The 287,721-nt window shown below is 50.4% G+C and overlaps 4 protein-coding genes across 4 annotated transcripts; 2 read left to right on the top strand and 2 right to left on the bottom strand.

The window, feature by feature from the left end:
* Positions 1-29,169: 29,169 nt before the first annotated feature.
* LOC147412717 (acrosin-like) lies at positions 29,170-31,663 on the bottom strand. Its single transcript, XM_086481091.1, has 5 exons — positions 31,593-31,663; positions 31,083-31,283; positions 30,479-30,744; positions 30,047-30,192; positions 29,170-29,555 (listed from the first exon to the last, which is right to left on the bottom strand). Exons 1-5 carry the CDS (start codon positions 31,661-31,663, stop codon positions 29,208-29,210), a joined length of 1,032 nt encoding a protein of 343 aa, XP_086337217.1. The 3' UTR covers positions 29,170-29,207.
* A 22,977-nt stretch (positions 31,664-54,640) lies between these two features.
* Positions 54,641-162,743, bottom strand: LOC147412716 (uncharacterized). Its single transcript, XM_086481088.1, has 5 exons — positions 162,710-162,743; positions 160,270-160,896; positions 56,892-57,006; positions 56,427-56,553; positions 54,641-54,727 (listed from the first exon to the last, which is right to left on the bottom strand). The coding sequence occupies exons 1-5, from the start codon at positions 162,741-162,743 to the stop codon at positions 54,641-54,643; spliced, it is 990 nt and encodes a 329-aa protein (XP_086337214.1).
* A 1,631-nt stretch (positions 162,744-164,374) lies between these two features.
* LOC147412715 (axonemal central pair apparatus protein HYDIN-like) lies at positions 164,375-182,836 on the top strand. Its single transcript, XM_086481087.1, has 11 exons — positions 164,375-164,447; positions 164,777-165,012; positions 165,884-165,984; positions 167,258-167,393; positions 167,879-168,043; positions 168,738-168,890; positions 174,841-175,079; positions 177,437-177,692; positions 179,565-179,708; positions 181,432-181,575; positions 182,429-182,836. The coding sequence occupies exons 1-11, from the start codon at positions 164,375-164,377 to the stop codon at positions 182,834-182,836; spliced, it is 2,055 nt and encodes a 684-aa protein (XP_086337213.1).
* A 19,636-nt stretch (positions 182,837-202,472) lies between these two features.
* Positions 202,473-227,118, top strand: LOC147412714 (uncharacterized). Its single transcript, XM_086481086.1, is given in 6 exon segments — positions 202,473-202,565; positions 203,716-203,841; positions 205,217-205,348; positions 205,499-205,698; positions 226,079-226,614; positions 226,617-227,118. Coding segments are annotated over 6 exon segments (1,275 nt in total). The 3' UTR covers positions 226,805-227,118.
* The last annotated feature ends 60,603 nt before the right edge of the window (positions 227,119-287,721 follow it).

The raw sequence follows: 287,721 nt of genomic DNA, 5'->3' as shown, positions 1-287,721 counted from the left end.
TCCTACTTACCATGGAATGCAATGGAACGATCCAGAACTTCTAATTTTAACGGAATGTTATGGAAACACATCGGAAATAAGAGTTGCCATGGTATGCCACAGAAACGCTCTGGAATTTCTACTTGCCATGGAATGCCATGGAACGCTCTGGAAATACTGGTTGCCATGGAGTACCATAGAAACGCTCTGGAACTACTAGTTACCATGGAATTCTATGGAACACACTGGAACTTCTACTTGCCTCGGAACCCTCTGGAATTTCTAGTAGCCATGGAATGCCATATAAACTGTCTAGAACTAATAGTTGCCATGGAATGCTATGGAACACAATGGAACTTCTACTTGCCACGGAACCCTCTGGCATTTCTAGAAGCCAAGGAATGCCATAAAAACTCTCCAGAACTACTAGTTGCCATAGAACGCCGTGGAACGCTCTGGAAATACTAGTTTCCATGGAAGTCTATGGAACGCTCTGGAAATTCTAGTTGTCATGGAATGCCATGGAATGCTCTGGAACTCCTGGTTCCCATGGAGTGCCATAGAAACGCTCTGGAACTACAGGTTGCCACGAAACGATATGGAATGCTCTGGAATTTCTAGTTGCCATGGAATGCCATATAAACTCTCTGGAACTTCTAGTTGCCCACTTATACCATCAAAAGCTCTGGAACTACTACTTGCCCTTGATTGGTATGGAACACTCTGGAATTTCTAGTTGCCGTGGAATGCCATTGAACGCTCTGGAACTCCTGGTTGCCATGGAGTGCTATAGAAACTCTCTGGAACTACTAGTTGCCATGGATTGCTATGGAAAACATTGGAACTTTTACTTGCCACGGAAACCTCTGGAATTTCTAGTAGCCATGGAATGCCATATAGACTCTCCAGAACTATTAGTTGCCATGGAATGCCATGGAAACACATCGCAAAAAATAGTTGCCATGTAATGGCATAGAAACGCTCTGTAATACTAGTTGCCATGGAATGCCATGGAACGCTCTGGAACTTCTAGTTGCCATGGAATGCCATAAAAACGCTCTGGAACTACTAGTTGCCATGGAATGCAGTGGAACGCTCTGAGACTCCTAGTTGTCATGGAATGCCATGGATCCACATCCCAAATAAGAATATCGATGGAATGCTATGGAATGCTATGGAAATGTTAGTTGCCATGGAATGCCATGGAAGGCTGTGGAACTCCTCGTTTCCATGTAATGTGATAGAAAAGAACTGGAACTTCTAGTTGCCATGGAATGCCATAGAAATGCTCTGGAAATATTAGTTGCCACATAATACCATAAAAAGCTCTGGAACTACTACTTGCCCTTGATTGGTATGGAACGCTCTGGAATTTCTAGTTGCCATGGAATGCAATGGAACGCTCTGGAACTTCTAGTTGCCATGGTATGCGATAGAAACACACTGGAACTCCCAGTTGCCATGGAATGTCATGGAAACACATCACAAATAATGGTTGCCATGGAAAGCCATAGAAACTCCCTGGAACTACTAGTTGCCATGGACTGCTATGGAATGTCTGAATCTCCTAGTTGCCATTGAATGTCATGAAAACACATCGCAAATAACAGTTGCCATGGAATGCATTAGAAGCTCCCTGGAACTACTAGTTGCCAAGGAATGCTGTGGAACGCTCTCGAACTTCTAGTTGCCATGGAATGTCGTGGGTACACATCGCAAATAATAATTGCCATGATATGCCACAGAAACGCTCTGGAACTTCTAGTTGCCATGGAATGCCATAGAAAAGCTGTTTAACTACTAAATAGCCACGGAACGCTGTCGAAGACACTGGAACTTCTAGTTGCCATGGAATGGAATGGAATGCTCTGGAACTTATAGTTGTCATGGAATGCCATAGAACCCTGTGGAACTTATAGTGGCCCCCTAATACCATAAAAAGCTCTGGTACTAATACTTGCCTTTGATTGGTATGGAACCCTCTGGAATTTCTAGTAGCCATGGAAAGCCATATAAACTCTCCAGAACTACTAGTTACCATTAAATGCCATGGAACCACGCGGAACTCCTCGTTGCCATCAAAATGCCATAGAAATGCTCTGGAAATACTAGATGGCATGGAGTGCCATGGAACGCTGCGGATCTTCTAGTTGCCATGGAATGTCATGGAAACACATCGTAAATAATAGTTGCCATGGAATGCCATAGAGACTCTCTGGAACTTCTAGTTGCCGTGGAATACCATGGAACGCTCTGGAAATCCTGGTTGCCATGGAGTGCCATAGAAATGCTCTGGAACGACTAGTTGCCATGTAATGCTATGGAACACACTGGAACTTCTATTTGCCACCGAACCCTCTGGAATTTCTAGTAGCCATGGAATGCCATATAAACTGTTGAGAACTATTAGTTGTCAGGGAATGCCATGGAATGCTCTGGAACTTCTAATTGCCATGGAATGCCATAGAAATGCTCTGGATCTCCTAGTTGCCATGGAATGCCATGGAACCCTCTGGAACTCATGGTTGCCATGGAGTGCGAAAGAAACGCTCTGGAATTACTAGTTGCAATGGAATAGCATGGAACGCTCTGGAACTCCTGGTTACCATTGAGTGTCAAAGAAACGCTCTGGAATTACTAGTTGCCATGGAATGCTATGGAACACACTGGAACTTCTACTTACACGGAACCCTCTGGAATTTCTAGTAGCCATGGAATGCCATATAAACTCTCCAGAACTACTAGTTACCATTAAAAGACATAAAAACGCTCTGGAACTTGTAGTTGCCATGGAATGCCGTGGAACGCTCTGGAACTACTAGTTTCCATGGAAGGCCATTGAACACTCTGGAACTTCTAGTTGCCATGGAATGCTCCGGTACTTCTAGTTGCTACGGAATGCCAAATAAACCCTCTGGAACTACCAGTTGCCATTGAATGCAATAGAAAGGCTCTGGAACTTCTAGTAGCCACGGAATGCCATGAAAACACATCGCAAATAATAGTTGCCGATGAATGCCACAGAAACTTTCTCAAAATTCTATTTGCCATGGAATGCCATGTAATTCTTTGGAACTCCTACTTACCATGGAATGCAATGGAAGTATCCAGATCTTCTAATTCTAATGGAATGTCATGGAAACACATTGCAAATAAGAGTTGCCATGGAATGCCATAGAAACTCCCTGGAACTACTAGTTGCCATGGAATGCCATGGGATGCTGAAGAAATTCTATTTACCATGGAATGCCATGGAATGCTTCGGACATCCTCGTTGCACTCAAAATGCCATAGAAACGCTCTGGAACTTCTGTTGCCATGGAATGCCATGGAATGCCATGGAACGCTCTGGAAATCCTGGTTGCCATGGAGTGCTGTAAAAAGGCTCTGGAACTACCAGTTGCCATCAAATGCCATAGCAACGCTCTGGAACTATAAGGTGCCACGAAACACTATGGAATGCTCTCAACTTCTAGTTGCGATGGAATACCATAGAAACACTCTGGAACTTCTAGTTGCCAGCTAATACCATCAAAAGCTCTGGAACTACTACTTATCCTTGATTGGTATGTAACGCTCTGGAATTTCTAGTTGCCATGGAATGCCATGAAACACATCGCAAATAATAGCTGTCGATGAATGCCACAGAAAAACTCTCAAAATTCCAGTTGCCATGGAATGCCATGTAATGCTTTGGAACTCCTACTTACCATGGAATGCAATGAAACGATCCAGAACTTCTAATTATAATGGAATGTCATGGAAACACATAGCAAATAAGAGTTGCCATGGAATGCCACAGAAACGCTCTGGAACTTCTAGTTGCCATGGAATGCCATGGAACGCTCTGGAACTCCTGGTTGCCATGGAGTGCTATAGAAATGCTCTGGAACTATTAGTTTCCATCAAATGCCATAGAAACGCTCTGGAACTACAAGTTGCCATGGAATGCAATGGAACACTCCAGAACTACTATTTGCCATGGAATGCCATAGAAACGCTGTGGAATTCCTCGTTGCCATCAAAATGCCATAGAAATGGTCTGGAAACACTAGTTGGCATGGAATGTCAAGGAACTCTGCAGGTCTTCTAGTTGCCATGGAATGTCATGGAAACACATCGCAAATAAAAGTTGCCATGTAATGCAGTAGAAACGCTCTGTAATTACTAGTTGCCATGGAATGCCATGGAACGCTCTGGAACACCTGGTTTCCATGGAGTGCCATAGAAACTCTCTGGAACTTCTAGTTGCCACGTAATGCCATCACAAGCTCTGGAACTACTGCTTGCCCTGGATTGGTATGGAACGCTCTGGAATTTCTAGTTGCCATGGAATGCAATGGAACGCTCCAAAACTTCTACTTCCCATAGTATGCGATAGAAGTGCACTGAAACTCCTAGTTGCCATGGAATGTCATAGAAAGTCTCCGAACTACTATTTGCCATGGAATCAATGGAACGCTCTGGAACTTCTAGTTGCCATGGAATGCCATGGGACGCTCTGGAGCTCCTGGTTGCCATGGAGTGCCATAGAAACGCTCTGGAACTACTAGTTGCCAAGGAATGCTATGCAACACACTAGAACTTCTACTTGCCACGGAACCCTCTGGCATTTCTAGTAGCCATGGAATGCCATATAAACTGTCCAGAATTACTAGTTGCCATGCAATGCCGCGGAATGCACCGAAACTTCTAGTTGCCATGGAATGCCATAGAAACGCTCTGGAACTACTAGTTTCCATGGAAGTCCATGCAACGCTCTGAAACTTTTAGATGCCATGGAATGCCGTGAAATGCTGCGGAACTCCTCGTTGCCATCAAAATGCCATAGAAATGCTCTGGAACTACTAGTTGCCATGGATTGCCATAGAAACGCTCTAGAACTTCTTGTAACCATGGAATGCCATGGAACGCTCTGGAACTCTTGGTTGCCATGGAGTGCCATAGAAACCCTCTGGAACGACTAGTTGTAATGGAATGCTATAGAACACACTGGAACTTCTACTTGCCATGGAACCCTCTGGATTTTCTAGTAGCCATGGAATGCAATATAAACTGTCTAGAACTAGTAGTTGCCATGGAATGCCATGAAACTCTGCGGAACAGCTCGTTGCCATCAAAATGCCATAGAAATGCTCTGGAAACACTAGATGGCATGGAATGGCACGGAACGCTGCGGATCTTCTAGTTGCCATGGAATATCATGGAAGCACATGGCAAAAAATAGTTGCTGTGGAATGCCATAAAAACGCTCTGTAATTTCTAGTTACCATGCAATGTCATAGAAAGGCTCTGGAACTACTCGTTGCCATGTAATGCCATGAAGCACATCGAAAATAATAGTTGTCGATGAATGACACAGAAACGCTCTCAAAATTGTAGTTGCCATGGAATGACATGTAATTCTTTGGAACTCCTACTTACCATGGAATGCAATGGAACGATCCAGAACTTCTACTTCTAATGGAATGTCATGGAAACACATCACAAATAAGAGCTGACATGGAATGCCATAGGAACTCCCTCGAACTACTAGTTGCCATGGAATGCCATAGAAACGCTCTGGAACTACTATTTTCCATGGAAAGATATGCAATGTCTGGAACTACTATTTGCCATGGAATGCCATGGAACGCTCTGGAACTCCTGGTTTCCATGGAGTGCCATAGAAACGCTCTGGAACTAGTAGTTGCCATCAAATACCATAGAAACACTCTGGAACTACAAGTTTCCACGAAACAATATGGAATGCTCTGGAACTTCTAGTTGCCATGGAATGCCATAGAAACTCTCTGGAACTTCAAGTTGCTATCTAATTCCATCAAAAGCTCTGGAACTACTAGTTGCCCTTGATTGGTATGGAATGGTCTGGAATTTCTAGTTGCCATGGAATGCAATGGAACGCACCGGAAGTTCTAGTTCCCATGGTATGCGATCGAAATGCACTGGAACTCCTAGTTGCCATGGAGTGCCATAGAAACGCTCTGGAACTACTAGTTGCTATGGAATGCTGTGGAACACACTGAAACTTCTACTTGCCACAGAACCCTCTGGCATTTCTAGATGCCATGGAATGCCATATAAACTGTCCAGAACTACTAGTTACCATGGAATGCCATGGAACGCTCTGGAAATTCTAGTTGCCAGGGAAGGCCATAGAAACTCTCTGGAACTCCTAGGTGCCATGGAATGCCATCAAACCCATCAAAAATAATAATTGCTGATGAATGCCACAGAAACCCTCTCAAAATTGTAGTTGCCATGGAATGCCATGTAATGCTTTGTAACTCCTACTTACCATGGAATGCAATGGAACGATCCAGAACTTCTAATTCTAATGGAATGTCATGGAAACACAACGCAAATAAGTGTTGCCATGGAATGCCGTAGAAACTCTCTGGAACTTCTAGTTGCCATGGAATGCCATGGAATGCTCTGGAACTTCTGTCTGCCGTCAAATGACATAGAAACTCTCTGGAAATTCTAGTTGCCATGGAATACCATAAAAAGCTCTGGAACTACTGCTTGCCATTGATTGGTATAGAACGGTCTGGAATTTCTAGTTGCTGTGCAATGCAACGGAACGCTCTGGAAATTCTAGATCCCATGGTATACGATAGAAATGCTCTGGAAATCCTAGTTGCCGTGGAATGCAATTGAAATCTCCAGAATTTCTGGATTCCATGGTATGCAATAGAAATGCTCCTGAACTACTAGTTGCCATGGAATGCCATAGAAATGCGCTCGAACTCCTAGCTGCCATTGAATGCAATGGAACGCTCCAGAACTTCTAGTTGCCATGGAATGCCATGGAATGCTCCAGAACTTCTAGTTGCCATGGAATTCCATGGAACGCACTGGAACTCCTGGTTGCCATGGCGTGCAAAAAACCGCTCTGGAACTAATAGTTGCCATGGAATGTTATGGAATACACTGGAACTTCTATTTGCCACGGAACCCTCTGGCATTTTTAGAAGCCCTGGAATGCTATATAAACTGTCCAGAACTGTTAGTTGCCATGGAATGCCATGGGACGCTGCGGAACTCTTCGTTGCCATCAAAACGCCATAGAAAAGCTCTGGAAATACTAGTTGGCATGGAATGCCACGGAACGCTGCGGATCTTCTGGTTGCCATGGAATGTCATGGAAACTCTCTGTAATTACTAGTTGCCATGGAATGCGATGGAACTCTCTGGAACTCCTAATTTCCATGGAATGCCATAGAAAGGTTCTGGAACTACTAGTTGCCATGGAATGCCATGGAAACACATCGCAAATACAAGTTACCATGGAATGCCATAGAAACGCTCTGGAAATACATGTTGCCACGGAACGCTATGGAAGACTTGGAACTTCTAGTTGCCACGGAATGCCATATAAAATGTCCAGAACTACTAGTTGCCATGGAATGCAATGGAACGCTGTGTAACTTCTAGTTGCCATGGAATGCCGTAGAAACGCTCTGGAACTTCCAGTTGCCACCTAATACTATAAAAAGCTGTGTAACTACTACTTGCCCTTGATTGGTATGGAGCGCTCTGGAATTTCTAGTTGTCATGGAAGGGAATGGGATGTTCTGGAATTCTAGTTACCATGGTATGCGTTAGATAAGCCTTGGAAGTCTAGTTGCCATGGTATGCCATAGGAACGCTCTGGAACTACTAGTTGCCATGGAATGCAATGGAACACTCCGGAACGTCTAGTTCTCATGAAATGCCAGGGAATGCTGCAGAACTTCTAGTTGCCATGGAAAGCCATGGAAACGCTCTGGAACTACTAGGTGCCCTCGAATGCCATAGAAACTCTCTGGAGCTACAAGTTGCCACGGAACGCTATGGAAGGCACTGGAAATTCTAGTTGCCATGGAACGCAATGGAAACTTTCTGGAACGTCTAGTTGCCAACTAATACCATAGAAAGATCTGGAACTACTACTTGTCATTGAATGGTATGGAAGGCTCTGGAATTTCTAGTTACCATGGAATGAATGGAACGGTCCAAAAATTCTAGTTACCATGGTGTGTGATAGAAACACTCTGGAACTCCTAGTTGCCATGGAATGCCATAGAAACTCTCTGGAAGTACTAGTTCCCATGGAATGCCATGGAATGCTGCAGAAATTCTAGGTGCAATGTAATGCCATGTAATGCCTCTAACTCCTACTTACCATGGAATGCACAGGAACGATCTAGAACTTCTAATTCTAATGGAATGTCTTGGAAAAACATCGCAAATAAGAGTTGCCATGGAATGCCATAGAAACGCTCTGGAACTACTAGTTGCCATAGAATGTCATGGAACGCTGCAGAACTCCTAGTTGCCATGGAATTCCATTGAAACACATTGCAAATAATAGTTGCCGAAGAATGCCACATAAACGCTCTCGAAATTGTTGTTGCCATGGAATGCCATGAAATGCTTTGGAACTCCTAGTTGCCATGGAATGTCATGGAAACACATCACAAATCATAGTAGCAATGGAATGCCATAGAAACGCTCTGGAACTACAAGTTGCCACGCAACGCTATGGAAGACACTGGAACTTCTAGTTGCCATGGAATGCAATAGAAAGTCTCTGAAACTTCTAGTTGCAACCTAATACCATAAAAACCTTTGGAACTACTACTTGCCATTGAATGGTATGGAACGGTCTGGAAATTTTAGTTGCCATGGAATTCAAAGGAACGTTATGAAACTTCTAGTTGCTATGGTATGTGATAGAAATGCAATGGAACTCCTAGTTGCCATGGAATGACATAGAAACCCTCTGGAACTACTAGTTGCCATGGAATGCAAAGGAACCCTCTTGAACTTCGAGTTCCCATGGAATGCCATGCAAGGCTGCAGAAATTCTAGTTGCCATGGAATGCCATAGAAACGCTCTGGAATTACTAACTGCCATGGAATGCCATTGAAACACATCACAAATAATAGTTGCTTATGAATGACAGAGAAAACCTCTCACAATTCTAGGTGCCACGGAATGCCATATAAAATCTCCAGAACTACTAGTTGCCATGGAATGCAATGGAACGCTGTGTAACTTCTAGTTGCCATGGAATGCCGTAGAAACGCTCTGGAACTTCTAGTTGCCACCTAATACCATAAAAACCTCTGGAACTATTACTTGCCCTTGATGGGTATGGAACGCTCTGGAATTTCTAGTTGCCATGGACTGCAATGGAACACTCCGGAACTTCTAGTTCTCATGGTATGCGATAAGAATGCACTGGAAATGCTAGTTGCCATGGAATGCCATAGAAACGCTATGGAACTACTATTTGCCATGGAATGCAATGGAATGCTCGAGCAATTCTAGTTGCCATGGAATGCCAGGGAACTCCTCGTTACCATCAAAATGCCATAGAAATGCTCTTGAACTACAAGTTGCCACGAAACGCTATGGAGTGCTCTGGAACTTCTATTTGCCATGGAATGCCATAGCAACTCTATGGAACTTCTAGTTGCCACCTAATACCATCAAAATCTCTGGAACTACTACTTGCCCGGGATAGGTATGAAACTCTCTATAATTTCTAGTTGCCATGGAATGTAATGGAACGCTCCGGAATGTCTAGTTCCCATGGTATGCGATAGAAGTGCACTGGAAATCCTAGTTGCCATGGAATGCCATAGAAACGCTCTGGAACTACAAGTTGCCATGGAACGCTATGGAACTTCTAGGTGCCATGGAATGCAATGGAACGCTCCTGAACTTCTAGTTGCCATGGTATGTGTAATGGGTCTGCCTGAGATGCAGCCCTCACCGTGCTGTGCAGTGGTAGCTTGATAACACACCAGTGTTTTGACTACTGCTGAGCCGGGCTCACATAGCACCAAGGCTGCTTCCCCACCATTTTCCCAGTAGGCTAAGGGTGGGTAAAAACTTGGAGGGTATATAGCCAGGACAGCTGACTCAGATTGTCCAAAGGGATATTCCATACCACATGACATCTGCTCAGCAATATATGCTCGGGAAAACAGGAAGAAGGGGGGGACATTCGTTTATCGTTTGTCGTCCAGAGCAACCGCTTCGTGTACCGGAGCCCTACTTCCCAGGAAGTGGCTGGACATTGCCTGCTGATGGGAAGTAGAGAATAAGATCTTTTGTTTTGCTTTTGCTTCCGCGCCCGGCTTTTGCTTCATTAAACTGCCTTTATCTGACCCAAGTGCCCGTTGTTATATTTTCTCTCCCCTGTCCAGCTGAGGGGGTGAGAGTGATAGAGTGGCTTTGGTGGATACCTGGCATTTGGCCAGGGCCAAACCACCACAGTATGCGATAGAAATGCACTGGAAATCCTAGTTCCCATGGAATGACATAGAAACGCTCTGGTACTACAAGTTGCCATGGAATGCAATGGAACGCTCCGAAACGTCTAGTTGCCATGAAATGCCATGGAACGCTGCAGAACTTCTAGTTGCCATGGAATGCCATAGAAATGCTCTGGGTCTACTAGTTCCCATGGAATGCCATGGAAACATATCGCAAATAACAGTTGCCATGGAATGCCATAGAAATGCTCTAGAACTAGTAATTGCCATGGAACGCTATGGAAAACATTGGAAATTCTAGTTGCCATGCAATGCCATAGAAACTCTCTGGAACTTCTATTGGCCACCTAATGCCATAATAAACTCTGGAACTACTACTTGCTCTTGATTGGTATGGAACGCTCTGGAATTTCTAGTTGCCATGGTGTTTGATAGAAACGCACTGGAAATCCTAGTTGCTATGGGATTTCATGGAAACACATGGCAAATAATAGTTGCTATCGAATGCCATAGTAACTCCCTGAAAATACTATTTGCCATGGAATGCTATGGAACGCTATGGAACTTCTAGTTGACATGGAATGCTATGGAATGCTCCAGTACTTCTAGTTGCTATGGAATGCCAAATAAACACTCTGGAACTACCAGTTGCCATGGAATGCCATAAAAGCGCTCTGGAACTCCTAGTTGCCATGGAATGTCATGGAAACACATCGCAAGTAATAGTTGCCGTGATATGCCATAGAAATGCTCTGGAACTCCTAGTTGCCATGGAATGGAATGGAATGATCCGGAACTTCTAGTTGCCATGAAATGCCATGTAACGCTGCAGAACTTTTAGTTGCCATGGAATGCCATGGACTGCTGCAGAAATTCTAGTTGCCATGGAATGCCATAGAAACACTCTGGAACTACTACTTGCCATGGAATGCTATGAAAAGCTCTGGAAATACTAGTTGCCATGGAATGCCATGGAATGCTCCGGTACTTCTAGTTCCTATGGAATGCCAAATAAACCCTCTGGAACTACCACTTGCCATCGAATTCCATAGAAACTCTCTGAAACCTCTAGTTACCACAGAATGCAATGGAACCCTCCCGAAATTTGAGTTCCGATGAAATGCCAAGGAACGCTGCAGAACTTCTAAATGCCATAGAAACGCACTGGAACTACTAATTACCATGGAATGCCATGAAAACACATCACAAATAAGAGTTGGCATGGAATGCCATGAAACGCTGCAGAACTCCTCGTTGCCATCAAAATGCCATAGAAATTCTCTGGAAATAATAGTTGGCATGGAATGCCATGGAACGCTGCGGATCTTCTAGTTGCAATGGAATGTCATGAAAACACTTCGCAAATAATAGTTGCAATGGAATGCCAATGAAACGCTCTGGAACTACTAGTTGCAATAGAATGCAATGGGATGCTGTAGAAATTCTACTTGCCATGGAATGCCATAGAAACGCTCTGGAACTACTAGTTGCCATGGAATGCAATAGAAACTCTCTGGAACTTCTAGTGGCCACCTAATACCATAAAAAGCTCTGGAACTACTACTTGCCCTTGGTTGGTATGGAACGCTGTGGAATTTCTAGTTGCCATGGAATGCAATGGAACGCTCTGGAACTTCTAATTGCCATGGTATGCGATAGAAACGCACTGGAACTCCTAGTTGCCATGGAATGCCATAGAAACACTCTGGAACTACTAGTTTCCATGGAATACAATGGATCTCTCCGGAACTTCTAGTTGCCATGATATGCCATAGAACACTGCAGAACTACGAGTTGCCATGGAATGCCACAGAAACACATCGGAAACAATAGTTGCCGATGAATACCACAGAAACCCTTTCAAAATTCTAATTGACATAGAATGCCATGTAATGCTTTGGAACACCTACTTACCATGGAATGCAATGGAACGATCCAGAACTACTAATTGTAACGGAATGTCATGGAAACACATCGCAAATAGTAGTTGCCATGAAATGCCATAGAAATGCTCTGGAACTTCTAGTTGCTATGGAATGCCATGAAATGCTGCAGAAGTTCTAGTTGCCATCGAATGTCATAGAAACGCTCTGGAACTACAAGTTGCCACGCAACGCTATGGAAGACACTGGAACTTCTAGTTGCCCTGGAATCCAATGGAAAGCTTTGGAACTTCTAGTTGCCATGGAATGCCATAGAAACTCTCTGGAACTTCTATTTTCCACCTAATGTGGTGTCCTTTGACCTTGGGATTTACTGCCCCACTGAGACCCTAGTGCGTCTGATAGCTTTCCTTCTCTCCTTTTCGACTTGGTTCACAGCTGAGCTACCAAGGCGTGTTGTTTGATGGCCTGGAGACCCTCTTTTCCTGCAACATGGCATCTGCTCTCCTCTGCCTGCTCAAAGCTGTGAGAAATCAGCCATATATCTATTTTGTGAACCTGTTCCAGGATTACGCTTCTCTGAAAGCCAGGGAAACAGCTGCAAAAGAGCAGGAAAGTGAGTGCTGTGGACAGCTGGCCAGCAGCCAGTTACTGAGCCACAGCAGCTTGCACTTGTGCCCAAGCTTTAATGTTAGAGACTAAGGCAAGGCTTACAGCCTCAGTTCTGCTGTATTTTAAGCAGCTGGGAGCTGAGTGCTGGCTATACTGAGGCAGAAGGAGGAAGGATTAATAAAAACATTTCCTACAAGCTCTGTTGGTAGCCCAGATAGACACAGATAATGTTGAAGGCTTGAGAGAAGAAGAGGTCTGTAAGCCTTCCATGGGTGACTCCCCAGGATAGTGTCCCCAAAGGGTTTCCCTGCTCCAGAGACCTTGGTGGAGCTCAGAGGGTTGACAGAGCAGAGGCCAAAAGTGTCCGTTATAGGCAGCACAAAGATGGCCAGTTCCACCTCCCTGGTTCCCAACAGAGGAAAGACCTTCCTCTGGTGAGATGAGAACATCTTCTCTCCATTTTAGCGGTGAGCCCTCTGACTTAGACGCTACCTGCAAGGAGCTCGTCTCTGTGCTTGACTTGCCGCTGCACTTACGAGTGTCTCTAAGTTAATGATGTTGAATTTTATGGTGGCCCCCAGCTGTTCCAATAGGTCCCTTCCCAACAGGGAATTCGGGGAGTTTGGCATATACAAAAATTTATGGATGCCTACCTGCTTGCTCAGTTTATATTTTAATGGTTCCAAAAATTAAGCTTTTTCACTCTGGCCAGTCACTCCTTTTACCATGACATAGTCATTTCCTAAAGGCATTAAAGCTTGATTCAAAACTGAGTATGATGCCCCCGTACCAACTAGAAACTCCATTTTTTCTTGTTTTTCTCCTAATTTCATTGTCATCAATGGATCCTCTAGTCAGTCCTCTTCTACATGTGCGATCGTTTTTCTTGGGTTATCGCGCCACCTAACGTTCCCCTGACGCTGTCGCTCCGGACATTCCCTTTTCCAGTGACCAGTCTTTTTACATATAGCACATTGATCCCTGCTCAGGGGCGTCGGTCCGCGTCCCATCCTGGGTTTAGGTTTCCATTCTCTCTCTTCTCTAACTACTGCCACCAATTTGCCTAGACTCTGCTTATAATTGTCCTCTCTGTTGCTAAACACTCTCCAAGCCTCTTCCAGTAACACTTCCAAATTTCTACCATCCATCGGACGTAATTTTTGTAATTTATGTCTGATATCACTCTGGGATTGTCCTAGAAATAGGGAAATCAGGTGTTGTATTCCCACTTCTGACCCAGGGTCCAGTGATGTATAACGATGCATCGCATCTCTTAGTCTATCCAGAAATTCAGAAGGGGATTCAGAGGGACCTTGTTTCACTGCATATAGCACTGCTCAATTTATAGTTTTTGAAATTCTTTTCAGTACCCATCCTTGATATGCTCGTAATCTCTCCACATCAGCTGATCGATTAGGGTCCCAGTTTGGGTCCTGCAGGGGAAAGTGTTCTTTAACATCACCCTCTTTTGTCTCATAAAATTCCTTTGCCAAATCCCCTGCAGTTTTTATAACCAACTGTTTTTCTGTTTCGGTTAAGCAGTCCAATAACAGTTGCATGTCATTCCAATCAGGGCTGTACTGTCTTATTAGAAACTGGAGAATTTGTGTGGCGCCTACTGGGTCACTGCGATATTTTCAGGCAGCGTCTTTCCATTCCTTCAGATCGTTACAGGAAAATGGTATTTTAATTCTTACTGTTCCTCCATCCGGTCCGACTGTGTCCCGGAGAGGAGCTTGGAGAACTGTTTCTGTTGTCTGCCTTCCCCGGGTTCGGGAAGACATTGGGCTATCTGGTGGGGAGGAGGGAGGATGTGGAGGGGTACGGACCCTTTCTAAGTCCTCATCTCACCCCTGCGGCCGCTGGGGGGCCTAAATAGATCACTTAGATCTTGTTCTGACCCAGGGTTAGTTTGACTTTTCTCTGTACACCTTTGGCCAATGCTACAAGCCAAACAGCATCTTTTTAGTTTATTTTTGTTCTTTTTGTTTTCTTTCTCTAATGCGAGAACCATGGGGTCTCGTGAGGGTGCTAATCTGCAATCCCTTTGCCACTCAGGGTTGTCCCGGAGAACAAAGAACATATCAGCGTATGTTACTCCATCCCATTTCCCTTCTCTCCTCAGAAACAACATTAACTGTAAAAGCATGTTGTAGTCTAATGTGCCGCCTTCCTTGGGCCACTTTGCCCCATCTTCCAGCTTATAAAGCGGCCACCATTGATTGCAATACTTAATCAACTTTTTCTTATTTTCTGTGCCCCCTTGTCCTGCTATATCCTTCCAATGTGTTAGAACACATCCCAAAGGGGATCTTTCATGAAGTTTGCTCTTTCCTCCCCCCATTTTCCTTTTTTCAAACCTGAACCTTTCGCTTACCACAACTCTACTTTCCACATACTCACTTTACTACTTATCAATATCCACGTATCACACAGACGTATCAAGGATGGGCACGGCACTCCTTTTTCACACTTCAAGTTATTACACCCACTTTGCTTTCCTCCAGCCGCCTCAGTTGCCCGAGGTCGGACCCACGGATAGAGCTTTTCACTCGCTTCGTACTGAGGGTACGTCTCACTCACTCATACACTCAGAATGTCCGGACAGTTTGATAGTAAAAACAGGAATTATAATCATACAAAGTTTTCATGACATTCACAAATCAGGTTAAACATATATCCTTTAACAAATTATGTCAATGCCTGGGCATATCATACAATTATTTCCCCTTTTGTTGCTAGGTGATGGAGTCCACCTACTCATCCAGGGCACGGACGAACCGACGTCCCTGGATAAGAGTCATAACCAATATCCCCTGGCAAGATTGTGGGCTTTAAATTTATTTATCTTCCCAGTGAACACCCTTCTAAGCAGCTGCAAATATTGGAAAGATGACATGATCGTGAGAGGCCCGCTTACCCTTCTCCTGCTTCTTATGTACCAGTCATTAGCAGGTCCGTCCTGGCTCCCAATGTTGGGATGCAGCGGCAACCCCGGATTTGCTCAATCTACCCCCAAGATCACTAGCGGCTGTTCTGTCAGTCAGCAAATCTCCCTGTTACCATGCAGGGTACCCTCCTCCCCTGCTGCACGCCAGACGTCTCTGCGCGATTTACCAGCTGCCCCTGCCACGCGTACGACTTACAGGCCCCTCTCCCAAAACGTACCATTTGACCCGCGGCTTCAGGAGGTTGGTGTCTGCTCCCGCGGTGAGCGGCTGGCAGCGGAGGCTCCTCTGAGGAAAGTGCTCGGGGCGCACCCAGGGGCGTCCGCTCCCCAGTCGATCCCGCAGTCGAGCAGAGAGTCTCCTGCCTGGCTCGCCAAACTGACATGCGGAAAAGACTTTACAACCTGCAAGGTTACACAGGAGGTGTGTTTATTGCGCGCAGATGCACGGGGGATCGCTCCACCACACACGGGCATACCCACCGTGGCCGCTTGTCCAGGATTTATACAGTTAAAACATCACCTATTTCAAAACGCCTGTACATACTCATGATCTGTCCCTGAAAAGGCAGTTCCTTCTGGTCACTCCATTTCCATAATCTCCACCTTGGGCTCCTCCTCGGTGCCCTTGCACAGTTCCTCCTGGTGGTCCTGGGCAGGGGTCTTCAGGGATGAAGGCCGTAGGTCTTCCTCGCTGTGTACTCCTCACCTCTCCCCTGGAATCTCTAATTTGGCTGAGCTTGCAGTCCCAGACCGGTTTCAGCCTGGTCTGTCCTTGTGTGCACACCTGGCTATCTCCTCTTTGTTCTTGGTTAGAGATGGATGTTAGCGAGCCCTCCTTAGCCCTTAGCTCCTCCTGCCTTTGACGCCTTTGAGCCATGAATTAGGTCCTTGTTTCTGTCTTTTCTGTTTTCCCTTATCAGCTTCTTTCTCAAGCATTCCGGCCTCCTCCTCAGGCGGCTTGCAGGCGTTAGTGATTAATTGTTTACTTACATGCGTGTTAGTTCTAGAGAAAGCAAGTTTCAATAGTTTTAGCATTTTCTATATAGCTCCCTATTAATATATGTTCAGGTATAAAGTATATTTTCTATCTGGCCCCCTATCAGACAGAGGCTGCTAGGAATAAAAACAGCCAGCACCATGCCTTTCCAAAAACCCAAGCAACCCCTCCTCCACAAGGATAAACACAGTCAACTTGAACTCCCATCCAGAAATCCAGGAAACTCAGCCATCAGATCTGAAAATACCAGATTTCACCACATCCAGTTCACAGGCACTGAGTCCAAGTATTTAGACCTCCAGAAACACACCCGTGCAGAAGCTACAAGAATCAAAATAAACTCAAGAAATTTTATAAATCAATTAATGAATCAACAATATTAGGTAAGCATCTTCTCCCACGTGTAGACAGGCAGTAGCCTCGTCCCTCATCCTCCTGGCTATGAGTGACGAGTGGACAGCACATTCAAACATTAGCCCCCATACCCCCCTCTGCATGTCCCCTGTATCCCCTCAGCGGGTCACGCAGCTTGTTTTGCAGAGTTGGCACAAACTGAACTTGGAGCAGGTCCTGTTCTCACTCCAGGTGTGATGGTCCTGAGAGTGCCCTGCAGGAGAGCACAGCTGATGGTGCTGCAGAAATCCCCAGATTTAGGATGTTAGAAGTGTGTGTTTTGAGCCTCGTAACCACAGAAACCTCACCAGGTGGTTACAGTTTAAAAACCAGAGAAACTTGAAACCTGCCGTGCACCAGTGATACTGCTTGGAAATCCCCTTACTTTTCCCGTCTTGATTTGAATATCAAGAATCCGAATTAGTGGATATTAGTAGGAGAGACTAATGATTATTTTGGGAAAATAAGTCTCAAATGGAATAAATGATCAAATGTAAAATAAAATTTGTATTGCCAATGCTGCTAGCATAAAGTCCCTGACCTAAGGTGTTTATTAACCAATGATCTGTTAGTGGTTAGAAACAAGGATAATGTGTTGCAGTCCAAGGTGTCTGCTAGACAGGATTTATGATGGTTCCCGCTGCCCAGGGGTGGTGGGTGGGAGCTCCAATCTTTGAATCGTGACCAAAGGAGGTACAAGCCAAGAGCCTACGAGCCAAGGACATGTTCCTTGACCAAACACGGTCAATTTGAGGAGTGGTTGAGACCTCCGACTCATGGACCACCTACCCAAATTATACCCCCTACTCACAAGGGAACAACAGAAGACTACGACAGAGGCTGCGTGCTAATTTGCATCAGAAGCGAGAGAAGAAGAACCAATCATCGAGAGGATGAAATTGAATATGCATTGTATAGACTGAATCTGTATGAATTTAATGTATAAATATTTGTTGACTGCAACGTGCAGGCGGACATCTTGGGGAAGGATCCCATGTCCCCGGTGCGCATTGTTAATAAAGGACGTCTCTACTGATCTCACTGTGTGTAGAGGAGTTTTTCTTACCCACTGCCGATTGGCAACACGTGTGCCAGAAGATTGTTTTTCACAGTTTCTTTTAGGAATTGAAAAAAAAATCTCGGAAAGGTTACAGTCACAAATGAGCTCTGCAGCTGAACATGTTTTTCACCCCATAAAGATGGCTGCCTGCGCAACTTGGTTTCATGGGGAAAAGGGGATGTGACAGCCCCAGCAGCCAGGGGCTGCCTTTACAGTTGGGAAGCGTCGCCATTTGCCTCGCCGTGCTTTGGGCACGGACCCCGGTGTTCTGGGCCTGAAAAGGAGCAACATCTCCACCACCCCAGGGTAACCCCCGCTCCCTCCTTTTCCAAAGCCTCTGCTGTTTCCATGGCGCTCCGTTGGCACCGTCCAGCCCAGCCTCTGGCTCCGGTTCCGCTCGGGCTGCGGCTGCCGAAACCAGCCTTGCTGCGCCTCTGGGCAAGGGTTTGTCTCCCCCAGATCAAGTCCCCCGTCCTCCCCACTGCACAGCCTCATGGCCGCTGGCTCTGGCGCAGAGAGGGCACGGCGGGTAGGGGGGTCACTGGGCCACACGGTGGGTTTCTGCCCCGGCCGGAGAGAAGAGCAGCAGCACTGGCTTTGTCCCTGGGAGCCGAGGGGCGGAGGAGGCGTCGGGGCCGCCCAGCAGCTGTGCCCAGCGCATGGCCACCAAGGGCAGGGAGAGCCCCCTGGGCCTCCTGGGCACACGGGGCTGCCTTGGGGCCAGCCCCCCAAAGGCCTTCCTCCGAAGGATGCTGGGCAGAGGGGCGGCGGGCAGGGCTGCGGCAGGCGGGGCTGCGCAGGGGGGGCCCATGTCACAGTGCCCACACCCGGCAACGCAGCAGTCACAATGCTGCGGGGCAGGATAAAAGGAGCGTCCCCCCCGTGTCCTGCTGCCAGACTGCCCAGCTTCGCCCTCGGGACAGAGCTGGCTCGGGGCAGCCCCAAGACATCTCAGAGGAAGCCCAGGAGGAGCCCCTGGAATTGCTTGGAGGGAGGAAGCCTGGAGGCTGGAGGAGGCGCCTGGAGTTTCTCAGCTGCAGGGCCAGCTCCAGGGAAGCCCGTGCATCTGCCCCAGCAGTGGCCATCCGCCTTCTCCATGGCCTTTCCTGAGCAGGCAGAGGACACCACCGACAACCAAATGCTGGCCTGGCTTGACACTGCCTCCGACATCTCTGACAGCCCTGGCTGGACCGCCTTCCTCCAGGAGCTCCCCGACCTCTCTGAGTACGTGGTGGAGGGCAGCTGCTGCAAGGAGAGCCTGGCAGAGGTGATGCTGGGGGACACCGACCCCTTCTGGGGGGTGCCGGCCAGCCCCTTGCAGGACCCCAAGGGGAAGCGGAACAGGGTGGTGGCAGACCTCCCCACCTGCCTGCCGCTGAGTCCCCTGGAAGCTTTCAAGGAGAGCGCTCTGGAGACTTCTCCCAAGACTGCAGATGACTGTCCTGTGGGGAGTCCCCAGAAGAACCCTCTGGAGTGTCCCCTGGAGAGTCCCTGGCTGAGCTCCCTGTGCTTCCCGCTGCTGACCAGCCCCACAGCAGCCCCCCAGCGTGATCCGCTCTGCACGGCCCAGCAGCTGGAGAAGGTGCCGCAGCGGCAGCCCCAGGAGGTTGTGAGCCGCTTGCCGCTGATGCCGGCTGTCGTCTCCGGCCAGGCACTGCCCAGAGCGGGAGAGGCAGGCGGCAAGCAGGCCAAGCGCCCTGCACCGGCCGACACGTCCGAGACGCAAGAGAGCTCCCCGCAGGACGACGACCCACCCAAGAAGAAGAAGAAGAAGGCGGTGACGTGCCAGGTGGACAAAGAGTCCAAAGCCCTATGCGAGGGGCAGCCAGGCAGGGGCGGCGCGGCAGTGGGCAGCAGCAAGCAGCAGGCGGGCAGCAGCAGGCGACAAGCGGGTGGCATCAAGCACAGGGCATCTGAGGACACCACTGTGCCCACCTTGGGGCCCAAGCGACCCAAAAGCCCTGGGGACACCTGGGGACAAAGCGCCCCATGCCCTTCTCACCCACCGCTGATCAAGAAGGAGAAAGCTCCGGGGGAGCCGAGGACGCCCCGCACTGAGCTGAAGGCGCGCTTGATGGACGCCATCCGGATTTTCCACCCACTGGGGCAAAGAGTGAAACCGGTGGGGGTGGAGCGTCAACTGCGCCGTCTGGAGCCCCAGACCAGCCCCCAGGTGGCCCCCCGGGTCCCCCAGCCCCTTCTGGTGGCCCCAAGATGCCCCAGCATGCGGCCAGCTGCCTCCAAGCCCCCAGCTGATGGCAAGAAGGAGACGGCACCAGTGGTGGCATCGAGTGGCAAGGAGCGCACCCGGGAGGCTGCCAAACACATGCAGCCCAGCTGGCCGCGCCTGTCACCCGTGGAGGGGCAAAACCCACGGAAGCCACCACAGCTGCTGCGCCCTCCCGCAGCTCCATACTGTCCCTGGGGGGACCCTTGTGGCTACGCCCACCCCGCTGGAGGAGCAGGAGGCGTCGGTGCCCCTCACACCTGAGCAGCAGCCCGAGCGGGAGCTGGCCCAGGAGGAGCGGGAGCGGGCGGCCCTGCAGATGGCACAGGGCCGGGCGCAGTTCTTTCTGCAGAGGCGCATCGACATGGAGATATCCGACAAGTACGGCTACTCACGCCACACGGGTCCTGCACCAATCTGCCCCCCACCCACGTGCAGAGACGATCTGGAATAGGAGACCTGACCCCACCTGCCCCATCCCCAGCCCTCTCCCAGATCCCTCGTTCTTTCCCAATCCATTAAAGAGTTGGATGTTTGCTTGGCAGCGCCTCTCTCCGCCTGCAGTCATTTGGGCAGCGGGCGGGGGAGTGGCACCCCCACAGGAATGAGATACTGACAACGTCAACCACCCTCTCTTGATAAAGGCCCTGTGCTGTTGCAGTCATTGCATTCCGCTGCGGGGGGATGGCCTGCCTCACTGTGGTCTTCACCAAGGGCTGCGGGGGAATCTCTGCTCGGGCACCTGGAGCACCCCAGCACCTCCTCCCCCTCCTGCTTCACTGACCTTGGTGGATGCAGAAAAGTTTCTCTCACATCTTCTCACACCTCCCTCTCGCTGCAATTGCTGCTGCCCAGCAACTTTTTCTCCTCTTAAAGACATTCTCCCCGAGGCGCTACCGCTGTCACTTAGGGGTTCAGCCTTGGCCACGGGGGAAGCTTCTAGCAGCTTCTCACGGAAGTCACCCCTGCAGCCCCCCACTACCAAAACCTTGCCCTGCAAACCCATCACAGCTCTGCTCAGCAGCCGTAACTAAAAGATCCCTGTATTATTATTGACACATTTTCCAGCGCAAATCCAAAACACAGCCCCACACCAGTCCAGTCTGAACCCGGTCAGTCGGCAGCAGGAGCTCCCCAGACCCTTCTACAACAACCCCGCGCATGCTGGGAGAGGAAGTTCTTCACCCCGTGGCACACTGCGAGCTGGAGTCCCTGCCCGGCAGCTCTGCTCCCTGGGAACCATCACCCTCCGGGAGTACCAAGACGACAGCTCCTGGTCACAGGCCCTGAGAGCAGCTTCCTCCGACCGTTCCCCGCTACACATGGACGGAACAGCCCTGGCTTCTCCCATGCCCATCTCCGTGCTCGGGAGGAGCTGTTCACCCACCCTGCCAGCCGGCCTTGCTGCCTGAAAAACCTGTGCTGTGCTGCTCACGGCCACCACAACTGTCACACTGCGGCTGTCCCCACACCGCTCTTCCTCATTCTGAGTGACGCTGCCTATTTCTGTGTACTCCCACCTGTGTGCAGCCAGCGGTTGCCTTCCATCTCATAACAATTTTGGAAAATCACACATTTTTTTTCCTGAATTTCTGTTCTGAGCTCACTACAGGACAGGCCCAGAGTCCATGAGTATGGCTGGTAAAGTCTGAAGCAATACAGAATTGCGCAAGGATGATAAATACCCAATGGTTCAGCTCGTTTCAATCGTTTAAGGCAAGGCTTTTAACTAGAACGAGAAAATTCAAAACTAGTGCTAACCTACACACCCTCCTTAATCGGCACCTCTGGCTTTATCAGTTCTGCGCATTTTGTTCTGACCTTGGCAGTACATATCAAGGTTTTCATGTCTAAAAGAAACAAGATCAGTTACAAATATGCAGAAAACCAGACATCCACATACATGGTGCCCACACAGTAACATTACTGTTTTCCTACACCCAAAGCTACTAAGGATTAACTGAACACAACCATCTCTTGTCACCTGTTGTCACAAGAGGCAAGTGCTGCTTCGGTGTCGATTTTTCAGGCTGTTACCAATGAGAAAATGGAAGCGTGTTTTATTGTAGGAGGAAACCCTGAAGCGGAAACCTAGTTCAGGGCCTCATTTGCCTCTCTAGGCACCCACACGGTGAATAGCCCAGGAAACAGCACAGAAGTGAGCAGCAAAGCAAACCCAGGACACCCCAAGAGACCCCGTGACTACACGAGTCCCTCTCTCCTTTTCACCCCCGAGGTCCCAAAGCAGCAGGGCAGAAGCAAGGAGGGTACTCATGCGCTCAGGTTGTAGCAGGGAGGAGAGGGCAGAAACAGCCTGGCAGCCAGATGAGTAACAAGGATCCTGCTCTGAACTGGAGTTGTTCATGCCCAAGTCCAGCACTGATCCAGACACGAAACTGAGGGGGTCAGTGAACCCCGGGTGCCACACCCACTACACCTTCTTCCCTTGCCTCATTGATGAATTGTTTTCCAGGCTCCTCCACCTCACCCCGGCTCAGACACCTGCAGGCTGGCTCAGGGCTGGCAGGGGGCTGGTGACCCTGGGGGCAGCAGCAGGAGCCGCTCTGACCCTGGTTGTGGGGCTGTCCCTGGGGCTGAGCACACGGGCCCAAAGCTGGTAAACTGGGCCCTGGTGGGGCCTGTGGGCCCTGCAGTCTCCGGGCCCCTCCCCCCAGGCCCATCCACGCTGGGATTTACCTGCTCCTGCAGCACCCCTAGTCCTGGTCCTGTCCCTGTCCCTGTCCCCAGCTGCCCCCGGCCTGTCTCTCCTCCATTTCTCTTCAGGCCCCTCGGCCTCTGCCCCTTCTCGCCCCCAGGCCTCTCCTCACCTCAGCAGCTCCTCAGCCAGCCAGGACGTGGGGCCTGCGGAGGCAGCCTTCAGGAAGGGCCATTTCCCTGGAGCGGAGCCCGCGGCAGCGCAGGGAAGGGGCACAGCTCTGCCCGCCCTCGGTCCGCTCGGGGGCCTGGGCCTGCTCAGGGAGGGAGGGGGACAGGAGCGGAGCTGCCCTGGGCTTGCTCTGGGTTGTCGAGTCTTTCCCAAAAGGCGGCTCTGTCTGTGCTCCAGCCACAGCCCCAGGCAGCAGGAGCTGTGTGACGGCAGCCGCTGGCATCGGCCAGGCCCTGCCCCGTCACACTGCCCGTGCTGAGCCCAGCGCCCGGGGCCTTCCTCAGGCCTCGCCTTCCCCCGGGCCATGGGGAGGAGGGACGCCCTGTCCTGGCATGGCCTAGGGCAGCCTCCCGTGGCCAGAAGAAAGGACGGAGCCCCCCTCACTCTCCCCACAGGGCTGGCCACCGTCCTTGGCTCCTGTCCCTGGGGCTCCCCGGCACTGGCAGGCCCCACAGGGTTTCAGAGCCAAGGAAAGGCCGGGGTGCCAGGGGCTGCTGGGGCGCTGGGCAGCTTTGGGCTTCTCCGAAGCTGAGGGGTGGCTGCTCCTTTCCTTCTGCAGGCGCAGTTATTTGCTGCCTCCTTCATGGTCAAAACCTGTTTCTCCTCATAGCACATGAACTGGACAGAGGCCACATCCCTGTAAGTCTGGGAGGACTTCAGGCAAATGTAGAAGTCAAAGATGCATGCAGATAGGAAGAAAGTGAAAAGCAGCCGTGTCCAGGTTTTTCTGCTGTTTCGTGTCTGAACTCAGGCATTTGTGTGCATCCCAGCACCAAAGTGTGCTTTTTTCCTTCCAAGCTGCACAGCTTTTCACCAGCAAAAGTGAGTTGGGCTGAGCTGGCCTTCAGGATACCTCGGCTCCTTCCTCTTTTAATTGTGTGCCTATACTTCCGTTTTCTTCCCAGCAAATTTTTTTTCTTCCCCCTTCCCCTCCCAGTTCCCTCCTCTTTCAAAGGTAATTACGATTTGACTTTGTGGACAGGTCATCGAGTAGGTAGACTCAGGATCTAAGTCTAGGCTGGTCTATACCTCCAGAGCTGTAGGCTGAGCTCTTCTACATATAAAGCTAGGTAGGTATGAGTTCCTGTTTGCCACTTGTGGGTTTTTTTGGTCCTGTGACAGTGAATGTAAGGTCATCAGCCTGCAGCTCTGCAGCAGCTAAAACTACGACTGAAAGTGTTTTGCTGGTGGATGCTATTCTGTGTGCTGTATTTTCAATAATGATTTAATTAAGCCGGAAGTATTTCTATGCGATTAGGTGATGGGGATCTTCTAGCACTGGTCTTCCGTTTCTGGAGTGCGTCCTGACAGCTTTTGTCATCCAGACCTTTCCTCTCTGTTCCCGAGACGAGCAATGGCCGCGACATGGAACAACCCCTGTGAGTAATGGCTTCACCAGTAGGCTTGGATTTAGTGAATCCCCATGGGTGAACGTACGTAGCAGGTGCTCCATCCAAGAATTTTGAGGTACTGCCACTCTAGAGTGAACCTGGAGGTTGGTCAGGTCCGGCCTAGGGATGAGTTCAGTCTCACCGCCGTGCTCATGAGACGGTGGGAAGAGGGTGGGAGCATGTCCCCAAGCCCTGGCAGGAGCTGGGGGAGCCTGCATCTCTGCTGCCAGCTGCTCCCCCCAGGATTTGCTCTCTGCTGAGGCAGATGGCTGGAGAGGGGCTGCATATTGTGGGGCAGACACTGGCGTCAGCACTGTCACATCAGCAAAAACCTCACCGCCAGACTCCCGCTGTGCTGTGGCCTTGGCAGACCGTGTTCTGCAAAACCAGGAGAGTTCGAGGGCTTATCCTAAGTCAAGGATTTTTCTGTTTCCCCTGCTCTTTGAGCAAGCAGGCACAGAAGAAGCTGGGAGGGAACACGGCCAGGACAGCTGACCCAAACTGGTGAAAGGGTCATAGAACGTCACAGTCAGCAGAGAAACTGGGGGGATTTGGCCAAGAGGGGGGATCACTGCTCTGGAATTGGTCAGCAGGTGGTGGGCAACTGCACTGTGCATCACTTGTCTTTTCTTGAGTTTTGTTTCTCTCTCTCTTTGCTATATTCCATTTAATTACAGTTACTATTATTAATGTGAGTAACTTTTTCATTATTATCGTCATGATTTTATTTTATTTTACTTATTTATTAAACTGTTCTTACCTCAATGACAAGTTTTACTTTTTTTTCGATTCTCCTCCCCGTCCCAGGGGGACGGGGGAGGAGTGAGCGAGTGTCTGCGTCCATTTCAGCTGTTGGCTGGGGTTTAGCCACGACACAGAGAGCGCCAGCTTCTTCGCCGGTGGCGGTGACATGGTGCTGGCCAATAGGCGGGATTTCTGTTTTGCCGGCTTGGTGGTTTTGAGAGCAGCGGGATTGCCGCCGGGGCCAGCAGGGAGGTCTGTGCCTCAGCCTGTTTCCCGAGAGCTGCAGGAGCTGCCAGGTCTGCTCTTGGCCTTCTGGGACACCTTGGCCAGCTTCCCCACTGCACCCTGCGCTGGCCTGGGAGCACCGCTGTCGCAAGAGACCCTCTTGAGGGTCCCGGTGTTGTCCCCACTGCCCCCAGGCTCCTGGCTGCGGCTGGGCTCCAGCAGCACCTTGGGTGACACAGGTGGCTGCTTGCGCTCGCAGGAGCTCTGCCGGGGCAGCTCCGCTTTGGCCACGCTTGCCCTGCTGGTGCTGCAGAAGCCTTGAGCTGCTCTGGGCGCGGGAGGCAGCTGCGGGAAGGAGAGCGGCTGCTTGGGCCTCCGCGCTGCACCATCGGGCAGAGCTGTGGCCATGGGGGTGGCTGTGAGGGGCAGCCTGGGTGATGGGGACACAGCGGGTGGCTTTGGCGGAGCGGTTCTGTTGGGCAGCTCCAGCCCTGCCCCGGATGTACTGCGGGCCACAGGGACTCTGACCTCCTTCGGCCCCGGCAGCTTCCAGGGGCCTCATTTTTAGGACCAAAAGGGTTAGGTTTACTTTGCAGTCTCACTTTCAGGCTCCAAAGCCTCATTTTGAGGATCCTGCCAGGCATCTTTAGCGTCACCTGGAGAGTCCAAACCCCCTGGTTCAGTGCCCAAAGCCTCATTTTTAGTCTCCAAAGCCTCATTTCTAGGGGTAAAAGCCTCCTTTTTAGAGTCTAAACCTTCCCTTTCAGGGCTCATAGCTGCATTTAGGCTCCAGTGACTCAGCTTTAGGGTTTTAATCCCTCTTTCGAGTAGAAAGCCTCATCTTTAGTTTCCAAACCTGCATCTTTAGGGTCCAACTTCTAATTTCTAGGGTCCAAAGTCTCAAATTTAAGGTCCAAAACTGATGACAGAGCCCAAATGATGTTATTCAGGGCCCAAAGCCTCATTTTTAGGATCCAACCCCTTGTTTGATGGTCCAAATGCTCATTTTAAGGCCCAAAGCCTCATTTTTAAGGTCTGAAGCTGACAAATAAAAACCGGTCCCTAATGTTTACACTGGTTTTTTGGCCTTTAGAAGTTAATGTGAACCGCATGTGAAATAGGGAAAGAAGGGAAACTGCAGTTACCGCTTTTCTTAAATCAACGTCAGTCTGACTTGTCAGTCAGAGCACTCAAGGTCTGTAAAAACAGACAGAACCCTGGGAAGGGCGCATGTGACAAGGTCGGCTGCTGGCACACACACAGAACGACACCAAGTCACTTCTTGGCCTGATAGGTTAATGTTTGGTACGTTTTGATTTTGAGACATTTGGATTTGTTCAGCTGGGGGTGAGGTGACAAAACTCCCCACGCTGAGGCTGGCGTCACCTCTTGTGCCGCACACCAGAGGGTCTGGAAGCGTCTCCCAAAGAAGGCAGGACGCGCTGTGGCGATGAGGCGCAGGGCTCAGCAAACAAGCGAACCGACCCGCAGTCTGCTTGGGCGGGACTGGCTCCTCCATCCCCCCTTCCCTCCATTCTCCAGGCTTATACATCCCCCTCATCTCCCTTGACCCCCCCGCCCTTGCTCCACCCTTGTCTCCTCCCAAACAGGGCCCCTACCCCCCCGGTTATTTTTCCCCCTTGCTCCCAGGTTTGCCCCATCCGTGAACAGGTTTGGTGTTTCAGGAGCTGTTGGCTCCGTCCCCTTGGACTTCCACGGCATCACTGTTACAGTCTCCTGGTTACTGCTGGCCCTGCCAGACTCCTCTCCCCAAAACGACCCCAACTCTTCCGTCAGTCGTCTGTGCAGTGTGGCCGCCTCACCCATCCATCCCCTGAATTACCCGGGAAATCCAGCTCTTCCTCATGGCACTGTAACTCCGTCAGCTTCTCACCCGCTTTGCTACGGGCACCCAGTTCTCTCGCCACGCTCAGGAGTTTCCCACGGTCTGTTCCGTGAGCTAAGGCTTACGCCAGTGTCCTGGGTTTGCGGGGCAAGGTTTTGGTAGTGAGGGGGTTACAGGGGTGGCTTCTGTGAGAAGCTGCTGGAAGCTTCCCCTGTGTCCGATACAGCCAGTGCCACTGGCTCCAAGACGGACCCACTGCTGGCCAAGGCCGAGCCCATCAGCGACGGTGGCAGCGCCTCAGGGAGAGTGTGTTTAAGAGAGGAAAAAGTTACTGGGCAGCAGCAATCGCAGCGAGAGAGAGGAGTGAGAATATGGGAGAGGAACAGCCCTGCAGGCACCAAGGTCAGTGCAGAAGGAGAGGGAGGAGATGCTGCAGGCACCGGAGCAGCGATTCCCCTGTGGCCTGTGGTGAAGACCACGGTGAGGCAGGCTGTCCCCCTGCAGCCCATGGGCGGTGGAGCAGAGGACTGCCTACACCCCGTGGAGGGCCCCCACGCCGGAGTAGGCGGGTGCCTGAAGGAGGCTGTGACCCCGTGGGAAGCCTGCACCAGAGCAGGCTCCTAGCAGGACCTGTAGCCCGTGGAGAGAGAGAAGCCCACGCTGGAGCAGGTTTGCTGCTGGTGACCCCGTGAGGGGGCTCACGCTGGAGCAGTCGGTTCCTGAAGGACTGCACCCCATGGAGGAGACCCACGTTGGAGCAGTTCATGGAGAACTGCAGCCCCTGGGAAGGACTCACGCTGGAGAAGTCATGGAGGACTGTCTGCCGTGAGAGAAGACCCCACACTGGAGCAGGGGAAGTGTGTAAGGAGTCCTCCCTCTGAGGAGGAAGGAGCAGCAGGAACAACAGTGATGAACTGACCACAACCCCCATTCCCTGTTCCCTCCTGCCCCGTGCCGCTGGCGGGGAGGAGGGAGAGAAATCGGGATCAAAGTTAAGCCCCGGAAAGAAGAGAGGGGTCGGGGGAAGGTGTTTTAAGATTTGGTTTTATTTCTCAGTGCTTCTCTCTGAGTTAATTGGTAATAAATGACATTTGTTCTCCCATGTCAAGTCTGTTTTGCCCATGAAGGTAAATGCCGAGTGATCTCCCTGTCCTGATCTCAACCCACAAACCTGTGGTTCTATTTTTCTCTCCCCTGCCCAGCTGAGGAGGGGGAGAGTGATAGTGGCTTTGGTGGGCACCTGCCATCTAACCAGGGTCATACCACCCCAGCCAGGCCCTAAGCATGGGCTTGTGTGCCTTAACGCGTGCCCCCACAGCTGTCTGGGTGGCACGTCTTTGTCTCCTGTCCTCTTGCGAGCCTTGGTGACCCGTCTTCTCCATCCCATGGGGGCTCCCAGCACCCTCCCCTCTGCCCAGGCACCGTTTCAGCCCTTCGGTGTGACGCTTCCCCTTTGTGCCCGACTTGTCTGCCCGCAGCCTCCTGCCGCAAGGGCCTGCCGTGGAAGTCCTTGCCTTGCATAGGAGACTGAACTGGACTGAAGCGTGGTCAGCTGTGACAACTGGTGACTTTATTTCAAGAACTAAGTCGAGCGCAGCAAGTGTGTGCCCGGAGAGGAGCGTGGGCAGGACCGAGCAGGCCTCTGGCACTGCGGCTGCCTTTGGATCTCAGCAGGCTTTGCCCCAGGAGGAACGGGTGGTGCTACCCTGCAGCCTGCACTGGCTCCTGTTCCTCCTGCTGCTCAAGCCTTTATCCCCCTTAGGACCTGCAGGAGCTCCTGCAGCAGGTTAAAGAATTCCAGCAGCTTCTGCCGTGGAAACTGACAGGGCCTAAACCTGCCCGACTGGGTTGGGATCGGCCTTGGCCTCTGCACGGGGGTTGAGGTGAAGACTGGCTGTGGCGTTGGAGCAGCCGTTCCTGCTGGGCGCAGTCCCATCTGTGCCAGGATCCAGTCGTAGAAGTGCTGCGTGGAGGTGTAGACTCCGGGCCGCTTGGCTCTGGCGCAGCCTTTCCCCCAGCTGGTCACCCCCACGAGCCAGAAGTAGGCAGCATGCTTGTCTTGGCAGACGAGAGGACCACCACTGTCCCCCTGCAGCGGAGCGGAGGAGAGAGAGAGGGTTCTGGTGTTGTTGGGTGGCCCCGGCAGCACTGTGGCTGGCTCCTTCTCTCTCCCAGCACCTGCCAGAGCTGTACCCACTGCCCAGAAAGGCTCTGCTCAGGTGCTGGAGCCTGCAGGACCTTGTCCGGGAGGGGCTGGCAGGCCTGCAAGGTCGGGCGCTCTCCTCTCTGCCCCAGTGGATCCTGGAGGTGTGGAAGGGGGATGTGCCAGGACTGGGATGCGGAGCTCTGGGCTGGGGCAAGAGCACTGGGTGGCCTTTCTGGGCAGAGTGATGGGGCTCTGGAACAAGAGAGGTGCTGGGCAAGGGCCTGCAGACGGGGAAGGGGAGGCGAGCCCCGACAGCAGTGGGGACCCAGCGGCAGGAGGGCGACTCGGCAGGCGCAACACGCGCCGGGGGACGTTTGGGCGCTGGCGACAGGGCTGCCTGTGCTGCTGGGGGCTGGCGCGGAGCACGCTCCTACCTGGCAGGTGTCGATGCCACCCTGCGGATAGCCGGCACACACGTTGTGGGGGTGGATGGCCCCTCTGTACCAGCGGCTGCTGTTGCAGAGCTTGACATCGATGAGGGGGACCTGGGCCTCCTGCAGGACAGCGGTCGATCCTCCAGCTGTGAGCACAGGAAGGAGTTAGCAGCCAGCAGCCCTTCTGTTCCCACTTCTCCTCCCCTGTGTGGGCGAAGCCCTTCCCTAGGGCTCGCCTTTGCCCCTGCAGAGGCCTTGTGCCGGGCTTGCCCTTCCGTCTCGCCTTGGCTAACGGCTCGGGCCCCCCTCTCCGTGGCCGTACGTCCCCACAGCCCGACTCTGGCTTTCGCCGCCACTGCTGCCATAAGCCCAGCCCGCCTCCCCAGCGTGCCGAGCTTGCCCTCGGGACACGAGCACTGTTTGGGAACTCACATCTTGCCATGGTGGCACCCCACCCGCTGACGTAGCAGTTTGTCAGCTCTGACACTCTCAGCGAGGCGTCGGGCACGCAGGCCAGCTGTACGTAGTAGCCGCACTGGACAGGCTGGTCCAGTTCCAGCAAGGCGATGTCGTTCCTCTCTGTGCCGTTACGGTAGTGTTCGTGAACCACCAGCCGCTGAATGTTGCGCACTTGGGTCTCAGGGCCCGGCTGAGCCAAGTGGGTGGCCCCGATCACCACGCGCCACATGGTGACGTGCCTGGAAGGCAGATGGAGAGAGAGGTGAGAGGGAGCAGAGCCACGTGCTGCAGCAGCCCCGCGGTTCCCTGCCTTCTGCTTCCCAAGGCAGGGAGGAAAGCAGCGCTGCGGAGGGTGCCACTGCCCTAGCACGCCTTGGGCACCAGGAACGTGGAGCTGGAGGCTGCTAGGAAGCGGTGGCGCAAGCCCAGCCTTCTGCGGAGCAGTCTCTCAGCTGGGCTCACCAGTGCCCTGGCACTGGGCGTACTGCAAGGCACCGGGATGGCAGGAGCTCGTGGGGCTGCGGACACAGCGCCTGCTGGTGCTGTGGGGATAGCCCCCTTCCCTGGTCCTCCTTACCTGGCCCCGACGAAGCAGTGGGCTGCTGTGAGGACCCACTGCGGGCTGATGAGGGACCCTCCGCACACGTGGCCCGTGCCCACTTTCCAGGGGTTCTGGATGCTGACGATCCAGGGCCAGGCCCCTGGCTGGGCACCCGTGCCACCCACCACGCGCGACGTGCCGGAGGGAGCTGCCATGGGCCGGAGCCCGCAGGTCCCGCTGTAAGAAGAAACTCATGAGTGTGCTGCTGGACGGCTGTGCTGCTGTTGAGGCTGAAGGTCAGCCGTCTTCCCTCCCCCCGAGGGGCTGCACGGATGGCAGGGCCAGGGAACCCCGTGGCTGTGCCTCCAGCCCTCTGTCCGCTTCAGCCCCATGGACGGGTTGTGCCAGCAGCCTGGGTGCTGGAAAGGAGCTGAGGCTCCCACAGGGGTTTGGGAAGCGGGGTGGCCACAGGGCACACGCGGGCCCCCTCCAGTGAAGCCCGTCAAGGGCTGCCCGAGCTCCCTCCCAGAGCCTCGGCCCACTTACCCACAGCTGTCCCACATGCCGTGCGCAGGCCGGCACACGGCCAGCAGGACGAGGAGGGCGAGCAATTTCATCGCTGCCGGCGGCACGTGTCAGCTGCAAGAACGAGGTCTTGTTGCCTCCAGCGCAGCCGCTGACGTACTGCCCGCAGCAGTCTCGCTGCCTCTGATGGCCTTGGCCCTGGGGCTGATGTCACAGAGCCGCCGTTTCTGGGCGTGGGGCACGGTGGCCTCTCGGGGGGGTGGAGGTGGGGGTGTCAGCAACATGGGGGGTTTCCAAGCAGGAGGGGAGGCGGAAGCTGGGATCGGACCCCCCTGACGGACCCCTGCTGAACACTCTGCCTGCAGGATGAGGGCATGCAGGCCCCGTGGCAGGCAGTAGCGCCTGCCTCCGAGCGCTGCCTGCTCACAGCCAGCAGGAAAAGAGCAAGCGTGGCAGCACGGCCTCTTTGGGAAGTTCACTGCCACCCTGCTCTCCACAGCTGTTTGCCTCCAGGTCCTTCCCAAAAACCACACACCAGAGAACATAACTGCTCTGGGCAGGACGCACTTGTTGGGTGTTGAAGAGCCAGTCCGGTCATCGCCGCAGCAGGCAAGCAGCGATGTGCAGCCAAACAAGTCAAGCATCCCCCACACCAAGCAGGGCCAACTTCCCTGCACAAAGCCCAGTGAAACACAGATGCAGCACAGTCCACGCTGGCTAGGGCATCCACAGCAACACCCTCTGGCAGGCTTCCTGTCCTCGCTGTCTAGGAGGTCTGTCGCCCTTCCGAGCCAACCCTGGCAAGGGCGATGGGGCGCCTGGTTCGTGCGGCCCAGGACGTGCAAGCTGAAGCTCCAGACAGAGAAGAATGCTCCTGCTCTCAGCCGCACATGTCGTTCTCCACGGCTTTGGGAAGCCCTGCACCAGCCTCATCTCACCAGTCCGCCTTCTGCAGCTGTATGGCGGAGCCTTGCCTTGCTCACGTGCTGGAGCGCAGGGCAGTCACGGGAGCACGGCAGCAGCCAGCCACCGTGCGTGGCATTTGCTGAGCAGGGCCGGGTCCCTGGAGGGGAGACAGCAGCGGCTTGAAGAACGGCAGCCTCCAAGCTCGTGAAAGGTGCGGGAGCTTCCTGCCGTCATCCTGGCTTGGGTGGACAGACAGAAGGCACTGTAACGGGTCTGCGTGGCAAGGTTTTGGTAGCTGAGGGGCTACAGGGGTGGCTTCTGTACGAAGCTGCTGGAAGTTTCCCCTATGTCAGATAGAGCCAATAACTAAGAGATGGGATTTAGGCAAGAACAAATCAGTCAGTAAAAACATGGTTTTGAGGGAAAGATCCTTGTAAATCTCTAAGCTAAGGGATTTAGTTTCTATTTTTTGTTTTAGAAAGCATAACACTTTTTTCTTTGTTGTTGTTTTTTTTTCCTTTGTTTTGTTTGGTTTGTTTTTTTTTAGGATAATCATGATTTCACCCAACACATTTGAAGCAAAGTATTTTCCTTTTACCTTTTCACATTTCAGTTCAACAGGTTTGGGGTTTGTTGCTGTTTCTGGACCGGTCTTAAAAGACTGCTCCTTCGTGGCTCCTGTCAAGAGTACGAACGTGCTGCGGGAAATCAGACCCAGGAAACAAGCACAAATCTGTTCCACGTAGTTCCTGAAACTTATAAGCTATAGTTTCCTGGTGGCAAGGCAGGGATGTTGTTAGTAATTCTATTCCCTTCCTTCAGCTGGAAAAGCCCAAAACCTCAGAAACTTCCGTTCAGCATGAGATCAGGAGTGCCAGAGGCACAACAAATGCTGTGATTCTCTGGGGAGGCAGAGACATGACTGCTCCCAGGCACTGCAAAACCTGAGTGCCCAGGAGACAACAACTAGAAAGAGCTCTTTTTTTCCACTACAGGCAGCAACAGGATCTTACTTCCTTTCTCCAACAATTTTTTTTTGGTTGTTGAAGCTACTATGAATTTAGTATATTTGAAATTTCAAGTCTTTCAGGAAATCTGGCTGAACTCACTCACTGGATTCACAGGTTATTAAGGAAGGACAGCCAGACAGGCCTTGTTTCCCATGGCTGGAAACTTACCCAAGTCCAACACCAGAGATGGCCATGCCCAGAGTGTATCCTAGACTGAGAGATGGGAGATACTTATATGGATGTCTTTCAGGCCGCCTGATCATCTCGTTGTATGCTCTGGTGGTCGCTTCTGAATTGTGTCCACTTTTGAGGCTTAAAAACAGCGCCTTGCTCTGAGTATCAACATGCAACGCCTACTGGATCATAAATACTCTATTTTCCAAAATAAGAAAATCTCATCAGAAGCAGGCACAAAAATATTAATTCAATAAATAAAACTTACATTAATTCACACCCGAAAAAAAAATCCCCCCCTTTCTCTTCCACATAATTTTCAAAGGAAAGGAAACCCTCAAAGTTCTTTCTAAGAGTCCCAAAAGAAACTCCAAGGAAATAAATATTATTTACTTTGCATATCCTGCAAGACAGTAAGCAACCTCCCAAAGAGGGTCCACAGACTCTTTTCAGTATCAAAAATTTCCCTTGCTGAGACAAAAGAAAAATAGATCTATGAAGAACTACTACGGTTTAAAACGCTGTGAGAGGCAGACCATTAATGCCTGTCCCTATCACCATACACAAGTGAGCATCCCGGGTTTTGTGTCCTTCACCAGTTTTATCGCGCGCTCCAGCGTTTCTCTGGCTTTGTGGACAGGGTTATCCCCAACCTACAAAGTTAAAAATAGACTGAAAATCTTTACTGCTAAACCCAGTACTAGCTCTTGGTAAACACAGTCCAACCTTGCTTATGAAAATTACTATATTGAGACAATATATTTTATTTAAGGGTTTAAATGCATATAATAAATAAAAAGGTTGCTTACATTACCCCAAAATAGCACAAATTAAAGGAAGAGTGATCACAAATTCTTAAGAATTAAAATAAAGGAAAATTTGGTTTAAACGTCTTCAGGCATGGTAGCAGTGTAAGGAGCATGACAAGATTGCTTAGGATCATTTTATCTGGTTTTTGGATTCTTCTGATTCTTCCTTTTATGAAAACTATGAAACAGCCACAGTGTTTTATTTTATTTCCGCTCTTACAACTGTAATCTACTTTTGGAGAGAGTTCTACAGAAATGCCAACTCCAAATGCTCTTTTGATGGGAAGAATAAAAAATAACAGACTTTTTTTGTTTTAAAGAAAGGATCGCAAATAAATCCCAAGTTGCTGATTTTCAGTACTACAAATAAAACCAGCTTTTGTGAAGGTATTTACATTAAACATGTTTCAAATAATACTACTGTGTTATCTGACTATGCTTTATTAACAGTGTCTTTTCCACAGTTTTTCTGCATTTTTACCTGCAAGGCTCACCTCAGTGCAGGGCACTCTTCCAGAACGATTAGCAGCGGTGTCACGACATGTAACACCAGCTGTAAATTCCAGACCCGACTGCCAAGCTGCAGGCATTCCAGTCACAGCCTTGTCAGGCTCATAAGCCTTCACGGGCTGTTTCACCGCCGTCCTCGGCTCCAAGATCCCTCCCAGCACTCCCGCCAGCACACCCTTTCTTCTTGAAGGCTGCCACAAAGGGAACCAAGGGAAAAAATCACGTTCAAAAGCCCAACCTAAAGAGTGAGCAGTAAAAGCAAAACCCAGAACTGTTAAGATAATGGCTGTTCAGAGGACAAATTAATGTGCAAGGTGCCTCAGGCACCAACGGTTTGGCTCTTCCCACAACTACCAGGAGCAACCCCGAATGCAGGCAAAGCTCTCAAGGGCAGGGTAAACAGCGTGCTGTTCTTTGTTCTCCTCAGCCCCACTCACCCACTGGTTAGATACCCTTGTTAACTGAAACGGGACTTCAAGAGTTAACTGTTCATTCTCCTAATGGTAAATGCTAAAGGAACATTGTCATTTAAAAATCTTGCAAATATTCTTTACTTGAAGTTTGTGGTTTATGTTAAATAGGTGTATGCTGGTGATTGGCTAATTATTTGAAAGAGCTCCAGGCCATATTTATTACTTCCTTACCAAGCAGCCAGCAGACACCTCATATAAAATGAGAAGAACAGAAAGAGGTCAGGGAGTTTCATCTCCCGAACCAGGACTCTTTTTCTGGGAAGACATTCTGCTCTACAGGCAGAGGAAGAATGAAGTGTTACACACAGATAATTACTGTTTGATCCCCAAACTGCACAAGTAAAACACAGTTGAATTATTGATGAAATGAGCCTTCAGTGTACATGAAAGCATAAAGTATAAATATTTCCTGAACTGCCAGAAGTTCAGCTGTCTGACAAATATCAAAAAACATGGGGAAATGGGAGACTGAACCTCCCCCCCTTCTGTCTGCTTGTAATGCAGCAAAAGAGAAACCACAAGATCAAGTTGATGTTCAGCTGCTCGGCCAACAGGAAGGGAAAGTGCCTGTCACAGAGCCCTGATATCGTCGCCTTGACAAAAGCTCCTCCACTGGGTGACACTGGGGTATCATCTCTAATCTGGTACAGTCAGTCAGGAAGGGCTCTGAGAGATGCACGGCCAGATTGGAATGCATCTTGTCTGATAGAGAGGAAAATGAAATATGAAGACAATTCTTTAATTTACAGTCCGAGCAAGGAAACCCACCAACTCACATTAAATGCTGGTAACACTAGCAAGGATACAGTCACAATTATAATCTCAGCTATAAACAAACATACTGTCATTCAAAATTTCTTAGCTACGTACAATTACAAATAACACGTTATAATGACCCATGAGATTTCCAATCAACAGAATCGCTGTTAAGCTCCATAAGAGAGGCCACACAGAGTAACTCATGGTATCTTTCCATTTTGCATAGTTACGACCAGAATGAACTACAACTGTTAAAAGAGAACAACAATCATTTATTAACATACAGCCGAATAATACCAGTCCAGTTTGGAAAACAGGGAGTACATTTATGTGACATTCTAAGTTATTCTGAAGCAATAGGAAAAACCGGCCTCACCACAAGAATGGGACAGCCCTACACACATGGACATACAGAGTCGATTTTTTTTTTTTTTAACAGAACAGAGTCTAATTCTCTGTTTTTAATTAAAAATACCTATTGATGTGCATAGGTATATGTGTGTGCATGCACACACCCACAGGGTAGATTTTTATCATCTCTATTGTGTAGCAGAAAATGGTGCTATTCACACCTGCCCCTGGTTTCCAATGACACCCAAGGGTTCTCAGTAGCTTCGAAAAGACGCTAAAGTCTCCAGGGAATTCAAGTTTGTGAGAAAAGATGAACCACTTACTTCCCTAAGCTTTCAACCTGTCCCAGGCAGGCTGAAAACCAGTAGCTGTGCGCTATCCCAGCGGAAGGCTCTAGCGGCTGGAAGGCTCACACGAGAACAGCACTGCCGCAGGAGCGGGATTCTGGCTCCGGTACTGAGGCAGCACGTTGCAGGGCTTTCCCTTGAGCTCGCTGCTGGATGCTGGGTGTCCCAGGAACACAATTCGTTGGCTTTGCAATACGCAGCACCAGGGACTCCACACGATACTGCACAACAGGTTGGATACAGTCACTGTAATTTCAGAAATGCAGAGTAAACACGGCTGTATCCAACTGTGCGAGTACACACTCACATTTCCTGAATTTAAAGCACGGACAACCAGTTTTCCAAAATAAATAGCCATACTCTCACTTTTAAGGTACATTTTCTATCACATACAGTGGAACTTTTCCATGTGTTTCCTCATCATTTAGCCCTAATAACTGAAAATCAAGTACTTCTAATTCTTACCTATGGAAAAATAAACACCCAACAGGCTGCAACAACATGTGCGGATGGCCATGCTGCAGTCAGGGAACAAGCGTTTACTAAACTGTATTTTTGTTGGACTTGCAGAATACTGAAGAAAATACAGTATAACATGAAGCTGGTGACCATTTTCCTGGTCATCATTGCAGGAATGAGGCACTGCATTAGTATTTCAACATCTGGGAAAACAGAGAATTGACACAGGAGCTGTGTCAGCTGGTAATTGTGCCTCAAAGCTTTTAACCGTGAGGAGTAACTAGAACGTGCTTTGCAGCAAGAGAACTAAGGGAAGAATCCAAGTTAGCCCAGTTCAAAAGTCTGCTGCTTTGCTCTGGGTATCGTGCTTTCTGCCTGAGGATGCCACAAGTAGTATAGGAAGCATAAAACCCCCAAAAGTTTAAGAACTGTCACCTTGTTTGAGACATCACAAAAGGTAGCAATATGAGAAAAAACCAGCCCTATTTATTTATTACTCAATGCTTTAGTAAGGCTTTAAAAGCACTGATAGCCAGGTATTCACTGTGTCCATTCACAATAAAAAACAAAATAGCTGAAAATTACACACATGGGTGGCAAAGGACTGAAAATCCCAAAATATCAAAGAACAGCCCCAGGTAATCCTGATTCTGTTCTTTGTAAGCAACTCAATCACTGCTCAAAAGCCCTCTGCCTGATGCACTACACATTCAAGTATTGTACTGAATGGCTTCGGTCTAATTTCTTTAACTCTGACTTTATCAATGAACTCGGAGAACCAACAGCTTTAACCAGACCCTGCTACCTCAGAAACAGGTTGGGGTTTGAAAGTGTAGCTCTGCAGCAGCATGAGCTGCTGCTGCTGCCTTGCACTAAGTTGTGTCCAGTGCTGAGCTCAGGTGTGGGATGAGGTGCTCAGGGACTGGATCTGGCAAGAGCGAGGGGTTTGGGTTGGTTTTGTTTTCTTTTTTCTAGTGTTCAGCAAGTTCTTCAGTCATGTGACTAATAATCCCTAGATCTATGACCGTCTCCCTGTTAGAGTTGTTTAGTCTACTACGGAATATTCAAGATAGCTTAATAAAAGAAAAAAACATCTTTAAAAAAGGTCTTGTAAAACTTCATATGAGATATAAAAATACGGAAAAAATAACATATCTGAAATCTCTTCCTAGTGCTATTCCGTTTCACATCTTTTCCAGCTAAGGAGAAAAGGAGTATCTACATAAATGGCAGTGATGATTCTTCTGAGAGAAAAAAAAATTATTTGAGGTGACTGGGAATTGCTGCAACTGCTATTGTTGTGATCTGGAAAGTTTCAGTGGGAACAAAACCTGAGTGCACAGAAGGAAAGAGCAAAGAGCAGTCAGGACAGGACATGCAGCCTGTTTCTGTGCTCACCCCCACGCACGGCCATCTGAGAAAATGACAGGCAGGACAGGCTCTGCGGGCTGCAGCCGTGACCGCTCAAGCACCCCTACGTCGGCAGCACGCCAGCCCCCCCTCCCTGGCCCTAGCTCTGCGTTTCTCCTCCCTCGCTCCAACAGCGGCACTTTTTGGGGAACGTGGTGAACCGGGTCAGGGAGCTGAACTGGCAAATACCAACTGAACACCACCGGGGTTCTGCGGCCAGGGCCGCCCCCCGCCCAAAACACAGGGCCAGCACCAGCAAGACCAACAGGAACCTGCACTGGGGCATGAGGTGACCCAGGCAACTGCAGTCCAAGGGAAAAGATGGCAACGCTCTTGAGTTGGGTTGGAGTGTTAAGGACCGGCAGCTTCAGACACTCCCGTTTCGGGCTGGCTCAGGACAACGCTGGTCTGCTCAGGACAGCAGTTTCCAAGTTGTCTTTTTGTCCACAGAAGTTGGCAAAATAATCAGTCCTGGTCAGCTCAGCTACAGTCTGTTAAGACAGAAAGCAGAAGGAGGGCAGGAAAGCAGACGGAGGGCAGGAAAGCAGACGGAGGGCAGGAAAGCAGACGGAGGGCAGGAAAGCAGACGGAGGGCAGGAAAGAAGACAACAGCAGCGCAGACCACATGAGTGAGAGTAGTTGTCTCTCGTTTCAGGTGCGGTTCAGGGCTCGTGCGAAGCCATGAAAACAGTCTAGTTAGTTCAGTCCCTCAGAATCTGGGCAAGGAAAGCCCTTGGTATTGCTGGAAACTGCTGGGGTCTCAAAGGAAGAGCAGTGTAAGTATCCCTCTGTCCTGCTCCCGCTCGCTCTGATGCTGGTATCGAAATAACAGAACCACACACAACTTGCATGACACATGTCCTTAATAAAACCAGAGCCCTTCTTGTCTTACCATCAGACCTCACCCAGAGGTCTGCTTCACAGCACGTGCCACTCAGAACACACTCGATGCAGCTTTGCCAGCCCTGGAAGAAAACCATCCCATCTTTCTAAGGCGTTCTCAATTTATTGGTTATTGTTTTAAAAAGCATTGATTCTCAGATTCAGTCAGAAGAAGAGACTCACTGGTGTGATTACCTCTGGGGCACTCATTGTTAAAAATAAACAGCTATTTTTAACCTCTGAGACTAACCATTCAGTCCATTAGTACCGCTTTTGAATGCCCTTCCTTTACATTCATGTCATGCAAAACAGTTTTCTGTGACCTTATGAAAATACACACACTAACTGAAAAGATACTGGAGAATGATTGTATAAAGACGGGTTTGCTTTTGTGAAGTGTGAGGAAAACCAATCTTACCTGGGAGCCCTTTGTTCATACGTGTAAGAACTGAATGCCAAAAAGTCTCGCCATCTCACGCGTTCCCTCAATCCAATCCAGTTTGTCTGACAACTGGAGATTCCCACGGACCCAGCCAACAGAATGAGCAACTGTTTTCCATGTGTGAAAGGCAACGCCTCGTTATAAACCATCAAGAGGGTGTTGCTCTTTCTACTAATAACAACGTGGTTTTATGACAGCTTGTTACAAACCAGCAAGCAAAATTCCCCCCAGGACATTCTCACACGGCTCTTTCAAAAACGTGGCACACACAAATAAACACTTATGTATTCTAAAGAGAGACACAGACGGTGCTACAACAAACTGCTGTTAAGGCCTATCTCAATGACACACTTTGTACTGTTTTCCCCACTCCCCCAAAGGACTACTGAAACAGAAACTCCAGTTGCTCTTCCCCTGTTTACAGGGTTTTTTAACTGAGTGGACTTTGGTGGAACAAACCCCTTCAATATTAACAATCCAAACAACTGTTAATATAAAACCTTCTGTATTAACAACACCTATCTCAGCTGCACATAGATTTATAATTTCAGCACTAAACCAAGTTTCCACCTAGTTGGAAAGTATTTAACTTGAACAGAAATCATCTGTATGTCATGAATGACGCTCAGATCAGCACTCAGCTTTATGAGCTGTTCACACCACACAACTCCAAATCACTCCAACGAAGAGTGAAGCCCGGTGTGATTCATGTCATATAAAGGCTGTTTTTAAGCTGCTGTAGTGACTGTCTTAATATCTCGCACACTGTTTTGTTCTCCTTTGAAGCCTAGCTTTGTTGGCATGCACCGTGAAGTAAAACAGAAACCTGGCAGTTCATTAAAAGTCTTTCTGAGGAATAGTACATACAAAATAAATACCTTCCAGAACTTCAAAATGGTCCATCTATTCAGACACGTTGGAACTGGGACTGAGCATTTGCTTTGGTTTTGTGTACTTTAAACAGAAACATACAGAGAGATGAAATATTGAGGGTACAACTACACAACAGAGCACAGCACAACAGCAGAGTAAATAAGCTCATGTTGCTGCATACAGACTGTTCCAGTACCTGAGCTAAACTGATTAGTTCTCCCTACGCTGACTTTAGCTTATACCAATTCCCATGTTAAGGATCTGGCCTTAAAAAGAACAAACAAACTGGAGGAAGAGATCCACCCATAGACATCTGCCTTATTATCAAACCAATCAGACAGCACTCAGAGAGTAAATAAAGGAAAACGGTGATGAAGAACATGAAAGCCCACGTTTTCGAAAGGGTAATTCATTAGATGCACCTAGAAAAACACAGAGGCTGCGTTAACCTGCGTCATGTCTTTCATCGTCAGAGAAATCCCTACTTTTTAAAAACTGTGACAACTCAATTTATTAACTTTGTATTAGGATTCTTTGCTAAAATGGTAAACGTACACACTTAGAAGTCCCGAACTATTTACAAGTCAGGAAAGAATGTCCCTCATCAATCGAAAAGAATAGGTGGAACTAAGTAAATCACAAAGGTCAGGTCTGAATTTGGTCAGAACAAGACTTCTAAGGACTGAACCATCTGAGTATTAAATGTAAGGTCTTAAACAGCAAAGCAATGAGTAAGTCTGACAGCTTAAATTAAGTTCAAGTAGTTAATTTCGTAAAAGCACCACACTTGACAAGTTGTGAAAATGGGTAAGTTGTTCTCAAAACCCAGAAAGGACTGAAAAGGAACATCATCACGTAACATGACTGAAAGGTAAGGGCTTCAGTATTTTACATTCCAGTAACACACAAAACCCAGTCTGACCCAGTGGTAGAATGCTCTATTTGAAAAGGTGTACAAACTGAGAACAAACAGTTACACAAGTTACATGAAATGTTCAACAAAATCTACAATCATTAAAAACCCCCCAGTCAGTCAAATACATTAACCTTTTGAAACTTTACCTCATTTCTCATCGTTCTCCAAACATTTAAGATAATTCGCCCAACAATATTGATTTCACTCACTGTATCTGACCCAAATTCATCCAGCTCCGCTGCAAATCGGTTCTCTGTCTTTTCATCTAAAGACATTAAAAGAGAACAGATTTAGGCAAGTTACAGGACAGTCAACACCAGACCAAGCTATCCCTCTTCTAATTTGAGCTCTCTAGAAAAATAAGAATCCATAAAGACTGTCACCGATTGCACAAGATTGTGTATTTACCAGTCTTCCACACGATCTCCAAAAAAACACTCCCCCCAGGTTTTCCTGCTCCTGCACATCCAAGATAACGCTTCCTTCGTTTTCAATTGAAATGGTGTCCATGGCAATATATTTTCCATAGCAAATACATTGGTTAAGCAATGCCCAACACTACTTCAGAGCTACCTGCATGCACATGAGTGCACAACACTAAAAAAAAGAAGTTATTTCTGCCCTGAAGCATTTCTAACTCAAGGCTTTACTTGTAATGATCTTACCTAGTCGGAACGAGGTCACGGGAGAGAAAACTCAGTGCCTTCTGCCCAGTAAAAGCAAACCCACCGCGGCGGCAGCAGGCAGGCGTGAGTTCTGGATAGCCCAGACGGAAAGAGAAGGGAATAGGAAGGCACAAACGGAGAGGCAGAAGCAGCACTCGGAATCTCTCTGTAAGGGAACGGTGACTATGGCACAGGAAGAGATACCCTCTTTCGCCACCCTTGGGTTTTTTCATGCTTTGAAATACTACAGCACAAAAGAGGACAGTCTGTGTGGCAGACGTTTCCTGAAACTGTCTTTTGTCAGTCAGCCTAAGGCTACGGTTTTGGTATTTTCCTGAGTTTACAGGGGTCTTGTTTAAAAGGTACAACACAGGTTGAAACTAAATATGAAAACACACTGCAGTATTTGATCCTCCAGTCTTGTTCCTTCTTAGTAGTTTCACAGAAGAGAAAGCACTTTGCAGCAATTTTCCCTCCATTCTAAATCCACACCCATTTTTCAGCTGCTGGTTGTGTACTCTGCACTACTCATTTATCAGAGAGCCCTGCACAGTACCCTACTCAGAAAAAGCAGAGTATTTTGGACAGAGCATACAGCAGTGTGGATACACGATGCTTTGCAATAATGATCGGAACGGAGCAAGTAGTTCCTTGGGCCGCCATGAAGCACATTGACCCTTGAAGACAGAAGTAAAAATTGCCTGAAGTTCTGCAGAACCGCTGTGAAACAACGTAATACAGACTTTGAAATACGCATCAGATCAATCCAAATACGGGCAAGAAAACCTATTTGTTATTTACTGACCTTACCAATAAATCACAGAGCCTTAACAAAATTTGGCAGACCTTTCATACACTTTATAAAAATGCACACCATCTTTTTAACCTCCTGACTGTTTCAGATTTTTAAAGAAGAAAAAGAGCAATTTGCCTTTTCAGGTTTGTTTGGAAAAAAAGCCCCACAAGCAGCAACATTTTTTCTTCTGCTTTTCTTCATTTCCACATGCTGGATCTCCTGTGAAAGTGAAGAACTTAAATTCCCCCCCACCCCTCGCCCCGTTTTAGTTTTGTTTGGGTTTTGTTTTTTTTTTCTTGGAAGCAGAAGCTCTCAGTTCGACATTCAGCAGTGTCATCCTAGTTCTCTTTTGACTTGTTTAGGAGATTCCCCATGTTTCTTGAGTTCACTTCATGTCTTGCTGGTCACAAAAGAGACCCACTGCCCCGATGAACAAGAGACTCCGCGTGTGACGAGCATCGCAACATCACCAAACCCTGTGGCGCTGTACAGCTGCTGGGGGCAATATATCACCAGAACCACGTGAGCCTCCTTGGAAACGAAGAAAGAAGCAGAACTGGACCTTCTCCCTATCTTGTAAGGGCATGAAATGAAATACAAAGAAGTCTCCTCTCACCCTCTGCTGCCCACGCCCTAACTTTGAGCTGTGAGGCAAAGGAGGAAACGGGAGGCCACAGCGCGCACCCACAAAACGCCGCTACGCACAGGCACAGCACTCACTGCTCTTGTGCTGTGTCCTAAGGAGCTACGAACAGTTCCCCTGGAGGTGGCAGAGGCAGCACCAGCCTCAGCTGATAAAGCCAAACCAGAAAGAAGTCCACCTTGCTTTTTGGGAAGTTGAGATCCCAGGAAAGGGAAGGAAAAGCACCCTCCATTTTTATTTTGATAGGAGGAAAGAGGAGCACAGTGCTTGAAGGAGCACTTCTGTTCTGAAAACACAGCATGTGAACAAGGGAGGGAAATAGGAAGCATAGGGGTTGGAAAAAGACAAGGAACACAGAGGGGGTCAAAACCACGGACAAGGAGGCCACAAAGCAACAGAGAACACCCCACTTGTACGTTTATGGCCATGCACGCAAGCTCACCCTTAGGGCATGACGTTTTTGAGAGGAGCTCCTCAGTGTCAACATTTCCTTGTCTTCCTCCTGCAGCTCAGGCAGAAAAGAATACTGACCTTACAAGAACACGAGTTCTTAGAAACATTTTAAGTGTTACACATTCCACTTCTGGGTGTGCATCTACCTCCATAAACCTAAACTGTTTCCACTTCAGCAACTTGCAAACAAACCCTTTCCTTTTAAAGTAAACCTCTTAATGATCCAATTTGAATGTGTAACAACTTACACTGAGGTTTATGTTTGCTGTAAGCCATTAAAGTCATTCCAATTAAATGCTTTTAAATGTTAAGGAAATCATGTCTAACACAAACCTTCGTAAAGAAAATCAAACCATGGAAATGGAAAAGCAAGCAGCCTAGAATTACAGAGTTTTTCTAAATCCAGCTTGTGACAGAGACCATCTCTCCCAAGCAGGTGCAGAACAAGTAACTTCACTTTGTCTTTCTCAAACAGATCAATGATATTCATTCAACACTGAGGAAGAGCTGAAAACTTAGTTTTGATTCCATTAATTTCTACTACGTGGAAATGACTCAGGTATTCCTTCTTGTCATTGAAGACAATAGAATGAGTTAAAAAATTTCAACAAGGAACAAAATCTGAAATACAAACTAGTTGGATAAACCTATTTTAAGGCAGGTTTATTAAATGCAATTCTTCTGTCAGAGAACAGATTGACAGAACAGTCGAGGTTGGAAGGAGCTTCTGGAGACCATCTAGTCCAACCTCCCTGCTCAAAGCCTATGACCTCGTCTAGTCTTTCAGTTGGCTTTGGATTTTTTTAATTTGACTCCAGTTTCTACACAAAGGTATGTTTCACAAATTCGTTTTCACAAACGTATGATTTTTGTGTATAGGAACTGATGTGTTTTGATAACCCGTTGGAGCACGGGTGGAAGGAGCCATCCCCCGTGCTGCCCGGCACCGTAATACAGAATCCCTGCTTAATAACACTGAGTTGTCAGTGAGTTTTCTTTGAGTCAGTTCTATCACTGCTTCAGCAAATGCTTCCCAGGCTCTGGAGGTGAAGTGGCCTCACGAAAAACTCAGTTTGGGTAAACATCAAGATTTTAACTATGCAGAGGCAAATTAAGCTTCAAAACACACATTTAAAGAGATACACCGACGCACAAGTCAGCAGAGCGTGTGATTCTGTGATTTTTCTGAACACAAATGGCACTAAACACAGGACTAAAACTTTCTTAAAACATACACTTAAACCAAAAAATGGTCCAAGTTTCAGATGTTCAAATGCCTACAACTTCTACAGCTTAAACTTAGAGAACATAATAGGTGTAGAACAAGGCTTGAATTTTCCAAATTTGCCAGAAGTAGGGAGGTACAGAGAAGCTACTATAAGCTGTCTTAAAACAAGAATTTTTACCATAGTGAAAAAAACCCCACTGAAACGCAAAATCCAAACCAGTTTGGGGTTTTGTATGGGGTGGGTTTTTTTTTTTGTTGGTTGGTTTTGGTTGTGGTTTTTGGGTTTGGTTCATTTGTTGGCTGCATTTTTAAATGACAATCAAGTTGAGGACATCAATACCAAGTACAAAAAAAACCCCGCAAACCACTCCCTCTCCCCACTCCCTCTCCCGTAAGTAGAAGTAGGATGAGTTGCCTCCTCTTGTTGTCCCACAAATCCAACTCTTCTACAATCCTTTCCCCCCTATATCTGAAGTATAAAACCAGCTCGAACTTGTTTAAAAAGCAGTGACCATCAAGACAGAACACAAAGGCTTACAGCACCGTCAAGACTCAATGGTTGAAACCGTTTCCTCAGTTGCAAGTCGTGCCATCCCCTTACCACTATGTACCTCACAGAAACAGTACTTTCCCCTTCTCTCACAGAGGAAAATAAATTCTAGATTGGAAGGTAAAAAAGAACGGGGGGCGGGGGGGGTGTTTGAAGCGGGTAAGCAGAAGCCTCAGCTCTGACCACGGAGGCGAACAGGAGGTTTATCACTCACGACGCTGCTCCTGGATCCCACGCTGCCACCGGGAAGGCGAACTCACCCGGGAAAGTCGAGTTTCAGATTGATTTCTGCCCGAGGGAAGGAACCGCAGGGAGATCCTGCCTACGTCAGCTCCCCAGCCACATCCCCCACGGCGCCACACGAGCCTCCCCAGCTCGCGCGCTCCGTTTGGAGATGAAAAACAGCTAAAAAGGAGCTCCAAGGCGCTGGCCCAAGGGCACCTCCTACCTGCCAGCTCTGCAGCCTCGTCAGAGGGGGGGGTCAGGCCCCAAGCCCCGGCGGTGGCCGATGACCCTGTGCCCGATCGCGGCTTTGTCTCGGAGCCGCGCGTGCCTCCCGCCCGCCGCCCCGCGAGCGCGTTCATCGCCGCAGCGGGGACCGAAGGCGGAAGCAACCGGCGGGACGCTCGCAGCCCCGGGACCGTTGTCCCGCAGGCGCCGGCACAGCGGGAGACGCGGCCCGGACGCGCCCGCCCTCCCCCGGGCAGCGGAGGGGCCGCCCCGGCCCCGACCCCCGCCCCGGGCCGCCCTCCCCGCGCCGCGCCGGCGCCTGCGCTCTTGCGCCGCTCGCACTTGCGGTGAGAGCCCGGGGGAAGAGGCGCTGCCGGGGCCGCCTCGCCGTCCGGCGGCGGGGCCGGCGCTGCGGCTGCCGCGACACCAGCCCCGGCCCGGGCCGAGGGAGCTGCAGCCCCGCGGCCGGGAGGCCTCTCCCGGCGGGAGCGCCGCTGCGGGGCCCCGGAGGGGAGCGAGGTAACGCGGCGTCCGCCCGCGGGGCCTCCGGTCCCGCTCTCTGCGTCCCTGCCGCCGGGCCCGCTCCCCTTCCCTGGCCGCCCCGTGCCTTCGGAGAGCCGCCTGCCGGGGACGGCCGCGGCGGGGTGGAGGTGAGAGGGTTTCATCTCGGCGCTGCCGGGGGGGGAGGCAGGGAGGGAGGGAGGGAGGGAGGGAGGGAGGGAGGGAAGTGCTTGACGGCCCTTGCCGTAACTGCAGACCGTGGGGGCTGGGAGCTGAACTGGGAAGCCGCAGCTTTCGGGACTTGTCACCTTGGCCGTGACGCCGTACTCGAGGTCACCTCGCCGGGAAGCGAGGGAGGGCAGAGCTGAATCGTTGGACTCGGAGATGCGGTTGTGTTTAACTGAAGCAAAATGACAATCAATGCCCCTGGTTGTGCTTTCTTACAGCACACAGTGGGTTTTCCTTAGGAGAACCCTCGCTGTTGAAAGCTGTGGGAACGGAGCCGATAGTTTTGAATTCAGGTGGCCTCTTAAGTGGCAAATAAGTATGTTCCATGGGAAGATAATGTTCTAGCTTTTGGCTTTGTAGGTGAGGTAAAAATTTCAGCTGTTGAGCTGCAGCAGGCACAGTTCTCTGTAGCTTCAGTAATGCCAGTGTCAGTAACCCTTGCTGCTTGTCGGTGTGGGTTTTGAGGGGAGATGGTATTTTACTTGGTATGAAGGACTCAACACTGTTTTACTGTCTGCAATCACAATTTGATGCTCTGTTGACCATTCGCAGTGTGTTCAGAAGCGTTCTTAGCCTCACCTTCCTTCAGAGAAGTCCTCTCTGATGTCTCTGGTGTACCTACTGTTCTACAGTTTCCCAAACCTCAACCCAAATCAAAAGGCAGTACCTAGGAATCGCTCCCTTTTGGGTGGAGTTTCTAAACAGTTTTGTGTAGGTGCCTCCAGCAAAGAAGATAAAAATAGCCATTTCAGTTTCTAGGTGCTTTGCCTGAAGTTTCTGCAAAGCTTTAAGCTCGCTCACGTAAATCAGTGAGGCTTTAGAATTATCTCTTGTTTTATTTTTTTTTTGTGGTTTTGTTTGGATTTTTTTAAACACAACTTTTCCTGTGTCCCTTGAAACAACTCTCCTGGTAGAGGTGGAGGGAGAAGGACTGGGAAGAGTCATGGCTCAGGGGTGACGTAGCCAGGCACGCTGCTGGATGCAAACTCTAACGGACTGGGGCCCGTGGACTGCAATTAGACAGCCCAAACTGCTACAGCCCCCCAAGGTGTTCCTGGTCCTTCTGAGTGTGGCTGTGCTCGAGGCAGGAGTGTTCGACCTTCCTGTGAACCGCCAGTTGAGCCCTGTGTTTGAGGGTGCTGTAACAGTGGGTAGTATGATGACTTGGGGAACTTTTCTGCCCAGTTAGAATCCCACAACTTTGCAAAGGCAGTAACTTTTGTAATTACGTCCTTTTTTTACGAGGTGCTTGGTGGACGAGGAGAAGCTGAGCCTGGAAAGCTGTGGCTGAGCAACCCCGAGGCGATACTTACGGACTGATCCCACGTGTGGGATTGGAGAGACGGGAGCAGGTCAGTTAACAAACACCTCCATCTCGGGGGGACATGAAACAAGCTTTTTTTGGCAATGAAGGGGGAGAGAAATGGCTAGCTTCATCTAGCTAGAGACAGGCTGATTCAAAGTGTGAAAGAGTCTCCTCAAAAACAAAGAACCCTGAAGTAGTGGAGAACTTGCTGTGCTTCAGAAGGTTTGGTTAAAATTTAGGCACTCACGAATAAGAACCTCTAAATACCTGTAGCCTGTGCACGTAAATACAACGTAGGCAGAGATGTTTCTTGGAAAAGCTTTAGACCTCTACCGTGCTTTACCAGTTCAGCAGTGTCAGCAACTGGGGATTTTAAAAGCTCTGATTCTCAGATCAGAGTTCACGGTACAGGTTTCTAGGTGTGCGCTGTGTGTTTTATTCTGGCAGAAGAACAGGCCTGTATGCTGTGACCCCTGGGGTACCTTGTGGGTGTAGCTATCAGTACACCTTCAAGGTGAAGAGTGTGTGTATGTCCAGAGAACCCAGTTATTTCCAGGCCCACCCAGTTTCCTGGAGGATGGTGAGGACTGTGCAAGGACTGAGCTGTGAACGGAAGGAGTTTGCCATCAGCTGAAGTAAGGGTCTGCGGGGTTGTTTTGTGATTAGGAAAGATAATTGGCTGCTGGTCTTCCAGTTCCTCGAGCCCCTTGCTTCTGTCAGGAAAAAGGGCAGCTGTCTGGTACAAGACCAGTTGTGCTGGTGGGTTGCTGGGGAGGTGTTCAAACCAGGGCTCGCTTGCCAAGGGCAACGTCAGGTGGTGAAGAGGGAGACCCCCGGGTCAGAGTTGCCGGGGCCAGGAGCAGCAGTCGGTCTCTGCCCAGACTTCTGGAATGCCGTGGGGACAGGTTTGCTCGTGCCAGGCTGGGGTCTGTTAGATACAGCCTACGCTCAGCCACGGGGAGTGGAATTTCGGGGTGGGATTACTGTGCAGCACAGGGGGGCACAAATTCCTGTGTTTTCATCTCCCCCTTTAGCGTAAGACTTAAGTTTTTATACGGTGCTGACTCAGCAGCCTATTTCAGCAGCTTAGAATTAGGAAAGGTTGTTTCACAATTAAAGCCACTGAATTTCGTGCTGCTAGTCAGAAGCTGGAGATGTGAAGTAATTCGAATTCAGATGTTTCATGTGGCTGTAAATGATTCCTGGGTTGTCACCTGGGGGGTCAGTCTGTGGGCGCGGGGGTGGAGGCGGCACAGCAGGAGGTGTGTTCCTGCGGGGCGGGTGGCGAAGGGGTGAGCGTGCGAGGGGAAACCTCTGGGCGTAGTCACAAGGGAGACTTGTGCAGGACTTGCAAAGTGGGGGTTTTATGGTGGTCCTACGCTAGCGTGGTACAAAGTGCCTACAACGGCGGGCACTGGTGCTGCGCTGCAGAAGGGAACGTCCTAACCCCTGGCCCGTGTTGCCCCCGAGACTTCCTCATGTCACATCCCACTTCTTCGTTGCCCCTTCTCCATGGGCTCAGGGTTACAGTCTTCCCATGTCTGAAGTGTGTTTCTGACCGTCAGAACAAATTTCTAACGGGTTTAATATTTAGGAAAATGAATGTAATACTTATTGTAGTTTACTCATGCATTAATTACCGAGTTGGAAAAAAAGCCGTGTTCTTTGAGATGTGAGCCGTGTTCAGCGTCCTTGTTGTGATCCATTTTATACTCACATTGTGTAATGCCGACCTTGGGGATGAAGGTATTTCTGCGTGTTTTATTGACTTACATCTTGAAAGTGAGGTGTTGATATGTACGTTAGATGTTAGTCAGGACAAAAACATAATAAAAAAGCGCAGTAATGGTATCTTTCCTCTCACCCAGTTATTATGGTAGAGCAGGTTTTTTTGTTGGGGTTTTTGTTGTTGGTGGGTTGGGGTTTTTTGTATTTAGAATGGTCTGTCTGTTCCCTGTTTAGACACAGAGGCATGTGAGATGTTAAAGCTGTTGTGACCTGATGCATCTACAGCTCCAAATTAAGTGGATGAGTGGGTTAATTGATACAATATTGAAACAGAGGAACCTATTTTATTGTAGTTCTGATTTTGCATACATACGAGATATGATATAATAATATTTATGCAATGCATGAGTAACTATTCATTATTAAAAACTGTAGAGCCTGAGGTTGTCTGGCAGGTATCAGGCTTTCTGTGTGTGTGGTTAACTCCTTCAGGCTCATTTTCTTTTAAGAAAATGTTTAGGCTCTGCCATGTCACGAATGCGGCATCACAAAGTAAACATTAAAGTAGTTTAGTTGTCCAGCTGTTAGAAACACAGTAGGAAATCCCTGGCTTCTCAAGCCGTAAACTGTGATATTAGTTTGCATAATACAGGCGTTTCTAATTTGTCTTGGTTAGAGAAGACACTTCACTATAGTCTGCAAAGGAAGTGTGATTTGGTCATTTTCTATCTGTTTCCATGTGAAACTTTTTATTGGCTTTTTTTGCTTTCTATACCTTTAGTGATGATTGCTAATAAGCTTCAAGAACTTCTTATTACATCTGTGGTTTGTTTTTTTTTTTTTAAAAAAAAAAAAAAGATAAATGTAATTCTGTCTCTTTTCAGAGGTGTTGGACCCACGCAGTCGTTGTCAGAAGTCCTGTAGGTGACTTCAGAGAGGCACCTATCCAATTATTTGCTTGAGAGTTGAAATACAGAATGAAATCAAGTGTAATCGCCTGTGTCCATGCTGACATTTTCTTTGAGGAGAAAGAAATAGCAGAAACAACTTCTAACCTGCTGTACGAGAGAGCGGAGTGTCCTTCCTGTTTGGCTCGCAGGCAGCGCAATGCTTGTCTTCCCTGGAGTTGGTAGGGATCAGAACGACCCTTTCTCACGGGGTCTGACGTGCGTGTCTTGCCTGCAGGAAGGCGCTCAGCTGCCGGGCTGCCTGCCTGCCAGCCACCCACCCTGCCTGTACAGGCTGATGCTCCTCTGGCGTGGGGAGCTCTGCACCAGCCTCCGTCTGCGTCAGGCTGGGTGTCCAGGCTGGGCAGCTGCTGGGGAGTCAGGGTCAGCCCAGGCTCCTCGTTCCACCTGCGCAGTGAAGGGGCGGATGGGCACGTGGAAGCGGCTGATGCGGATGTTCAGAAGCCGAACGTCCAGCAGCGCTGCAGCTCGTGGCTAGTGCCAGCTGTGGGCGCTGGCTCTGAAGCTGCCTACCTAGTCTTTCTGCCTCTTCTTCTGGAGGGGTTGTGCTCAGCGAGGTGTATGAACAAGGCCCGCCAGTGTTCTTCTCTCTGAGGGCTTTTGTGTGCTCCTGTGCTCAGCCATCGGTTTGTAAAGGTTTGCTGGTACAATCTAGGAAGTTAAAGTGGTTTGTGCTGTGGTGGTTGGGGGAAGTGAAACCCTGACTTTTAATTGAAAATGGTGGAAGGATCAGCTCCTCAAATGGACTGTGCTGGCACTAAGGTTTGACAACTTCTGTAGGTCTTCTGAAGGAGAAATCTCGTTGCATTTGGCAAGACTATGGGCGTCATCTCTTGATGTCCTGCATCTTTACGTAGTAAGAGCTTGAAAGGCAAGGCATCAAACTTTTGTTTGAACCCAAAAATCCACCTACGATTTTCTGTTGTTCTGTAAAATACAGAGAGTAAAATTTTGACTACAGTAGCAAAGTGAAGTGAAGCACCACTAGAATTCATGTTTGAATGCATCTTAGCTGGTTGAGCCGTTTTATTCCATTTTAGCCCTTCGGTGCTTGGAGCAGACTGGCTTGTCTGTTGACACAGTGACTTGGACAAAAGTGTAATTTCAGAAATGCTGTAACGCTGCTGTGGTGGTAATACAATGAAAGCAGAGTTAAATTCATGCTTTGAGGTGTAAGGTTGTCGGTATTATTTGATGCAGTAGTCTTTGTATCTCTAAAGGAGTCTCACAATGTTGCTGCTTATATATAGAAACAATAGCTTGTAATTCACTAGGCAATGCTGAACTATGAAACAAAATTTCGTTACTTTCTAAGGCAGTATTTCCTTTCAACACACAAAAAAAACCCTTTGAGAAATTGCAAGGCCTGTTTATTAGAGTAAAATCATAATGAAAATGGGGTTTTCTGTTTACATACGGCCTTTTGTTTAGTTGGTGATTCTTGAATTGTTCTTGTTGCTAACTTGGGGTGTATGGAGGTATCAAAGTTTTGATTTATTTCCTACCAGCTCTTGGCCATTTCAAGCTCTTGAGTCTTTCCTCAAGATTTCCGTGACTGCTTCAAAATGAGTATGTGACTGTTCAGTTGGGCGTTTCTGTCAGGTGCTTATTCAGCTGCAGGAAGACAGAACCAAGCTGTAAATCCAGCCGTAAAGAAATCAGGGGGAGACTAGATGTCATGTTAGGGGAGACATTAACAAACGAGCCGACGTTGCTAAATTACTGCTTTGCTTAACAAGCCTGAGTGCAAAGCAGCTGAGGGCACTGAGAGTAAACAGCATACAAGATACCTGTTGGTGTGTGGTGAGTGTTGTAAAACAGATAGGTGAAGTGTTTTTAAAAATTAGAATTCTGATTTGAGGCTGCCACGTGACAAATTTTACAGAAATAGGTACACGTTTTAAAATTGCATTTGAAGGGTGTTAGCCTGAGAAATGTGTGTTCAGTTGACAGGAGGGCCTTTGGAGAAGGCAGATTAGGAAGTTACCTAAGAGAAAGCAACGTGTAATTTGAGGAATATTATAACTGCTGTCCTTAACTGCCACCTTATGTATTTGTTTCTTTTTGAAGGGTTTTGTGTTTTGCATTATGAAATCACTGATCCAAGAATGAATCTTACTTCAGGGCAGCACAAACACTCAGCCGAAGAGGAGGATGTTCTGAAGTCACTCTTGCGTGCTTTTGATGGCGAGTTTTTCTGAGGCTAGGTGTGATTCAGAGTAGGGGTTTGCAGTCAGCAAAATCTGAATGCATTTCAGGTAGGGGTCTAAGTTTGGTGGCTTCTCCTTGGTTTTCTGAGAGGGGAAAAAAGCAGAGGCAAGTGCTCCAGCTCTAATCCGGCTCCCTTCTAGCAGCAGTAGCTCTGGTCTGGCTCAGTGAGGGGGCCTGCTTCTCTTCTTTCCTCTGTTCTTCCCTTCCCTCCCCTGGCTGGGCTGTGTATCTGATGCCATCCAAGTGTCTGTCTCTCCTCCACTGCTGCTCACTTGAGAAGGAACGAGCTCATGGCAGGAACTCGCTGCTTTCTACACTCAGCTCGGGATTAACTTTTCATTTCCCGCAGTGCTCCTGCCCCGTAGCCTCCTTGGTTCACTGTCCCAGTGCTCACGGCCCAGCATCGTTCCAGTTGCCGTCACTTCCCGTGTTCCGTTTTTCAGAAGTGGGCACTTCTTGTCAACAGCCTTCCAGTCCCTTCTGCGGTTTCATAGGGAGGGGCTGAGGCTGCAAAGCGGGTACAGGCATTGTGGTGCGGCTTATGCCTCTGCCTTCCTTTCTCACACCCTCTCCCAAACTACCCCAGCGTCCAGCTCCTGACCGGGGGTTATTCTGCGGGCTGCAGCGTGGCCTCGCAGATTGTCGGCATCGTACAGTGTAGCTCCGCTTCCAGCACACCATTTCTGCGCTTCGCACGGGCAGGCTTCTCGTGCTTCTGAAGAGCTCTTTGGAAAATAGCCTCCTGTCCTTTTGTTTCTTTTTTTTTCTCCAGGAGGTTTATAGCTTCTGTGAGCTGTGAATAGGGCTGGAGTAGGACTGAGGAATTGGAGACTGTGTAGTTATTCTGAGATTGTTTTCAGTGTTGGAATTTTGTCAGTGATGAGATGGGAGGTCATTAGCCTCTACCTTCCCTGGTTCTTAAAAGGATGTGTTGTCTGGTGTGTCGTGGGGGTGTTTTTGAAGAACCTTCTCCGTTTTGGGGGCGTTTGTTCCATGGATCTTTCTAGAATGACTGCTTTGGTCATGTGAGCTGCTGGACGACCAGGTTGACTTCCAGGCCTGTAACATCCTGGAGGGCAGGTAAACTGATCAGATCTTCCCCCATAACCTAAAAAAAAGTACATTAAATGTCAACCGACGGCATCAACCTGATTCAGTTCTGTATCGGTGCGGGGTGATGTCTGGGTGGCAAGTACTGCTTCTAGCTCAGTCTCAGCAGCGCGGAGTGCTGACCCTACTTGTGAAGCAGAAAGATTTGAGTACCAGTTCCCTGTTAGGCTCCTTGTGTCACCTCAGAGCTTACTGACTTGTGCTGATCTGCGCTGTATACAAATAGCTGACCCTGTTATAGTCAAACTAAGAGTCAATCAATACAGGAATAACTTATTCATTTCCGATTGATTAAGGTAGGAAAGCAAAGCAGCGCTGGTTGGCCGAGGGAAGTCGCAGCTTCACCTACGGCTCACAAATTCAGGCGAGCTGAGGGGCCCCTTTCATCTTTGTGGCGGCTGATTCTCCAGGCTTATTGAAACCTCCAGCAGCTTCTGTCTACGTGACCCCTCCAGGCTTGTTCAAACTTGCAGTTAGCTGTACTCTTGCGATAACATAGGAACATAACAGTGAGGTTTAACGTTTCACAATATCTTCCTCTACATACAAAGAGCTTGTTCTTCTCGGTCAACTGCCTTTGATCAACGAACTATCAGTAGTTACCCATTACAACCCCAAGTACTGTGGATTTAGGTAAAATCTGTGGGGAGGATTGTGCTTTCTGTCTCTTGGAGCTCTTAGGAGAGCTCACTGGCTTTGCAGCACCACTCTAATGGTGTTACCCTGGAATAAAGTGAAAAAATCAATGCCGAGTGTTTCTACAGAAGGACCTCTTCTCTGTTGTTGTTGCTGTTGTGTTGTTGTAGGTACAATCACACACACACAGAGAAAATTTTGAAATACCAATGGGATTCTGGTTTTGCGTGTTTTCTGCATTCTTAAATTCCTTGTGTGTGCCGCTGCTGTGTGTGTCCTGTATCCATGAACCGAGACTGATTTTCGGAAGTCATGTGTGTTAGGTTTTGTGTGTTGGAGGTGCTTCTGCTACCAAACCTTCTCTTGCTTCTCCTTGGGTTCAGCCATATGTAGATGTCGTTCAGGGTGCCTGCTATAAACATTACTCGTGGTTTCTCTGTCTGGGATACGAGGACATGAAGATGCTGCTGAGCAGCCCTCGTCCTGGTCAGCAGCTTTGCAATAAAATCCTTACTTTCAATAGCCACGCTTGTACTGTGGGCAAATTTTACTGGCCCAAGTGCCGCTGCGTTCCTCCAGCATTCAGAAAAAGCTCTGTTTGGGTTTTTTCTTGAAAACGTGGGGAAAGCTATCTAGGAGAGTGCTAAGCCTAGTGTCTGTACTTAGCCGATCAACAGAAGCTCTCACTCTGAAGAACGTAGTTAGTGAACAGCTAGATAAATGTGTTGCACCCGAGAAGATTCAAGATGACTTTGTAAAATTAAAAACTGTCACAAAAATTTTTTTGTAGCTTTTTTCAGTCATGAAGATGATGGTGATGAGGGAGATAGGATTTTAAAAATCAAAACAACTGAAAAAGCTGCTTTTGTCAGGGCTCTTGCCAAAGATCTGTACAGAAACTAAGCAGCCATGAAATAAGAAGTGCTTTCCTGTGAGCCTGCTAAAAACTTGGTCCTGTTACTCTGTAATGGTTGAGAAAGAAAATTAAATGTTAGGAATTACGGAGCAAGGAAAATATAAGCCAATAAATGTAAATGTAAAAATCTGTAGTGTGCTCGCACCTCAAATAACTGCAGTTGTAGCCTCTTCATAACCTTTCCCCCATCAAAATGGATATAGGAGAACTGGTAAAGGTGACACGGGTAATCCAAATGTGTCTGGTAAGTTAGGATTCCAGAGCAGACAAAACTGGGTAAGGAAGGTAAAAGCCTGGGAAATCTTGAGGGATATAAAGGGAAGTATGCATTGGCTGTTCCAATGCAAGCGCCAGAACTCATCAAATGAAGGCAGCAAATGGCAGCTACCGAATAGGAGCTGATTTTTCACCCACGGGTTGTTGAACTGCGGAGTTCCTTGCCACAAGACAGTACAAATGCTTAAAGTGTGTGTTGCTTTAAGAGGAGTTAAAGTCTTTGAAGAAAAATCTATTGGGAACTATTAAATTTGTCAGAATCATGCCTGGCCCAGGAAGCTGCAAGTGCTTAGAAGCTGGGAGAGTTCTAGAGAGATTATCAATGGCTGCTTACCCTGTTGTTGAAGCATCGGCTTTTGGGTACTTGATGGAACCCGATACGGGGGTAGTTGCATCTTTGGGCTTCCCCAGCAGAGCAACAGCATCTCTTCTGTTGGCATCCTGCGTGCCTGGCCAGGAGAACACGGTGTTTCAGAAGAGCTGTGTTCACACACTCCTTCCTTGAGGTTTGAACATCTGTGCACTCTTTTGATGCCTTCAGAATTTTTTGGTGCTTTTGACACCTGTGACCTGTTCAGAAAAGGTCTGACTTGTAGACATCTCCCAAGGACAGAAAACCCTAAGAACGGATTTGCATCTTCAGTTGAAAGTTGTTGTCAACTGGACTTTGGTGAATTTTTAACTGTTTAATATATGAAAACAGGAACACATGGCAGTTTAAATACGAATTGGCCGTCAAAGGTCACAAATTTCCTCCAGCACAAAGGTCTCCAATTTGTTCTTCAGGAATAATAACTGACTGCATGAACCTTGTTATTACCTTCCCCTGATGGCTCAAATGGAGATGATGCACTGATTGCAATAGTAGTGCCTCTGGTACAGTCTTCAGAGGTATTGAAGGCTGTTCGGAAAAAGTTGTGACCCCTCTGTCCTGGTTTGGGCTAAATCAGAACTAATTCTGTTTTAGTGCTTTAACTTTTCAGTTAAGTCTCCTCTAACTAACAGCATTTTCTGAAACAGCAGCCTGTTTTTCCAGACAGTGACTGCTCCCAGCAGTGATAAGGCCTGGTGTTTATAGTTCGTACCAAGGAATGGGATGCAGAGAGGCCCTTGCTTATACTTGTTCTTATGGCGACCAAGGTCACTGCTAAATCTTGTACTGCGTGTTGGGGTGCCAGGAGTGAAAAGGGTCGCACCTACAGGGAGGAGCGAACTGGACAGGTGACCCAAACCTGACCAACAGAGTATTCCATCCCATAGGTGTCATATTCAGGATAAAGCTGAGAGATCATGAGGGTCTCGTGCTCTTCGTCTCTTCCTCTCTTCTTCGATGGCCGACATCTGAGGAGGACCGATCCGTGCATCCCTGAATCCAGTGCCTGAGTCCAGCTCCTGTATCCCATCCCTGTCTGCTGCCGAGTCCAGCCTGGGACTGCCCCAGTGCCAGCCCTGCAGTGTGGTGGTGACGTATTGTCATCAGGGTGGGGGGAGTTGGGTTCGGTATTGGTTTTGTATATATTTGTACATATTGTATATATTTCGTTTTTCCTTATTCTTATTATTATCTTTTCTTTTATTGTTATTGTTCCATTAAAGCTGTTTTAGTTTTCTTTGCCAAACTGTAAAGTCTCTCCCTTGTTCTCTCTCCTTTTCCCTTTTGGGAGGGGAGAGGGGTTAGTAGAGAGCGTCTGTCATTCGTTAGTGGCCGGCCCAGCCTCAAACCGTGACACCCCTCACACTTCAAGATTTGCCTTTTCTTTGGTAAGAGAAATGGTAAGTGTTGCAGTCAAAAGTTTCTTAGCCCTCCAGTGACCACCAAGGTTTCCTGCTCTGCTGTAGAAGTACGGCTGAGCAATCTCTTCCGTTTGGGACAGGTAACTAATGTGTCTCTGCTTTTGTCCTCAAAGGCTGAGTCGCAGCTCGTGCCTTGCAGGACAGCTGTGTCTGCACTGCAGTTGATGCGTTTAGTTCCATCAGCAAAGCTCTCCATAGTACCCGCCTTTGTGACAGAAGCCGTTGTTCAAGGTGCTGGAATTGGGGTGCAGATGAAGAGTTCCTCAAAGAAGAAAGGTCACTTCTCTGGGAGCTGCACGGTTCTTAACGGCGATGTCCCTGTGTGTTTCACAGCTGGGCTTCCTTCCCTGCAGTTGTGAAGTCCCACACAACGTGGGTTCAGTTCTAGCGAAGGGAACCAGGGTTGTAGCCCTTAACATCTTGGGACATAAAATTAGAGTGGGCCTGCAGGATGTAGGTGTGATCTCCACAGCCCTGGTATTCATAGGACCGGTGTTCTTGTGACAGGAGGTAGATGCACACCCAGAAGTGGAATGTGTAACGCTTAAAATGTTTCTAAGAACTCGTGTTCTTGTAAGGTCAGTATTCTTTTCTGCCTGAGCTGCAGGAGGAAGATAAGGAAGTGTTGACACTGAGGAGCTCCTCTCAAAAATGTCATGCCCTAAGTGTGAGCTTGCTTTCCGTCTGGGCTATCCAGAACTCACTTTACAAGTAAAGCCTTGAGTTAGAAATCCTTCAGGGCAGAAATAACTTTTTTTTTTTTACGTTGTGCACTCATGTGCATGCAGGTAGCTTTCAAGTAACATTGGGCATTGCTTAACCAATATATTTGCTATGGAAAATATATTGCCATGGACACCATTTCAATGCAAACGAAGGAAGTGTTATCTTGGGTGTGCAAGAGCAGGAAAACCTGGGGAGTGTTATTTCGAGATCGTGTGGAAGACTGGTAAATACACAATCTTGTGCAATCGGTGACAGTCTTTATGAATTCTTATTTTTCTAGAGAGCTCAGATTGGAAGAGGAATAGCTTGATCTGGTCTTGACTGTCCTGTAACTTGCCTAAATCTGTTCTCTTTTAATGTCTTTAGATGAAAAGAATCGATTTGCAGTTGAGCTGGATGAATTTGGGTCAGATACAATGAGTGAAATCAATATTGTTGGGCGAATTATCTTAAATGTTTGGAGAACGATGAGAAATGAGGTAAAGTTTTAAAAGGTTAATGTATTTGACTGGCTGGGGTTTTTTTAATGATTGTAGATATTGTTGAACATTTCTTCGAACTTCTATAACTGTCTCTTCTCTGTTTGTACACCTTTTCAAACAGAGCATTCTACCACTGGGACAGACTGGATGTTGCGTGTCGCTGGGATGTAAAATACTGAAGCCCTTACCTTTCAGTCATGTTACGTGATGATGTTCCTTTTCACTCCTTTCTGGGTTTTGAGAACAACTTACCCGATTTCACAACTTGTCAAGTGTGGTGCTTTTACGAAATTAACTACTTGAACTTCCTTTAAGCTGTCAGACTTACTCATTGCTTTGCTGTTTAAGACCTTACATTTAATACTCAGATGGTTGAGTCCTTAGAAGTCCTGTTCTGACCAAATTCAGACCTGACCTTTGTGATTTACTTAATTCAGCGTATTCTTTTCAATTGACGAGGGATATTCTTTCCTGACTTGTAAATAGTTCAGGACTTATAAGTGTGTATGTTTACCTTTTTTAGCAAAGAATCCTAATACAAAGTTAATAAATTGAGTTGTCACAGTTTTTAAAAAGTAGGGATTTCTCTGACGATGAAAGACATGACGCAGGTTAACGCAGCCTCTGTGTTTTTCTAGGTGCATCTAATGAATTACCCTTTTGAAAACGTGGGCTTTCATGTTCTTCATCACCGTTTTCCTTTATTTACTGTCCGAGTGCTGTCTGATTCGTTTGATAATAAGGCAGATGTCTACGGGTGGAGCTATTGATCCAGTTTATTTGTTCTTTTTAAGGCCAGATCCTTAACATGGGAATAGGTGTGAGCTAAAGTCAGCGTAAGGAGAAATAATCAGTTTAGCTCAGGTACTGGAACAGTCTGTATGCAGGAACATGAGCTTATTTACTCTGCTGTTGTGCTGTGCTCTGTTGTGTAGTTGTACCCTCAATATTTCATCTCTCTGTATGTTTCTGTTTAAAGTACACAAAACCAAAGCAAATGCTCAGTCCCAGTTCCACCGTATCTGAATAGATGGGCCATGTTGAAGTTCTGGAAGGGTTTTATTTTGTATGTACTATTCCTCAGAAAGACTTTTAATGAACTGCCAGGTTTCTGTTTTACTTCACGGTGCATGCCAACAAAGCTAGGCTCCAAAGGAGAACAAAACAGTGTGCGAGATGTTAAGGCAGTAACTACAGCGGCTTAAAAACAGCCTTTATATGACATGTATCACACTGGGCTTCACTCTTCGCTGGAGTGATTTAGTGTTGTGTGGTGTGAACAGCTCATAAAGCTGAGTGCTGATCTGAGCGTCATTCATGACATACAGATGATTTCTGTTCAAGTTAAATACTTTGCAACTAGGTGGAAACTTGGTTTAGTGCTGAAATTATAAATCTAAGTGCAGCTGAGATAGGTGTTGTTAATACAGAAGGTTTTATGTTAACAGTTGTTTGGATTGTTAATATTGAAGGGGTTTGTTCCACCAAAGTCCACTCAGTTAAAAACCCTGTAAACAGGGGAAGAGCAACTGGAGTTTCTGTTTCAGTAGTCCTTTGGGGGAGTGGGGAAAACAGTACAAAGTGTGTCATTGAGATAGGCCTTAACAGCAGTTTACTGTAGCACAGTCTGTGTCTCTCTTTAGAATACATAAGTGTTTGTTTGTGTGTGCCACGTTTTTGAAAGAGCCGTGTGAGAATGTCCTGGGGGGAATTTTGTTTGCTGGTTTGTAACAAGCTGTCATAAAACCACATTGTTACTAGTAGAAGAGCAACACTGTCCTGATGGTTTATAGCGAGGCGTTGCCTTTCACACATGGAAAACGGTTGATCATTCTGTTGGCTGGGTCCGTGGGGATCTGCAGTTGTCAGACAAACTGGATTGGATTGAGGGAACGCGTGAGATGGCGAGACTTTTTGGCATTCAGTTCTTACACGTATGAACAAGGGGCTCCCAGGTAAGATCTGGTTTTCCTCACACTTCACAAAAGCAAAACAGTCTTTATACAATCATTCTCCAGTATCTTTTCAGTTAGTGTGTGTATTTTCATAAGGTCACAGAAAACTGTTTCGCATGACATGAATGTAAAGGAAGGGCATTCAAAAGCGGTACTAATGGACTGAATGGTTAGTCTCAGAGGTTAAAAATAGCTGTTTATTTTTAACAATGAGTGCCCCGGAGGTAATCACGCCAGTGAGTCTCTTCTACTGACTGAGTCTGAGAATGAATGCTTTTTAAAACAATAACCAGTAAATCGAGAACGCCTTAGAAAGATGGGATGGTTTTCTTCCAGGGCAGGCAAAGCTGCATCGAGTGTGTTCTGAGTGACATGTGCTGTGAAGCAGACCTCTGGGTGAGGTCTGATGGTAAGACAAGGAGGGCTCTGGCTTTATTAAGGACATGTGTCATGCAAGTCGTGTGTGGTTCTGTTATTTCGATACCAGCATCAGAGGGAGCGGGAGCAGGACAGAGGGATACTTACACTGCTCTTCCTTTGAGACCCCAGCAGTTTCCAGCAATACCAAGGGCTTTTCTTGCCCAGATTCCGAGGGACTGGACCAACTAGACTGTTTTCATGGCTTCTCGTGAGCCCTGAACAGCACCTGAAACGAGAGACAACTACTCTCACTCATGTGGTCTGCGCTGCTGTTGTCTTCTTTCCTGCCCTCCTTCTTCTTTCCTACCCTCCTTCTGCTTTCTGTCTTAACAGACTGTAGCTGAGCTGACCAGGACTGATTATTTTGCCAACTTCTGTGGACAAAAAGACAACTTGGAAACTGCTGTCCTGAGCCGACCAGCGTTGTCCTGAGCCAGCCCAAAACGGGAATGTCTGAAGCTGCCGGTCCTTAACACTCCAACCCAACTCAAGAGCGTTGCCATCTTTTCCCTTGGACTGCAGTTGCCTGGGTCACCTCGTGCCCCAGTACAGGTTCTTGTTGGTCTTGCTGGTGCTGGCCGTGTGTTTTGGGCGGGGGGCAGCCCTGGCCGCAGAACCCCGGTGGTGTTCAGTTGGTATTTACCAGTTCAGCTCCCTGACCCGCTTCACCACGTTCCCCGAAAAGTGCCGCTGTTGGAGCGAGGGAGGAGAAACGCAGAGCTAGGGCCAGGGAGGGGGGGCTGGCGTGCTGCCGACGTAGGGGTGCTTGAGCGGTCACGGCTGCAGCCCGCAGAGCCTGTCCTGCCTGTCATTTTCTCAGATGGCCGTGCGTGGGGGTGAGCACAGAAACAGGCTGCATGTCCTGTCCTGACTGCTCTTTGCTCTTTCCTTCTGTGCACTCAGGTTTTGTTCCCACTGAAACTTTCCAGATCACAACAATAGCAGTTGCAGCAATTCCCAGTCACCTCAAATAATTTTTTTTCTCTCAGAAGAATCATCACTGCCATTTATGTAGATACTCCTTTTCTCCTTAGCTGGAAAAGATGTGAAACGGAATAGCACTAAGAACAGATTTCAGATATTTTGTTTTCCATATTTTTGTATCTCATATGAAGTTTTACAAGACCTTTTTTAAAGGTGGATTTTTCTTTTATTAAGCTATCATGACTGTTCCATAGTAGACTAAACAAATCTAAGAGGGAGATGGTCATAGACCTAGGGATTATTAGTCAGATGACTGAAGAACTTGCTGAACACTAGAAAAAAGAAAACAAAACCAACCCAAACCCCTCGCTCTTGCCAGATCCAGTCCCTGAGCACCTCATCACACACCTGAGCTCAGCACTGGACACAGCTTAGTGCAAGGCAGCAGCAGCAGCTCATGCTGCTGCAGAGCTACACTTTCAAACCCCAACCTGTTTCTGAGGTAGCAGGGTCTGGTTAAAGCTGCTGGTTCTCTGAGTTCATTGATAACGTCAGAGTTAAAGAAATTAGACCGAAGCCATTCAGTACAATACTTGAATGTGTAGTGCGTCAGGCAGAGGGCTTTTGAGCCGTGATTGAGTTGCTTACAAAGAACAGAATCAGGATTACCTGGGGCTGTTCTTTGATATTTTGGGATTTTCAGTCCTTTGCCACCCATGTGTGTAATTTTCAGCTACTTTGTTTTTTATTGTGAGTGGACACAGTGAATACCTGGCTATCAGTGCTTTTAAAGCCTTACTAAAGCATTGAGTAATAAATAATGCAGTGCCTCATTCCTGCAATGATGACCGGGAAAATGCTCACCAGCTGCATGTTATACTGTGTTTTCTTCAGTGTTCTGCAAGTCCAACAAAACTACAGTTCAGTAAACGCTTGTTCCCTGACTGCAGCATGGCCATCCGTACATGTTGTTGCAGCCTGTTGGGTGTTTATTTTTCCATAGGTAAAAATTAGAAGTACTTGATTTTCAGTTCTTAGGGCTAAATGATGAGGAAACACATGGAAAAGTTCCACTGTATGTGATAGAAAATGTACCTTAAAAGCGAGAGTGTGGCTGTTTATTTTGGAAAACTGGTTGTCTGTGCTTTAAATTCAGGAAATGTGAGTGTGTACTCGCACAGTTGGATACAGCCGTGTTTACTCTGCATTTCTGAAATTACAGTGACTGTATCCAACCTGTTGTGCAGTATCGTGTGGAGTCCCTGGTGCTGCGTATTGCAAAGCCAACGAATTGTGTTCCTGGGACACCCAGCATCCAGCAGCGAGCTCAAGGGAAAGCCCTGCAACGTGCTGCCTCAGTACCGGAGCCAGAATCCCGTTCCTGCGGCAGTGCTGTTCTCGTGTGAGCCTTCCAGCCGTTAGAGCCTTCCGCTGGGATAGCACACAGCTACTGGTTTTCAGCCTGCCTGGGACAGGTTGAAAGCTTAGGGAAGTGAGTGGTTCATCTTTTCTCACAAACTTGAATTCCATGCTGGGGGGGTGGGCGATGGGATAAGGGGGTGGTGTATGCACACACATATACCTATGCACATCAATAGGTATTTTTAATTAAACAGAGAATTAGACTCTGTTCTGATAAAAAAAAAAAATCAGCTCTGTATGTCCATGTGTGTACAGCTGTCCCATTCTTGTGGTGAGGCCGGTTTTTCCTATTGCTTCAGAATAACTTAGAATGTCACATAAATGTACTCCCTGTTTTCCAAACTGGACTGGTATTATTCGGCTGTATGTTAATAAATGATTGTTGTTCTCTTTTAACAGTTGTAGTTCATTCTGGTCGTAACTATGCAAAATGGAAAGATACCATGAGTTACTCTGTGTGGCCTCTCTTATGGAGCTTAACAGCGATTCTGTTGATTGGAAATCTCATGGGTCATTATAACGTGTTATTTGTAATTGTACGTAGCTAAGAAATTTTGAATGACAGTATGTTTGTTTATAGCTGAGATTATAATTGTGACTGTATCCTTGCTAGTGTTACCAGCATTTAATGTGAGTTGGTGGGTTTCCTTGCTCGGACTGTAAATTAAAGAATTGTCTTCATATTTCATTTTCCTCTCTATCAGACAGGATGCATTACAATCTGGCCGTGCATCTCTCAGAGCCCTTCCTGACTGACTGTACCAGATTAGAGATGATACCCCAGTGTCACCCAGTGGAGGAGCTTTTGTCAAGGCGACGATATCAGGGCTCTGTGACAGGCACTTTCCCTTCCTGTTGGCCGAGCAGCTGAACATCAACTTGATCTTGTGGTTTCTCTTTTGCTGCATTACAAGCAGACAGAAGGGGGGGAGGTTCAGTCTCCCATTTCCCCATGTTTTTTGATATTTGTCAGACAGCTGAACTTCTGGCAGTTCAGGAAATATTTATACTTTATGCTTTCATGTACACTGAAGGCTCATTTCATCAATAATTCAACTGTGTTTTACTTGTGCAGTTTGGGGATCAAACAGTAATTATCTGTGTGTAACACATCATTCTTCCTCTGCCTGTAGAGCAGAATGTCTTCCCAGAAAAAGAGTCCTGGTTCGGGAGATGAAACTCCCTGACCTCTTTCTGTTCTTCTCATTTTATATGAGGTGTCTGCTGGCTGCTTGGTAAGGAAGTAATAAATATGGCCTGGAGCTCTTTCAAATAATTAGCCAATCACCAGCATACACCTATTTAACATAAACCACAAACTTCAAGTAAAGAATATTTGCAAGATTTTTAAATGACAATGTTCCTTTAGCATTTACCATTAGGAGAATGAACAGTTAACTCTTGAAGTCCCGTTTCAGTTAACAAGGGTATCTAACCAGTGGGTGAGTGGGGCTGAGGAGAACAAAGAACAGCACGCTGTTTACCCTGCCCTTGAGAGCTTTGCCTGCATTCGGGGTTGCTCCTGGTAGTTGTGGGAAGAGCCAAACCGTTGGTGCCTGAGGCACCTTGCACATTAATTTGTCCTCTGAACAGCCATTATCTTAACAGTTCTGGGTTTTGCTTTTACTGCTCACTCTTTAGGTTGGGCTTTTGAACGTGATTTTTTCCTTGGTTCCCTTTGTGGCAGCCTTCAAGAAGAAAGGGTGTGCTGGCGGGAGTGCTGGGAGGGATCTTGGAGCCGAGGACGGCGGTGAAACAGCCCGTGAAGGCTTATGAGCCTGACAAGGCTGTGACTGGAATGCCTGCAGCTCGGCAGTCGGGTCTGGAATTTACAGCTGACGTCACGGGCGGTGCCAGCGGTGCTGATGGCTCTGGAGGAGGGCCGGCGGGGGCGGGGCGGCGCTGCCGCGGCGGGGGCCGCCGCTGGGGAGAGCGGGGCCGGCCCGGGCCTGGGCTGGCGGCCGGGCTGGGCGGCGGAGAGCGGCGGAGCCACCGGCTGCTCGCTGGGGGCTGCTGGAGAGCCCCGGCCCCGGCCCCGGCGGCGTCGCGGGGCTCCCGGCGGGCGGGCGGTGCCGGACTCCGCTGCCCGGGGTGCGGGCTGGTGCCCGCGGGGCAGGAGGAGCCGTCAGCCGAGCGGGAGCGGGGCTTAGGTGTGGAAGAGGCGCGGGCTGTGGGTTTTGCTGTTCAAAGTGCGGGGAAGGGTAACGGAGGGGTTATGACTGCGAGGGCAGAAGGAGGGTGGGGGCGCTTTGGAAGAAGCCCGGGGCTGCGACACTGCGAAAGTTGGGCAAGTTCCTCCCTCCGGGGCAGGGGGAGGCTGCAGCCGCTCGCCGCGACCCTCTGCGTGAGAGCCCGGCCGGGAGCCGCTGCGCCTCGCCTGCTCCTCGCTGCGGGGGGAGATGCTGCAGCCCAGGAGGTCCCGTCGGGTCTGGTTCAGCATCGGCTGGGGCAGAGCCCAGGCGCTGACGAACCTCCTTTCCCCGCGGCGAACGCGCAGAGACGCCCCGGCCCCCGCGGTGCTGCCGCTGGTCGTGTCCGTCTGAGCGAGAGGGGTGCGCAGCGCGGTTCCCGGGACAGAGCGGGCCCCCGGGGAGCCCCTGCTGGCGCCTGGTCTGCCCGTGCGTGAGCCGGACTGTGCCGGCGAAGGACGATTTGAGAGAGGCACCTCTGTCTGTCACGGATTTGAACTCTCCCTCACTGTCAGCAGTTCTGACTGAAATAGCGGAGCTGTTGCGTTCCAGGGTGCGGAGCGAGGGCCGCGGTAGCTGTCTGTGCTGCCCCGGGGCGCTCCGGTGCCGGGCAGGACGGCGGCTCCGTGCTGAGCGCGGGGCGCTGGTTTCTGCCGCCCGCCGCGGTGGAGCTGCGGGACCGTCCCCGCTCCGCCGAGGGGAGCCTTGCCGGGCCGGAGGCTGAGCACGGGCCTCGGGTGCCGAACGGCCGGAGGAGTGACAGGGGGTCGTGGCTGTGGAACGCTCCTGCGGCGCCTCGGTCTGGTCGGGGGCGTTTCCAGCCCCCGCAGCCCAGCCCCCGCCCTGCCGGTCTCCTCCCTCCCGCCCTGCCCCGCCCGCCCCCGCGCTCCCAGCGGAGCCGCAGCCGGCGGGGACTCGCCCGGCGCCCGGCACGTCCCGCCCGGCGCCCTCAGCCGCCGGCCGGGCTCGGCTCTGCCGCGGGCGGACCGGCCCCGGGAACGGCGGGGAGGGGGGGCGGGAGGCGGGGACGGCAGCGGGACCCCCCGAGCCCCGCGTCCGCGGGAGGGGCCGGCGGGAGCGGCTGCCGTGAGCGCTCCGCTCTCCGCACGCCTCCGCGGGGCGCGCTGGCGCGGGCGGTTTGCGGGCAGAGAGCGGGGTGTCTGTGAGGGGCCGAGCGCGGTTTGGGGGGAGGTGGCAGCCGCTCCGCCCGGAGTCGGTCACTGCCGAGCCGCGCCGTCGTTAAAAGGATTCGGGCCTCGGGGTGCGAGCCCTCGGCCCTGCCCCCTCGGCGTGTCCCCTGAGCTCGGCCGTCCCTCGGCCCCCCCCGAGCGGGAGCGCGACCGGGGACGGAGCGGAGCGGGCTCCCCGGCACCCCGCGCCCCGCAGGCGCCTTTCGGGTGCGTCATTATTGATAATAATATCAGTTCTTTTTGTAGCGAGATTGAGGATGGATGGGGGAAAGCGATGGGAAATAATCGCTTTTTTTCCGGTGGAAATAAGGAAACGTGAAAATCATGCACTGGGGCGCGGGGGCGGGGGGTCGGGAGGGAGGGAGGAGAAAAGCGTTTGTAATTTGAAAAAGAAAGAAAAGGCTTTTATTGGGGAAAATACGTCTCTAATCAAATCTGTCTAAATTAAATGCTGTCTACAAACCAGAAGTCACCAACCAGCAAAATGTATACGCGCTCAGTTCGGTTTCCCCTTAGTTTTATAGTTTCGCTTCCGAGTCGAAATTTCCAAGTGATTACCGCTCCCGATGTCAAGGCTGAAAGAGCATTTTCTGTAAACGTTCGGTTTATAAGTACAGGGAGAAACACGTATTTGGGGATCCTGATATTCAGGCGAACGCGCCAAGAAGAAACCAGCTGCCGGCGGCGGAAAAACAAATGAACGGGAGAGAAAGGTGCGGGGGATGCCCTGCAAATAAAGCAATCGCTACAGAGATATTTAGATGTATTTAATGGGATGCGTTATTCAAAAGCCCTGCTGACTGGTCTAATCATTTAGAATCGCTAGTTTTCCTAAAAACTTTACCAAATATTTACACTCAATAAACGTTAATCGATTAACAAGCCGGTCATGCTCTTACAGGACCTTTCCTGCGGTCCCGCCATCGCGCTGTCCCCGCACGTCTCCGCCGTTTTGTCGTTTTGACAAAGTATAAACGGAGCCCTTCAGGCGGTGGTGTTTATAAACCGGCTCGTTTGGGCTCGGAGTGAGTCTCCCCGTCCATCCACATCACCAGATAGAATAATAGTAACGAATCAGACAGGGAAGAGCCGGGCTGAACCACCGGCCTTTTCCCTTTTTCCCCAAGGGTACTGAAGTCCCGAATCACCAATTCTTCTGACTTTCTGGCCGTTGATCCACGGGAATTCGTAGTTCAACGACAAAGGTAACAACAAAACAGTATTCGACTGTTCGACAGCTGGAGGAAAAGGGTAACTCCTGTGTACGAGCTGCTGCTGAGCTTGGCCAGATTGTGGGGAAAAAAGGGCGAACAGCCCGGCGGGGTGACGTCAGGCGCACCCAGCGCGCTGTCCGGGCTCCGGGGCTCCTTTCCCGGCGGGCCGGCAGGAGCCCCGGCGGGCGGCAGCCGCTGCGCTCTCTCCCCCTGCGCAGCCCGCGCCCTCGCGGCCCGGCCTCCCGCTCTCCCCCGCGGCTCCTCTGGCTGCCGGTGGCGGGACCCGGCTCCCACGGCCGTTCCCGGCTCGCTGTCCCGGACAAGGCCGGCACCGCGCGCGGGCTCCGGCGGCGGATCCCGCTGCCCCTTGCGAGGCGCGGTGAGACCCGAGTCCTCCGGCCGAGGCGGGGGAAGCCGCGCTCGGCGCCGCTCCTCGGGGCCGGGCCGGGGGCCGGGTGCGGAGCGGAGCGATGCTCTCCCCGAGCCCGCCCGAGACCCCGCTGCTCCTCCAGCCACGCTGTCAGGGGCGGCCCGGAGCCCCCCGGGAGAGCCGAGCTCTGGCCGGGCGGCCGGGCTGTCCCCGCCGCTCGGGGGGAGGGAGGGGGGCGGCGGGGCCGGCGGCGGCCGATCTCCCGAGGGGGGACCCGCCCGTCCTCGCCTCCCCATCCCGGGGCAGCGCCGGCGGGGCTCGCTGCCGCCCCGGGACGGCTGCGGGCGGTCTCGGGGATGCCGCTGCTGCCCACCCTGCCCTCCCCGGGCGTTTGCGGGGCGGACGGACACCCGCCGCCAGGGCTGCCCGGTGCCGGGGATGCTCCCGCCGTGCCCCGGTCCCGCCGTGCCCGGGGCGGGGGGGCTCTCGCCCCTGCACCCCCCGCAAACACCCTCTTTTCTTTGCCCCCCCCCGGCGCCGCCGTAAAAGGCGGAGCTCTGCAGGGGGTGCGGCGGGGACGGGCGCGGGTGCCCCCGAGCGAGAGGCGACTGCTGTCGGGCGGCCGCTGGCGTTCCCGGGACCGATCCCGTCCGGCCGCGACTTGCCGGCCGAAGCTCTCCCCTCCCGCTGGCAGCGCTTCGCCGGCGCTGTCGTGCCGACCCGGCGCTCCGCTGTGACGAGCTTTAGCGGCAGCGGCGCTTCCCCGCCCGCTCGTCCCCTCTTCCCGGCCCCGCCGTCGATTATCCCGGTCCGGCCCGGGAAACGCCGGAGGGTCAACGGCCGGGGGCCAGGTCGGGCCGCGGGAGGTGGGTGGGCTGCTGCGCTCCCGATCCCCAGACAGCTCCGGGACTTGATTTTCGCGGGGGCCACTGCCGCCGCGGAGCCCGGGAGAGCGGCGCTCCCCCCCTCCCCTCCTCGCCCCGTGTCCCCGGCACTGGTTTCCCCGCGGGAGAGGGGAGCAGTCGGCCCCCTCTCCTTTCTCCCCTCTCCCCCGCGCCGCAGCCGGCGGCCCCGCGGCTCCCTGCCCCCTCGCCCCGACCTCCCCGCTCCGCTCCGCTCCGCTCGCCACCCGGGCCCCTCCGGGAAGGGGCTCTGGCCCTGTCGCCCGGGTCCTGCCGCTCTGGCCCCCCCGGAGGAGGGCAAGGAGGGGCCGGGGGAAGGAGCAGGAGCGGCGAAAGCGGCGTGAGAGGGAAGGAGGACACTGCCCCTTCCCGGGCTCTCTCCCCCCGCCCCGTGGGCAGAGCCCAGCTCGGCCAAGGCACGGGCGGGCCGGGGCCGGGCCGGGCGCTCTGGGGGTTCCCCCGCGGCGGCACCGCCGCCCGGCCTGGCAGCCCCTTCCCGCGGCCCCCCGGGGCCCGACGGCGCCGGCCCCGAGCCGAGGGAACCGCGCGGCCGCGCTCCCGGCGGCACCGGCAGCGCGGGCAGAAACGGCTCCGACCGGAGCGGGGCGCCGGGCGCGGGGCCGGGGCCGCTGCGGGGGCGTTTGCCCTGCGGGACAGCGGCGGGGCCGGGGGCTGCGGGGCGCTTCCCTCCCGTGAGATACGGGGAGGAAACTCTTCCCGGGAGGGCGGCGAGGCGCTGGCACAGGCTGCCCGGAGCGGCTGGGGCTGCCCCTGCCTGGCAGGGCTCCAGGCCAGGCTGGACGGGGCTGGGAGCGACTGGGCTGGTGGGAGGTGTCCCTGCCCAGGGCAGCGGGTGGCACTGGGTGGCCTTGGAGGCCCCTTCCAGCCCAAACCCTTCTGGGATGAGTCTGGGAAAGAAGCAGCGCAAACACACTGTAAGCACCAAACTAGTATATGTTAATCCAGCTTTGTGATGAGAACGTACACTGCAGCCTCTGCCTTCCTCAGTCAGTACACATGCATTACATCAGCTGCATACATTAAAATTAGGGAAAAAAATCAATGTCAGACTGGTGACTTCAGCTCTGTTCGCTGCACAGATTCATACAGGAAATGTGTCTGTTCTGCGAGGGAAACAAACAAAAAAGGACAATAAACCCAGTAAATAAACCTCACACACAAGTCCTTACACCAGAAAGAAAACAACAACAATTCAAACCAGAAGGAAAATGTCAAATGATTCAATCTTCTGGGGATATTCTAAAACCTGATGCTAGAGGTGGGAATTAGCTTTGTATTTGTTCTGGCACCATTTACTCCAAAATATACCACACTAAAGCATACAGCCCTAGTTGGGGGGGAGGGCGAGGAACAACACCCCAAAACCAACAAACAAAAACATGGCTCTGCTTTTATTCACTTAACACCCCGGGGAAGTTAGATAATGGAAAAGTAATTCTGTGGAGCCTTGCTAAGTTTTAATGCATTTGTAATCATTAATTATTCTTCCAATACATTGAATTTCTTCACAGTGAATGTGAACAGTTTAAACATCTTGTCTCTACAATGGAAAAATCATATGTTTATCACAATTATTTGTCAGTATTAGAAAGCTGTTTACTCTTCCTCCATAGGCAATCTCTCCAAGCGGGCAGAGAGATCATTCTTTCTAGTCTAATTCTGTTTAGGATGACTGAACACCTACACAGAACGTTAAATGCTGCTTGCAAAGTGCTCTCAAAATATAAGTAACCCTCTTCACCACCTCTTGAGTGGGTAAATATTGCACCTTTTTTTAAAGGGAGTAAATAATGTCATTTAAATCTGTTTATGGTAGTGTAACCCAGGAAAGACCTCAAAGGAACTACTTTGGTACACAAGCAACAGGTACCCAGAACATGGCTCAGCCCAGTGGGGTCGGTAATTTTCAGGAATTCTGACTAACTGTGATTATTTGAGTGTTGGATGCAGTTCACTGGGCTGCAATGAAGAGAGCTCACGCTTCAGTTACCACACCGACCTAACTAAAGCTTTGGACAGTGTTAATCCGCAACTCGACTGAATGCGAATGGCTTTTCCTGGTTTTTGTTCCCACTCGGTCCACTTCGTGGAAAAGGCCACTTTTCTTCACGATTTGAGGATCTGCCTTTTCCTGAGCTTCTTTTTCCTGGGAGGAAGGCAGAACATTTTTTCTCATCTTTAGAAAAGGCACCCAGACAATGTGGGCTCAGAAGGAACTTGTGTACCCCTTCAGTACTGCAACTCGTGATGCCTGACATTCCTGAAGGTGTTACTCTTGTCCATTTGGTGGCATTTTGTTGTGCAAAATTTGGGTGCAGAGTAGCTGCGTTGAAAATGCCCCCTGGGAAATCCCCAGGCCCCTTCCCACTCGTCAGTGGTGCCAGAGAATTTGTTGAGCTTTTTAAATGACATTGGCCAAACCTGTAACTGTAAATCTCCAAATGATTTAGCACTGCAGATGATCAAGGTCCAGTTCACGGGAGCACTCGCTGGTGCTGTTTAATTCAATACCAGAGATGCTGCCAAAAGGGCTCCCTCAGACAGCACCTCACGCTCACAGACACCGGGTAGGTTCTTCCAGACCCTCTTAGAGCAGCGGTGAACAGCAGCAGAGGAAGGCCATGTGAGGAACCCAAGCTCATCCATTATCTCAAGGACAGAAGAGCGGCTCATCCTCTTAAGAACACAGCCTAAAGAGCATCTGGCTTCAAACCGCTGCTGTGATGAACAGGTAGAAGGTGTACAGGTTTTTGTTGGTTTGGTTTTTTAAACCTTTTACTTTTAAATAAAAAAAAAGGAACAAAAGGTATTACGTGTCTACAAAGAGACAAGGCACTGTCAGAAGAGTAGGATCTAGTAACAAGCAGTGATGGAAGAAATAGAGACAGAAAATGGGAAGGCTCAGCAAGTCCCGAAGCACGATCCACAAGTGAAGTGATCCTGTCAGCAGAGCACTTTTTGCCATCAAAATACTTGATCAGCAAACAGTTCAGTCCTTCAAACAAGGGACATCCGAGCAATGAAAAAGTGAAAAGGGAACACGTATCTTGAAAGACAATGCCTGAAGAGGCAGTTCTTTCGGAGGAAGGAGAGGTTGGAAGAGACCTCCAGGCTCATCATAGACTTACTGAACTCCGTATTAAGCAAAAAGGGGTTGGCTGGTTGCTTTCTCCTTTCTTTATTCCCATTGGAAGGCCGTTGCAGAACCCAAATCTTCTAACCATTATGAGTCTTCTTGTAGTTTTCAGCTTAAATTCACTCAGGGCCAGGCGGTACACATTTTTTCTGGTGCCCATACCTTTCAGCTTAGTAACTGTTCTCCCCAAAGCGTTATTTCCCTCGTCTGCATTTACAGCACTCACCCCACTCTTCTTCCACTTGCTTTTCTAGCCTAAGCAAATCAAGAACTCCTGGTGACATCACACAGGTCCACCCCCCATGTCCCAGCGATCCCTGCAGCTCTCCTCTCCAGTTTTTCCAGGGGGAGTTCGTCTTGCTGGTACGTGAAGGGTCAGCAGGGAAACCACATCAGCCCAGCTGGGCGCTGTTCAGGGGCAATAACTCTTCTCGAGGGCTCCTGAAAACACTTGCCCTGACACACTGCAGGGCAGCACTTTCTTATCCCCACAGCACACTGGTGTCTCCCAGCTGCTCTCAAGTGCTTCCCTTCAGCTACCTGCAGGTCTCCTCCCCCCTCCTCTGTTCTGGCCAGCTGAAGCACATCCAGCTTATGGCTCTAAAATTCTTTCCCCCTTCTAAATGTTTTCTCGGGGGTCTCTGCCCTTCAAGGAAGTAGCTTATTGTAACAGGACAAACATAGCACTGGGGGTCTCCCCAAGTAAGCAAACACTTAAACTGTTCATTTAAATATAAAAATTAAGAGGAAGGGAGAAAAAAAAGACAGCTAAGTGGGAAGGGAAAGTTTATTTTGGTGCGTAAGCAACTTGAATACTTCTGCTGCAGCTGTAGCAGAGGGCTGGCACTTAGATGTCTGATCCTGAGAAAACCAAACATCCTTCCACTAAGGTTTCAAATGACACAGTAACTTCATCTAAGAGAAGACAAAACGCATACATACCAACATTGCCACCTGTTTGTAGGGCCGTCTCAGCACAACGTTTCTCTTATGGCACCAAGAACTTACTGGTATGAAAAATTACAAGCTTGAAGTGCTGTTTTAAAGCAATTCACAGTTAAAGCAACAGTAGTGAGAAAATAGTCAAGAACTTGAGTGGCAGAATGGTAAATGATTCGTGACTTTCTCAACAGCTTTTCCTACTGATGAAGCTTGGAAGCATCTCACTGTTTGGGAATGACATACTCTGTTAGTGTTGGTCTGGTTAGAAACTCGGCAGGATGGCTTGTCCATCACGGCAGGTTTTCCATCAGAGGAAAGAAAGAACCGAGGAAGAACTATGCAGAAAGAAGGCCAGCAGGTACCAGTTTCAACTAACTTCCTCCTGGGAGCATAATGAAGCTTCTCTCTACAAACAAAAACTGCATCTCTCTCAGGATATTGGCTATTCTAGGAAGTGTGGTTTTTCCACTCTTTGCCTCACTAGAAAGCTTTTTGGCCCAGAAGGTTTTCTCCTGATGCAGAAATGTGAAAGCACTGGGAATCTTGCACATTCATATGGGAAAGCTGTTGCCCACTTAGCTCTGCAGCTGCGAGGGCAGATGCTGCACCGGTAACACCCCCCTGCAAACAGCAATGGGCTTTGCCTTCTGCCCCAATGCATCACAGGTGAGCCACGTCATGAGGAAAACCTGCTCAGTTACAACTCCTGGGCCGGACGAGCAAGGACACCACCAGCAGGTCTGCAGGTCAGAAGCCCGGTGCTGGTGCCACACCTCAGGTTCTTGACATAATGATAAGTCAGCATGAGAAACTTAAAGGTGGAGTGGTTCCTGTTGGAATGCCAAAATAGAGGAGAGATCTGGCCTCTGGGGGATTTTAAAAAAAGAAAGCAAGATCTTACTCTCTCTCTATTCCATTTTACAAAATGAAATGCAATATGCAAAAAGCAATCAAGACAGGATTAACAGTTACAAGTAAAACAAATTTCCTGGAATTATTCTGGAATCATATCATCCCTGTCCTAAGGAAGCTACATGCCTTGAAGGTGCAAGACAGCCAGTGACATGTCAAAGGTGAAAGTGTTTCTGAGGTAGTTCAGCTACCTTTTAGCTCATCAGCTGGTATACAGCCTGGGTTTTAAAAGAGGTTGTGCTGGATAGAAGAGTCAGCGTTGAGTTGCACTATCACAGGAAGCTGAGGGGAGCAGAACACCACAAACCAGATTCAGCATGAACTGGCACACAGCTGACAAAACGCTCATCCCTTTGGCGTGGCAGGCTGGTCGTGATTTGGATGTGCCAACATCTCTGTCAGGAGCTGCTGTGACTTCAGGAGCTGTTGTTATCCCTAAGCAGTAGCCAGCACTCATTGGCATTAGGGCTGGGGTGAGACCCTGGCAATTACTACGCTCACTGACTCAGCCTGCAGTAAATCAATCAATCAATCAATCAATCAATTAAATCACATGTAGCACAAAAGGGCCGTCTTCAGAAGTGAATGGCTCTGTAGATAAAACAATGGAGAAGATTAGTTTCTAATTAATTCTGACATTCTCTGTCCTCTACTTTGATTCAAGATCTCTTTGTACTCAGAAACTCTACATTGGGATAGCCCAGCAGGAGCAGTGGGGAACGGCAGACTGGCGGATCAGGACCTATTCCTTGTTCTTTGTGTTACGCCAATAAACCTTAAGGACCATAGATGTCACTCTCTGAGAGCAAAAGCAGGCCTGATGAAGGGGACTGCGATTTTTAGAATGGGTCTCCCATATATCATAACTAGGTATCATGAAAAACTTTATTTTGATCACATTTCCCAGTTCCTTCATAGCCAGAAGGAATTTCATGACTGGCATTTTCACAACCACTATACTAGCAAAAAGGCTTACAAGCCTTTTTATCCTTTTACACCTGTTCCAGAAAAGCATTTTCCACCCTCCAGCCCATGACCTCTCTAAGCAGAAAAGTCCTATCTGCCACATAACCTGTCATAAACCGGGCAGGATACATCAAAGTTTCAAATACATCAGTATTTATAAAATTAGAAACTTTAAAGCACAAAAAAAAAAAGGAAAAAAAAAGAAAAAAGGATGGTGGGGGAAAAATTATATTCTACCTTGACCGTTATGTTCTTAAGCTGACAGTATTTAACATTAATGTCTCTGTATTTCCAGGTCGTGGTTGCAACAGTTCTATTTGTGGGTATCAGTGAGAGATGATCTGCCTTTCACCAGTTCAGGCACTTCACCTACACTTATTCACAGATTATTATTTTTTTTTAAATGTTTCAAAGGTTCGAATCTGCCCCTCCAAGGTATAATGGGGAAAAGAGCATAGTGTAAGTGAAATTAAATTACACTTCTCTTGATTTAAATACAGGTTAAATAAAGGTTAGCTCCACCTGTACATTCATCCACAAGAATGTCAACACCTCCAACTTCACAGACACCCATAAGTTCTTGTCGTAAATGCAAATTCCTAACGACAGAACACCGCTCTGTGACAGTGAAACAGAATGCACACAACCAGCATTTCCCTTTTTGATGAGAAAATGAACATCTCTAACAGACAAGCTGGGATTAAAAATCAACCAAATCTGGACCCCAAAGGCAGTGTGGGTTATGATATGCCGCCATAGATCTGGACTCGACACCCGACAGCAATCATGCACGAAGGAAAATTTTAGAAAGTTGTTATGCAGAGGTTTAACTAGAGCCTGGCAGCTTAATTAGGGACAGGAAAGGTATTTGCACGGCAGTCCCATGTGCAGTAAGGCAAAGCGGTGTCACAGTTCCGTTTCAATGCCGCACCCACCCTCCAACAAAACAAGGACACTGCGTCTGAGTAACATGGATGGAAATCTCACCCGCCATCCCCAAGTTAAACTGGGGCATTTCTTCACTTTCTGTCACTTCCCTCTGGCTTGGTAAATCTTTTGCAGAGTCTGATGCCAAGGCCCGCAGCTTTTTCCTGTTTCTAACAGCGGATGTCTTGGTTTTCACAGGTTGGTTTGTTGTTGGGCACCACTTGTACCCGGGATTTGCCTTCATAAATTCATCCTTGTGCTAGCAAAGAAAAGGAAAAGGACCCGTTACGCCAGTCATGGCATTATACTATTCACAGGGCAACAGAGCGCACCCCTTGTAAGAGGATTTAATACAGTAAATAATCCTTAAATATCTTGATTTTTAACAGTTCAATCACATGCCGAGAGTCTCACTGACAACACAATTTAATAAGAAGAAATAATAAGATCAGTAGAGCTGTATTTTAAAAAGTGGGTTTTCTCTTCCCTCTCCTGAGGCTCTATCACCCAGAGCAGGCTGAAGTTCTGGTCCTGCAAGCTGCTCTCCAGTGCTTGTACGCTCACTCTGGGAAACAGACACCATTCCAGTTCTTTTGCAGGTACAATCTTGGTTTACTTTCTAGTTTGAATGCAATTAAAACATACATTTAGCAATAAATGCAGCATGATGCTCCCTAACTTGCACTCATTGTTCTCTAGGAGATCTGTATTTTAGAATAGTTGAGTATATGCTTTCCCAAACCAGGCACCAAATGTAAACCACTACCAGTATCATTTCGTTTTCAGTAATTTCTGATACATGATCCCAGCGTTCCTTCCAAATGTACCGTGCTGCATGGTTGCATACAATAAACTGGGACCATTTAAAACTTTCTTTGGCCCAGAGCACACAGCACACATCTCACTTGTTTGCTATATTCTTGGTAGCAGGCACCAAAACAAAGCCAGGCTACACGTAGCAGGGTGGGAGAAAAGCTCTGGATTCTCAACAGTTTGGGGAGTAGGGGAAGGATGGGGACCTATTTCGTTCACAAAATGCAACAGTGATGTTTTCCAAGTATCTTGCTGATCTTGCTGCAGATGTCTGCCTGACGGCTGACAGGGGTGTACAGCACTGGCTGCTGTGGGAGGCCACCCAGCAAGGACCAGTGCTGACCCCAGGGAGGAGGAACCCAACACCCAACACCTTCCCGGGCACTCAGCAGCTCTCGATGGCAGCAAAGGACCAGAAGAGCTGTTTTACCCTGAAGCACACGGCAGGGCAGCTGCAGGAAGTTCTCCTGGGCTTGCACATGTTCCCACCCACCAGCTGCCGCCAGGCCCCACCACGGCACAGAGAAGCACCTACGTTTCACGCGTGTGCCTGCACAGAAACACGCGCAGAAGGAAGAAAACCCCTTGGGTGTCCCACACAGAAACAGCTCCGGGAACCTGGCCCTCTGATGGAGTCCCTGCAGTGGTTCCCAGCCCAACACCCCGCACGCCTTGCGGCAGGATCACCATCGCACGTGCGTCGCTTGCTTCCATTTCCATCTGAACCTGCCAGCCGGCATTTGCTGCCTGCAGGCTGCAGCAAGGGGGAAAACTATTCAGTGGCCAAGCAGCTCAGCGCCGAGTGAACCCGCCGTGTGAAAGCCTGGATTTACAGGAACGGCTGTAAACAACAAAACCCTGCAGGGCCCGCTGACCCCCCCACACCCCCCGCCTTTTCTGAACAGGGCTTGTGTCTTTAATCTGCAGCCTGAGGACTGCAACACTTCTCACCTCGCCCCTTTCCCCTTTCCCTCAGTTCGGTTTGGGAGCTCAGTACGCCACAAAAATAGCCTGGTGGAGGGAAGGGAAGAGAAGGGGGTAAGGGAAGAGGTGGGAGGGAAATACACAGCGAAGCAGCTCTGCCTCCCCTCGTTAAAGCCACAGCCCACGCAGGAATCACGTTTCCAGCCTGCAGAGTGGAAAGCACAGAACCGCTAGCAATGAGGTGTGTGAGCTCTTCGTATCAGCCTTGCTGCTTCGAGTAACTGAACTGTTCCACAGAGAAATCCGACGAGCTGACAGGCTGTCCATCACAGGAGAACCGGAACGCCTGCCGTTCGCCAGACAAGGCAGCGATCAGCTTTCCGTCGGTTCCCAACAGGAGCAGTTCACGTGAGCTGCTGTATGAATGGATTTGCTCTGCAAAGCCAGGGCTGAACATCAACCAACCTCCCCAAAGGGGAGGGAGCAAACTGCGGGAGGGCAACACTTGTCCCCTCCTACCGCAGGCGGCTGCCAAAGCAGCAGCACAGCAAGGACAGGAGCTCCCAGCTGGGCTGCCTGTACCTGCGGAACCGCTGGCCGAGCACTCACGGGCAGACCCGTCCAGCTCCGTCACTGAGCAGCAGCAGCCGGGATTCATCAGGCTGCTCCCTGCAGGAACAATCCCCACTGCCGGGGTCTTGCTGACGCACGGCCGTGTTTAAAAACGACGGGCTTTCTCGCAAGGGAAACGGGGCTTGAGCAACCGTAACCTGGCTGGCGATTTTCCAAGGCAGCTGGATATTCCCAGTAAGGCCTGTGAGAGTTAACAGAAGAACACTACCCCTGTTATGGGAGTAACTAAAAACGCTGGAGCACGTTTACGAGTGGCCATATTTCATTTTCCCCTCGGTGAAGGGAAAGGCTAACGAACGGCAGGAACGCTTGTGGTTCCACTTGATAAATCCTCTCAGCTAATGGGCTTATATCCTAGATCGTGGAACTTTAAAAGTTAAGTTGATCAAGGGAGTCTGCAGGATACAAATAGAAAGCCTGCTGCTAAGGAAACCACCAACAGAAGCCAACACTGAGTTCTACAGGCACAGCACGAGCTCTCCAGGGCAGGTGTTTAAAGAATAACAATTATATTCTATCTCTCTTCTACACATTCTTGGAACCAGTTGTAATGATGCAAACTACTTAGATTTATTGTTTTGCTTTGACTGTGAGTATGCAATTTGTTCTTCATGACAAGAAAAAGAAATAAATCGCTACGGGAGCAATGATTTCTACAGCAGTATCATTAATAGTTTCAAATCTGTCACTCCATGCAGAACTCCTGCAATTATTTTCCTTGTTAATGAATGAGTTTCCTTCATTCAAGACAAAAGGCTAAGAAAAATAGTGATGGATCTCCTAACTGCCCTTTTCCCACACCTTTCAGGAAGCATCACCAATTTGTGAGTGGGAATGCAGAACAAACCAGGAACAGATGGACAAAGCTGATACTCAGGTATTTCTACACTGTGTCACAGACAGGGAACTACAGAGGCATTCCAGACCCCGCTTCAAAAATGACCTGCCATGCAGAACACTTCAATTTCCCTGTGGGCTCTTCCGTGCTCACACAAAGTACTGAACCGCCAAACCTTGTACCCGTGTGTTAACAGTAACAGACAACTTCGGGTGACAGGTACAGGTACAGAGAATGGTTTCTCCATCATTTCACAGCTCTCTGTGCTTCTTGTAGCGCTCCACCGTTGCTGGACAAATGAGAGATGTCCTTCCTTCTGACTGGCCCTCCATCATTTTTCCTAAGATCGAGTTAGTGGTTACCCACAATCTACATCACGTGGGTAACTACAGGGATCTGTTCTGGGGTGATGTTATCAGCCTGAGTGCCTGGCTGTGTCCCCCTCACTCTGCTATTGAGATCTGCAGCCTTCTTGGGGCCAGCTTACCAAGCAAGCTATTTCTTAAAAGGCCTCATTTAAATTTGAAGTTGACCTAAAGATACTTTGTGAAATATGGGGATAAATCTCTTTTCCTTGCTCCCAGTTAAAGGACTCTGACAATGGGTTGCTCTCTGATTCAGACACCGGACTCTGCCTCACGAAACGTTGCTCTGTCGGAAACTGGGGAACAATACATAGGGAGAGTACTTCATGAAACACTAAGAATTTTTAAATTCTTTAGCATCAAAAGTAAAAAGCAACTACATTTGTTGACTACGCTTTTTCTTTTGTCCACCTGTATTATAACAGCAACCTGTATTACCGATAGCAAATGCACAGCCTGAGCGAAGGATCACTGGTCAGCTGACACTGAACTGTATGTTACTGTGTTCAGTGGCCCCTGCCCATGCACTCTCCCCGTGTTAATGCTCGTACCGCAGGAATTACCAGGTGATATCTACCACAAAATACGTAGATTTGTGCCAATGACTACTAGAGCCTGGTTAGTTTGTGTACACAGACCAATTTCTTTTCATTCTGGTCCGAAGGACCACGTGATTCAAAGCAAGAACAGCAGCTGCTCTGGGCACCAGAATCCCACTGGGGAAGCTGAGGAACTCAGGGAAGAGGAAGACCTCACAGAAAATATTGAATACACAGAGAAACAGAAAACAGGCAAATAGGTAATGAACTCCCTTTACATCCCGGCAGAACACACCTCCTTGGCCATGTTAGTGTATTTCTGCTCTTCTTCTGTCTCTACAACAGCCCACCGACCTGCCAGGACCTTGGTTGCATCACGGCTATTGAGCCAAGGGTGTTCTTTACGCACGAGAGCGCGATGGTGTTTGCAGAACAAGAAAAACGCATTCACTGGTCGGCGAGCTCGTTGCTCTGAGGACTTCTCTTCGGTTCCATCAGCATCCCGCTCTAAACCATCTGCGCCAAGGAGTGACACCTAGCAGCAACAAAAGGGAAGGGGTGAGATCCGAGACGGAGCTGAGAAGGTACCACAGCTTGTCAAGAGCATGGACTGCTACCCACTGTTCCTCTTTCATGTGGGCATGAATGACCTAACAAGTCACAACCTGTGTAGAATCAAAGAAGACTACAAAGTCCTGGGGTCAACAGTGCAAAATTCAGGTGCCCGAGTTACCTTTTCCTGCATTTTACCAGTTAGGGGGAAAGAGGCAGCCGCAAATCAACAGATAATGCACATCAACTCTTGGTTGTGCGGCTGGTGCCGTTGTGAGGGCTTTGGGGTGTATGACAGTGGGGCATCCTTTGACATTAACCTATTGGGGAGGGATGGAGTTCACCTGTCTGGCAGAGGCAAGGGTATCTTTGGTAAAAGGCCGGCCAGCTTGGTAAGGAGGGCTTCAAACCGAATGTGCCCAGGCATGGGGTCCAGGGTGGCAATGCCCCTGCCGTTTCATTCGACTGGGGAATAGACCAGGCGAAGCAGAGCAACAACAAGTGTCCCACAGCTGCCTCTCCAGAAGAAAACCAGAAGGCCAGCTGCCTCCAGGGCATGTCTAGCTATGGTAGATCCTCCTCCGTCCCTCCAGGGAAACCTGCGTGCTCAGTTACCTCCCCAAAATGCCTGTACACCAACGCACACAGCACGGGGAGCAAACAGGAGGAGTTAGAGATCTGTGTGCGGCTGCAGGGCCGTGATCTCATAGCACTAACGGAGACATGGTGGGACAGCTCAATGACGGGAACACTGTCATGGATGGCTACGGGCTCTTCAGGAAAGACAGGCCAGCCAGGCGAGGTGGGGGAGTTGCCCTCTGTGAAAAAGGATCTGGAATGTATCGCGCTTTGCCTAGGGGAGGAACAAGTTGAGAGCTTACGGGTGAGACTTAAGGGGCAGGCTAATGTGGGTGACACTATTGTGGGTGTTTACTACAGGCCACCTGACCAGGAGGAGGAAGTCAATGAGGCCTTCTACAGCCAGCTGAAAGTGGCCTCACAATCACAGGCTCTGGGTCTCATGGGGGACTTCAACTACCCTGACATTTGCTGGAAAAGCAACCCAGCCAAGCAGCCACAGTCCAAGAGGTTCCTACAGAGCACTGAGGATACTTTCTGACACAGGTGGTGGAGGAAGCAATGAGGAGAGGGGCGCTGCTTGACCTCATACTGACAAACAAAGAAGGATTGGTTGGAGATGTGAAGGTTGGGGGCACCCTTGCTGTAGTGACCACGAGATGGTGGAGTTCAGGGTCCTGCATGGAAGAAGCAGGGCACTAAGTAGGATGGCAACCCTGGACTTGGAGAGCCAACTTCAGCCTCCTCAAAAACCTACTTGGAAGAATCCTGTGGGCTGGGGCTCTAGAAAGCAGAGGGGCCCAAGAGAGCTGGTTGCTATTCAAGCAGCACTTCCTCCAAGCTCAAGATGGGTGCGTTCCTATGAGGAAGAAGTGGAGCAAAGGAGGCAGGAGGCCTGCTTGGATGGGCAAGGAGCTTCTAGTAAAACTCAAAGGGAAGAAAGAAATGTACAGCAGGTGGAAAAAGGGGCTAGTCACTTGGGAGGGATATAGAAACACTGCCAGAGAACGCAGGGATGCAACCAGGACTTAAAGCTAGCCAAGGATGTCAAAAACAACAAGAAGGGCTTCTTCAAATACATTGGCAGTAAAAGAAAGACGAGGGAAACTGTGGGCCCATTGCTGAATGAGGCGGGTGCCCTGGTGACGGAGGATATGGAGAAGGTGGAGTTGTTAAGTGCTGCCTTTGCCTCAGTATTTACTACTAAAGCTGACCCTCAGGAGTCCCTGACCCTGGCACTAGGGAAAGAAGTCAGAAGAAAGGAAGACTACCCCTTGGTCGAGAAGGATTGGGTTAGGGATCTTCTAGGTAAACTAGACACCCACAAATCCATGGGCCCTGATGGGATGCACCGACAAGTGTTGAGGGAGCTGGCGGATGCCATTGCAAAGCCGCTCTCTCCCCTAAAATAAATGAACCAAAGCTTACTGCACATTAGTGCGGAAATAAAAATGTATGCTCAGCTCCAAGAATTCAAGGGGTGTTCAGAAGGTTGTTTTCTTAAATTGTGAACCATTTAAGCCGAGTCATCACCCTGAAGCAGCAGTTCTACTCTAAAGAGGCTTTTTAGCAAGATGGGTCATCATCCTCTAGGCTGAACACACATTTAGGAGATCCGAGACACAGAGTAAGTCAGATCCTGGCTGTTACACAGGCACCACTTACTACAGGAAGACACACGGTCGCTCTTTGCTTCAACTTTGGAGTGAATCTCTGCAATCGTCAACAACAAAAATCCTCAGGATTTAGCCCCACTGATGGAAGGACTGAGGCCACAGACTGACTTCAAACTTTACCTTTGCAGCATGGCCTGGAACCCCCCCGCCCCTTAAGTATGTCGAGCTACATAATCTATCCTCTGTGCCCTCTCTTCTCTCCTATAAAATAGGGGGTCGTTCATAGCATGAACAGGTAAAATATTTCAGCCCCTGTATTTTAATAAATCTGTGTTTCCAAATCTTTTCCCCCCATTTTTGCTTATTCAAGTTCTCCTAAGTTTTGACCTGCATTTCAGAGACTTTTTTGGGATTCACTTGTTGCTGATGCCTCTCTCAGTCAAATGTAGGATTGGCATAATGAAAAATGTTCTAATTCTCTAGTACATCGCATAGGACTTTTCCTCTTAAAAAAGGGATGCTGACACAGTGTGATGAACTTGTTTTCCTTTGGATTGCTTCATCTACCATATTGCTACCACACTTCATGGGCACTTCTGTCATAATTGTTGATATATTCACATACTATTAATATACTTATGAGAGAGAGAAGCTGTCCCATCAAAAGAAAATAAATCCAATCAAATGCAAAACACAGCTAACATGGACACTTTCATTCATTTTTTTTTGTATGGAAGATTTTGGCAAGACACAGTGTAACTACTTAGACAAGGCACTCCATGGTCATGTGAATGCACATATGATTATATGACAGCACAAGTTTTACTGGCATTATTTACTTTTTGAATGGCAAAACATCAGTGGAATCCATTTAGAGGACTTTTCAGATTCTATTTATTTACCCAATTTTTTTTCCCCTCAACACCTCATCAGTACCATGTTAGTTGCTTGTTTTGTACGGGAGATGGGAAGCTGGCAGACAGAAGCAGGCCAAAATACCGACTCCTGCTCTCCCTCTCAGGGATCCCTGAGTGCTGGCAAGCATCCCTAGCAGCAGGCTTTTGGAAAGAGAGCTGGACCTGGACTGTACCAGAACCGAAGCATGGGTTTAAGCTTGGCCGTTAAATAGCTCCCTGGAAAGTCACAGTCTTTGCAGGATTTGGGGCTTAAAAGTATAGAAGCTTGTCCCGGTTTGGCTGGGACAGAATCACAGCCCAGCCACGCTAGGCAGTTCCAGGGCAGCCAGGGCAGCCGACCTGAGTTAGCTCCTGGGGTAGCCCACACCATGATGGCATGGTCATTCTAAAGGGGGAAGGTTTGCTGAGGAGAGGGAGCTCCTGTGGGGTTCCTCTGGCTTCTCCTCAGGACTGCCCTCTGGCCAATGGGAACAGCTGCATATTCCCTTGGCTAAGCACGTCTCTGGTGGTATTGGTGGTGTTTTCACTAAATCTGCTGCACTTCTACCCCAGGTCTGCTCTCCTTTTCCCCAATTCCCCTCCCTGGCTGGTGAGGGTTCACCAGGTGACAGAGTGACTGTTACAGCTTAGCCCCGGGTACAGGCTCAATGTAGACAAGGATACACGACACCCACAGTGCAAAGTCTGCAATAACTGGAATTTATGAACCAGATCACAAAAAAAGTCTTTTCTTCTACAGTACGAGTAAAAATACCATGTATCTTTTAAGGCAGACGCAATGGCTTTTAAAAGTTAGCAGGAGGGCAGACAATTAAAACAAGCTAATGAGATTTTACAAGACATTTCTCAGCGTAAGGATGACAAGCGAGAGATGCTATGGAAAAAGTAGGAATACTCCAACAAGACAAGACAAAAGTACGGACAGCTTTGCTTACAGGAAGCCATAGATGCTTTATAACATCACCAGAGGATGTCAAGGCTGACATTCATGATCCACTGACAGCAAGAGATACCTTCAGGGTGATGTTCTACACCTCCCTTTGGTGCAGATACAGATCAAATAGAAGAGAGATATTACACCAGTAAAAAAATTTAACAATTCCATTTCTTTTTTTTTGTGTGTGTGTGTGTGTGCTGGCTGTATTATTTCCTTTCTAGTCCTTGAAACATTAACCAAAGAATGACAGTTTTATTGGATGACTCAGAAATACGTATACCTAATAGGGCTTCAGAGAGAAAAAAATAGATTCCTTAAGAAAAGAGCTGGATGGTGGGGTGGAGCAGGGGAGAAGAATAATTGTTCAGGTTTTTTACAGCATATGTTTCTATTTCAATGAGACAACTGTATGCAGGTCTTCTTTTTCTTTGAGTGTTCATTAAAAACAAGTGTTTGATTACCTTCATGAACATTAAGTTTTGTTTTCCTCCTATCATCCTCTGTTATTTACAAAACCTGATAACAGACAGCAGACTGACTTCTGCGGTCCTCGTTTTGGGACTATCTCACCCCACAGTTGACCTGTCACCAAGAATGCTGCTAGTGGTTGTGCTGAACCAGCTGCACTCACCAGGCATTGCCCAAACTACGTCTACAGACACAGAAATCCTTACAAAGCTCTTCAAAAGCAACCAGGCGCTGTAAGGCACACAGTGATACAGGCTAGAAAGAAATCCAAGACCTGCAGAAGCAGAACCCGGGAGATGTGAATTTTGACTACGGTGGTTTTGACTTCCCTGTGGGAAGGTTCTCTGTGGAAGAATGTCTGAACTTCAGCAACGCTCCTCTTACCTCCATGAGGACAGTGGAAATGAATTTCTGGTTTCCTGTTACCTTAAAACCCCATTTCCTGGAGTCCAGCTGGGCCCTCAGCTGACTCCATGAAGATAACCAGTACAAAGGAACAAAGGGAAAGTTTCAAGTGGATTTCCCACACCTTCTGCTCCGTTTTACACAATCTAATTCTCTACTACCTTATAAAAACAAATACCAAAGAGAGAAAAGGGGACCAAACTACGGCACTAATGGCTTGGTGTACTGGGGGTGACCGAGTCAGTGACCTGAGCTGTTCCAACAAAGAAGCAGGCGACTGGGACATGAGTTCATGTTCTCAGAGGTCTAGTGGGCTGAAGAGGTATTTGAATTTTCAAATAAATGCAAAAGGAGATTGCTGACAGTAAAATACACCTACATCATGCAACAAGTTTTTTTAAAATAAATTTATTTTCACTCTGGAATAACTGAACCAGAATATTTCTATAATGAAGAACAAGAACTGGTTGATGCTAATTACTAACTAGTCAGTGAATATATTCTTTATTGTTGCACAGCCGAAAGCCATTAATGAGCTTTCTAATTTTCAGCGATGTGATGGTTTAATGGAGGACGTGGTGGAGCCCTGTTTGCTAGCAGAGGTTTGGGACAGACTGTCACGACATGAAATGCTTGGCAACACAGCAACAGGTCTCACTTAATTTTTAATGACATGCTCTTCCATCTTCAGAAATTATTTTAAACTGACTTAAAACTCAGATCTGAGTTGCTTGCTTTCTTTGTTCTCTAACACGTAAAATTAAGCCCCAAGATCAAAAGGATGTCAACAGCACTTTAAAAATTATTTTAAGTGAATCTTTCGTACCTAATAATCTAAAGGGCGTTTCAAGTGCTGGCTTTCTCCAAATCTGCTTTTAAAATGGAAACCACACAGACAGCGAGTGCACAGGATGGCACAAGAACTGAACAAGAACACCTCATCCATTCAATGCATAGAAAAAGCTTGCTTATTCTGTGCAAGGAATACTCTGCCCAGATGTGCTTGTGTCACCATTTCAGGCAACTGTACTCAATGAACATGAACCTTTCCATAAGACTCAACCATAATACAAAAAAAATAAAGCTTGAAAACTCAGAAGAAGATACGTAATCTACTGCAAAGTCTTTTAATGATAGCTGATTTAAAACAAAGATTTCTTTTTTGTTTTTCTTTCTATTTCTCTTCTTTTAAAGAAGACAACATGAAGAAATATAATAAAACAATATTTTACCTTGTAGGGATTTCTTCAGCCTTCAGGAATGTCCTCATTGAAATAAGTGGCAGACAGGCAAATCCTGCCTGCTACAAAATTGCCCTCAAAAGACACACTTAGGAACTGGATCCTATCGTTACAGTGCATGAGCACAGCTATCAGGAAATTAAAGATTCAAAACTTAGCATAGATCTCGACCATCGGGTCTTCCTTACACCCCTGCCAGAGAACACACACAGATGACTGGACCTGAATTCCGTATTTAACCCAAATTTGTGAGTGCCACATTAGGTACGGTACTGGAAAACCAAGGTAAGAGTGTACCATCATCAGGCTGCCAGCAAGTGCTTCTTGTCAGTAGGGCAAACTACTTGGCAGCTGTAATCTAGAAAATACACTCAAAAAAATAAAAAAAAAAGAAGAAAGGAAAGAGAAAACAGTAGAAAGTCAGGGAAAGATGATGGAAGCAAAAAGAGTAAAAAAAGGGCAAAGGAAAAGAAAAGAATGAAGAAATAGGGCAAAGAAAAATAAAGGAAAAGCTCTGTGAAAGCTCATCATTTAGCTTGACAGAGACAAAATAATGGGCTTTGAATACAAAAAAAAGACATCAGCAATTAGCCTTATTTTCCACATCCTTAACGCAGAGCACAAGTGGGTGGCTCTGCTGAGGGGAAGGCAACCGGAGGCCGAGCCCGTGGGAGCACTCACTCGCAGGCAGCGGCACAGGAGCAGCGGAAGGGAAGTGTCTGTCAGGGGTCACCCAGCGCCCCGGGACCCCCGTGGCTGAGGCACGCAGGGCAACGTCACTGCTGGACAACGTCACTGCTGGACAAACCACCCAGGTCATCATGGGTCATTGTCCCTACTCCATAGGCAAAACATAGAAAAAATTAATCTCATTATGAAAACTAAGTGGTGCATGACATTGCAAATATGTAACTAAAAAAGTATTTTTTAAAAGGACTCAAAATGTCCTGAACACAAGTAGGACAGGAGTTTGGACAAGCTTTATAAATACAACCACCGCCCCAGTTCTCTGAAGTCTTTCATTATGTTGCTGTTTGCCGTCTTTTTCCCTCCATTTGAATGGTCGTTCCCCAGGCTGAATGCCAACAGCCACTTATTAGGTAAAACAAATCAGTACATTTATCTTAAACCTGTCAGTGCTGGAAGGTACCAGCTCCCAGCCTTGTGGGAGTCGGCTCCTGGACCTACAGAAATAACCTTTATAAAGTGAGATATGGTTTAGGATATGGTTAAGCCTTTATTTTCTACTATGCTTTATCCTAAATACACCTAATCCCTGAAAAAAGTCAGGACCTCAAACACTAATTATTCATTTTGTAAAAATAACAAAGTGCCCAGCACTTTCCCAATGGAGTTGCTGAGGCTGGGCACAGCAGGTTTGGCTCTATTTTGAACCAAGCTTTAAGGAACCTCTCGCGGATGAAATGGCAAGCCACCGACCCTGCAGGAAACGCTCGCTCTGCTCGGGCAATGGAGTCGCTGTTTGGCAGAAACACACCGCTTCCACACCAAAACAAAACACCGACGCCACTCCAACACGGTACACGTCCCCCAGCCCAGCAGCTCCGCAGTAGGTGAGCATCAAGTGCGGAAGGGAAGGAGGTGGCACGGGAAACAAGCCTGCCCAAATGGCACAGCAGTGTGGGAGCAGGAGGGATTGGCACGCCGTGGGCGATGGGTCGGGGAAAAGGAGGAGGAGGCAGCAGAAATGCGGCCACTACCCAGTGCCAAAGGTGACCCGTGCCGGGGCTGCGATGAAATGGCCAGTAACCGCATCACGGCACTGGTGCCCGCACTGGATACAGCGGGGCCGAAAGGGAGCAGCTGGGGTGCTGGCCCCAGGCAGGCAGGCAGGGAGGAGCAGGCAGGCAAGGGCTGCAGGGCAGCCCAGGGCAGGGCACCCCACCGGCTGGCTGCCCCCCAGGCTGGCAGTGCTCCCGGGCACAGCGAGGGGCACGGCTGGGCGCCAGCTGGTGCAGCTGCTGGGGTGCGGGGGGACAGGTCCCATCGGCCAGCCAGGCACCGCTCCTGCTGTCCCCAACCCCCGGGTGAGGGGCTGGGCACGTTGCCTGCTTTGGGGCTCCTGCACCCCCGGGTCACCTCTTCAGCCATATCGAGCCACCACCCAGTGTTTTGGGAAGAGGGAAATGACAGGGAAGAGGAGAAGCCACGCTGGCATTCAGCAGCTCTGCTGAGCCATGCCCTCACAGGAGACCTTCGCAGGCCCAGAGGAAAGCCAACGAGGTGCTCGAGGCTTACTCAGAACAGGCTCCCTGTGAGCTCGGGGTTAGAGGAGAGGGAGGACACAGAGCAGAGGCCAAGCCTGGGCATCAGGGGAAGGGGTTGGAGGTGCTTACTTCTAATGTGGCTTTGGAACCCAGCCCTGGGGGTTCCAGGTGCCAGCCCAGGGGGAGCAGGCAAGGGTGGGGCGGGCAGGGAGGCAAAGGGAAGCTTACACCGAAGGCTCACCCTTTTAAAACTAAACTTAAAACAAAACCCCAGCCACAAGCAGCATGCACCATGGAAACAGAACACCAGCCAACCTGCCCAAATGATGGCCTGCAACTGTCTGCAGAGCGGCTCACTGGTGCAGCTGAGGGGAACACTGCTCACCACAGAAGGACGCCATCTAAAGAGTCTGAAGTAGCCAGTCATAACCCTTTTGCATTGACTTTTTTTTCAGATTGTGTGGCTTTCTTCCACAGTCACTTGAAAAAAAACAGTTGGCTGAAGACTCATGTCTTAGGCAAAACAGGCCACCTGCTATTGCAGGGCTCATTGCAGCCTTCAGCAGCTGCAGAGGCAGGAACAACAAGAAACCCAGCAAGTCACAGGCCACAGCTACACTTACTGCACTGAAACGTTAACGAGACTCCAGTCAAAATTCCGGGTCATAAAGCACAGAAGACAGCTGCTTCTTGGAGTGAGAGCTGCCTTTCCAGACACCAGTGGCAACGCCAAGGAGATGGGCACCGGAGAGCAGCGCCAAGCCCCCCCCACGAGGTCAGTCACCCTGGGGATGGATACACTGGGACACCTGCGCTCCTAAACCTGGCCCTGCTCCTAGGTGAAGGAGGCAGGACCCACCCAGCCAGAAAGCTTTGTCATCCTTTTGCTCCAAAGCAGCGGTTCTTTTTGCTCCTATGTCTGCTGCCACAACAGGAGAGAGTGCCAAGAACCCCGGGAGGGTGAGCAGAACAAACGTCCGAAATCCCAAATGCAGGGAGGCAGAGTCAGTGCTTTGCAGGGCTTCCCCCCAGAGCCGTTTCTCAATAGCACACTTCTCCTCCAGAACACAGAGCAGGCTGTGAAATGCCTCCACCTCTCAGACAGGAGACAAGCGCTTGTCTGCAGAGCAGTACAGAGCACAGCAGCAGCACAACCCAAAGCCCGCTGACTTTTAGCAGGTTAAAGTAAGGGAGAAATTTTGACAGACTAAATAGTTGCATGACAGCAATGAAAACAGGGGTCCAGAACTGAGGAAGCACTCACATACAGACCCTGAAACATTTTCCACATAGATCAGTAATACCTGTATTTCTCTTTTTTTCCTGAAGGCAGCATTTTAAGCATCAGGAATGAGCTTTTAATGCAGATTAGATTCCTTAGTGCAGGGTTTAATTTGATCACAGAAGAAGGAGATACAGCTGAAGGAACTTTGACTCTGTTTTTGGAAACACCACCATCTCTCAGAACTATGCAGATCCACTTAAAATCCTTTTGGGTCTATCAAAATTTGTAATGATTTTGAAAACAGTACTATCTCATTACACAGGTTTCAGGTGTCATCTAGTGGCTATTTTCTCTTTTATTTCAATTTGGCATTTAAAAATAACTTTCCCCCCTTTTTAAATTTTAAAACGTTTGTTATTTCTATCATTACTGTTATTTTATTATGCGACTCTGGCTCCTGCAATGGTAAGTAGATGCCTAAGTTTAAGCATTCAGATGGACTGAATCTGAGCCATAAGACAGCTGATTTCAGGACTAAAAAATTAAAAGAGAAAAAAATCTTATCCATCTTGTCTATAGAAACAAAACAAGGCACAAATGTCAGTTCATGATTTAGAGCTTTTTCAGTACAACTTAATCACTTCTTACAATGAGAAAATTCTGACACGTTAAAGTCCGTAATAAAGCGTATTCTAAGCATTCCTCACACCAGATAAAGCCAAAAATCCACAGTGCCGTGTCAAGAGGTTTGTGTTTTACACTAACCCAACTGGTGATCTTACACAGGCCTAAAACTTTGATACTCAGCTCAGGTTGGTGATTTATCATATCACTCTCATAATGGGAACAATTAGTTCAGGTCTTCTGTCTCCCACCTCAAATATCCTCTTATTCTCCAAGAATAAGGAACGGAGCTGACTAGACATCCAGAAAAATGGCTAAACCTGCACATGCAATGCAGCGTGCCCAAACAGGCATCAGACCTGCACTGCATGCCAGGCAGACATGGCGTGAAACATGCAAAGCACATCAAATACGGAATTCCATGTGTCACAAAGACATGTAAGACCATTTGTGCTGCAGCCTGCTAGGGATCGGTGACACGACACGCTGTACATAAGCCCTACATCAAATTAGAAGCCAGTTACACCCCTCAGTGAGTGTTTGATATTTGACATTTTGCTTTCCCCAGATCACCTTTGCCATGTAACTTTTCACAGGCTGTTACAGAAATTCAACTCTGCAGGCTTCTAAAATTTCCTGCTTGTTTAGGCCATGGAAGTTATACTACATATACAAGAACAAGCCCTTCTTTACACAGGAGCTCACATTAGTAAATCAAAACCAACTCAGCAGCCTCCAATTCTTATTTCAGTCTCAGAGCTGTTGATTCTCAGTTACCTTAGGCTGCTTCCTCAACACCACGAAGCTCAGAGGATGCCAGGGAAATAAAGCTGTACTGAATGTTGATATTGATTGACAGGTAGCTGAAAATGAGTCAGCGGTGTGCCCAGGTGGCCAAAAAAGCCGATGGCATCCTGGCTTGTATTAGAAATAGTGCGGCCAGCAGGAGTAGGGAGGTGATTGTCCCTGTCTACTCAGCACTGGTGAGGCCACACCTCGAGCACTGTGTCCAGTTCTGGGCACCTCAATACAAGAAGGTCATTGAGGTGCTGGAGAGAGTGCAGAGAAGGGCAACAAAGCTGGTGAAGGGCCTAGAGAACAAGTCTTATGAAGAGCTGCTGAGGGAACTGGGGCTATTTAGTCTTAAGTGAAGGAGTCTGAGGGGAGACCTTACTGCTCTCTACAACTGCCTGAGAGGACATTGTAGAAAGGCAGGTGCTGGTCTCTTCTCATGGGTAATTAATGACAGGACAAGAGGGAACAGGCTCAAGCTGCACCAGGGTAGGTTTAGGCTTGACATTAGGAAAAATTTGTTCACTGAAAGGGTTGCCAGATATTGGAATAGGCTGCCCAGGGAGGAGGTCGAGTCACCATCCCTCAATGTGTTTAAAGGTCATTTAGATGTGGTGCTTGGAGATATGGTTTAGGGGTGTCCTTGGTACAGTAGGGTTGATGGTTGGACTCAATGATCTCAAAGGTCTTTTCCAACCTGAATAATTCTAATGTTAGAATTTACATCCATGACATATGTGGCTGCCAGTGTGTCACAAAACCCAGACTGATTTCAGATGAAAGAAACCACGAAGCTGAAGCCTCACAAGGCAAATCATTCACTACTTTGATTTAGGTTAAACACATTTATGAGCTTAGAAACAGGACTAAGTTACTGCAATTTGAGTAGCTGAGCTGTACAGCACTTCAGTCTACAGCAAAAGCCAGGTCAAGCACATTTTTGGCTTATGAAAGGCAAACGATCGGAGATTTGAATGCAGAAGATTCAGTGGAGGAGGTTTGCGGAATATACCCACTTTACCTCACCACTGGGACAAGAGTATTCCCTGCGGAAGCTGCAGATACTCAGTTATCAAAACTGTCTGCTGAACCATATCCTCAACCATGGTCTGCTGCAAGGTCCATCCCATCAGTGCCAGACTGATGTTCACACCACAACACTCACCAGGTGTCCACATTCCAAAGACCGCCGTGACCACAGAGAGGCCTCCATGAGTGAAAACAATGTGCATGGTGTGTCCCACCACACACCTGGTCATGCACCCAACACGTAATGGCCAGCTCTTCATGCATCTCTGACAACACAAAGGGGGACACAGCAGTAGCTGGCAAGTGACCACAGTGGGCTATCCCACTACAGCCCCCGTTTGAGATACAGGCTTGCAGTGACATTACCCAACCTTAGTGTTCACAGCTGAACACACCGTTAAAAGGCTCAGACACAGAATCAGATGCTGGCCAGACACTGGTTATCCAGCTCACTCTAACATGGAGTTATGTCAACCACCATAGACGTTGGGAGAGGGCAGGTTTACACCAGATACAAGGAGGAAGTTCTTCACCCTAAGAGTGGTGAGACACTGGCACAGGTTGCCTAAGGAATCTGTGGCTGCTCCATCCCTGGCAGTGTTCAAGGCCAGGTTGGATGGAGCCTTGAGCAGCCTGGTCTGGTGGGAGGTGTCCCTGCCATGGCAGGGGGTTGGAACTAGATGATCTTGAGGTCCCTTCCACCCAAACCAGTCTATGATTCCAACCCAAGAAAGCTGCTGCCCAGAGTCAAAAGCAAACAAGGATTGCCTGGAGCTCAACATGTACCCTGCACTCCTCAATTACTGCATGAAGGAAATACAATACTGGATTCACGGAGGCTTAATCTAAAATGGGATTAAAGATAGAAATATCAGCTTGAGTTGGAGGAAAATGAGGAAGCAGGCATCTTCTGGAACAGTGCAGTAGTACTAGATGCCACAGCTAACCACCACACTCTTCAATCTTGTTACCTACTTTAAGTCACAGGTCACAACCTCAGCAAGGCCCTTTCTTCAGCTGACTACACCGATTCACAGTACGTATACAATCTGCCCCATGTTATCAATAAACAACTTGCATCCCCGGAGCTCTATAAACTATTACCTCTGGCTTGACAGGAGTAAAATTTACCCACCTTCTTCCTACCAGGACTCCTTGATAAATGGCAACTGCTGCTCAAACCAACGCTAACTAGAGATGAAATACTTCAAGATTTTGAAGTATTCACCTAACCTCTAGCAAAGAGATTATTCCTGGTGAAGATGTTACAGTCTGGAAGAGCTACAGGCTGGATGTACCCGCCCGAGCCTGAGGACATGGGCTCAGGAACCCCCAGGACCCAGGAGGCCACCATCTCCATGGGAAACAGAAGCACCACGGAGACCCAAGTAAATGAAAACAGAATGGCCGCTCCCAGTGCTCGTCAGGATGCTGCTTCCCCGTTTGCTTAGCACCTGCCAACACTTCAAATGTCCTTTTGAAGGGACCAAGTTTAAGAAGTGCTGTCAAGCAAGTGGGAACTGCGAGCAAACCTGCCTGTGTATCCCTACAGCTCACAGCAACCAGCTTCGCTTTCATTTACCAGCTCACTCAGAGCCACTGATGCAACAAACTTCATCCCCTAGTAAAAAGCTTTTTCAGGAGCTGTACGATACCAAAGTATTCCAAACACTCCAGCAACATAACCCTTTGCCTAAGGACCTCACAGCTTAAAGAGTATCTGATACACAAAGCTACACAAAACAGTAACCAGCTTCCAAATTGGAAAAGGCTCCTAAAGGTGCTAGAGATCTGAGAACTATCCCAGCTAATCACATTAGATGTTATGATTCTGGCTATAGTTCAGAATCACACAAACAGAAAATGCAATCCCTTTCCAACTTGTCAGGGGCTTATCCACATGGACTCTGTCTGAAAATCAGAGGGTGATACAAGTATGGGAAGTGCTTTTCACTATCACCTCCTGATGGATCCCAAGTCTTGCCTCCTAACTCCTAAGAGACTTTAATTCTAAGAGGCTGGGGGGGGCAGGGCCGGACAGGGGGGAGAAAATAACATAGAGGCATCTCATCTGAACACCTGACATGCCCATGCATCCACCAGGATTAGGACAGGTTTCTGCCACCTGCTCCATGCTAGATGGAGAGAGAGGGAGAGATAGGGCTGAGAAGAGAATGGGTTTATCCTGAGTTTCAAAAGAAATTTTCCTCCTTCTTTCTACACAGCTTTCCCTTTGGGTGGAACAGGGTGAGCGCTGAAAGGGCTGATCTGGTGATATCCAACAGATTATGCATTTCAAAAGGAAAAACCTGACTTTCATAGGTTAATTCAGCTTATGCCCTCAAATAAAGTCATGCAACTGAATTTCTCATTACGACAAAGCTTGACATAAGGCATAGTGTTTCCATATGAGCAGAAGTTGCTTTCACTTGGATGTTTACACAGCTTGCATAAGTTTGGAAACTTGGCTGTAAAAAGAGAGTTGAAAACACAGCGGTTATCTCCTCCCTTAGGTGTGCTCCTGGGCCCTTTCAGACCACTCTGAACTACTGGGGACCAGCCTCTTTGCCTTGCCAAGCTCTTCCAAGCCAGCGTATGGGACCTGATCCCACAAGTGAGGAACTGTTCTGCAGAGGAAAGAGGTGGTTGACAGTGCACATGCTTGTCTGTAGAGTGGGCACAGCAGAGTCACAGCATTGTTGTACGTACTGCTACTGCTACGCAACAACTGCTGGGAGAGAACAGCAAGAGCTCCTGGTTACCCGTGTGGGAACACAGGAACCATCAAACAAGGACCTGCACAGTGGCCATGAACTTACTGAGACCAGGAAGATGCCTGTGCACGCACACCTGAAGCTTGGGAAGACAGGTCCTGAAGGTGTGTACATCAAATTCCAAATCTGTTCATTTTAATGTCCTCCCCAGCCTAAAATAGCTCTGTAATCTTGCTGCAGTACCTGATATTTATTTAGTACTACATATACAATATATCGCTGTTCAATGAAAAGCTTCTGGGCACTCTAAACAGATAACTGTCCACCAGAATAAGGCCAATTTTAATTCCACTTAGCCAATTCTCTTTAGTTCTCCAAGCGTTCTCAAAAAGGCCTCCATTGCAAGCAGCTGTAGATCATCAGCACAATCCATAGTCCAACACATTTTGCACTGAAAAAATGTTAACCTAGAGCATGAAATGTTTCGTGCAAATGAAAGTTAATCATCTGATAATACCAGAATACCTGAATGTAGCGATATTGCTTGTTTTCCTGAACATCATTTCTTAATAGTGCATTAAATGGGTAAGACACTGTTCTTTTATTTTCAGCCCTGATTCACCCAAGTTTCATCATTCCTTCGAAATATTCATGAAACTAGATAAAAAAAATAAGCAAAACATTAAAGCAAAGTCTTCAATAAGGAGGAGAGAAGCGTACATCCAGCTTCTTGTGGCTAGAGAGAGGGCAGTCAGAGCAAGGCGAGTGAACACGACCATCAGAAAAGCAAGAGCTGAGCAGCCCAGGAACCACAAAGCTGAGCAAAAAAGGAAGACAGGGGGGCGGAGGTAGAAAGGGAGACAAGGAGACCCAGAAAAGACAACTTGAAATACAAGTGTCAACTAGTCTTCAAAAGCCTTTGTGACTTCTCAAGTGTTTGTTCAAAGGAAGGTGTCTTCATGATATGTCTTGCAGCAATCAGCCTCTCCAGCAAACACCTCCTGAAGGCTGCCGCAGCAGCTCTGCTCAGCCAAGCACAACGCTGCAGTCCAGTATCACCTTCACGTATCATAATTTTGATCCGACTGTGCTGTACCTGCTGTTGTTACAGGCAGCTGGTAACATGCTCCTAAGTGAGAGGAGGTGAGAAAATATCTTCTGTTTGCATATATTCTTCTTAACTGTTACTCATCTCACACCTTAGCCCTTATCGAAGAGCCACACCAATTTAGTGTCCAACCACCCGAGCTGCAGGAATGATTCAGCTAAGAAACAAAGGCAGAAAACAGAGGATGTTGAAAGAGTTCTTTGTACAAAAAGGAGGAAATCCTACCGCATTTTGAATCTCCTGTGTGAGCAGCGTGCATGGCCTTCGCTTCGGCTCTGCTGAACGTTCCATCTCCCAACAGGTCTTTGCCAAATGGAGGGGTACGGCTGTGCGTAACCGAGGTCACTGCTCTTTGCCCAGGGCCTGCACAGGGGGATGTTTACCAGCCTTCACCCCAGAACAGCTGGCAATGAAGAGGCACCAATACAGAGGGAGCTCAGGGAAAAAGAAAGATAAAGAAAGGCCCTTTCGGTGTTGTTCATCTATCGAGATACTTGCACTATTTATAGGGTAGGTAGAAGACAGAATCTTACAGAGAGAACATCTTAAGACCAGAGGAGATTCCAGGACTGAGTCAACAATTGTATGGTTTCAAATAACAGTCATTATGAACTCCACAGTTTGGCGTCTAACTCTGAAGCTTCAAGGACTTGCAAGATATTTTTTGGGTTTCAAATAAGAGAACCATCGGGCGGTTACTTTAATTAAAGTCAAGAATTTTAAAATCAAGAATTTAAATGAACATAATTTGAAGAGCTGAATCTTTAAATCAGTCATTAGATAGCATGAAACCCAAGAAAAGAGGAGCTGTTAATAGCAACACCTCTTTGAAGGCTATTTTTATAAACTCTTGTGAATTTTATTACAAATAGCTGATAATCCACACCCCCCCAGCACTCTTATGCTAGGCCTCAGCACACTTAATGTCTCTATCAACTAATCCAACTGCTAACACCACTACTAAATGAGCCTTTTACTACAATGTAGGGACTTCCCAGATGTTCTCTCGCTGGTTTTGAAATCTAAGATAACAAGCAAAAAAAAAAGAGAGTTATGTTTATGATCCACAAGACAATGTTGAGCAAATCAATTCTGTTACTGTATTTCATTAACATACCTGCATTTGGGGGATTTAAAGGGGAAAGCACAGCCAAGACAAGTAAGTAGGCATGAAATTCTAAGACTGAGAGAGGGTTGCTTTGCATTAATCTCAATGTCATTTAAAAGAAAATGACTAAAGCCATTAATTGTAAGGTATTTCCAGTGTCATACCTCTCTGTTGGTGCATGTCAACTCTTCATACCAGTGCAAAATGCTTCCCACCTGCATGGCAGAACAGTCTTCAAGCTTCACACTGGGAAAAGAATTACAGAGATGTAGTGCAATAACAGTGATTTTGGCCTCAAATATCAGGCAACTCATTTCTATCTCAATATTCTTTTGTTAGTTCACTGAATGGAAAATACAGTGGACTCAGTAGACTTTGAGCACAGAACATATGCAAACACACGGTTTCTATGAGGCAATGTGCATACAAAGTGGGAGACGGAAGGGAATCAAGCTTGCCCACCAATCCTGTCAATGTTATTTCAAATAAACGAGAGCAAGCAAATTTCAGAGCAGTGAAGCAATTCAGAAAACACAGCAACAATGACATCCACAATGAAGCATCTTTAAGTAAAATGAAAATGGTAATGTTTCTATTTGCTTTATTTAAAAAAAGCAAAAATGTTTGTTTTCACTTAGCAACTATTTCTGCTTCTTCAGCTCTAATTACTAGCTTGCAGTTACTACTATATCCAGTGAAGTATGTCTGACCTCTAGTGACCGCAATATGCAGATTGAGTGGGATTAACGCCGTAACTTCGCCACCCCCCCCCCTTTTTGACCAATGAAATATTTGAATCCTGATGATTCCTGCTTGCAAGATAAGGTGGGACAGACAAAAATCATGTAAGAAGGTTGGATTCATACCATAAAGAGAAGTTGATCACTGGAGTTTATTAAAGGGGTTCTCACCAAGAACAAACTCAAGCCACTCCAATTTGGTTTTCTTTGGTACCGTGGAAGCCACATGGTTTGCTAGAGGAAAGCAAACAAACAAAACCCCTGCATCTTACAGGGCTGCACGGAATACTGAAGACAGGCAAACTGCTCTAGGTAAGACAGAGACAGTAAATGACAACAACAACAACCACCCAAACAAAAAGCCAACCAAACAAATAACCCCAAACATACACACACAGGAAACCCATAAATAAACCCCACCAACCTGCAAGTGGGATTTGCTCTTTCTTAGGATCTGAAAGGAAACACGGAAATTTAAACAGCAAAAAAGGAGATCGGAGGAACTGGATTTTCAAAGGGAGTGTGTGTTCAATCTGAGGTTGAATCAACTGGGGAAAAGGAAACCCTCTCTTCACAAAGTGTAACTATGTATTGCAAAAGCGAACATTTGGCACCCCGCAGTTACAGGTTAGGGCCAAGAACGTTAAAGCACTGTTGGATGAGTCATTTCTTCAGGTGCCCTGCAGATGACTGAGGAAATGGGTCCCCAACGCTGATCCTCTTAACGATCCTCCTCAGGCCATGGAATACACTTGGAAGGCTGAAAAGCCCCCCTGGGAATGGAAAGAGAATCACCTCCACCATGCTGTCAGGTCAGACAGCTTTCTAGCTCGCTGCATGGTACTTGGGGAAGCAGCCTTTCATACCTCCAAATTATATTCTATGTTCATCTCAGGCACACAGACACAGAAAGTTACACAGTATGATTATTCCATTAGCATGTTGCAAATTCTTGGAATCCAGAGGTTTCTACTTTCCTTCAGAGCAAAAGTTGACAAAACTCCTAAGTGCAGAGGAATGTTTAAAAACCTAAGTCGCATGCATGGGGACAAAAACCCACAAAGCTGAAAAAGCCTCCTTGTCCAGCTTCATTAAAAAGAGGGACACATCAGTAAGCAACCACTGCTCTTGGATGCCTGTGTTATGTGGGGTTTTTTCAGTGGCTGGAATTGGCCCTGTGCAAGCAGGGACTCTCACAGAGAGGCTGCCTTCTCAACAACCCCTCTCCAGTCCCATGTTGTCTCAAAATGGGAGGCACTGCATTTAAATTAAGGAAATAAAGATACTCTAAGTATGATTACAAGTCCACAAAGACGTATTTAAAAACAGACTTACAAGAGTGCTAGAACAAAGCTGGTTTTTTAAAGGTAAAAAATAATCCTAGTTGCTCTTGCTGTTTCATCTCAAGAACACAACATAAAAACTATATCATGGCACCAAGTTTTACACACAGATTACATAAACTTGCTATGAATGTATAGATGTGCAGTGCTCTGTGATCTTTGATAATTTTCGTCCAAGTGTACCTTCAGCTACATTTTCAGTCTTTTCCTTCCTCTTCAGGGACATAGGTTGCATTCCACGTCACTCGCTGTATGTATTATCTCATTAGTATTGTTGTTGTTACCGTTGTTTCTTCTCTCTTTGTGCTGTTCCATTAAAACTGTTCTTATCTCAACCCGCGGGGTTTCACTCTTTTCTCCCCATTCTCCTCCCCACCCCGCCACAGGGCGAGGGGTGAGTGAGCGGCCGCGTGGTGCCTGCTCCCAGCCGGGCCCAAACCACGCGTCCTTTTTGGTGCCCAACATGGGGCAAGAGGGGTTGAGATAACGGCAGATCTGGCCAGAGCGCGTTGAAAGGTCTGTCACACCCCTCTGTGACAGCAGTTAAATCACCGCTGGTCACGCTGGTTCGGCTGCTCACGCAGCGGTGCTGTGTCAACTCGTACAGGCACTGTGTGCTCCCTGCGCTGATGGTCGGGACCTCTGGGAGGGGGATCAGGACTAGCATCTTGCTGCACCGGCTGATGTCGACTTAGGGTCTGATTGCATCCCTGGCCACTGCATCACTGGTCACGAGGTTAAGCTGGTATTTGTATGTGGCATTGCTGTCACGCCCATCCCCCAGGCACCTTCTCACGGCATTTGTTACTCATCGCACCCAGCCCACAGAAGGGACAAAGGAGGTCACTTTCTCCCACTCTTCCACCTCTCCTTCCACATTCAGGCTCATTATAGCAGCTTTTGAGAATTCCAAATATCCCTGGGATGCCCAAGCCAGCATGTTCTTGCTGTATCTCCTGAATGTGTCCCAGGGTATTGTTCATGGTTAAACAAACTTTTGCTAAGAACACCACCCAGAGATCTGCCCTGAGGATGGATAATTATGAGTGGCAGGGTGTGTGGGAGAGTACGGGCAAGTGCCTGGGACAGTGGTTATCCCCACTGTTTTGGAATTTCACCCCTGAACAAATACAGAATCCTGAAAAACTAGTAAAATACTTGGAAAAGGTATGCTGTCACCCTGGCAATTCCAGAGACACAAATCACTGCAATATGCTGGGGCCTGGCCCACGCCTACCGAGCCCTTCTCAGCACTGCTCAGTGCCCTCAAGGGGAAGAGAAGGTCTCTGGACCTTCTGAGTAATTTTCACAAGGAGCGACTCTGATGAGGATTAGAGGGGCCCTGCCTCCAGCCAGGGGGAGGAAAGGGACAACCGGCTTTACTGGACTGCGTGGGCCCGATGGCCTGGCACATCAGACCCACAGGAGTCTAAGGCTCCAGGAGACGCTGGTGCACACTGTACCCTAATGCCATCGAGCTATAGAGGGGCAGAACCCTTTCGTCTTTCTGGAGTGACAGGCGCATCCCAACAGCTAACTGTACTGGAAGCTGACCTGAGTCTAACTGGGAATGACTGGCATAAACACCCCATTGTGACTGGCCCAAAGGCTCCGCGCATCCTTGGCACAGACTACCTCAGGAGGGGGTATTTCAAGAACCCAAGAGGGTACCCATGGGCCTTTGGTATAGCTGCCTTGGAGATGGAGGAAGTTGAATAGTTGTCCACCTTGCTCGGTCTCTCGGAGGACCCTTCTGTGGGGGGGCTGCTGAAGGCTGAAGAGTAACGAGTGCCAATTGCTACCACAATGGTACATTGGCGGCAATATTGCACCGACCGAGACTCTCCGATTCCCACCCATGAGCTGATTCAGCAACTGGAGAGTCAAGGGGTGATCGGCACAACTCGCTCACCCTTTAACAGCCCCACGTGGCCAGTGTGAAAATCTAATGGAGAGTGGAGACTAACAGTAGACTATGGTGGCCTGAATGAAGTCACGCCACCCCTGAGTGCTGCCGTGCCAGCCACGCTAGAACTTCAATCCCAACTGGCGTCAAAGGCAGCCAAGGGGTACGCCACAACTGGTATCGCTCATGCGTTTTTCTCAATCCCTTTGGCAGCAGAGTTCAGGGCACCGTCTGCTTTCACTTGGAGGGGTGTCCAGTACCCCTGGAATCGACTGCCCCAGGGGTGGAAACACAGTCCCACCATTTGCCATGGACGGATTCAGACTACACTGGAACAGGTGAAGCTCCACAACACCTGCAATACATCGATGACATCATTGTGATGGCCAAACCATCTGGTTCCCGACATCTGGGTACCAGCATCTGCACAAAGCACCTCTGACCAGTGCAACTGGCGCAGCAGCTGCCCCTGGGACTCAGCTGGAACCACAACTGGTAGCAGACGCTGTGCTGGGCCATCTCTGTGGCTCACCAGCTCACGCAAGGCATGAAATTGAGCGTCGCTGCAGCGAGGCTCTGACTGACCCCTTCCTGCTGTGCAGGCTACAGCACGTCCACGCATGGATCTGAACCTCAGCTTCCAAAGTCGGACGGTTACCAGAGGGAAATACACTGACCGGGTGCTGCTTTCTCCGAAGCTATCGGGATTTCCTTTGGAACTTGGGAGGTTTTTTGGGAATAGCTCCCTATTCTAGCTTTCTACTTCCCTCTTTGACAACATTAACAGAAAGTATGAAGGTAAATGTCACACGACTAAAATACTGAAAATGCGTTCTTACCCTGTAAAGTCAGCAAAGCTGGACTACTCACCCCTGGGATGCCAGCTAGGAATCAGCCTGGGATCCAGCTGAGGAGTTGGAAAAGCCCTCCCGGTGGCCGCATCTGCAACCAAACACCCACAAGAAGTTACCGTCATGTGTTCTGACCCACGGGGCCATAACTGAACAGCAGAACACAGAAAGGGGCCACATCATGACACAGCACAGGCGCGCAGGGCTGCGTTCTCACCCCCGCAGAGGCACCTAGCTGACTTTGGGCTTGGAGCTGGCAGCTCCCGAAGGTTTAAGGACAAGGCCATGACGCACCCGCGCGACCTCTCTGCAGCTCAGCCCTGGAACCCAGCCGGGAAGCTGGACAGCCCTCGCCTGCAACCGTGTCCGTGAATGAACACAGGACAGAGCAGCTCCTGTGAAACGTTTCAATGTGCTGCTTCAGGTCTGAATGCCAGCGAACGCAGCTCAGACACAGGACTGCTCCAGAGCGCTCCTCTCGCCTTCTGCTCAGGTGCCTCTTGCAGATAGTTACCGGCTGCCTGCAGTGGTGTGGAGCTGTCAGCTCCCTGGAACTCCCAAGGCTCCTAATCAGGCTCTAGCTGAGAAGCTTGATAAGCCAGGCCAAGGCCATCACCTGCAATCCAGCAGAGCTCAGAGAAGTTTCCATGCACACAGAGGAAGCCCACCCCTGGGAACTGGAGGAAAAAGCGACAATAGGCTGTTCCAGGCGGCAGCAGCGCTACCCCTGCCTGTTCCTGCAGGCTGGGGACCTGTGGTTCATCCGAGGGGAGCAGGACTGCAGGACTGGAGCAGAAATGCTCCTGTTTTCCCGAGCAGACCTCTCCTGAGCGTGCCCCTCTGGGGTGGCCACGAGGCTGACAGCTGGGATCCAGCCAGGGAGTGGCAGAGCCATGGCCCTGGGCACGGCTGCAGCCAGCCCGGGGAGAAACGCTGCCATGGGCTGTTGTCTGGCTCCCGCGGTGCCACGTGCTCACCCGCCCTGGCACACAGCGGGGGCAGGCTGCCCTGGGGCAGGGCACTGTGGCACGGGGCTGGGTGTCCCCACAGGGACTTAGTGCTGGGTTTCTTACCCTGCACGGCCACTCCCACCAGAAAATGCCCCCAAAGCAGCCACAGCCCCTCTACAGCTCCCCGCAGGGTGTCTGCCCCCTCTGCCCGCACTGCGGTGCCTGCCTGGCTTGCCCGGCCCGGCCCAGCTGCTCTCCCAGACCCAGCCTTAGCTTTGGCCCCGCCGCCGCCCCACTGAGGTGCACTGGATGCCACACTGCACTCCTCGGGGCTGGGTGCTGGCCCTCTGCCTGCCTACCTGCTCCCTGTGCTCGCCTTGGAGCAGCCTGCGGGCTTGCAGGACCACCAGGAGGAGGAGAAGGAGGCGGGTAAGGACCCGGGCCCCACACGCTCACACCATGCTGCTACCGGCTGCTGCTGCTGCCGCCACCGCTGCCAGAGTGTTGCCCACAGCTGGCGTGGCACAGCACAGCAGGGCAGGGCTCTGTCACCTCAGAGACCTGCCAGGCCCCACGCCCCACCAAGCCCCTCCAGCGTACACCCGGTGCCATTGAGTTACCGAGTCTGCACACTCTTGCGTTTCCTCGTTCTCCGTGCGCGGGGAAGAAGCCGAAGTGGAGAAGGGTGGATGGACCTGTTTTGGGAGGTGTCGTGTCTCTAGTACCTCACCTGTCGTGCCTCTAGGATACAGCTCTTGTGTGAATACATTTCAAAACACCTTTCTCTGTCTTTGAGATGAGAGGGAGAGTTATATACCCTGTTTGCTTTCTGGGTTAAGAAATGAAGGAAAACAAGGCCTGTCTTCTCAAGTGTGGCTTCAGGAACCCACTGGTGAAAGAGTCTGCAAGGCTGGAGCGGATGGTGAGCCTTCGAGGACAGCGACCTGTCTAACTGCAGCGCACTTCAAAGTTAATGGCTGAAATACGTGGCTGAAATCTTTTGTGCCTTTCCTCGGGAGCCAAATGCACTATGTCTGACCTCACAGGCACGCTGGTTCTCCAGATGCCCGCGGGCTATACCCAGGTGGGTCCGGAAGAGCAGTCCAGGGTCACTTCTGCTGTCCCCTCCACGTGGGCACCAGATACGTCAGTGTGCTCAGAGGTGCAGGTCCCGCCCTGCCCAGCGACCGGTAGTTGTTATCACCTGATACAAAACAGCACGTAAGCGCCTTGACTGAGCACCGGTTTGGTGTCAGGAAGGGCTGTTGAGGCCTCTTCCATTCGGTACCAAAGCCCGTTACCGGCCTGCAAGTACAGACCAGGCTGTATGAGGGGGCTCCATCTGATGCCTTCGAGTTCAGCTGATGACAAAACCAGGACAAAGCGCAGCTCTTTCACCTGCAGCCGCTTCGCGTTTTACCGGCAGAAGGTCCTGGGCAGACCCTCGCCTGCCCACGTCCACCTCCAGGCAGCAGCTCAAAAAGGCCCGAAACTCAGCACACAGTTGCTCGGGGTTCTGCAGCTCTGGTGTCCCGTTGGTTGCTATCAGATACGTCACCTAGAGAGAACAGAAACACGAGACTCCACCTGTTTCTTTCTTACCCAGAACTGCTCACAGAGAGACCATTTTTTAAGGTCCAGTCTTCGGTGCCAGTTTCTTCCCTGGCAGAGGGTTAGAGATGATTTTTCTATACCTACAAAAAAAAACCTGATGCAGCCACAGCTACTCCAACATCAACATGAACTTGCCTTAACAGCTGATTGCAGTGGCTGACTCACTATGAACTCCATCAGCAAAAGCACATTTTGTTTCTCCATGCATCGACACCAACTTTACTGGCTATTTTAAAGAGTGAATTCGGGCCAGCTGTATTATTTCAAAGGATGATTACATAAAATGCATCCCTGCAGTGCTCACTGCTCCCTAAAGTACAGCTTCCTTAAAACAAACCTAGTCCAGATTTTTGCCCTGTTCTAGATAAAAATGGTAACCAGATGAAAAAAAAAGTAGATCCATCAGCTTATTCCTTGGATAAACAGAAACATTTGGAACCTCATTTTCAACACAGACGTGCAAGCTGCGAACACAAATATACTACGAAGAAAAAGCATCACTGGGCAGACAGGAGCCACCGCAACTCTGTCTTTCAGCAGTCTCCAAATTCCAGATCAGCAAGTCTTCCTGACAGACCTCAGGCCAAGGAATTAGAACAGAATTTTGCAAAACATGGAGCGAGCATTATCCAGGGCAGTTCACTTGGAACCAAGGTCTCACATGCTGAGAAGCTGGACAGATGAGTTCATTCTGCTTCTGCAAGACGTTCTTTAGAAACGCAAGACAAACGTTTTGAACCGTTTGCACCTAAACTTCCAGTCTATGTCTCAAATATACAGCAATAATAACAGAAATAGGCCTAGGAGTCTTCCATAAAAACGTCTGCCATGACAAGAACAGCTCTGCGCTACTGGCGTTTAAAGAGACGGTGGCCAAAGGGACTTTGCTCTTATCCTCTTAAACACAGAGGAAAAATTCCAGGCCTAAAAAGGCAAATGAACTATCCTAGAGGAAAAACAATAAAAGGAAGTTTCTCTACTTTTCCCACAACAGAAGTGTCACAAAATCAGTCCTGTCCCGTCCCTCTGCAGCTGCCCTCAGGCACCAGGCACAGCGGTGAGCCGGAGGGCCTGTCCTCACTGCGGTTAAATGGTGCTGCCCCAGGGACGTCCCTTCTCCTGCGGTAAAGGAACACAGCACCCATGTCAGCCTTGGGAATTTTATTCCGGCTCCATTCGCCTGGCTGTGAAACAGGAGTGCCAGGACAAAGGGAGCTCTTTCAGCTGCTCCTTTCTTCACAGAACTCCAATCAGCAGAGTCATCTGTAGCTGGGTACTGCACCTTTTAAACAGTTCTACGACCACAGAAAAAGATCTAGCGGAAGCTGAAGCACCTTCTTGCCGTGTCTCTTTTGCTTTCCTGTGATCCAGCTGGCAGAGAAAAACAAGTACAGTACAAAGGAAAGAAGTGTTTGCAGTAGCTGCAAAGGGGCAACAAGCTCATGGATTTCTTTAACGTACCCAGAAACAAGAAGGGATCTGGCATACAGCTGCAGTCTGTGAAAATGAGACCCTAAAGTCATCCGGGGCACCCAGATACATGACAGAACAACATATGGATGATTTAGAAGCCTGAGACTGTAAAAGATTCGCAGCATTTGGAAAATGGCTACAGTTTTGAAGAAAATTGATGCAGGGTGGTTAATAAATGCAAAAGCAAACAGAAATGCCTGGGATTTGGTTTGTTGGGTTTTCTTAAAACTGGAACTGGGGAGGTCTAACCAGCATTTCAAAGGATATTTATCGCACCAGTATTTGTCCCTCAGGCCCCAGGCCTATGCCTGGTGGAAGGAAATCCCAGTGAGAGAAAACAAACACTGTCACAGAAATATCCAGGCCACTCTTGGCTGGAAAATGGTTCATTCCTGTGAGTTCTGCATCGGCTGGAAAGAACGTGAGCAACAGGGGATGCATTTGCTCCACACATGGAAAACAACAATCATATCTACATTCAGACTGGTGTTAACTCTATGATCAACGATCCTTTAATGCCCTTAGAGTACGTTTAGGTATTTCAACTCCTGTCAGGAACGGAAGCTGCTGCGTGCCTTGCACTGTTAAAACAAGCATTCAGAAAAATGTGAAAGAGCATCCTTTGGTTTCCAGGCTTCGCAGAACTCCCTGGATGGGGTCTAAATGTGACTATTAAACCCAACACTTACTGTGTGCCATCAGCTAAAAACCTGACCTGCAAACACAGGTCTTGCTTATCAGCTCTCCTGTCTGGATGCAGCTGAGAGCTCTCACTGCACTCTGTGATTCCACACACAACAGCAGAGGGATCCTGTCCCTGCTGGGGATGATTCACCTTCATAAAACCAGCTGGGAACTGGGGAACTTCAGGCAGTCCATCACAAGCTGTTCACTGTTCCCAGCTCAGGGGCAACAGCCTCTGCCCAAGACTCCAGGAGTAAACACAGACGGGACCAACTCCAGGTGCCTGATTTTAACCTCCTGCGGGTTGACTCAGACACCTGAAGATGCCTTGAAGCTCCAAGTGCTGATCTCAACTCCCGCAGCAGATGAGGCATGTATGAAGAAAAAGAGCATCTCGAATAATCTGGGCAAGGGCAGGAATCGCTGAATGTGAATTTGATCAGAGATAAGAAATCCAGTTCCCTTCCTCACAGTTGACCTGAGGCTTCTCGAGGAGCCGTAATCAACAGTTGAGGTTAAGGAAGCTGGGAATTTTCAGCCTGTAAACCAGGGACACAGGCCTACTGCCACCCTGCCAGCTGCGGTGCACTCAGCTGACTCAGCATCAGGCTGAACCCAAACCTGTTTGCTTCTTCTGAGATAAAAGCCGAACCAAAAAGCTCACCCTGAAACGGGCAGCTCAGATGCAAACCCCAAGCCTAAAGGTGAGCCAAAGCCCAAACCAGAAAGGTCACTGAGACAGGTAGGTCAGATGCAAACCCAAACTCTAAAAGTGAAATAAAAATCAGAACTAAAAAGCTCACCCTGAAACTGGCATCTCAGATGCAAACCCCAAGTCTAAAGGTGAGCTAAAGCCTGAAACAAAAAGCTCACCCTGAAACACGCAGATCAGACACAAACCTGAACTTTAAATATGAAGCTAAAAGCCAAAGCAAAAAGCTGACCCTGAAACAGGCAGGTCAGATGCAAACCCAAACTCTAAATTTGAAGCTAAAACACGAACCAAAAAACTCCTCCTGTAAGGGAAGGGGCTAAGGAAATCTTGGTGAAAATATTATTGCTTAATGATGATCTAGAATACTGTGTAACCCAAAGAATCAGGCTAATGGATACCGCTTAATATTTTGCTGACTATTGTACAAACTAGTTGAAGCAAGGAATGTTGTGGCCCCTTACAAAAGACAATTCCTGATAAACTCACAGAATCACGAAGATTTATGGCTCCACACAAGGATAGTTCCTGATAAGAACCTGGGGGATGCCTCAAGAACCGACTGAAACCAACCCTACGGTTTGAGCAAGAGCCAAGGAGCAACTGAGTCTGCGCAAGAACAAGGGGTTACTAGCGGTGACGAAGAGGAGCCATCAGCCTTCAAGAGGTTAGTAGCGATGGCAAAGAGGAGCCATCAGCCTTCAAGGGGTTAGTAGCGATGGCAAAGAGGAGCCATCAGCCTTCATCTCCACGACCCCCCTACCTGCCCCCCCCCCCCCCCCCCCCGACGACCACCACAAGGAGGCACTGTGCAAACGCAGTTAGGAGGAGTTTATGGAAACAACCTTTTGGAACTAATTTTAATACAAAGCAGGGACAGGTTATGCCTATGTATAGGTGTATTGGGAAACCTTGGGTATATGTAGCATCTGACCGTTTAAATCAGAGACAAGTTGCCGCGTTGGGGCGCGCACGATTTTGGTGGGGCTGCTCCCCGTGCTGCCCAGCGCTGAATACACATACCTACTTTACAGTCTCACAGACTGGGGAGTGCGTTTTCCGCACATCACCTGAAACAGGAAGGTCTGATGCAAACCCAAACTCTAAATTTGAAACTAAAAGCGAAACCAAAAATCTCACTCTGAAACAGGCAGCTCAGGTGCAAACCCAAACCCTCAACGTGGGCTAGAACATGAACCGAAAAGCTCACCCTGAAATAGGAAGTTAAAATCCAAACCTAAACTCTAAACAGAACCCAAACGTGAAATGACATAACCCCCCGCTGCTCCTTTCTGGACCACCAGGCTGCAAGGGATGTCTTTTCAAGCTGAACTGAAGAGTGCATCAGCCTGCTCCTGGTGACACACGGGCGTTGTGCCAGTGCTCAGGAGCATCGGATTGGCAACATATACAGAAAAATGACATGAAACCTATAATCTAGATCTAAAATCCAAGGCAATGAAAAACCTAAGGGGATGCAAACCCCAACATCTAGATAAAAAGCCTAAAGCAACGTAGAGCCTAAAGTAAGGTAGACAATAACATCTGGACGTAAATTCTAACATCTAAACGTAAAGCCTAAGCCAATGTAAAGCCTAAACGAATGTAAACCCTAAAATCCAGCTATAAACCCTAAACCGATGTGAACCCCTAAACCGATGTGAACCGTAACATCAAGATGTAACCCCTAAGGCGACGTAAACCCCTAAGGCGACGCGAACCGCAACATCCAGGTGTAAACCCTAAACCGACGCGAACCCCTAAAGCGACGCGAACCACAACATCCAGATGTGAACCCCTAAAGCGACGCGAACCCCTAAAGCGACGCGAACCGCAACATCCAGATGTGAAACCCTAAACCGGTGTGAAACCCTAAACCGGTGTGAACCGTAACATCCAGATGTGAACCCCGAAACCGAGGTGAACCCCGAAACCGAGGTGAACCGTAACATCCAGATGTAAACCCTAAACCAGTGTGAAACCCTAACATCCAGATCTAAACCCTAAACCGATGTGGAAACCTAAACCGATGTAATTCGTAACATCCAGGTGTAAATCCTAAACATATGTAAACCCCTAAACCAATGTAAACCGTAACACCCAGGTGGAACCCCTAAACCGAGGCAAACCCCTAAACCGAGGCAAACCCCTAACATCCATATGGAAACCTTAAACCAATGTAGACCCTAACATCAAGATGTAGACCCCAAAGCGAGGGAAGGCCCTAAAGCGAGGTAAATAGTAACATGCAGATGTAGACCGTAAAGCCAGGTAAACCTTCACATCCAGATGTACACCCCGAAGCCCTCTACGACCCCAAAGCCAGGCAAACCGCCACACCCAGATGTACACCCCAAAGCCACCTACGACCCCAACGCCAGGCAAACCGCCACACCCAGATGTACACCCCAAAGCCACCTACGACTCCAACGCCAGGCAAACCGTCACACCCAGATGTACACCCCAACGCCATCCACGACCCCAACGCCAGGCAAACCGTCACACCCAGATGTACACCCCAACGCCATCCACGACGCCAACGCCAGGCAAACCGTCACATCCAGATGTACACCCCAACGCCATCCACGACCCCAACGCCATCCACGACGCCAACGCCAGGCAAACCGTCACACCCAGATGTACACCCCAACGCCATCCACGACCCCAACGCCAGGCAAACCGTCACACCCAGATGTACACCCCAACGCCATCCACGACCCCAACGCCAGGCAAACCGTCACACCCAGATGTACACCCCAACGCCATCCACGACGCCAACGCCAGGCAAACCGTCACACCCAGATGTACACCCCAACGCCATCCACGACCCCAACGCCATCCACGACCCCAACGCCAGGCAAACCGTCACACCCAGATGTACACCCCAACGCCATCCACGACCCCAACGCCATCCACGACCCCAACGCCATCCACCACCCCAACGCCAGGCAAACCGTCACATCCAGATGCACACCCCAACGCCCTCCACGACCCCAACGCCCTCCACGACCCCAACGCCCTCGACGACCCCAACGCCCGGCAAACCGTCACATCCAGATGCACACCCCAACGCCCTCGACGACCCCAACGCCCGGCAAACCGTCACATCCAGATGCACACCCCAACGCCCTCGACGACCCCAACGCCCGGCAAACCGTCACATCCAGATGCACACCCCAACGCCCTCGACGACCCCAACGCCCGGCAAACCGTCACATCCAGATGCACACCCCAACGCCCTCGACGACCCCAACGCCCGGCAAACCGTCACATCCAGATGCACACCCCAACGCCCTCGACGACCCCAACGCCCGGCAAACCGTCACATCCAGATGCACACCCCAACGCCCTCGACGACCCCAACGCCCGGCAAACCGTCACATCCAGATGCACACCCCAACGCCCTCGACGACCCCAACGCCCGGCAAACCGTCACATCCAGATGCACACCCCAACGCCCTCGACGACCCCAACGCCCGGCAAACCGTCACATCCAGATGCACACCCCAACGCCCTCGACGACCCCAACGCCCGGCAAACCGTCACATCCAGATGCACACCCCAACGCCCTCGACGACCCCAACGCCCGGCAAACCGTCACATCCAGATGCACACCCCAACGCCCTCGACGACCCCAACGCCCGGCAAACCGTCACATCCAGATGCACACCCCAACGCCCTCGACGACCCCAACGCCCTCGACGACCCCAACGCCCGGCAAACCGTCACATCCAGATGCACACCCCAACGCCCTCGACGACCCCAACGCCCTCGACGACCCCAACGCCCGGCAAACCGTCACATCCAGATGCACACCCCAACGCCCTCGACGACCCCAACGTCCTCGACGACCCCAACGCCCTCGACGACCCCAACGCCCTCGACGACCCCAACGCCATGTAAACCGTCACATCCAGATGCACACCCCAACGCCCTCGACGACCCCAACGTCCTCGACGACCCCAACGCCCTCGACGACCCCAACGCCATGTAAACCGTCACATCCAGATGCACACCCCAACGCCCTCGACGACCCCAACGCCCTCGACGACCCCAACGCCATGTAAACCGTCACATCCAGATGCACACCCCAACGCCCTCGACGACCCCAACGCCCTCGACGACCCCAACGCCATGTAAACCGTCACATCCAGATGCACACCCCAACGCCCTCGACGACCCCAACGCCCTCGACGACCCCAACGCCAGGCAAACCGTCACATCCAGATGCACACCCCAACGCCCTCGACGACCCCAACGCCCTCGACGACCCCAACGCCAGGCAAACCGTCACATCCAGATGCACACCCCAACGCCCTCGACGACCCCAACGCCCTCGACGACCCCAACGCCAGGCAAACCGTCACATCCAGATGCACACCCCAACGCCCTCGACGACCCCAACGCCAGGCAAACCGTCACATCCAGATGCACACCCCAACGCCCTCGACGACCCCAACGCCCTCGACGACCCCAACGCCCGGCAAACCGTCACATCCAGATGCACACCCCAACGCCCTCGACGACCCCAACGCCCTCGACGACCCCAACGCCCGGCAAACCGTCACATCCAGATGCACACCCCAACGCCCTCGACGACCCCAACGCCCTCGACGACCCCAACGCCAGGCAAACCGTCACATCCAGATGCACACCCCAACGCCCTCGACGACCCCAACGCCCTCGACGACCCCAACGCCCGGCAAACCGTCACATCCAGATGCACACCCCAACGCCCTCGACGACCCCAACGCCCGGCAAACCGTCACATCCAGATGCACACCCCAACGCCCTCGACGACCCCAACGCCCGGCAAACCGTCACATCCAGATGCACACCCCAACGCCCTCGACGACCCCAACGCCCGGCAAACCGTCACATCCAGATGCACACCCCAACGCCCTCGACGACCCCAACGCCCGGCAAACCGTCACATCCAGATGCACACCCCAACGCCCTCGACGACCCCAACGCCCTCGACGACCCCAACGCCCTCGACGACCCCAACGCCCGGCAAACCGTCACATCCAGATGCACACCCCAACGCCCTCGACGACCCCAACGCCCTCGACGACCCCAACGCCCTCGACGACCCCAACGCCCTCGACGACCCCAACGCCCTCGACGACCCCAACGCCCGGCAAACCGTCACATCCAGATGCACACCCCAACGCCCTCGACGACCCCAACGCCCGGCAAACCGTCACATCCAGATGCACACCCCAACGCCCTCGACGACCCCAACGCCCGGCAAACCGTCACATCCAGATGCACACCCCAACGCCCTCGACGACCCCAACGCCCGGCAAACCGTCACATCCAGATGCACACCCCAACGCCCTCGACGACCCCAACGCCCTCGACGACCCCAACGCCCTCGACGACCCCAACGCCCTCGACGACCCCAACGCCATGTAAACCGTCACATCCAGATGCACACCCCAACGCCCTCGACGACCCCAACGCCCTCGACGACCCCAACGCCAGGCAAACCGTCACATCCAGATGCACACCCCAACGCCCTCGACGACCCCAACGCCCTCGACGACCCCAACGCCAGGCAAACCGTCACATCCAGATGCACACCCCAACGCCCTCGACGACCCCAACGCCCGGCAAACCGTCACATCCAGATGCACACCCCAACGCCCTCGACGACCCCAACGCCCTCGACGACCCCAACGCCCGGCAAACCGTCACATCCAGATGCACACCCCAACGCCCTCGACGACCCCAACGCCCTCGACGACCCCAACGCCCGGCAAACCGTCACATCCAGATGCACACCCCAACGCCCTCGACGACCCCAACGCCCTCGACGACCCCAACGCCCGGCAAACCGTCACATCCAGATGCACACCCCAACGCCCTCGACGACCCCAACGCCCTCGACGACCCCAACGCCCTCGACGACCCCAACGCCCTCGACGACCCCAACGCCCGGCAAACCGTCACATCCAGATGCACACCCCAACGCCCTCGACGACCCCAACGCCCGGCAAACCGTCACATCCAGATGCACACCCCAACGCCCTCGACGACCCCAACGCCCGGCAAACCGTCACATCCAGATGCACACCCCAACGCCCTCGACGACCCCAACGCCCGGCAAACCGTCACATCCAGATGCACACCCCAACGCCCTCGACGACCCCAACGCCCGGCAAACCGTCACATCCAGATGCACACCCCAACGCCCTCGACGACCCCAACGCCCGGCAAACCGTCACATCCAGATGCACACCCCAACGCCCTCGACGACCCCAACGCCCGGCAAACCGTCACATCCAGATGCACACCCCAACGCCCTCGACGACCCCAACGCCCGGCAAACCGTCACATCCAGATGCACACCCCAACGCCCTCGACGACCCCAACGCCCGGCAAACCGTCACATCCAGATGCACACCCCAACGCCCTCGACGACCCCAACGCCCTCGACGACCCCAACGCCCTCGACGACCCCAACGCCCGGCAAACCGTCACATCCAGATGCACACCCCAACGCCCTCGACGACCCCAACGCCCTCGACGACCCCAACGCCCTCGACGACCCCAACGCCCTCGACGACCCCAACGCCCTCGACGACCCCAACGCCCGGCAAACCGTCACATCCAGATGCACACCCCAACGCCCTCGACGACCCCAACGCCCGGCAAACCGTCACATCCAGATGCACACCCCAACGCCCTCGACGACCCCAACGCCCGGCAAACCGTCACATCCAGATGCACACCCCAACGCCCTCGACGACCCCAACGCCCGGCAAACCGTCACATCCAGATGCACACCCCAACGCCCTCGACGACCCCAACGCCCGGCAAACCGTCACATCCAGATGCACACCCCAACGCCCTCGACGACCCCAACGCCCGGCAAACCGTCACATCCAGATGCACACCCCAACGCCCTCGACGACCCCAACGCCCGGCAAACCGTCACATCCAGATGCACACCCCAACGCCCTCGACGACCCCAACGCCCGGCAAACCGTCACATCCAGATGCACACCCCAACGCCCTCGACGACCCCAACGCCCGGCAAACCGTCACATCCAGATGCACACCCCAACGCCCTCGACGACCCCAACGCCCGGCAAACCGTCACATCCAGATGCACACCCCAACGCCCTCGACGACCCCAACGCCCGGCAAACCGTCACATCCAGATGCACACCCCAACGCCCTCGACGACCCCAACGCCCGGCAAACCGTCACATCCAGATGCACACCCCAACGCCCTCGACGACCCCAACGCCCTCGACGACCCCAACGCCCTCGACGACCCCAACGCCCTCGACGACCCCAACGCCCTCGACGACCCCAACGCCATGTAAACCGTCACATCCAGATGCACACCCCAACGCCCTCGACGACCCCAACGCCCGGCAAACCGTCACATCCAGATGCACACCCCAACGCCCTCGACGACCCCAACGCCCTCGACGACCCCAACGCCCGGCAAACCGTCACATCCAGATGCACACCCCAACGCCCTCGACGACCCCAACGCCCTCGACGACCCCAACGCCAGGCAAACCGTCACATCCAGATGCACACCCCAACGCCCTCGACGACCCCAACGCCCTCGACGACCCCAACGCCCTCGACGACCCCAACGCCCGGCAAACCGTCACATCCAGATGCACACCCCAACGCCCTCGACGACCCCAACGCCCGGCAAACCGTCACATCCAGATGCACACCCCAACGCCCTCGACGACCCCAACGCCCTCGACGACCCCAACGCCAGGCAAACCGTCACATCCAGATGCACACCCCAACGCCCTCGACGACCCCAACGCCCTCGACGACCCCAACGCCCTCGACGACCCCAACGCCCTCGACGACCCCAACGCCCGGCAAACCGTCACATCCAGATGCACACCCCAACGCCCTCGACGACCCCAACGCCCGGCAAACCGTCACATCCAGATGCACACCCCAACGCCCTCGACGACCCCAACGCCCGGCAAACCGTCACATCCAGATGCACACCCCAACGCCCTCGACGACCCCAACGCCCGGCAAACCGTCACATCCAGATGCACACCCCAACGCCCTCGACGACCCCAACGCCCGGCAAACCGTCACATCCAGATGCACACCCCAACGCCCTCGACGACCCCAACGCCCGGCAAACCGTCACATCCAGATGCACACCCCAACGCCCTCGACGACCCCAACGCCCGGCAAACCGTCACATCCAGATGCACACCCCAACGCCCTCGACGACCCCAACGCCCGGCAAACCGTCACATCCAGATGCACACCCCAACGCCCTCGACGACCCCAACACCCGGCAAACCATCACATCCAGATGCACACCCCAACGCCCTCGACGACCCCAACGCCCGGCAAACCGTCACATCCAGATGCACACCCCAACGCCCTCGACGACCCCAACGCCCTCGACGACCCCAACGCCCTCGACGACCCCAACGCCCTCGACGACCCCAACGCCCTCGACGACCCCAACGCCATGTAAACCGTCACATCCAGATGCACACCCCAACGCCCTCGACGACCCCAACGCCATGTAAACCGTCACATCCAGATGCACACCCCAACGCCCTCGACGACCCCAACGCCATGTAAACCGTCACATCCAGATGCACACCCCAACGCCCTCGACGACCCCAACGCCATGTAAACCGTCACATCCAGATGCACACCCCAACGCCCTCGACGACCCCAACGCCATGTAAACCGTCACATCCAGATGCACACCCCAACGCCCTCGACGACCCCAACGCCATGTAAACCGTCACATCCAGATGCACACCCCAACGCCCTCGACGACCCCAACGCCATGTAAACCGTCACATCCAGATGCACACCCCAACGCCCTCGACGACCCCAACGCCATGTAAACCGTCACATCCAGATGCACACCCCAACGCCCTCGACGACCCCAACGCCATGTAAACCGTCACATCCAGATGCACACCCCAACGCCCTCGACGACCCCAACGCCATGTAAACCGTCACATCCAGATGCACACCCCAACGCCCTCGACGACCCCAACGCCATGTAAACCGTCACATCGAGATGCACACCCCAACGCCCTCGACGACCCCAACGCCATGTAAACCGTCACATCCAGATGCACACCCCAACGCCCTCGACGACCCCAACGCCAGGTAAACCGTCACATCCAAATGCACACCCCAACGCCCTCGACGACCCCAACGCCCTCGACGACCCCAACGCCCTCGACGACCCCAACGCCCTCGACGACCCCAACGCCCTCGACGACCCCAACGCCAGGCAAACCGTCACATCCAGATGCACACCCCAAAGCCATCCCTGACCCCAAAGCCAGGTAAACCGTCACATCCAGATGCACACCCCAACGCCCTCGACGACCCCAACGCCCTCGACGACCCCAACGCCCTCGACGACCCCAACGCCAGGTAAACCGTCACATCCAAATGCACACCCCAACGCCCTCGACGACCCCAACGCCCTCGACGACCCCAACGCCCTCGACGACCCCAACGCCCTCGACGACCCCAACGCCCTCGACGACCCCAACGCCAGTTAAACCGTCACATCCAGGTGCACACCCCAACGCCCTCGACGACCCCAACGCCCTCGACGACCCCAACGCCCTCGACGACCCCAACGCCCGGTAAACCGTCACATCCAGATGCACACCCCAACGCCCTCGACGACCCCAACGCCCTCGACGACCCCAACGCCCGGTAAACCGTCACATCCAGATGCACACCCCAACGCCCTCGACGACCCCAACGCCCTCGACGACCCCAACGCCCGGTAAACCGTCACATCCAGATGCACACCCCAACGCCCTCGACGACCCCAACGCCCTCGACGACCCCAACGCCCTCGACGACCCCAACGCCCTCGACGACCCCAACGCCCTCGACGACCCCAACGCCCTCGACGACCCCAACGCCCTCGACGACCCCAACGCCCTCGACGACCCCAACGCCAGGTAAACCGTCACATCCAGATGCACACCCCAACGCCCTCGACGACCCCAACGCCCTCGACGACCCCAACGCCCGGTAAACCGTCACATCCAGATGCACACCCCAACGCCCTCGACGACCCCAACGCCCTCGACGACCCCAACGCCCTCGACGACCCCAACGCCCTCGACGACCCCAACGCCCTCGACGACCCCAACGCCAGGCAAACCGTCACATCGAGATGCACACCCCAAAGCCATCCCCGACCCCAAAGCCATCCCCGACCCCAAAGCCATCCCCGACCCCAAAGCCATCCCCGACCCCAAAGCCAGGTAAACCGTGACATCCAGATGCACACCCCAAAGCCATCCCCGACCCCAACGCCAGGCAAACCGTCACATCCAGATGCACACCCCAAAGCCATCCCCGACCCCAACGCCAGGCAAACCGTCACATCCAGATGCACACCCCAAAGCCATCCCCGACCCCAACGCCAGGCAAACCGTCACATCCAGATGCACACCCCAAAGCCATCCCCGACCCCAACACCCGGCAAACCGTCACATCCAGATGCACACCCCAAAGCCATCCCCGACCCCAACGCCCTCGACGACCCCAAAGCCAGGTAAACTGTCACATCCAGATGCACACCCCAAAGCCATCCCCGACACCAACGCCCTTGACAACCGCAACGCCCTCGACGACCCCAAAGCCAGGTAAACCGTCACATCCAGATGCACACCCCAAAGCCCTCGACGACCCCAAAGGCCGGTAAACCGTCAAATCCAGATGTACACACCAAAGCCCTCGACGACCCCAAAGCCCTCGACGACCCCAAAGCCCTCGACGACCCCAAAGCCCTCGACGACCCCAAAGCCCTCGACGACCCCAAAGCCCTCGACGACCCCAAAGCCCGATAAACCGTCACATCCAAATGTACACCCCAAAGCCCTCGACGACCCCAAAGCCCGGTAAACTGTCACATCCAAATGTACACCCCAAAGCCCTGGACGACCCTAAAGCCCGGTAAACCGTCAAATCTAGATGCACACCCCAAAGCCCTCGACGACCCCAAAGCCCTCGACGACCCCAAAGCCCTCGACGACCCCAAAGCCCTCGACGACCCCAAAGCCCTCGACGACCCCAAAGCCCTCGACGACCCCAAAGGCAGCTAAACCGTCACATCCAGATGCGCACCCCAAAGCCCACCACGACCCCAAAGCCCAACACGACCCCAAAGGCAGCTAAACCGTCACATCCAGATGCACAGCCCAAAGCCCACCACGACCCCAAAGCCAGCTAAACCGTCACATCCAGATGCACACCCCAAAGCCATCCCCGACCCCAACGCCAGGCAAACCGTCACATCCAGATGCACACCCCAAAGACATCCCCGACCCAAAAGCCATCCCCGACCCCAAAGCCAGGCAAACCGTCACATCCAGATGCACACCCCAAAGCCATCCCCGACCCCAACGCCAGGCAAACCGTCAAATCCAGATGCACACCCCAAAGCCATCCCCGACCCCAACGCCAGGCAAACCGTCACATCCAGATGCACACCCCAAAGCCATCCCCGACCCCAACGCCCTCGACGACCCCAACGCCATGTACACCGTCACATCCAGATGCACACCCCAACGCCCTCGACGACCCCAACGCCATGTACACCGTCACATCCAGATGCACACCCCAACGCCCTCGACGACCCCAACGCCATGTAAACCGTCACATCCAGATGCACACCCCAACGCCCTCGACGACCCCAACGCCAGGCAAACCGTCACATCCAGATGCACACCCCAAAGCCATCCCCGACCCCAAAGCCAGGTAAACCGTCACATCCAGATGTACACCCCAAAGCCCTCGACGACCCCAAAGCCCGGTAAACCGTCACATCTAGATGTGCACCCCAAAGCCCTCGACGACCCCAAAGCCCTCGACGACCCCAAAGGCAGCTAAACCGTCACATCCAGATGCGCACCCCAAAGCCCACCACGACCCCAAAGCCCACCACGACCCCAAAGGCAGCTAAACCGTCACATCCAGATGCACAGCCCAAAGCCCACCACGACCCCAAAGCCAGCTAAACCGTCACATCCAGATGCACACCCCAAAGCCATCCCCGACCCCAAAGCCAGGTAAACCGTCACATCCAGATGTACACCCCAAAGCCCTCGATGACCCCAAAGCCCGGTAAACCGTCAAATCTAGATGTGCACCCCAAAGCCCTCGACGACCCCAAAGCCCTCGACGACCCCAAAGCCCTCGACGACCCCAAAGCCCTCGACGACCCCAAAGGCAGCTAAACCGTCACATCCAGATGCGCACCCCAAAGCCCACCACGACCCCAAAGCCATCCCCGACCCCAAAGCCATCCCCGACCCCAAAGCCAGGTAAACCGTCACATCCAGATGCGCACCCCAACGCCCTCGACGACCCCAACGCCCTCGACGACCCCAACGCCCTCGACGACCCCAACGCCCTCGACGACCCCAACGCCAGGTAAACCGTCACATCCAGATGCACACCCCAACGCCCTCGACGACCCCAACGCCCTCGACGACCCCAACGCCCTCGACGACCCCAACGCCCTCGACGACCCCAACGCCCTCGACGACCCCAACGCCCTCGACGACCCCAACGCCCTCGACGACCCCAACGCCCTCGACGACCCCAACGCCCTCGACGACCCCAACGCCCTCGACGACCCCAACGCCAGGTAAACCGTCACATCCAGATGCACACCCCAACGCCCTCGACGACCCCAACGCCCTCGACGACCCCAACGCCCTCGACGACCCCAACGCCCTCGACGACCCCAACGCCCTCGACGACCCCAACGCCCTCGACGACCCCAACGCCCTCGACGACCCCAACGCCCTCGACGACCCCAACGCCAGGTAAACCGTCACATCCAGATGCACACCCCAACGCCCTCGACGACCCCAACGCCCTCGACGACCCCAACGCCCTCGACGACCCCAACGCCAGGTAAACCGTCACATCCAGATGCACACCCCAACGCCCTCGACGACCCCAACGCCCTCGACGACCCCAACGCCAGGTAAACCGTCACATCCAGATGCACACCCCAACGCCCTCGACGACCCCAACGCCCTCGACGACCCCAACGCCCTCGACGACCCCAACGCCAGGTAAACCGTCACATCCAGATGCACACCCCAACGCCCTCGACGACCCCAACGCCCTCGACGACCCCAACGCCAGGTAAACCGTCACATCCAGATGCACACCCCAACGCCCTCGACGACCCCAACGCCCTCGACGACCCCAACGCCAGGTAAACCGTCACATCCAGATGCACACCCCAACGCCCTCGACGACCCCAACGCCCTCGACGACCCCAACGCCAGGTAAACCGTCACATCCAGATGCACACCCCAACGCCCTCGACGACCCCAACGCCCTCGACGACCCCAACGCCCTCGACGACCCCAACGCCAGGTAAACCGTCACATCCAGATGCACACCCCAACGCCCTCGACGACCCCAACGCCCGGTAAACCGTCACATCCAGATGCACACCCCAACGCCCTCGACGACCCCAACGCCCGGTAAACCGTCACATCCAGATGCACACCCCAACGCCCTCGACGACCCCAACGCCCTCGACGACCCCAACGCCCTCGACGACCCCAACGCCAGGTAAACCGTCACATCCAGATGCACACCCCAACGCCCTCGACGACCCCAACGCCAGGTAAACCGTCACATCCAGATGCACACCCCAACGCCCTCGACGACCCCAACGCCAGGTAAACCGTCACATCCAGATGCACACCCCAACGCCCTCGACGACCCCAACGCCAGGTAAACCGTCACATCCAGATGCACACCCCAACGCCCTCGACGACCCCAACGCCCTCGACGACCCCAACGCCCTCGACGACCCCAACGCCCTCGACGACCCCAACGCCCTCGACGACCCCAACGCCATGTAAACCGTCACATCCAGATGCACACCCCAACGCCCTCGACGACCCCAACGCCATGTAAACCGTCACATCCAGATGCACACCCCAACGCCCTCGACGACCCCAACGCCCTCGACGACCCCAACGCCAGGCAAACCGTCACATCCAGATGCACACCCCAAAGCCATCCCCGACCCCAAAGCCAGGTAAACCGTCACATCCAGATGCACACCCCAACGCCCTCGACGACCCCAACGCCAGGCAAACCGTCACATCCAGATGCACACCCCAAAGCCATCCCCGACCCCAAAGCCAGGCAAACCGTCACATCCAGATGCACACCCCAACGCCCTCGACGACCCCAACGCCAGGCAAACCGTCACATCCAGATGCACACCCCAACGCCCTCGACGACCCCAACGCCATGTACACCGTCACATCCAGATGCACACCCCAACGCCCTCGACTACCCCAACGCCAGGCAAACCGTCACATCCAGATGCACACCCCAACGCCCTCGACGACCCCAACGCCAGGCAAACCGTCACATCCAGATGCACACCCCAACGCCCTCGACGACCCCAACGCCAGGCAAACCGTCACATCCAGATGCACACCCCAACGCCCTCGACGACCCCAACGCCAGGCAAACCGTCACATCCAGATGCACACCCCAACGCCCTCGACGACCCCAACGCCCTCGACGACCCCAACGCCCTCGACGACCCCAACGCCAGGCAAACCGTCACATCCAGATGCACACCCCAACGCCCTCGACGACCCCAACGCCCTCGACGACCCCAACGCCCTCGACGACCCCAACGCCCTCGACGACCCCAACGCCATGTAAACCGTCACATCCAGATGCACACCCCAACGCCCTCGACGACCCCAACGCCCTCGACGACCCCAACGCCCTCGACGACCCCAACGCCCTCGACGACCCCAACGCCAGGCAAACCGTCACATCCAGATGCACACCCCAACGCCCTCGACGACCCCAACGCCCTCGACGACCCCAACGCCCTCGACGACCCCAACGCCCTCGACGACCCCAACGCCCTCGACGACCCCAACGCCCGGCAAACCGTCACATCGAGATGCACACCCCAACGCCCTCGACGACCCCAACGCCCTCGACGACCCCAACGCCCTCGACGACCCCAACGCCCTCGACGACCCCAACGCCCTCGACGACCCCAACGCCCTCGACGACCCCAACGCCCTCGACGACCCCAACGCCCTCGACGACCCCAACGCCAGGTAAACCGTCACATCCAGTTGCACACCCCAACGCCCTCGACGACCCCAACGCCCTCGACGACCCCAACGCCAGGTAAACCGTCACATCCAGGTGCACACCCCAACGCCCTCGACGACCCCAACGCCCTCGACGACCCCAACGCCAGGTAAACCGTCACATCCAGGTGCACACCCCAACGCCCTCGACGACCCCAACGCCCTCGACGACCCCAACGCCAGGTAAACCGTCACATCCAGGTGCACACCCCAACGCCCTCGACGACCCCAACGCCCTCGACGACCCCAACGCCAGGTAAACCGTCACATCCAGGTGCACACCCCAACGCCCTCGACGACCCCAACGCCCTCGACGACCCCAACGCCCTCGACGACCCCAACGCCCTCGACGACCCCAACGCCAGGTAAACCGTCACATCCAGGTGCACACCCCAACGCCCTCGACGACCCCAACGCCCTCGACGACCCCAACGCCCTCGACGACCCCAACGCCCTCGACGACCCCAACGCCAGGCAAACCGTCACATCCAGATGCACACCCCAAAGCCATCCCCGACCCCAAAGCCATCCCCGACCCCAAAGCCATCCCCGACCCCAAAGCCATCCCCGACCCCAAAGCCATCCCCGACCCCAAAGCCAGGTAAACCGTCACATCCAGATGCACACCCCAAAGCCATCCCCGACCCCAACGCCCTCGACGACCCCAACGCCCTCGACGACCCCAACGCCCTCGACGACCCCAACGCCCTCGACGACCCCAAAGTCAGGTAAACCGTCACATCCAAATGTACACCCCAAAGCCCTCGACGACCCCAAAGCCCGGTAAACCGTCACATCCAAATGTACACCCCAAAGCCCTCGACGACCCCAAAGCACAGTAAACCGTCAAATCCAGATATCCACCCCAAAGCCCTCGACGACCCCAAAGCCCTCGACGACCCCAAAGCCCTCGACGACCCCAAAGCCCTCGACGACCCCAAAGCCCTCGACGACCCCAAAGCCCTCGACGACCCCAAAGCCCTCGACGACCCCAAAGCCCTCGACGACCCCAAAGCCAGGTAAACCGTCACATCCAAATGTACACCCCAACGCCCTCGACGACCCCAACGCCCTCGACGACCCCAACGCCCTCGACGACCCCAACGCCATGTAAACCGTCACATCCAGATGCACACCCCAACGCCCTCGACGACCCCAACGCCCTCGACGACCCCAACGCCCTCGACGACCCCAACGCCCTCGACGACCCCAACGCCCTCGACGACCCCAACGCCCTCGACGACCCCAACGCCAGGCAAACCGTCACATCCAGATGCACACCCCAAAGCCATCCCCGACCCCAAAGCCATCCCCGACCCCAAAGCCATCCCCGACCCCAAAGCCATCCCCGACCCCAAAGCCAGGTAAACCGTCACATCCAGATGCACACCCCAAAGCCATCCCCGACCCCAACGCCAGGCAAACCGTCACATCCAGATGCACACCCCAAAGCCATCCCCGACCCCAACGCCAGGCAAACCGTCACATCCAGATGCACACCCCAAAGCCATCCCCGACCCCAACGCCAGGCAAACCGTCACATCCAGATGCACACCCCAAAGCCATCCCCGACCCCAAAGCCATCCCCGACCCCAAAGCCAGGTAAACCGTCACATCCAGATGCACACCCCAACGCCCTCGACGACCCCAACGCCCTCGACGACCCCAACGCCCTCGACGACCCCAACGCCCTCGACGACCCCAACGCCCTCGACGACCCCAACGCCCTCGACGACCCCAACGCCCTCGACGACCCCAAAGCCCGGTAAACCGTCACATCCAAATGTACACCCCAAAGCCCTCGACGACCCCAAAGCCCGGTAAACCGTCACATCCAAATGTACACCCCAAAGCCCTCGACGACCCCAAAGCCCGGTAAACCGTCAAATCCAGATATCCACCCCAAAGCCCTCGACGACCCCAAAGCCCGGTAAACCGTCAAATCCAGATATCCACCCCAAAGCCCTCGACGACCCCAAAGCCCAGTAAACCGTCAAATCCAGATATCCACCCCAAAGCCCTCGACGACCCCAAAGCCCTCGACGACCCCAAAGCCCTCGACGACCCCAAAGCCCTCGACGACCCCAAAGCCCTCGACGACCCCAAAGCCCTCGACGACCCCAAAGCCAGGTAAACAGTCACATCCAAATGCACACCCCAAAGCCCTCGACGACCCCAAAGCCCTCGACGACCCCAAAGCCCTCGACGACCCCAAAGCCAGCTAAACCGTCACATCCAGATGCACACCCCAACGCCAACCACGACCCCAAAGCCAGGCAAACCGTCACATCCAGATGCACACCCCAACGCCATCCACGACCCCAAAGCCAGGCAAACCGTCACATCCAGATGCACACCCCAACGCCATCCACGACCCCAACGCCAGGCAAACCGTCTCATCCAGATGCACACCCCAAAGCCATCCCCGACCCCAAAGCCATCCCCGACCCCAAAGCCAGGTAAACCGTCACATCCATATGCACACCCCAACGCCCTCGACGACCCCAACGCCCTCGACGACCCCAACGCCCTCGACGACCCCAACGCCCTCGACGACCCCAACGCCCTCGACGACCCCAACGCCCTCGACGACCCCAACGCCCTCGACGACCCCAACGCCCTCGACGACCCCAACGCCAGGTAAACCGTCACATCCAGAGGCACACCCCAACGCCCTCGACGACCCCAACGCCCTCCCCGACCCCAACGCCAGGCAAACCGTCACATCCAGAGGCACACCCCAACGCCCTCCCCGACCCCAACGCCAGGCAAACCGTCACATCCAGAGGCACACCCCAAAGCCCTCCCCGACCCCAACGCCAGGCAAACCGTCACATCCAGAGGCACACCCCAAAGCCCTCCCCGACCCCAACGCCAGGCAAACCGTCACATCCAGATGTAGACCCTGTCCCCATCCAAAGCCTGCCAAACGCCCCCATCCAAAGCCTGCCAAACGCCCCCATCCAAAGCCTGCCAAACGCCCCCATCCAAAGCCTGCCAAACGCCCCCATCCAAAGCCTGCCAAACGCCCCCATCCAAAGCCTGCCAAACGCCCCCATCCAAAGCCTGCCAAACGCCCCCATCCAAAGCCTGCCAAACGCCCCCATCCAAAGCCTGCCAAACGCCCCCATCCAAAGCCTGCCAAACGCCCCCATCCAAAGCCTGCCAAACGCCCCCATCCAAAGCCTGCCAAACGCCCCCATCCAAAGCCTGCCAAACGCCCCCATCCAAAGCCTGCCAAACGCCCCCATCCAAAGCCTGCCAAACGCCCCCATCCAAAGCCTGCCAAACGCCCCCATCCAAAGCCTGCCAAACGCCCCCATCCAAAGCCTGCCAAACGTCCCCATCCAAAGCCTAAACCGATCCAAACCCTAAAATCCCGACATAAACCCTAACCTCCGAACCCTAAACCGATCCAAACCCCAACTTCCCAACGTAAACCCCAACGTCCCGACGGAAACCCTAAACCTAACACCTAGGTGTAAACCCAAACATGAAATGACATAACCCCCCGCTGCTCTTTTCTGGACCCCTGTGACCGTCCCTCACCAGGTTGCAAGGGATGTCTTTTCAAGCTGAACTGAAGAACGCATCAGCCTGCTCCTGGCGACACACGGGAGTTGTGTCAGTGCTCGGGAGCATCGGCTCAGAAACAGATTCACAAAAACAAAAGTAAAACGACATAGAACAAACATGTGAAAGCTAGGCCAAAAAAGTAAATGCGTAATTTAAACTGAAAATTACAGAAAAGTTAAATGTAAAATCTGAATCAGAAACCTAAACATACAGTGACATAAAACCTAAACATAAAAAGAGACAGAATCTAAATCTCAAATCTCAGCCTAACATCCAGACCTAAAATCTAAACATAAAGTTGTATAAATACTAGATGTTAAATCTAGACTTAAAAAGTTGAACTTGAAATCTGAATGTAAAATCTAACCCTAAAATCAAATTGTAAAGTGACATAAAACGTAAACATAAAAACAAAACCTAAAATGACGTAAAATCTAAATGGAAAATAGGACAAAATCTAAACCGAAAATCGAAATCTAAAATCTAGACCTAAATCTCACTGTAAAGTGGCATAAAATCCTGCTGCTCCTTTCTGTACCTCTATGACCGCTCTTCAGCTCAGAAACAGATTCAGAAAAATAACCTAAATGGAAAATGCCATAAAATCGACAGGCAAAACCTAAACAAAAAAAGGTCAACTCTACACCTAAAATGACAGACTTCCCTCAAACAGTATTTATAACCTATCCAAGTAAGGGGACGCCAATACTTCCAATAGGTTTCATAATCCACAATGTAGGTCTTTGTGCTCAACTAGAGATTCTGATTTCAAACAAGAACAAACAATGAAATAACCCCTTTCCCCACAAAAAAAACCCACACCAAACCAAAACCTTCCTGCCGTCATATTGGCACGCCGGGGCTGTGATCTAACCTGCTTTGAGCCAGCTCTAGAAGCAGAAGGAAAGGTTGCTTCCCAGTCCAGGCACAGCAAGAGCAGGCTGCTCCTGATGGGATGGGGATCTCCGGGCCAGCAGGACCTACCTCAGCACCCCAGTAAGGCAGCAGGGCAGCCCCAGAGGTGGCTACAAGTCCAGAGCACCAGGCAAAGCCACGGGGACAAGGCAGGGCCCATACCAAGCCAGGAAGGTAAGTCAGGATCACGGCCAGCCAGCACAGCCAAGGTCAGACACAGTCCCGTGGGGGCCAGGCAGGCCTACAAGGACAAGACAGACAGACAGAACAACAGCCAGCATGCTGGGGCCGGGAGCAATGAAGACCCACACTCCCACAGCACTGCTCAGGGAGAAGGTTATAGCCTCAGGCTGAGCTTCAATGGAGCTCCTGGGCTGGGGCCAGGCTGGGGGGAGACCCCAGGAGAGGCTGAGCAGGGTCATTAAGGCTGTTCTCGCCCTTGGGGCCCTGGAAGTGAAGGTTCCCCCCAGAGGGGAAAAAGGGTTTTAAAAGACGGAACAAATATTCCCATTCCACTATGAGGAAGGCAACTCTACTTATATCATGGGCACAGGATACTGAACTAAAATCAAACCTATCACCTGGAATCTCCCTCCTACCAATCCCAAGGCGCTCGCTTGTCCAAGCTCGTTTCCAAATCCTGCAAACTTAGGAGAAGAACCCATATTCCTTCTCGCTTCACCATCAGCATGTGAAGCGGCACTCCTAAAGAAGTCACAGGCAGCTCAGTGTCCAAGGAAGGCTTAAACAGGGAATACTTCTTCACTGACCTTTCAGAGTAGCCGGAGGAAACCCGCCTATCAGATTTGAGTGCTCAGGAAACGCGGGATACCTTTACAGTACAGATTAAACATTGCTCAGAACAGGACCACAAGAAAACTGGCTGCGTTCATCTTACACGACGGTCCTGGTACCCAGCACTATCTCCTCAATGCACTTGCAGGAAAGTGGATCTTTCCACTAAGCACAGCTGATTGGATAGTCCCCAGCTGCCCCTGGAGAGGAACAACCCCAGGCACCAGTATATGCTGGGGGCTGCCTGGCTGGAAAGTGGCTTTGCAGAAAAGGACCTGGGGGACACCAAGTTGAACACGAGGCAGCAACGTGCCCTTGCTGCAAAGGCGGCCTACAGCACCCAGGGCTGCCTTGGGAGGAGTGCTCCTGGCAGGCTGAGGGCAGTGATCCTTCCCCTCTGCGCAGCTGTGGAAGCAGAGCTAGAGGCGACTTGGAAATTAGACTTGGATTAACGGTGCAGCAGTGTTCCCCCGCTAAGGAAGGGCACAAAAGCAGAGTGCGGCGGGTACACAAGGAATCCATTCCCCAGGAGCTCCCCAGGCAACCTTGGCTGTTGGCAACATCAGGGGAGCTTGATGTGCTGACTCTGAGAGACAAACGGCACGGCACAGAGGGTGGGGGCGGCCAGGCTCTGCGGTACCACCCTGGGATGGGAATTGGATGGTGCTGCGGAACCGATAAGCTGCGTATTTGCTACCCGGGGCCGACGCTGACATTCCTTGAGAGAATACTGTCCTTTGGGTGGACTTTGCCCATCATAATCTCACTATAATCCCAGAACCTGCCTCCACCCCAAAAGCTACCCGCCTTCAAGGTGCGGCCATCCCTTGCTGAGCTTGAGCCCTGAATGTCTCTAGCCTGTACCTCTAAAAGTGAAGCGAGAGAGTTGGACACCAATCATAATGAGGGTCTGTATGACTGGAGTCACTCAAGCTCCACCCAAAAAGTAAAAAATAGTATAAAAATAGCTTAAGAGAGGAGGATGTTCGGGAAGATGTCATCGCTGACAAGTCACAGACTCCCTTAAACTTCTGGGATCAGTCAACAGGCTGAGCCTCTCTTTCCCCCCACAGGGAGACCTTTGGGTAAGACTCAAACACTCGCTTGCACCACGTGCTCCCCAGCAAACTTAGAAATCTCTGTTGAGTTGCTTTTATAACTTAGTGTGTTTTATAGCCAGGCTGTGTTACTCTTACCTGAAACTTGCACGTGCTTTGCAGACAGCGAGTTTATCACCAGCAATCCAACCAACTTGTGTGTCTGTTGCCTTGGTGGCACCCAACTAATCTCAAAGACAACAAGAGAATCGACATAAAAGAATGTTAAAGGTCTGGTTTCATATGTAAGGTTAGGAGTGACATCGCTGACTTCACTGTGGTTTTGTATATAAGACCCAGCTTTAGTTCTCAAAAGCCGTGCTAGCTTTATGGAGTTACCACCTCACACCCTTTTTTGTGCAGACTGGAATTAAACCAATATCTGGACTCTGAGGTTGTCTGCTCTTTGCACATTGGGTAAAAGAACCCTGATTTTGGGACAGCAGAACCTCCAGGCCAGCAGAACAAAAGGCTGCTGAGCATCAAACAGATGGATGCACTTTGAAGAGCTTTCAGAACTCGACAGTGCTCTGCCACAAGGTTTCTGGTGACGCAGCCTGAAGCTGCTTTTCAACAAACGATCCAGCTTAGTACCTGCCAGCACTCTAACCAACAGCAGTCTCTCGGCTCAGGGCTCGGGTTTTAGAGAGACTTGGGCCACAAACAAACGCCACAGATGTAGAAAACCTGAAGACTGAGAGCAACTGAAACGTAACTATTATTTTCCATTCCAGCAACCAGTTCTAAAACTACTTAACTCGTGCACTTCCGTAACAGAACACAGTAACTAACAAAAAGAAAGCCTTTTCTTCAGAACAGATTAGTGCATTTTACAAGAAAGCCACCATTGCAACTTACAAAGTCAGCATTATCATTAGCAATGCACCTCTCCTGAAGAGGGAATCCCAACCCTTTTTCAAGTGTCAGCTGCAAGAGTGTGTGAATAAAAATCCCCACAAAAACCCCACACCAAATCCCACCCACACTCATACCCCAAAAGCTCCATTTAGATTATATGCCCATGTATTTATAACAGGTCTTCAGAGATGACAACAATAGCAATTCCGGTCCTGCTCCTCCAGGAACCAGCTACAAAAGAGGAAGACAATTCTGTGTTAGTACCATAGAGCCGAGTTCTACAACCCCCTACGTGACAGTTCTTGCTTTACAACACTTTAGCAGATGGAGACTTCACGGTAGACCACAAAAGCGGTTTTTAGATCCACTATTACCTTCCTCTTCCAGCACAGGAAGTCAGTTACTGCCAGAGAAGCACATGCCAAAAACAATCTCCAGACTAAAAAGACTGTTTAACAAACCACAAAGGACATCCAAGATAACACACATTTTGGTTTTTGTCTTTATTATTCTCTTCAAGATGATTCTGTCTAGAAACACTACAGCTCATTTTGAAAAGGACAAAGAACATGCTTCCCTTCAGGAAGAATTTTTCCAATTGCTGATTCTTCCCCAGACTGTGTTATACTGGGGAGCTCCTTTCCTCTTGCCAACTTCTGTTGCTATGCAGAGCCCAAAAACTAAGAGCGAGCCTGAACCCTTCTACAGGCAGCAGGGTCAGCACGGCATTTTACTGTTAAGGAGGTAGAGAACGGAATAATAGAAAAAGAAATACCAAAGAAAAAACATGAATAAGGGGAAAAAGAAGAGACTAACCATTTCTTTTACTTATATATATATCCTAATGTCATATATCTAAATATCACTTATTAACCATTTTAAGCCTCTTAGCCATTCCTTTTCCATTTATAAACTCTTAATAAATCAGCTGAGCACTTCTAAAGACAAAAAAACTTTGCCGCTTTTTGGACTGCGGTAAGAAAATTCTAAAGCAGAGTCTTCCTGGCATGGGGTGAAGTGTCCCCAACAGAGACACAAGCCCTAACACAGGAACAGATCTGTGTCTTGCTGAAAATTTGCACTCCAAGAATCACAAGTTCTGCTCCAGGGCAGTACAGCACTATTTTACCCCCCAGACTTTGGGTTTCCTCTGGGCTGCGGCTGTTGAAATCGCCCCCCCGTGTGCCTCCAGGCCTTCTGCTGAAGGGGGCTGGGCAGAGGGGTGGTGGGCGGGGCGGTGCATGGGGGCTGCATCACCCCCATGGCACAATGCCCCGGGGCAGGATCAAGGGAGCCCCCTGCCCTGTCCCTGCCAGAGCTGGCCCGGGCAGCCCAAGGGAGACATCCCCGAGGAGGTCCCTGAGGAGCCGGCGGAATGGCTTGGAGAGACTGAGGGAGGACGAGTGGAGGCCGCACGGGGCTGCTGGGGAGGAGAACCACCAGCGACAGCCGGAGGTGCCCAGGGCTGTCGGGCCTTTCCAGCTGGAGAGCAGCGGTCAGGCAAGGGGATGCCTTCTGGAGGAGCACTGCGGAGCTCGCCATCCTCACCCCTGCGGAGCCAGGGGCAGCGGCAGTAAGAAGGGGGACGCAGGCACGCTGGCAGGGGTGCCAGTGCTTTGGAGCACCCACAGATGCCCTGCCAGGCGTGGTGGAGGGGGATTCTTGCCCCCGAGGTCGATCAGGCCGGGGGCATTTGGCCGCTCTGGGCAGCCCCGGAGGTGGCTCCAGGTTGAGGGAGAAGCAGGGGTCAGGCACCTCCTGGGAGGCGCGACCAGCCTGTGGGAGGAGGAGGAGGAGGCAGGTCATGCTCACATGCTCAGGGAGCAGCCGATCACCAGCGCTGGGGTCAGGAAGGAATTTTCCCCCGGGGCAGATTGGCACTGGGCCCCGGGGGTTTTTTGCCTTCCTCTGCAGCACTGAGCACCACCACTTGTGAGGGCCCCTCTGCTCCGGTTTGGCTGGGTCACTGCCTGCTGCTCCTGCCCCACGACAATGGCCTCTCGGGCCCTGCAGCTGGGCGGAGGAAGGCTTTTTTACCCCCGAGGTGGGCTAGCAAGTGTCCCCGGCGGTTTTTTGCCTTCCTCTGCAGCACGGCCCCTTGCCAGGGCTCCTCTGGGCCGTTCTGGCCAGCTTCTTGCCTGCGCCTCTCGCACCTCCCAGGCGCTGCTTGTGCCCTGGCTCTCTCGGACTCTCGTGCCCTTTGCAGTTTGTAGCGGGAGCGAGCTCTGCTCTTGCCTCGACTCCATTTCCCCAGGGGTTTGGGCTTGGGCAAAGCAGCCTGTGCCTCGACAGATTCCACCCCTCCAACCTAACCCTAAAACGATATAAAATCGTAACCTGAAACCCAAACCTAAAAAGTATACCTCATTATAAAAAATAAAGTCTAGACTTAAAAAACAAAACATAACATATAGACATATAATTATGTAACATCTAAACATAAAAAGACATCAACAAAGTCTAAAGGTAAATTGACATGTGAGCTAAAAGCCGAACCAAAAAAGCTCGCCCTGAAACAGGCAGCTCAGATGCAGACCGTAACTCTAAAAGGTGAGCTAAACCCCGAACCAAAAACCTAACCATGAAACACGCAGGTCAGATGCAAACTCGAAGTCTAAAGGTGAGCTAGAAGCCGAACCAAAAGACTCACCCTGAAACAGGCAGGTCAGATGCAAACCCAAAATCTAAAGGCAAGCTAAAGCCTAAACCAAAAAGCTCACCCTGAAAAGGCAGCTCAGATGCAAACCCAAACCCTAAAGGTGAGCTAAAAGCCAAACGAAAAAGCTCACAGATAAACAGGCAGATCCAATGCAAACCCAAACTTTAAATTTGAAGCTAAAAGCCGAACCAAAAACCCCACTCAGAAACAGGCAGGTCAGATGCAAACACAAACTCTAAACGTGAGCTTAAAGCACGAACCAAAAAGCACGCCCTGAAACAGGCAGGTCAGATGCAAATCCCAACTCTAAAGGGGAGGTAAAAACCGAACAAAAAGGCTCACCCCGAAACAGGAAGGTCAGATGCAAACCAAACTTGAAATGTGAGCTTGAAGCCGAACCAAAAAGCTTACCCAGAAACAGGCAGGTCAGATGCAAACACAAACTCTAAAGGTGAGCTAAAGCCCGAACCAAAAACCTCACCCAGAAACAGCCAGATCAGATGCAAACCCCAAGACTAAAGGTGAGGTAAAAACCGAACCAAAAGGCTCACTCCGAAACAGGCAGCTCAGATGCAAACCCAAACTCTAAATTTGAAGCTAAAAGTAGAGCCGCATTTTAAATGAAATCTCAAACTTCCCACAGACACTTCAGACGCATTTGAGGATTTCAAAAGCTGTCATTGAACAGATCTGCGAAAGAACTCCGCAATCCAAGCTGATGGTGAAGCAGGTCTGTTTATTACAGCTCTGCAGCGCTGGGTGCAGCGAGGGTCAGGTACCCTAAGGATGCTGCACCCCGAGCCGCGGTAATTGCGTCCTATTTAAAGCAACAAAACTTACATATTTACCTATTTATCACTCTGTCCCGCTTCGGATGTCAATTAGATCTCCTCCCCCTTGCGCAGGCACAGTCTTCCCCTTCGGGGGTCTTTTGGTGGTCTTGGGGAGGAAGTAAGAGTTCCTCGATAGTCTTCATCATGATTGTCCTTTTGAACCCGTCCTCCAGAGTGCGCAGTTCAGCCACAGCTGGGCAGTGTCTCGTCTCCACACACCCCCCCACCCCCACCCCACGACCACAGCTCAAGGCAACATCCCCCTCCGTGGTCACGGTCTCTTGCACAAATACAATTCCTCCCCCATCCCCATCTCACCTAAAACAATGAAGCAGGCCTTCGAGTGATCAAGACCCTACTTGAGCACAATGAAGCAGGCCTTCAAGTGATAAAGACCCTACTTAAGCCCTGCCAAGGGCAGGGGGTCACACTCTTGTTTACCAAAGACAAGGCTAGCTAGCTAATATTGCAGAGACTAAAGTATATCACATATTTCAAAAAGAATATTTTCAGATATTTTCTACTTTCCCATATCAAAATACATACGCACGACTATTTTTGAAACAGTACAATTCACACCGCGACATACACTACAGGTACCTCCTTTTTCAGAAAGTTTCCTTCCTACTAGCACCATCTGCAAACTCATCTCTAGTAACTGTTTGTCATCCGATGGTTTTGGCAAGGCTGAACAAAACCTTCGGAGGGGGCAGTGATATTTATCCTCAGCGAGAGGAAAACACAGGGCCGGTAACATTCCAGGATTCATTTGTCATTTGAGCCCAACTATTCTCTTTTAGCTATCCCATCAGATATCGAGGGGGCTGTTAAAACTTTTAGAACACACGGCAGATTATACTAAAACCACCCACTGCCAACCTCCCAGGAAGGCTCTTCAATTCCGCTGTACGGGCCCCCACACCTGCCCTTCTGCACAGCACACACAGGCTCTACACAGCTCTCACAGAAGCCTTTCACAAAACAGTCTGCCTAAAACAGCGGAATCGCCGGAGGAGAAGCAACTGGCCCCTGTGGCACTGAGCTCATCGCCCACAGAGGCGGTGCCAGAGCTTTTAGGAGTGCAGCATTTAAGGCAACTAGAACCAGAAGCGAGGAATTGTTATACAATCAACTCTAATCACAGTCATTCTGTCGTTATTTAACTAAGAGTGTATTTAATAGATCAACGCTGATTTACTTGCTTATAAAATATACACACAGATCAACACAAGGTATTTTTAGCCTAAAAACCCGGTATTTGACAACATCCCAAGACACAATTAAAGTGTCTTTTTCCCTGAACCTTCTGCAAATGCTAGAGCTTTCCACAAACTGCACGCTTTACACACACAAATAACACGTACAAATGGACTCGTCACACTTGCAACACTGCAGAACACAAACATTACTTTTTACATCTTCTCAACACTATTTCCTAGTAACAACACGGTCAGAACTTAAAAACATCAAGGCCACTGGAGTCACCTCAGAATTCAAACACCACAGAGCTTTCAGTTTTCTTCTGTTAAGTTCCTCATCACCGTCAGCCACCCAGGAGAACTCCTCCCTTCCACTCACGAGGGTGCCGTGACTTTAAAAAACCCCAAAGGCAAGTTCCCTACGGCGCACCCCCGCACTCGAGCCGCCCCGCAGGTCACTCCCAGCCCCCGGCACACAGTAAAACGCAGCGGGCAGACACAAACCCTCCCCAAACGCACCCCCGTTTCCCCGCAGGGCCGACCCTGCCCCGCAGCAGGCGCTCGCCCGCCCCGCACCCCCCGCCGCCCCAGGGCCGCTCCGCCCCTCCCGCCCCGCCACCGGCACGGCCGGACCCGCCGCTCCCGCCCCGCAAACCCCCTCCCCGGCCACGCGCCCCCGAGCGATCGCTTCTCTTTTCCGCCGAGTCCCTTGCGACCCCCCGCCTGCCCCGGCCCCGGCTCCCCTCCCCAGCCGCTGCCCGGCCCCGTGGCTCCCCTCGGTCTCTCCTCACCGCCGCCCCCGGCCTTTTTTTTTTTTTTTTCCCTTTTTGCCCCTTCCCTCCCAGCCGGCCCCAGAGCACCATCGCCGGGGAAAAGGCTGGAGCACGGACCTACCGACGCCGCCGGGGCCGGGCCGGGCCGGGCCGCGCCTCCCTCAGCGCGGAGGACGGACGGACGGACGGCAGCCTCGTGGCAGCAGCCTGGAGGACCGCTGCGCGCCAGAACAGCTTCCCTGACCTAGCCACCAATCACCGAGCGTCTCGCCGGCCCGCCTTCCCATGACAGCCAATCACGGCGAGGCGGGGGCGGGGGCTGCCGCGGCCCTCACGGGCAGCCTCTGCCGCCATGTTGGCGCCCTGAGGCGGGGCTGGGCTGCGGCGGGCGGCGAGACGCCGCCAGGCCCGATCGCTCCCTGCCGGGCGGGAGAGCGGAGGTCCGGGTTTGAGCGCAGCGGGGGAGGGCGGGCGGTGACACGCAGGGTGGGCGGTGGCAGAGCTGTTGTGGGGGTGGCAGGGGACGGGGAGCGGCAGGGAGGGTTGTCCTGGTGAAAGGGCTGGATGCCGTTTGAAAGCGGCGGTGTCTGCTCTAAAGCAGCCTAACGAGCTCTGGGATGAGAAGCCTAATTAGGCCTAGTGAGCTCTTTGGTGGGAAGACAGCTCATCCTTGCTTCCATTTCAACTTTAGCTCCATTTAATTAACGAGTGAACAATAGCAACAAACGCTCGTGTTATCATTTCCTCCTTATGGATTTGTCAAAACTCATGAAACTACAGCTTCACATTCTGTTCTCTATGCCCTTACAAAGAATTATTTAAAAAAGACATGTGTGTTACGTTACGTATCATGCACCTATGACGTTTGAGAGCCCTGCATGGGGTGTCTGTGGGGTGCCTATGAGGGGGTGGTGCCTATAGGGCCCCTCACAGGGGGTGTCTGTGGGGTGCCTATGGGGCAGTGGTTCCTATAATAGAGCCCTGCATGGGCTGTCATGGGAGGGGCCGTACAGTGTCTTATTGTGTTCTTATTTTGCTGTTAAAGTTCTAGGAAAAGAAAACTGGATATGCCATCCTCGTGTTACACGAGTGGTCAATCGCCAGCCAGCTGATAGGTGACAGACTCCTGAAAATCACTTTGTGCTCTGCTTTGAGACTATTAATTTCTTAACATTTTCAATGGAAAAAGAATCGCCCCTGTTGCCAGTCTGCAGTGGTTAAGAAACACTCCTCTACACACAGTGAGATCAGTAGAGACGTCCTTTATTAACAAGGCGCACCAGGGACATGGGATCCTTCCCAAAGAGATATCCACCTGCACGTTGCAATCAACAAATATTTATACATTGAATTCATAGAGATTCAGTCTATACAATGCATATTCATTATCCTTTTCTCGATGATTGGTTCTTCTTCTCTCGCTTCTGATGCAAATTAGCATGGAGCCTCTGTTGTAGTCTTGTATTGTTCCCTTGTGAGTAGGGGGTATAATTTGGGTAGGTGGTCCATGAGTCGGAGGTCTCGACCACTCCTCGAATTGACCTTGGCTCGTAGGCTCTTGGCTCATACCTCCTTTGGTCACGATTCAAAGATTATACACAGCGGAAACCATCAGAAATCCTGTCTAGCAGACATCTTGGACTGCAACACATTATCCTTGTTTCTAACCACTAACAGATCATTGGTTAGTGAATACCTCAGGTCTGGGACTTTACAGGAGTATCCTAGCAGCATTGGCAGTACAGACAATTTGATCATTTATTCCGTTTGAGACTTATTTTCCCAAAATAATCATTAGTCTCTCCTACTAATATCCACTAATTAGAATTCTTGATATTCCAATCAAAATGGGAAAAGTAAGGGGACTTCTAAGCAGTATCCTAAAATCCTAAATCTGGTGATTTCTGCAACACCCTGTTCTGTGCAATGTTTGAAACACCCCTGTTTCCAGCACCGGCCTCTCCCAGTGGTTGCACTGCTGTTGCCCTGAGGAAGCGCCGTGCGGGTGGGCCAGGGCTGTGACATTCGGTATGAGCAGTGGGATGACCCCCTGCAGGCAACTGTTCCTGGGCAGAGTCAGCAGCAGGCTCTGGCACCCCTTCCTCCAGAACACGTCCTGGATATCGGGATGAGAAATGTAGGGCTGCATCAGCGCTGTGCAGGCGGGGCTCCCACAAAACACCTCTGTGCGGTGGGTGCTCCACTGTGGGTTGGTTTGTTTCTGTGGGGAGCTGCCCCTGTGTCTTAACTCTGAAAGGAAACCCGGGTAGTCCTGGGTTGTTTGCCTTGTTGTATTTTCCAGAATTGAAGGTGCAGTCAGTTGAATTTGAGACACACGTAAAACCCACCAAAGAACATGTTCTGAAGGCAAAGTGGAGTTAACCTCTGCAGTGCACCGCTGTGCGATATTCTTGGGGCTCTGTTTTGTTTAATAGATGCTTTGATCTATCAAAGTCAGGCTGGGGAAACAGGTTTTAAACTGATGAAAATTTCGAGACCAAAATTTTTGTGAATAATCTGGATAGGTACTGCCTGGCAGGTGTCATACCCGTGTTTCTGAAGACGTACTTTTCACTTGCTCTTAGTAATAGCTCCTTAAAATGTTTGCTAAACTGCCAAAACTCCCAGAGGTTAGAAAAGGACGAGCTGCCTTCTGATTGAGCCGGATCTTTCTGTTGAAACCTGTCCCTGTTCCATCTCCGTCATTTCTTTGGGTATCAGAACTTCAAGCTTGTGATTTCTGTTGTAGGATGAAAGAGGGGCGTCTCAAGGAGTCAGTTTGTGAACAAAACAGACAAACAGCTGGTGCTGGGCACTCTTGTTCTAGTGTCTTGTTAGAAGGCTTGGAGGGGAGGTGACCATTTCATTACTGTGCTGTCACTCTTGTTTGTGTTTCAGGCCTGTTTGGGGACAGACTTCTGCAGTACCCTTCTGGAACTGGGAGTGAGTCGTTGCGGGTAGGGGAGTGTTACTGCCTTTGTTCTGAATATGTTTGCGTTGCTGCTGTGTTTTCTGTTTTCAGTCGTGATGAGATGGATGTGTTTGGGGTGTCCCTGCACCTCCTTCCTCCTCCAGGAGCTGCAGTGTTCATTGGAAAGTGTTGGAGTAAACAGGAGGTTTCTCAGCCTGCGCCTGCAAGCTTGTGTTCCTCTCCCGCTGCCGTGTGTCAGGGCTCTTGTGGATGTCTCTATTGTACTAGTGTGGTATTGTGGCAATTGAAGGCACGGGCTCAGGCTGAGGTGAAAGCTCACACGGAGACACCTTTGTTCAGCAGGCACACTTATTTATACCCAGCTGAGATACTGTATTTGGCAACAACCTACTTATACGCAGCGGAGATACTTTATTTAGTAACAAACTTATTTATACCCTCTTGCGAGCCCTGGTAACTGTTAACCTTCCCACGGCTTCCCGCCAACCAAAGCAACCGTGCCTGGCTGGCTTCCAAAGGTCGCCTCTGACTTACTGCTACATAGTATTTCCCTTCCATTTACAGCTCAGCCCCTTTCGGTCTCCCCACAGAGAACGCTGCCCACATTATCAGGGAAAAAACAGGCACGATGAAGACTCCACAACCAGTTCCAGTGCTCGGTCACCCTCACAGTACAAAAGTGTTTCCTGATGTTCAGAGGGAACCTCCTGTGTTTCGGCGTGTGCCCGTTCCTGCACACGTACACACATACCCTTACGTACGTCTCTTCCCTCAAGATCACGTGAAAGAAGTGTGCAAAACTGCCCTCAGGCGTGTTGCTCAGGCTGCTGCGGGGTGGCCGGCCTGTCTGTGCTGGCAGCGGAAGGGCCCCCTCACAGTTTTAGGGCACCCTCTGGGGTTAATCAGACACGTGCCGTGTGCTGGTGCAAACACCCAGTAGAGCTGTCGCGTGCTGGCTTCAGAATGTCTCTCTTTCCTTATTTTCATTTAATAAAACCCAAAACAAACCAGGACTTGCTTATCAATGCTCATGAAAGGGACTTAGCCCTGCGTTCCCTACGAGCCGCTGTTCAGGGGTGCCAGGACCTGCCCACCCCCCCCCCCCCCAAGCCCCTCCCAGCTGTGAGTGAGCGCGGGTCTCACTGCTGCAAGCTGGGGTGCCCCTGGGGTAACAAGGCACAGGCACAGGGAGGGCAGAGCTCGCTTGCCCGGAGGAGAAGCACGGGAACAAGGGGAAGAAAGCGAGTGCCTTCTGCTGTGTGAGAGAGTGACATTTCCCAGCACCCACTGCACTGGAGAGCTGGAGCAGACACTGGCAGCAGCACTGAGCTTGTAGGTACTGCGGGAGTTTAAAAGACAAGTCAGCTTCAAAGTGCCCGTGAGGTGCAAGAACGGGGTGAGATGAGCTGTGCTGTTGCTGTGTTTCCTCCCACATTTCTGAGTAGCTCGGAGCATGAACCTGTCCCCCAGTCTCCCCTGTCCTGGCCTCATGAACGTAGAGGAGCAGTTGGCAGAGCAGACTTTGGGGTCTGCTGATGCTGCTGCCTCCTGACTGTGAGAGGGAGAGAAAATGGGATTCTGAGGGAAGAAGAATCGCCTAAGGCGAACTGCAGAGGAAGTCAAGCAACAAGTAAGCTGATACCCAGACGCTTAAAGCTGGCCACCTGCTGTATTTCACCATGGCAGGGATTCCAACAGCACAACCTTTTCCCTTGGATTGAAGATTCTTTTTTCTTAGATGTCTGAAAGAAGGTAATCTACAGCTGTTTGATGGATTTCCACTGACAGCTGAGGATTTAAAAAACCCGACCCTCTAAACTACATGTGACAGAACACTGAACCAATAAACTGCTGCTTAAAAGTAGAAATGGGAAAAAAATAGGAAAAGCTCTGATAGATTGACACCCACTGAAAAACAAATTTATTTCAGGAAAACTGTAAACAATATATACATAACAAGCTTAAAGGGGTTTCTCCTCTTGCTTACAGGAATGTACGTTCTTTTTGCTGATGTGCCAACACTCCCAACAGTTTTGACGTTACCCGCAATCGGTGCCCCTGGTGATATCACCATCCTTGGCCATGACTCTCCCAGAGCCGTACGTACTTTCCTGCTGTCCCTCCAGGTACAGTCGTGACAGCACCCTCTGGGTGCTCCTGTCTCTTGAACTGTGATGTGTGTACTTCTCTCTGGCCATTACTGAGCTCCATAGTTTTGTTTCCATCTCTGCATTAAAGAAATGTGTAGAAGTATTTAAAAAAAAAATAAATTAAGGACTATATATAGGCTTCAGCTTAATCTCAGAAAAAACATTCAATATGCAAGCCTAAATGAAGGAAGAACTTAAAAATACAATGTTTGTGTAAAGCCTGTTAAGTGTCATCCCAGCTGGCTGGTACTCAAAAACCTGTTTCTGCAAAACTGACCTGACTTCTTTATACTTGAGAGCCTCTACCACACCTCTTCTGCACTAAGTCTATTGCTGCAGCAGGCCAAGCAGAGTGTAAACTGTGATGTTTTGAGTGCTCTCAGTTATCAGCTGTCCGTCAGACCTGCCTGCCGCACCACCTTGGTTCTCCCATGTTCTCCAGAACTATGCACAAGCGAGAAAAATCCCTCAGATTAGGGTAGGAGGAAATACACACGGCTATTCAGCCTTTATGTCTCCTCCAAGCTATCAAAAAACATCAAAATCCAACTTTCCAGCAGTACATCCATGTTTACAGTGCAGTATGTTCCAGTGTGAACTTCTCGAGCTGGCTCTGTCACCACACCCTGCCTCTGTCAGTGAGCCCAAACTGCTCCTCTCCCAGCAGCAGCCTCGGGCACCTGAAGAGGTAAAGCCGCTGGATATGAACAGCAGCGCTGTCTGGAAAGACACTTTCTTCTGCCCATCCCTAAATAATTCTTCATAGTTTGATCAGGGAAGGTAATTTCTTTCTTGCCATCAGGAAATGCTTCTCTGAAGCGTCTTTGGGGACAATATGCTGATTTATGCAGGTGTGTATCTGAGCAGCAATTCTGAGGAGTGGCCGGGTTGGCTGATTTCTTTCCCATTCGTCCGTTTGGAAACTGCAAGACCTCTAAGCCGTCAGAGTATGTCTGAGCTTCAGCATAATAATAACTCTGCAGAAACCAGTTCAGATTTGACATAACTGGTGAGAAATTTTATATGCGTGTGTCCACGTCTGCCTAAATACCGATAGAAAAATGCAGAAGATGGAGGGTATCGCCGCTGTTGGAACAGGCGTAACTGCTTCACACCCCACTGAAGAAGGTCGTAGTTACGGTCTGCCCGTCAGGACCTGCTTTTTTCCATGTCCCACTGGGGAAAAACAGGGGCTGAGCCGCATTTTTCCCAACCTTTTCAACCGAACAAGTACATTACGGAGAGGTCAGCATTGAGCCATCGCACTCACCTGCTCTTTCCTCTTTCACAGCTCTGCCCTGTGGAGTTTCAGAGGGCCAAGCTCTCATTTCTGGCCGTGTCTCCTCGCTGTCTGCATATGCAGGTCCAGGTGGTCGTGACCCATGAGCTTCATTAGGAGAGGTGTCCTGAAGTGACACCGGGCATGGAGCATAACCTCAAATCAAGCTTTGTCTTTACACACGATTTCTTTCCTAGGCTGACAGGTATTTTAGGAAACCAGGAGCATCAGGGGAGGAAGATAAGGCTGGGAAGGCATAAACACAATCCGGGTTTTATGCAACTCCAGTGTAATTGAAGCGGTGAGACAGACGGAGACCCAGCAATAACGGGGGGTCTGTGGTCAGCTGTAGTCCGGACCGAGGCAGAATTCAGTGGTGTGTTGTAGCACGGTGCTCCGCTGCCTTGAGTCGTCCACCTCAAGGTGTGAAGCAACTGATGAAGGCTCCTAAAGCCTGAACGCTGCCTGCAGCAGGAACCGCAGAATTAATTCAGCTGTTCACAAGGTGCTTGTGCCTGGACAGTGACCGTCCCAGCCGAGCGCTCGCTGAGTTAAGCAATAAACTCACTTCTGTGTCTCTGTCCCCTCCTGTCCCTCCGTGTCCCACGTGTGTCACTCCCCATGGCCCCAACCAGCTTTTGATTGCAGGGCTCTGTGTGTGTGTATGTCTGGGCCCCCCCTCATTCTGTATTGGAATGGTTGGTGGCCACCTGATACCCTGGATAACAGGGAAAAATGCTCATGGCTCGGGACTGTTCATTCTGACACCATTTTGCAGCTCCTGTTGTTTTGTAAGCGGGAGAAGCAGCGGGATGAGGTGCCCTGGGTGCAGCTGGTTTCACGTGACGAAATATTGATGCGATCCAGCAGAGACGGGAGTCAGTGTGGAGAGATTCAAATGGCTCTTCCTGAGGTGAGCTCTGGAGTGCAGCAAGGATTGCTGCGCTGCTGCTCTGCTGTGTGCAGGGCTGTGGCGTTAAAAGCTTCAGAGTGAGGAGGAGGAAGATGGGGAAAGGCTATGGGTGCTAAAAGGCAGGCTTCGAGCCTAAAAAGGAGGATGTGGGCCCTACAAATGGGGCTTTCCAGCCTAAAAATGGGTCTTTGGGTGCTGAAATTGAGGCGTTGGACATGAAGAAAATGACGCTTTGAGCCCTAAGGGAGAAGCTTGTACACTAAAAGGAGGGTTTGAACCGTAAAAATGCGTCTTTCAGAACTCAAACTGAGACTTTGAGCCCTAAAAGAGGGATTTGGACCCTCCAAATGTGGGTTTGGACTCACAATGCAGCTTGGGCCCTAAAAATGCCTGGCAGGATACTAAAAACGAGGCTGTGGAGCCTGAAAGTGAGATTTTGCAAGTCAAGCTGACCGTTTGGACCCTAAAAATGAGGCTTTGGACATGAAGAAAATGAGGCTTTGTTCTCTAAGGGAGGAGTTTGTACCCTAAAAGGAGGGTCTGGAGCATAAAAATGAGGCTTTTGGGACAAAAAATGGCACTCCGAGCAGGGCGGGAGCAGGGCAGGGACAAAACTCAGTGCCTCAAGTGGGGCAGGAGCAAAGCTAGCCACCCTGATTTGGGCAGGGGCATAAAGAGCCACCGGAGCAGGGCTGGAGTAAATCCAGGCAGCCTGTGTGGAGAAGGGGCAAAAGGAGCCTCCCCAAGCAAGGGAGGGGAAGAACCGAGTGGGACACGATGAGCAAAAGGCGCCCGAGCAAGGCTGTGGCCAAACGGGATGCCCCAGCAGGGGATAAAAAGAAGAAAGTCTCCCCGGGTGGAGCAGGAGCAGAACGAACTGCCCTGAGCTGAGCAGGAGGAAAACCAACTGCCCCGAGTGGACACTGGGAAAACTGGGTGACCTCAGTTTGGGGCAGGGGCCAAACCTGCCAGTTCAAGTGGGGCAGGAATAGCAACCAGCTGCCTCGTCGGGGCAGGAGCAAGACTCACTGCCCGCGGAGCAGGAACAAGGGGTTGGAGCAGACGTCCCGAGCGGGGACGGCCCAAAGCTACACAGGCCAGGCCGGGCAGGAACAAAACTGCCTCCAGGCACCGCGAGCGGGGATCTGGCTCGACAGAGAAGAAAACATCAAAGGAAAAACCCATGGAGACCACCAAAGAACCAGAGCCTCCTGCTTTCCTTAGTATTGCAGCCAGCAGGGAAGTACCACATGAGACTTCTGGTAGCGTGGAAGTAGAAGCCCTGACCCCAATGGAGGAGGCAGCACCCCAAAGCCTTCCAGGTCAGGGCAAACCAGAGGGCAGTGACTGTGGCTGCAAGAAATCAGCGAGATCTGCAAAGGTGCTCTTGGTAAAAGCCTGGTGTCAGAGGGCCTGCTGACATGCCTGCACGCTGGTGTGGACAGAGGTGGGTGGCTTTGGTCGTTCGTTTACAGCCTGAACTGCAAAAGCCTGGCTGGAGTGGGTGGAAAAGCCAAAGTCCGTGTTTAAGGTGGAGTTTGAGGACTGTATGATGGGAATGCTGGGCCTGGTCACCTGAGATGCTGGGGGCAGGTGGAGGTGATGGATTCCACGGTCCAGGGCAGGTCTTCTGGAGTCCTACTGTCTGTGTTCCTACTTACTTCAGAAACTTGACGTCTCCCCTTTTGTCCCTCACGGTCTGAAAGGCAGCTTTTTGACTGAAGGCTCTGTTGGTTCATTTGTCAGCCTGCTGACAGAGGGATGCAGGAGCTCTGTCATCTGTAACCCTGAACAATTCTCTTGTTGCTATGGAAACAGCTCTTGTGGTTGTGAGCGGAGTTCACAGTCCTGTGAGAGGCAGATGGGTGTGCTTTGGTGGTGAGCTTTGCTGCAGGTGGTGAGCGAGAACCCTTCACCTCGTGGAAGTATAAATTTGAGATAATTTCTGGAAGATTTCAGTGAGACGTCTTGAAATGTATTTTTCTGATTAGTAGAGCTATAGGTGTAACTAGAACAGTCAGAAAAGAAAAAGATATTTCTGACTTAGGGAAATTGATTAGTGTAAATCTCCTCATCTCTTTCTCTTCTTTTCTACCTCAAGAGATCCTGACTTTAGAGGTAGTATAAAGACCGTGGGCGAGGAGGAGCTAGTGGCCAGTATCATCATTATCCAGGTTAAAATAAACAAATAAATAATCTGTAACACTTTCAGGAATGTCAGGCATCACGAGTTGCAGTACTGAAGGGGTACACAAGTTCCTTCTGAGCCCACTTTGTTTGGGTGCCTTTTCTAAAGATGAGAAAAAATTTTCTGCCTTCATCCCAGGAAAAAGAAGCTCAGGAAAAGGCAAGTCCTCAAATCAAAAAAAAAGTGGCCTTTTTCCCAAAGTGGACCAAGTGGGAACAAAAACTGGAAAAAAGCTGTTTGCTTTCGGTCGAGTTGCGGATTAACACTGTCCGAAGCTTTAGTTAGGTCAGTGTGGTAACTGAAGCGTGAGCTCTCTTCATTGCAGCCCAGTGAACTGCATCCAACACTCAAATAATCACAGTTAGTCAGAATTCCTGAAAATTACCGACCCCACTGGGCTGAGCCATGTTCTGGGTACCTGTTGCTTGTGTACCAAAGTAGTTCCTTTGAGATCTTTCCTGGGTTACACTACCATAAACAGATTTAAATGACATTATTTACTCCCTTTAAAAAAAGGTGCAATATTTACCCACTCAAGAGGTGGTGAAGAGGGTTACTTATATTTTGAGAGCACTTTGGAAGCAGCATTTAACGTTCTGTGTAGGTGTTCAGTCATCCTACACAGAATTAGACTAGAAAGAATGATCTCTCTGCCCGCTTGGAGAGATTGCATATGGAGGAAGAGTAAACAATTTTCTAATATTGACAAATAATTGTGATAAACATATGATTTTTCCATTGTAGAGACAAGATGTTTAAACTGTTCGCATTCACTGTGAAGAAATTAAATGTATTGGAAGAATAATTAATGATTACAAATGCATTAAAACTTAGCAAGGCTCCACAGAACTACTTTTCCATTATCTAACTTCCCCGGGTTGTTAAGTGAATAAAAGCAGAGCCATGTTTTTGTTTGTTGGTTTTGGGGTGTTGTTCCCCGGCCTCCCCCACAACTAGGGCTGTATGCTTTAGTGTGGTATATTTTGGAGTAAATGGTGCCAGAACAAATACAAAGCTAATTCCCACCCCAAAGCATCAGGTTTTAGAATATCCCCAGAAGATTGAATCATTTGACATTTTTCTTCTGCTTTGAATTGTTGTTGTTTTCTTTCTGGTGTAAGGACTTTTCTGTGAGGTTTATTTACTGGATTTATTGTCCTTTTTTGTTTGTTTCCCTCGCAGAACAGACACATTTCCTGTATGAATCTGTGCAGCGAACAGAGCTGAAGTCACCAGTCTGACATTGATTTTTTTCCCTAATTTTAATGTATGCAGCTGATGTAATCCATGTGTACTGACTGAGGAAGGCAGAGGCTGCAGTGTACGTTCTCCTCACAAAGCTGGATTAACATATACTAGTTTGGTGCTTACAGTGTGTTTGCGCTGCTTCTTTCCCAGACTCATCCCAGAAGGGTTTGGGCTGGAAGGGGCCTCCAAGGCCACCCAGTGCCACCACCCGCTGCCCTGGGCAGGGACACCTCCCACCAGCCCAGTCGCTCCCAGCCCCGTCCAGCCTGGCCTGGAGCCCTGCCAGGCAGGGGCAGCCCCAGCCGCTCCGGGCAGCCTGTGCCAGCGCCTCGCCGCCCTCCCGGGAAGAGTTTCCTCCCCGTATCTCACGGGAGGGAAGCGCCCCGCAGCCCCCGGCCCCGCCGCTGTCCCGCAGGGCAAACGCCCCCGCAGCGGCCCCGGCCCCGCGCCCGGCGCCCCGCTCCGGTCGGAGCCGTTTCTGCCCGCGCTGCCGGTGCCGCCGGGAGCGCGGCCGCGCGGTTCCCTCGGCTCGGGGCCGGCGCCGTCGGGCCCCAGGGGGCCGCGGGAAGGGGCTGCCAGGCCGGGCGGCGGTGCCGCCGCGGGGGAACCCCCAGATCGCCCGGCCCGGCCCCGGCCCGCCCGTGGCTTGGCCGAGCTGGGCTCTGCCCACGGGGCGGGGGGAGAGAGCCCGGGAAGGGGCAGTGTCCTCCTTCCCTCTCACGCCGCTCTCGCCGCTCCTGCTCCTTCCCCCGGCCCCTCCTTGCCCTCCTCCGGAGCGGCAGGACCCGGGCAACAGGGCCAGAGCCCCTTCCCGGAGGGGCCCGGATAGCGGGCACAGCGGAGCGGAGCGGGGAGGTCGGAGCGAGGGGGCGGGGAGCCGCGGGGCCGCCGGCTGCGGCGCGGGGGAGAGGGGAGAGAGGAGAGGGGCCCGACTGCTCCCCCCTCCCGCGGGGAAACCAGTGCCGGGGAGACGGGGCGAGGAGGGGAGGGGGGGAGCGCCGCTCTCCCGGGCTCCGCGGCGGCAGTGGCCCCCGCGAAAATCAAGTCCCGGAGCTGTCTCGGGATCGGGCGCGCAGCAGCCCACCCACCCTCCGCGGCCCGGCCCGGCCCCCGGCCGTTGCGCCTCCAGGCGTTTCCCGGGCCGGCCCCGGGTAATCTACGGCGGGGCCGGGAAGAGGGGACGAGCGGGCGGGGAAGCGCCGCTGCCGCTAGAGCTCGTCACAGCGGAGCGCCGGGTCGGCACGACAGCGCCGGCGAAGCGCTGCCAGCGGGAGGGGAGAGCTTCGGCCGGCAAGTCGCGGCCGGACGGGATCGGGCCTCTCGCCGGTCCCGGGGAGGCCAGCGGCCGCCCGACAGCAGTCGCCTCTCCCTCGGGGGCACCCGCGCCCGTCCCCGCCGCACCCCCTGCAGAGCTCCACCTTTTACGGCGGCGCCGGGGGGGGGCAAAGAAAAGAGGGGGCTGCGGGGGCTGCAGGGGCGAGAGCCCCCTCGCCCCGGGCACGGCGGGACCGGGGCGCGACGGGAGCATCCCCGGCACAGGTCAGCCCCGGCGGCGGGTGTCCGTCCGCCCCGCAAACGCCCGGGGAGGGCAGGGTGGGCAGCAGCGAGCCCCACCGGCGCTGTCCCGGGATGGGGAGGCGGGGACGGGCGGGTCTCCCCGTGGGAGCTCGGCCGCAGCCGGCCCCGCCGCTCCCCTCCCTCCCCCCGAGCGGCGGGGACAGCCCGGCCGCCCGCCCAGCGCTCGGCTCTCCCGGGGGGCTCCGGGCCGCCCCTGGCAGCGGGGCCGGAGGAGCAGCGGGGCCCCGGGCGGGCTCAGGGAGAGCATCGCTCCGCTCTGCACCCGGCCCCCAGCCCGGCCCCGAGGAGCGGCGCCGAGCGCGGCTTCCCCCGCCTCGGCCGGAGGACTCGGGTCTCACCGCGCCTCGCAAGGGGCAGCGGGATCCGCCGCCGGAGCCCGCGCGCGGTGCCGGCCTTGCCCGGGACAGCGAACCGCGAACGGCCGTGGGAGCCGGGTCCCGCCACCGGCAGCCAGAGGAGCCGCGGGGGAGAGCGGGAGGCCGGGCCGGGAGGGCGCGGGCTGCGCAGGGGGAGAGAGCGCAGCGGCTGCCGCCCGCCGGGGCTCCTGCCGGCCCGCCGGGAAAGGAGCCCCGGAGCCCGGACAGAGCGCTGGGAGCGCCTGACGTCACCCCGCCGGGCTGTTCGCCCTTTTTTCCCCTCAATCTGGCCAAGCTCAGCAGCAGCTCGCACACAGGAGTTACCCTTTTCCTCCAGCTGTCGAACAGTCGAATACTGCTTTGTTGTTACCTTTGACATTGAACTACGAATTCCCGTGGATCAACGGCCAGCAAGTCAGAAGAATTGGTGATTCGGGACTTCAGTACCCCTGGGGAAAAAAAAAAGAAAAGGCCGATGGTTCAGCCCGGCTCTTCCCTGTCTGATTCGTTACTATTATTCTATCTGGTGATGTGGATGGACGGAGAGACTCACTCTGAGCCCAGACGAGCCGGTTTATAAAACACCACCGCCTGAAGGGCTCCGTTTATACTTTGTCAAAACGACAAAACGGTGGAGACGCGCGGGGACAGCGCGATGGCGGGAGCGCAGGAAAGGTCCTGTAAGAGCATGACCGGCTTGTTAATCGATTAATGTTTATTGAGTGTAAATATTTGGTAAAGTTTTTAGGAAAACTAGCGATTCTAAATGATTAGACCAGTCAGCAGGGCTTTTGAATAACGCATCCCATTAAATACATCTAAATATCTCTGTAGCGATTGCTTTATTCGCAGGGCATCCCCCGCACCTTTCTCTCCCGTTCATTTGTTTTTCCGCCGCCGGCAGCTGGTTTCTTCTTGGCACGTTCGCCTGAATATCAGGATCCCCAAATACGTGTTTCTCCCTGTACTTATAAACCGAACGTTTACAGAAAATGCTCTTTGAGCCTTGAAATCGGGAGCGGTAATCACTTGGAAATTTCGAGTCGGAAGCAAAACTATGAAACTAAGGGGAAACCGAACTGAGCGCGTATACATTTTGCTGGTTGGTGACTTCTGGTTTGTAGACAGCATTTAATTTAGACAGATTTGATCAGAGACGTATTTTCCCCAATAAAAGCCTTTTCTTTCTGTTTCAAATTACAAACGCTTTTCTCCTCCCTCCCTCCCGACCCCCCGCCCCCGCGCCCCAGTGCATGATTTTCACGTTTCCTTATTTCCACCGGAAAAAAGGCGATTATTTCCCATCGCTTTCCCCCATCCATCCTCAATCTCGCTACAAAAAGAACGGATATTATTATCACTAATGACGCACCCGAAAGGCGCCTGCGGGGCGCGGGGTGCCGGGGAGCCCGCTCCGCTCCGTCCCCGGCCGCGCTCCCGCTCGGGGGGGGGCGAGGGACGGCCGAGCTCAGGGGACACGCCGAGGGGGCAGGGCCGAGGGCTCGCACCCCGAGGCCCGAATCCTTTTAACGACGGCGCGGCTCGGCAGTGACCGACTCCGGGCGGAACGGCTGCCACCTCCCCCCAAACCGCGCTCGGCCCCTCACAGACACCCCGCTCTCTGCCCGCAAACCGCCCGCGCCAGCGCGCCCCGCGGAGGCGTGCGGAGAGCGGAGCGCTCACGGCAGCCGCTCCCGCCGGCCCTTCCCGCGGACGCGGGGCTCGGGGGGTCCCGCTGCCGTCCCCGCCTCCCGCCCCTGCTCCCGGCCGCTCCCGGGGCCGGTCCGCCCGCGGCAGAGCCGAGCCCGGCCGGCGGCTGGGGGCGCCGGGCGGGACGTGCCGGGCGCCGGGCGAGTCCCCGCCGGCTGCGGCTCCGCTGGGAGCGCGGAGGCGGGCGGGGCAGGGCGGGAGGGAGGAGACCGGCAGGGCGGGGGTTGGGCTGCGGGGGCTGGAGCGTTCCACAGCCACGACCCCCTGTCACTCCTCCGGCCGTTCGGCACCCGAGGCCCGTGCTCAGCCTCCGGCCCGGCAAGTCTCCCCCCGGGGGAGCGGGGACGGTCCCGCAGCTCCACTGCGGCGGGCGGCAGAAACCAGCGCCCCGCGCTCGGCACGGAGCCGCCGTCCTGCCCGGCACCGGAGCGCCCCGGGGCAGCACAGACAGCTATCGCGGCCCTCGCTCCGCACCCTGGAACGCAACAGCTCCGCTATTTCAGTCAGAACTGCTGACAGTGAGGGAGAGTTCAAATCCGTGACAGACAGAGGTGCCTCTCTCAAATCGTCCTTCGCCGGCACAGCCCGGCTCACGCACGGGCAGACCAGGCGCCAGCAGGGGCTCCCCGGGGGCCCGCTCTGTCCCGGGAACCGCGCTGCGCACCCCTCTCGCTCAGACGGACACGACCAGCGGCAGCACCGCGGGGGCCGGGGCGTCTCTGCGCGTTCGCCGCGGGGAAAGGAGGTTCGTCAGCGCCTGGGCTCTGCCCCAGCCGATGCTGAACCAGACCCGACGGGACCTCCTGGGCTGCAGCATCTCTCTCCGCAGCGAGGAGCAGGCGAGGCGCAGCGGCTCCCGGCCGGGCTCTCACGCAGAGGGTCGCGGCGAGCGGCTGCAGCCTCCCCCTGCCCCGCGGGGAGGAACTTGCCCAACTTTCGCAGTGTCGCAGCCCGGGGCTTCTCCCAAAGCGCCCCCACCCTCCTTCTGCCCTCGCAGTCATAACCCCTTCGTGATCCTTGCCTGCACTTTGAACAGCAAAACCAACAGCCCGCGCCTCTTCCACACCTAAGCCCCTGCCGGCTTTTCCTCTGGGCAGGAACAGCAGCCGTCGGCACAGTTGCCGTTTAACCGCCGCCGGGAGCTCAGCCCCACACAGCCGCTGCTCACTTCCCCCCGGTGGGACGGCGGAGAGAATCGGAGGGGTAAAAGTGAGAGAACTCGTGGGTGGAGATAAAGGCCGTTTAAGAGGCAAAGCAAAAGCTGCGCACACAGGCAAAGCGAGACAAGGGCTCCAGTCACCCCTTCCCACCGGCAGGCAGGCGTGCAGCCCCCTCCAGGAGAGCCGGGCTCCACCACGCCTTACGGGTACTTGGGCAGACAAACGCCACCGCTCCCAGCGCGTCCCCCTTCCTTCTTCTTCCCCCAGCTCTTTACTGCCGAGCATGACGTCACACGGTACGGCACAGTCCTTCGGTCAGCTGGGGCCCGCTGTCCCGGCTCTGTCCCCTCCCAAATTCTTCCGCACGGCCGGCCTGCTCGCTGCTGGGGCAGTGGGAGAAGCAGAAAAGACCCGGACGCTGTGCAAGCACTGCTCAGCGGGAATGAAAACTTCCCGGGATTATCGGCTCTGATGCCAGCACAAAGCCATCGTCCTTTGGTCATCAAAGAAAAAAAAAAAAAAAAAAAGAAAAAGAAAAAAGCGCGGGATAAGCTGTTTTTTCCCCCACAAGGCTCCCAGGCGGGGAGAGCAGGACGGGCTGACCCAAGCTCCAGCCCGGCCATGTCGGAGCCGCCTCACTCCTCGCCACGGCCCGTCCCGACCCTGACGCGAAGCCACCGGAGCCCCAGGGCGCACCCCTGGGGGCCCTGGCTCGGGAGAGAGCGGGGCCGAGCCGGAACGGCTCCCAGACCGCCTGGCCCGCACGGACGGGGCAGCCCCGCGGAAACCTCTACCGCGCCCTTCGCTCCACACCCGCAGCGAAACCGCTCGCCACCCGGGGGGCCCCTCCCCGCGCCCGGGCCGGGCCGGGCGGCTCCCGCACAGTCGCTGCCGCCGCCTGCCGCCCCCCCCGCCGCTACCCGAGGCCCAAAGACGCCCCTGCCCCGGCCCCGCCGCGGGCACCGCGGCCCCGCCTGCCCCGGTCTCCGGCGCTCCCGCTCGGCCGACGGCTCCTCCTGCCCCGCGGGCACCGGCACCCGCGGCCCGGCCGGCCCCGCGCGGGTCCGCGCTGCGCCTGTGCCGCCCCGCGCCCCGGGCAGCGGAGTCCGGCACCGCCCGCCCGCCGGGAGCCCCGCGACGCCGCCGGGGCCGGGGCCGCCGCTCCCCAGCAGCCCCCAGCGAGCAGCCGGTGGCTCCGCCGCTCTCCGCCGCCCAGCCCGGCCGCCAGCCCAGGCCCGGGCCGGCCCCGCTCTCCCCAGCGGCGGCCCCCGCCACGGCAGCGCCGCCCCGCCCCCGCCGGCCCTCCTCCAGAGCCATCAGCACCGCTGGCACCGCACGTGACGTCAGCTGTAAATTCCAGACCCGACTGCCGAGCTGCAGGCATTCCAGTCACAGCCTTGTCAGGCTCATAAGCCTTCACGGGCTGTTTCACCGCCGTCCTCGGCTCCAAGATCCCTCCCAGCACTCCCGCCAGCACACCCTTTCTTCTTGAAGGCTGCCACAAAGGGAACCAAGGAAAAAATCACGTTCAAAAGCCCAACCTAAAGAGTGAGGAGTAAAAGCAAAACCCAGAACTGTTAAGATAATCGCTGTTCAGAGGACAAATTAATGTGCAAGGTGCCTCAGGCACCAACGGTTTGGCTCTTCCCACAACTACCAGGAGCAACCCCGAATGCAGGCAAAGCTCTCAAGGGCAGGGTGAACAGCCTGTTGTTCTTTGTTCTCCTCAGCCCCACTCACCCACTGGCTAGATACCCTTGTTAACTGAAACGGGAGTTCAAGACTTACCTGTTCATTCTCAAAATGTTAAATGCTAAAGGAACACTGTTTAAAAATTCTGCAAATATTCTTTACTTGAAGTTTGTGGTTTACGTTAAATAGGTGTATGCTGGTGATTGGCTAATTATTTGAAAGAGTTCCAGGCCATATTTATTACTTCTTTACCAAGCAGCCAGCAGACATCTCATATAAAATGAGAACAACAGAAAGCAGGTCAGGGAGTTTCATCTCCCAAACCACGACACTTTGTCTAGGAAAACATTCTGCTCTACAGGCAGAGGAAGAATGAAGTGTTACACACAGATAATTACTGTTTGATCCCCAAACTGCACAAGTAAAACACAGTTGAATTATTGATGAAATGAGCCTTCAGGGTACATGAAAGCATAAAGTGTAAATATTTCCTGAACTGCCAGAAGTTCAGCCATCTGACAAATACCAAAAAACATGGGGAAATGGGAGACTGAACCTCCCCCCCTTCTGTCTGCTCGTAATGCAGCAAAATAGAAACTACAAGATCAAGTTGATGTTCAGCTGCTCGGCCAACAGGAAGGGAAAGTGCCTGTCACAGAGCCCTGATAGCGTCACCTTGACAAAAGCTCCTCGACTGGGTGACACTGGGGTATCATCTCTAATCTGATACAGTCAGTCAAGAAGGGCTCTGAGAGATGCACGGCCAGATTGGAATGCATCCTGTCTGATAGAGAGGAAAATGAAATATGAAGACAATTCTTTCATTTACAGCCCGAGCAAGGAAACCCACCAACTCACATTAAATGCTGGTAACACTACCAAGGATACAGTCACAATTATAATCTCAGCTATAAACAAACATACTGTCATTCAAAATTTCTTAGCGACGTACAATTACAAATAACACGTTATAATGACCCATGAGATTTCCAATCAACAGAATCGCTGTTAAGCTCCATAAGAGAGGCCACACAGAGTAACCCATTGTATCTTTCCATTTTGCATAGTTAAGACCAGAATGAACTACAACTGTTAAAAGAGAACAACAATCATTTATTAACATACAGCCGAATAATACCAGTCCAGTTTGGAAAACAGGGAGTACATTTATGTGACATTCTAAGTTATTCTGAAGCAATAGGAAAAACCGGCCTCACCACAAGAATGGGACAGCTGTACACACATGGACATACAGAGCTGATTTTTTTTTTTTTTAACAGAACAGTCTAATTCTCTGTTTAATTAAAAATACCTATTGATGTGCATAGGTATGTGCGTGTGCATGCACACACCCACAGGGTAGATTTTTATCATCTCTATTGTGTAGCAGAAAATGGTGCTATTCACACCTGCCCCTGGTTTCCAATGACACCCAAGGGTTCTCAGTACCTCTGAAAAGACGCTAAAGTCTCCAGGGAATTCAAGTTTGTGAGAAAAGATGAACCACTTACTTCCCTAAGCTTTCAACCTGTCCCAGGCAGGCTGAAAACCAGTAGCTGTGCGCTACCCCAGCGGAAGGCTCTAACGGCTGGAAGGCTCACACGAGAACAGCACTGCCGCAGGAGCGGGATTCTGGCTCCGGTACTGAGGGAGCACGTTGCAGGGCTTTCCCTTGAGCTCGCTGCTGGATGCTGGGTGTCCCAGGAACACAATTCGTTGGCTTTGCAATACGCAGCACCAGGGACTCCACACGATACTGCACAACAGGTTGGATACAGTCACTGTAATTTCAGAAATGCAGAGTAAACACGGCTGTATCCAACTGCGAGTACACGCTCACATTTCCTGAACTTAAAGTACGGACGACCAGTTTTCCAAAATAAACAGCCACGCTCTCGCTTTTAAGGTACATTTTCTATCACATACAGTGGAATTTTTCCATGTGTTTCTTCATCATTTAGCCCTAATAACTGAAAATCAAGTACTTCTAATTTTTACCTATGGAAAAATAAACACCCAACAGGCTGCAACAACATGTGCGGATGGCCATGCTGCAGTCAGGGAACAAGCGTTTACTAAACTGTAGTTTTGTTGGACTTGCAGAACACTGAAGAAAACACAGTATAACATGCAGCTGGTGAGCATTTTCCCGGTCATCATTCCAGGAATGAGGCACTGCATTATTATTTCAACATCTGGGAAAACAGAGAAATGACACGGGAGCTGTGTCAGCTGGTAATTGTGCCTCCAAGCTTTTAACCGTGAGGAGTAACTGGAACGTGCTTTGCAGCAAGAGAACTAAGGGAAGAATCCAAGTTAGCCCAGTTCAAAAGTCTGTTGCTTTGCTCCGGGTATCGTGCTTTCTGCCTGAGGATGCCACAAGTAGTATAGGAAGCATAAACCCCCCAAAAGTTTAAGAACTGTCACCTTGTTCGAGACATCACAAAATGTTGCATCACAAAACGTAGCAACACGATTAAAAACCAGCCCTATTTATTTATTATTCAATGCTTTAGTAAGGCTTTAAAAGCACTGATAGCCAGGTATTCACTGTGTCCATTCACAATAAAAGCCAAAATAGCTGAAAATTACACACATGGGTGGCAAAGGACTGAAAATCCCAAAATATCAAAGAACAGCCCCATGTAATCCTGATTCTGTTCTTTGTAAGCAACTCAATCACGGCTCAAAAGCCCTCTGCCTGACGCACTACACATTCAAGTATTGTACTGAATGGCTTCGGTCTAATTTCTTTAACTCTGACGTTATCAATGAACTCAGAGAACCAGCAGCTTTAACCAGACCCTGCTACCTCACAAACAGGTTGGTGCGGGAGCTGCGTGAGGACACTGGCACGATCAATGTGATCTAACAAGTGAACCTTTATTTCCGTGTTTCCAGTGCAATTTATAACCCTCGACCACACCCAATAAATACTGATTGGCTTCATCGCAAATAACAGCCCATAGTCCAACCCGATTGGCCATATTGCGAGTCATGTTCAAGTCACGTTCACAGATGTTCACACCCATCTTCTTCAGGAATTAAAACTGAGTCATTAATGGCGGCTGTCTCTTCTCCTGCACCTGCAAGATGTTGATGCCCCCTGCACCGGAAGTTGTTTATGCTTTCCGCAGTTCTGGTACGTCCCAGCCCAGGCTCTCTGAAAAGGCTGGATTGTTCACATGTCCCTTAGTTTGTAAATATCCTTCCACACTCAGTGTCTGTCTTGCAGTGAGGGGCCCAAAACCGCACCCAGCATTCGAGGGGCGGCCTCACCAGTGCCCAGTACAGGGGCACGGTCACCTCCCTCTCCTGCTGGCCACACCATGGCTGACATAGGCCAGGATGCTGTTGGCCGCCTTGCCCACCCGGGCACACTGCCGGCTCACGTTCAGCCGCCTGTCGACCAGCACCCCCAGGTCCCTCTCTGCCGGGCAGCTTCCCAGCCACTCCTCCCCAGCCTGTAGCGCTGCTGGGGGTGGTTGTGGCCGAAGTGCAGGACCCAGCACTTGACCTTGTTGCAACTCGTGGAACTGGCCTTGGCCCAGCGATCCAGCCTGTCCAGATCCCTCTGTAGAGCTTCCCTGCCCTCCAGCAGATCGACACTCCCACCCAACGTGGTGTCATCTGCAAGCTCCCTGCGGGAGCACTCGATCCCCTCATCCAGCTCATCCACCAAGATGTGACACCAGAGCGGTCCCAATGCTGAGCCCTGGGGGACACCCCTTGTGACCGGCCGCCAGCTGGATTGAACTCCCTTCACCACCACTCTCTGTGCTTGGCCATCCAGCCAGTTTTTAGCCCAGCTTGGAGTGATGATCGGAAATGTCCGAGTACTTTACTGTGTCACTGTTCATTGAGATAGAAAGTAGGACCATATCTATATACATCTTGCATTCTGAAAAATGTAGAGCCCTGACAGGCTGATAGAGTCAATAAAATGAGTAAAAGAACAGGTGTAGGTGGATATTAAACTAAACAGCTGCAAAGTCTTAGGTTTGGAATTGTTTTTTCTGAAGTAAGTATTGTAAAACTTTAGACTCACTGCTGTAATTATTGTCAATTCAGGATGCTTCAGTTGCAGGGCGTACACATGTTAATTGGTGATGTTTAATAATATTTATTGCCTTGAAGAAAAACTACCTTCACTTACCTTTTCTTTTGCTTCTTTGTTGTTGGGCTTAAGGTTAACTGTGATTGGATGGCTTGAACACTTGTCAGAATACCTTTGTGTAGAAACTGAAGTCAAATAAAAAAATCCAAAGCCAACTGAAAGACTAGACGAGGTCATAGGCTTTGAGCAGGGAGGTTGGACTAGATGGTCTCCAGAAGTTCCTTCCAACCTCGACTGTTCTGTCAATCTGTTCTGTGACAGAATAACTGCATTTAATAAACCTGCCTTAACATAGGTTTATCCCAGTAATTTGTATTTCAGACTTTGTTCCTTGTTTTGTTGAAATTTTTTAACTCATTCTGTTTGTGATAGGTAGAGACACGGACAATTTAAAGTGTCAAAATCCAATGCGAATTTTATTATATTAGCAAGCGAACAAGAGCAAAGGCAGCGCTGGGCGGCCGGGGAGTCTGCGCTCCGCCAACGGCTCGCGCCTTCCCGCCTCGTGTAAGCACATTATATACAGTCTCATTTCCTGTATTCGCGATGTCGCAATCAGGGCGATACTCTGCGCATGTTCCTTCTGTTGCTGGGGGGTCTTTCTCTGCCTCCTGGTGGTCGTAAGGATGAAGGCTGAAGGTCTTCCTCGTTGCCCTGTGGGTGAACTTATGCAAGAATGTGACTACTCAACCCCCTCAGCTACGGGTCTTGTTTACTTTGCCGAATGTCCTTCGGTTGAGCTATCAAGCCTCGCGGGCACATAAATCTTCCATCCATACCCTCCCATACAGGTTTAATGAATAAAACACAATATGCTACCTATTACAATCCCCCCTTTTTCTTTTGTCCATTATTTTGTTCATTGAACCGTTGTAGCTCTTGAGCACTCAAAATAAGGGTTTCTGCCAAATCGGGCTCATTGGATACCGATTTGTACTTCGCTCGAACAAGCATCAGGTGAGCGGCTTCTAAACGGTTCTTAACTATCGCGATAACTTTATTAAAAATACAAGTTCCAAATGCAAGCGTTAAAGTGAGCAGTATTAATGGTCCCGCCAATGTTGACAATAAAGTAGTAAGCCAAGGAGAATGGTTAAACCATGATTCGTACCAACTTTGTTGGGATTCTCGCTCTCTCCTTCGTTGTTCCAACCCCTTTCTTAGCTCTGCCATTGTGTCCCGTACTATTCCGGTATGATCTGCATACACACAGCACTCTTCCTTTAAAGCTGCACACAATCCCCCTTGCTGCAAGAATAATAAATCCAAGCCGCGTCTATTCTGAAGCACCACTTCTGATAGTGATCTTAGTGATTTTTCCAATGCGTCTATCGATTTTTCTATTCTGCTCAAATCCTCATCCACTGCTACTCTAAGTGACTTAAATTCAGCTTGTTGATTAATAGAGAGGTTATCCCTGTGGTCGCTCCGGTTCCTCCAATTGTAAGGAGGGCGGCTATGGTCAGAGCTGTAAACGGTTCCCTCCTAGCAAGATGGTGCTCGGGGGTGGTTTGATAATTGTAGACAAACTCATTTGAGTGATATACAATTTTTGGAATTATTGCTACTTGTATGCAATAATCTTTGCTTTTATTAACATTTCGGAGGCTCAAGCAAGGTGTTACTCCGATGCTTGAGCACACCCATTTTGTGTTTGCCGCTGGTATTAACCAATCCGCAGGAGCTTCCTTTGTGAGTGAAATACTTACATTACACAAATGTTGTTTTGTGGGTGGAATTGTCCCAACGCACCGTCCTTTTCCCGTTACTTGTTCCAAGGTGAGACCTTGGACCTGATCCTTTCCTTTTTCTCCATAAACATTGTGCAGGGTTTGTCCCATTTACCTGCCTAGCCTTGGATGTAATTCCTACAGCCTCGTAAAAGGGCGGTTTAATGCTGTAACATAGCCAGCAGGAGCTGGTTATTTGCGGGTTAGTCTTATTTAGTATTCGGTAGCTAGCTTGCATCACTTTCCATAGGGTATTTCCTTCTAAGTTTTCTTCTTCTGAGATAGTGATAATACTCAGAGTGAGTATTATTACCAGTAAACTAAGTATCATTGCTTATACCAGAGTGAGTACTATTACCAGTAAACTGGGTATCATTGCTAGTTTCAGTATCATTCGCGGGTCCCAGAGTTTGTTCATGTGTTAGCACGGGATTTGGTCCAATTGGTTCCGGATCATTTGGAATGGTCTCTTTTTTTATTAGTATCAGTCCTCCTCTATCAGTTCCCGGTTCCCAATAACGCATTCCCCAAGTTTTTCCCACAAACCATGTAGGGTTCTGGTCTTGAGAAATATTCATGTATACAAACTGGCAATTTCCAGACAATAGTATACCACCAGAACTATCACGCTGAGGGGGTGCACATCCCACCGGTCCCCATGTTACTGTAATAAACTTGTCATTCCCTCCCCCGGGAGCCCAGTCCGATGCTATGGTTTCACAACCCCAGTATGTGCAATAATAATGTCCTGGTGAATTACAATAGGTCCTTCCTGGATTTGAACGAGGGCAAAAATAAAACCCTTTCAGGTTTAAGCATGGTTGTATTGGCACGAGTTGGCACAATGTGGGAGTAAAACTGGGAGGTCCAGAGACTATTTTTGTCTGTACTACAGCTTGGTCTTCCCATCTAAACAGGGTCCATTTAAAAGGTTCATGCGCGTACGGCTCACAAACAGGGATGCATAATACTACCCAGATTGCCCCTATAAATACGTATCGGGAAAAGTGGTGGGTTTTGTAATATACCAATTGCTTATTCCTACCCCGATTTGATACCCGTCCCTGATTTTTGTCGTTTGCACTCCAGGGCTTCGCCTCTTCGCTACCATCCTTGAGGCAGGATCTCCAGCACTGCTTTACGGTCCCAATCGTTGGGTTCATTCCTCCATAGTCTTTTACTCCTCTGCCTCGCTCGTCGACTCGGTTGCTTCGAGCCACGAGGGGTACCATCTTCTCGGCAGCAGAGGAATTCTTCAGGAGGACTCGTGCTTACTTTAGCCACTTGCCTCAGGATGTATGAACTCCAGTTGGTATCTTTAACTTGGGGTGCGTTGCACTTCACCCCTTTCAGGAACTTCCGGCAGTGCCCTCTTACTATTTCAGCGACAAAAGGAATTGGTTCATTCGAATGGTAACAATAATTTTCGGGCCGAATTCCTTTAGCAAATATCTCCCACCATTCCTCTGATTCAAGAATAATCTCTCCCTGTGATTCTTTTAATTTTAATGCCAATTCTGTGAGTTCCCTTTCCCACTCCCAGCAGATCCGGCAGACACTCTTTGGGGTCTTCCGTTTCGGCAATGGGCCCACCACCGTTCCCGACACACCTTACACACAAAGCACACAAATGGGTAACAGTTAATATACCACACTTGATTTCAGCATCTACATGCCCATCTTCAGTCAGAATTGGATTCTCACTATATTCAATTTTAAAGGTGTTCATTCAGGTCCTTTGAAATTTTATTTTTAGGTCCCCGGGTACACTGGTCACTTGCCACTGTTAATTCTTTACGGGTCCTTTGATTCGGCTGGCGTGAGTCCACCCTCTTTCAGCTGTTCGTATGGAGGTTTCTGTAGTAAGTAAAACAGGATATCCCACTATGGGGTTAGTAAGGTCTCTTTACTTTCAGGTCCCAGCTGGCTGAGTAAAATATACGGATTTGCCACAACTGGGAACCTTGCAAGTGTTCTTTTGTTAATTTCCCGTAGGTCATGGACTAATCTATAGGACCGATCAGTTTTCTTTACGGGTAAGATGGGTGTATTGAAGGGAGACATGCATGGTTCCAGTAGCCTTGGTTTAATTAATCTTTCAATCTCTGGTTTCAACCCCATCCTGCCTTCTCGTGAGATTGGGTATTGTTTTATTTTTATTGGAATTTCCGGATCCTTGATAGTTACAGTGAAGGGTGGGATATCTAATTTGCCCACTGTCTCCGGAGTGTACCAAACCTCGGGGTTAATTTTTACTTCATCCTCACTCCTAAGGGGACATAATTTTACTTGCAACTCATTATTTTTAACTTCCAAATTAATGCCCAGTGTGATGATCATATCTCGTCCCAATAGGTTATAATCTGCTTCTGGGACCAACAATAGGGATCCCACCCCAAATTTAGATTCCATTTCAAAAAGAACGTCTTTTATTACTGGAACCCCGAAAGGCTCTCCTTTTGCTCCAATTACTTGCATTGTCTCCGGGGACAAGTGACATCCCCGGGGTAATTCTTGTACTGTGGACCTTTCGGCCCCGGAGTCCACAAGGAACTCGATTTCCTGTTGCTGGGGACTTACTTTAATTTTTATCAAGGGCTCGGTCTTACGTCTAGCCCCCAGCAAATAGAGCCCCTGACACCCCTAATCCTCCTTGAATATTTTCTCATCCTGCAGCCGCTTTCTGCATTCCCTTCTCATATGACCCTTCCTCCCACAATAATAACACCCTACGTCCTTTCTCCTTGTTCCTTCCACCCCGGGTCTTGGGTCCGTTTTGTGAGTCGATCTAATCCCACCTCCACGTTGTCCTTCCCGAGCCACTGCTACCATCACCTTTGCCTGCTTCTTAAACCTCTCGTCTTTCCTTCTGACAAACACCTTCTGTGCCTCCCTCAACAGCCTGTCCAAACCTCTGTTCTGCCAATCATCTATCTTCTCAATTTTTCTTTTACTATCTTCCCATGCGTTTGCTACAAATTGCATTTTCAGCAGGGCCTGCCCCTCCTGAGTGTCTACATTCAGACTGGAATACATTTGGAGACTCTTTCGTGGTCTCTCTAACCATTTAGTGGGCGACTCATCTGCTTCTTGATATTCCTTGAAAGCTTTATTAATTCTTCCTCTCTATTCTTCCTCCCTCGGTAGCCACCCCCCTTTTCTTTTAAAGGGTATAAATTTACCCTAGTGTCGGCCACCATCCACAGACTGGCATATTCACTTTCTTCCAAATTAAATGGTTCCTTTGAGTTAACATAAATGTTTAGCGCCTGACATATCCAATCCTCAAATGATCCAAAACCAGGCCAATACAGATGGTCTCCTTGAATCTGTTTTCCGCCCCAGACCTCTATGCAATAATGGATCATTTTTACCTTATCCTTTCCCTGCCTAGAGGGAAAGTTATCCCAGTGTTTCAACATCAGCCCTAGGGGACTATCGGGCGGTATTTGGGGCAATTTCACATGGGGCCCCTCTCCCATGGGCTCAAAGGGCTTGCTTTTCCTTTGTCCCATCTTCTGAGGCACTCACACACACACACCAACCGCTCCCCTCGTTTGGGGCTCGCTCCCTCGCGGGCTATGAGAAACGCACTACTAGAGGGTCCGCACTCACTTCGCCCTGGCAGGACGTCTCATACACCGTGCCCCAGGATACCCAACCCAAACCGAACGGATTCCCGGCCTATACTCACGCGTCCTGCGTCTTCGTTCGGAGCTTCGTGCACAAAGATTACAGGGTTACCGGTTCTCCTTTGCTCAGTGTTCAATTTAGGTTCGTCGGTCGAGACAGAAGCGACCTGAGGGCTGCAGGGGCCGCCGGCTGGCGGGGCGCCTCCCCAATGCAGCTGCAGGCCACAATCTAGTCGCGATCCGAGTCACGGCACCAAATTGTGATAGGTAGAGACACGGACAATTTAAAGTGTCAAAATCCAATGCGAATTTTATTATATTAGCAAGCGAACAAGAGCAAAGGCAGCGCTGGGCGGCCGGGGAGTCTGCGCTCCGCCAACGGCTCGCGCCTTCCCGCCTCGTGTAAGCACATTATATACAGTCTCATTTCCTGCATTCGCGATGTCGCAATCAGGGCGATACTCTGCGCATGTTCCTTCTGTTGCTGGGGGGTCTTTCTCTGCCTCCTGGTGGTCGTAAGGATGAAGGCTGAAGGTCTTCCTCGTTGCCCTGTGGGTGGACTTATGCAAGAATGTGACTACTCAACCCCCTCAGCTGCGGGTCCTGTTTACTTTGCCGAATGTCCTTCGGTTGGGCTATCAAGCCTTGCGGGCACAGAAATCTTCCATCCATACCTTCCCATACAGGTTTAATGAACAAAGCACAATATGTTACTTATTACACCAGGAGGTGCCTTAAGGATCCTGCCTAGAGAAGCTGCCTCAGATTGCTTTGCATCATGCTGTAGTTCCCAATTTCATCTTTCCTTTCTCTTACTGTAGCTTCTCCTCGATGACAATACACTCCTTTTATACGTTGAAAACTGTGGGAGGAGTGTTTGTGGAGTTAATAGGGAATGTTATGGGTTGAATTTTCAGAAGAAATAGTCTGTCTGGGTGCAGACTCCTACATGAGAAATAACTAGTGCTAGTTTTGGTGAGAGTGCTCCTCACAGTCAGAGAGAGAAAAACTGGTGTTCAACGTCGCTAAGAGAGGGCATTTCCAATGAAGCAATCCGTGATCAGCGTAAAAGGGAACTTAAGTGACGACCAGTTCCTCGCTTAGCTTCTCCATCAGCTGTAATTCAGATCCAAAAGAGCTGAACTCCAAGTGCAGTTTGATCATAACAGAATATTGACACCAGGAATCATGGGATAACTGGCGGATAAATTCATATTTGTGTTATTTTCCCAGGTTTTCCTTGTACCTTGTCATGTCACCTCACTAACACGTCCTCGGTACCCGTGACCTTCAACCTTCGCATTCCTGGGGATGGCTCAGGAGAGCCCAGTGTCAGCAGTTTTGTTCAAGTGGTGGACAACACTCGGTCATCCTGGAGAAGAGGAGCCCAAAGTCACGTCAAGCCGACGGAATTTACCATAACGCCCTGCAGAGGGACCCTCCGCTCCCAGGGACACCTGGATATCCGGGTAGGGGAAGAGTCCGGCCGTACGTGCTTCAGCAGGTGGAGCTGAAGCTTCATGGATGTATGGGAGGGCTTTGGTGATGCTGGCTTGGAGCATAACACGCGTGAGATCCCTGCAGTAGCGTTGGGCTTTTGTTAGCTGGGTTACTGTGGGGCTTTTCTGAAGGAGAAACGTTTTGTTTCCAAAATCATAAGCTGAAGACCGTGCACCCTGTGATCAAGTACAGAAGCCATTCATGTGTTTGAGAGCTGCTTGGAGCAATTTCTTTGATTTAGAGTGGGCAGAGGAAGGATGAGGACAGAAGGTGGCTGTTAAAAAAAAGAGATGTCATTGTATAAAGCAGTTTGCTTTTCTTCCCGGTCTTATTTCTCCTCTCCTGTTGTGCAGAATGAGTTGTGTTCACTGCGGCGATCTCCAACGGGGACTACAAAAGCTCTGGCAGCCATGAGTGGCACATCTTCTGTGTTTTCCTGCTGTTTGTGGACTTTTGCTGGGCCCCATTTTGCCCTCTGCTTCCCGCTGTAAAGCTGAACTCATTCTGTTGAAGTCAACAGATTTCCTCTGTTTTTTTGCTGTTGGAGTTGAGATTAAAAACTCATCCCTTGATTTTAATACGGTGGTGGGTAGAGCATTAGTCTAACTGTGCTTTAATTTGGCTTGCATGTGTCCTGCTAACTGCAAGGTGTATTTAACACAGAAGATGTTGTCAGAAGCCTTTTGTTCCTCCCAGAGGCAGTGTTCTACCCATGGGCCAGCAGCAGAATTAAGGCAAAATTGTCCCTTTCCTTACCATGGAACGAGAACCGGAGGGCACCACCCTTGGATAATGGCTTTTGGGAGTCATGAAGTGTTTGATGCTCTTCTCTTCCACCAGGTCACCCTGTGTTCCAACACCGTGAGGAGCTACGAGCTGGCACTGGTGGTGGATGTGGATGGTGTGGGCAAGGAGGTGTCGGCGCTGCTCCTCACAGCCAGGTATCAGCGCTTTCCTTGCAGCTCCTCGTCTCTCCTTGTGCATCCATCACCAGCACGTTGCCTCGCACCTGGTTTGTTGGCTCCAGCTCCAAATGAGAAGTGTTGCTCAATGAGCGAGTTCTGCCCAGCTGGGTACGAGAACAGCAGGGCTTTGAAAGCAGCCCGTGTGGAGAAGCACCCGTGCTCAGCGGACAGGCACGGCCCTGAGCCTTTTTTGAGAGGGAACAGTAATTATACTCATTATTGGCCTTGGTTTTGGTGCTTGAGGTGTAACAAATTTCCAAAGGGCCACCTCTCCTCCCTGCAAGTGGTGGGCTTGTGCTGGGCTGTGACCGAAATACAACATTTGTTCGGGACGCAGCGAGCAGCCTGCTGAAAGTTGGTGTCTGGTTCGGTTGGTGAAGACACATGCAAATGGGAAAGGGGCTTATGGCAGGACTGGTGAGGGAAAAATAAAGGCAAGATCTTATGAAGGGGAAAGCAGTCCTTGATGTGGAAGGTGAGTGAGCTCAGGTTTCTTTTGAGCATCAATGTTCTCAGACTTCAGCCAGAAGTTGTTCTTGCTGCAGCCAGACTCAGTCCTGTTGGGCTGCAGTGGGTGTCAGTTTAATGACAAGAGGGGTGCAGTTCCCTGGTGCTGTTCCCTCGCCCAGGCAGAGTCATCCAGTCAGCGCCTGGGCTGCAGTTTTGTAGAACAAGAGCAAGTGGGCACGGACAGCGCACGGACCCGTGGGGGTGAAGGGCCAAGGTAGCTGTAGGAGCTGGGAGAGGATGATCACCCGCTGCATGAGGCAGGTGGTGGCCTGTGCCCTCCATCGCTGGGGCAAATGGCTGAGTTTTCAGGCAGGGCAACAGTGGTGTGGGAGAGGAGGGAGTCTTTTTACTGGAGTCTTGTGTCCTTGAGTCTTGGCGAGTCCTGGCCCTCGGTGGGAAGGCTTCTCCAGAGGTCATGCCTTGCTGGGACCCTTGGGAGGGTCCTTGCAAGCCTCCTAGGGCAGAGGAGGGGCAGAGCTGGTGGGACAGCTGTGGGACAGGGCACCGTGCTCTGCCTGGGCCCTTGGCAGCCTCTGTCATGCTGAGTCTCAGGGTTTGCCCCTCCTTTACAAGAGGTTGTTGAGTAAAACGAAGTCAAAGGTGATTTATCACTGTAGGGGTATTAAAGGTCTATTTGACAGTGACAAATGTGTTAGGCTCCGTTTCACGCTATCTGGGGAGTGAACATTCTACATTCTCTCAGTGTGCCCAATTCCCTTTTGGCCATCTCTTTGCCTAGATGCGTGGTGCCTCTGCTGCGAGCGCTCATCCCCGTCGTGCCGTTTGAACAGTGCCTACTGAAAGTCCCTTGCCAGCAGACGCTGACCCTTGTGAACGACAGCGATCTTCCAGGCTGCTACAGGGTTCTTCCTCAGGTTTGGCATCGCGTCCGCCTCCTGCCCTCAAAGGTTATCGAGGGGTTTATTAAGGAAAAAAAGTGGTTTGGATAAGACCTTGCTAGTTTATATTCAAACCTAAAGGTTTGCTGAGAACAGGAACCTACCTGAGTATAATCTTTAGGAAGCAGTTAAATAGGAGCCTACCTGAATATAAACTTCAGGAAGCAGTTGATATTCTGGTCTTTGGGATGCTTTCATGCAGGAGAACTTAGAGGGTTGTGAAAAGCTGCTGCAAGGAGGCTGCCAGCACAGGAGTGGGTGGTTGTGGATGCAGCAGCTTTTGAACGCCCTGAGGGTGCTAAGCCCATGCAAGTCTTGCATGTTGTGTTGGGCTGTGCCTTTCTGCGTTTCTCCTAGGGATTTTTAAAAATGTGTGTGAGTTGCCAATGTGGTAGATGTTAAGGAGTCTAAAGTTTCCTCAGAAATCCCTCTGAAGTTGCATTTGCTTCTGTCCCTTGCAGAAACGCAAGGAGGACGCTGCTGTGCGGTACTGCAGCCCTGTGCCGTGTGGGATCATCCAGCCTCACAGCTCGGTGGAGGTCCCGTTCACACTGGAAGCCCAGGTGACGGGGAATCAGGACACCATCGCTCGTATCGCGGTGTTTGGGAGTGAAGGATCCCCACTGGTGAGTGCGAGGGGAAAAGTGTGCCTTTGTGTGACTCATCTTGGTGGGGCATGAAGTGTAGAGGGCTTCTTCCAGGGAAAACAAGAACTTGATATGGCTGGTGTGGGTGAGAGGAGGAGGGATTCATGGCGTAAGCAACAGCTAATGCCTAGAGAAGAGGAAGGATGGTGTCCTCTTCGGTGGTGATCTAAGTGTCCGACACAGCATGTAATGGTGGATATGGGAGATGCCATAAGAAGCCCAGTGTGAAACCCAGCACAGTCCCTGGGTCTCGTACTCTGCTGTGTCATTAGATGAACAGCGACTGCTGCTTCGTTGGGGCTTTTGTTCAGGAGCACCCAGGGACCTCCCGGAACGCCGCTAAAGCAAGCGCTGTGTAAGAAACCATGCTGAGGGGATGTTTTGTGCAAGGCTGGATTTGAGCTTTCCTGAAGGTAACAGTGTGGGAGAGGTGTGAAGAAGGCAGCGTGGGGAACAGGGTTTCTTTATCCTCTGGTAACGGGAGCTTGTGACTTTCAGATGGGATCACTCCAGTTTCCACACTTGCTCCAGGCCTTCTGTTTCAGTCTTACAACACTGAAAACTCCAAACAGATGTAGTTATCCCCAGCCTAGGAGTACCCTTAGAGCTGTCTAGTCTTTTTAAACGTTTGCTGTTGTTTTTTTTTATCTTTCCTACCTGCTTCTTGGAGCAGAAAATCCATCTAGTGAGCATTGGAGAAGGACCGGTTGTCTACATGCATCCGAGTAAGATAAATTTCGGCAGTATCCAAGTTCTACAAGAGGCTTCTCGAACTCTCCGCCTCTCCAATCAGACTGTCATCCCTGCGTCCTTCCGGGCAGAGATGGTAAGTAGCTGTGGGGCTGTTTTCCAATGAAAATGACTGGTCTGTAGCAGCCTGTGACTTGATTTTTACATGCAACATTTCCATATTGCTGTCTGAGAGAGAAGGCAAGCTATTCCGTCGCAATGCGGCACGAGGAGCCTGGCTCTGGGGCAGTTTTAACTGGGGCACCCCTCAGTTAAGTAGAGTTTGCGTAGATTTTTGAGCAGAAAAGAGTCTGGATCATTTTTACAAGTTCTCCCTTTATTTTGTGGAAGGTATTTAGCTGTGAGAGTCGTGGGGTTTGGAGCTCTGAGCTCAAGAGAACCCTGTGCCCCTTTGCTCCTGAAAGAGCACGGATTTCCCTACGGTTTGCCTCTTGCATCTGCATTCACTTTGTGTCAAACTGCTGTTAATGGTAGAAACGAGGGTGTGAGGTCCTCAAACTGCTCCTGGCGAGGCGAGTTTCACACCTACTGGGGGTCAAACCAGCTGGGTTGTTGCAGAAAAATACACTTTCAAGGTTGTGTACTTTCAGCCTGCGGACTCCGTCGTGTGGCAGAGCCTCTCTGGAGACCGGCTGCAGAAAAAGGCTGTTTAATTCCTGGAGGCTGCCTCGTGTGCCAAGCTGCCTAGCAGAAAGAGCTTGGGTTGCTCCCCTGGCAGGGAGAGCAAGGCTGCTGCAGCCAGGAACGGCTCGTGTGCTGAGGCTGGGTGGGATGTGCTCCCTGCTGTGAGGGGCTTGCAAACAGGGCTCGGGAGAGATTTGTTCTCCGTGCTAGGTGGGTTGGACTTGTGGAGCTGGTAAACCCAGCCCTGGCACGGCAGGCTTGGCTGTGTCTGTGGATAAAGCATCAGGCAGTGTGTGAGAGTCCGGGCTCAGCCTCCTGGGCCAAGGAGGAAGGGGCTGAATTTCCCTCTTGCTGCTTTTCCAGCTGTTTGGGGGATAAATGTAACCTCCGAGTGGGGGATTCCCAGGGCAGCTTTCTTTGACTCCACAATGAAAATGCACTTTCCATCTCTGCAGAGAGCAGGCCACCTCGGATGGGTGGTGCTGGTGTATAAATGCTGAGTTTTGCATGCTTGTACCAGGCACTGACAGGCAGAGCTGTTGAGGTACTGCTGTCCTGGGGTGATGCCTTCCCTCCCTCCCCTGGGCAGCTTGCAGTGTACCCGGGGGGGCTGGCAGGAGTAGATGTGCCTCTCCATTGCCTCAGGGCCCTATTGTATGGGATTGAGCAATAAATCCTGTCCTACTTCACTGCAAGCTCCGCCAATATTGTGCCTAATCGACAAGCAGAACAATAATAGGAGTGGTTCGGGGATGGTTTCTCTCCCTGCAGTAAGATGGGCTCTGCTGCTCCATAGTCCCTGCTGCTGACTCCCCAGGGTTGAGTTACCTCCTGGTGAGCATCTCCGCTTCTCAGGACAGCTGCTGCTGTCATGGAGATGTTCAAGCAGGCAGGTCCCGAGAAGCTGCTCGATCAGTTGTTTCAACGAGGGCTCTTCAGACGCCTCAACACGGTGATGCTGAGCCTGCCGGGCGGGAGCAGCACTGTGGAGGTGAGGTGTGCTCCAGCTGCTCCCCTGCCCTCAGCAGCTGCCTGCTTTGGTGCTGTTTTGGTGCCTCAGTTGAAGTTTTGCCCTTTTGCTGCTGCCTTAGGCTGCCTGGCAGATTATTGATGGAAAGAAGAGAGGACTGGATAATTTTAGAACTCAAATTTGAGATGCAGTGGGGTGTCAGGGTGACTTGCACACGTACATCCGAGAGCAGAACTGGCTCCGGCTGCCCCTTAGCCTAGCTGGTGGGTGGCTTGGGCATCCTTCATTCACTTGTGCCCCTGCACCCAAGTCTTGTGCTCTCTAAGATGCCAAAGCCTCTGCTTTGATTTCCTGCTTGGAGATCCCTGCAGGACGGTGAGGTGGGATTTCCCCAGCTCCCGTTTGATGGCTCATCTGGAAACTGTGGCTGTTTGCAGTCAGGCTTAGAGATCACGGTCCCCACTTGAAAGATAGAGCTGTTGACTGAAATTTTCACAGTGGTGTTGGATCAGCAATGTTACAGCACACTGACTGGCAGCTTGACAAACTGAGTGAGATTAAATGAAGGGGCAGCAACAGGGCAAGTAGAGGGCTGGTGTCTTGTCCAAAGGCAAATGCTGGAATGCAGATGGCCACGCTGCCACCTCGGTGATATCCTTAACTGTCATGTGCAAATTGCTGTTCCTGTCAAGTCAAACTTTCTTCTTGCTTTATGGGAGAAAAGAGCATTATCTGAGCAAGCAGAGATGGTTTTGGTGGATAACTTCAGTTTGGGATAGCGACATGGGATTACCTGGAGTACCCCTCGTGCACAGGCTTTCCCATCCCCCTGTCCTCTCTGTTGGACGAGTTGCAGGGAGCAGCACTGAGCATCTCTGCCACCAGAAGGAAATAAGTAAGGAACCTCCAAAGCTGTGTGCTGAGATGGGGCTTTTTGGGTTTGAAGAGGAGTTTGAAGGACTTGATACCTGAGGCCTGTGTTGGCTTATCCCTGCTTGCCAGGGTGTCTGCGGGTCTGCGACCCTTGGGACCAGTGTGTCATCCCATGTCATCCTCTGAATCCTGTGTCTGATGTGCTTGTCCTTGTCAGGTTGCTTTCCCAGCTGCCAGGCAGCCCCATTAGAGAATCGTCTGGATCCAGCAAGGGGAGGATTTGGTTTTTTCTTGGGTAGAAAAGTCTGGAGGAGTAGGTCAACATGAAGGAGCTGTTCATGCCCTTTCAAAATTGCTGTATTTCAGTAATCAAAGAAATTGTTATTCTGCTTGTCTAGGGCAACTGAACTTGTCGTACTGTGCTGCACCCACTGGCCAGCTGAACTGAAGAAGGGTGGAAGTCTTGAAGGCAATTAGGCTCCTGCAAGCAAGAGTGACTCCTCTAAGTGCTTTTCCCAGGGGAAAAGCAGGAGGAGTTTGGTTATTAACCGTTGTGCTTGGCCACAGCCGGCCAAGCTGTGTCCTGGCTGGAGAACCCCGATGTGCAGAGTGGTGGCACTGGTCTCCCCAGCCCAATGGGGAGAGCAGGTGGGATCTGGAGCTATGGACAGGGGACGCAAATGGAGACAAGCCTCGTCACCTCACTCGGCGGTCTCTTAGCTGAACCAAGCGTGACAAATTAGGCTCTGCTGTCAGTGGCAGCAGTGTCAATTTTTGTCTTTTCTGCTGGCTTTAGAGGCCATGTCTCTTGATTTCAGTAGAACATCCCCTTGCTGGTGCTCTGGGGCAGAGGCTAAACCAAAGTGGTGCCTGTGCTTTTGCCAGGGAGATGCTGGTGCTGAGGTGCCAGGAGGAGGCTGGTTGTTGGTGGGAGCATCTAGCCAGCCTCAGGCTCTGATCTCCACCTCCTCCTGGGGCTTGGGGTACTTTTGGGCTGTCTTCTGTCACTGGCAGCCTGTGTGGTAAAGAGTAGCTTTGAAAGGAAGAACACGAGGTCCCCCACCTTGGGCCTGCTGGGACAAGGCTCTGTGCACAGCTGAGGTAGGAGGGGGCTTTATTTCCCCTTCGTGTGCAACCTCTGCGAGGAGTGATGGGTCAGCCTGACGAGGTGTGAATGCTGTCTTGCTAGAGCTGGGCCTTGGTACAGCACAGCTGCATTTTTGATATTGAGTTCTGCTTCCTCGTTCACTTGCGCAAGGCCAGAATGACCAGATCCCTTTAATGAACTGGGCTGCAGTATCGTCAGGAGAACGGAGTGCGGTGGCTCCTCAGTCATCCCTCAGGACAGCCATCCAGCCATCTCTCAGATGCACGCTGGTTATAACCAAATGTTGGCAGCTCTTCTTCACACTGGAAATCTGGCCTGGGAGAAGCTAATGATCTCAGCATTGAACTTCTTGATTGAGTGATTGATCCCAACGCTTGCCTAGAACTCAGGGACTCTGATGTCCAGTAGTGCAAGCCCCTACAGGGGCAAAAATAGCCACCGTCTTTGTCTATCCAGTGCCTACAGCTATTGCATCATTTTCCAGAGCATTCAAGGCTAAGCAAGTAGCAGGGATGTTATCAGAAGTTAGAGCGTGGTCTTCAAAGTGGAGGAATTTTTTTAGTGTGACCCTGAGAGATTTCTTGTCTCTGGGACACAGCCTGGATGGGTGTAGGCAGAAGCTGACCTAGAAACCCAAGTGAATCTAGCCCGGCAGAGCCTTTTGTCCTGTCAGGTCTCCTGTTCAGCGATGCCCTGTGCTGCCCCTTGGACCCACACCAAATGCTACCTGAAAGAATGAGGACACGATGCAAATGGTGCTCCTCCGGAGCGGGCTGTTGGCCTGGCAGGGCCTGCTGGGTCTGCGCTGGGCCACTCTGGGAGGTTCAGAGTCTGGCTCCATCGAGACAGCCTGTCATTATTCCTCAGTAATAGCTTCTTGGGTACAACTTACTGCCCAGCTTGTGGCCAAGCTTTGATAAATGAGCTTTGTCAGAGAGCAGACTTGCCACTTCACCTCTGGAGCAGAGCTGCCAGGTCTCCTTTTCAAGCGAGCTACCCTGTGCCCGCCTGAATCAGAGGAAGAGTTGTACATTGATGTCAGTGAGAACCTCCCGCCCAGCGGCTCGGTAGGAACGTGTTGGCTGGGTGGCCCTGGGCCGATGGCAGCGCAGTGGCTGCCTCCGAGGCCTGGCGATCAGCTACGGGCGGGATGCAGCGACAGCAGAAGAGGGTTGGTGGGATCCTGTGTGGTCAGTGAGTGTTCACCCTGTGCCAACTGCCTTCCTCCATCCCATTCTTACCTAAGACTTTCTTTTGCAGCTCTAGAGGACAAATTAAACGGAGCTGAGTTTATTAGTTTGGCCAGCGCCTGAATCCTTTTGATGCCTTTGGCGTGCTCCATCCTGGGATGCAGGCGTGCAGGCCTGACCTGCTCTCCGTGCTGGGCACAGCCAGCCTAAGGAGATGCCGTAGCTCAGGCACCTACACACACTGCGGGGACCCTGAGTGCTCACCAGGTTGTTGCTTCCCTGGCCTCCAGCTCGTCTTACCCTTGTTAGCAGAGGTCGTTCTGAGGGGGTTATTTAAAATGCTTCCCGTGGCGTTGGAGTGCTGCTTGGTTTTCTGATGCTTCTCTCCCCCGGGCTGGCTGGTGGCCTGTTAAAGCTCAGTGCTGCCAGCCTGACAGATGGAAACTCGAGCGGACTTCACCTGGATCTAGCCTTGCTTGGCTTGTGTCAGGCCTCCAAGCACAGCGTTGGTTTCTAGTAAAAAAAAAAAAAAAAAAGGAAAAACCCCTTCTGTTACAATACTGCAGAGTTGTGGGTGAGTAGTGCCTGTCGTCCCAAACCCAGCACTGAACTGTGGGGTGCAGGTACCACCAACACAGTGATGGACACTTGGAAGGCGTACATCTACACCCCAGTGCGTTTCGTGCTGGACAAGGAGCGTTACATGCAGCTTCTCTTCTGCGAGCAAGCTTGCTCCCTGTGACTGTGGTTTTAGATGGTCTGGGGGTCCAGCACCCTTATTGCCCCATTTACAGAGGGAGGTGCAAGAGAAACCAGAGGAGGAGAGGGCTTGGGAAGCTGGGGTCATGTCCACAGAACATGTCTTGCAGTTTTCTTTGTGCTTATGGCTTTACTGCCCTGCTGTAACCACTTAGAGCTGAATTTTCCAAATGCAGACACTGTTGTCGGGAAGCCAGGAGAGAGAAAGCAGCTTCTCTTGGCACACTCTCCAAAAGAGAGACTGGAGGGGGAATAACTTTCTTGGAGGATGAGCATCCCTTGGCTTGGGCAAAACTGGGTCAGCGAAGTGAGTCTGTTAAAGGAGGGTAAAGTAGAGGTTGTATAAGCTCCTGCATAGCTGCTGTTTCCAGACACCGTAGCTTAGATTTAGGGAAATTAAGCCGTTGTGGTTTTTACCTTCGAATCTTTAGTCTTTCCTTTTCCTGCCCTCCCCCAGGCTTCCTGGGTTCCATCCTAAGTTAGTGTTTGCCCTGTCTTACAGTCTGGCAAATACTCGTGCTGGAGGATTGAGCCCAGTAAAGGAGTGATCCCCCCCGAGGCCGAGGTGTCTGTGGCTGTCATAGGAAACTTGGGCGACACTGAGAAGTTCGAGGACGAGGTGAACGTGTACATCGAGAACAGCTGTACCTACGTCATCCCTGTCCGGGCTGTTGGCATCGGCACCACGATCGTCACCGACGAACGATTTGCTCCGGAGCTCAACTTGGGACCTCACTTCAGGTAGGATATCTCTCAGCTCCCACTCCTCCCGTGGGCTCAGCAAGGAGGAGTTTGGCTGTGGTCCTTCAGGCTGGTTCTTTAGTGCTCAAGGTCCTGGCTCTGTTTCACTGAAGCCCCAGGGATTCCTTTAGAGACATTTTATGGCCACTTGAAAGTTCTTAGATACCCTCAAAAGCCATCCAAATGGAAAGCAGTTGCTCAATTGTCACTGAATTGTTTTCAGTTATAAACCATTTATTTTCTCACTCTACCAAACAAAAATTTGGAGGAAAACAGCAGGTCCCAGAAGCCTCCGGCTGGAAAATGCTACATTACAAGTATAAACCTCTTTCCCTTTGCAATAGCATTGCTTGCTTTTCCGTTCGCTATGCAGTATCGTCTCGCCACAACAGCAAACCTTGGCGGTAGCTTGTTAGCAACCCCTCAGCTAAATGAATGGTGCTGTTTTGTTTCCCTTCTGCCCAGCAGTCCTGGAGGAGCAGCAGAATTTCTTTGCCCTGCATTATGCTTCAGTTCACTCCTCTTTCCCAGCTCCCCTGCCAGGCTGCTCTTTATCAGACGTAGTCGCTCTTCCCTCCTTTCTCCTGCTGGCTTTCCTGGCCGTCTGCTCCGCAGCAGCAGCCCGAGGCACGGGCAGGCGAGGCGGCTGCAGGAGCAGCTCTGAAAGGGAGAGGGGGAGAAGCCCGCTGAGGTTGGGTGGGATAAATTGGGAGTGTTAATTGAAAGAGCTTAGCTCGAAGGAGGGGATTCCCTGCTCTTAATGCCTGTGTCTGAAGGTGGGCACGTTCTTATAAATGAGAGAAAAATAAGGCTTTTCAAAGTGCTATTTGCCTTGTGTTGGAGACCTGTTGGGATGAGAAGAATGGTCTTGTCAGTGTCTGTTCCTTTCCCTGGCTGCAAAGAGGGTCCACAGTGCTCTGATACTGAAATTTTGGGGTAGAAAGGGGAGGTTAATCCTACCTTAAGCATTTAGGATAGATTTGGGGCGGGGGGGATAAATGTGCACCCACAAGCCATCCACATAAGCAGGGACGTTGCAGGGAGGGTGGTGCTTGTGCTCTGTGCAGCCACAAATTGGCTACACAACAGAGGGGACAATGTCAATGGGATCGGTGCCATTGTCTTCTGCCACCCTTCATGTCTTCGCCTGCATACTTGGTTTGGAGCTGTTGCCATCGCTGTTGGCTGTGGAGCTGCCACTGGGTGAGCTGAGATGGGACCCAGGTAACACCTCGGACGAGTTGGGCTTTCCCAGAGCCACCAATTCTGCATCTACCCAAAGCTTCTCCAAGCTTTTAGCTGTTGATTCCCGCAACATAAACCATTTCATACTGAGCTGGTGCACATCATTTTCACCAGTCTGTTTCAAGGATAAGTTTGTTCTATGCTGTCACTTCTGTGTTTGTATTTAGCTGCTTGTGGCAGACATGCGTTTTGTCAGCCACATATTCCGTACCTTTCGAAAAAAACCAGTCACTGTTGCAGGAACATTTCCTGGCCATGCTCAGATTTATGGAAGGTAAAAGAATTGCTCCAGACTAGCCTGCAGTTAGTGTTTCTCTACCTTAAGGAATCAATTTCCATTGAATATCCATTTTGGCTTACATCGGCTCCAGTTATTCATCCCTTGTTGTCACTCCATTCCCCCTCAGCAGCTAGACCCGGTCCTGCTGCTGTGTTCGTGTTGGGGAAGCTTCTGTTGATCGTGTGTTCTCACAGTGCGTTTGTCTTCCTAAAACACAAAAACAGCTGCACCGTTCAGGCAAAGGGTGCTGTGTTGGGGGCGATGAGAGCTGGGTGCTCCCTAAGGGGTGGGGGGACGAGGGGGCTAACATGGGTGCCAGGGCAGGGGCCTCACCAGCGAGGCCAGTGGTGCCCAGATCACCAGATGAGTCCATACACCCTGCAGCTTCCCAATAGCATCTTCAGAGGAAGCCACCTGAGGCAGCAGCTCCCCAGGGGAAGGTGAGATGGCAGTGAAGCTGTTGCTCCATCTCCTTGCAGCCAGGACAAGGCCAGCTGAGCATCCGATGCAGTGAGAGCTGCAGGAAGCACCTTGGAGAAATGCTCTGATAATTGAGCAGCAAAGGCTGGTGATGCTCTGTCCACAGCAACTGAGGTGGTGATCTTGAGGAAGCTTTTTCTTGCTGTATGCAGAGAGACCAGCTGCTGGATGGTGATAAACTTAGGGGCAGCCAAGGTCTGACGTTTGCTGAAGCTTTGATCTGGGTCAGCCTTTTCGGAGGTGGTTTTATTGCTGAGTGTGCCGTCAGAGAACGCTGTCGGGGCGCTGCAGCGGGGCGACCGCTGGGAGACAGCAGCTCCCGTGACGTTTTCCATCTCTGCTTCTCTCCTAGCCTGGATCCCTGCCGTTACCGCTTCAAGGTAACGAACAAAGGGCGACGCACCCACCTGCTCTACTGGACAACGGAAGGTTTTGCCCCGTTTCGCCAGCGTGATCGCCCCCCTGCCAGCAGTAAGGCCAAGGGCAGCAGCTCCTCCCAGAGGCCCCAGCCTGCCTGCCCTGTGTTTAAGCTTCGACCGCTGAGGGCAGAGCTGAGGCCAGGCAAGAGTGTGGAGATGATGCTGGAAGGCTCCTCCAGCACTCCCCAGGTGAGGTCCCCCACGAGGGCTGTCCCTTCCCCGTCAGATCACCTCCCCTGGGACTTCTTCTGCAGCACCTTGACATTTGCCTGCGAAAATGAGCAGGTGCTTTCAAGAAACTGTTTTAAGGCCACAAGTTACCGTGGCAGCCCCAGTGGCTTTCCTTGCTGGCCACTGTCAGTTGCTAAGGCTTTTTCGTGTTGCCATAGCTACCATAAACCCAATTTGCTGATACCAAAATATAGGCCGAAGGAAGTGTTGCTGCTTCAGGGGCAAATGGGGGGTTACAAGGTGTCGTGTGCTGAGGCAGGAAGGGAGGGCAGAGAAAATAAGTTCACTGAGATGATGAATACAGGCAGAAAGTAAATGAAAAACTGCCAAGTAATGTGTCTGGGGGAGCAGTGAGTAAAAGCACCTGCGAAGGGAGGGAGTGTCTGGGAGCAGCATCATTTTTCCTCTGTAGACAAACATGGGCAGAGGGCTTGTCTAGCGCTGAGTCCTGGAGGAGAAAAACGAACACAGGGTGTCAGCTCTTGTGATCGGAGTGACGTTCGTCCACGTGGGAAACTGTTCCCAGGGATCATTATAACTGAGAGTTTGACTTTGGTCAATATTTCCGTAAGAGCCTGCCCCAGTGTCCCAAGGGCAGTCGGGTCTTGCAGCACCCTCGGGTGGCAGCTCAGGGGGGAACATTTCAGCAGGGTCCCTGGATGCCCTTCTTCCCAGGGGAAACCCAGCTCTGCGCAGAAGCTGCCAGCTGACCCTGGTGTGCGTTCCCTGGCTTCAGGACCACTGGGCACAGGTGTTTTAAGCAAATGCAGAATAAATCTGTGTTAAGCTCCTGCTGATTCTGGTGTTTTGAAAGGTGTCTTAAAGGGTTCCCTCAGCAGTAGCTTGAGGCAGACTTGATTACTCCCCTGGGTGCCTGCAGCGGGACTGTCCCTGTGCAGTTCTGAGCCCAGAGGTTTTGCTGAAGAGGGGAAAAAGGTTCCAGAAAGAAACTAGTGATGAGGGCACTGGTGAGGGTGTCTTGCCTGGAAGGCCAAAAGGGGATCTGTGAGCTCAGCTGTGGCTACCTGGCTCCTGCAGTCAAAGCCAAGGCCATGGGAGCAGGCTTTCCACCTTCCTGAGGTCTTGAGAACTTAATACTCTTCAGGTTGGCCAGAAGCCCAGCCCCCTGCATTGCACGTGATGATTTTCAAGTCTGTAGGCTCTGAGGAGGAGTTGGGTTGTGGTGTTGTACCAGAGGGAAGAGTGAGAAATGAAGGGAGGAATTTTGAGGCAGTGAAACCATGCGAACTCAGGAAAAAGTCTTGAAGCATGCCACTTAAGCAGAGGGTTTTCACGTGAAGTGCAAGGCATGTCTTTCCTGGGGAGATTTCTTTTAAAACCAGCTCTAGGAGGGCACAGCTCATCCTAGGAATGAGCGATCCCTTTACCTAAAGGCTGGCTGGCTATTTGATTTATTTTTTTTTCCCAAGGATGCTTTCCACTTGGCTTCCAAGGAGCGTTTGTTGCCGTTGGCCCTTCTATCACTTCTTTCTCTTAATATAGTTCCATACTTTTTTCTAACTAGTTCCTACAGCTTTCTGTAAGCCTTATGCTTGGCAACAGGACAAACCAAACCAATAATCCTTTGGGGCAGGGGTTATTACAGCTGTAGGCAGCACGTGGCTCGCGAGTGCCGTTTGTGGCTGTTGGGGTGTAGCATTGCGGGCCTTTGGGGTCAGAATAAACAGGACGCGGCACGGAGAGAAAAGGGGGCGATCGAGGAGACCAGGGACTGTAACTGTGTGGCAGGAGCACGGCCCGTGGTTGGGTGGCCAGCAAATGCAGGGTGTTTTCTGGACCCTCTGGGTGACGTGTGACTCTTGCATGCAGGTGGTGAAGGGGCGGCTGCTGTGTCACGCCGTCGTGGGGAGCGAGGCAGGGAAGGCACAGATAATGCAAGTGGATGTCACGTGTGAGTTTGTTGCTCCCGTTCTGCAACTGTCCTCCAGAGAAATCACTTTCTGGATGGAGAAGGTAAGTCTCTGGGTTGCATCCTGGCATTCAGTAGCGTGGCTGAGGACTGGAAGCCGGTGGGGCGTGTGTGCTGGTGTTCAAAGGAGGGAGTTAAGCAGCTTCTCCAAGTCCGCGGGGCTTTGGCTGTTGGTCTGAGATCATCCTTTTGCTCCTCTGGGGTCAGGGACAGTCTCAGTAGCTCTATTCTGCCCTTCTTGATGTGGAAACAGAATTGAGCTGCTGAGCCAAGGGCACGGGGTGAGATGGTGTGTGGGGACCCAGGAGAACATGTGGGCTTTGCACAGCTACCTCGAATGCTGGGGCTGCAGGTGGGAGAGCAGATCGCTGCAGCTGAGCGATGCTCAGCCCCCTCCTGCCCTTTCTGAGGTGCTTTGTAAAGTAAGTGAGGTTGTTTTCAGAGATGGGACTGGTTTTTTTGACTTCACCAAAGTAAAACTGAGATGACAGCTGCTCAGGGATCATGGGGGGGATCAGGGCCACTTCTAGAGAGCCACCAGTTTCTGTACTCAGTATAAAAGGGAGGTTTTTGAGGATCCTCGGAGGCACGGTGATGTCTTAACACCGATCCTGTAGGGAAGCTGAGACAGACTGAGATTCCTGTCAACGCCTCAGTCTGATGAGGAAAAACTGTCATCTCTTGTCCCTCTTTGCCTTCTCTGCTGTTGGTATGGATGCTAGCTCTGCGTTTCCCCAAGCCTTACTTTCTTCAAAGGACCTGCAGATGTCCTTCAGCTGCAGTGATGATGACACCAATGCAAAGCAGATGCCCTTTGTTCTTCTGATCCTGACTCCTGCATCATCTTTTCCTCTCCCATGAGGTGTCAAAAAAGAGAAGATATTTCATTATTTAGTTTCTGTGTTTTCAGGTCTGTCCTCTGGTTCCCAGGCTTCCAGAGAAGCACAAATTCCTGTGAGCAGGCAGTTCAGATTTTAGTTAGAAGCTTTTCAGCCCCCCCTGATGTCTGCCTGTGGTCTGCTTGATGCCACGCGCTCCGATTTTTCAAGTGCTATGACACTGCAGCTGTTTGATATCAGGACATCCAGAACTGGTTTCCCAAACACAGTTTAGTTTATATAAACCGTGCAGGAAGCCCAGAGCAATGCATAAACAGGAAGAAATAGCTTAGGCTGAGGTAGCTTTGAGGCTACAGACACCTTGTCGCTGTAGCAGGGGCAGCAGGAGACACGTTGCAAGCGGACTGTTGAGGTTTCTAGCTGGCTGTATGTGCCTTGAAGTGTTCAAAGCCAACCTTGGGCTACTGCAGGCTCTCTGCTACGGGCCAAATCCTGCTTGCTTTTCTCCTCTGACTGGCATCACTGCTTTTATGAGGCTACTGGAACCGATAAGGTTGTAAGAAATGACTGTCTGTGAGTGAAGATCATCTTGTGCCTTTCTGCCCAAGAGAGCATACGAAACTGGAGACAAAGGGTCTGGGTTCACTTTCTGGTTTTGATCTTGTTCAGGCAGCTGCCGCCTCTCAGGGTCCTGTTCCCTCATCCGTACCCAAGATTGTTTCCCTGTCCCCTGGGGGATGCTGTGGTTTCTGAACATGAAAAACATCCGATATACTTAGAGAAGAACTTTCTTGAAGGGTAGAAACTAATAAAAATAGTAAATAGAGATGTATGCACTTTGGGGGTTGAAAAATTTGAAATGCATCGGAAGGGGAAGGAGATCCGTGGGCACTTCAGGTTATTTTTTCCTTGTCTTCTGTTTCTGTAGCAACCCAGTGATGTCCTGACTCTTCAGTACAAGCCTCTCTCTTTAAAAAACGTCTGCTCCCTGCCAGTCAGCATTGTCCTGGCCTTAGGGCAACCCTTCTTAATCTGCGATGTGGACCAGCAGCCCCTCCCTGCAGACGTTCAGGTGAGCAGCCACAGACCTTCCTGCTGGGGGCGGGTTGCAGAGGGAGGAAGGTGGTGGTGCGTTTGTGTGGGGAGGTCCTCTAGCAGACAAATTTATTCCTTAGAGTCAGCAGTAGACTGGCCTGAACTAAATCAGGTTTGAAATGAGCCAGCGAAGGAAACAGAATATACCTGACTTGGGAAGAGACGTCCTGGCTCTGAGACACGAGGAGAAGGGAAGAGAGCGAGGTCTGGGCAAGGCATGTAGTAAAGGTGTCTGCTGGAAACCATCCCAGCTCTGCAGCAGCCGTCTCAGATAACCTCCAGAGCAGCTTGCTCTCCAAGGGCAGCCCTGCTTTCCGGGAGGCTGAGGACGCTTCTCCAGCTGCTGCCTGGCGCCTGCCCCGTGGTTGGTAGAAGCTGTTGGACATGGACTCTGCTAAACACGGGTTGTTGTAGGCATGGCCGCCACTTCTGTGCCGTGCCAGTGAGTAGCCTCTGCAAGGGCGAGGCAGCGACGCTGTGTCACTTGTGCTGTGAGGTGAAGGAGTTCCTCTAGAGGCCGGGCAAAAGGCCCTGGCGTGCCAGAGCGCTGATCTGGTTGTGTATTTAGTGTGTAGCTTCTGGGGGTCCAGAATTCAGGAGAACAATATTTATTTCCCTCTTGTATTGGTGCAGAGCACAGTGACGTGAGCCTGAGAGAGTCTCAGACCAGAGTCTCGTGGTGCTTGCAGTCAGGCGCACTCTGGGAAGAAAATGAGGGATGAACTGAGAAGCCTGAGCTGGGGGTCACCCTTTGAACATTGGCATGTTTTGTGCTATCAGACCCTGAGACTTCATCACCCTGGTGATTAATACTCTTCATCTCCTTGCAGCCCATCAAGCTGGAGATAGGGGAGGAACTTCATCTCTCTATCAGGTTTAACCCTGCTTATGAAGAAGACTTGAGTAGCCGGGTAGTAGAGAAGGTTCTGAAGATCAAGTTCCTTGAGCATCCTCATGAGGAGCTGGTCACCGTTCGGGGAGAAGTCTGCTTCCCGAATCTCCGTATCCAGACCACAGCCCTGGACTTTGGCTGCATCTTGAATGACACTGAAGATGTGCGTTATGTCGAGATGACCAACTGCAGCCCGCTTCTCGTCCGGTACCGCTGGTTGTTCCTGACAGACGGCCACGTGAGCCAGATGAGGTACGTGCACCTTTGCCCTCTCCTTGAAGCTCTTCTCCTTCTCGATCTCGTGTTTGTAACTTGCAAAGCCCAAGGCTGTTTGTCTGCGGTGTGACACATCACCTTCAGCTCTCCCTTGAGGAAATAACACCTACGGGCTGTGGTCAGGCTAGGTGCTCGGGGGAGAGGTGATCTCCACGGGTGTGACTCTCAGAAGGAGACAACGTTCTCCAGCCAAGCTGGGACTGTGAAACATTGCCAACACTTCTCACGTAGCCCATAACCCAGAGTCCTGCTCAGTCTCTGGAGCTACAAAGCTGTGCTTAGGCACTTGGACACGCAGATGTAGAACATGACCTCGTGTCCTTCCCTACCAACCCTGTGTGTTGTCACCTCATGCTAAGAGCCTACACAGGCACTGCCACCAGAATGATGTGCTGCTGTCCCAGTCTCGTGCTGCTGCTTTGCTGTAGCCTCTGTGCTGGTTCCCTGGGAAGGAAAGCTGGTGTGGAAAGCTGCTTTCTCAGACCTTTGTGGCCTGAGGCAAACACCACCTCGGTGAAGTGAGTTTTTGTCTGTCGAACTGCACACCACGTTCACAAAGCTGCTACTTAGTGTTTGACAGCGAAAGGGCAGGTTCTGCTGCGGCTGTAGGTACAGCTGTAGATGTTGGTGGGAGCACTTGTCTGAACATTCCTGGGAATCCCCAGGGCCATCCAGAGCTGCTCTGTGGTTTCCAAGCCCAAGAGCAATCTGGCAGTCGTGCTGGGGCACATCTATAAACACATTTCTAGCAGTTCCTCCCACTGTGGCCTCTCTCCATAGTACGAAAGTCTAGTCTGGGCAGTTTTAATTACAGTAGCAAATGGTTTTTCCATAATGCCCCAGGAAACCCAGCAAAGTTAACTATTGTGCATTGAGGTGCTGCTATTACAAATAACAGAGATCATCAATAAAGAGTTTTGTTTAGGGAATTGGGATTTGGCTCAGAGGAGACGACCTGTTGGGAGCTGGAGATTAGCTGTGGCTACGAGGAGGGCTTGGGGGAGAAGACCTGGGGTAGCCCATGCACAGCTGGGTCTTACCAAGTAACAAGCAGGCTTTAGTGTGGCCCTTGATGCATGGCACCTTCAAGAACAGCCCCTGAAATGCAGAGGAAGGTCTGCAAAAGCAGGTGGAGGGAGATGGGCAGGGAAGGAGGAGCAGGGCTGTAAGCTCTGTTTGGAGGCTGCTGTCATCTCCTGGTAAATTAGATGAGGGTTTAATTCCAAACTAAAGGGAAAATCTAACAATGCATATAATTGCAATAACAGAGAAACAAGGACATTACAGCGAAGCCTGTGTGGAATTCATTTCCTCTGGGGAAAATTCCACTTGTTTGCCAGCTGCCTGTTTACTTTACTCTTATTTCTTTGTTTGGAACCAATTCAGGTTTTTGGAACCGTGAATGCCGAACCAGTTTTCAGTTTTTAATTACCCAGCTCCACCTAAATTGGCTTTGCTGGACCTGAGCCTGCCGGTGCTCGTTCTTCCAGCGGAGGCTGAGTCACCTGACTCTGCTGCAGAGAGTAGCAGTTGAGGGTCCTGAGCATCTGGCAGGAGAGGAGCCTCTGCTCCAGAGGGTTTGGCAGAGCCCCTTTGCTGGCTCGTTAGCGCTGTGCATGTTACGAGAGCTCCCTCTTCTGCTCTGCCTGTTAATTAAGCAGTAATGTACTCCCGGTCCCTCACCGGGGCCAAGCCTTGTTCTTGTGTGCAGCTGCAGGAAGGACAACTCAGGTGGGACCTCTCAGGTTAGGAAGAGCAGGGCCTCTAATCCAGATATGAAAACCAGCCTTAAATAATTAGCTCCAAAGCTAAAGAGAAATATTGATTTGGGAGCACATCATTGAAGGCACCGACTTCCCAGCTGGGAATGAAGCAGCCAGGTTGCTGTAAAACATCTGCCTTGTTTGACTGTGGGGGGAACACTTGCAAATAGGCACTGTGCCAGGCAGGCACGGTTGGAGTGTGTCCATCCATGTGCTTGAGGAATACAAACAGAGTTACTGTGAGTGCCTGCTGTGATTTACACCAGGGAATGTAACCTGAGTCACCTGGGAATGTTTGAAAATGTGAAACCATTTACTTTTTACTGACAGCTGTTGGTCAGACTATGAACAGCTTGTTTTAGGAAGGAACAGAGCTGAGTTTGGACTGCTTTGCTTGAATCATTTGCCACGTTGGTCCCCAAATGGTTTGTCTTTAGAAACTGCTGGGGAGGGAATCACACCATCGGCAAGTGCCACGTGGGCTATAACCTTATTTCAGCAGAGCTGCTGCCCTTTTAGCTCGAGGTGCAGTTAGAGGTGCTGTTCTGCAACCAGGGAATACCTGCAGCCCAGCAGGGAGCTGAATCTTGTCATCATGTATGGGTTAAAAATGACCAGAGCTCCCTTCCCCAAAGCGCTGATCGCTGCTGCTTTGGTGCTCATCAGGGGTCAACGGGCTGTTGAACTGTGAGTCTCTGCCTGGAGCTGCTCAATGTGTCTTTCCACGTTGCCTTGTGTGTGCGAGGGTGTCCCGTGCGGGGCTCTGTGGGCACCCCTGGGCGGTGCTGGGCTCTGTCGGGGTTGGGGCGCAGTGGGCTGCGGGCTCCATCCCTGCTCCTGCCGGACGGTGCTTGGAGAGAGCCACGGGGATCACCGCTGGGGGTGCACCGAAGGTGGGGACAGCTGACCCCGCATGACCCAAGGGGTTCCAGACCGTTTGGTGGTAAAACTAGGGGGGAGGTTGGCAGGGGGCTGCTGCTTGGGGACTGGCCGGGCATTGGTCAGTTGGTGCTGAGCAGTTGTTTCCATCTGTATCGCTTGTCTGTCTTGGGCTTTATTTTTCTCTGTTTTTTTTTTTCTTCTTTTCCTTACGAGTTATTATTGTTGCTGTCATTATTTCTTTTTAATTATTAAACTGTTTTTATCTTAACCCATGAGTTTTCTCACTTTTGCCCTTCTGATTCCTGCCTCCACCCTACCTGGGTGAGGGGCAGTGAGTGAGCGGTTGTGTGGTGCTTAGTTGCCGGCTGGGGTTAAACCCCAACACCAGGTTACTCGCAAGCCCTGCCTGGTTCACGCTTTAGGCTCTCCATGTTATTCCCACCATCCCGACAGCCCAGCCTTGTTCTTCATCGCTGCTTTATCGTGCCTTCTGTGCCCTAAGAGCAGTACTCGTGCCGTGCAAGCATACCTGTCTGCCAGCCTCTGGGAAGGTAACTCTGCCAAAGACAAAGAGCATAACAGCCACGGCACAGTCTGCTGCAATTCTGCCCCTCGAGGCACCCGGCAGCCTCTTTCTCTCGCCTCTGGCTCTGCCCAGCTGGGCAGGGCAGTGTGGCTGTTGCAGAAACTGCTACACCCTGTGACTCCTTCTCAGGCTGTAGCTTTGCCCTGCGTACGGGCTGCCGAGGCCATCGACTGCCCGGGGGCCAGACAGCCTGGGGAGCTTTACCCCAAGCCATTCCCTTCCCCTTTGGGCAGCAGCGGTTCTGCTGCTGCTACAGGCAGCCGCCTTCTCCAGGGCAAGGGGCTGGGAGCACAGGCTGCTGCAGAGATGTCAGACCGAGACGCTGGTCCCTGGGCACCTGGTGCAGGGGGCGCTGAGGTCCGTTCTGCACCGCCCAGGGCTCTGCACGAGAAGGTGTCTGTCACCAGCAGCCACATGTCACTGTGCCCAGCGACTTGGCAGGTGTCCTGCTGCTTCGAGAAGAAGCGTATTTCTCGCCTCGTAGTCTTGATGCTGAAACGGTTAGGGGTTCAACTTAGAAAAGTCTTTTGACATTAGAGCGAGATGACAGATTTTTACCAGTGGTAGGATTATGAGAGTGTCTTTACAAAAATATAGTACCATTTACCCAGGCTGGTACAAGATACCACAGACCTAAACAATGAATAGATAAGGAGGAGAGTGTTTTTGCAAGTACATGGCACTGTTTATCCAGAGGAGCCATGTGTTTATGAAGTAATCAGCAGGCCTCCTAAAACAAAAGGTGCCATATATCTCAGCAGTTAGTGAATCTCAACGGAAACCAAGAACCAGACTACAAAGCTCTGTTAGATAAAACAACTTGCAAGAGAAAAATCATTAAAAAAAAAAAATTTCCTCAAAAATTTCAAGGGAAGTTGGAACTTTTCAACTTTAGGAAACAGTGCGCAGGCTTAATAGACTTATTAATATTATCTTCTCCACCCAGGAGATGCATAATGACATGATAATGAAACATACGATGCATGATGCAAAGGGGGGGTACACGTTAAGGGGTAAAAATGTAGTATAGGTAGTAGGCGGGTTGGGAAGTCTGTGCCTTCCTAGTACCTTAGCCAATGGGGAACGGGAGAGGGTCCTATGTGGCCGGGAAATTAGGATAGAAAGGGGGCTTCGACCCCAGCAACTTTGAGAGAGCCCACGGGATCTGCCCAGTGGACTCTCCCTTTATTCGAATAAAGTTTATTTTACAGGACTCCTCTGTCTCCTTTGTGAACACTGACCGCTGGTGCAAGGATTTTTCCGCACACCGGCGCTGTGTTTCAGCTGTGTTGCTTGCTGAAAACGGCTTGCAGGCCAGGGGATACTCAGAGGGGTCTGAAATAAAGAAACTGAGCGTTGAAGCGATTGTTTTAAGGAGGTGCATCAGGCAGCCAAGGGAAGCGAGCTGCTCACCCGACACATGGGCAGGGCAGCCCATCCAGCCCACCAAGTATTGCGTGTTGCAGGCAGCAAAGTGCAACTGCGACGCTTGCTGGCAGGAGGGGCAAGGAGAGCAGGGGCACAGAGCTGACATGAAGCCTCCAGGGCTCTGCGGGCACCAGCTGAGGACACCTCATCTACCAGCCGCCTCTTTCCCTTCCCTGCTTCACGGCTCATCCCTTTGCCCCCCGGTGGGGTGAGTGCCGTGGCGCAGTGTCCCCTGTGCGAGTGCAGCCTCGTGTGCGCGCAGGGCGGCAGAGCAGAGCACAGGCGGCGCAGAGGCGAGGGAAGGCGCAGCCGCCCCCACAGAGCCCGAGGGTCACCGGCGTCTCGCCCCGCGGCGGGTCAGCCCCTCGCGTCTGGCCGGCCTGGGGGCGCTGGTTCCTGCTCAACACCGCGGCCCCCCTCCCAGAAAGCAGCCCCTCCTCTCCCGCCTTCAGCACGCCGCCGGGGCTGCCTTCCCCCCCCAGCGTGTGCTGAGCCGCTGCTCTCCCTCCCCCAGCCCCGATGCCGCCTGCAGACCGACACAGCGACCCCCGGGGCTCGCAAACCCGTGTGAGGGGTTCCCTGCGCGGCTGCTCCTCCCCAGGGAGCGGGGCGGGGGCACGGGCAGGAGCGAGCCTCAGGTCTCCCAGCGGCCGAAGGCGAAGGGCCGGAGCGCTCCGGCCCCGCGGGGCCGTGCGGGGCAGGGCCGGGACCGCCGCTGCCCGGGCTGCGAGCGGGGCCGGGACTCGGCGGCTCCGGCGGGGCTGAGGCAGCGGCCGTTCCCGCTCGGATGGGGTCATTCATCACGGAGAAAGAGTCATTAAGGAGAAAGAGTCATTAAGGCGACGCTGCCGCCCGGACACCAAAGCGCCGACGGCCGCGGTTGCGCATGCGCCGTGGCAGCGCTGTGCCGCGGGGCGGTCCCTCGCGCTCGCCGCCCCCTCCCGCTCGGGCCGCGCCGCTGCCGCGTGGCCGAAGCGCGGTCCTGCAGCCCGGCGGTCGCGCGCCGGCTCTGGCCCCTGCGGCGCGCCGTCGGGACCGGCGCATGCGCGGTGCGCAGAGGCAGCGTGGGCGAAGCGGCGGGCGTGGGTCCCGGCGGCGGCGGCGGCGGCAGGTGAGGGCCGAGGCCAGCGGTGAGGCGAGCGAGCCCCTTCGGCGGGCGCGGGGGTGTGCGCTGCCCGCGGGGCGCCCGGCGCTGGCGGCACGGGAAGCGCCGACCCCCCGGTGCGGCGGGCTGCCGGTCCGCGGGAGGCGAGCCGGGCCAGGGCAGCCCCGGGGAGCTGCCGAGAGCGGGGAGGAGGGGAAGGAGGCGGGCGCAGCCCCCGGGCGCCAGAGCCGCCCCTGAGCCTCCCCGGCCCCGCTCGCCCCGAGCAGCTGCCCCCAGCGCCGGCACCTCCCCCGCAGCCTGTGCCGTAGCCCCAGGCCGCCCCCGGCCCCGTCGTGCCGGCGGCAAGAGGGACGTGGACAGTGTCTCCAGAAGCCCCTGACGTTCTCTCGTTCCGGGTTCCTGTCCCTGTGTTTTCATTCTTCCCCATCTGTCCCACAGCCCGTTCTTGCCTTCGCTGGTCTCTGCCTGGCTCCCTGTCCCTGGTCTTTAATTGCTCTGTCTCCCCCCTTGAGCTCATCGAGGCTTTCTGATCTTTCTGAGTCTCTCTCTGCCCCCCTTACTGGGCCCTTTCTTAAATCCTCCCTCTCTGCCCTGTGGCCCGTCCCTGTTGCCAGTCTGCACTGGTAAGGAAAACTCCTCTGCACACAGTGAGATCAGTAGAGACGTCCTTTATTAACGATGCGCCCCGGGGATGTGGGATCCTTCCCCAAGATGTCCGCCTGCACATTGCAGTCAACAGAGATTTATACATTAAATTCACCCATATTCAGTCTATACAATGCATATTCAGCATCGTCCTCTTGATTGGTTCTTCTTCTCTCGCTTCTGATGCAAATGAGCGTGCAGCCTCTGTCGTAGTCTTCCATTGTTCCCTTGTGAGTAGGGGGTATAATTTGGGTAGGTGGTCCGTGAGTCGGAGGTCTCGACCACTCCTCGAATGGACCGTGTGTGGTCAAGGAACATGTCCTTGGCTTGCAGGCGCTTGGCTCATACCTGCTTTGGTCACAATTCAAAGATTATACACAATGGGCGCCATAATAAATCCTGCCCAGCAGACATCTTGGACAATAACACATTATCCTTGTTTTTAACCTCTAATAGATTATTGGTTAATAAATACCTTAGGTCTGGGACTTTGCAGGGATATGCTAGCACCCTTGGCAATACAGATTTTAGTTTATATTTGATCATTTATTCCATTTGAGACTTATTTTCCCGAAATAATCATTAGTTTCTCCTACTAATATCCACTGATTAGAATTCTTGATATTCAAATCAAGATGGGAAAAGTGAGGGGATTTCTAGGCAGTATCACTGGTGCATGGCAGGTTTCCAGTTTCTCTAGTTTTTAAACTGTAACCACCTGGTGAGGTTTCTGTGGTTATGAGCCTCAAAACACACACACACACTTGTAACATCCTAAATTTGGTGATTTCTGCGTATCTCTGCCTTGCTATGTGTGTGTTCAGCTGACAGAGCAGGAAGTAGAACAGACAGCAGTGCTTCACAGTTAGCACTGCCACTGCAGGGAGCTCCGGGTGGCTTTGGGAGACCAGCCCTTACCATTCCTGTCACCAGGACTGAGGCTGGGATGTGCCCTTTCTGCGTTACCGCTCCAACGATCACCTTCAGTTTTGCCAGGAAGGCAGCACAAAGAGATGCAGCACAACATACCAAACAATCAAACTCTTCCTCCTGACTGGTTACCAGAGCCAGCTCAGCAGGAATCACCGACATGCTGACCCTTCCCCTTCTCTCTGGCACGAGTCTGGAGGCCTGTGTCTGCCTGTGCTTCTTACTGCAAAGGTCCCCGGACACGCAAGGGTCCCCATGGGCTGGGTGCAACCAGCTTTTTGAGAGCAAGGTGCGAAGGCTCGTCCTGGGAGTCTGTTGGATAACCCAGCCTGGACTATGGCTCCTGCTGCCAGTTAAAAATCTGGCAGTGGCACTTCCTAGTCTGTTACCAACTCTGCGTTGTCTTAGTTTTGAGAGCCCTGGTGGTTCTTCCCCCTTAGCGCTCAGCTCTTCTGACAGGTGTGGGACCAGGGGCTTCTCTGGCGGCACCCCTGTACAGAGCAGGGGGCTAGTGTTTGCCCTGGCCGTGATGACCGGCCCTCTTGGCGCTGTTGGATTGCAGGAGACCATGAAGAAGCGGTAGGTACCTTAGCACGTTTGCAGGACCAAAGATAAAGGCTGCTAAAAAAGGTGGCTTTTATTTCCGTGGGGTTATTGGTCCATCGCACGTCTCTGGCACTTGTGTGTGCGAGGCGGAAAACCTCAGTGCCTTTCTGCTGTACAGTGGCTTTCCCCTTTGGGACAAAGCAGCTGGCCTTTTGGGCTCAGATGGCAGTTCAGCAGATGGCTGCTTAAAAACAAAACCCATGCAAAACAGGAGACTTTCTTCTTTTGAAGGAGCCGAGGACTTCGAAGGTGTGTGCTGAGGTCAACTTCCAGAACAAGGGCTGCAGGATGATCACAACACACACTATCTCTTGGAGCCTGTGCTGTAGCTGAGGACAAACGTGTGTGTCTGGTAAGTTTAAAGGCAGGTAAAGGCTTATGTGACCCAGAGGTGGGGAATCTCCACCCTGGGAGATATTTAACGGTGCTGGATGCATCCCTGCACAATCTGCTTTAACTTTGAAATTATCCATTTTGTGTGGAGGGGTTGGACCAGAGTTATCCAAAGTCTTTTCCGCCTAAATTTTTCCATGGGTCTGTGCTTGCTCCCACTGATGACCTGTGTGGTCTGCTTTATGAGGAGTGAGAGGAAGAGAAAAAAGCGTTCTAAACCACGTAGAAACGTAGCAATATTCCTGTCTGCTGCAAGCTCTGGCAGGGAGCGGATGCTAGCTGCCTTTTTCTCTCCTAGATGAAGTTATTTTCCTGGAAAGACAGCTGCTGTTGGTGTGAAGTTGCCAGATGGACCTGTGTGTAGGCTTGGGGCAAGGGGGAATGTCAAGGGGGGAATTTGGGAAGGCAGGGAGCCCCTGCTGGCAGCAGCCCCTGCCCTGCCAGGGGACTGAGCAGGGCTTTGGGAGGGATGTGCTGAGGAGTTCCTTGTGTTGCTTCTCCCTTGCAGAGCAGCTGTTTCAGGCTCACCTGGATTACCCCCATAACAAGAGAGGGGTTTGTGCTGGGCATACATCCCCAGGAGAGGTTGCGCTTGGTGTCTGACCTTTGTTTTCGTTCCATGCCGGGTGTTTCTAGGCCTTGAAATTTTGCTGTGGGCTCAAATGGACAGTTAAGGCAAGGAGGACAAGCACAGGCTTAGTTCCCAGGGAGAGAGGGTGTGTGGGAGAGTTGTGCTCTCTCGTGGCTTTTGTGGGAGACAAACAGGCTCCTAGTTAAAAAGGTGGGAGCAGCAGCCGGGGAGGGTTAGAAGAAGGTATCTGCTTTGAGGCTGTGTTACAGAGGAATTGTAGATCTTTGTCTCTTGGTCAGACATTCAGCTGATGGATGCCTCTAGAAGGTCCTGGTGCCTGGGCATAATTTGACTTGCCCTGTTCTGTTTTTCTTGAGAGAGAGAGAGGATGCTGAGTGCTGAAGGCACCAGGTGGATGCTCGGTGCCCTTCAGTTTCCCGCTTCGAGGTTTTGAGGTGGGTGACCAAGGCAGGAGGCAGGCAGCTGTAACCTGACTGCAGATGTGGTGGGCATCTACGCCCACAGCACATGTGGAGTGTGACACCTTGCGTCTTCTGTGGGACAGGACCCTGCTTGTAGGCAGATGCTGGAGAAAAGCTGATGTATAATAAACTTAGACCTTAATTTTCCTGTGCAGTGTCATTGCAGTTCCAGCCACAAAGCTGAGCTGCTTTTCCCCCCGTCTTTCAGAGCTGCTGCAGGCGCGTGTTTTAGCTCTGTTGCTCTAGCCAGGGCGCTGTCAGGAGATGGGTAAGGTAAGGTTTGTCAGGAATGCTTTTTGTTCCCATCAAGTCAGTCTGGTAAAAGATACTATTTTCTACCAAGCAAGCTTATTCTATGTTGCTAAAAATGTTGGGCTGCTCAGGCATTAGAGAGAGGCTGATTACAGAGAGGGAGGACAGATCAGCCTCTCCATATATTCACAGCACGGTGGTGAATGTGAGCTCTTTGCTAGTCCCTGTGACTTTGCGTTTTCCCAATCGGTATTGCTGGACTTGCCTCGCAGGTAGGAAAGTTGAGTCCCTGTGAGATCAAACGTGTTGCCTGGTCCCTGGCAGAGCTGTACTAGATGAGTGCAAATTGGTGACCTTCAGTGTTCTCCTTAGTTTATGTTATGTGCTACCTCTGGCATGAGAGGGGGGATTTTTCCTGCCTATGGGAAAGAGAGAAAGGTTTTGGGTTGGGTAAGGAAATGGGGAAGGCTTCTCTGTGGCCTGGGTGCCCTGGGAGTCCCTGTGCTGCTTGGTAAGGGAAAGTTGCAGGGCTGTCTCTGGAGGAGCCCAAGGGGGATGCTCTGGGGACAGGAATGAAGCAAACCCCTTGAAAGGAAGGGTGGTGGATAGAAGTACCTTCTCTTATGGTCTTGGGTACAGGACCTCAGCTGGGTCTGCTGAGGCTTCCTAGCACGCGTGACTGCCTGAACTACAGGCTGAGAGACAGGAGTGTGAGATTCCTGCAGGCCCTGCTGGGGATCCCAGGTTGTGTGCTGGGACTCTGATGCTGGCTTTGCTGGTGCCTGGAGCAGAGGCATGCTGGAATGGCCTCAGGGACCACGGCGGTTCCAGCCAGCACCCCACTCCTCACTGTTTGCAGGGACAGGAGGGTTCCCAGACATGACACAGTCCTCATGTGTTGTCTTTCCTGATTGCAGGTGAATTTCTTCCTGATAAAAGGAGCTCTTACTCACCGAGATTTCATCTGCTCCTGCTGTTTGTTGCCTGCCTGAAATCTTCCTTGTCTCCTGCTGGCCTTGTTGTCCTTCCAAGAGCAGCCAGTCGTGCTCCTGCTGCAGCGGGGAGAGGGATGGAGTCAGATGGGGTCAGTGGTTGGCAGCTGTCAGCTTCTTTTCATGTTTCCATCGGTTCCCTCTCTTCCCTTTTAATGGGATCGGGTGCCAGAGTGCACTAGGAAGATTTTTTAATGTGAGAGGAAGTCACAAATGGGTTACTCGGGCTCTTGCTTTCATCCTTGGCAGAGAGAGCTTGCTCAGATCAAACCTGCACCCGCTGGAGCTGCTCCTGTAACAGACCTGGTAAGGGGAAACAAGAACTCTGCAGTGAGGCTGGCAGCTCTGCATCGGGTGGGTCTGTCCTGCAAGTCCGAGCCTTGAAACTCAGAGGTGCTTGTGCTGATGGTCACAGAGATGCAAACCTGGCTGTTCCTGGGCCCACTGGGGTGCCCGTCTTTTAATGTTCTTATCCTCATCTTTGTTTTTTCCATGTGGCTACTGTCTTGTCTTCTGCAATCCCAGCTGTTTTAAATGACATCAGCGACTTGACAGGTTCATTTTTTCGGCCTTTGGTGCTCTCTGCACAGACCTGTTGGCTTTTCTGATCCACCATGCTTAATTTCCTGAGTGGCTCCACTCCTGCTTTGTGTTTGGAAGGATTTTCCCCTCTGCTTTTGAGTCCATATATTTATTCCAAAGCTGGGCTTTCATGAGTGTGACGGTTTCTCTCAAGGACAATCTGCAGGAGATGCTTGGGGCTGGTTTTGTTGCTGGCTCTTTGATTCCTGGTAGTTCTTGGGACACGTGAAGGATGGGAATAAGTTCAAAGGCAGAACCCGAGGAACTCATTTAACAGTTCAGCTTGGACAATCTCGATGTGGAAAATGAAAACCTGCCCCTCTCACCTCACTGCCAAAATGTGATGTGCTGGGGGTCGGCATGGAGGCCTGGATCGCGTAAAAGCTGTAGAGTCTGGTGGTACCTGCATGGCAGAGAGCAGAGGCTCTTTTAAGGGATGCAGTAGGTGCCCTGTTTAAAAACCAGAAAGCCCTGGCTCAGGTTCCAGCCCAGGACAGCCTCTGCGTAGCTACTCTTTGACAAAACTCCCAGTCTTTTTGGCAAAAGACTTGGACACAAATGCAGCCCAATACTTGCCTAAGCAAAAGGGGATCCAGCAGTCTCTCCTTGAGCAACTCGGGAATCGCTTCAGGATTTTGCTTGAGTTCAAACTCAGCCACTGTGGCTGTTGCATGGTTGGATTTGGCCTGTGAAGGCAACTGCCCAGAGCAGGTAAAGCCACGTTCAGCTTTGACATTTTTTGTCTTAGTGCCTGCTTCGGGTTGTCACTTCTTGCACAGCAGGGCTGGTGCCTGCAGGCTGTCCCAGCACCTCTCAGCACAGCCCTGTGTGCTGCAGGGAGCTGCCCCAGCTGGCCTGGCAGTGGCAAGGAGACCAGCTTGTCCCTTTGGTGCTTCCCAAGTGATAAATAAAACCAGCTACTCCTTTCCCAGCACTGCTGCTGAACACCCTGCGGTGCTTCGTAGCTGCTGGGATTGTGCCAGGGGCTCCTGTGGGCTTGTGTTGGAACCCGTGTCGTGGGCTGGGTTTGTCCCTTCCCTGTGTCCCACTGACAACCATTGTTTTTTCTAATCTTCCTCTGCCAGGCTTCAAATGACAGACCCAGATGTTGGTGTTTGGAAGTCCCCTGCAGGAGAGGGGATGAGAGCTGAACCTCCATCCAAAATCTACCCGTCTTCCTGTGGCATTGTCTCCTGGCAATCACAGCCTCAGTTACTGCCTTGCTAACCTCCGTGTCAGAGATTCCCCTAGAACTGTGATTAACTTCTGGAGGCTTATAAATTTTCTTCTGTATTTACACAAAGACAGCTGGATTAAATGGTTTCATAGTATTAAGGAAAAAGAAAACCTAGGAGGTGTTACACTTGCTGGGGCCAAGGACTTTGCTTTGTTTTAAAAGGCAGTGGGGAAACCCCAGTTTACGCTTTTTGGATTTCATGGCTGCACAGTTAATGTCAGGGTCTCCAGAATGTGGGCATTTGAAATATTGTCTTGATTTAGAAAAGGAGTAGCGAAGCAGTTCAGGATTTGGAAGTGAGCTATAAAATAAGCAAAAAGTGAGGAAATAAAATTGGTTCCTGACATGGGAATAAAAAGGGAGAAAGCAAACGCAGGGCTGTTTGTTGAGGTCTATGGTATCCAAAACTGTCAGTGTTCCCCCCTGCAATATGGGATTGCATTGCTCAGAGGAAGGCAGGGGAAACATGGTTAAATGAGCCAACTTTATTTTCCTTCTTTCTCAGAAGAAAACCAATACGAACCCTGCTTGGATTAAAGAGGACTATGGGCTGCCTATTGTGACGTCATGATTGTGACTTCATGAAGTTGCAGCTGGGTGAGTGATCTCGCCGCAGTCGCTCGGTAGGAAACGTTCTGATAGCAGCTCAAGTGATTGGAGTGTTGCTGTCAGTCCCTTCTTTAACCGAGCGCTGGGTTAAACTGGGAGTAGTGAATGCTCCCATCTGCTCGTGTAAGCTGCCTGTGCCAGCGCTTCCCTCCTCTCCCTGGATCCTGACTGCAGCCCTTGTCTCTGCCTTTGCTGCAGCTCCGTGTCCTGTGCAAGACCCAGTGAGTCCAGTTACTGTGTGGGTTTGATCTGGTGAGTGCAGCAATGATGACAGGAAAGATGTTTGTGATGGGCTTGTTTCAATGCCCCCGGGGGCTCTGGTTCTGGTGTTCAGAAGGAGACAGTGCCTGTGCTGTCAGGTCTCACCTCAGAGCCTGCAGCAGGGCTTCTGAGGACGCTGGCTGATAGTGCTCTGTGTCCTTCTAGCACTGCAGCAAAGGAGGGGTTAATAATGCAACGTGCCTGCCTGCTGCCCTGGGCTGTATGCTCCTTGGGGTCTGCAGGGGGATGGGAGCTGGGTAAACTGCCTTTCCCAGGGGAAGGGGGAGGGTTTTTCAGCCCTGAAGAGCAGCTCCCTGCATGAACTAGCAGTACCTGTGCCTCTGAAGAGAGCAGGGCCAACAGCCTGGGTTGGTCAGACCCTGCTCGGGTGGAGAAGGGTGGCTTGTCTGAAGTGCTGCGGTGGCTGGCTGGCTTCTGCCTGGGCTGTGTGCAAGTGTGGTCCCCTCTGCGCTTCCCGGGGCCTGGCCGCAGGCTGTGCTGCTTGGAATGTGTCCTTGGAGTCAGAAGTGCAGGCAGCCAGGTGAGAGCGGGTGTGATGGGGCGTGATGGCTCCGAGCTGGGCTTGATGGTGACCGTTGGATGTGGCGAAGGAAACCAGAGGGGGGCTCTTGGGGCAGAGAGGGTGTTGGCGAGGGAACTTGTTGGTCCCTGAGGAGGGTGCGGGGGTGGGTATGCACAGCCCCAGGAATGGAGAGGGGGCAGTGATGTGAACCCTGTACCTCCCCTGAGCCCATGGTCCTGAGCATGTGTGACGGTGTGAAATTCAGCTTCTGGGCTCACTTTTGGAAAGTGTGGGTCTCCCCTGGGGCGGTGGCTGACGCTTCCTTTTGTGGCTGGCTTGCAAGCTGCCTTGGGACTGATCAGCCCTGTCCTGAGGAAGAAGCCTGGAAGAGGCTTGGTCTTCTCTCCACTTCCCTGTCTCAGCTACACCTGTGTAGCTGGGCAGCAAGGTCTGTGAGAGGGACGGTCTGTCTTAGGACTTTTCCATCTCCAAGCAGGGTGAAGCCCAGCACTGGGTCAGAAAGTGGCGGCTGTAGTCCTCTGCATCCTGCAGGGTGTCCTGAACAGGGTGAGCCTTGCCCGAAGGCTTGCTCTTGCCCGGGAACACAATGCCGCCCTCCCAAGTGAAGTGCGTTAGTGACTGTGGGTCTTCTCAGGTCTGGTTGTTTAGGCAGGAGCCTTTTTGTTGGAGAGGACTTGTGGGGAAGATGAACAGAGGACATGTTCTTTTAGATCATTAGGTCACATTTTGCAGTCCCATGGCATTTGCCCAAGGGTTGGAGGTGTCCTGGACTGATTCTTAGTGAAATGCTGGTGATGCTCACTGCGAAGCAGGAATTAATCTCCAGATAATCTCATTTGGAAGTGCTCTTGTTTGCCATCTTAGGCAACTTCATTTTTCCCCTGTGGTGGAAACTGCTGGCTGTTTTCCTCCTTGCAGCAGCATCTCTGGCCTCGAAATGAACATGAGGGATCTGAGCAAACCTCAGCAAGCACTGACTTCTCTTTAGTGTCAGACCCTGCACAAGAGCCCTGGGCAGAGGCAGTCCGGTGGAATCCATCTGGGTGAGCAGAGCAGAGGTGGCTGGAGCTGAGAGGCCATCGGGAGCTCCTCAGTGAGGGCAGGAGGGGGAGTCTGGGCTCAGGGAAGAGGTTAGAGCTGTGTCTGCTGGGCTGTGCTGATCAGGGTTTATTTATTGCAGTGCTTCCCTGAGAATGACAAGGTCGGTTGTGCTGGTTTGTGCATCGGTGCTGGGAGGTGGGGGGTGCCAGCAAAGCAGGTGAGCTGGTTGAACGGGGCTCCAGGTTATGGCAAAGTGTGCAGGAGAGGAAAGCAGACAGTCCGTTTGAGGGCAGCGCTGGCACCTGTGGGTTGTGTGTGACTCGATTTTTAGGTTCCATGGACATAGTGGGTGTTTCCCGGCGGTGTGCGGGTCTTTCCTGAGCAGTCCAGGGTGCTGGCTCGCTTTCTGGGAGCTGGGAGACCCCCTGCGGGTTCTGCCGGGAGTTTCTCCGCCCGCTGCTCGGTGTCGGGCTGCCCGGGCAGGGCTGTGGCTGGGCTGCAGCCGCAGGGTGTGTTGGAGGCAGTGTCCTCGCTGGGCTCTTCCCCCGCGCTGCTGGGAGTGCTGGGAGGGGAGGCCCTGCTGGGCGGGCGTCCGCAGTGCCCGTGCCCTGACAGCCGGGGGGGGCAGCTGGTTGGGGGGCCCGGGGCAGCCCCGAGGGGGCAGGAGCTCCCTGCTGAGGCTGTCGGGGGCCGTTGGGCAGCCTGGGCTCCGCCGGCAGCCCCCGCTCCTCTGCGGGCCGGAGCAGCCCTGTCCCCCGTTGCCATGGCAGTGTTTGGGCCGGCCCTGTTGCCGTGGGAACGGGGGCAGCGGCCTGGCTGGCTGCAGGGCCCAGTGTGAGTGTGCCCGGGCGGACTGGGAAAGGAGGGGGGCACTGGGGAGACCCAGAGTAAATAAAAAAGGAGTTGCAAAGTTGCAAAGCCAGGATAGCAGAGAGCAGATGCTGGGGGAGGCAGCTGGGAAAGGGAAAGTAGTAATAGTAAACTGTAAATGCTTAAGGCGGGAGCCACAGTTGTAAATTACAGTGTGTAGAAGTGGGGAAGCTCCATCAGACCCTTGGGAGGGGAGCTTGGTCCATCTCGCTGTCAGCTGACAGCTGATGTTCATGAAAAGAAATATCAGGAAGGTATAACACCAGGCTCCTATTAATTTTCTCAGCTATGGTAGAGCTTTTGTATTACAGTGCAGGATGACAGTACCTAAGTGATAAAATACAGAAGGACTGGAATATAAAGGTAAGATGGCAGGTGGGACTTCCTGGGTAGCAAGAGTTGATTTAGAAAGCCCTCAGCCACTTAGCAGTGGGCTGGAGGGGCAAGAGATTAGTCCTGGAAATTCTGCTTTTCCATTCCTGGCTTCCTTGAGATGCTCTTTCTATGATGATTGTAGCTAAGGAGGTGATTTCTAGGCAAGAAATGTGATCTTGCTACTTAAGCCTGAACAGGGCAAAATGATTTACCTGAAGAAAATTGTTCAAATAGCACCCTGGTTCTCAGGTTTAACAGATCTCCTGTCTTAGTCTTCCAGCAAAGTGTACTAGAAAGGCAAATTAACCAATTACTCCAGAGAGAGATGGTTTGTCTTTGCAGAAGGAAGAAGAAAGAGGGTTTATGGTGTACACTGAGGCAAGATTCAGCCACCAGTCTGTGCTCCTACAGAAAAGCTGAGTAGAGTGTACTGTGGTGCAGAGTGTGCTGATATATGCCCAGTCTTTAAGTTCGCAGGGCCATCGGTTGCTATCAGAGCAGCTCTAAGGCTGGTGCTGCTGCTTGAGCCCAAGAGACGTGGGATCCCTTGAAATGAGGGCACTGGCACGTGGCATAGTGCCAGCCACAGGATCTGTGTAGACACAAAGCTGTGCCTTTACATGGAATTCCCTTTTTTAATTAATGTCTGTTAAGAAATTTGCTGTATATTCTTAATTTCCTGTCTTTTTCAGCCCAGTGTCCTCAGAGAGCTGCTCAGTTGTATTTTACAGAAGGAAGCTGTTGGACATGTGCACAAAGGGGTTGGGACGCTTTAGGGCCATATCCAAGTGCTCGTATCAGCTTCTTCCCCGGCTGCCAGCCCAGTGACAGTTATTGCTGCACTGGTGGGTGCACGGTCACACCCGTAGTTCCCTGGCCTGCTCCTGTCCCTCCCGGCTGTTCACAGCCACCAAATAGCCCCTGGGGTTCAGGAAGCAATGCTGGGCGCTACACATTGTGTAGTGGCTCCTCCCAGAGAAGCACGAATTACGTGTCCTGAGGTGGTGTGTGGCCACTGGGCAAGATGGAGGCAGTTTTTTTGGCAGGAGGGCCAAGAGCCGGGAGGCAGCAGCTCTGTGATACTCGGCAGGATTTAACTATGTACCTGGTCTAAGAGCAGGTCTGGGGAGGTAGAAGGGCTTTTAATGCGTTGTAAAATTGCTGTGTAGCTTGCAGGGGTGGTAGAGACTTTAGCTGAGCTGTAGATACTGGAGTAAGGGGAGCCTTGGGGAGGAGGCTGAAGCTTGGATGTCCTTGGTGATCTTCAGCTTGGCACCCTGCTCTGCTACGTCTGGGTTTCTGCGACATGTCAGGAATTTCTGCCCCAGCCCTGGGCGTATTTCTTCATTGCTTTTCTAGGTGGTGTTAGCTGTTGTGTCCTGGCCCAGCTGGTTCCTCTGCCCAGGCTCAGGACATTCATGCTCTGAACCGAAACATGAGGTGCCAGAGCTGTCTGTGCCCTGAGCCTGGAGCAGAGGGGGAATTCTAGTCCTTAATTTCTGGGGGGCGGTGGAGGGCTGTCTGAGGTGGGGAAGATGGAGATCTCTCCCCACCAGACAGGGGTGCTGGGCTGGAGGCGTGCTGTGTTGTGGGTGCTGTTTTGTCCTGCCTCTGCAGGGAGATGGGGCTGACTTGGTAGTTCTGCTCCTTTCCTTCTAATGTGGGAGGCTGATCCCTGGAGGCTCTAGGGCAGTGGGGCTGTGGGAGAGCCTTACTCCAGGGCTAGAGGGTAGGGGAAGCTGTAAGACTGGGATGGGGGGCGTGAAGGTTGGAAACCCTCTGGAAATAAGCATTGTGGGCATGATGAACAGGATGAATTTCAAGGGAAGTGAAATTGCAGTTAGAAAATTGGAACAAATAATCCAGTTATTCTCAAGACCCAGTAATAAAACGCTGAAATCCAGATTAATTAGATTTGTCTCTTGAAAAAGAGTTACTTCCAGCTTTAAATCCTAGCTCTTGCTGCAGCAGGTCCTAGTGTCCGTAGGACAGTGCTGTGCTCTTGTTTCTTGCAAGAACTAAAGGAAACGGCAACCTTGTTGTTCCCTGAAACTCTAAAGGCTCAGTACCACAACCACGTGCAATGCTGTAGCTGTTTTGGGAGGAAAGGAGTGAAGTTACTGCTTTGAGTGCAGGCTGTGGGTGAAACTTAAGGGGAAGGGAATGGTCAACTTTGTGTAGATGATGTCTTGCTGTACACAGCAAGTCCGCACAAAAAATGATGAGGAATGAATGGAAGCAGGAGGGAATGTGATCTGTGATTTTACTCAATGTCAGGATCTAAAAAAATTCTAGAGTAGAGCTGGGATTGAGAGCACTGGTCTGTCAAGTCCCAGAAAAGTGGGCAAATCCATCTGTTCCCTGGTGCAGTTAGCCAGAAGGGGAGGGGAAATGATTTCTCGTCCAAAGTAGTGCTTAGTAAATGCTGAACATGTTTATATCTTTGATTTTTGTTGGTGCTTGAGACCTGCTTTCTGGGGTTGTCTTCTTGCCCTTTCTTGCACCCCCACTTTGTGTGACACAACAAAGGGAGGCGGTCTGCAGGCTGGTGATTGGAAGAAGAGTGGCCCTTGGACCTGTTACCCCATGCTACTTGTAGGATAAGGATGCTGGAGAACTGCCATTAGGATAAAGCCTGAAGTGGCCCTGCTTTCACGTGTGTTGCATTTCTATTCGAGCTAATTGCTCAGGTTCCTTCAATGGTTTCGTGCTGCTGGTACAGGCTCTGTAATGCCTGTAGGGAGCCTTGAGTTTGGGTGTTAATAAGTGAAAATTAGGGCCCTTGTTCTCCGTGGAGCAATGGTCTTGGGCACTGTGGTAATTTCATGCCTGGAAGGAGCCATATTTGCTGGATAATTTTTGTAACTTTAAAGAACCAAATTAGCCTTGAGAAACTCTAGTTCTTCATCAGAGTATTGAACTCGATGCTCCATTAGTGAGAAACATCCCCAGGGTTCTTGCACAAAGGGTGGACATTTGGGTTTGCAAAGCAGGAAAAGATGGTCTGATTTTGTTAGTGCTCGAGGCAGCAGCAGTTGCTGGGGTTAAGGTTGTTCACAATAGTCTGAGCACTTAGTAGGGTCAGGCAGAAAGTCAGGTCAGCTGCTCTTGCAAAGTGAAGCAGCTGAGTGACACCTTGCTTCTGTTCCCACCCAAAGAGTAGTAGAGGACAGTTATGATATTAGAGATTTGGATAATCATTCTAGTAAATGGAGTTCCAAAAGTAATGCAAGTGTGGGGAGAAGTGCCAGCAGGCCCTGGGGTGTGTGTGTGGCTTGTGGGACTGCACGCACAGCAGCAGGCTGTTTTGGCTCGGAATGTTTGTTGTTGTATGTATGACTTGTATGAATTTTAACTCTGCCACTTGCTATGGTCTGATCCTGAAGCAGGGTGGGGAGGCCTGAACGTTCTGCGCTTGTGAAGGATGCCCCAGCCTGGAGACACAGGCGTATCCTTTGGGTCTGCCGTGAAGGGGACTCTGGATTGTCAAAGTCCCTTTGTTGCTTCTTCCAGGTGAGCTGAGACATGGCTGCTGCTAGGCTCCATCGCTCCATGGGGTCCTCCAGAACGGCCAATGGATTCCAGAGCAAAGTGGTAGCACCTCACAATCCGAAGCTGGTCAGAGAGGCAGAGGAGCCTTTAACTGTAAGTACCTGCTGAGGCCAGGTAGGAGCTGGTTAAGGCTGGAAACTGCCCGTGTTTCCCTCCTCTGCTGGCCCCCCCTGTTGTCGAGCAGCATTGCGAAGCCAGACACGCCCTCCCCATCTCTTTGCTGCCGTGCTGCTGTTGGAGGTGGCTGCCATGGTGCAGTGGGGGATGGACTGCGTGCTGCTTGAGGGAAAGTCCAGAGTCTTGCCTGGATGTGCCGCCGGAGCAGAGTTAAACGGATGTACTGGGCATTGCACTGGAACGGCTGAAGCACGAGCGTGTCCTTCTCTCCATCCTCTTGGCGTGGGCAGTGGTATTTTCTGTTGGGCAGGCGCACTTGCCAGTGCTGCTCTGAGCATAGCTGCCGTCCAGGCAGCTGGGCACGTGGTGGGCTGCTCCAACTCTGCCTGAAGACTTGACAGCTGCTGCTCCCAGATAGAACAGGCTGCAAACCAGTTGTTTGTATCTTGTGTTCTTTGTGGAGCCCCGATCCAGCCCTGCAAAGAGCAGCGGAGTCAGGGCAATTCCTCCTTCCCTTCCACAAATGTCCCCTTTGCTGACTGGATCTCACTTGACTGGAGATGACCTAGTGCTGAGGCTCTGTCCAGGCGGTATCTCTGTATACTTTTGTGGAGGGGTCTGTGAGGCCGGAACAGAGATAGAGCAAGTGCTAATTAAAAAGAGAGAACTAAAACTCGGACCCATTCCTTTCCCCCTCCGTCTTGGCACAACACTGCTGTTCTGCTTTCCTCTGAGTCACCCAGCAGAGACGTCTCCATACGAGTGTTGGCGTTGTGCAAGGGTGGAGTTGGGGGATTTCTGACAACTCCTCCCCACTCTTTTCAAAGGTCGTTGGCTCGATCCAGCAAAACTAAAGAGGAAACAAATGCCCGAAGAGCAGAAATCCCCCAAAATGTCACACCAAATGATGAAGAAGCTAATGGGACAGAGCCACTTGGTTACGGCATGTGTATTCTGCTCTATATCATTCATTTACTGATGTTAAATATTTCAGCAGGTGACTTAGGGTTCTTCCAGGACTATGCGAGTGGCTGTGATCCCAAATTATTCATCAGTGGCACTTGACAAGAAAAGCCTTCCTGAACAAAGGCATTTCTGTACATCTTGCTGGTGTTTTGCATTTCAGCTGACTCCCTCTGCCTTCCTGAAGGAGATGTCTCTCACCACCAAGCAGAGACTGGCCAGCACTCGGGAGATGAGGCGGCCCCGGATTATCCAGCTTCTAGAGAGAAGTGAAACCTCTCATCCAAAGGTAGCCTTTTCCTGCCCTTTTCCTTGCTGTTTGATGTGACATGTGAAGAGGAGGCGTGCTTGTGACAGCCTTGCCTCCAGCTTACCTGAATAGCTCAGTGACTAGGTCCTGCTGTCCTTTCAAACTGCTGGTGGTGGTGGAGTTCCTTCTGCTGGGGGAAAGGTAAAACATTTTTCCCCGGTGAGAGGTTGAAGTCCTGATCTGCACTAAGCCGATGTAAATACCCTCTGCTGAAGCTGGTGGGTTTTGCTGGAGTTTAGCTGATGTTGCTGACAGCACGATCCTGGGGGAAGGCTGGGGCAGGACACGAGGGCATGAGCTTGCCATGGTCCATCCTGCTGAAATAGCCGCCTCTTGCTTTGATGTAGTCACTGTCAAATGCTTGGGGTCACAGGACTCCCTGGGTGGTGGCAGCATTGGCCTTCGCAGGCTGAGGGCCTATGGTGATTACTCAAGATTTAACAAAACCAGTTGCATTAGTGCTTTGGGTTGGAACAACGTGTGGGACCCGTACAGGGTGTTGGATTTTGCAGGCTGCCAGTTATAGCGGGGAATTGCCCTGGGCAGAGCGGAGTGGAGGTGCTTTATCTGGGTCCACGTTTACTTTGATGTATGTTTAAAGCTGCTTTTCTTGCAGAACTGCTCAGTGTAACACAGTCCAAGTGGGTAGGTCACCGAGGTAGGCTGTTGAGTGGAAAATTGCCAGCAAGAGACCTGTAAGCAATTGGTTCAGGATTGCCCTGGTCAGCACGGGAGGTTGGGAGGGCATCAGATGAGGGCGGGCACAAATAAGTGGCGGTGTGCTGCAGCTGCTGGCTTCAGTGTGACAGTGACTTCTGTGGAGAGGCAGGAGACCTGCCTGTGTCTTTCGAGGGGGAACAGTGCAGCTGAGGGGAGACAAAGCAGGGAGGATTTTTCTCAAAGTAACGCCTCTGCTCTGTAAGCATTTGCTGATTGTGTATATTTTCAGCATGCTTCCGCGGTGGTGTTAAATAAAGCAGCAATAAGAGAATACAATAGCACATCTGTTTAAAGCTCATGGAAACAGGAGATACCAAGTCCAGTCTTACTCAGGTTGGCCAGTAATGCTGAGAAAAGAGCTGAACCCTATCAGCATCCAGCATTCACCTCACTTGTCTTTCCTAGTGAGTGTGTTACTTTTTTTTTGGCCTTACCTCCTCTGGTACTGTTCTCTTCTTCCTGGTTTCCAATATCCAAAAAGATATTGGGGATGTGTGGGACTCGGTCTCTCTGTCTCAAAGATTACCCCCAAATTGTCTCCCATGGAGTCTCCTGTAAATTCTTGGGTTTCACTTGCTCCATGAGTGCTCATGGCTCTGGCAGCAAGTGCTCTGGAGCTGCATGACCACATTAGCGCAGAGCTCTGCTGGAGGTAAGTGCTGCCTTCCAATTTGGAGATGGAAACCTGGCGAAACCCCTACCAAAAGAGCTTCTTGGCTTGAGCCTGCTCAACGTGGTCCAGAAACCTGATCAGCTGAGAACACAGGTGGGTGAGCTGCCGCTTCCCTGGTGTGAGCTGGGCAGACATAGTCACCCAGAGCCTATACTTCCCTGGAGATCAAGGTAGTGTAGGATTCTTCTTCATGAATCTTTCTGCCAGCAACTGAACTCTCACTGCTCTGTCTTGCATCTCCAGTTCTCAGCAGTTGACCCGGAACAGAGCTCATTTCAGCCGTTCCCATCAGAGGTGGTATTCCAGAGCTACGTCCCCCGTGAGGTCTACGAAGTGCCCCTGGTTCTGAGGAACAAGGACAAGGTAAGTGCTGGGAGGCGGAGGTCTAGCACTGTGTTGGAAGAGGAGAGCAGTGCAGTTCCCGTGGTGTACGGCATAGCAAGGTACCTGCTGCAGCACAGCGCATCCAGAATGGAATGTCTCCCACCTGTATTTTGCAAGATGGTGGAAATCTTCCCGTAGTGGGGATTCTCCGTCTGATTTTGGCCAGGCGTTGGTGGTATCTTAGCCAAAGGAGCTTTTCTAGTCAGCATCCTTCCCCTTGAAAGCCCTGGATTGATGGGGTGTTGAGGGCTGTACGGTTCTACCTGCTCTTGTGCTTTACCTCACGTGTGCACCACGTGCTGGTGGCTCCTTGGTTAATCTCGGTGTCTGGCAGAACATCTCTGCCTCTCCCAGCCTGTTGAGCTGCCTCTGTGCAGCTTCCTGTGAAAGCACAGGGGCTGAGTCTTCTCAGCTTCCTGATGGAAAGAGTTCTAGTTGGTGGCATTAGCACTCCAGGAAAGGTGTTTTGAAAGAGCAGTGGGGAAAGACTGATTCAGCAGCAGTGGTGGGAGGCCTTTAGGTGCCACTTGAGGTTCCTGCTAAGCTTAATTCAGTTCTGCTCAGGTTGTTCTAAGCCAACGTGGCTCTCTGCTTTCGCTTTGGAGAGCCACAGCCCATCCAGAGTAATGTGCTCTTGAAGGTCTGCACCTTAAAATGATTAGTTTTGTCAAGTAGAGATTTCCCAAGAAAGCTGAGAAGGGAAAAGTTGAAAAATGTCAGCAAATTTGTTCCTCTGTAAATAGGAAAACGGAGACCTTTAGAATTTCAGCAGGGGAAGCATTTCCTCAAGTGGGGCCTGCGCCAAGAGCAACTGGTGGGAAAAGACAGGAGGGAGGAAAGGAGCTGAGTTAAAAAGTGCTCTGGGAGAAAACATTGTGTGCGCAATTGAACTTTACATCTAGAATTTGGGCTTTACATCTAGATTTATGGTTTTAGCTCTAGATGTTGGGCTTTAACTCTAGATTTTGGAATTCAACTCTAGATATTAGGCTTTACCTGTAGATTGTAGGCTTTCCCGCTAGATGTTTGGCTTCAACTCTAGACATTGAGCTTTACATCTAGATTTGGGGATTTACCTCTAGATGTTGGTCTTTACCTCTAGATTTTGAAATTCACATCTAGGTGTTTTGCTTTACCTCTAGATGCTTGGCTTTAACTGTAGATGTCGGGCTTTAACACTAGATTTTGGAATTCACCTCTAGATATTAGGCTTTACCTCTAGAAGTTGGGCTTTACCTCTAGATGTTGGGCTTTACCTCTAGATGTTGGGCTTTACCTCTAGATGTTGGGCTTTACCTCTAGATGTTGGGCTTTACCTCTAGATTTTGGGGTTTACATCTAGATGTTTGACTTTACATGTAGATATTGGGCTTTACGACTAGATGTTGGGCTTTAACTCTGGATTTTGGAATTAACCTCTAGATGTTAGGCTTTACCTCCAGATGTTGGGCTTTACATCTAGATGTTGGGCTTTACCTCTAGATTTTGGGGTTTACATCTAGATGTTTGACTTTACCTCTATAAGTTGGGCTTTACATGTAGATATGGGGCTTTACGACTAGATGTTGGGCTTTAACTCTGGATTTTGGAATTAACCTCTAGATGTTAGGCTTTACCTCCAGATGTTGGGCTTTACATCTAGATGTTGGGCTTTAGGTCTAGAAGTTGGGCTTTACATCCAGGTTTTGGGATTTACCTCTAGATTTTGGATTTCAAATCTAGACTTTTGGCTTTACCTCTAGAAGGTAGGCTTTACATCTAGATGTATTGCTTCTCCTGTAGATATCGGGCTTTAACACTAGATTTTGGAATTCACCTCTAGATGTTAGGCTTTACCTCTAGATGTTAGGCTTTACCTCTAGATGTTTGGCTTCAGATCTAGAAATTGGGCTTTTCATCTAGATTTTGGGATTTACCTCTAGATGTTGGGCTTTAGCTCTAGATTTTGGGTTTTAAATCTGGATTTTTGGCCTTGCCTCTAGAAGCTGGGCTTTACCTCCAGACATTGGGCTTTACCTCTAGATGTTGGCTTTTAACCTCTAGATCTTGGGCTTTACCTCTAGATGGTAGGGTTTACATCTAGATCTTTGGCTATAATTCTAGATGTCGGGCTTTAACTCTAGATTTTGGAATTCACCTCTAGATGTTGGGCTTTACCTCTAGATGTTGGGCTTTACCTCTAGATGTTGGGCTTTACCTCTAGATGTTGGGCTTTACCTCTAGATGTTCGGCTTTACCTCTAGATGTTGGGCTTTACCTCTAGATGTTGGGTTTTACATCTAGATGTCGGGCTTTAACTCTAGATTTTGGAATTCACCTCTAGATGGTAAGCTTTACCTCTAGATGTTTGGCTTTACCTCTAGTTTTTGGTCTTTATCTGTACATTTTGGAATTCACCTCTAGATGTTAGGCTTTACTCTAGATATGAGGCTTTACCACTAGATGTGCGTTTTACAGCTAGATGTTTGGCTTTAACTGTAGATGTCAGGCTTTAACTCTAGATTTTGAAATTCACCTCTAGATGTTAGGCTTTACCTCTATATATTTGACTTTACCTCCACATGTTGGGCTTCAGCTCTAGACGTTGGGCTTTACCTCTAGATGTTGGGCTTTACCTCTAGATGTTGGGCTTTACCTCTAGATGTTGGGCTTTACCTCTAGATGTTGGGCTTTACCTCTAGATGTTGGGCTTTACCTCTAGATGTTGGGCTTTACCTCTAGACTTTGGGCTTTACCTCTAGATGTTGGGCTTCAAATCTAGATTACCGGCTTTACCTCTATATGTTGGGCTATATTTTTCGATTTAAAACTAGAGTTTTGTCTTTACCTCTAGATGTTGGTCTTTACCTCTAGATTTTGAAATTCACATCTAGGTGTTTTGCTTTACCTCTAGATTCTTGGCTTTATCTGTAGATGTCGGGCTTTAACACTAGATTTTGGAATTCACCTCTAGATATTAGGCTTTACCTCTAGAAGTTGGGCTTTACCTCTAGATGTTGGGCTTTAGGTCTAGATGTTGGGCTTTACCTCTAGATTTTGGAGTTTACCTCTAGATGTTTGACTTTACCTCTATAAGTTGGGCTTTACATGTAGATATTGGGCTTTACGACTAGATGTTGGGCTTTAACTCTGGATTTTGAAATTAACCTCTAGATGTTAGGCTTTACTCTAGATATGAGGCTTTACCACTAGATGTGCGTTTTACAGCTAGATGTTTGGCTTTAACTGTAGATGTCGGGCTTTAACTCTAGATTTTGAAATTCACCTCTAGATATTAGGCTTTACCTCTAGATGATGGGCTTTACCTCTAGATGTTGGTCTTTACCTCTAGATTTTGAAATTCACATCTAGGTGTTTTGCTTTACCTATAGATGCTGGGTTTTAAATCTAGATGTTTGGCTTTACCTCTAGATATCGGGCCTTAACTCTAGATTTTGGAATTCACCTCTAGATGTTAGGCTTTACCTCTAGATGATGGGCTTTACCTCTAGATGTTGGGTTTTAAATCTAGACGATTTGATTTACATCTAGATTTTGGTCTTTACCTCTAGATTTTGAAATTCACATCTAGGTGTTTTGCTTTACCTCTAGATGCTTGGCTTTAACTGTAGATATCGGGCTTTAACACTAGATTTTGGAATTCACCTCTAGATATTAGGCTTTACCTCTAGAATTTGGGCTTTAGGTCTAGATGTTGGGCTTTACCTCTAGATTTTGGGGTTTCCTCTAGATGTTTGACTTTACCTCTATAAGTTGGACTTTACATGTAGATATTGGGCTTTACGACTAGATGTTGGGCTTTAACTCTGGATTTTGGAATTAATCTCTAGATGTTAGGCTTTACCTCCAGATGTTGGGCTTCACATCTAGATGTTGGGCTTTAGGTCTAGAAGTTGGGCTTTACATCCAGGTTTTGGGATTTACCTCTAGATTTGGGGCTTTACCTCTAGATTTTGGATTTCAAATCTAGATTTTTGGCTTTAGCTCTAGAAGGTGGGCTTTACATCTAGATGTATTGCTTCTTCTGTAGATATCGGGCTTTAACACTAGATTTTGGAATTCACCTCTAGATGTTAGGCTTTACCTCTAGATGTTAGGCTTTACCTCTAGATGTTTGGCTTCAGATCTAGAAATTGGGCTTTTCATCTAGATTTTGGGATTTACCTCTAGATGTTGGGCTTTAGCTCTAGATTTTGGGTTTTAAATCTGGATTTTTGGCCTTGCCTCTAGAAGCTGGGCTTTACCTCCAGACATTGGGCTTTACCTCCAGACATTGGGCTTTACCTCTAGATGTTGGCTTTTAACCTCTAGATCTTGGGCTTTACCTCTAGATGGTAGGGTTTACATCTAGATCTTTGGCTATAATTCTAGATGTCGGGCTTTAACTCTAGATTTTGGAATTCACCTCTAGATGGTAAGCTTTACCTCTAGATGTTGGGCTTTACCTCTAGATGTTGGGCTTTACCTCTAGATGTTGGGCTTTACCTCTAGATGTTGGGCTTTACCTCTAGATGTTGGGCTTTACCTCTAGATGTTGGGCTTTACCTCTAGATGTTGGGCTTTACCTCTAGATGTTGGGCTTTACCTCTAGATGTTCGGCTTTACCTCTAGATGTTCGGCTTTACCTCTAGATATTGGGTTTTACATCTAGATGTTTGGCTTTAATTCTTGATGTCGGGCTTTAACTCTAGATTTTGGAATTCACCTCTAGATGGTAAGCTTTACCTCTAGATGTTTGGCTTTACCTCTAGTTTTTCGTCTTTATCTGTACATTTTGGAATTCACCTCTAGATGTTAGGCTTTACTCTAGATATGAGGCTTTACCACTAGATGTGTGTTTTACAGCTAGATGTTTGGCTTTAACTGTAGATGTCGGGCTTTAACTCTAGATTTTGAAATTCACCTCTAGATATTAGGCTTTACCTCTAGATGATGGGCTTTACCTCTAGATGTTGGTCTTTACCTCTAGATTTTGAAATTCACATCTAGGTGTTTTGCTTTACCTCTAGATGCTGGGTTTTATATCTAGATGTTTGGCTTTACCTCTAGATATCGGGCCTTAACTCTAGATTTTGGAATTCACCTCTAGATGTTAGGCTTTACCTCTAGATGATGGGCTTTACCTCTAGATGTTGGGTTTTAAATCTAGACGATTTGATTTACATCTAGATTTTGGTCTTTACCTCTAGATGTTGGTCTTTACCTCTAGATTTTGAAATTCACATCTAGGTGTTTTGCTTTACCTCTAGATGCTTGGCTTTAACTGTAGATGTCGGGCTTTAACACTAGATTTTGGAATTCACCTCTAGATATTAGGCTTTACCTCTAGAATTTGGGCTTTACCTCTAGATGTTGGGCTTTACCTCTAGATTTTGGGGGTTACCTCTAGATGTTTGACTTTACCTCTATAAGTTGGACTTTACATGTAGATATTGGGCTTTACGACTAGATGTTGGGCTTTAACTCTGGATTTTGGAATTAATCTCTAGATGTTAGGCTTTACCTCCAGATGTTGGGCTTTACATCTAGATGTTGGGCTTTAGGTCTAGAAGTTGGGCTTTACATCCAGGTTTTGGGATTTACCTCTAGATTTGGGGCTTTACCTCTAGATTTTGGATTTCAAATCTAGATTTTTGGCTTTACCTCTAGAAAGTGGGCTTTACATCTAGATGTATTGCTTCTTCTGTAGATATCGGGCTTTAACACTAGATTTTGGAATTCACCTCTAGATGTTAGGCTTTACCTCTAGATGTTAGGCTTTACCTCTAGATGTTAGGCTTTACCTCTAGATGTTTGGCTTCAGATCTAGAAATTGGGCTTTTCATCTAGATTTTGGGATTTACCTCTAGATGTTGGGCTTTAGCTCTAGATTTTGGGTTTTAAATCTGGATTTTTGGCCTTGCCTCTAGAAGCTGGGCTTTACCTCCAGACATTGGGCTTTACCTCTAGATGTTGGCTTTTAACCTCTAGATCTTGGGCTTTACCTCTAGATGGTAGGGTTTACATCTAGATCTTTGGCTATAATTCTAGATGTCGGGCTTTAACTCTAGATTTTGGAATTCACCTCTAGATGGTAAGCTTTACCTCTAGATGTTGGGCTTTACCTCTAGATGTTGGGCTTTACCTCTAGATGTTGGGCTTTACCTCTAGATGTTCGGCTTTACCTCTAGATATTGGGCTTTACCTCTAGATGTTGGGTTTTACATCTAGATGTCGGGCTTTAACTCTAGATTTTGAAATTCACCTCTAGATGGTAAGCTTTACCTCTAGATGTTTGGCTTTACCTCTAGTTTTTGGTCTTTATCTGTACATTTTGGAATTCACCTCTAGATGTTAGGCTTTACTCTAGATATGAGGCTTTACCACTAGATGTGCGTTTTACAGCTAGATGTTTGGCTTTAACTGTAGATGTCAGGCTTTAACTCTAGATTTTGAAATTCACCTCTAGATGTTAGGCTTTACCTCTATATATTTGACTTTACCTCCACATGTTGGGCTTCAGCTCTAGACGTTGGGCTTCAGCTCTAGACGTTGGGCTTTACCTCTAGATGTTGGGCTTTACCTCTAGACTTTGGGCTTTACCTCTAGATGTTGGGCTTCAAATCTAGATTACCGGCTTTACCTCTATATGTTGGGCTATATTTTTCGATTTTTCGATTTAAAACTAGAGTTTTGTCTTTACCTCTAGATGTTGGTCTTTACCTCTAGATTTTGAAATTCACATCTAGGTGTTTTGCTTTACCTCTAGATTCTTGGCTTTAACTGTAGATGTCGGGCTTTAACAGTAGATTTTGGAATTCACCTCTAGATATTAGGCTTTACCTCTAGAAGTTGGGCTTTACCTCTAGATGTTGGGCTTTAGGTCTAGATGTTGGGCTTTACCTCTAGATTTTGGAGTTTACCTCTAGATGTTTGACTTTACCTCTATAAGTTGGGCTTTACATGTAGATATTGGGCTTTACGACTAGATGTTGGGCTTTAACTCTGGATTTTGAAATTAACCTCTAGATGTTAGGCTTTACTCTAGATATGAGGCTTTACCACTAGATGTGCGTTTTACAGCTAGATGTTTGGCTTTAACTGTAGATGTCGGGCTTTAACTCTAGATTTTGAAATTCACCTCTAGATATTAGGCTTTACCTCTAGATTTTGGGCTTTACCTCTAGATGTTGGTCTTTACCTCTAGATTTTGAAATTCACATCTAGGTGTTTTGCTTTACCTCTAGATGCTTGGCTTTAACTGTAGATGTCGGGCTTTAACACTAGATTTTGGAATTCACCTCTAGATATTAGGCTTTACCTCTAGAATTTGGGCTTTAGGTCTAGATGTTGGGCTTTACCTCTAGATTTTGGGTTTTCCTCTAGATGTTTGACTTTACCTCTATAAGTTGGACTTTACATGTAGATATTGGGCTTTACGACTAGATGTTGGGCTTTAACTCTGGATTTTGGAATTAATCTCTAGATGTTAGGCTTTACCTCCAGATGTTGGGCTTTACATCTAGATGTTGGGCTTTAGGTCTAGAAGTTGGGCTTTACATCCAGGTTTTGGGATTTACCTCTAGATTTGGGGCTTTACCTCTAGATTTTGGATTTCAAATCTAGATTTTTGACTTTACCTCTAGAAAGTGGGCTTTACATCTAGCTGTATTGCTTCTTCTGTAGATATCGGGCTTTAACACTAGATTTTGGAATTCACCTCTAGATGTTAGGCTTTACCTCTAGATGTTAGGCTTTACCTCTAGATGTTAGGCTTTACCTCTAGATGTTTGGCTTCAGATCTAGAAATTGGGCTTTTCATCTAGATTTTGGGATTTACCTCTAGATGTTGGGCTTTAGCTCTAGATTTTGGGTTTTAAATCTGGATTTTTGGCCTTGCCTCTAGAAGCTGGGCTTTACCTCCAGACATTGGGCTTTACCTCTAGATGTTGGCTTTTAACCTCTAGATCTTGGGCTTTACCTCTAGATGGTAGGGTTTACATCTAGATCTTTGGCTATAATTCTAGATGTCGGGCTTTAACTCTAGATTTTGGAATTCACCTCTAGATGGTAAGCTTTACCTCTAGATGTTGGGCTTTACCTCTAGATGTTGGGCTTTACCTCTAGATGTTCGGCTTTACCTCTAGATATTGGGCTTTACCTCTAGATGTTGGGTTTTACATCTAGATGTCGGGCTTTAACTCTAGATTTTGGAATTCACCTCTAGATGGTAAGCTTTACCTCTAGATGTTTGGCTTTACCTCTAGTTTTTGGTCTTTATCTGTACATTTTGGAATTCACCTCTAGATGTTAGGCTTTACTCTAGATATGAGGCTTTACCACTAGATGTGCGTTTTACAGCTAGATGTTTGGCTTTAACTGTAGATGTCAGGCTTTAACTCTAGATTTTGAAATTCACCTCTAGATGTTAGGCTTTACCTCTAGATGTTAGGCTTTACCTCTAGATGTTAGGCTTTACCTCTAGATGTTTGGCTTCAGATCTAGAAATTGGGCTTTTCATCTAGATTTTGGGCTTTACCTCTAGATGTTGGGCTTTAGCTCTAGATTTTGGGTTTTAAATCTGGATTTTTGGCCTTGCCTCTAGAAGCTGGGCTTTACCTCTAGATGTTGGCTTTTAACCTCTAGATCTTGGGCTTTACCTCTAGATGGTAGGGTTTACATCTAGATCTTTGGCTATAATTCTAGATGTCGGGCTTTAACTCTAGATTTTGGAATTCACCTCTAGATGGTAAGCTTTACCTCTAGATGTTGGGCTTTACCTCTAGATGTTGGGCTTTACTTCTAGATGTTGGGCTTTACCTCTAGATGTTGGGCTTTACCTCTAGATGTTGGGCTTTACCTCTAGATGTTGGGCTTTAATTCTTGATGTCGGGCTTTAACTCTAGATTTTGGTATTCACCTCTAGATGGTAAGCTTTACCTCTAGATGTTTGGCTTTACCTCTAGTTTTTGGTCTTTATCTGTACATTTTGGAATTCACCTCTAGATGTTAGGCTTTACTCTAGATATGAGGCTTTACCACTAGATGTGCGTTTTACAGTTAGATGTTTGGCTTTAACTGTAGATGTCAGGCTTTAACTCTAGATTTTGAAATTCACCTCTAGATGTTAGGCTTTACCTCTATATATTTGACTTTACCTCCACATGTTGGGCTTCAGCTCTAGACGTTGGGCTTTACCTCTAGATGTTGGGCTTTACCTCTAGATGTTGGGCTTTACCTCTAGATGTTGGGCTTTACCTCTAGATGTTGGGCTTTACCTCTAGACTTTGGGCTTTACCTCTAGACGTTGGGCTTTACCTCTAGATGTTGGGCTTCAAATCTAGATTACCGGCTTTACCTCTATATGTTGGGCTATATTTTTCGATTTTTCAATTTAAAACTAGAGTTTTGTCTTTACCTCTAGATGTTGGTTTTTACCTCTAGATTTTGAAATTCACATCTAGGTGTTTTGCTTTACCTCTAGATTCTTGGCTTTAACTGTAGATGTCGGGCTTTAACACTAGATTTTGGAATTAATCTCTAGATGTTAGGCTTTACCTCCAGATGTTGGGCTTTACATCTAGATGTTGGGCTTTAGGTCTAGAAGTTGGGCTTTACATCCAGGTTTTGGGATTTACCTCTAGATTTGGGGCTTTACCTCTAGATTTTGGATTTCAAATCTAGATTTTTGGCTTTAGCTCTAGAAGGTGGGCTTTACATCTAGATGTATTGCTTCTTCTGTAGATATCGGGCTTTAACACTAGATTTTGGAATTCACCTCTAGATGTTAGGCTTTACCTCTAGATGTTAGGCTTTACCTCTAGATGTTTGGCTTTACCTCTAGATGTTTGGCTTCAGATCTAGAAATTGGGCTTTTCATCTAGGTTTTGGGATTTACCTCTAGATGTTGGGCTTTAGCTCTAGATTTTGAAATTCACATCTAGGTGTTTTGCTTTACCTCTAGATGCTTGGCTTTAACTGTAGATGTCGGGCTTTAACACTAGATTTTGGAATTCACCTCTAGATATTAGGCTTTACCTCTAGAATTTGGGCTTTACCTCTAGATGTTGGGCTTTACCTCTAGATTTTGGGGGTTACCTCTAGATGTTTGACTTTACCTCTATAAGTTGGACTTTACATGTAGATATTGGGCTTTACGACTAGATGTTGGGCTTTAACTCTGGATTTTGGAATTAATCTCTAGATGTTAGGCTTTACCTCCAGATGTTGGGCTTTACATCTAGATGTTGGGCTTTAGGTCTAGAAGTTGGGCTTTACATCCAGGTTTTGGGATTTACCTCTAGATTTGGGGCTTTACCTCTAGATTTTGGATTTCAAATCTAGATTTTTGGCTTTACCTCTAGAAAGTGGGCTTTACATCTAGATGTATTGCTTCTTCTGTAGATATCGGGCTTTAACACTAGATTTTGGAATTCACCTCTAGATGTTAGGCTTTACCTCTAGATGTTAGGCTTTACCTCTAGATGTTAGGCTTTACCTCTAGATGTTTGGCTTCAGATCTAGAAATTGGGCTTTTCATCTAGATTTTGGGATTTACCTCTAGATGTTGGGCTTTAGCTCTAGATTTTGGGTTTTAAATCTGGATTTTTGGCCTTGCCTCTAGAAGCTGGGCTTTACCTCCAGACATTGGGCTTTACCTCTAGATGTTGGCTTTTAACCTCTAGATCTTGGGCTTTACCTCTAGATGGTAGGGTTTACATCTAGATCTTTGGCTATAATTCTAGATGTCGGGCTTTAACTCTAGATTTTGGAATTCACCTCTAGATGGTAAGCTTTACCTCTAGATGTTGGGCTTTACCTCTAGATGTTGGGCTTTACCTCTAGATGTTGGGCTTTACCTCTAGATGTTCGGCTTTACCTCTAGATATTGGGCTTTACCTCTAGATGTTGGGTTTTACATCTAGATGTCGGGCTTTAACTCTAGATTTTGAAATTCACCTCTAGATGGTAAGCTTTACCTCTAGATGTTTGGCTTTACCTCTAGTTTTTGGTCTTTATCTGTACATTTTGGAATTCACCTCTAGATGTTAGGCTTTACTCTAGATATGAGGCTTTACCACTAGATGTGCGTTTTACAGCTAGATGTTTGGCTTTAACTGTAGATGTCAGGCTTTAACTCTAGATTTTGAAATTCACCTCTAGATGTTAGGCTTTACCTCTATATATTTGACTTTACCTCCACATGTTGGGCTTCAGCTCTAGACGTTGGGCTTCAGCTCTAGACGTTGGGCTTTACCTCTAGATGTTGGGCTTTACCTCTAGACTTTGGGCTTTACCTCTAGATGTTGGGCTTCAAATCTAGATTACCGGCTTTACCTCTATATGTTGGGCTATATTTTTCGATTTTTCGATTTAAAACTAGAGTTTTGTCTTTACCTCTAGATGTTGGTCTTTACCTCTAGATTTTGAAATTCACATCTAGGTGTTTTGCTTTACCTCTAGATTCTTGGCTTTAACTGTAGATGTCGGGCTTTAACAGTAGATTTTGGAATTCACCTCTAGATATTAGGCTTTACCTCTAGAAGTTGGGCTTTACCTCTAGATGTTGGGCTTTAGGTCTAGATGTTGGGCTTTACCTCTAGATTTTGGAGTTTACCTCTAGATGTTTGACTTTACCTCTATAAGTTGGGCTTTACATGTAGATATTGGGCTTTACGACTAGATGTTGGGCTTTAACTCTGGATTTTGAAATTAACCTCTAGATGTTAGGCTTTACTCTAGATATGAGGCTTTACCACTAGATGTGCGTTTTACAGCTAGATGTTTGGCTTTAACTGTAGATGTCGGGCTTTAACTCTAGATTTTGAAATTCACCTCTAGATATTAGGCTTTACCTCTAGATTTTGGGCTTTACCTCTAGATGTTGGTCTTTACCTCTAGATTTTGAAATTCACATCTAGGTGTTTTGCTTTACCTCTAGATGCTTGGCTTTAACTGTAGATGTCGGGCTTTAACACTAGATTTTGGAATTCACCTCTAGATATTAGGCTTTACCTCTAGAATTTGGGCTTTAGGTCTAGATGTTGGGCTTTACCTCTAGATTTTGGGTTTTCCTCTAGATGTTTGACTTTACCTCTATAAGTTGGACTTTACATGTAGATATTGGGCTTTACGACTAGATGTTGGGCTTTAACTCTGGATTTTGGAATTAATCTCTAGATGTTAGGCTTTACCTCCAGATGTTGGGCTTTACATCTAGATGTTGGGCTTTAGGTCTAGAAGTTGGGCTTTACATCCAGGTTTTGGGATTTACCTCTAGATTTGGGGCTTTACCTCTAGATTTTGGATTTCAAATCTAGATTTTTGACTTTACCTCTAGAAAGTGGGCTTTACATCTAGCTGTATTGCTTCTTCTGTAGATATCGGGCTTTAACACTAGATTTTGGAATTCACCTCTAGATGTTAGGCTTTACCTCTAGATGTTAGGCTTTACCTCTAGATGTTAGGCTTTACCTCTAGATGTTTGGCTTCAGATCTAGAAATTGGGCTTTTCATCTAGATTTTGGGATTTACCTCTAGATGTTGGGCTTTAGCTCTAGATTTTGGGTTTTAAATCTGGATTTTTGGCCTTGCCTCTAGAAGCTGGGCTTTACCTCCAGACATTGGGCTTTACCTCTAGATGTTGGCTTTTAACCTCTAGATCTTGGGCTTTACCTCTAGATGGTAGGGTTTACATCTAGATCTTTGGCTATAATTCTAGATGTCGGGCTTTAACTCTAGATTTTGGAATTCACCTCTAGATGGTAAGCTTTACCTCTAGATGTTGGGCTTTACCTCTAGATGTTGGGCTTTACCTCTAGATGTTCGGCTTTACCTCTAGATATTGGGCTTTACCTCTAGATGTTGGGTTTTACATCTAGATGTCGGGCTTTAACTCTAGATTTTGGAATTCACCTCTAGATGGTAAGCTTTACCTCTAGATGTTTGGCTTTACCTCTAGTTTTTGGTCTTTATCTGTACATTTTGGAATTCACCTCTAGATGTTAGGCTTTACTCTAGATATGAGGCTTTACCACTAGATGTGCGTTTTACAGCTAGATGTTTGGCTTTAACTGTAGATGTCAGGCTTTAACTCTAGATTTTGAAATTCACCTCTAGATGTTAGGCTTTACCTCTAGATGTTAGGCTTTACCTCTAGATGTTAGGCTTTACCTCTAGATGTTTGGCTTCAGATCTAGAAATTGGGCTTTTCATCTAGATTTTGGGCTTTACCTCTAGATGTTGGGCTTTAGCTCTAGATTTTGGGTTTTAAATCTGGATTTTTGGCCTTGCCTCTAGAAGCTGGGCTTTACCTCTAGATGTTGGCTTTTAACCTCTAGATCTTGGGCTTTACCTCTAGATGGTAGGGTTTACATCTAGATCTTTGGCTATAATTCTAGATGTCGGGCTTTAACTCTAGATTTTGGAATTCACCTCTAGATGGTAAGCTTTACCTCTAGATGTTGGGCTTTACCTCTAGATGTTGGGCTTTACTTCTAGATGTTGGGCTTTACCTCTAGATGTTGGGCTTTACCTCTAGATGTTGGGCTTTACCTCTAGATGTTGGGCTTTAATTCTTGATGTCGGGCTTTAACTCTAGATTTTGGTATTCACCTCTAGATGGTAAGCTTTACCTCTAGATGTTTGGCTTTACCTCTAGTTTTTGGTCTTTATCTGTACATTTTGGAATTCACCTCTAGATGTTAGGCTTTACTCTAGATATGAGGCTTTACCACTAGATGTGCGTTTTACAGTTAGATGTTTGGCTTTAACTGTAGATGTCAGGCTTTAACTCTAGATTTTGAAATTCACCTCTAGATGTTAGGCTTTACCTCTATATATTTGACTTTACCTCCACATGTTGGGCTTCAGCTCTAGACGTTGGGCTTTACCTCTAGATGTTGGGCTTTACCTCTAGATGTTGGGCTTTACCTCTAGATGTTGGGCTTTACCTCTAGATGTTGGGCTTTACCTCTAGACTTTGGGCTTTACCTCTAGACGTTGGGCTTTACCTCTAGATGTTGGGCTTCAAATCTAGATTACCGGCTTTACCTCTATATGTTGGGCTATATTTTTCGATTTTTCAATTTAAAACTAGAGTTTTGTCTTTACCTCTAGATGTTGGTTTTTACCTCTAGATTTTGAAATTCACATCTAGGTGTTTTGCTTTACCTCTAGATTCTTGGCTTTAACTGTAGATGTCGGGCTTTAACACTAGATTTTGGAATTAATCTCTAGATGTTAGGCTTTACCTCCAGATGTTGGGCTTTACATCTAGATGTTGGGCTTTAGGTCTAGAAGTTGGGCTTTACATCCAGGTTTTGGGATTTACCTCTAGATTTGGGGCTTTACCTCTAGATTTTGGATTTCAAATCTAGATTTTTGGCTTTAGCTCTAGAAGGTGGGCTTTACATCTAGATGTATTGCTTCTTCTGTAGATATCGGGCTTTAACACTAGATTTTGGAATTCACCTCTAGATGTTAGGCTTTACCTCTAGATGTTAGGCTTTACCTCTAGATGTTTGGCTTTACCTCTAGATGTTTGGCTTCAGATCTAGAAATTGGGCTTTTCATCTAGGTTTTGGGATTTACCTCTAGATGTTGGGCTTTAGCTCTAGATTTTGGGTTTAAATCTGGATTTTTGGCCTTGCCTCTAGAAGCTGGGCTTTACCTCCAGACATTGGGCTTTACCTCTAGATGTTGGCTTTTAACCTCTAGATCTTGGGCTTTACCTCTAGATGGTAGGGTTTACATCTAGATCTTTGGCTATAATTCTAGATGTTGGGCTTTAACTCTAGATTTTGGAATTCACCTCTAAATGGTAAGCTTTACCTCTAGATGTTTGGCTTTACCTCTAGTTTTTGGTCTTTATCTCTACATTTTGGAATTCACCTCTAGATGTTAGGCTTTACTCTAGATATGAGGCTTTACCACTAGATGTGCGTTTTACAGCTAGATGTTTGGCTTTAACTGTAGATGTCGGGCTTTAACTCTAGATTTTGAAATTCACCTCTAGATGTTAGGCTTTACCTCTGTATATTTGACTTTACCTCCACATGTTGGGCTTCAGCTCTAGACGTTGGGCTTCAGCTCTAGACGTTGGGCTTTACCTCTAGATGTTGGGCTTTACCTCTAGATGTTGGGCTTCAAATCTAGATTACCGGCTTTACCGCTAGATGTTGGGCTATATTTTTAGATTTTTCGATTTAAAACTAGAGTTTTGTCTTTACCTCTAGATGTTGGTCTTTACCTCTAGATTTTGAATTTCACATCTAGGTGTTTTGCTTTACCTCTAGATTCTTGGCTTTACCTCTAGATGCTGGGTTTTATATCTAGATGTTTGGCTTTACCTCTAGATATCGGGCCTTAAGTCTAGATTTTGGAATTCACCTCTAGATGTTAGGCTTTACCTCTAGAAGTTGGGTTTACCACTAGATGTTTGGCTTTAGATCTAGAAGTTGGGCTTTACATATAGATTTTAGGCTTTTCCTCTAGATGTTGGGTTTTACCTCTAGATTTTGGGCTTTACCTCTAGATTTTTGGGCTTTACATCTAAACTTTGGTCTTTACCTCTAGATGTTGGGCTTTACCTCTAGATGTTTGGCTTCACCTCTAGATGTTTGTCCTCAGATCTAGAAATTGGGCTTTACATCTAGATTTTAGGCTTTAGCTCTAGATTCTGGTCTTTACCTCCAGATTTTGGGTTTTAAATCTAGATTTTTGGCTTGTCCTGTAGACGTTGGGCTTTACCTCTAGACGTTGGGCTTTACCTCTAGACGTTGGGCTTTACCTCTAGACGTTGGGCTTTACCTCCAGATATTGGGCTTTACCTCTAGATTTTTGGCTTTAGATCTAGAAATTGGGCTTTAGATCTAGATTTTGGTCTTTACCTGTAGATGTTGGACTTTACCTCTAGATGTTGGGCTTTAACTCTGTAAGTTGGACCTTACCTGTAGACATTGGGCTTTAAGACTAGATGTTGGGCTTTACCTCTAGAAGTTGGGCTTTACCTCTAGAAGTTGGGCTTTACCTCTAGATTTTGGGCTTTACCTCTAGATGTTGGGCTTTACTTCTAGATGTTGGGCTTTACCTCTAGATGTTGGACTTTAACTCTAGAAATTGGGCTTTACCTCTAGATGTTGGGCTTTACATGGCTTGGGCTTTATCTCTAGGTGTTTGGCTTTACTTCTGCATCTTGAGCTTTACCTCTAGATGTTTTGCTTTATCTCTACATGTTGGGCTTTACCTCTAGAAGTTGGGCTTTACATCCAGATGTTGGAGTTTACCTCTGTGTGTTGGGCTTTACCTCTAGATGTTGAATTTACCTCTAGATGATAGGATTTACGTCGCTTTGGCTTTACCTCTAAATGTTGTGCTTTACATCGCTTGGGCTTTAAGTCTATATGTTTGGCTTCACATTTAGATGTTCGACTTTACCTCTAGATGTTTGCTTTACATCCGGATTTTGGTCTTTACCCCTAGATGTGGGGCTTTACCTCTAGAAGTTGGGTTTTACATAGCTTGGGCTTTACCTCTAAACGTTGTGCTTTACCTCTAGATTTTGTGCTTTAAGGCCAGATATTGGGCTTTACCTCTAGATTTTGGCTTTACATCACTTTGGCTTTACCTCTAGATATTTGGCTTTTCCTCTAGATGTTGGTCTTTACCTTTAGAAGTTGGGCTTTACATCCAGATGTTGGGCTTTACATCCAGATGTTGGGCTTTACCTCTAGATGTTGGGCTTTACCTCTAGATGTTGGGCTTTACCTCTAGATGTTGGGCTTTACCTCTAGATATTTGATTTACATCCAGATGTTAGGCTTTACCTCTAGATGTTGGGTATTGCCTCTGGATGTTGGGCATTGCCTCTGGATGTTGGGCTTTTTTGGGAGGACATTTATGAAATAAGGGACATGTGAACAATCCAGCCCTTTTAGAGAATCTGAGCTGGGACGTACTGGAACTGCTGAAAGCGTAAACAACTTCTGGTGCAGGGGGCATGAACATCTTGCAGGTGCAGAAGTAGAGACAGCCGCCATTAATGACGCAGTTTTAATTTCTTGAAGAAGATGGGTGTGAACATTTTTGAACGTGGCTTGAACATGACTCGCACTGTGGCCAATCAGGTTGGACTATGGGCCGTTATTTGCGATGAAGCCAATCAGTATTTATTGGGTGTGGTCGAGGGTTATAAATTGCACTGGAAACACGGAAATTAAGGTTCACTTGTTAGATCACATTGATCGTGTCAGTGTCCTCACGCAGCTCCCGCAAGTGGTGCCCGAACAGGGACCCTCAGATTCCTCAGAACAAAGTTGCAAGACTTGGAGAGGAAGAGGGTGGAAGGCCGACCGAAAGAGATCCGCTGCCCGGGTGGAGTAATTAAAAAAAAAAAAAGAAAAGGAAAGAAAAATAAAAGAGTAACAGCAATCTGCCCAGTCGCTAAGCGGTGACTCACATAGTTGCCAGGAAGGAGGAGAGAAAAAGAAGGTGCGCACCTCGTCATGAAACGATTACGGAATCTCACCCTGATCAGGTGAGCGGTTGGGGAGACAGATGGGGTTGGACAAGCACCAGGAGGCTGTCCTAAATCTGCTCCAACACATACTCTCAGTGAGAGGACTGAATCCTCGGCTCTTTAAAGTGCTGTTATTATGGGCATGGAATAGAAGTTTAATCCCTTCTGTGGGAGTTGCTTTTGAACTCGCTATGTGGGAGGCCATAGGTAAAGAGTTATGGGAAGATATAAGCTCGGGGGGAGCGAGAGCAAAAGAAGCAGGCAAGTACGCCACGTTATGGAAATTGCTTATGGAGATGTTACGTAGTATGAAAGCTGAAAGAGCTGCTGCAGCTTCTGCCTTTGCTGCCTTTACCCCCTCCTCTGGCGATTCTTCACCAACAACTACTACTTCTATTTTTTCTACGCGAATTTCTGTTCCTGTTCCACCTCCCTTGACCCCTGCTAATCAGACGCAGACCGCGAGTTCGGGGGCTGGTGGGGCCTCCGCGGGGACCGCACCCTCGGAGGAGGAGGTGCGCCATAATGGCAGCGACGCAATCGCAGTAAGAAGGGACTCGGAAGAGAACGCGGAAAAACTACAAGGGGGCTTGGGCAAAGAAAAGGGGGAAGCACGTGAACCAGCAGACCCACCCAAATCCCACCCCTATCCTGAAGACACAGCAACCCGCCCAACATCCCACCCTTATCACGACGTCACAACGACCCTCCCAGAATCCCGCCCTTATCGCAACGTCACAGTGACCCACCTAGAATCCCGCCCTTATCCCGACATCACAACGACCCGCCCAGAATCCCGCCCTTATCCCACCGTCACAACGGCCTGCCTACAGGAAGACTCTCTTTCTCCGGGGATCATGTCGAAACAAAAGCAGAAAAAGGAGCTGCTTGATGAAGTCCTACAGCAACTCATAAACAAACTATCGGCACTCAATACAGCAGCGGACAGCAACAAGAAGAATCCAGAAAACGCTGCGACTCATAATCCTTTTGCTGTACCGTCATCACTACCAGTGCCTTTGTCGCAAATGCCTGTGCCAACTACTTCATTGTCAAATACGCCATTAAGTGAACAAGAAGCAGGACGAAGATGGAAAGGAGTAATTCGTGATGCCCTAATTGAAGGAAATTTTCTTCCTTCTGCCTTTCCTATCGTTACAGATCAGGCAGGAGGTAGAAAATGGGAACCGTTTGATTGGAAAATCCTTGAAAAAGCACGTTTAGCAGTATCACAATATGGGCTTCAATCTAGTTATACTCAACAATTATTACAATCTATTTTTACAGCAGATGTTTTGTTACCACTTGATTCACAACAGATTGCTAATTCTTTTGTCCCCTTCTCAACAGCTTATGTTCTCCAAGGCCTGGCAACAACTCTGTGACTAGGAGGCTGCACGACCAAGGCAGCAAGGGGATCCATTGTATGGGGTACAAGCACAAATGCTAACAGGCCAAAGTCCTTTTGCGAGCGTGGCTTTACAACAAGGTTTTGTAGGAGAGGTATTACAATTGTCACAGCAGTTAGCTTACCAAGCAATGATTTCAGTCAGGGAACCAGGAAAGATATGTTCCTTTGCCAACATTCAGCAGGGTCCACAAGAAAGTTTTCCTTCTTTTATTGATCGTTTAGATCAGGTTATTAGAAGTCATCCAGATTTGGATGAGGGAATGAAGGAAAAGGTTTTTAAAGTGTTTGCCTTTGAGAATGCTAATGATACAACAAAAAAAGCTTTAAGTACCCTACCCAGAGATGCACAAGTAGCTGATATGCTTGAAGTTATAGAACGCACCAATGGTACCGCGTCCTTACTTGCTGCTGCTGTATACAGTGCGGTTCAGCCCCTCATAGATAGAAAGGAGGGAGGCAAGCAAAAGAGATGTTTCAATTGCAGGACAATGGGTCACTTTATCAGCCAAGGTAAACTCATTTCAGTCCCTCTGTAAATCAAACTTCCGCAGTTACACGGCGTACCAAATTCTAATCGCACTGTAGGTTTGTGCTTGCCAGGCAGGTTTAAAAAGTGCTTAATTTTTCAGTCATTGCAATAGGGTCAAAGCAGGTCCTTAGTTTAAAACTATTTTTTAAACTGTCTTATGATCTGTATGTGTCTGGTCAAAAAGAAAGCTTCATAATGCTATTTTTATCCATGATGTTAGCTGGCTGTAAAATATGAGACATTTTATCTAAAGCAGGTAAAGAAATTCAGGATTCATTTACAAGTTGCCTATAAAGTTGTGTAATTTGAAAAGCAGTATTCATTATGAAAGAGCTCTCAAGTTCCTTGTAAAGATAATCTAATTAAAAAAAAAAATACAAAAAAGGGGGATCTGCATAAAAGATATAAAAGCCTTTGACAGATTTCTTGAAGTGCAATGGAGAATGGAGAATACCTGCTTGATAACACATAGTTGTTATTGAGTTTTCTCAGATTCAGTTGACAACCCAGAGGCGACAATCTCTGTCCGGCTGCAGGAGCCAATGAGGACCGGGACTCCCTAGGCGCGCCCCGGGACCTTTTCTCGGAGGGGCTCCCTGACTCATCTGGCTCGCTGCAGGGGCAGACACGGTCCATCTACGGAAAAAGGTATTCTTGCTGGTCTGGTTCTGTAATTTGCTAAATGTTCACACTGTGCACCGATTGGCATTGATGTCAACATGTATTTTCACCACTTGCACTGATATTTAACTACGTGAATGGGGTTAGTCTGCTTGGTGTTGTGGTTGGTATTGTAGTAATCATGTTTGCAGGTGTCTTCTTGTGTCTCTTGTGTGAATGGTGTAAAGGAGCTCCTTGTGTGATAGCGTAGAAACTGGTTATCAATATTTGAATGTGTGAGTGAGTGAGACGCAGTGTTATTGTCATCATTATATAGAAGATATTTTGTTAACCGCACTTTGCTGCTTTTCACAAAAAAAAAAAAAAAAAAAAAAAAAAAAGGGGGAGCAATGGGACAACAAAAGAGCTACCGCCCAATATGTTCTTGATTTGCGGCGACCGCGCATTAGCTCCAAGTCATAGGCAGTGGTTGAATATCTTGAATATCTCGTTCCTGTCCCAAAAGCGAAGGCGACGGGCCGCAGCCGGCCTGACGGAGATGTGTGATGATAATGTGGAATTGTGGTCTGCCACTGCTCGAGTGCTTGCATCATTTTTCGCGCCCGGCGTAGCTGCAGCACAAGCACTCAAGCAAATAGAGAAATTAGCTTGCTGGTCAGAAAAGCAGTCTAATATAACTACACAAATCCTAGAACAGATGCTATTAGATCAAAATAGCTTAAGACGTGCGGTCTTGCAGAACCGTGCAGCTATTGATTTCTTGCTTCTAGCACAAGGTCATGGGTGTGAAGATGTCCAAGGGATGTGTTGCTTCAACCTGAGCGATCATGGAGAATTGATTCATCAGCAGTTGCGGTGGCTGAAGGAGCACAGCCAAAAGATTCAGAAGGATACAAATTTGTTCGACTTATGGCTGCAAACATCTTTGGAAATCTCTCCCCTTGGTTACTAGGCTTAATCAAAGAAAGCATACGATGGCTTATTATAATTATATTGCTATTGCTAGGGTTAGGCTTTGTATGGAATTTGCTGCAGAAAGGCATATCGAGTCTCGTTCACAGAGTTTTATTTGTGCAAAACGAAAAAGGGGGAATTGTGGGAGCGTAGCTCGCTGAAAACAGGCATGGAATGCTAGAGGGCCTGCACAGGGAAAACTCTGTTGAACAGTTTGTCTAAACTAATATAGTAGGCCTCAAGGACGCTTCGACCTTGAGGGTCAGAATAGAAGAATTAGAAGCTAACATCCGTATGAGGCAGAACGCATTAGTATTAATAGTAAAGTGATAGGTAGAAGCAGATGACTGATGTGTGTATAGCACAATTGGAGTTTATGAAAAACTGCAAGTCATGATGACTTTGGAAAATTATGCTATATAAGAAAGTGCATCTGTACAATAAAAGGAGTTTCCTGATATAACTCATATTGAGTCTTTTGTGGATTCTCCAACTCCCGTCTTCGCACCTGGCCAGGAGAACACGGTGTTTCAGAAGAGCTGTGTTCACACACTCCTTCCTTGAGGTTTGAACATCTGTGCACTCTTTTGATGCCTTCAGAATTTTTTCGTGCTTTTGATACCTGTGACCTGTTCAGAAAAGGTCTGACTTGTAGACATCTCCCAAGGACAGAAAACCATGAGAACGAACTCGCATCTTCAGTTGAAAGTTGCTGTCAACTGGACATTGATGAATCTTTAAATGCTTAATATATGAAAACAGGAACACGTGGAAGTTTAAATACGAATTGGCATCAAAGGTCACAAATTTCTCCAGCACAAAGGTCTCCAATTTGTTCTTCAGCAATAATAACTGACTGCATGAACCTTGTTATTACCTTCCCCTGATGGCTCAAATGGAGATGATGCACTGGTTGCAACAGTAGTGCCTCTGGTACAGTCTTCAGAGGTATTGAAGGCTGTTCGGAAAAACTTGTGACCCCTCACACTTCAAGACTTGCCTTTTCTTTGGTAAGAGAAATGGTAAGTGTTGCAGTCAAAAGTTTCTTAGCCCTCCAATGACCACCAAGTTTTACTGCTCTGCTGTAGAAGTACGGCTGAGCAATCTCTTCTGTTTGGGACAGGTAACTAATGTGTCTCTGCTTTTGTCCTCAAAGGCTGAGTCGCAGCTCGTGCCTTGCAGGACAGCTGTGTCTGCACTGCAGTTGATGCGTTTAGTTCCATCAGCAAAGCTCTCCATAGTACCCGCCTTTGTGACAGAAGCCGTTGTTCAAGGTGCTGGAATTGGGGTGCAGATGAAGAGTTCCTCAAAGAAGAAAGGTCACTTCTCTGGGAGCTGCACGGTTCTTAACGGCGATGTCCCTGTGTGTTTCACAGCTGGGCTTCCTTCCCTGCAGTTGTGAAGTCCCACACAACGTGGGTTCAGTTCTAGCGAAGGGAACCAGGGTTGTAGCCCTTAACATCTTGGGACATAAAATTAGAGTGGGCCTGCAGGATGTAGGTGTGATCTCCACAGCCCTGGTATTCATAGGACCGGTGTTCTTGTGGCAGGTGGTAGATGCACACCCAGAAGTGGAATGTGTAACGCTTAAAATGTTTCTAAGAACTCGTGTTCTTGTAAGGTCAGTATTCTTTTCTGCCTGAGCTGCAGGAGGAAGATAAGGAAGTGTTGACACTGAGGAGCTCCTCTCAAAAATGTCGTGCCCTAAGTGTGAGCTTGCTTTCCGTCTGGGCTATCCAGAACTCACTTTACAAGTAAAGCCTTGAGTTAGAAATCCTTCAGGGCAGAAATAACTTTTTTTTTTACGTTGTGCACTCATGTGCGTGCAGGTAGCTTTCAAGTAACATTGGGCATTGCTTAACCAATATATTTGCTATGGAAAATATATTGCCATGGACACCATTTCAATGCAAACGAAGGAAGTGTTATCTTGGGTGTGCAAGAGCAGGAAAACCTGGGGAGTGTTATTTCGAGATCGTGTGGAAGACTGGTAAATACACAATCTTGTGCAATCGGTGACAGTCTTTATGAATTCTTATTTTTCTAGAGAGCTCAGATTGGAAGAGGAATAGCTTGATCTGGTCTTGACTGTCCTGTAACTTGCCTAAATCTGTTCTCTTTTAATGTCTTTAGATGAAAAGAATCGATTTGCAGTTGAGCTGGATGAATTTGGGTCAGATACAATGAGTGAAATCAATATTGTTGGGTGAATTATCTTAAATGTTTGGAGAACGATGAGAAATGAGGTAAAGTTTTAAAAGGTTAATGTATTTGACTGGCTGGGGTTTTTTTAATGATTGTAGATATTGTTGAACATTTCTTCGAACTTCTATAACTGTCTCTTCTCTGTTTGTACACCTTTTCAAACAGAGCATTCTACCACTGGGACAGACTGGATGTTGCGTGTCGCTGGGATGTAAAATACTGAAGCCCTTACCTTTCAGTCATGTTACGTGATGATGTTCCTTTTCACTCCTTTCTGGGTTTTGAGAACAACTTACCCGATTTCACAACTTGTCAAGTGTGGTACTTTTACGAAATTAACTACTTGAACTTCCTTTAAGCTGTCAGACTTACTCATTGCTTTGCTGTTTAAGACCTTACATTTAATATTCAGATGGTTCAGTCCTTAGAAGTCCTGTTCTGACCAAATTCAGACCTGACCTTTGTGATTTACTTAATTCAGCGTATTCTTTTCAACTGATGAGGGATATTCTTTCCTGACTTGTAAATAGTTCGGGACTTCTACGTATGTACGTTTACCTTTTTTAGCAAAGAATCCTAATACGAAGTTAATAAATTGAGTTGTCACAGTTTTTAAAAAGTAGGGATTTCTCTGACGATGAAAGACATGACGCAGGTTAACGCAGCCTCTGTGTTTTTCTAGGTGCATCTAATGAATTACCCTTTTGAAAACGTGGGCTTTCATGTTCTTCATCACCGTTTTCCTTTATTTACTCTCCGAGTGCTGTCTGATTCGTTTGATAATAAGGCAGATGTCTACGGGTGGAGCTATTGATCCAGTTTGTTTGTTCCTTTTAAGGCCAGATCCTTAACATGGGAATAGGTGTGAGCTAAAGTCAGCGTAGGGAGAAATAATCAGTTTAGCTCAGGTGCTGGAACAGTCTGTATGCAGCAACATGAGCTTATTTACTCTGCTGTTGTGCTGTGCTCTGTTGTGTACTTGTACCCTCAATATTTCATCTCTCTGTATGTTTCTGTTTAAAGTACACAAAACCAAAGCAAATGCTCAGTCCCAGTTCCAACGTGTCTGAATAGATGGACCATGTTGAAGTTCTGGAAGGTATTTATTTTGTATGTACTGTTCATCAGAAAGACTTTTAATGAACTGCCAGGTTTCTGTTTTACTTCACGGTGCATGCCAACAAAGCTAGGCTCCAAAGGAGAACAAAACCGTGTGCGAGATGTTAAGGCAGTAACTACAGCGGCTTAAAAACAGCCTTTATATGACACGTATCACACTGGGCTTCACTCTTCGCTGGAGTGATTTGGTGTTGTGTGGTGTGAACAGCTCATAAAGCTGAGTGCTGATCTGAGCGTCATTCATGACATACAGATGATTTCTGTTCAAGTTAAATACTTTGCAACTAGGTGGAAACTTGGTTTAGCGCTGAAATTATAAATCTAAGTGCAGCTGAGATAGGTGTTGTTAATACAGAAGGTTTTATATTAACAGTTGTTTGGATTGTTAATATTGAAGGGGTTTGTTCCACCAAAGTCCACTCAGTTAAAAACCCTGTAAACAGGGGAAGAGCAACTGGAGTTTCTGTTTCAGTAGTCCTTTGGGGGAGTGGGGAAAACAGTACAAAGTGTGTCATTGAGATAGGCCTTAACAGCAGTTTGCTGTAGCACAGTCTGTGTCTCTCTTTAGAATACATAAGTGTTTGTTTGTGTGTGCCACGTTTTTGAAAGAGCCATGTGAGAATGTCCTGGGGGGAGTTTTGTTTGCTGGTTTGTAACAAGCTGTCATAAAACCACGTTGTTACTAGTAGAAGAGCAACACTGTCCTGATGGTTTATAACGAGGCGTTGCCTTTCACACATGGAAAACGGTTGATCATTCTGTTGGCTGGGTCCGTGGGGATCTGCAGTTGTCAGACAAACTGGATTGGATTGAGGGAACGCGTGAGATGGCGAGACTTTTTGGCATTCAGTTCTTACACGTATGAACAAGGGGCTCCCAGGTAAGATCTGGTTTTCCTCACACTTCACAAAAGCAAAACAGTCTTTATACAATCATTCTCCAGTATCTTTTCAGTTAGTGTGTGTATTTTCATAAGGTCACAGAAAACTGTTTTGCATGACATGAAATGTAAAGGAAGGGCATTCAGAAGCGGTACTAATGGACTGAATGGTTAGTCTCAGAGGTTAAAAATAGCTGTTTATTTTTAACAATGAGTGCCCCAGAGGTAATCACGCCAGTGAGTCTCTTCTACTGACTGAGTCTGAGAATGAATGCTTTTTAAAACAATAACCAGTAAGTTGAGAACGCCTTAGAAAGAGGAGATGATTTTCTTCCAGGGCAGGCAAAGCTGCATCAAGTGTGTTCTGAGTGACACGTGCTGTGAAGCAGACCTCTGGGTGAGGTCTGATGGTAAGACAAGGAGGGCTCTGGCTTTATTAAGGACATGTGTCATGCAAGTTGTGTGTGGTTCTGTTATTTCGATACCAGCATCAGAGGGAGAGGGAGCAGGACAGAGTGATACTTACACTGCTCTCCCTTTGAGACCCCAGCAGTTTCCAGCAATACCAAGGGCTTTCCTTGCCCAGATTCCGAGGGACTGGACCAACTAGACTGTTTTCATGGCTTCTCATGAGCCCTGAACAGCGCCTGAAACGAGAGACAACTACTCTCACTCATGTGGTCTGCGCTGCTGTTGTCTTCTTTCCTGCCCTCCTCCTTCTTTCCTACCCTCCTTCTGCTTTCTGTCTTAACAGACTGTAGCTGAGCTGACCAGGACTGATTATTTTGCCAACTTCTGTGGACAAAAAGACAACTTGGAAATTGCTGTCCTGAGCCGACCAGCGTTGTCCTGAGCCAGCCCGAAACGGGAGTGTCTGAAGCTGCCGGTCCTTAACACTCCAACCCAACTCAAGAGCGTTGCCATCTTTTCCCTTGGACTGCAGTTGCCTGGGTCACCTCGTGCCCCAGTGCAGGTTCTTGTTGGTCTTGCTGGTGCTGGCCCTGTGTTTTGGGCGGGGGGCAGCCCTGGCCGCAGAACCCCGGTGGTGTTCAGTTGGTATTTGCCAGTTCAGCTCCCTGACCCGGTTCACCACGTTCCCCGAAAAGTGCCGCTGTTGGAGCGAGGGAGGAGAAACGCAGAGCTAGGGCCAGGGAGGGGGGGCTGGCGTGCTGCCGACGTAGGGGTGCTTGAGCGGTCACGGCTGCAGCCCGCAGAGCCTGTGCTGCCTGTCATTTTCTCAGATGGCCGTGCGTGGGGGTGAGCACAGAAACAGGCTGCATGTCCTGTCCTGACTGCTCTTTGCTCTTTCCTTCTGTGCACTCAGGTTTTGTTCCCACTGAAACTTTCCAGATCACAACAATAGCAGTTGCAGCAATTCCCAGTCACCTCAAATAATTTTTTTTCTCTCAGAAGAATCATCACTGCCATTTATGTAGATACTCCTTTTCTCCTTAGCTGGAAAAGATGTGAAACGGAATAGCACTAAGAACAGATTTCAGATATTTTGTTTTCCATATTTTTGTATCTCATATGAAGTTTTACAAGACCTTTTTTAAAGGTGGATTTTTCTTTTATTAAGCTATCATGACTGTTCCATAGTAGACTAAACAAATCTAAGAGGGAGATGGTCATAGACCTATGGATTATTAGTCAGATGACTGAAGAACTTGCTGAACACTAGAAAAAAGAAAACAAAACCAACCCAAACCCCTCGCTCTTGCCAGATCCAGTCCCTGAGCACCTCATCACACACCTGAGCTCAGCACTGGACACAGCTTAGTGCAAGGCAGCAGCAGCAGCTCATGCTGCTGCAGAGCTACACTTTCAAACCCCAACCTGTTTGTGAGGTAGCAGGGTCTGGTTAAAGCTGCTGGTTCTCTGAGTTCATTGATAACGTCAGAGTTAAAGAAATTAGACCGAAGCCATTCAGTACAATACTTGAATGTGTAGTGCGTCAGGCAGAGGGCTTTTGAGCCGTGATTGAGTTGCTTACAAAGAACAGAATCAGGATTACATGGGGCTGTTCTTTGATATTTTGGGATTTTCAGTCCTTTGCCACCCATGTGTGTAATTTTCAGCTACTTTGTTTTTTCTTGTGAATGGACACAGTGAATACCTGGCTATCAGTGCTTTTAAAGTCTTACTAAAGCATTGAGTAATAAATAAATAGGGCTGTTTTTTTCTCATGTTGCTATTTCTACATGCAACATTTTGTGATGTCTCGAACAAGGTGACAGTTCTTAAACTTTTGGGGGTTTTATGCTTCCTGTACTACTTGTGGCATCCTCAGGCAGAAAGCACGATACCCAGAGCAAAGCAGCAGACTTTTGGACTGGGCTAACTTGGATTCTTCCCTTAGTTCTCTTGCTGCAAAGCACGTTCTAGTTACTCCTCACGGTTAAAAGCTTGGAGGCACAATTACCAGCTGACACAGCTCCCGTGTCATTTCTCTGTTTTCCCAGATGTTGAAATAATAATGCAGTGCCTCATTCCTGGAATGATGACCGGGAAAATGCTCACCAGCTGCATGTTATACTGTGTTTTCTTCAGTGTTCTGCAAGTCCAACAAAACTACAGTTTAGTAAACGCTTGTTCCCTGACTGCAGCATGGCCATCCGCACATGTTGTTGCAGCCTGTTGGGTGTTTATTTTTCCATAGGTAAAAATTAGAAGTGCTTCATTTTCAGTTATTAGGGCTAAATGATGAGGAAACACATGGGAAAGTTCCACTGTATGTGATAGAAAATGTACCTTAAAAGTGAGAGTCTGGCTGTTTATTTTGGAAAACTGGTTGTCCGTACTTTAAATTCAGGAAATGTGAGTGTGTACTCGCACAGTTGGATACAGCCGTGTTTACTCTGCATTTCTGAAATTACAGTGACTGTATCCAACCTGTTGTGCAGTATCGTGTGGAGTCCCTGGTGCTGCGTATTGCAAAGCCAACGAATTGTGTTCCTGGGACACCCAGCATCCAGCAGCGAGCTCAAGGGAAAGCCCTGCAACGTGCTCCCTCAGTACCGGAGCCAGAATCCCGCTCCTGCGGCAGTGCTGTTCTCGTGTGAGCCTTCCAGCCGTTAGAGCCTTCTGCTGGGATAGCGCACAGCTACTGGTTTTCAGCCTGCCTGGGACAGGTTGAAAGCTTAGGGAAGTAAGTGGTTCATCTTTTCTCACAAACTTGAATTCCATGCTGGGGGGGGGTGGGGGGTGGGGTAAGGGGGTGGTGTATGCACACACATATTCCTATGCACATCAATAGGTATTTTTAATTAAACAGAGAATTAGACTCTGTTCTGATAAAAAAAAAAAATCAACTCTGTATGTCCATGTGTGTACAGCTGTCCCATTCTTGTGGTGAGGCCGTTTTTTTTTCAGAAATAGTTAGAATGTCACATAAATGTACTCCCTGTTTTCCAAACTGGACTGGTATTATTCGGCTGTATGTTAATAAATGATTGTTGTTCTCTTTTGACAGTTGTAGTTCATTCTGGTCTTAACTGTGCAAAATGGAAAGATACAATGAGTTGCTCTGTGTGGCCTCTCTGATGGAGCTTAACAGCGATTCTGTTGATTGGAAATCTCATGGGTCATTATAACGTGTTATTTGTAATTGTACGTCGCTAAGAAATTTTGAATGACAGTATGTTTGTTTATAGCTGAGATTATAATTGTGACTGTATCCTTGGTAGTGTTACCAGCATTTAATGTGAGTTGGTGGGTTTCCTTGCTCGGGCTGTAAATGAAAGAATTGTCTTCATATTTCATTTTCCTCTCTATCAGACAAGATGCATTCCAATCTGGCCGTGCATCTCTCAGAGCACTTCCTGACTGACTTTACCAGATTAGAGATGATACCCCAGTGTCACCTAGTGGAGGAGCTTTTGTCAAGGCGACGATATCAGGGCTCTGTGACAGGCACTTTCCCTTCCTGTTGGCCGAGCAGCTGAAGATCAACTTGATCTTGTGGTTTCTCTTTTGCTGCATTACGAGCAGACAGAAGGGGGGGAGGTTCAGTCTCCCATTTCCCCATGTTTTTTGATATTTGTCAGACAGCTGAACTTCTGGCAGTTCAGGAAATATTTACACTTTATGCTTTCATGTACCCTGAAGGCTCATTTCATCAATAGTTCAACTGTGTTTTACTTGTGCAGTTTGGGGATCAAACAGTAATTATCTGTGTGTAACACGTCATCCTTCCTCTGCCTGTAGAGCAGAATGTCTTCCCAGAAAAAGAGTCCTGGTTTGGGAGATGAAACTCCCTGACCTGCTTTCTGTTGTTCTCATTTTATATGAGGTGTCTGCTGGCTGCTTGGTAAGGAAGTAATAAATATGGCCTGGAGCTCTTTCAAATAATTAGCCAGTCACCAGCATACACCTATTTAATGTAAACCACAAACTTCAAGTAAAGAATATTTGCAGAATTTTTAAACAATGTTCCTTTAGCATTTACCATTTTGAGAATGAACAGTTAACTCTTGAAGTCCCGTTTCAGTTAACAAGGGTATCTAACCAGTGGGTGAGTGGGGCTGAGGAGAACAAAGAACAACACGCTGTTTACCCTGCCCTTGAGAGCTTTGCCTGTATTCGGAGTTGCTCGTGGTAGTTATGGGAAGAGCCAAATCATTGGTGCCCGAGGCACCTTGCACATTAATTTGTCCTCTGAACAGCCATTATCTTAACAGTTCTGGGGTTTGCTTTTACTGCTCACTCTTTAGGTTGGGCTTTTGAACGTGATTTTTTCCTTGGTTCCCTTTGTGGCAGCCTTCAAGAAGAAAGGGTGTGCTGGCGGGAGTGCTGGGAGGGATCTTGGAGCCGAGGACGGCGGTGAAACAGCCCGTGAAGGCTTATGAGCCTGACAAGGCTGTGACTGGAATGCCTGCAGCTCGGCAGTCGGGTCTGGAATTTACAGCTGACGTCACGTGCGGTGCCAGCGGTGCTGATGGCTCTGGAGGAGGGCCGGCGGGGGCGGGGCGGCGCTGCCGTGGCGGGGGCCGCCGCTGGGGAGAGCGGGGCCGGCCCGGGCCTGGGCTGGCGGCCGGGCTGGGCGGCGGAGAGCGGCGGAGCCACCGGCTGCTCGCTGGGGGCTGCTGGGGAGCGGCGGCCCCGGCCCCGGCGGCGTCGCGGGGCTCCCGGCGGGCGGGCGGTGCCGGACTCCGCTGCCCGGGGTGCGGGCTGGTGCCCGCGGGGCAGGAGGAGCCGTCGGCCGAGCGGGAGCGGGGCTTAGGTGTGGAAGAGGCGCGGGCTGTGGGTTTTGCTGTTCAAAGTGCAGGCAAGGATAACGAAGGGGTTATGACTGCGAGGGCAGAAGGAGGGTGGGGGCCTTTGGAAGAAGCCCGGGGCTGCGACACTGCGAAAGTTGGGCAAGTTCCTCCCCGTGGGGCAGGGGGAGGCTGCAGCCGCTCGCCGCGACCCTCTGCGTGAGAGCCCGGCCGGGAGCCGCTGCGCCTCGCCTGCTCCTCGCTGCGGGGGGAGATGCTGCAGCCCAGGAGGTCCCGTCGGGTCTGGTTCAGCATCGGCTGAGGCAGAGCCCAGGCGCTGACGAACCTCCTTTCCCCGCGGCGAACGCGCAGAGACGCCCCGGCACCCGCGGTGCTGCCGCTGGTCGCGTCCGTCTGAGCGAGAGGGGTGCGCAGCGCGGTTCCCGGGACAGAGCGAGCCCCCGGGGAGCCCCTGCTGGCGCCTGGTCTGCCCGTGCGTGAGCCGGGCTGTGCCGGCGAAGGACGATTTGAGAGAGGCACCTCTGTCTGTCAGGGATTTGAACTCTCCCTCACTGTCAGCAGTTCTGACTGAAATAGCGGAGCTGTTGCGTTCCAGGGTGCGGAGCGAGGGCCGCGGTAGCTGTCTGTGCTGCCCCGGGGCGCTCCGGTGCCGGGCAGGACGGCGGCTCCGTGCCGAGCGCGGGGCGCTGGTTTCTGCCGCCCGCCGCGGTGGAGCTGCGGGACCGTCCCCGCTCCGCCGGGGGGAGACTTGCCGGGCCGGAGGCTGAGCACGGGCCTCGGGTGCCGAACGGCCGGAGGAGTGACAGGGGGTCGTGGCTGTGGAACGCTCCAGCCCCCGCAGCCCAACCCCCGCCCTGCCGGTCTCCTCCCTCCCGCCCTGCCCCGCCCGCCTCCGCGCTCCCAGCGGAGCCGCAGCCGGCGGGGACTCGCCCGGCGTCCGGTACGTCCCGCTCTGCCGCGGGCGGACCGGCCCCGGGAGCGGCCGGGAGCAGGGGCGGGAGGCGGGGGCGGCAGCGGGACCCCCCGAGCCCCGCGTCCGCGGGAGGGGCCGGCGGGAGCGGCTGCCGTGAGCGCTCCGCTCTCCGCACGCCTCCGCGGGGCGCGCTGGCGCGGGCGGTTTGCGGGCAGAGAGCGGGGTGTCTGTGAGGGGCCGAGCGCGGTTTGGGGGGAGGTGGCAGCCGCTCCGGCCGGAGTCGGTCACTGCCGAGCCGCGCCGTCGTTAAAAGGATTCGGGCCTCGGGGTGCGAGCCCTCGGCCCTGCCCCCTCGGCGTGTCCCCTGAGCTCGGCCGTCCCTCGCCCCCCCCCCGAGCGGGAGCGTGGCCGGGGACGGAGCGGAGCGGGCTTCCCGGCCCCCCGCGCCCCGCAGGCGCCTTTCGGGTGCGTCATTAGTGATAATAATATCAGTTCTTTTTGTAGCGAGATTGAGGATGGATGGGGGAAAGCGATGGGAAATAATCGCCTTTTTTCCGGTGGAAATAAGGAAACGTGAAAATCATGCACTGGGACGCGGGGGCGGGGGGTCGGGAGGGAGGGAGGAGAAAAGCGTTTGTAATTTGAAACAGAAAGAAAAGGCTTTTATTGGGGAAAATACGTCTCTAATCAAATCTGTCTAAATTAAATGCTGTCTACAAACCAGAAGTCACCAACCAGCAAAATGTATACGCGCTCAGTTCGGTTTCCCCTTAGTTTCATAGTTTTGCTTCCGACTCGAAATTTCCAAGTGATTACCGCTCCGATTTCAAGGCTGAAAGAGCATTTTCTGTAAACGTTCGGTTTATAAGTATAGGGAGAAACACGTATTTGGGGATCCTGATATTCAGGCGAACGCGCCAAGAAGAAACCGGCTGCCGGCGGCGGAAGAACAAATGAACGGGAGAGAAAGGTGCGGGGGATGCCCTGCGAATAAAGCAATCGCTACAGAGATATTTAGATGTATTTAATGGGATGCGTTATTCAAAAGCCCTGCTGACCGGTCTAATCATTTAGAATCGCCTGTTTTCCTAAAAAATTTACCAAATATTTACACTCAATAAACATTAATCGATTAACAAGCCGGTCATGCTCTCACAGGACCTTTCCTGCGCTCCCGCCATCGCGCTGTCCCCGCGCGTCTCCACCGTTTTGTCGTTTTGACAAAGTATAAACGGAGCCCTTCAGGCGGTGGTGTTTATAAACCGGCTCGTTTGGGCTCAGAGTGAGTCTCCCCGTCCGTCCACATCACCAGATAGAATAATAGTAACGAATCAGACAGGGAAGAGCCGGGCTGAACCACCGGCCTTTTCCCTTTTTCCCCAGGGGTACTGAAGTCCCGAATCACCAATTCTTCTGACTTTCTGGCCGTTGATCCACGGGAATTCGTAGTTCAACGACAAAGGTAACAACAAAACAGTATTCGACTGTTCGACAGCTGGAGGAAAAGGGTAACTCCTGTGTACGAGCTGCTGCTGAGCTTGGCCAGATTGAGGGGAAAAAAGGGCGAACAGCCCGGCGGGGTGACGTCAGGCGCACCCAGCGCGCTGTCCGGGCTCCGGGGCTCCTTTCCCGGCGGGCCGGCAGGAGCCCCGGCGGGCGGCAGCCGCTGCGCTCTCTCCCCCTGCGCAGCCCGCGCCCTCCCGGCCCGGCCTCCCGCTCTCCCCCGCGGCTCCTCTGGGTGCCGGTGGCGGGACCCGGCTCCCACGGCCGTTCCCGGCTCGCTGTCCCGGGCAAGGCCGGCACCGCGCGCGGGCTCCGGCGGCGGATCCCGCCGCCCCTTCCGAGGCGCGGTGAGACCCGAGTCCTCCGGCCGAGGCGGGGGAAGCCGCGCTCGGCGCCGCTCCTCGGGGCCGGGCCGGGGGCCGGGTGCGGAGCGGAGCGATGCTCTCCCTGAGCCCGCCCGGGGCCCCGCTGCTCCTCCGGCCCCGCTGCCAGGGGCGGCCCGGAGCCCCCCGGGAGAGCCGAGCGCTGGGCGGGCGGCCGGGCTGTCCCCGCCGCTCGAGGGGAGGGAGGGGAGCGGCAGGGCCGGCGGCGGCCGATCTCCCGCGGGGGGACCCGCCCGTCCTCGCCTCTCCATCCCGGGGCAGCGCCGGCGGGGCTCGCCCGCCCCGGGACGGCTGCGGGCGGTCTCGGGGCTGCCGCTGCTGCCCACCCTGCCCTCCCCGGGCGTTTGCGGGGCGGACGGACACCCGCCGCCAGGGCTGCCCGGTGCCGGGGATGCTCCCGCCGCGCCCCGGTCCCGCCGTGCCCGGGGCGGGGGTCTCTCGCCCCTGCACCCCCCGCCGCCCCCTCTTTTCTTTGCCCCCCCCGGCGCCGCCGTAAAAGGCGGAGCTCTGCAGGGGGCGCGGCGGGGACGGGCGCGGGTGCCCCCGAGCGAGAGGCGACTGCTGTCGGGCGGCCGCTGGCGTTCCCGGGATCGATCCCGTCCGGCCGCGACTTGCCGGCCGAAGCTCTCCCCTCCCGCTGGCAGCGCTTCGCCGGCGCTGTCGTGCCGACCCGGCGCTCCGCTGTGACGAGCTTTAGCGGCAGCGGCGCTTCCCCGCCCGCTCGTCCCCTCTTCCCGGCCCCGCCGTCGATTATCCCGGTCCGGCCCGGGAAACGCCGGAGGGTCAACGGCCGGGGGCCAGGTCGGGCCGCGGGAGGTGGGTGGGCTGCTGCGCTCCCGATCCCCAGACAGCTCCGGGACTTGATTTTCGCGGGGGCCACTGCCGCCGCGGAGCCCGGGAGAGCGGCGCTCCCCCCCTCCCCTCCTCGCCCCGTGTCCCCGGCACTGGTTTCCCCGCGGGAGAGGGGAGCAGTCGGCCCCCTCTCCTTTCTCCCCTCTCCCCCGCGCCGCAGCCGGCGGCCCCGCGGCTCCCTGCCCCCTCGCCCCGACCTCCCCGCTCCGCTCCGCTCCGCTCGCCACCCGGGCCCCTCCGGGAAGGGGCTCTGGCCCTGTCGCCCGGGTCCTGCCGCTCTGGCCCCCCCGGAGGAGGGCAAGGAGGGGCCGGGGGAAGGAGCAGGAGCGGCGAAAGCGGCGTGAGAGGGAAGGAGGACACTGCCCCTTCCCGGGCTCTCTCCCCCCGCCCCGTGGGCAGAGCCCAGCTCGGCCAAGGCACGGGCGGGCCGGGGCCGGGCCGGGCGCTCTGGGGGTTCCCCCGCGGCGGCACCGCCGCCCGGCCTGGCAGCCCCTTCCCGCGGCCCCCCGGGGCCCGACGGCGCCGGCCCCGAGCCGAGGGAACCGCGCGGCCGCGCTCCCGGCGGCACCGGCAGCGCGGGCAGAAACGGCTCCGACCGGAGCGGGGCGCCGGGCGCGGGGCCGGGGCCGCTGCGGGGGCGTTTGCCCTGCGGGACAGCGGCGGGGCCGGGGGCTGCGGGGCGCTTCCCTCCCGTGAGATACGGGGAGGAAACTCTTCCCGGGAGGGCGGCGAGGCGCTGGCACAGGCTGCCCGGAGCGGCTGGGGCTGCCCCTGCCTGGCAGGGCTCCAGGCCAGGCTGGACGGGGCTGGGAGCGACTGGGCTGGTGGGAGGTGTCCCTGCCCAGGGCAGCGGGTGGCACTGGGTGGCCTTGGAGGCCCCTTCCAGCCCAAACCCTTCTGGGATGAGTCTGGGAAAGAAGCAGCGCAAACACACTGTAAGCACCAAACTAGTATATGTTAATCCAGCTTTGTGATGAGAACGTACACTGCAGCCTCTGCCTTCCTCAGTCAGTACACATGCATTACATCAGCTGCATACATTAAAATTAGGGAAAAAAATCAATGTCAGACTGGTGACTTCAGCTCTGTTCGCTGCACAGATTCATACGGGAAATGTGTCTGTTCTGCGAGGGAAACAAACAAAAAAGGACAATAAAGCCAGTAAAGAAACAAACCAATAGAACAACCTCACACACAAGTCCTTACACCAGAAAGAAAACAATTCAAACCAGAAGAAAAATGTCAAATTAGTCAATCTTCTGGGGATATTCTAAAACCTGATGCTTTTGGGGTGGGAATTAGCTTTGTATTTGTTCTGGCACCATTTACTCCAAAATATACCACACTAAAGCATACAGCCCTAGTGGGGGGAAGGGAAGGGAACAACACCCCAAAACCAACAAACAAAAACATGTCTCTGCTTTTATTCACCCAACATCCCGGAGAAGTTAGATAATGGAAAAATAATTCTGTGGAGCCTTGCTAAGTTTTAATGCATTTGTAATCATTAATTATTCTTCCAATACATTTAATTTCTTCACAGTGCATATGAACAGTTTAAAGATCTTGTCTCTACAATGGAAAAATTATATATTTATCACAATTATTTGTCAGTATTAGAAAGCTGTTTACTCTTCCTCCATATGCAATCTCTCCAAGCAGGCAGAGAGATCATTCTTTCTAGTCTAATTCTGTTTAGGATGACTGAACATCTACACAGAACGTTAAATGCTGCTTGCAAAGTGCTCTCAAAATATAAGTAACCCTCTTCACCACCTCTTGAGTGGGTAAATATTGTGCCTTTTTTTTTTTTTTAAGTGAGTAAATAATGTCATTTAAATCTGTTTATGGTAGTGTAACCCAGGAAAGTTCTCAAAGGAACTACTTTGGTATACAAGCAGCAGGTACCCAGAACATGGCTCAGCCCAGTGGGGTCGGTAATTTTCAGGAATTCTGACTAACTGTGATTATTTGAGTGTTGAATGCAGTTCACTGGGCTGCAATGAAGAGAGCTCACGCTTCAGTTACCACACTGACCTAACTAAAGCTTCGGACAGTGTTAATCCGCAACTCGACTGAATCCGAATGGCTTTTCCTGGTTTTTGTTCCCACTCGGTCCACGTCGTGGAAAAGGCCACTTTTCTTCACGATTTGAGGACTTGCCTTTTCCTGACATTCTTTTTCCTGGGAGGAAGGCAGAACATTTTTTTCTCATCTTTAGAAAAGGCACCCAGACAATGTGGGCTCAGAAGGAACTTGTGTACCCCTTCAGTACTGCAACTCGTGATGCCTGACATTCCTGAAGGTGTTACTCTTGTCCATTTGGTGGCATTTTGTTGTGCAAAATTTGGGTGCAGAGTAGCTGCGTTGAAAATGCCCCCTGGGAAATCCCCAGGCCCCTTCCCACTCGTCAGTGGTGCCAGGGAATTTGTTGAGCTTTTTAAATGACATTGGCCAAACCCGTAACTGTTAACCTCCAAATGATTTAGCACTGCAGATGATCAAGGTCCAGTTCACGGGAGCACTCGCTGGTGCTGTTTAATTCAATACCAGAGATGCTGCCAAAAGGGCTCCCTCAGACAGCACCTCACGCTCACAGACACCGGGTAGGTTCTTCCATACCCTCTTAGAGCAGCGGTGAACAGCAGCAGAGGAAGGCCATGTGAGGAACCCAAGCTCATCCATTGTCTCAAGGACAGAAGAGCGGCTCATCCTCTTAAGAACACAGCCTAAAGAGCATCTGGCTTCAAACCGCTGCTGTGATGAACAGGTAGAAGGTGTACAGGTTTTTGTTGGTTTGGTTTGGTTTTTTAAACCTTTTACTTTTAAATAAAAAAGGGAACAAAAGGTATTACGTGTCTACAAAGAGACAAGGCACTGTCAGAAGAGTAGGATCTAGTAACAAGCAGTGATGGAAGAAATAGAGACAGAAAATGGGAAGGCTCAGCAAGTCCCGAAGCACGATCCACAAGTGAAGTGATCCTGTCAGCAGAGCACTTTTTGCCATCAAAATACTTGATCAGCAAACAGTTCAGTCCTTCAAACAAGGGACATCCGAGCAATGAAAAAGTGAAAAGGGAACACGTATCTTGAAAGACAATGCCTGAAGAGGCAGTTCTTTCGGAGGAAGGAGAGATTGGAAGAGACCTCCAGGCTCATCATAGACTTACTGAACTCCGTATTAAGCAAGAACGGGTTGGCTGGTTGCTTTCTCCTTTCTTTATTCCCATTGGAAGGCCGTTGCAGGACCCAAATCTTCTAACCATTATGAGTCTTCTTGTAGTTTTCAGCTTAAATTCACTCAGGGCCAGGCGGTACACATTTTTTCTGGTGCCCATACCTTTCAACTTAGTAACTGTTCTCCCTAAAGCGTTATTTCCCTCATCTGCATTTACAGCACTCACCCCACTCTTCTTCCACTTGCTTTTCTAGCCTAAGCAAATCAAGAACTCCTGGTGTCATCACACAGGTCCACCCCCCATGTCCCAGCGATCCCTGCAGCTCTCCTCTCCAGTTTTTCCAGGGGGAGTTTGTCTTGCTGGTACGTGAAGGGTCAGCAGGGAAACCACATCAGCCCAGCTGGGCGCTGTTCAGGGGCAATAACTCTTCTCGAGGGCTCCTGAAAACACTTGCCCTGACACACTGCAGGGCAGCACTTTCTTATCCCCACAGCACACTGGTGTCTCCCAGCTGCTCTCAAGTGCTTCCCTTCAGCTACCTGCAGGTCTCCTCCCCCCTCCTCAGTTCTGGCCAGCTGAAGCACATCCAGCTTATGGCTCTAAAATTCTTTCCCCCTTCTAAATGTTTTCTCGGGGGGTCTCTGCCCTTCAAGTAAGTAGCTTATTGTAACAGGACAAACATAGCACTGGGGGTCTCCCCAAGTAAGCAAACACTTAAACTGTTAATTTAAATATAAAAATTAAGAGGAAGGGAGAAAAAAATGACAGCTAAGTGGGAAGGGAAAGTTTATTTTGGTGCGTAAGCAACTTGAATACTTCTGCTGCAGCTGTAGCAGAGGGCTGGCACTTAGATGTCTGATCCTGAGAAAACCAAACATCCTTCCACTAAGGTTTCAAATGACACAGTAACTTCATCTAAGAGAAGACAAAACGCATACATACCAACATTGCCACCTGTTTGTAGGGCCGTCTCAGCACAATGTTTCTCTTATGGCACCAAGAACTTACTGGTATGAAAAATTACAAGCTTTAAGTGCTGTTTTAAAGCAATTCACAGTTAAAGCAACAGTAGTGAGAAAATAGTCAAGAACTTGAGTTGCAGAATGGTAAATGATTCGTGACTTTCTCAACAGCTTTTCCTACTGATGAAGCTTGGAAGCATCTCACTGTTTGGGAATGACATACTCTGTTAGTGTTGGTCTGGTTAGAAACTCGGCAGGATGGCTTGTCCATCACGGCAGGTTTTCCATCAGAGGAAAGAAAGAACCGAGGAAGAACTATGCAGAAAGAAGGCCAGCAGGTACCAGTTTCAACTAACTTCCTCCTGGGAGCAGAATGAAGCTTCTCTCTACAAACAAAAACTGCATCTCTCTCAGGATATTGGCTATTCTAGGAAGTGTGTTTTTTCCACTCTTTGCCTCACTAGAAAGCTTTTTGGCCCAGAAGGTTTTCTCCTGATGCAGAAATGTGAAAGCACTGGGAATCTTGCACATTCATATGGGAAAGCTGTTGCCCACTTAGCTCTGCAGCTGCGAGGGCAGATGCTGCACCGGTAACACCCCCCTGCAAACAGCAATGGGCTTTGCCTTCTGCCCCAACACATCACAGGTGAGCCACGTCATGAGGAAAACCTGCTCAGTTACAACTCCTGGGCCGGACAAGCAAGGACACCACCAGCAGGTCTGCAGGTCAGAAGCCCAGTGCTGGTGCCACACCTCAGGTTTTGACACAATGATAAGTCAGCATGAGAAACCTAAAGGTGGAGTGGTTCCTGTTGGAATGCCAAAATAGAGGAGAGATCTGGCCTCTGGGGGATTTTAAAAAAAGAAAGCAAGATCTTACTCTCTCTCTATTCCATTTTACAAAATGAAATGCAATATTGAAAAAGCAATCAAGACAGGATTAACAGTTACCAACAAGTAAAACAAATTTCCTGGAATTATTCTGGAATCATATCATCCCTGTCCTAAGGAAGCTACATGCCTTGAAGGTGCAAGACAGCCAGTGACATGTCAAAGGTGAAAGTGTTTCTGAGGTAGTTCAGCTACCTTTTAGCTCATCAGCTGGTATACAGCCTGGGTTTTAAAAGAGGTTGTGCTGGATAGAAGAGTCAGCGTTGAGTTGCACTATCACAGGAAGCTGAGGGGAGCAGAACACCACAAACCAGATTCAGCATGAACTGGCACACAGCTGACAAAACGCTCATCCCTTTGGCGTGGCAGGCTGGTCGTGATTTGGATGTGCCAACATCTCTGTCAGGAGCTGCTGTGACTTCAGGAGCTGTTGTTATCCTTAAGCAGTAGCCAGCACTCATTGGCATTAGGGCTGGGGTGAGACCCTGGCAATTACTACGCTCACTGACTCAGCCTGCAGTAAATCAATCAATCAATTAAATCACATGTAGCACAAAAGGGCCGTCTTCAGAAGTGAATGGCTCTGTAGATAAAACAACGGAGAAGATTAGTTTCTAATTAATTCTGACGTTCTCTGTCCTCTACTTTGATTCAAGACCTCTCTGTACTCAGAAACTCTACACTGGGATAGCCCAGCAGGAGCAGTGGGGAACGGCAGACTGGCGGATCAGGACCTATTCCTTGTTCTTCGTGTTACGCCAATAAACCTTAAGGACCATAGATGTCACTCTCTGAGAGCAAAAGCAGGCCTGATGAAGGGGACTGCGATTTTTAGAATGGGTCTCCCATATATCATAACTAGGTATCATGAAAAACGTTATTTTGATCACATTTCCCAGTTCCTTCATAGCCAGAAAGAATTTCATGACTGGCATTTTCACAACCACTATACTAGCAAAAAGGCTTACAAGCCTTTTTACCCTTTTACACCTGTTCCAGAAAAGCATTTTCCACCCTCCAGCCCATGACCTCTCTAAGCAGAAATGTCCTATCTGCCACATAAGCTGTCATAAACCAGGTAGGATACATCAAAATTTCAAATACATCAGTATTTATAAAATTAGAAACTTTAAAGCACAAAAAAAAAAAAGGAAAAAAAAAGAAAAAAGGATGGTGGGGGAAAAATTATATTCTACCTTGACCGTTATGTTCTTAAGCTGACAGTATTTAACATTAATGTCTCTGTATTTCCAGGTCGTGGTTGCAACAGTTCTATTTGTGGGTATCAGTGAGAGATGATCTGCCTTTCACCAGTTCAGGCACTTCACCTACACTTATTCACAGATTATTATTTTTTTTTAAATGTTTCAAGGGTTCGAATCTGCCCCTCCAAGGTATAATGGGGAAAAGAGCATAGTGTAAGTGAAATTAAATTACACTTCTCTTGATTTAAATACAGGTTAAATAAAGGTTAGCTCCACCTGTACATTCATCCACAAGAATGTCAACACCTCCAACTTCACAGACACCCATAAGCTCTTGTCGTAAACGCAAATTCCTAACGACAGAACACCGCTCTGTGACAGTGAAACAGAATGCACACAACCAGCATTTCCCTTTTTGATGAGAAAATGAACATCTCTAACAGACAAGCTGGGATTAAAAATCAACCAAATCTGGACCCCAAAGGCAGTGTGGGTTATGATATGCCGCCATAGATCTGGACTCGACACCCGACAGCAATCATGCATGAAGGAAAATTTTAGAAAGTTGTTATGCAGAGGTTTAACCAGAGCCTGGCAGCTTAATTAGGGACAGGAAAGGTATTTGCACGGCAGTCCCATGTGCAGTAAGGCAAAGCGGTGTCACAGTTCCGTTTCAATGCCGCACCCACCCTCCAACAAAACAAGGACACTGCGTCCGAGTAACATGGATGGAAATCTCACCCGCCATCCCCAAGTTAAACTGGGGCATTTCTTCACTTTCTGTCACTTCCCTCTGGCTTGGTAAATCTTTTGCAGAGTCTGATGCCAAGGCCCGCAGCTTTTTCCTGTTTCTAACAGCGGATGTCTTGGTTTTCACAGGTTGGTTTGTTGTTGGGCACCACTTGTACCCGGGATTTGCCTTCATAAATTCATCCTTGTGCTAGAAAAGAAAAGGAAAAGGACCCGTTACGCCAGTCATGGCATTATACTATTCACAGGGCAACAGAGCGCACCCCTTGTAAGAGGATTTAATACAGTAAATAATCCTTAAATATCTTGATTTTTAACAGTTCAATCACATGCTGAGAGTCTCACTGACAACACAATTTAATAGGAAGAAATAATAAGATCAGTAGAGCTGTATTTAAAAAAGTGGGTTTTCTCTTCCCTCTCCTGAGGCTCTATCACCCAGAGGAGGCTGAAGTTCTGGTCCTGCAAGCTGCTCTCTAGTGCTTGTACGCTCACTCTGGGAAACAGACACCATTTGAGTAATTTTGCAGGTACAATCTCGGTTTACTTTCTAGTTTGAATGCAATTAAAACATACATTTAGCAATAAATGCAGCATGATGCTCCCTAACTTGCACTCATTGTTCTCTAGGAGATCTGTATTTTAGAATATTGGAGTATATGCTTTCCCAAACCAGGCACCAAAAGTAAACCACTACCAGTATCATTTTGTTTTCAGTAATTTCTGATACATCATCCCAGCGTTCCTTCCAAATGTACCGTGCTGCATGGCTGCATACAATAAACTGGGACCATTTAAAACTTTCTTTGGCCCAGAGCACACAGCACACATCTCACTTGTTTGCTATATTCGTGGTAGCAGGCACCAAAACAAAGCCAGGCTACACATAGCAGGGTGGGGGAAAAGCTCTGGATTCTCAACAGTTTGGGGAGTAGGGGAAGGATGGGGACCTATTTCGCTCACAAAATGCAACAGTGATGTTTTCCAAGTATCTTGCTGATCTTGCTGCAGATGTCTGCCCGACGGCTGACAGGGGTGTACAGCACTGGCTGCTGTGGGAGGCCACCCAGCAAGGACCAGTGCTGACCCCAGGGAGGAGGAACCCAACACCCAACACCTTCCCGGGCACTCAGCAGCTCTCGATGGCAGCAAAGGACCAGAAGAGCTGTTTTACCCTGAAGCACATGGCAGGGCAGCTGCAGGAAGTTCTCCTGGGCTTGCACATGTTCCCACCCACCAGCTGCCGCCAGGCCCCACCACGGCACAGAGAAGCACCTACGTTTCACGCGTGTGCCTGCACAGAAACACGTGCAGAAGGAAGAAAACCCCTTGGGTGTCCCACACAGAAACAGCTCCGGGAACCTGGCCCTCTGATGGAGTCCCTGCAGTGGTTCCCAGCCCAACACCCCGCACGCCTTGCGGCAGGATCACCATCGCACGTGCGTCGCTTGCTTCCATTTCCATCTGAACCTGCCAGCCGGCATTTGCTGCCTGCAGGCTGCAGCAAGGGGGAAAACTATTCAGTGGCCAAGCAGCTCAGCGCCGAGTGAACCCGCCGTGTGAAAGCCTGGATTTACAGGAACGGCTGTAAACAACAAAACCCTGCAGGGCCCGCTGACCCCCCCCCACCCCCCGCCTTTTCTGAATAGGGCCCGTGTCTTTAATCTGCAGCCTGAGGACTGCAACACTTCTCACCTCGCCCCTTTCCCCTTTCCCTCAGTTCGGTTTGGGAGCTCAGTACGCCACAAAAATAGCCTGGTGGAGGGAAGGGAAGAGGAGGGGGTAAGGGAAGAGGTGGGAGGGAAATACACAGCAAAGCAGCTCTGCCTCCCCTCGTTAAAGCCACAGCCCACGCAGGAATCACGTTTCCAGCTTGCAGAGTGGAAAGCACAGAACCGCTAGCAATGAGGTGTGTGAGCTCTTCGTATCAGCCTTGCTGCTTCGAGTAACCGAACTGTTCCACAGAGAAATCCGACGAGCTGACAGGCTGTCCATCACAGGAGAACCGGAACGCCTGCCGTTCGCCAGACAAGGCAGCGATCAGCTTTCCGTCGGTTCCCAACAGGAGCAGTTCAAGTGAGCTGCTGTATGAATGGATTTGCTCTGCAAAGCCAGGGCTGAACATTAACCGACCTCCCCAAAGGGGAGGGAGCAAACTGCGGGAGGGCAACACTTGTCCCCTCCTACCGCAGGCGGCTGCCAAAGCAGCAGCACAGCAAGGACAGGAGCTCCCAGCTGGGCTGCCTGTACCTGCGGAACCGCTGGCCGAGCACTCACGGGCAGACCCGTCCAGCTCCGTCACTGAGCAGCAGCAGCCGGGATTCATCAGGCTGCTCCCTGCAGGAACAATCCCCACTGCTGGGGTCTTGCTGACGCACGGCCGTGTTTAAAAACGACGGGCCTTCTCGCAAGGGAAACGGGGCTTGAGCAACCGTAACCTGGCTGGCGATTTTCCAAGGCAGCTGGATATTCCCAGTAAGGCCTGTGAGAGTTAACAGAAGAACACTACCCCTGTTATGGGAGTAACTAAAAACGCTGGAGCACGTTTATGAGTGGCCAGATTTCATTTTCCCCTCGGTGAAGGGAAAGGCTAACGAACGGCAGGAACGCTTGTGGTTCCACTTGATAAATCCTCTCAGCTAACGGGCTTATATCCTAGATCGTGGAACTTTAAAAGTTAAGTTGATCAAGGGAATCTGCAGGATACAAATAGAAAGCCTGCTGCTAAGGAAACCACCAACAGAAGCCAACACTGAGTTCTACAGGCACAGCACGAGCTCTCCAGGGCAGGTGTAGCTACAATAGACCATAAACCACAAGACTCAAAAGAGAGGGAGCACGGGGCCAGTTTTTCTAGGTGATTAAGACACTCCAAGGTGCAGACAGGTACAGAATGGGATTTTCCAAAAGTGCCTAAATGAACTATAGACCCTCAGTCGGAATCAGGGATAGATGTCCAACCCCCTAGGAAATTTCTTGTAATTCCACTTGGCAAAAAGTCTGGGTGCTTTGCTATCTTCCAAAATCCTAGGTCTTACATCTAGCTAGACACACGTAAGTAAACATACAAATGCCTTCATTTGCACACTGCTGAGATAGTATCCTGGCTGGTACTAAGCAGGTAAGAAACTGAAAGCTTCTTGCTTGTTTGCTTGATCCAAGCTAACTGGCTTTGTAAGCTATGGCTTCAAGTAGTGAAAACATTCTCGAGACTGTAAACCAACTGCAGCAGGGACCACTTCTGTCAGGCCCATTTGTATCACTGGAAGAGCAATCCGGATGCTCAGGGTACACAAGACATGTTGTAGGGGTAGCAGACATGGCACAGGGTCCTTTGGGAGATGTGTGCCCTGACAGGACGGCAGCTAGAGGCTGTGCGCTGAAAACTGGAAGCCAAAGGGCACTAAAAAGCTACGTTTAAGCTACAGAAGCTCATCCACTATATTTTAAACCTCAGTGAGCTTATACATATAGGTAGTCCAACAGAAGATTACTGGTACTACGGTAATTTTATGGCCTTCCAAAGGCATTCACCTTCTTGGCTTTTAAATGAGCTCTCCTTAGGAAAAATACCAATAAAGGGCTCGCACTAGAGCTGACGGACAGCTTTTTGACAGTCTCAGCAGCCAGCCCAACTACAAAAGGGAGAGTGAAAGCAAAGCAACCGATCCACATACACGGAACAGGGTTGGTGGTGAAGAAGGCCCAAATATATTCAATAGCACATTATAGCTGCTAATTATTGTTGCAACATAGACCTGTTTAAAGAATAAAAGTTATATGCTATCTCTCTTCTACATGTTCTTGGAACCAGTTGTAATGATGCAAACTACTTAGTTTTATTGTTTTGCTTTGGCTTTGAGTATGCAATTTGTTCTTCATGCCAAGAAAAAGAAATAAATCGCTACGGGAGCAATGATTTCTACAGCAATATCATTAATAGTTTCAAATCTGTCACTCCATGCAGAACTCCTGCAATTATTTTCCTTGTTAATGAATGAGTTTCCTTCATTCAAGACAAAAGGCTAAGAAAAATAGTGAAGGATCTCCTAACTGCCCTTTTCCCACACCTTTCAGAAAGCATCACCAATTTGTGAGTGCGAATGCAGAACAAACCAGGAACAGCTGGACAAAGCTGATACTCAGGTATTTCTACACTGTGTCACAGACAGGGAACTACAGAGGCATTCCAGACCCCGCTTCAAAAATGACCTGCCATGCAGAACACTTCATTTTCCCTGTGGGCTCTTCCGTGCTCACACAAAGTACTGAACCGCCAAACCTTGTACCCGTGTGTTAACAGTAACAGACAACTTCGGGTGACAGGTACAGCTACAGAGAATGGTTTCTCCATCATTTCACAGCTCTCTGTGCTTCTTGTAGCGCTCCACCATTGCTGGACAAATGAGAGATGTCCTTCCTTCTGACTGGCCCTCCATCATTTTTCCTAAGATCGAGTTCAGTGGTTACCCACAATCTACATCACGTGGATAACTACAGGGATCTGTTCTGGGGTGATGTTATCAGCCTGAGTGCCTGGCTGTGTCCCCCTCACTCTGCTACTGAGATCTGCAGCCTTCTTGGGGCCAGCTTACCAAGCAAGCTATTTCTTAAAAAGCCTCATTTAAATTTGAAGTTGACCTAAAGATACTTTGTGAAATATGGGGATAAATCTCTTTTCCTTGCTCCCAGTTAAAGGACTCTGACAATGGGTTGCTCTCTGATTCAGACACCGGACTCTGCCTCACGAAACGTTGCTCTGTCGGAAACTGGGGAACAATACATAGGGAGAGTACTTCATGAAACACTAAGAATTTTTAAATTCTTTAGCATCAAAAGTAAAAAGCAACTACATTTGTTGACTACGCTTTTTCTTTTGTCCACCTGTATTATAACAGCAACCTGTATTACCGATAGCAAATGCACAGCCTGAGCGAAGGATCACTGGTCAGCTGACACTGAACTGTATGTTACTGTGTTCAGTGGCCCCTGCCCATGCACTGTCCCCGTGTTAATGCTCGTACCGCAGGAATTACCAGGTGATATCTACCACAAAATACGTAGATTTGTGCCAATGACTACTAGAGCCTGGTTAGTTTGTGTACACAGACCAATTTCTTTTCATTCTGGTCCGAAGGACCACGTGATTCAAAGCAAGAACAGCAGCTGCTCTGGGCACCAGAATCCCACTGGGGAAGCTGAGGAACTCAGGGAAGAGGAAGACCTCACAGAAAATATTGAATACACAGAGAAACAGAAAACAGGCAAATAGGTAATGAACTCCCTTTACATCCCGGCAGAACACACCTCCTTGGCCATGTTAGTGTATTTCTGCTCTTCTTCTGTCTCTACAACAGCCCACCGACCCGCCAGGACCTTGGTTGCATCACGGCTATTGAGCCAAGGGTGTTCTTTATGCACGAGAGCGCGATGGTGTTTGCAGAACAAGAAAAACGCATTCACTGGTCGGCGAGCTCGTTGCTCTGAGGACTTCTCTTCGGTTCCATCAGCATCCCGCTCTAAACCATCTGTGCCAAGGAGTGACACCTAGCAGCAACAAAAGGGAAGGGGTGAGATCCGAGACGGAGCTGAGAAGGTACCACAGCTTGTCAAGAGCATGGACTGCTACCCACTGTTCCTCTTTCATGTGGGCATGAATGACCTAACAAGTCACAACCTGTGTAGAATCAAAGACGACTACAAAGTCCTGGGGTCAACAGTGCAAAATTCAGGTGCCCGAGTTACCTTTTCCTGCATTTTACCAGTTAGGGGGGGAAAGAGGCAGCCACAAATCAACAGATAATGCACATCAACTCTTGGTTGTGCGGCTGGTGCCGTTGTGAGGGCTTTGGGGTGTATGACAGTGGGGCATCCTTTGACATTAACCTGTTGGGGAGGGATGGAGTTCACCTGTCTGGCAGAGGCAAGGGTATCTTTGGTAAAAGGCCGGCCAGCTTGGTAAGGAGGGCTTCAAACCGAATGTGCCCGGGCGTGGGGTCCAGGGTGGCAACGCCCCTGCCGTTACATTTGACTGGGGAATAGACCAGGCGAAGCAGAGCAACAACAAGTGTCCCACAGCTGCCTCTCCAGAAGAAAACCAGAAGGCCAGCTGCCTCCAGGGCATGTCTAGCTATGGTAGATCCTCCTCCGTCCCTCCAGGGAAACCTGCATGCTCAGTTACCTCCCCAAAATGCCTGTACACCAACGCGCACAGCACGGGGAGCAAACAGGAGGAGTTAGAGATCTGTGTGCGGCTGCAGGGCCGTGATCTCATAGCACTAACGGAGACATGGTGGGACAGCTCAATGACGGGAACACTGTCATGGATGGCTACGGGCTCTTCAGGAAAGACAGGCCAGCCAGGCGAGGTGGGGGAGTTGCCCTCTGTGAAAAAGGATCTGGAATGTATCGAGCTTTGCCTAGGGGAGGAACAAGTTGAGAGCTTACGGGTGAGACTTAAGGGGCAGGCTAATGTGGGTGACACTATTGTGGGTGTTTACTACAGGCCACCTGACCAGGAGGAGGAAGTCAATGAGGCCTTCTACAGCCAGCTGAAAGTGGCCTCACAATCACAGGCTCTGGGTCTCATGGGGGACTTCAACTACCCTGACATTTGCTGGAAAAGCAACCCAGCCAAGCAGCCACAGTCCAAGAGGTTCCTACAGAGCACTGAGGATACTTTCTGACACAGGTGGTGGAGGAAGCAATGAGGAGAGGGGTGCTGCTTGACCTCATACTGACAAACAAAGAAGGATGGGTTGGAGATGTGAAGGTTGGGGGCACCCTTGCTGTAGTGACCACGAGATGGTGGAGTTTAGGGTCCTGCATGGAAGAAGCAGGGCACTAAGTAGGATGGCAACCCTGGACTTGGAGAGCCAACTTCAGCCTCCTCAAAAACCTACCTGGAGGAATCCCGTGGGCTGGGGCTCTAGAAAGCAGAGGGGCCCAAGAGAGCTGGTTGCTATTCAAGCAGCACTTCCTCCAAGCTCAAGATGGGTGCATTCCTATGAGGAAGAAGTGGAGCAAAGGAGGCAGGAGGCCTGCTTGGATGGGCAAGGAGCTTCTAGTAAAACTCAAAGGGAAGAAAGAAATGTACAGCAGGTGGAAAAAGGGGCTAGTCACTTGGGAGGGATATAGAAACACTGACAGAGAACGCAGGGATGCAACCAGGACTTAAAGCTAGCCAAGGATGTCAAAAACAACAAGAAGGGCTTCTTCAAATACATTAGCAGTAAAAGAAAGACGAGGGAAACTGTGGGCCCATTGCTGAATGAGGCGGGTGCCCTGGTGACAGAGGATATGGAGAAGGTGGAGTTGTTAAGTGCTGCCTTTGCCTCAGTCTTTACTACTAAAGCTGACCCTCAGGAGTCCCTGACCCTGGCACTAGGGAAAGAAGTCAGAAGAAAGGAAGACTACCCCTTGGTCGAGAAGGACTGGGTTAGGGATCTTCTAGGTAAACTAGACACCCACAAATCCATGGGCCCTGATGGGATGCACCCACAAGTGTTGAGGGAGCTGGCGGATGCCATTGCAAAGCCGCTCTCTCCCCTAAAATAAATGAACCAAAGCTTACTGCACATTAGTGCGGAAATAAAAATGTATGCTCAGCTCCAAGAATTCAAGTGGTGTTCAGGAGGTTGTTTTCTTAAATTGTGAACCATTTAAGCCGAGTCATCACCCTGAAGCAGCAGTTCTACTCTAAAGAGGCTTTTGAGCAAGATGGGTCATCATCCTCTAGGCTGAACACACATTTAGGAGATCCGAGACACAGAGTAAGTCAGATCCTGGCTGTTACACAGGCACCACTTACTACAGGAAGACACACGGTCGCTCTTTGCTTCAACTTTGGAGTGAATCTCTGCAATCGTCAACAACAAAAATCCTCAGGATTTAGCCCCACTGATGGAAGGACTGAGGCCACAGACTGACTTCAAACTTTATCTTTGCAGCATGGCCTGGAAGCCCCCCACCCCTTAAGTATGTCGAGCTACATAATCTATCCTCTGTGCCCTCTCTTCTCTCCTATAAAATAGGGGGTCGTTCATAACATGAACAGGTAAAATATTTCAGCCCCTGTATTTTAATAAATCTGTGTTTCCAAATCTTTTCCCCCCATTTTTGCTTATTCAAGTTCTCCTAAGTTTCAACCTGCATTTCAGAGACTTTTTTGGGATTCACTTGTTGCTGATGCCTCTCTCAGTCAAATGTAGGATTGGCATAATGAAAAATGTTCTAATTCTCTAGTACATCGCATAGGACTTTTCCTCTTAAAAAAGGGATGCTGACATAGTGTGATGAACTTGTTTTCCTTTGGATTGCTTCATCTACCATATTGCTACCACACTTCATGGGCACTTCTGTCATAATTGTTGATATATTCACATACTATTAATATAATTATGAGAGAGAGAAGCTGTCCCATCAAAAGAAAATAAATCCAATCAAATGCAAAACACAGCTAACATGGACACTTTCATTCATTTTTTTTGTATAGAAGATTTTGGCAAGACACAGCGTAACTACTTAGACAAGGCACTCCATGGTTACGTGAATGCACATATGATTATATGACAGCACAAGTTTTACTGGCATTATTTACTTTTTGAATGGCAAAACATCAGTGGAATCCATTTAGAGGACTTCTCAGATTCTATTTATTTACCCGATTTTTTTTCCCCTCAACACATCATCAGTACCATGTTAGTTGCTTGTTTTGTACGGGAGATGGGAAGCTGGCAGACAGAAGCAGGCCAAAATACCGACTCCTGCTCTCCCTCTCAGGGATCCCTGAGTGCTGGCAAGCATCCCTAGCAGCAGGCTTTTGGAAAGAGAGCTGGACCTGGACTGTACCAGAACCGAAGCATGGGTTTAAGCTTGGCCGTTAAATAGTTCCCTGGAAAGTCACAGTCTTTGCAGGATTTGGGGCTTAAAAGTATAGAAGCTTGTCCCGGTTTGGCTGGGACAGAATCACAGCCCAGCCACGCTAGGCAGTTCCAGGGCAGCCAGGGCAGCCGACCTGAGTTAGCTCCTGGGGTAGCCCACACCATGATGGCACGGTCATCCTAAAGGGGGAAGGTTTGCTGAGGAGAGGGAGCTCCTGTGGGGTTCCTCTGGCTTCTCCTCAGGACTGCCCTCTGGCCAATGGGGACAGCTGCATATTCCCTTGGCTAAGCACATCTCTGGTGGTATTGGTGGTGTTTTCACTAAATCTGCTGCACTTCTACCCCAGGTCTGCTCTCCTTTTCCCCAATTCCCCTCCCTGGCTGGTGAGGGTTCACCAGGTGACAGAGTGACTGTTACAGCTTAGCCCCGGGTACAGGCTCAATGTAGACAAGGATACACGACACCCACAGTGCAAAGTCTGCAAGAACTGGAATTTATGAACCAGATCACAAAAAAAGTCTTTTCTTCTACAGTACGAGTATGTACTGTACCATGTATCTTTTAAGGCAGACGCAATGGCTTTTAAAAGTTAGCAGGAGGGCAGACAATTAAAACCAGCTAATGAGATTTTACAAGACATTTCTCAGCGTAAGGATGACAAGGGAGAGATGCTATGGAAAAAGTAGGAATATTCCAACAAGACCAAAGTACGGACAGCTTTGCTTACAGGAAGCCATAGATGCTTTATAACAGCACCAGAGGATGCTTGTCAAGGCTGACATTCATGATCCACTGACAGCAAGAGATACCTTCAGGGTGATGTTCTACACCTCCCTTTGGTGCAGATACAGATCGAATAGAAGAGAGAGATTACACCAGTAAAAAAATTAACAATTTCATTTCTTTTTTGTGTGTGTGTGTGCTGGCTGTATTATTTCCTTTCTAGTCCTAGAAACAATAACCAAAGAATGACAGTTTTATTGGATGACTCAGAAATACGTATACCTAATAGGGCTTCAGAGATAAAAAAAATAAGATTCCTTAACAAAAGAGCTGGATGGTGGGGTGGAGCAGGGGAGAAGAATAATTGTTCAGGTTTTTACAGCATACGTTTCTATTTCAATGAGACAACTGTATGCAAGTCTTCATTTTTTTAAGTGTTCATTAAAAACAAGTGTTTGATTACCTTCATGAACATTAAGTTTTGTTCTCCTCCTATCATCCTCTGTTATTTATAAAACCCGATACAGACAGTCCCAAAACGAGGACCGCAGAAGTCAGTCTGCTATCTCACCCCACAGTTGACCCATCACCAAGAATGCTGCTAGTGGTTGTGCTGAACCAGCTGCACTCACCAGGCATTGCCCAAACTACATCCACAGACACAGAAATCCTTACAAAGCTCTTCAAAAGCAACCAGGCGCTGTAAGGCACACAGTGATACAGGCTAGAAAGAAATCCAAGACCTGCAGAAGCAGAACCCGGGAGATGTGAATTTTGACTACAGTGGTTTTGACTTCCCTGTGGGAAGGTTCTCTGTGGAAGAATGTCTGAACTTCAGCAACGCTCATCTCACCTCCATGAGGACAGTGGAAACAAATTTCTGGTTTCCTGTTACCTTAAAACCCCATTTTCTGGAATCCAGCTGGGCCCTCAGCTGACTCCATGCAGATAACTGGTACAAAGGAACAAAGGGAAAGTTTCAAGTGGATTTCCCACACCTTCTGCTCCGTTTTACACGATCTAATTCTCTACTACCTTGTAAAAACAAATACCAAAGAGAGAAAAGGGGACCAAACTACGGCACTAATGGCTTGGTGTACTGGGGGTGACCGAGGCAGAGACCTGAGCTGTTCCAACAAAGAAGCAGGCGACTGGGACGTGAGTTCATGTTCTCACAGGTCTAGTGGGCTGAAGAGGTATTTGAACTTTCAAATAAATGCAAAAGGAGATTGCTGACAGTAAAATACACCTACATCATGCAACAACTTTTTTTTTTTTTAAATAAATTTCTTTTCACTCTGGAATAACTGGACCAGAATATTTCTATAATGAAGAACAAGAACTGGTTGACGCTAATTACTGACTAGTCAGTGAATATATTCTTTATTGTTGCACAGCCGAAAAACATGAGCGAGCTTTCTAATTTTCAGCGATGTGATGGTTTAATGGAGGATGTGCTGAGACTCAGTGGAGCCCTGTTTGGTAGCAGAGGTTTGGGACAGACCGTCACGCCATGAAATCCTTGGCAACACAGCAACAGGTCTCACTTAATTTTTAACGACATGCTCTTCCATCTTCAGAAATTTTTTTAAACTGACTTAAAACTCAGATCTGAGTTACTTGTTTTGTTCTCTAACATATAAAATCAAGCCCCAAGATCAAGAGGATGTCAACAACACTTTTTAAATTATTTTTTTTTAAGTGAATCTTTCGTACCTAATACTCTAAAGGGCGTTTCAAGTGCTGGCTCTCTCGAAATCTGCTTTTAAAATGGAAACCACACAGACAGCGAGTGCACAGGATGGCACAAGAACCGAACAAGAACACCTCATCCATTCAATGCACAGAAAAAGCTTGCTTATTCTGTGCAAGGAATACTCTGCCCAGATGTGCTTGTGTCACCATTTCAGGCAACTGTACTAAATGAACATGAACCTTTCCATCAGACTTAACCATAATATAAAAAATAAAGCTTGAAAAGTCAGGAGAAGATACGTAATCTACTGCAAAGTCTTTTAATGATAGCTAATTTTAAACAAAGATTTCTTTTTTGTTTTTCTTTCTAGTTCTCTTCTTTTACAGAAGACAACATGAAGAAATACAATAAAACAATATTTTACCTTGTAGGGATTTCTTCAGCCTTCAGGAATGTCCTCATTGAAATAAGTGGGAGACAGGCAAATCCTGCCTGCTACAAAATTGCCCTCAAAAGACACACTTAGGAACCGGATCCTATCGTTACAGTGCATGAGCACACCGATCAGGAAATTAAAAAGACAAAACTTAGCATAGATCTCGATTATCGGGTCTTCCTTACACCCCTGTCAGAGAACAAACACAGATGACTGGACCTGAATTCCACATTTAACCCAAATTTGTGAGTGCCACATTAGGTATGGTACTGGAAAACCAAGGTAAGAGTGTACCATCATCAGGCTGCCAGCAAGTGCTTGTTGTCAGTAGGGCAAACTACTTGGCAGCTGTAATCTAGAAAATACACTCAAAAAAATAAAAAAAGAAAAGAAAGGAAAGAGAAAACAGTAAAAAGTCAGGGAAAGACGAGGGAAGCAAAAAGAGTGAAAAAAGGGCAAAGGAAAAAAAAAAAGAATGAAGAAATAGGGCAAAGAAAAATAAAGGAAAAGCTCTGTGAAAGCTCATCGTTTAGCTTGACAGAGACAAAATAACGGGCTTTGAATACAAAAAAAGACATCAGCAATTAGCCTTATTTTCCACATCCGTAACGCAGAGCACAAGTGGGTGGCTCTGCTGAGGGGAAGGAAACTGGAGGCCGAGCCCGTGGGAGCACTTGCTTACAGGCAGCGGCACAGGAGCAGCAGAAGGGAAGTGTCTGCCAGGGGTCACCCAGCGCCAGGTCATCGTGGGTCATTGTCCCTACTCCATAGGCTGAACATAGAAAAAAATCATCTCATTAAGAAAACTAAGTGGTGCATGACATTGCAAATATGTAACTAAAAAAGTATTTTTTAAAAGGACTCAAAATGTCCTGAACACAAGTAGGACAGGACTTCGGACAATCTTTATAAATACAACCACCGCCCCAGTTCTCTGAAGTCTTTCATTATGTTGCTGTTTGCCGTCTTTTTCCCTCCATTTGAATGGTCGTTCCCCAGGCTGAATGCCAACAGCCACTTATTAGGTAAAACAAATCAGTACATTTATCTTAAACTTGTCAGTGCTGGAAGGTACCAGCTCCCAGGCTTGTGGGAGTCGGCCCCTGGACCTACAAAAATAACCTTTATAAAGTGAGATATGGTGTAGGAAATGGTTAACCCTTTATTTTCTACTATGCTTTATCCTAATAAACCTAATCCCTGAAAAAAGTCAGGACCTCAAACGCTAATTATTCATTTTGTAAAAATAACAAAGTGCCCAGCACTTTCCCAATGGAGTTGCTGAGGCTGGGCACAGCAGGTTTGGCTCTATTTTGAACCAAGCTTTAAGGAACCTCTCGCGGATGAAATGGCAAGCCACCCACCCTGCAGGAAACGCTCACTCTGCCCGGGCAATGCAGCTGCTGCTTGGCAGAAACACACCGCTTCCACACCAAAACAAAACACCGACGCCACTCCAACACGGTACACGTCCCCCAGCGCAGCAGCTCCGCAGTAGGTGAGCATTAAGTGCGGAAGGGAAGGAGGTGGCACGGGAAACAAGCCTGCCCAAATGGCACAGCAGTGTGGGAGCAGGAGGGATTGGCACACCGTGGGCGATGGGTCGGGGAAAAGGAGGAGGAGGCAGCAGAAATGCGGCCGCTACCCAGTGCCAAAGGTGACCCGTGCCGGGGCTGCGATGCAATGGCCAGTAACCGCATCACGGCACTGGTGCCCGCACTGGATACAGCGGGGCCAAAAGGGAGCAGCTGGGGTGCTGGCCCCAGGCAGGCAGGCAGGGAGGAGCAGGCAGGCAAGGGCTGCAGGGCAGCCCAGGGCAGGGCACCCCACCGGCTGGCTGCCCCCCAGGCTGGCAGTGCTCCCGGGCACAGCGAGGGGCACGGCTGGGCGCCAGCTGGTGCAGCTGCTGGGGTGCGGGGGGACAGGTCCCATCGGCCAGCCAGGCACCGCTCCTGCTGTCCCCAACCCCCGGGTGAGGGGCTGGGCACGTTGGCTGCTTTGGGGCTCCTGCACCCCCGGGTCACCTCTTCAGCCATATCGAGCCACCACCCAGTGTTTTGGGAAGAGGGAAATGACAGGGAAGAGGAGAAGCCACGCTGGCGTTCAGCAGCTCTGCTGAGCCATGCCCTCACAGGAGACCTTCGCAGGCCCAGAGGAAAGCCAACGAGGTGCTCGAGGCTTACTCAGAGCAGGCTCCCCGTGAGCTCGGGGTTGGAGGAGAGGGAGGACACAGAGCAGAGGCCAAGCCTGGACAGCAGGGGAAGGGGTTGGAGGTGCTTACTTCTAATGCGGCTTTGAAACCCAGCCCTGGGGGTTCCAGGTGCCAGCCCAGGGGGAGCAGGCAAGGGTGGGGCGGGCAGGGAGGCAAAGGGAAGCTTACACCGAAGGCTCACCCTTTTAAAACTAAACTTAAAACAAAACCCCAGCCACAAGCAGCATGCACCATGGAAACAGAACACCAGCCAACCTGCCCAAATGATGGCCTGCAACTGTCTGCAGAGCGGCTCACTGGTGCAGCTGAGGGGAACACTGCTCACCACAGAAGGACGCCATCTAAAGAGTCTGAAGTAGTCAGTCATAACCCTTTTGCATTGACTTTTTTTTTTCAGATTGTGTGGCTTTCTTCCACAGTCACTTGAAAAAAACCAGTTGGCTGAAGACTCATGTCTTAAGCAAAACAGGCCACCTGCTATTGCAGGGCTCATTGCAGCCTTCAGCAGCTGCAGAGGCAGGAACAACGAGAAACCCAGCAAGTCACAGGCCACAGCTACACTTACTGCACTGAAATGTTAACGAGACTCCAGTCAAAATTCCGGGTCATAAAGCACAGAAGACAGCTGCTTCTTGGAGTGAGAGCTGCCTTTCCAGACACCAGTGGCAATGCCAAGGAGATGGGCACCGGAGAGCAGCACTAAGCCCCCCACAAGAGGTCAGTCACCCCGGGGATGGATACACTGGGACACCTGCGCTCCTAAACCTGGCCCTGCTCCTAGGTGAAGGAGGCAGGACCCACCCAGCCAGAAAGCTTTGTCATCCTTTTGCTCCAAAGCAGCGGTTCTTTTTGCTCCTATGTCTGCTGCCACAACAGGAGAGAGTGCCAAGAACCCCGGGAGGGTGAGCAGAACAAACGTCCGAAATCCCAAATGCAGGGAGGCAGAGTCAGTGCTTTGCAGGGCTTCCCCCCAGAGCCGTTTCTCAATAGCACACTTCTCCTCCAGAACACAGAGCAGGCTGTGAAATGCCTCCACCTCTCAGACAGGAGACAAGCGCTTGTCTGCAGAGCAGTACAGAGCACAGCAGCAGCACAACCCAAAACCCACTGACTTTTAGCAGGTTAAAGTAAGGGAGAAATTTTGACAGACTAAATAGTTGCATGACAGCAATGAAAACAGGGGTCCAGAACTGAGGAAGCACTCACATACAGACCCTGAAACATTTTCCACATAGATCAGTAATACCTGTATTTCTCTTTTTTTCTGAAGGCAGCATTTTAAGCATCAGGAATGAGCTTTTAATGCAGATTAGATTCCTTAGTGCAGGGTTTAATTTGATCACAGAAGAAGGAGATACAGCTGAAGGAACTTTGACTCTGTTTTTGGAAACACCACCATCTCTCAGAACTATGCAGATCCACTTAAAATCCTTTTGGGTCTATCAAAATTTGTAATGATTTTGAAAACAGTACTATCTCATTACACAGGTTTCAGGTGTCATCTAGTGGCTATTTTCTCTTTTATTTCAATTTGGCATTTAAAAATAACTTTCCCCCCTTTTTAAATTTTAAAACGTTTGTTATTTCTATCATTACTGTTATTTTATTATGTGACTCTGGCTCCTGCAATGGTAAGTAGATGCCTAAGTTTAAGCATTCAGATGGACTGAATCTGAGCCATAAGACAGCTGATTTCAGGACTAAAAAATTAAAAGAGAATGAGAAAATTCTGACACGTTAAAGTCCGTAATAAAGCGTATTCTAAGCATTCCTCACACCAGATAAAGCCAAAAATCCACAGTGCCATGTCAAGAGGTTTGTGTTTTACACTAACCCAACTGGTGATCTTACACAGGCCTAAAACTTTGATACTCAGCTCAGGTTGGTGATTTATCATATCACTCTCATAATGGGAACAATTAGTTCAGGTCTTCTGTCTCCCACCTCAAATATCCTCTTATTCTCCAAGAATAAGGAACGGAGCTGACTAGACATCCAGAAAAATGGCTAAACACGCACATGCAATGCAGCATGCCCAAACAGGCATCAGACCTGCACTGCATGCCAGGCAGACATGGCGTGAAACATGCAAAGCACATCAAATCCGGAATTCCATGTGTCACAAAGACATGTAAGACCATTTGTGCTGCAGCCTGCTAGGGATTGGTGACACGACACGCTGTACATAAGCCCTACATCAAATTAGAAGCCAGTTACATCCCTCAGTGAGTGTTTGATATTTGACATTTTGCTTTCCCCAGATCACCTTTGTCACATAACTTTTCACAGGCTGTTACAGAAATTCAACTCTGCAGGCTTCTAAAATTTCCTGCTTGTTTAGGCCATGGAAGTTATATTACATATACAAGAACAAGCCCTTCTTTACACAGGAGCTCACATTAGTAAATCAAAACCAACTCAGCAGCCTCCAATTCTTATTTCAGTCTCAGAGTTGTTGATTCTCAGTTACCTTAGGCTGCTTCCTCAACACCACGAAGCTCAGAGGATGCCAGGGAAATAAAGCTGTACTGAATGTTGATATTGATTGACAGGTAGCTGAAAATGAGTCAGCGGTGTGCCCAGGTGGCCAAAAAAGCCGATGGCATCCTGGCTTGTATTAGAAATAGTGCGGCCAACAGGAGTAGGGAGGTGATTGTCCCTGTCTACTTAGCACTGGTGAGGCCACACCTCGAGCACTGTGTCCAGTTCTGGGCACCTCAATACAAGAAGGTCATTGAGGTGCTGGAAAGAGTGCAGAGAAGGGCAACAAAGCTGGTGAAGGGCCTAGAGAACAAGTCTTATGAAGAGCTGCTGAGGGAACTGGGGCTGTTTAGTCTTAAGTGAAGGAGTCTGAGGGGAGACCTTACTGCTCTCTACAACTGCCTGAGAGGACATTGTAGAGAGGCAGGTGCTGGTCTCTTCTCATGGGTAATTAATGACAGAACAAGAGGAAACAGGCTCAAGCTGCACCAGGGTAGGTTTAGGCTTGACATTAGGAAAAATTTGTTCACTGAAAGGGTTGCCAGACATTGGAATAGGCTGCCCAGGGAGGAGGTCGAGTCACCATCACTCAATGTGTTTAAAGGTCGTTTAGATGTGGTGCTTGGAGATATGGTTTAGGGGTGTCCTTGGTACAGTAGGGTTGATGGTTGGACTCGATGATCTCAAAGGTCTTTTCCAACCTGAATAATTCTAATGTTAGAATTTACATCCATGACATATGTGGCTGCCAGTGTGTCACAAAACCCAGACTGATTTCAGATGAAAGAAACCACGAAGCTGAAGCCTCACAAGGCAAATCATTCACTACTTCGATTTAGGTTAAACAGATTTATGAGCTTAGAAACAGGACTAAGTTACTGCAATTTGAGTAGCTGAGCTGTACAGCAAAAGCCAGGTCAAGCACATTTTTGGCTTATGAAAGGCAAACGATCGGAGATTTGAATGCAGAAGATTCAGTGGAGGAGGTTTGCGGAATATACCCACTTTACCTCACCACTGGGACAAGAGTATTCCCTGCGGAAGCTGCAGATACTCAGTTATCAAAACTGTTTGCTGAACTATATCCTCAACCATGGTCTGCTGCAAGGTCCATCCCATCAGTGCCAGACTGATGTTCACACCACAACACTCACCAGGTGTCCACATTCCAAAGACCGCCGTGACCACAGAGAGGCCTCCATGAGTGAAAACAATGTGCATGGTGCGTCCCACCACACACCTGGTCATGCACCCAACACGTAATGGCCAGCTCTTCATGCATCTCTGACAACACAAAGGGGGACACAGCAGTAGCTGGCAAGTGACTGCAGTGGGCTATCCCACTACAGCCCCCATTTGAGATACAGGCTTGCAGTGACATTACCCAACCTCAGTGTTCACAACTGAACACACTGTTAAAAGGCTCAGACACAGAATCAGATGCTGGCCAGACACTGGTTATCCAGCTCACTCTAACACAGAGTTATGTCAACCACCATAGACGTTGGGAGAGGGCAGGTTTACACCAGATACAAGGAGGAAGTTCTTCACCCTAAGAGTGGTGAGACACTGGCACAGGTTGCCTAAGGAATCTGTGGCTGCTCCATCCCTGGCAGTGTTCAAGGCCAGGTTGGATGGAGCCTTGAGCAGCCTGGTCTGGTGGGAGGTGTCCCTGCCATGGCAGGGGGTTGGAACTAGATGATCTTGAGGTCCCTTCCACCCAAACCAGTCTATGATTCCAACCCAAGAAAGCTGCTGCCCAGAGTCAAAAGCAAACAAGGATTGCCTGGAGCTCAACATGTACCCTGCACTCCTCAATTACTGCATGAAGGAAATACAATACTGGATTCACGGAGGCTTATTCTAAAATGGGATTAAAGATAGAAATATCAGCTTGAGTTGGAGGAAAATGAGGAAGCAGGCATCTTCCGGAACAGTGCAGTAGTACTAGATGCCACAGCTAACCACCACACTCTTCAATCTTGTTACCTACTTTAAGTCACAGGTCACAACCTCAGCAAGGCCCTTTCTTCAGCTGACTACACCGATTCACAGTACGTATACAATCTGCCCCATGTTATCAATAAACAACTTGCATCCCCTGAGCTCTATAAACTATTACCTCTGGCTTGACAGGAGTAAAATTTACCCACCTTCTTCCTACCAGGACTTCTTGATAAATGGCAACTGCTGCTCAAACCAACGCTAACTAGAGATGAAATACTTCAAGATTTTGAAGTATTCACCTAACCTCTAGCAAAGAGATTATTCCTGGTGAAGATGTTACAGTCTGGAAGAGCTACAGGCTGGAGGTACCCGCCCGAGCCTGACGACATGGGCTCAGGAACCCCCAGGACCCAGGAGGCCACCATCTCCATGGGAAACAGAAGCACCACGGAGACCCAAGTAAATGAAAAGAGAATGGCCGCTCCCAGTGCTCGTCAGGATGCTGCTTCCCCGTTTGCTTAGCACCTGCCAACACTTCAAATGTCCTTTTGAAGGGACCAAGTTTAAGAAGTGCTGTCCAGCAAGTGGGAACTGCAAGCAAACCTGCCTGTGTATCCCTACAGCTCACAGCAACCAGCTTCGCTTTCATTTACCAGCTCACTCAGAGCCACTGATGCAAACTTCATCCCCTAGTAAAAAGCTTTTTCAGGAGCTGTACAATACCAAAGTATTCCAAACACTCCAGCAACATAACCCTTTGCCTAAGGGCCTCACAGCTTAAAGAGTATCTGATACACAAAGCTACACAAAACAGTAACCAGCTTCCAAATTGGAAAAGGCTCCTAAAGGTGCTAGAGATCTGAGAACTATCCCAGCTAATCACATTAGATGTTATGATTCTGGCTATAGTTCAGAATCACACAAACAGAAAATGCAATCCCTTTCCAACTTGTCAGGGGCTTATCCACATGGACTTTGTCTGAAAATCAGAGGGTGATACAAGTATGGGAAGTGCTTTTCACTATCACCTCCTGATGGATCCCAAGTCTTGCCTCCTAAGAGACTTTAATTCTAAGAGGCTGGGGGGGGCAGGGCCGGACAGGGGGGAGAAAATAACAGAGGCATCTCATCTGAACACCTGACATGCCCATGCATCCACCAGGATTAGGACAGGTTTCTGCCACCTGCTCCATGCTAGATGGAGAGAGAGGGGGAGATAGGGCTGAGAAGAGATTGGGTTTATCCTGAGTTTCAAAAGAAATTTTCCTCCTTCTTTCTACACAGCTTTCCCTTTGGGTGGAACAGGGTGAGCGCTGAAAGGGCTGATCTGGTGATATCCAACAGATTATGCATTTCAAAAGGAAAAACCTGACTTTCATAGGTTAATTCAGCTTATGCCCTCAAATAAAGTCATGCAACTGAATTTCTCATTACGACAAAGCTTGGCATAAGGCATAGTGTTTCCATATGAGCAGAAGTTGCTTTCACTTGGACGTTTACACAGCTTGCACAAGTTTGGAAACTTGGCTGTGAAAAGAGAGTTGAAAACACAGCGGTTATCTCCTCCCTTAGGTGTGCTCCTGGGCCCTTTCAGACCACTCTGAACTACTGGGGACCAGCCTCTTTGCCTTGCCAAGCTCTTCCAAGCCAGCGTATGGGACCTGCTCCCAGAAGTGAGGAACTGTTCTGCAGAGGAAAGAGGTGGTTGGCAGTGCACATGCTTGTCTGTAGAGTGGGCACAGCAGAGCCACAGCATTGCTGTACGTACTGCTACTGCTACGCAACACCTGCTGAGAGAGAACAGCAAGAGCTCCCGGTTACCTGTGTGGGAACACAGGAACCATCAAACAAGGACCTGCACAGTGGCCATGAACTTACTGAGACCAGGAAGACGCCTGTGCACGCACACCTGAAGCTTGGGAAGACAGGTCCTGAAGGTGTGTACATCAAATTCCAAATCTGTTCATTTTAATGTCCTCCCCAGCCTAAAATAGCTCTGTAATCTTGCTGCAGTACCTGATATTTATTTAGTACTACATATACAATATATCGCTGTTCAATGAAAAGCTTCTGGGCACTATAAACAGATAACTGTCCACCAGAATAAGGCCAATTTTAATTCCACTTAGCCAATTCTCTTTAGTTCTCCAAGTGTTCTCAAAAAGGCCTCCATTGCAAGCAGCTGTAGATCATCAGCACAATCCATAGTCCAACACATTTTGCACTGAAAAAATGTTAACCTAGAGCATGAAATGTTTAGTGCAAATGAGAGTTAATCATCTGATAATATCAGAATACCTGAATGTAGCGATATTGCTTGTTTTCCTGAACATCATTTCTTAATAGTGCATTAAATGGGTAAGAAAAGACACTGTTTTTTTATTTTCAGCCCTGATTCACCCAAGTTTCATCATTCCTTAGAAATATTCATGAAACTAGAAAAAAAAATTAAGCAAAAACATTAAAGCAAAGTCTTCAATAAGGAGGAGAGAAGCGTACATCCAGCTTCTTGTGGCTAGAGAGAGGGCAGTCAGAGCAAGGCGAGTGAACACGACCATCAGAAAAGCAAGAGCTGAGCAGCCCAGGAACCACAAAGCAGAGCAAAAAGGGAAGGCAGGGGGGCCAAGCTAGAAAGAGAGACAAGGAGACCCAGAAAAGACAACTTGAAATACAAGTGTCAACTAGTCTTCAAAAGCCTTTGTGACTTCTCAAGTGCTTATTCAAAGGAAGGTGTCTTCATGATATGTCTTGCAGCAATCAACCTCTCCAGCAAACACCTCCTGAAGGCTGCCGCGGCAGCTCTGCTCAGCCAAGCAGAACGCTGCAGTCCAGTATCACCTTCACGTATCATAATTTTGATCTGAGTGTGCTGTACCTGCTGTTGTTACAGGCAGCTGGTAACATGCTCCTAAGTGAGAGGAGGTGAGAAAATATCTTCTGTTTGCATATATTCTTCTTAACTGTTACTCATCTCACACCTTAGCCCTTATTGAAGAGCCACGCCAATTTAGTGTCCAACCACCCGAGCTGCAGGAACGATTCAGCTAAGAAACAAAGGCAGAAAACAGAGGATGTTGAAAGAGTTCTTTGTACAAAAAGGAGGAAATCCTACTGCATTTTGAATCTCCTGTGTGAGCAGCGTGCGTGGCCTTTGCTTCGGCTCTGCTGAACATTGCATCTCCCAACAGGTCTTTGCCAAATGGAGGGGTACGGCTGTGCGTAACCGAGGTCACTGCTCTTTGCCCAGGGCCTGCACAGGGGGATGTTTACCAGCCTTCACCCCAGAACAGCTGGCAATGAAGAGGTACCAATACAGAGGGAGCTCAGGGAAAAAGAAAGATAAAGAAAGGCCCTTTCGGTGTTGTTCATCTATCGAGATACTTGCACTATTTATAGGGTAGGTAGAAGACAGAATCTTACAGAGAGAACATCTTAAGACCAGAGGAGATTCCAGGACTGAGTCAACAATTGTATGGTTTCAAATAAAAGTCATTATGAACTCCACAGTTTGGCGTCTAACTCTGAAGCTTCAAGGACTTGCAAGGTATTTTTTGGGTTTCAAATAATAGAACCATCGTACGTTTACTTTAATTAAAGTCAAGAATTTTAAAATCAAGAATTTAAATGAACATAATTTGAAGAGCTGAATCTTTAAATCAGTCATTAGATAGCATGAAACCCAAGAAAAGAGGAGCTGTTAATAGCAACACCTCTTTGAAGGCTATTTTTATAAACTCTTGTGAATTTTATTACAAATAGCTGATAATCCACACCCCCCCAGCACTCTTATGCTAGGCCTCAGCACACTTAATGTCTCTATCAACTAATCAAACTGCTAACACCACTACTAAATGAGCCTTTTACTACAATGTAGGGACTTCCCAGATGTTCTCTCGCTGGTTTTGAAATCTGAGATAACAAGCAATAAAACAGAGTTATGTTTATGATCCACAAGACAATGTTGAGCAAATCAATTCCGTTACTGTATTTCATTAACATACCTGCATTTGGGGGATTTAAAGGGGAAAGCACAGCCAAGACAAGTAAGTAGGCATGAAATTCTAAGACTGAGAGAGGGTTGCTTTGCATTAATCTCAATGTCATTTAAAAGAAAATGACTAAAGCCATTAATTGTAAGGTATTTCCAGTGTCATACCTCTGTTGGTGCATGTCAACTCTTCATACCAGGGCAAAATGCTTCCCACCTGCATGGCAGAACAGTCTTCAAGCTTCACACTGGGAAAAGAATTACAGAGATGTAGTGCAATAATGGTGATTTTGGCCTCAAATATCAGGCAACTCATTTCTATCTCAATATTCTTTTGTTAGTTCACTGAATGGAAAATACAGTGGACTCAGTAGACTTTGAGCACAGAACATATGCAAACACACGGTTTCTATGAGGCAGTGTGCATACAAAGTGGGAGATGGAAGGGAATCAAGCTTGCCCACCAATCCTGTCAATGTTATTTCAAATAAACGAGAGCAAGCAAATTTCAGAGCAGTGAAGCAATTCAGAAAACACAGCAACAATGACATCCACAATGAAGCATCTTTAAGTAAAATGAAAATGGTAATGTTTCCATTTGCTTTATTTCAAAAAAGCATCAAAAATGCTTGTTTTCATTTAGCAACTATTTCTGCTTCTTCAGCTCTAATTACTAGCTTGCAGTTACTACTATATCCAGTGAAGTACAAGTCTGACCTCTAGTGACCGCAATACGCAGATTGAGTGGGATTAACGCCGAAACTTCGCCCCTCCCCCCCCTTTTGACCAATGAAATATTTGAATCCTGATGATTCCTGCTTGCAAGATAAGGTGGGACAGACAAAAATCATGTAAGAAGGTTGGATTCATACCATAAAGAGAAGTTGATCACTGGAGTTTATTAAAGGGGTTCTCACCAAGAACAAAATCAAGCCAGTCCAATTTGGTTTTCTTTGGTACCGTGGAAGCCACATGGTTTGCCAGAGGAAAGCAAACAAACAAAAAACCCTGCATCTTACAGGGCTGCATGGAATGCTGAAGACAGGCAAACCGCTCTAGGTAAGACAGAGACAGTAAATGACAACAACAACAACCACCCAAACAAAAAGCCAACCAAACAAAAAACCCCAAACATACACACACACAAAACCCATAAATAAACCCCACCAACCTGCAAGTGGGATTTGCTCTTTCTTAGGATCTGAAAGGAAACACGGAAATTTAAACAGCAAAAAAGGAGATCGGAGGAACTGGATTTTCAAAGGGAGTGTGTGTTCAATCTGAGGTTGAATCAACTGGGGAAAAGGAAACCCTCTCTTCACAAAGTGTAACTATGTATTGCAAAAGCGAACATTTGGCACCCCGCAGTTACAGGTTAGGGCCAAGAACGTTAAAGCACTGTTGGATGAGTCATTTCTTCAGGTGCCCTGCAGATGACTGAGGAAATGGGTCCCCAAAGCTGATCCTCTTAACGATCCTCCTCAGGCCATGGAATACACTTGCAAGGCTGAAAAGCCCCCCTGGGAATGGAAAGAGAATCACCTCCACCACACTGTCAGGTTAGACAGCTTTCTAGCTCGCTGCATGGTACTTGGGGAAGCAGCCTTTCACACCTCCAAATTATATTCTATGTTCATCTCAGGCACACAGACACGGAAAGTTACACGGTATGATTATTCCATTAGCATGTTGCAAATTCTTGGAATCCAGTGGTTTCTACTTTCCTTCAGAGCAAAAGTTGACAAAACTCCTAAGTGCAGAGGAATGTTTAAAAACCTAAGTCGCATGCATGGGGACAAAAACCCACAAAGCTGAAAAAGCCTCCTTGTCCAGCTTCATTAAAAAGAGGGACACATCAGTAAGCAACCACTGCTCTTGGATGCCTGTGTTATGTGGGGTTTTTTCACTGGCTGGAATTGGCCCTGTGCAAGCAGGGACTCTCACAGAGAGGCTGCCTTCTCAACAACCCCTCTCCAGTCCCATGTTGTCTCAAAATGGGAGGCACTGCATTTAAATTAAGGAAATAAAGATACTCTAAGTATGATTACAAGTCCACAAAGACGTATTTAAAAACAGACTTACAAGAGTGCTAGAACAAAGCTGTTTTTTTAAAGGTAAAAAATAATCCTAGTTGCTCTTGCTGTTTCATCTCAAGAACACAACATAAAAACTATATCATGGCACCAAGTTTTACACACAGATTACATAAACTTGCTATGAATGTATAGATTTGCAGTGCTCTGTGATCTTTGATAATTTTCGTCCAAGTGTACCTTCAGCTACATTTTCAGTCTTTTCCTTCCTCTTCAGGGACATAGGTTGCATTCCACGTCACTCGCTGTATGTATTACCTCATTAGTATTGTTGTTGTTACCGTTGTTTCTTCTCTCTTCGTGCTGTTCCATTAAAACTGTTCTTATCTCAACCCGCGGGGTTTCACCCTTTTCTCCCCATTCTCCTCCCCACCCCGCCACAGGGCGAGGGGTGAGTGAGCGGCCGCGTGGTGCCTGCTCCCAGCCGGGCCCAAACCACGCGTCCTTTTTGGTGCCCGACATGGGGCAAGAGGGGTTGAGATAACGGCAGATCTGGCCAGAGCGCGTTGAAAGGTCTGTCACACCCCTCTGTGACAGCAGTTAAATCACCGCTGGTCACGCTGGTTCGGCTGCTCACGCGGCGGTGCTGTGTCAACTCGTACAGGCACTGTGTGCTCCCTGCGCTGATGGTCGGGACCTCTGGGAGGGGGATCAGGACTAGCATCTTGCTGCACCGGCTGATGTAGACTTAGGGTCTGATTGCATCCCTGGCCACTGCATCACTGGTCACGAGGTTAAGCTGATATTTGTATGTGGCATTGCTGTCATGCCCATCCCCCAGGCACCTTCTCACGGCATTTGTTACTCATCGCACCCAGCCCACAGGAGGGACAAAGGAGGTCACTTTCTCCCACTCTTCCACCTCTCCTTCCACATTCAGGCTCATTATAGCAGCTTTTGAGAATTCCAAATATCCCTGGGATGCCCAAGCCAGCATGTTCTTGCTGTATCTCCTGAATGTGTCCCAGGGTATTGTTCATGGTTAAACAAACTTTTGCTAAGAACACTACCCAGAGATCTGCCCTGAGGATGGATAATTATGAGTGGCAGGGTGTGTGGGAGAGTACGGGCAAGTGCCTGGGACAGTGGTCACCCCCACTGTTTTGGAATTTCACCCCTGAACAAATACAGAATCCTGAAAAACTAGTAAAATACTTGGAAAAGGTATGCTGTCACCCTGGCAATTCCAGAGACACAAATCACTGCAATATGCTGGGGCCTGGCCCACGCCTACCAAGCCCTTCTCAGCACTGCTCAGTGCCCTCAAGGGGAAGAGAAGGTCTCTGGACCTTCTAAGTAATTTTCACAAGGAGTGACTCTGATGAGGGTTAGAGGGGCCCTGCCTCCAGCCAGGGGGAGGAAAGGGACAACCGGCTTTACTGGACTGCGTGGGCCCGATGGCCTGGCACGTCAGACCCACAGGAGTCTAAGGCTCCAGGAGACGCTGGTGCACACTGTACCCTAATGCCATCGAGCTATAGAGGGGCAGAACCCTTTCGTCTTTCTGGAGTGACAGGCGCATCCCAACAGCTAACTGTACTTTAAGCTGACCTGAGTCTAACTGGGAATGTGTGGCATAAACACCCCATTGTGACTGGCCCAGAGGCTCCGCACATCCTTGACACAGACTGCCTCAGAAGGGGGTATTTCAAGAACCCAAGAGGGTACCCATGGGCCTTTGGTATAGCTGCCTTGGAGACGGAGGAAGTTGAATAGTTGTCCACCTTGCTCGGTCTCTCAGAGGACCCTTCTGTGGTGGGGCTGCTGAAGGCTGAAGAATAACGGGTGCCAATCGCTACCACAACAGTACATCGGCGGCAATATTGCACCGACCGAGACTCTCCGATTCCCACCCATGAGCTGATTCATCAACCGGAGAGTCAAGGGGTGATCGGCACAACTCGCTCACCCTTTAACAGCCCCACGTGGCCAGTGTGAAAATCTAATGGAGAGTGGAGACTAAGAGTAGACTATGGTGGCCTGAATGAAGTCACGCCACCCCTGAGTGCTGCCGTGCCAGCCACGCTAGAACTTCAATCCCAACTGGAGTCAAAGGCAGCCAAGGGGTACGCCACAACTGGTATCGCTCATGCGTTTTTCTCAATCCCTTTGGCAGCAGAGTGCAGGGCACCGTCTGCTTTCACTTGGAGGGGTGTCCAGTACCCCTGGAATCGACTGCCCCAGGGGTGGAAACACAGTCCCACCATTTGCCATGGACGGATTCAGACTACACTGGAACAGGTGAAGCTCCACAACACCTGCAATACATCGATGACATCATTGTGATGGCCAAACCATCTGGTTCCCGACATCTGGATACCAGCATCTGCACAAAGCACCTCTGACCAGTGCAACTGGCGCAGCAGCTGCCCCTGGGACTCAGCTGGAACCACAACTGGTAGCAGACGCTGTGCTGGGCCATCTCTGTGGCTCACCAGCTCACGCAAGGCATGAAATTGAGCGTCGCTGCAGCGAGGCTCTGACTGATCCCTTCCTGCTCTGCAGGCTACAGCACGTCCACGCATGGATCTGAACCTCAGCTTCCAAAGTCGGACGGTTACCAGAGGGAAATACACTGACCGGGTGCTGCTTTCTCCGAAGCTATCGGGATTTCCTTTGGAACTTGGGAGGTTTTTTGGGAATAGCTCCCTATTCTAGCTTTCTACTTCCCTCTTTGACAACATTAACAGAAAGTATGAAGGTAAATGTCACACGACTAAAATACTGAAAATGCGTTCTTACCCTGTAAAGTCAGCAAAGCTGGACTACTCACCCCTGGGATGCCAGCTAGGAATCAGCCTGGGATCCAGCTGAGGAGTTGGAAAAGCCCTCCCGGTGGCCGCATCTGCAACCAAACACCCACAAGAAGTTACCGTCATGTGTTCTGACCCACGGGGCCATAACTGAACAGCAGAACACAGAAAGGGGCCACATCATGACACAGCACAGACGCGCAGGGCTGCGTTCTCACCCCTGCAGAGGCACCTGGCTGACTTTGGGCTTGGAGCTGGCAGCTCCCGAAGGTTTAAGGACAAGGCCATGACGCACCCGCGCGACCTCTCTGCAGCTCAGCCCTGGAACCCAGCCGGGAAGCTGGACAGCCCTCGCCTGCAACCGTGTCCGTGAATGAACACAGGACAGAGCAGCTCCTGTGAAACGTTTCAATGTGCTGCTTCAGGTCTGAATGCCAGCGAACGCAGCTCAGACACAGGACTGCTCCAGAGCGCTCCTCTCGCCTTCTGCTCAGGTGCCTCTTGCAGATAGTTACCGGCTGCCTGCAGTGGTGTGGAGCTGTCAGCTCCCTGGAACTCCCAAGGCTCCTAATCAGGCTCTAGCTGAGAAGCTTGATAAGCCAGGCCAAGGCCATCACCTGCAATCCAGCAGAGCTCAGAGAAGTTTCCATGCACACAGAGGAAGCCCACCCCTGGGAACTGGAGGAAAAAGCGACAACAGGCTGTTCCAGGCGGCAGCAACGCTTCCCCTGCCTGTTCCTGCAGGCTGGGGACCTGTGGTTCATCCGAGGGGAGCAGGACTGCAGGACTGGAGCAGAAATGCTCCTGTCTTCCCGAGCAGACCTCTCCTGAGCGTGCCCCTCTGGGGTGGCCACGAGGCTGACAGCTGGGATCCAGCCAGGGAGTGGCAGAGCCATGGCCCTGGGCACGGCTGCAGCCAGCCCGGGGAGAAACGCTGCCATGGGCTGTTGTCTGGCTCCCACGGTGCCACGCGCTCACCCGCCCTGGCACACAGCGGGGGCAGGCTGCCCTGGGACAGGGCAGTGTGGCACGGGGCCGGGTGTCCCCACAGAGACTTAGTGCTGGGTTTCTTACCCTGCACAGCCGCTCCCACCAGAAAATGCCCCCAAAGCAGCCACAGCCCCTCTACAGCTCCCCACAGGGTGTCTGCCCCCTCTGCCCGCACCGCGGTGCCTGCCTGGCTTGCCCGGCCCGGCCCAGCTGCTCTCCCAGACCCAGCCTTAGCCTTGGCCCCGCTGCCGCCCCACTGAGGCGCACTGGATACCACACCGCACTCCTAGGGGCTGGGTGCTGGCCCTCTGCCTGCCTACCTGCTCCCTGTGCTCGTCTTGGAGCAGCCTGCGGGCTTGCAGGACCACCAGGAGGAGGAGAAGGAGGCGGGTAAGGACCCGGGCCCCACACGCTCGCACCATGCTGCTACCGGCTGCTGCTGCTGCCGCCACCGCTGCCGGAGTGTTGCCCACAGCTGGCGTGGCACAGCACAGCAGGGCAGGGCTCTGTCACCTCAGAGACCTGCCAGGCCCCACGCCCCACCAAGCCCCTCCAGCGTACACCCGGTGCCATTGAGTTACCGAGTCTGCACACTCTTGCGTTTCCTCGTTCTCCATGCGCGGGGAAGAAGCCGAAGTGGAGAAGGGTGGATGGACCTGTTTTGGGAGGTGTCGTGTCTCTAGTACCTCACCTGTCGTGCCTCTAGGATAGAGCTCTTGTGTGAATACATTTCAAAACACCTTTCTCTGTCTTTGAGATGAGAGGGAGAGTTATATACCCTGTTTGCTTTCTGGGTTAAGAAATGAAGGAAAACAAGGCCTATCTTCTCAAGTGTGGCTTCAGGAACCCACTGGTGAAAGAGCCTGCAAGGCTGGAGCGGATGGTGAGCCTTCGAGGACAGTGATCTGTCTAACTGCAGTGCACTTCAAAGTTAATGGCTGAAATACGTGGCTGAAATCTTTTGTGCCTTTCCTCGGGAGCCAAATGCACTATGTCTGACCTCACAGGCACGCTGGTTCTCCAGATGCCCGCGGGCTATACCCAGGTGGGTCCGGAAGAGCAGTCCAGGGTCACTTCTGCTGTCCCCTCCACGTGGGCACCAGATACGTCAGTGTGCTCAGAGGTGCAGGTCCCGCCCTGCCCAGCGACCGGTAGTTGTTATCACCTGATACAAAACAGTACGTGAGCGCCTTGACTGAGCACCGGTTTGGTGTCAGGAAGGGCTGTTGAGGCCTCTTCCATTCGGTACCAAAGCCCGTTACCGGCCTGCAAGTACAGACCAGGCTGTATGAGGGGGCTCCATCTGATGCCTTCAAGTTCAGCTGATGACAAAACCAGGACACAGCGCAGCTCTTTCACCTGCAGCCGCTTCGTGTTTTACCGGCAGAAGGTCCTGGGCAGACCCTCGCCTGCCCACGTCCACCTCCAGGCAGCAGCTCAAAAAGGCCCGAAACTCAGTGCACAGTTGCTCGGGGTTCTGCAGCTCTGGTGTCCCGTTGGTCACTATCAGATACGTCACCTAGAGAGAACAAACACGAGACTCCACCTGTTTCTTTCTTACCTAGAACTGCTCACAGAGAGCCCATTTTTTAAGGTCCAGTCTTCGGTGCCAGTTTCCTCCCTGGCAGAGGATTAGAGATGATTTTTCTATACCTACAAAAAAAACCCCTGATGCAGCCACAGCTACTCCAACATCAACATGATCTTGCCTTGACAGCTGATTGCAGTGGCTGACCCAGTTAGTATGAACACCATCAGCAAAAGCACATTTTGTTTCTCCATGCATCGACACCAACTTTACTGGCTATTTTAAAGAGTGAATTCGGGCCAGCTGTATTATTTCAAAGGATGATTACATAAAATGCATCCCTGCAGTGCTCACTGCTCCCTAAAGTATAGCTTCCTTAAAACAAACCTAGTCCAGATTTTTGCCCTGTTCTAGATAAAAATGGTAACCAGATGAAAAAAAAAGTATATCCATCAGCTTATTCCTTGGCTAAACAGAAACATTTGGAATCTCATTTTCTACACAGACGTGTAAGCTGCGTACACAAATATACTACGAAGAAAAAGCATAACTGGGCAGACAGGAGCCACCGCAACTCTGTCTTTCAGCAGTCTCCAAATTCCAGATCAGCAAGTCTTCCTGACAGACCTCAGGCCAAGGAATTAGAACAGAATTTTGCAAAACATGGAGCGAGCATTATCCAGGGCAGTTCTCTTGGAACCAAGGTCTCACATGCTGAGAAGCTGGACAGATGAGTTCATTCTGCTTCTGCAAGACGTTCTTTAGAAACGCAAGACAAACATTTTGAACCGTTTGCACCTAAACTTCCAGTCTATGTCTCAAATATACAGCAATAATAACAGAAATAGATCTAGGAGTCTTCCATAAAAACGTCTGCCATAACAAGAACAGCTCTGCGCTACTGGCGTTTAAAGAGACGGTGGCCAAAGGGACTTTGCTCTTATCCTCTTAAACACAGAGGAAAAATTCCAGGCCTAAAAAGGCAAATGAACTATCCTAGAGGAAAAACAATAAAAGGAAGTTTCTCTACTTTTCCCACAAGAGAAGTGTCACAAAATCAGTCCTGTCCCGTCCCTCTGCAGCTGCCCTCAGGCACCGGGCACAGCGGTGAGCCGGAGGGCCTGTCCTCACTGCGGTTAAATGGTGCTGCCCCAGGGACGTCCCTTCTCCTGCAGTAAAGGAACACAGCACCCATGGCAGCCTTGGGAATTTTATTCCGGCTCCATTCACCTGGCTGTGAAACAGGAGTGCCAGGACAAAGGGAGCTCTTTCAGCTGCTCCTTTCTTCACAGAACTCCAATCAGCAGAGTCATCTGTAGCTGGGTACTGCATCTTTTAAACAGTTCTACGACCACAGAAAAAGATCTAGGGGAAGCTGAAGCACCTTCTTGCCGTGTCTCTTTTGCTTTCCTGTGATCCAGCTGGCAGAGAAAAGCAAGTACAGTACAAAGGAAAGAAGTGTTTGCAGTAGCTGCAAAGGGGCAATAAGCTCCTCAATTTCTTTAATGTACCCAGAAACAAGAAGGGATTTGGCATACAGCTGCAGTCTGTGAAAATGAGACCCTAAAGTCATCCGGGGCACCCAGATACATGACAGAACAACATATGGATGATTTAGAAGCCTAAGACTGTAAAAGATTCGCAGCATTTGGAAAATGGCTACAGTTTTGAAGAAAATTGATGCAGGGTGGTTAATAAATGCAAAAGCAAACAGAAATGCCTGGGATTTGGTTTGTTGGGTTTTCTTAAAACTGAAACTGGGGAGGTCTAACCAGCATTTCAAAGGACATTTATCGCACCAATATTTGTCCCTCAGGCCCCAGGCCTACACCTGGTGGAAGGAAATCCCAGTGAGAGAAAACAAACACCGTCACAGAAATATCCAGGCCACTCTTGGCTGGAAAATGGTTCATTCCTGGGAGTTCTGCATCAGCTGAGAAGAACCTGAGCAACAGGGGATGCATTTGCTCTACACGTGGAAAACAACAATCATATCTACATTCAGACTGGTGTTAACTCTTTGATCAATGATCCTTTAATGCCCTTAGAGTACATTTAGGTATTTCAACTCCTGTCAGGAACGGAAGCTGCTGCGTGCCTTGCACTATTGAAACCAGCATTCACCAAAGTTTGAAAGAGCATCCTTTGGTTTCCAGGCTTCGCAGAACTCCCTGGATGGGGTCTAAATGTGACTACTAAACCCAACAGCTACTGTGTGCCATCAGCTAAAAACCTGACCTGCAAACACAGGCCTTGCTTATCAGCTCTCCTGTCTGGATGCAGCTGAGAGCTCTCACTGCACTCTGTGATTCCACACACAACAGCAGAAGGATCCTGTCCCTGTCGGGGATGATTCACCTTCATAAAACCAGCTGGGAACTGGGGAACTTCAGGCGGTCCATCACAAGCTGTTCACTGTTCCCAGCTCAGGGGCAACAGCCTCTGCCCAAGACTCCAGGAGTGAACACAGACGGGACCAACTCCAGGTGCCTGATTTTAACCTCCTGCAGGTTGACTCAGACACCTGAAGATGCCTTGAAGCTCCAAGTGCTGATCTCAACTCCCGCAGCAGACGAGGCATGTATGAAGAAAAAGAGCATCTCAAATAATCTGGGCAAGGGCAGGAATCGCTGAATGTGAATTTGATCAGAGATAAGAAATCCAGTTCCCTTCCTCACAGTTGACCTGAGGCTTCTCGAGGAGCCGTAATCAACAGTTGAGCTTAAGGAAGCTGGGAATTTTCAGCCTGCAAACCAGGGACACAGGCCTACTGCCACTCTGCCAGCTGCAGTGCACTCAGCTTACTCAGCAACAGGCTGAACCCAAACCTGTTTGCTTCTTCTGAGCTAAAAGCCAAACCAAAAAGCTCACCCTGAAACAGGCAGCTCAGATGCAGACCCCAAGTCTAAAGGTGAGCTAAAGCCCAAACCAGAAAGGTCACTCAGACAGGTAGGTCAGATGAAAACCCGAACTCTAAAAGTGAAATAAAAAACAGAACTAAAAAGCTCACCCTGAAACTGGCATCTCAGATGCAAACCTGAACTTTAAATTTGAAGCTAAAAGCTGAAGCAAAAAGCTGACCCTGAAACAGGCAGGTCAGATGCAAACCCAAACTCTAAATTTGAAGCTAAAACCCGAACCAAAAAACTCCTCCTGTGAGGGAAGGGGCTAAGGAAATCTTGGTGAAAATATTATTGCTTAATGATGATCTAGATTACTGTGTAACCCAAAGAATCAGGCTAATGGATACCGCTTAATATTTTGCTGACTATTGTACAAACTAGTTGAAGCAAGGAATGTTGTGGCCCCTTACAAAAGACAATTCCTGATAAACTCACAGAATCACGAAGATTTATGGCTCCACACAAGGATAGTTCCTGATAAGAACCTGGGCGATACCTCAAGAACCGACTGAAACCAACCCTACGGTTTGAGCAAGAGCCAAGGAGCAACTGAGTCTGCGCAAGAACAAGGGGTTACTAGCGGTGATGAAGAGGAGCCATCAGCCTTCATCTCCACGACCCCCCTACCTGCCCCCTCCCCCCCCCCCCCCCCCCCCCCGACCACCACAAGGAGGCACTGCGCAAGCGCAGTTAGGAGGAGTTTATGGAAACGACCTTTTGGAACTAATTTTAATACAAAGCAGGGACAGGTCATGCCTATGTATAGGTGTATTGGGAAACCTTGGGTATATGTAGCATCTGACCGTTTAAATCAGAGACAAGTTGCCGCGTTGGGGCGCGCACGATTTTGGTGGGGCTGCTCCCCGTGCTGCCCAGCGCTGAATACACATACCTACTTTACAGTCTCACAGATTGGGGAGTGCGTTTTCCGCACATCACCTGAAACAGGAAGGTCTGATGCAAACCCAAACTCTAAATTTGAAACTAAAAGCGAAACCAAAAATCTCACTCTGAAACAGGCAGCTCAGGTGCAAACCCAAACCCTCAACGTGGGCTAGAACATGAACGGATAAGCTCACCCTGAAATAGGAAGTTAAAATCCAAACCTAAACTCTAAACAGAACCCAAACGTGAAATGACATAACCCCCCGCTGCTCCTTTCTGGACCACCAGGCTGCAAGGGATGTCTTTTCAAGCTGAACTGAAGAGCGCATCAGCCTTCTCCTGGTGACGCACGGGCGTTGTGCCAGTGCTCGGGAGCATCGGATTGGCAACATATACAGAAAAATGACATGAAACCTACAATCTAGATCTAAAATCCAAGGCAATGAAAAACCTAAGGGGATGCAAACCCCAACATCTAGATAAAAAGCCTAAAGCAATGTAGAGCCTAAAGTAAGGTAGACAACAACATCTGGATGTAAATTCTAACACCTAAACATAAAGCCTAAGCCGATGTAAAGCCTAAATGAATGTAAACCCTAAAATCCAGCTGTAAACCCCTAGACCGAGGTGAACCCCTAAGGCGATGCGAACCGCAACATCCAGCTGTAAACCCCTAAGGCGATGCGAACCGCAACATCCAGCTGTAAACCGCAACATCCAGCTGTAAACCCCAAACCGATGTGAACCCCTAAACCGATGTAAACCCCTAAACCGATGTAAACCCCTAAACCGATGTAAACCCCTAAACCGATGTAAACCCCTAAACCGATGTAAACCGTAACATCCAGATGTAAACGCGAAACCGAGGTGAAACCCTAAGCCGGTGTGGAACCCTAACATCCAGATGTAAACCCTAAGCCGGTGTGGAACCCTAACATCCAGATGTAAACCGTAGCACCCAGGTGGAACCTTAACATCCAGATGTAAACCGTAACACCCAGGTGGAACCCCTAAACCGAGGCAAACCCCTAAACCGAGGCAAACCCTAACATCCATATGGAAACATTAAACCGATGCAGACCCTAACATCAAGATGTAGACCCCAAAGCGAGGTAAACAGTAACATGCAGATGTAGACCCCAAAGCCAGGTAAACCTTCACATCCAGATGGACACCCCAAAGCCCTCGACGACCCCAAAGCCCTCGACGACCCCAAAGCCCTCGACGACCCCAACGCCAGGTAAACCTTCACACCCAGATGGACACCCCAAAGCCCTCGACGACCCCAAAGCCCTCGACGACCCCAACGCCAGGTAAACCGTCACACCCAGATGGACACCCCAAAGCCCTCGACGACCCCAAAGCCCTCGACGACCCCAACGCCAGGTAAACCGTCACACCCAGATGGACACCCCAAAGCCCTCGACGACCCCAAAGCCCTCGACGACCCCAAAGCCCTCGACGACCCCAAAGCCCTCGACGACCCCAACGCCAGGTAAACCGTCACACCCAGATGGACACCCCAAAGCCCTCGACGACCCCAAAGCCCTCGACGACCCCAACGCCAGGTAAACCGTCACACCCAGATGGACACCCCAAAGCCCTCGACGACCCCAACGCCCTCGACGACCCCAACGCCCTCGACGACCCCAACGCCAGGTAAACCGTCACACCCAGATGGACACCCCAACGCCCTCGACGACCCCAACGCCCTCGACGACCCCAACGCCCTCGACGACCCCAACGCCAGGTAAACCGTCACATCCAGATGCACACCCCAACGCCCTCGACGACCCCAACGCCCTCGACGACCCCAACGCCCTCGACGACCCCAACGCCCTCGACGACCCCAACGCCCTCGACGACCCCAACGCCAGGTAAACCGTCACACCCAGATGGACACCCCAAAGCCCTCGACGACCCCAAAGCCCTCGACGACCCCAACGCCAGGTAAACCGTCACACCCAGATGGACACCCCAAAGCCCTCGACGACCCCAACGCCCTCGACGACCCCAACGCCAGGTAAACCGTCACACCCAGATGGACACCCCAAAGCCCTCGACGTCCCCAAAGCCCTCGACGACCCCAAAGCCCTCGACGACCCCAAAGCCCTCGACGACCCCAAAGCCCTCGACGACCCCAAAGCCAGGTAAACCGTCACATCCAGATGCACACCCCAACGCCATCTACGACCCCAACGCCGGGTAAACCGTCTCATCCAGATGTAACCCCCAACGCCATCTACGACCCCAACGCCGGGTAAACCGTCTCATCCAGATGTAACCCCCAACGCCATCTACGACCCCAACGCCGGGTAAACCGTCTCATCCAGATGTAACCCCCAACGCCATCTACGACCCCAAAGCCGGGTAAACCGTCACATCCAGATGTACACCCCAAAGGCATCTACGACCCCAAAGCCTTCTACAACCCCAAAGCCGGGTAAACCGTCACATCCAGATGCACACCCCAACGCCGTCGACGACCCCAACGCCAAGAAAACCGTCACATCCAGATGCACACCCCAACGCCGTCGACGACCCCAACGCCAGGAAAACCGTCAAATCCAGATGCACACCCCAACGCCGTCGACGACCCCAACGCCAGGTAAACCGTCACATCCAGATGCACACCCCAACGCCGTCGACGACCCCAACGCCAGGTAAACCGTCACATCCAGATGCACACCCCAACGCCGTCTACGACCCCAAAGGCATCTACGACCCCAACGCCGGGTAAACCGTCACATCCAGATGCACACCCCAACGCCGTCTACGACCCCAAAGACATCTACGACCCCAACGCCGGGTAAACCGTCCCATCCAGATGCACACCCCAACGCCGTCTACGACCCCAAAGGCATCTACGACCCCAACGCCGGGTAAACCGTCCCATCCAGCTGCACACCCCAACGCCCTCGACGACCCCAACGCCGGGTAAACCGTCCCATCCAGCTGGACACCCCAACGCCCTCGACGACCCCAACGCCGGGTAAACCGTCCCATCCAGCTGCACACCCCAACGCCCTCGACGACCCCAACGCCGGGTAAACCGTCCCATCCAGCTGGACACCCCAACGCCCTCGACGACCCCAACGCCCTCGACGACCCCAACGCCCTCGACGACCCCAACGCCCTCGACGACCCCAACGCCGGGTAAACCGTCCCATCCAGCTGGACACCCCAACGCCCTCGACGACCCCAACGCCCTCGACGACCCCAACGCCCTCGACGACCCCAACGCCGGGTAAACCGTCCCATCCAGCTGGACACCCCAACGCCCTCGACGACCCCAACGCCCTCGACGACCCCAACGCCCTCGACGACCCCAACGCCCTCGACGACCCCAACGCCGGGTAAACCGTCCCATCCAGCTGGACACCCCAACGCCCTCGACGACCCCAACGCCCTCGACGACCCCAACGCCCTCGACGACCCCAACGCCCTCGACGACCCCAACGCCCTCGACGACCCCAACGCCCTCGACGACCCCAACGCCGGGTAAACCGTCCCATCCAGCTGGACACCCCAACGCCCTCGACGACCCCAACGCCCTCGACGACCCCAACGCCCTCGACGACCCCAACGCCCTCGACGACCCCAACGCCGGGTAAACCGTCCCATCCAGCTGGACACCCCAACGCCCTCGACGACCCCAACGCCCTCGACGACCCCAACGCCCGGTAAACCGTCCCATCCAGCTGGACACCCCAACGCCCTCGACGACCCCAACGCCCTCGACGACCCCAACGCCCTCGACGACCCCAACGCCCTCGACGACCCCAACGCCCTCGACGACCCCAAGGCCGGGTAAACCGTCCCATCCAGCTGGACACCCCAACGCCCTCGACGACCCCAACGCCCTCGACGACCCCAACGCCCTCGACGACCCCAACGCCGGGTAAACCGTCCCATCCAGCTGGACACCCCAACGCCCTCGACGACCCCAACGCCCTCGACGACCCCAACGCCCTCGACGACCCCAACGCCCTCGACGACCCCAACGCCCTCGACGACCCCAACGCCCTCGACGACCCCAACGCCGGGTAAACCGTCCCATCCAGCTGGACACCCCAACGCCCTCGACGACCCCAACGCCCTCGACGACCCCAACGCCCTCGACGACCCCAACGCCGGGTAAACCGTCCCATCCAGCTGGACACCCCAACGCCCTCGACGACCCCAACGCCCTCGACGACCCCAACGCCCTCGACGACCCCAACGCCCTCGACGACCCCAACGCCGGGTAAACCGTCCCATCCAGCTGGACACCCCAACGCCCTCGACGACCCCAACGCCCTCGACGACCCCAACGCCGGGTAAACCGTCCCATCCACATGGACACCCCAACGCCCTCGACGACCCCAACGCCCTCGACGACCCCAACGCCCTCGACGACCCCAACGCCGGGTAAACCGTCTCATCCACATGGACACCCCAACGCCCTCGACGACCCCAACGCCCTCGACGACCCCAACGCCCTCGACGACCCCAACGCCCTCGACGACCCCAACGCCCTCGACGACCCCAACGCCGGGTAAACCGTCTCATCCACATGGACACCCCAACGCCCTCGACGACCCCAACGCCCTCGACGACCCCAACGCCCTCGACGACCCCAACGCCCTCGACGACCCCAACGCCCTCGACGACCCCAACGCCCTCGACGACCCCAACGCCGGGTAAACCGTCCCATCCAGCTGGACACCCCAACGCCCTCGACGACCCCAACGCCCTCGACGACCCCAACGCCGGGTAAACCGTCCCATCCACATGGACACCCCAACGCCCTCGACGACCCCAACGCCCTCGACGACCCCAACGCCCTCGACGACCCCAACGCCCTCGACGACCCCAACGCCGGGTAAACCGTCTCATCCACATGGACACCCCAACGCCCTCGACGACCCCAACGCCCTCGACGACCCCAACGCCCTCGACGACCCCAACGCCCTCGACGACCCCAACGCCCTCGACGACCCCAACGCCCTCGACGACCCCAACGCCCTCGACGACCCCAACGCACGGTAAACCGTCTCATCCACATGTACACCCCAACGCCCTCGACGACCCCAGCGCCCTCGACGACCCCAGCGCCCGGTAAACCGTCTCATCCACATGGACACCCCAACGCCCTGGACGACCCCAACGCCCGGTAAACCGTCTCATCCACATGGACACCCCAACGCCCTCGACGACCCCAACGCCCTCGACGACCCCAACGCCCGGTAAACCGTCTCATCCACATGGACACCCCAACGCCCTCGACGGCCCCAACGCCCTCGACGACCCCAACGCCCGGTAAACCGTCTCATCCACATGGACACCCCAACGCCCTCGACGGCCCCAACGCCCTCGACGGCCCCAACGCCCTCGACGGCCCCAACGCCCTCGACGGCCCCAACGCCCTCGACGGCCCCAACGCCCTCGACGGCCCCAACGCCAGGCAAACCGTCTCATCCACATGTACACCCCAACGCCCTCGACGGCCCCAACGCCCGGCAAACCGTCTCATCCACATGTACACCCCAACGCCCTCGACGGCCCCAACGCCCTCGACGACATAACGCCAGGCAAACCGTCTCATCCACATGTACACCCCAACGCCCTCGACGGCCCCAACGCCCTCGACGACATAACGCCAGGCAAACCGTCTCATCCACATGTACACCCCAACGCCCTCGACGGCCCCAACGCCCTCGACGACATAACGCCAGGCAAACCGTCTCATCCACATGTACACCCCAACGCCCTCGACGGCCCCAACGCCCTCGACGGCCCCAACGCCCTCGACGGCCCCAACGCCCTCGACGGCCCCAACGCCCTCGACGGCCCCAACGCCAGGCAAACCGTCTCATCCACATGTACACCCCAACGCCCTCGACGGCCCCAACGCCCTCGACGGCCCCAACGCCAGGCAAACCGTCTCATCCACATGTACACCCCAACGCCCTCGACGGCCCCAACGCCCTCGACGGCCCCAACGCCCTCGACGGCCCCAACGCCCTCGACGGCCCCAACGCCAGGTAAACCGTCTCATCCACATGTACACCCCAACGCCCTCGACGACCCCAACGCCCTCGACGACCCCAACGCCCGGTAAACCGTCTCATCCACATGGACACCCCAACGCCCTCGACGACCCCAACGCCCGGTAAACCGTCTCATCCACATGGACACCCCAACGCCCTCGACGACCCCAACGCCCTCGACGACCCCAACGCCCGGTAAACCGTCTCATCCACATGGACACCCCAACGCCCTCGACGACCCCAACGCCCTCGACGGCCCCAACGCCCTCGACGACCCCAACGCCAGGCAAACCGTCTCATCCACATGTACACCCCAACGCCCTCGACGGCCCCAACGCCCTCGACGACATAACGCCAGGCAAACCGTCTCATCCACATGTACACCCCAACGCCCTCGACGGCCCCAACGCCCTCGACGACATAACGCCAGGCAAACCGTCTCATCCACATGTACACCCCAACGCCCTCGACGGCCCCAACGCCCTCGACGACATAACGCCAGGCAAACCGTCTCATCCACATGTACACCCCAACGCCCTCGACGGCCCCAACGCCCTCGACGACATAACGCCAGGCAAACCGTCTCATCCACATGTACACCCCAACGCCCTCGACGGCCCCAACGCCCTCGACGGCCCCAACGCCCTCGACGGCCCCAACGCCAGGCAAACCGTCTCATCCACATGTACACCCCAACGCCCTCGACGGCCCCAACGCCCTCGACGGCCCCAACGCCCTCGACGGCCCCAACGCCAGGCAAACCGTCTCATCCACATGGACACCCCAACGCCCTCGACGACCCCAACGCCCGGTAAACCGTCTCACCCACATGGACACCCCAACGCCCTCGACGACCCCAACGCCCTCGACGACCCCAACGCCCGGTAAACCGTCTCATCCACATGGACACCCCAACGCCCTCGACGACCCCAACGCCCGGTAAACCGTCTCATCCACATGGACACCCCAACGCCCTCGACGACCCCAACGCCCTCGACGACCCCAACGCCCTCGACGACCCCAACGCCCGGTAAACCGTCTCATCCACATGGACACCCCAACGCCCTCGACGACCCCAACGCCCTCGACGACATAACGCCCGGTAAACCGTCTCATCCAGCTGGACACCCCAACGCCCTCGACGACCCCAACGCCCTCGACGACCCCAACGCCCGGTAAACCGTCTCATCCACATGTACACCCCAACGCCCTCGACGACCCCAACGCCCTCGACGACCCCAACGCCCGGTAAACCGTCTCATCCACATGTACACCCCAACGCCCTCGACGACCCCAACGCCCTCGACGACCCCAACGCCCGGTAAACCGTCTCATCCACATGTACACCCCAACGCCCTCGACGACCCCAACGCCCTCGACGACCCCAACGCCCTCGACGACCCCAACGCCCTCGACGACCCCAACGCCCTCGACGACCCCAACGCCCTCGACGACCCCAACG

Source organism: Leptosomus discolor, unplaced genomic scaffold (genome assembly GCF_034619465.1).
Source record: "Leptosomus discolor isolate bLepDis1 unplaced genomic scaffold, bLepDis1.hap2 HAP2_SCAFFOLD_66, whole genome shotgun sequence".
In the NCBI taxonomy this organism is placed as follows: Eukaryota; Metazoa; Chordata; class Aves; order Leptosomiformes; family Leptosomidae; genus Leptosomus; species Leptosomus discolor.
The sequence above is the reverse complement of the archived record's forward strand: the minus strand, read 5'-3'. Positions and strand labels throughout refer to the sequence as shown.

Excerpts from the sequence above, each read along its gene's own strand:
- LOC147412717 (XM_086481091.1), bottom strand. The coding sequence starts at position 31,663 with ATGAAATTGCTCGCCCTCCTCGTCCTGCTGGCCGTGTGCCGGCCTGCG. Across the intron at positions 30,745-31,082 it reads CACTGCTTCGTCGGGGCCAG|GCACGTCACCATGTGGCGCG; the intron begins GTAAGGAGGACC and ends TCTGCCTTCCAG. Across the intron at positions 29,556-30,046 it reads GTGGCATCGACACCTGCCAG|GGGGACAGTGGTGGTCCTCT; the intron begins GTAGGAGCGTGC and ends GCTCCGCTGCAG.
- LOC147412716 (XM_086481088.1), bottom strand. The coding sequence starts at position 162,743 with ATGGTAGCAGTGGCTCGGGAAGGACAACGTGGAG. Across the intron at positions 57,007-160,269 it reads CAATGATACCCAGTTTACTG|GCACGCAGGATGCCAACAGA; the intron begins GTAATAGTACTC and ends TCTCCTGGCCAG. Across the intron at positions 56,554-56,891 it reads GCCGATGCTTCAACAACAGG|TTTTGTCTGCTCTGGAATCC; the intron begins GTAAGCAGCCAT and ends TTCCTTACCCAG.
- LOC147412715 (XM_086481087.1), top strand. The coding sequence starts at position 164,375 with ATGACAATACACTCCTTTTATACGTTGAAAACTGTGGGAGGAGTGTTT. Across the intron at positions 168,044-168,737 it reads GGAGTGAAGGATCCCCACTG|AAAATCCATCTAGTGAGCAT; the intron begins GTGAGTGCGAGG and ends TTCTTGGAGCAG. Across the intron at positions 177,693-179,564 it reads GCTCCTCCAGCACTCCCCAG|GTGGTGAAGGGGCGGCTGCT; the intron begins GTGAGGTCCCCC and ends TCTTGCATGCAG.